Source organism: Channa argus, chromosome 3 (assembly GCF_033026475.1).
Source record: "Channa argus isolate prfri chromosome 3, Channa argus male v1.0, whole genome shotgun sequence".
NCBI lineage: Eukaryota > Metazoa > Chordata > Actinopteri > Anabantiformes > Channidae > Channa > Channa argus.
The window spans coordinates 17,109,606-17,366,932 of NC_090199.1; the positions used below are offsets into that span (position 1 = coordinate 17,109,606).

Below are 257,327 nucleotides of genomic sequence, written 5' to 3' on the forward strand. Positions count from 1 at the left end.
TGAACCAACCTGCAATACATTTAAAAACAATGACAACGTCTGACAGAAATAAGTGAAGATTGAGACCAGAGTTGTGTGTGCCAGCTCAGCACGGCGCCTTTGATCCATGATTCTCAAATGTTCACCGAGCACAGGGCCTTGCTAAGTGGAGCACTGTCAGCAACCACACAATGCTCAGATTCACTTCAAAAATAACATGAGTATGAAGCAAGGGAGATACACATGTGTGGAGAGGCAAAATCTTTCATAAAACAAAGCGAGACATGAAAGTTGAATATGTCCGAGCATGTGGCTGCCAGATTCATTCAAGATTTGTAGTCACACAAAAACAACCTTTTCAGTTTTTTAAATCAAGGACAACATGAAAAAGTCTGGTTTCATCTCACTGTTACTGACGGGTAACTTGTGTATGTGCAGCTTTGTACACGTGTGTGTGTGTGTCTGTGCGAAATCTGACAGCTCCATTCACAATGAAACGTGCTTTGAATCTGTTACTGCATCAGAGAAGAAACATCCTGTCTATCAGCAGTGAGCTTCAGTGAAACATTCAGTTCTTTATTTCATTATTTGCCACATTAATGATCCATGTGATGGAACAAAAAGAGGCAAGTGATTAAGTCTTCAAAAAAATGAAGGAAATTATGATGGCAGGTTACATTGGGAGGGAGCATGGACCATGTAATATTTTGATGAAAAGCAGTGAAACTATGAGGTTGTGTTAACATTTTTTTGCCACAGTAATTATGAAACGTGTATGCGTTTGTTTCGATCATATCTAATGATTATGGTAAAAAAATGTATTGCAATAATTTAAAATAATAAAATAAAAAACATAAGTATGTCGGGGGTCACTGTGGTGCTCCAAAATGCATTTAATGCAGATGAGACATCTCCCCAATGATTATTGCACATAGACTGGAAATAAAAATATAAAGATCATATCATCTTTGTATAAAGTATATAGTACTAAATGACAGTTATTGAATGATTATTCAATTTCATATCAAGCTTCTAAATATACACAATCCACATAATTACACGAAAAAACACTGAGCTTGTAAAGGAATTCAGGCAACTTATTTTCCAGAATTTAGTGCTCTATAAAATAACTTTCACAGCCGAACTCTAAAAGAACGACCACAGCGCCAAGTGGGATAAAGTCTACCAGCACACAATAAACAGAGCGTAACCCAAAATAACTTTAAAAGTTCCATGTAACACACCTTGCTGCCGTACTGTTGGAGTGAAAGTGGAAAGAGGCCTCAGTTACTATGTGTGTTTGCCTTTCCAGTATCTCACTATGAGTGGGGGCTGAGCCAGTTGGAAGAAATATGAAGGATCAGATGACTATGGAAAGGGCAAAAACATGGAGTTAACCCAAACTCTACTTTATATGATATTGTACATCCAGGAACATGTTAATATAGATTGTATTCAGTTATTTAGGAGGGTTGTTGTAATGTCATGCTGTGTAACAAGCCACATCTTTATCCTGTTAAACTTTATTAATTTGGATTCAGCTTTTATCCAGAGTTTATAGGCCTCAAGAATGCTGAGCCCATGAGGTAGGGCTTGTTAAGCAGGGCTCACCCACTATTAGCTACGTAAACAGCTGTAAACCACATACACACACACACAACACACACACACACACACACACACACACACACACACACACACACACACACACACACACACACACACACACACACACACACACACACACACAATTTGTGTTTATCACAATGTAGATGCTGCCAAAAAAGGAAACAGTGGATCTATAGGTACTGAGAAAAACATGCTCAAATACAACTGAACTTTAAAGGACTGTGTAAGAACATTATGCTTTATGTGATTTCTTTGATTCAGCATGCAATGACAGAAATGCTCAGTAGCTGTTGTGGGGCTTTTGATCATGTATCATTATCTCTATCAGCACATGAAGTTTGTCCAAGGTTGTTTAATAATTTAGCTTTAAAGTTGAGTCTTGACCTTGAAAATAGGAGTAGTTGACAAAATATAAAATCAAAAGCTCCAGAACTCTAAGTTCAAGATTCACATGTTCACGTTTCAAAGGTTTTATTGTATTAGGAAAGGAAGAATAAAGAATTTAAATTATTAAGATTATAAAAAATGATTTGAAAGCATAAAAATGCTTAACACTGATGTTTTGTTGGCTTTTGGTATTTGTAGGCATAAAAACATGCTTTAACTTTTTACTGTGATTGTTATTCCAACTTTGATTTTTATTGTAATAATAAAAGCATCATATTTATTGTATGTAATGTTTATACTCTCAGTTAGAAAGCAATCTTTTATTTCTCTGTAAGTTCAAGCTGTTTTATTTCCTCTAATCAACACCTTCCTAAAACACACACTGGCAGAACTGGACATGTTTTGACAGGCGGTCATCTCTGGTTTACACTGTATAATAGCAGCCTGCTGATGTCCCTCTGGGAACGGAAGAAGAGATGGAAAGAGACTGAACGTTAATGTGTGTGTGTGGGTGTGAATGTTTGTCTTTCGTATAAAACCAACTGAAGACAACCAGAGCAAATGCACAAACAGAGTTCAGGGAAGCTGAATGTTATTTCAGTCACAATACCACCAGTTGTCACTGAGTCCTGTGACCAAAAGCCTTTTTGTTCCCTTCGCTTTATTTCATAAACATGCACCATTTGCGCAGCAGCACATCTGGTGGACAGATGTCTATCTCTCCTCCATCTCTTTTTTTCTTTCTTCATCTTGTTCCTTTAGGCAGGCCTGGCATCAATCCCTCTCTCCTCCAACTTGTCCAGACCACCCACACACTAAGAGGTGCAGCAGCGGCCCACCAGCAGAGAATGTGCGTGTGTGTGTGTGTGTGTGTGTCTTGCACAACATCATGTGAACAAAAGTGTAACTGTACTTACATTTAAACAGAAGCGATAATAAAATACAGACAAGTCAAAATGACAATCTAGTATAAATCTTTTTGTGTTAATTATGTTTATATGTTCCTTACAGCACATAACCATGTGAATTAAATTTCCTACTTTATTATTGAAACAATGGTCAGAGCAATTGTTGATGTAAACTGTTTTATAATTTTTCACATTCTGCAAGCCACAGAAAGCCTGTCTTGCCCTTTCTTAAAGAAAGTGGAAGCAGTTGTTTTCCCCCTTAAGCCACAAAATGAGTACATTTAATTTTATCATTGATTTTACTATACTCATATTGTTTTTTAAAAAAATCGGCTTTAAAGGGTTCCAGTAGAACTCTGTAAGTTTATTTATTTGTGCATGCACACCATGAAGTTTTTATACACTAATACAAGGTGGTGATTGTACCATGTTCCCTTGCAAAACGACTGAAAAAAGATGGTAAGCCTGAAAATGCATATACAGGTTAAACAGATGCAAGAACAACTTTGGTGTTTTTAAGGCTTCTCATCATAATAACAATGATGTCATTGTAAATATTTGCCACATAATGACTAATGAGTACAGAAAAGGCCCAAAACTACTAATTTTCTGCAGCTTGAGGGTAGTAGAAGTTTACTAATTAGCCTTTGTCTCCACCATGTGGCAATGTGGCCACTGCACTGAAAGTGAATGAATATCATCTGATTATTATCAAAGAAGTAAAAGACATGAAAAATATATGAAATATGTTTAATTAACATATAAAATAGATAGGATGTTATTGTTTATTTGCTTTTTTAAATTGCTGTTTTATAGATACTACAGTACTGCTCACACTTTCTACTAGAAATTATTATATAATTTTTCTGCGTATGTACATACACTAAGGAATGATTACAAATAATTTTATATCTTGACTACAGACTCTACTGTACAGAAAGATTTCCTGAAGGAAAGAAAATAAATAAAGATAAAGGGCTTTTAATAAAAGATGAGATTCTGGAGGCTCTAGAATCCCATCACCAAACAGGGTAAGGAAAGTGAAACAGCAGCATTGACTCCTCCCTAATTGCGATTTCGTTTCTCCTGATACTATTTGCTATTTATGTAATTGTTTTTGAGCAACTCAAATGCCCCAGAGGCTCCTCAGGGGCCAAATAAGCAGACTGTGGGTCTGCTGGGCAGCTTAATAAGAGAACAAAATGTGAATATTTTAACAACCAGCTAATTCAAGTGACAATAAAGCTTTGTAGTAAGTCAACTGAGGAAAAAGTCTTCCAGTGCCACCAAAGTGTGGTCCAAAACAACTTTACTTTGAAATTTAGGAATTAAAGTCAGACTGTGTAGTAGACAACAAAAGGAAACACATCAATACAATAGATGGTATATGGTATAATGGTATAATTAATTGTCAGTAATCACATATGACAATTAATTTATAAAATACAAATGACCTTGTATAATATATCACCAACATGTCATAATTGTGTTTTGGCTCCTGCCCTCTTTATATGTAAATGCGCATTTTGTAACCTTTTTACAAAATAATTTTACTTAGAATGTGTCTGATGATCATCAAATATCATGCTGGTTTTATTTTAGACCAAAACCAGACAGAAATTGTACTGTCCAATAGAGTCAGATGCAGAACATATGACATACATAAGTAAAAAGAGTGTGTTTGTAATAATGAGAGTAGTAGAGTATTTATATATAATATTTCTGAATGAGTCAGTAAAACAAACTTATTCAGTTTGGTTCTTTAGGACCATTGATAGCATTGGGAGAAGAAGGATAGCATGTGATTGCCACGTTACAAATAGTCACCAGCTTCCACAGGCAGTAAAACAGCCGTATGTTGAGTAAAGACTATTTCACATAAGAAAGCAAACTGCATGTATCCTTTATGGGAGCAAAACAAAACAAAACCAAACAGAAATCCGGAGTGAATCAGCTCCGAACAGGAACTCATATTTTGAATTACCAGTGAAAAGTCAGGGAGAATGTGGAAAAATGATGCTGTGTTTCCTATTATTGAAATATGGGGGTTGACAACAGGGCCAGGTCTGCCCACCACACTGTGAACACGCCAGTGCCATTTGGATGGCGGCACTGCTGATGATGAGAAATATGAGAGAAGATCACACAATGCACTGTTTTTCCATGCAGCGTCATCATGGCCCAAGGTCACTTCTTACTCTCCCTCTCTTCCCACCCCACATATGAACAATTACAGACACTTTTTGGCTCTCACACAATGAAACAAACAGTCACTTACATGTACACATACACAGCCTATTGTCAGTGCTCATATCATATGGAAATATTTGTAGCTGGGTTTCCAAATGTGGAAGTTGATTTAGGTTGGCTGTCTGAAAAGCCGTGGTGCACTCATAAAGGTCTGCACGTAATCCTGCACAAGTGGTGATGCTTCAGGGTCAAAGGTCGGCTTGAGGCCTCAAGGTCAGATGAGTCAATCCAGTCTAGGCAGTCTGCCTCTCAGCTCATCTCCTGCTCATCTTCATGACTTTCTCCACTGACTAAACCCAAATTAAGAATCAGCTCAAAATACTGTATTCTGAAAACTCACAACTCAGCGCTAATTTTCATAACACATAGACCGTTTCCTACAGAACAACTACAGCACTACAGTACTTATACTTCCACACTTAATATTTGGTTAAATAATTTGCAAATGTGTGTTTGGTCCCTGGTAGTGTACCTCTACATGCCTGTTTTCATTTTCTAAAAACTACCTGTAAATTGAAAAGTATATGCTTACATTCCCTTTTATGTAGAGTTTTAACAATTTCTGGTATTTATAATTGTAACTTATAATTTAATGATGCGTTACACTATGATACTGTATTTTGCTGTATGTACTTACATTACTATTCATGTATTTGTGTTATTTATTTCATTTTGCTTTTAATCTGACATTTAACCTCTCACTGGATAAAAATTATTCACTGGAACAGAGTTTTCTGAACTTTAGATGTTCTGATTAAATTAAATTAAATGCACACATTTGCATTTCTGGTTGCGTCCTACTTTTTCCAAAAGTTTCGAAGGATTTCTTCAGCAACAATATTTTATCTCTTCATCTTCTGATGACAGCTACTCAAAAAAAAAATCCTAACATTTATTCTAGATAAATGATTTGTGTAATCAGTCAAAGAGCCCAGAATTTGCCTCATTATACCTCACTATACATAGTAAACATCAAACAGTGCAAAGAATCACACACATGCTACACATAAACAGAATGTAATGTGTTCATCAATGAATTTTGGGACCTTTGAAAACACAAAATAATACAGTTTGAAAAAAAAACACTGTTTTTTTCAAGTTTTACAGCAGTGTGGTGATAATCTGGCTACGGCTCTAATGCTGATGTGAAATGTACAGCATGTGTGCAATCAAGGAAACAATTTATTGAGCCCTAATTATGCTCTGATTAGCCCACCAACCACTCATTCCCTCCCAGCTCAATGACAGTATCCTGAGATAAAATAAAATAAAGGAACCATGTTCAATTCTTCTCCTTTCTTTTTTTCTGTGCTTTCCTTCTAAATCCTTCTCTACTTTTTCTTCCATTTCCTTCAATCCTTCCTTAACCAAACGTACCCTCACACCTGTGGCAGTAGTAGATATATCCCGTTTTGAAAAAGGTCTCCTCAGAAATCCCCCCCCCCCCCCCCCCCCCCCCCCCCCCACAGACCTCCCACTTCTGCTCTGACAAACCAGGAAGTGTGTACAGGAAACAGGTGTCCCTCATGTCCGGCCACTTGCCCAATGCCAGGTGCATCCTGGGAAGGGACTAATGTGTGACCATCAACGTGCGGCTGACACTGTATAAGGTGTTGATACAGTAATCAAGATGCCAATGACCTTTATACACTAATAAATAAAAATAAATCTCCTTGCTGTTTTCAGTGTTTTTCGTGACATTTGAATGTGATTACTGTTATTATTATTATGATTATGATTGTTATTATCACAAGTCTAAAAAAATCTGTCTCGGTTTGAAATATTTGGAACATGATGTTACAGGGCACCAGTAAAGGTAAAATAATTGATTATGTTCGATATGCCTGAGAAGAAGCGGATGCACTTGTTTCACGAATGATCGCTTCTTGTTAAAAGGGGAACTCCAGTGATTTTACACCCCGTCTTGTGGCAGGTGTTGGGGAATACTGCAGTGAAACTTACTGAGAGTTTGTAGAGCAGCGTTTTGAGGCTTCAAATATAGCTGCGTGAACCATGCTACATGTCTTCAGTCTCGTGTTGGTTCTGTAAACTGAAAGTGACCGCTGAGTTGTTGAGTGTACCGAAAGAGCTACAGCTTTTTACAAGAAAAAAACAAAAGAAGATCTTGTACTTTTGTACTGACATTGATCCTTTTTTTCTAAGACATTTATAAGTCTGACGATCTTGGAGAGATTACCTTTTTTTGGGTTCTAACTTACAGTATGCATATTTCTGTCGTCAACAGTTCTTTTCATTTCTACAATGTCAGAAATTCATCTTAGGTTAGACTTTTGTCAAACCTTTCTTCTGTATCTTTGTCATCCGTTAAACACTGGTCTTATATAATAAGTCCAATAATTTCAATTTTGTTTCTCATGTTTATGGTTTTACAGAATCTTGTTCATCCACTATTTTTTCCTAAGAATCTGATCTATGAAACATTAGCATTAAGATTTCAACATGTGGTTCAGTAAAGAAATTAATCAAGGTGATGTCATGTTAATGTAGGGGGTTGTGTAAACTCATCCTCATAAACTGACTCTCATTCAATCACTCAATCATTGCTTGTTGCTGGATAGGCAGTCCCCAGGACAATCAGGAAAAACAAACATAGTCGACATCTATCGCCACAGACGAAAGGGGAGAGAGCATCCGTCCAGGCCAGCGCTCGTTGCATTGTTTGTCACTTTCTCCATGAAATGCACTTCGAATATTGCCTCAAACAATTAGTTCCAGTGATCCCTATCGCCTTACACACAATAGTGTTTACACGACAGGGAGGAAACATGTCCATGGAGCCCACTTTGGGGAGTGTGTGTGTGTGTGTGTGTGTTTGGCATGTGGGAGTATGTGTACACACATATTCAAACATGTATATGAGTATGTGTGTATGTCTTCACTGTATTCTTATGTGATTTAAGACTCTGAACACCCACTGAAACATCTAGGACTGAAAAACATTGGTGTGACAGCAAATATTTACAGCTTTAAAATTTTTTGAGATTATTACTATTAAGTGTTTGTAATAAGTTGCTTACTGTGGCTTGTTACAATGTACAGTACAGGGGGACTGAGCTGAGCACTGGTTAATTAGAGCTGATTGACTCAAAAAGGGGTTTTTATTGGGGTTACAGTATAGTATTGTTCACAAATTTGGGGGTGTGAGGTTAAAAAACATAACCGAAGACAATAGGAACTAAACTGAAAGTCATGTAGTCAGCTATTCTAATAAAATTACACAAGTAACTATTACTGTTTTTAGATTGCTGATAAAGTAACTAAACTCAGATAGAGTTGGAGGAATTGTCACATTAGTTGGTCCATATTAAATGATGTTTGGAATATATTACACCGTGCATTTAACTTGAAATTGTTTTGTTGTTTGAAGTATTAATTTGGAGTACTCTACACTGAGTATCACATAATAAAATTCCTATTCCAGTTTATTTGTGTTTTCAAAGCAATCAGTTTTTATATAAGGTTAACTAATCAGAATTTACAGGGATTTCTTTTTGTGACTACAGCTGTGCTAGTGTATAGAGAGGCAGTAGGGACAGTGGAGCTGTTTCCGTATTACACCTTCATCTGTATCTCTCAGTAGGGCATTACCATGTGTGTGTTATGCCCCACAATGTTGTGCATGCCCATGGTTTGGTCTAGACACAAAAACGAGAAGGTGGGGTTTAGAAATAGATCGTGTGGTTGTTTAAAATGCGGAAACCACACTGACTAGCAATATCAACCGGGATACGAATTGATGTCTCTAATCCTAAATTCCTCTTTTCAGCAACTCCTCCAGCAAGTCCTAGATTAGGTTTGGTTGAGGTACTAAATAAAGATGTTAGAACTAGTAAAAAAAGGCTGTCCTATAGATCATGTGACGGGTGATGTGACAAAAAAAAGAAAAGTACTGATTTCACATGGCCTGTAGTTGTAGAAAAATAGACATTTAAAATAATGTCAGGTGTTCACCAGAGACCTGATGTGAGGACCATAAGAGTTAGTATGAAAGTTCACGGACTTCCATGGTCCAAAGCAGTGGATCCACTAAATGCCACTGTCTACTAAGGCTCTGTAGTGGCTAAATGGTTTTTATGCATGACGCTCAAATTAAAGGTCAGGGCTTATAATTGGGCCATTATGTCTAAATGTGTTTGTATCACCTACATGGTTCATACAATGTTTTTGTTTTGGAGTTTGATTTTAAGCCTAAAGTGGAAGTGAACAGAACCAAAATGAACTCTCCAAATATAGAATATTCAGAATACCAGTTTAGCTCTTGATGTCAGATAATATTTGGTTTCATGAACTACAGTTTAACACCTGGTATTTTCTATCAGCCACAAGGTTTTCATTTTACACTCCTCTCTCTCTCTCTCTCACACACACACACACACACACACACACACGCACACGCTCATGCACACATGCACACACGCACAAACACACATGCGCGCACACACACACAACCTAAAGGCTTCAGGGTATTTTAACAAATCTCTAGGATGCGGGTTTGCACTACACGCGTGCACACACTTCTATTGTGCACAAAGACTCTTGCATCAATACTGTCTTTATTGAGAGTGGTATTTTGAGGCAGCCATGGGAGGAGGGTGTGACAGCTCGGCTCTGAGATTAAAACAATCCTCTCTTGATTTCTTCCTCACTCAAAGGAAAAGCGGAAGCTGTCTGTTATCCTTTGTTTCTATTATTATTCCCCATTTACAGTTTGTTCACACGGGTCCCTAAATGAGAGTCAACGATTTGTCTTTTGTGTCCTTTCTCTCTTTTGCTGAGAAACCTGTGTCAGATAAGTCAGGCTTTACTGTAAGAGGGGGAATGCCCAGAACGTAAACTTAGTTGCAACTCACGAAAAAATAAAAAAAATAATGTGTTGAATGCTGAAAATAAAACACTATTTTCTGAGGTGTTTCCATTTACAGTTTTTCTCAATTGCTTACACACTATTTATAAATGTACCAAACCGTAACGCCTTCTACCAAAAGAAAAATTTCTTAAAATTATAAACACTATTTCCCTGATTTACACGATTCAGAATTGTCAAATGGTTTGTAAAAAAACCCTTCATCAATCCTCCAATTTGTCTCTGCCTGCATCATGTGTTCATTAAAAAGGCACTGCCATTCATTACTATTAACTCAAGTCATCGCAGTTGCCACAACAAAATTACATACAATTCAACACTGAGATTAAAAATTGTTCACACACCACTCAGAAATTACTATAAATTGATACGACATGGCCATACATTTATCCGAACAGTGAGTAAAGACTAATGTGCGTTGTTTTTTTATTTGGTGGGCTTTTTGTCTAAAGGCAACGTTTGGCTTTGATGTAACATTACTTGGTTTTGAGTGGAGAGTTTGGTTTTGACGTGGAAGTTAAATTTTGTGAAGGTGGTAGTGCAGTTTTGCATTTGTGTTTAGAGTTAGGGGGGAAAGGAGAATCTAGTGAAGAAATGTGCCTTAGCAAGTGAGAAAAACTAATTTACACGTGAAATGTTTTTATACTAACTCTCTGTGTCCCCTGTTAACTTTGAAGTCCATCCATGCTATTGAAAAATCACTCACAACATTAAAGCCAAAACTCTAGAGTCCTTTTATTAATTCTTTTGTGACTTGGAAATCAGTCTGTATTTGATTTTACAGTATTAAATAAAACAATAGCTGTGTTTAGAGTTTTTTCATTTGGGTTACTGTGTTTTCTGCACTAACCTCAAGTAGCAACAGGCACACAATAATCATCTTTACAGAAACTGTACTGATAATACCATATGACAATATTAGACCAAGTTACTTTGAGCAACACCATATAAAGAACAGGAAAATCTAATCCCAAAGGATTTCGTTCTGTCCCTTGTGTAGCTTTTTATACGTTTCAGGCAAATTCACGGAGCATCTGCAGGCGCAACTGTGCCACTGCAACGTTATTCTAGCATACAGAGTGTGATCAACCGGAACCACAGGTGCCAGACGCAAAAGAGTGTGACAGACCAATACATGACACTGTCTGCACTCTGATTGTACAATAGTGTTGATGATAATGATGATGATGATGATGCTGACAGATTTATTGGGCAGTGGCTCAGCTAACTGCCATTTCTTTCCCAGGACCTTGAAGGTCATGTAACTGTAAAACCTTTATGATGTTTGTGTTCCAGTCTAAGTAGGAAACGACTGAGAGCATGTAGAAGAGTTGCTGACCCTGAGGCTGAGAGAGACAAGTCAATAGGAATGGGTGAGCACAGAGAAGGATGGGTGAGAGATAGAAATAGGAAGGATGTTTGCTCTCTTGGAGAGGAAAGTTACCACGATGACGACATGTTTGTTGGCCATGAGTGACACAGGTGTGCTCTGATGTCATAACACAAAAAGATTAATTTGGGTTTCTACAAAGATCCTTTATATTTACAAGTAGAGGTGAGCACAGCAGTTAGAGATAATAGATGGATGGATGGATGTCTAGTTTTTAAAATGCTGGGAATTTGTAATGATGTTTATATGGCAGAGCCTGAGGAAATATTAAAAGGCCATCATCATACATACAGCACACAGTACACATTAAATATTGTATCATCCAGGACACTTTTGTTTGAACAAAGACTGACATGATTAATGAATCAGATTTTGTGCTGATATAATAACCAACTAATGTACAATATAGGCTTATAACTAACACTTCCCTACTTCAAGTTTAATTTCTAATAAAACGTTGCATGTTTTTATCAACGTTACTGGGCACTTGTGCTTATAATCAACAAATGAAAACAAACTGTATCAGCAGACATTTCTAAACACAGACATTACAGTAGGTGATTCCCAAAGTGACTGTGCTACTGTGTGTGTGTGTGTGTGTGTGTGTGTATAAATAAGCATAAATGTGTGTGTATAGCACATCTTTGTCTGTTTATTATATTGTGATATACTGTAAGTGCAGCTGTAGATATTTTCTTGGAAACATTCCATGTACCTTCAAAGTCTAGGGCTGCCCGATGCAGTTTGATGAGTGTGTGCCTACATGCATGTAGTCATGAACCTGCTTTTGTGTGTGTGTGTGTGTGTGTGTCTGCACATGTAATGTGCGTGTGTGTGAGAGAGAGTGTGTGTGTGTGTGTGTGTGTGAGAGAGAGAGAGTTTGTGTGTGTGTGTGTGTGTGTGTGCGTGTGTGTGTGTTGGTATTGGTGGTGGAAGGGGAGGAGGGGTGGAGGTTCCTTATCTAGAGGCCACAGGCAGCTTTTGAGGCTCTTATCAGCAGCCACCATATTGTACTAGCACATCCTCTTGTCCAGCAGGGAGCGGAAAACTCTCCTTGCAACATGGTTCCCTCTCTGTCCCTCGCTCCCTTTCTCCCCCCACAACCCCCCCTTCCCTCGCTCTGTGTCTCTCTCTCACCTCACATTTGCCAGTGCTACAACTCTCCGACTGGCAACCAACTACTCGAGCATTGTGTCTTCTTGGCGAAGACAGTGAGAGACAGACAGGACAGTGAAAAAGAGAAAGAGAAAGAAAGAATGAGAGAGGTGAGGATGACATGAAGAACGGGAGGGGGGAACAGCAGAGACCCACACCATCCATCTCAATGCTTTGAGTGTGTCTTCGTTCAAAGGAGAAACTTCACACCAAAAGACAAATATGTTTAGTTGGATTGTTTCATTGTGACTCATCCGTTTGCGAATATTCATCACTTAAAAAATGTACTTCTAATCATTGATTTTTAACTATTGAGGGTTTGAGCAGTAGCAGACAGTTTAGCTTCAATTTTGACTTTGAGGGACTGACAGAGAGTGACAGCGGCTGCAGTGGAGTGTGACCGACCTGAAGGAGGAGGAGGAAGAGGAGGAGGAGATTAAACACTGAGGAGATACAACATGTGCATTCACAGATCACTTGAATGATTTGGCATTACAGACAGACGGGCCACACTGGATGTCACTAACATTTGTAAGTATTCCAGATTACTTAATGGTTTATTTTATTTTGTTTTAAATTATCTAGTCATTGTAACTGTTAATAAAATCATCTGATAGAAGTTTATGTCATATGTCAAGCATGGTGGAGCTAATTGTACATTTATTAATATATTTTAGGGAAGTGTATAACTCTAGTAGTGGTCAAATTTAATTAAAAGAATAAATTAGCACTAGAAATTACAATTTAGGCAAGTGAATTGTTATTTTTCACAGACCAACCTTTGTATTTGTAGTTTTGATTGAATTTGGCTATAACGTAACCATTAATTTGTGTGTGTCAGTTACACAGACACACAAACACACACACACACACACGAAGAAAAAAGCATATTTGATAAAATATAGTGCAAAGAAATAAGTCAAGTCAAAAACTAATTATATTGAATAGGCCAGAATGACACATTTGGCTCAAGGCCCTAAATGAAATATTAGGTTTAAAACATCCGTAACATATTTCATTTGATCAACTGAATCAAACTATTACTATTAATTCAGCTCGCTGTGCTCGTTGTGCTTGTTGTGCTCGTTATGCTGGTTATGCTGGTTATGCATCCGAGGATATCTGCCTGACTTGAAAGAACATCATATGCTAAACAACAATAAAATATAGACAACATAAAATCATTTATGCAGCTGTTTATGCTTTAAGCAAAAATAAAAATTTTGCACTTTGCATTTAATGCAAAAACTTTTGATGATGAAACAATAATTATATACAATAAATAGATGCTGATGAAAAATTTGGGCCAACCCTACACACTTTGTGAAAAAGAGAACTGTCCAAAAATAAAGTCATGACCACTAGAAAAGACAAAACAGGAACAATTGCAATTGCAAAACCTGTGAAATCATACAGTAAATAGTTTTATGCCTTGCATAAAGTACAAATAAATACATTCTTAGTTACAGTAGTACAGTAAAACTGTGAATTTACTTCCTAGTAACATTTTAAAATCCCAGCCGAACTGCAATGAAACATACATTTGCAATTTTTAATGAACTGCATTCACATGCAATATTTTCAACACCTTAAATTACATTTTATTAGAAGAAGAAGGCATTCTGACTATTATCATATGTTATTGCTCTTACCATATCACAATATATCCTCAGTGCATTTTTCCTTTGTTCAACAGACTCTTTGATATCCATCCAATCTTCACTGGACTGGGATGTTTTGAATGCTTAAAAGGATTTTGACTCACATCCTTAAAATACACACAGACAGACAGATAGATGGACAGACTTATTAAGAGCAGTCGCTGGAGAGTCATTCAAATCCTAGACTCTGCTGCTCAGGATGTGCCATCAGAAAAATACACATATCCAGTTTTATTTAGACAACAAAAGCTCCACGCTGCAGCCACTAAAGACACCACTGAAGTATCCCTCCATTCATGACTGCAACCCAAAGTAATGAGGGAATGAACAACGCCTTTACTCACATTCCAGTTACAGTAAAATTATACAACAGTGTGCAAAAATAGGAATGATGGGTAATAAGTCTGGATCATCGCTCCATTGTAGTCTGGATTGACTGAAAACGTGCGTACAGACATCGACAACAACAGGAGAAGCTGATGGATTACGGGGGGGTTGGAGGAAACTTAATATTTGTAGTTAGGTAGAGCTGAAAATATTGCGAAAGCTTCAGGAAAGTTGAAGAAAGGAAGGAAAGGAAGTGGAAATTACAGGTTATAAGTCACCTCTATGGAAACGACACACATACGTGGATAGGAGAGGTTTAAGGGCTCTGTTAGTGCAGTGGCTCTCATACACCTATAAAGACACTGCAGGTGACACTGACACACACGCTGGGCAGCTGAGGGAAACCGGACTCCTCCTGAGGGCTCATCACCATGATGGAAAAACTGAACCCCACCAGCCCACCTGCTTCACCACCAGAGCTACCTCACCCCTCCTCCACCTCTTCCTCTGCCTCCTCCCCATCATGTGCCTCTGTTGAGCCGCACAGTCCTCCCCAGAACCAGACTTTAGCATCCTCAGATACTACCGTCAGTCCACATGTTGCCAAGAGGACAAGGCACAAGCAATTCACGGATGTCCTCACCACGACAGTCACTATGACGAATGTGTTAAACAATCACCACGCAGAAGCAGCTGCTGCACCTGAAGCCACTAACATGGACACCGTGGATGTGCAGGAGGAGAAGCAAGGAGGACCAACAATCCCCATCACAACCCCCGCTGCTTCTGCCAGCAGCTCACCAACACTTTCCTCTCCTCCTCCACTCCTCCCAGCACCAGCCAAGACCTCGCTATGCCCTCTACCACCTCCAACTTCCGCATCATCCTTACCCCCATCCTCCTCCTTATCATCGCCTCTTCCTCCCCACATTCCAGTCATTAGCCTTGGTCACAGCAAGCCCCCTCTACCTCTCCCCAGCACCCCTTTGACTGCCCTGCATCCAATTCCCAACCTCCTGCACCGGCCCCACGGGGACCTTTGCCGCAGCCAGCTGACCTGTTTGCCTGCGGCCACTCCTGGAGGCCCAGGAACTTCAGGAGGTCCTGGAGCCCCTACAGCTCCCTCCTCGGGCCCCCTGTTGCCTCAGCAGTACCTGCCAACACACACATTCTTCCCTAGGTGAGATTGTTTTTTTTTTCAAATTTATTTTACCTTTTTAGATATATAGTATCTTTCCTATAAGAAATAGTAAGCATTGGTGAAAATATGAAAAAAAAAATACAGGCAGAGTTGAATATAAAGCAGATTTAAATATAATCCACTGAATCTGTCAACTCACGCTTTAGATACAGTTGTTTAAAGTGCAGGTCATTTGACCAGAGACATCTCCAGTCAAATGGAGATGACTCCAGCTTTAGCTTCATTGAAGCCAAATCCTCACTTGTTTTGTGCACTTTTTCCTGCTCAAACTCGTTAAATATTTAGCTATGGACATTTGCATTGACATGTAAATTATCTAACTTATTGTAGACGATCATTTTTTATTTTAATGCAAGTTTGAAAGTGCACAAGTGAACACAAAGGTCAGAACTGCCTCTGCTAAACTATAGTATACCTTATTCCTGACTTGTCTTCATATAAAACAGTAAAACAAATCACACTTACAGTAATTTAAATTACCTCCATTAAAACGTGTCATTGTTTGATTGAGTGGGCTTGTGGTAAGTCTGACTGGGCCTCGGCCTATTCTGGATTCCCTCAGACCTGCTTCTGACCCCCAGACAGGGACCCATAGCACTAACAGACAGTATTGCTGGTGATTTTCAACATTCATGTAGCAGAGATGGTTTATTAAATAATGTTGTTGTCATAATCAATCAATTTCAATGTCGTTTAATGTATCTTTATGTCTTCTCTATGTAACTTCTTACACTGTGGTATTAAACAACAAATAAATGACACATCTGCATTTACCTCTTTTATTTTAGAAATTTAAACACGTTTGAAACGGAGTCATATAATCTGAGAAAGTTCCATTATAGCTTCCTCAGTCAACACCAATGATAAAGCCACTTTGTTGGTCACAATGCCAAGTTTCTGTTTCATATGAAACCTCAACTGCTGGGATTTCGTGACTTCCCACTGTGATTAATAACAACTGCATTGCACGGTTATGTGCAATTGATGAAAGTTCTCATAGTAAATTTATTTATAAGAACATTTATTCAACATGCATTGTTTTTTGAAGGTTATTTTGTGTGTTTGATACTGAAAACGTGAATATATCTCTTTTTAAACTACATATCCCATTTTAATTGCAGCTAAATTTAGTTGTTGAACTTACAAAACTCTAAAAAACTCTTAAAGCTTTTGGGGGCCTGAGGAATTGGCAGCTCTTAGCTTACTCTCATGAAAAAGGCATTCATTTCCAGACTTTATCAAAGCTCTCCTACTGTTCATTTATTCTCTGCTCCAAAAAGGATTTTCCACAGTTTCTCATAGTGTAACAGAAGAGCATCAGCTATGTAAAAAGAAGGACTTTTTCACAGTGGCTACTTCTATGGTTTCCCCATCTGTCATGGAGGTCTGGGAATACAATTCCCTCTCTGGTTTGTTTGTTACAGGAAGCATTGATCTATTTCATCCCCCTGAAGAAGAATCAGCTAGCAACTAGACTTAATGAGACTGGGCTAAAACTCTGCATGCACACTCAATCAATGCCACCAGCATAATCACATCTCAGCTAACAGCTTCCACCATCTTGTTTTCTTCATCTACCGTCTAAGGTTTCTTTTTGCTTTGTGTTATTAAAAAAACAGAGAGGCTGAAATGATCCAACAAATATTTAGCTTTATTTTTGTATTATTTGTCGAATTTCGCATTTTCACAAATTATATCATGTTTTGATCTTTAGCTCTTACCTGGGTCCTTCAGGAGGAAACTATGTTGCCATCAACAACAGCCGGATCAAGAGGAGACCCTCGTCACACTATGAGATGGAGATCAATGAGTGTGAGTTCCTGTGCATGAAAATAAAGAATCACTTTATCAGATTGTTTGAAATTGTATTGGATGAATTGTTACCCACAGCATGGTGCATTAAGTCTGATTAAGGTAAATTACCTAAAGAATAAGGATGTCTCTACTCTTCTATATCTTGTCTGTAGCTTTCAGTCCTAAACCCATTAGTTCCTGCTGAACATATCACACATTTGTTTCATAATTAGCTAGAAACGATTCTTTATCTTAAATTAGTTGATAAGTCGATTTTAAATGTATTTATTAAGTGGATTGCAAATTTTCATTATTTTATTAGAACTTTCTTGATAAATTCGTTCACACCCTCTGTTCCCTAACTTCTTCTTCTTTTCCTTTCGGCTGGTTCCTTTCGTGGTCGCCACAGCGAATCATGTGCCTCCATCTAACTCTGTCCTCTGCATCCTCTTCTCTCACACCAACTAACTTCATGTCCTCCCTCACTACATTTGTTCCTAACTTATTATACTCAGTTTAAAGTTATATTGCATCCTTAGATATGTAATTTCATCGTAGGGAAATGCAAACTTAACTCTAATCCTCCACCCAAGAAGTGTATTCAAAATGTTTTAAATAAAAAAAAAAAATAATGCAAAGATTTGCTTCCCCTTTTGGTTTTGCACACTGACACAGTTTACATGTATGTCTAACAGCTGGAGGGTGTCCTCAGAAACTTGCTCGCCGTGTCTTCACCAACAGCCGTGAGCGCTGGCGCCAGCAGAACGTAAACGGGGCTTTCTCTGAGCTGAGAAAACTCATTCCCACCCACCCGCCAGACAAGAAACTCAGCAAGAATGAAATCCTCCGTCTGGCTGTGAAGTACATCAACTTTCTGGTCACTCTGCTCAATGACCAGGCCCAGGACAAGAGCAGGGACTCAGCTGAGGATGAGGCTGAGGATGAGGGTGCTGCAGCTGGTCTCAAACTGACTCCTCTTTTACAAACCCACGCTGCTTCGCCATCTTTAGCCCGTCCGGCTATGGCAACTGCCCGAAGAGACAGAGACTCTACAGACTCAGTCATCGCCCTCACCAATTCCCCAGCAACATCCAGTTGCTATGGTGACACAGACAGTGAAGAAAGCTTTGGAGCCAAGACTTCTTTAGTGAGCCACAGCATTTTGGGAAAGGTCAAGGGTCAGATGAGGATGGTGGCGGCTACAAATGATGAGCGGTGACACCAAAAGACAGCAAACAAAGACATGAGTGCCACTGAGAGTTTAAATGTCACAGTGACGGAAAGGGACAGGACTCTCAATCATCACCAGATAACAGTGTTTGAGAAAATCTTCAATCACCTAGCACCTAAAGATCAAAAGTTGTGTGAATAAGTGAAGGATTTGTGGCGATGTGTTGTAGTCTTTACGTTTTTTCCAGTGATGTGCAAACATTGAGAGTGAAGATCTATGTTTAAGTAAAATAATGAAAATGCTTTGGAGCAAGTTGAGAGGCATGAGACATCATATTGTCAGAGAAGTAGGGCTGGTGGTCCCACCCTTACATTGTGACACACTTGTACCAGACAGAAATAAAGTGTGTTTTAGTTTGCTGTTCCTTATTTGACATCCTCTTATTGGGCTCCAAAGACTGCTCTTTGTCAGCACGATTTCTCAACGCATCCACATGTTTTGCCGCTCTCAGTTTAGGGAACATTCATGTATCCACAAAATGTTCACTCTGTAGTATCATAGTATAAGATGTTCACAACAACAATCTGATTATAAATCTAAAAAGAAATGCTGTGCAATCAAATGGGTACAATCATTAATTCCTACCACTTAGTTGTTGTTTGAAACAACAGCATGTACAGAACTCATATGTCCACATATCCTTAAAAAGTCAACACAGGAAATATATCCCACACATCACATGGGCTGAACAGCCAAAGCCAAATTCCATGTTTTTGTTTGTGCTGCTCACCCGGATGACAGATTGATAGAGGTACTTTTAACAGGAGGACCACAAACACCAGTTAAAAATAAATAAATTAAAATACTGGGTAATGCAACACCCTGCAGCCGGATGTAGCTGCTCACAGACATTATTGTGACAATTCCAATCCTGGAAAAAAAACAAAAAAATTGTTTCCTTATTGTTAACCCATGAACTTTTAGAGTTTTCCTATTGCAGCACATTTTAGGGTGGGGGTGGGTTGTTGGATGTGCCTTGTAGATGTTATTGGTGTGTTTGTCCATCGTGTATATGTGTGTGCAAGCGATCAAGTGGATGTGGTAAAGGCCCAGCAAAAGATTTATGTAATAACACCTACTGTAGATTTGTGGTTGTGTGTTAGGACGGTCAGGGTGGATGTGGGATGTGGTTAGAGATGGGGATCCGCATGTTATAGGGGTTACATAAAAAGTTTTAGTTGCAGCTGTGCGTTGCTGCTCGTGTCCTTCTGCCTGCAAGCTTGGCTCTATCAAGTGGCCAGGAAACACCTACAGTTAGTGCTGTCTCATTGATGGCCAACGAGTTTCCTGGAGGAGGGGTGGTGGCGGTGTGTCTATGTGTGAGTGATGAGTGTTTGGACATGTGGGGTGGCAACTGTCGCATGGAAGAAGGGAGTGGGGGAAACAGAAAGAGAAAACAGCCACCAGGATGCTCTGGGAACTTTTATACACCAGGTTTCGGTAACACACAACAGGAAAAGCTGCTTTCACAACACTACTACGACTTCTCCTGCCCGCTCTGCTGTACCAGGCTGGTCTGTTCCCTCCCTTCTACACTCTGAAACCACAGGCAGGTTCACAGACTGAGGCACGGGTCACGCAAATTAAGAGGAGCACTGTGGTGTGACTGCAGTTGCACACACTTTACATTTTTCAGAACAAACACAATTGAGTTGGTGTGCTGGTGGAAGTTATTTAACTTTATCCAATGTTGCAATACACTTCCTGATGTTGTGGTTTGATGCTTTAGACAACAAACCTTTTTCACAGCAGAAATTTTGACTTGTTGCAGTAGGAAAACAGTGGTACAAAGAATGAAGTGCACCTTTGTTAATGCATCTATAATCCAGCAGCATGTATGAAATGTCAAAATTAAAACAATGTGTCATTATCCCTCGGCTCTACAGAAATGTATACTGACTTTCACTTTATTATCTAGCTGTCTGGCCAGCAACAATTTGTTTAGTTTATTGTCACAGTTCTCAAATTAAAGTTTGTGGACACAGCAGGTACCTGTTTTCAACAAGAAGTAACTAATTAATATAATATAAAAATTAATAAAAGCCCAGTACACTAGGTGAACAGACACAATTAGTGAATACTCAGTGCATTTATCAGCTAAAAAGACAAATATACAAAAACAGAACAGCACAGTGAATTTCGACCAACACAAGTCAAAATAAATGCTTCTTTATAACTACTGCAAATAAATAATGCAAATAAGTGACTGTTTGTTGACAAGTCCACCATATCAGCTTAAACATTTATGTCAATGTGGTGTTCACAGCTGGATTCTGTTGCAACCAAGGGAACAAAAATTATTTGCTGCTGTGATGAGCATTCAGTTAAAAAAAAAGAACAACACGGTTCGCTTTATTGATTAAAACTTTACTACTCGACATCATTACTGTCTGCATTTATTCATTCAGCACAAACAGCTTACATACTAAATACGTAACTACAGGTATTCAGTTTAGTTACCTACCAGCACCAGCCATGTGAGTTAAATTGAACCCATGTGTTATAGCATGAACTCACACATCTTAAATCCCACCAGAAATTAACTTCTTTCATCAGCTTTATCTCTAGATTCTGTAAGTGGAGTCTTACAACCTGATTCAACACTCTGTTTCTGCAGCCTGCAGACTTGTCATAACAGAGACTGGACACCTTTCCAGTTGTCCCAGTAAGGTGTGTTGGTGTTACACTGGGCCAGTAGACACAATACAGGATTCAGGCCTCTAAATGGAATTCAGCCATTATTTGTTTTTATTTTGTAACCTGAGTATTTCCTACTGTGAAATGCCAGAATATTTTCAGCGACAAAGGTAGAATCACATCTGTTTGCAGCCTCGTCATCTATGAAGGCAAACTTGACTACCTACTGTGTTTGGCTCACATCTTCAATTTTACCAACATTATTTTGTAAAAATCACACCTGTTTTTATTTTAACTTTTTGAGCTAAGATATTTAAAACTCTTGAATCTTTATAGTAAAATACTGCAGTGATGCACTGTTTTGTCCATGAAAATAAAAGCTTACAATTTAGGCCATGACTGCAGGGGTGTTAACCTTCTCTCCTTCTTCTGATACAGGAGGCCTAGCAGGGTGATGCTGGCCAGTCTGGCACTTAGAGATAATGCCCTGGTCTCCACCCCACTGTTGTGCCCTCTTGCCACCCACCCACATCCACATTCACACACACAAACACAGAAAGGGACTATATTCTCCAGTAACTGTACTGATTACTGACTCATGTGATGAGTGGTAATGCTAAATGTTCTTGGTCTTAATGCAGCTTTAGCTTGCAGACAATGAGAACACTGCAAGATGTAAGGCAGACTGAAGAGTGAAAAAATGTTTTCAAACATGCTCACCGCTTAATAATAAAAAGGACATTCAGACACAATCATTTTATATTGAATGTTTAATGTGAACTAATGAAAATTTAAACATTATAAAGAGACTGATGCTGTAACCGTTACAGTAAATACTGTATGCACAACTTGATGAAGGACTTAAAATGTTTATATTTATCCTTAATTGATTTGCTGCTTACATTTTGAGATAGAAGTTTTGACCAAAGAATAATTGCATTATTATCTTATTTATTTCACAGAAATTTACATCTGGGAAACATTTATTAGACATGCTGCTAAATACTGTTCATTTACTATAAAATGGACATAAGACCATACAAGTTTATTATGTTTAAATTTCATTTCATTCTGTATTAACAGACCAGACCAAATTTTGTCCTTTATTAATTGTTGGAATGATCATACATTTTTATATATATATATATAAAAAATGTATGATCATTCCAACAATTAATAAATATATAGTGGGGTATATATAGTGGGGTATATATATATATATATATATATATATATATATATATATATATATATATATATATATATATATATATATATATATATATATATATATATATATATATATATATATATATATATATATATATATACACACATATATATATATATATATATATATACACACACACATATATATATATATATATATATACACACATATATATATATATATATATATATATATATATATATATATATATATATATATATATATATATATATATATATATATATATATATATATATATATATATATATATATATATATATATATATATATATATATACATATACATACATATACACCCACACACAGTTGGGGGAAAAACTTTGCATCCCCTTATTTTGCAAAAGAAAAGTAATAAAACATAGATTTTGTTTTTCTCAACACGTTTGATACTGAATTAGCTAGTACAAATTTTTAATTAAATTACCAAGGGGGATGAGAAATTGTGCACCAATGTAATTTGTAGTATTTTACAATTTTTTTTAAAAATACACTCCTTGTCCATTTTTGTTACTTGTGAAGATAAAAGAACATTTGTACCAGCTGAATGTACATTGTTATTATGTTAGGTTCAGGGTAACAGTAATTTTGCACCCCCTTACATGACATTACAAAATAAGGGAAAGCAAATTTTTGCATGAAATGTATTGCACTTAAAAGGAGTATTTTCTGTTCAATCTTTTTATTTCAATTAAAAAAGCGACACTAATAGAAAGATGTTTAAAAAATATTTTCCAGTTTGTTTTTTTATATCATACAGTTTGATGTTACTAATTTACAACACATAAATGTTCTTACATTTGTTATACATGCTCTATTCAGTCATTCAGTTTTCAGTAACTTCTCTCCTTGTTTTGCCAAAGAGCTCATGCTATTGCTCACTGTTCTCTCTACATTATTCCCACCGTCATCTGTCTTTCGTAACATGTTTTTATTGCTGTATTTTCGTCTGCCCACTTCAGCAACCACAGATCCAGCACCTGCCCCGACTGCTCCTCCAATCACACCCCCCAAAAACACGCCAAGAACCAAACCCAGTAATGCAGCCCCGATAACTACCTTGGGCACCTGTTTAACAGTGGTCCCAATTTTCTCCCACATGGAGCTCTCAGCCACCATTTTGGCCCCTGCTTTGGCCCCTGAGCCCACTTTCCCCCACACTGGACTCTGTGCCAAAGTCTTTGCCCCAGCTCCAATCCCAGCTCCGACACGCACTGAACTGGCTGCCATCAGCTTGGCTCCTGAACCAACTTTTTCCCACATCGGACTAGCTGCCACAGCTTTTGCTCCAGATCCCGCCCATGCAGAACCATCCACCACTACCTGGGGAACTCTATCTCCTACTAGTTTGGATACATGTCCAGCACTGGCTCCCACCTTCTCCCACAATGAACTATCAACCACCATTTGCTGGACATTTTGTGCTCCACTTCCAACTGCTCCCCACACTTGACTACTTTTCACCTGCTTTGCTCCCTCATTCACCCACACAGAGCTATCTGACAACAGCTTGGGTAACGTTTTAGCACTAGCCTGCACTTTTTCCATAATGGAACTGAGGAATGAAGGGTACAAGCTTGAAAGCGTAACAGGAGGAAGGCTCTCAATATTCATGGCGCTTACACTCATCTCTGCTTCATCCCTTGTTTTCTCAATCTCATCCTCTCTAATGTCCTCCTCTGCCTCAGCCACAGGCTGCATGTAGGAGTAGCTGTGTCCAAAGTTCTCTCGTTTTTCTTGCTCTAGCTTTTTGCCCCTTCTCTCCTTTGCCATCTCCACCTGTTTCTGCCTCACTCGGTCCTCAGCCTCCTGAAAAGCAGGGCAAGAATAACTCTGTCCTCCAGCCTCCTTAACTGCCTGCTCCACCTTTTCCAGCAACTCCACAACATTCTTCCTTTCATTCACACCTCCTTCTGGCTCCATCACATGAAACCTGTCCCCACATTTCTCCACAAGGTTCAACAAATCCTTCCTCTGATTGGCAATGTATGCCTCCACACTGTTTTTTCCTGCTTTCCCGCTCGCCATCAGTTTATCTGCATAAGTAAAAAGGATAAGAGTGTGTTTCTGAACTGCTTCTGGGCCAAAAACCTTCTCAAGGGCCCAGAGAGCCTGTAGCTCAGTCTTTGCAGGGTGGTCTAAAGGGATGCAAAGGAGGAAGGCATGTGGTCCAGGACTGGAGAGAGCAACACAGGAGGAGATCTGAGCTCGTACCTCATCGGGAGTGTGCTCTGAATTGAACCAGTCTGGAGTGTCCACCACTGCCACCTGCAGGTGAGGAAGAACACACACACACACACACACACACACACACACACACACACACACACACACACACACACACACACACACACACACACACACACACACACACACACACACACACACACACACACACACACACACACACACACACACACACACACACACACACACACACACACACACACACACACCTGTCAGACTGTATTGTTTAATGACACACAACAAGAAGTTTCTATTCTTTGGGGTTCAGAAAAATAAAAACAATAAAACCTATTACAACACTAACCCTTCTTCCTTCAACTAGCGCTTTCTTTTTTTCACACTCCTTAGTAACCCCTGTGAGGCTGTTCGAGTGCGAATCAAACTCCTCCCGTCCAAGTATTTTGTTTCCAACTGCACTCTTCCCGGTTCCAGATCGTCCGAGCAGCACCAGACGCAACTCCGAGGAAGGTGGTGAAGATGAAGGGTGTGAGGAGGAAGAGGGGGCATAGGTTGGTGAGGAAGATGAAGGGTAAGAAGAGGAAGAGGGGGCAAAGGCTGGTGAGGAAGAAGAGGGGGTTGAGTGGGAAGAGCGGGCAAAGGCTGGTGAGGAGGATGAGGAGAGTGAGGAGGAAGAGGGGGCAAAGGCTGGTGAGGAGGAAGAGGAGGGTGAGGGGGAAGAGGGGACAAAGGTTGGTGAGGAGGATGAGGCATATAAGGAGGAAGAGGGGGCAAAGGTTGGTGGGGAGGAAGAGGAGAGTGAGGGGGAAAAGGGGGCAAAGGCGTGTGAGGAGGAAGAGGGGAGTGAGGAGGATGAGGCGTATAAGGAGGAAGAGGGGGCAAAGGTTGGTGGGGAAGATGAGGCGTATAAGGAGGAAGAGGGGGCAAAGGTTGGTGGGGAAGATGAGGCGTATAAGGAGGAAGAGGGGGCAAAGGTTGGTGAGGAAGATGAAGGGTATAAGGAGGAAGAGGGGGCAAAGGTTGTTGAGGAGGAGGAGAAAACAGGTGAATGAAGAGAAGAAGTAGGAGATGCCTCGGGGGAATGCTCTTCAAAGCTGCTGATTCTGTGGTGAACTGAAAGTTGTGTGGAATGTAGACAGGTATGTTAAAAATCATAAAGGTGAATTGTTATGTGATGCATGAGACTGAGATCCTGTGACTTACAAGTAGTGATCATTTTCTGAGCTGATTTAGTTTCTGACATTTGTGAGAGTATAGCTCCATCTACAGAGGAGGAATAGTAAATATAAGTTTGACGCAACTCCTGCTCACATTTATCATGTAGAACAACACTGAATACAAAATGTGATCCATTTCCCTTTACACTTACCTTCATTGAGCTGGAAACCGGGCTTCCTCTTCAGCTGCTTATCCTCAGGCAGCTCTGAATAGGACTCAGGCATTGGTGCTGGAGTTGAATGAAGCCCATTAGACCCTTGCCTTCCTCCGTCTATGTTATCCCTCTCTTCTTTTCTTCTCCTCTCCAAGGTGGATCTGTACACCTCTCCTGTACCGACACTCCTCGGTGTTTCTGTGTCTTGGATGCGTGTTGATGTGACCATCTCTCTTTTCTGTACAGTGTGAGCTCCATAACTTTCCTTAAGTTCTTGTTTTCTTTGTTTCACTTCTTTTTCCTGTTCTGCTTCAATGTGGCACAAGCCATTTAGCTGCACCATATTATCCACCTGTTACATAAATAAACACACATATTTTCTGTAGGAAACGTCTCCCATACACACATATACAAATACAATTAACATTTAATAATTCCTGCAGTTAATCTCCACCATGGAATAAATTCTAATGTCAGTCAAACTCATTAAATACCCAAACCAGTCCTGGGTGTTATTTAACCAGGGCGTTTCTTTGAGAAATACATTAAACATGCTAAGCAACCTTCTCAGACAACTAAAACAAAGAATTCTAATACACGGAGTACATAATAAAACTGAATCCTGGTTTTAGAATTGGTAAATGGTGCTTAGCGAAGTGTGTATGTGCAAATGCTACACTGCTACACTGCTATTCGTTTAATTGTCCTCTGCTTCTTACCTTCTCCAGCAGCGCTCTGACCTGGTCCCTGTTTTGTCGCTGACGATTATTGATGACATGGTACCTCCCCCCACAGCACTCAATTACCTTCCTCAGGCCAGGGTGTTCTTTCTGAAGATATTCCTGTGAGGATTAATTTGTCTCGTTTGAATTTAGACTTGCAGTTTCAATCAATGTCAATTTTCCAAACACAAAACAATGTAATATTGTTTGACGGAAGCATGGTGGAAACCTTTTGCCTTTATATTCAAACCAACATCAGGAGCATGTTAAAGGTGAAAACAACAGTTGATAAATACCAGGAGTGTGTGACATGTGTCAGCATGTGAGATTTAACACACAAATTCACAAAACAAATTCAGTTCTTTGATGGTTTATATGTGCTGAAAGCTAAAGCTTCTTTTAATAGTATGTCCCACCATTTGCTTCGTTCAGATATTGTAGTACAACCCCTATTTCAGAAAAAGTTGGGGTGCTGTATAAAATATAAATAAAAACAGAATGCAATATATTGCAAAATGTTTAACACATAACTTAAGTTGATTGATTTCCACTACATAACCATGTCTATTTTTAATACATGAGGACCTGAAGGCACAGACATTCAATCCTGGTTTTCAGCCCCTGTCCCATGCATACAGATATTTCTCCATATTTTCTGATTATTGATATTACAGCATGCACTACAAATAATGAAATCTCCAAAATTGTTTGTGTTATATTTAAGTTGTTAGAGACTATTGGCTGATGAATCTTGTCAGCCAAATGAATAGTGTACTTTACTATACTACCCAAAGTTAGATTGCACAGTACTAAGGTGTACAGACTAAAGTATACAAAATACAAGAATAAGGATGACTTGAAATGTTTATCTCAACTCAGAGATCAGGTGTACATGTCTAATACCTCCACTGTTCTTCCCATCAAGTAGTCTCCACAGGTGAGCAGAACCAGTGTATGATCAAGTGACTCCTTCCCAAACACCTCCTCGAGCTCTGCAGGGACACGGCCCTCCATCTGGGAACATCAGAGGAACAATCAAATAATTGCCACTTCCTGTTTGACTTACTGCACAGACATAATAAAAACACAATAATTGCATTGACAGCTATTTTTTTCCTTCTAGCCTTCATTTACATGTTCAAAAAGCAATAGATTGAACTCAGTTCCTTCAGTCCAAACGGTAAACTTCTATCACAACATAAAAACATCATCATTATAACAACTTCATTAACAAACTGGCAGAGCAACAAACTAAAACTTACCTCTGTGAATTGGTTAACAGGCACCAGCACCAAAATACCATGTGGACCTGGAGCTAGCAGTGTCATCGCTCTCTCCGTCTCCTTTCGGACACTATCCTCTGTCTTGCTGCCGCTCCAGTACCATCTCGGTGCCTCCACCAGGGTCAGACTCCTGTCCTCGAAAGAGCCATGTCGCAGCTGGCAGCTCCTAGAGGCACTGGGAGAAATTGGGGAAAGCTGACCTAGGATAGTGTCCGCTGATGATGTCTTTCCACATCCTATATTCCCCAAAAGAAGAAGCCTCAGCTCTGAGGTGGATGACCTGTAGCTGCATCTTTTGAGGTTTTCACCCATAGCTGAAAATAAAGGCACAAAAATTGGTTGCTTAAGTAAAAGCCTACAAAAACTAACCAGAAGAAGAGTGTGTCATTAAAATGTATTTTTACAAAGACTTAAACATAAATCCAAATGCCAATAAGACTAAAGGCCAGAGAGTTATTCTTTTATTCTTATATTTTGCAGTCTATTTGGACAGGATGAGTGGCATCTAAAACCAGAACAAATTAATGCTGTAATGACATTTATGTGTGCAACCGTGTTTTGCCTCTATCTTATGTGTTTGTGTCAAACAGTTATATATAACACTTCATAGTTATCGTTGAACCTCACCTTTCTTTCCTACAAGTTCACTCGCTTTTGCCTGTTGTGTAAGAATCAACCTAAACTAAGTTGAGTGATACTGGTTGTGCTTCTCTTAGAAGCTTTAATTTCACTGAAACTGTTTTAACATTTCTCACTGCATCCTTTTTTGATTCGTGTGTATGATAAGTCACACCCTGTCAGGCCTGTCAAACTACATTCTAGCTGGACTTCCAGCTAAAAATGTACCTGCAAATAGGAATGGAACAATACAACACTCCAAGTTTTCCATTCCACAAGTGAAGTATTTCATAAAGACTGAACATACTTAGCCCTAAACAGAGACTTCCATTAAAATAACAGTAAAAGTAAAGAGCCCTGTTGATTCAGTGTGTTTAAAGCTGACGCAAAACTGACAAACATTTGCCCAGGCCTACAAAAGGACGGTACACATACAACACAGTGCAGACATTTGGGTAAATTACTGTGATCTAACAATAACCCACAGGAAGCTTTGTACAATAAGTTTATAATTATTTGCTGCTGCAGATCTTTATAAAGAAAAATCTGACTGACACTATTTAGCTTAGGAACTCAATTATTCAAGTAACAGGAAACATACTTACTATAATGTGTGAGATCTTAGAAGCTGTGATCATGTAGACTCCTGAGGGCTCTGTTCACCTGACACTAAATTATGTCTCTACTTCAGACAACTTTAGTGCACGTCAGCTCCCAATCATCTACCGAACTGCCTAGTCAGGTGAAGCTCACATCCCAGGGAGCCGCCTGTCTGGCCACTCCCACAAAGACACACACTGCCACACAGGTTCATATTTCTATTCTTGTTGAGACGTTTAATTACATAATGCATTCCTTAGTCCCTTACACTAACAATCTATCACCACTAAATGTTAAACCCTAACCCAAAATAAAGCCCTAAACTACCGACAGGCCTTCAAACTTTTCAGGAGTGACAAAATGTCAAAAGGTCCTAGCTCTGTTAGTCAAAAAACTTTTTTGGCTCTACAAAAAAAAAAAAAAGAAAGAAAAAAAGGCGTACACACGCACATGTATTTTTTGATGGACAACAGGTTTCTTTGTTTAAGGTTTCTGAAACATTCCAGGATTGGGTGTAGGGCATAGACCCCAGGGCACATGTGAATCATTCTAGCTTACTTTTATCTGCCACACCCATTAAATGTCATAACTTAAAGATGTCTGTCAAGTGAGCTGTGTTTCTGGGTTAAAGGTTGTTAAGGTGAACAACCTACAAATAATTTGCTATGCAGCAGGTGTTAAGCCAAATCAACACTCTGAGTATGTCCCTAATAGTTCGAGATCATATCTGCTGAGTTGACAATTACAGAGAGATAGTAGACCTCATTATAAATATGTCTCATTTCATAAACAGTAACACAATTTAATTAGCAAGTATAAAACCTAATGATTTTACTGTCTCTACTTATTAAGCTTAGGATGAGTACTGAGCTCATGATCTGGAAAAGATTCACTGGTATATATTTTTTGTTAAATGCACAAGGAATTAGATAAGCTATTCCCCTTTTTAGAATGTATTAAACTTTAATTACCATATGGCTGCTCTTGGTTTATTGGAGAAATTTAATAGAAAAATGAATTAGTTAATGGCTCTTGTGTCTAAAATTTATTAAAAAACCTAGAGCCATGTATAGAGTGCTAAAGAGTGCTAAATATAGATATATTTAAAATTTTACCCATCTATTCATCCATTGTGGATTTGTTTTTTGTTGTCTAATGATACTTAATTGTACTGTGGAAATTAAAGCTACAATATGCAACAATTTTATGCTCCACAATGTGGAAAAGTGTCAATGATGGCTGGCAGACTCACAGAACAGCAGCACAGTTATATATCCTTTTAAAACGTTTTTTGTGAGGCTCGTCCTTCTAACCAATCGGAAAAGTCCGAACACAATGCATCATATTCTGATCCTATGGCCTGAACATGCCTCATGTAGATTGCAAGCCATTTGCAACAATCGATGTGTGCAGACATTGGATGCAAAAAAAAAAAAAAAAAAAAAGAAGCTGTCAGACCAGGGCTTCATCCAACCAGTGAGCCGAACAGCAACAAGGAGGTGTGCACTAGGGCAATTAATAAATTGCATAATTTAGTGCTCAAGTACATCATTTAATTAAATACCCAATACAAGAAAATTAACTGACATAGTAAAGTGAATCTTACACTAGTAATTAACATAAAAATAAAAGTGTGTAGTGCAAACAAATATTCTGTTAGAACAAGAAGAGATTTGATGCTAATTTTCCCAGTGTAAATTAACCTAAAGTGTCTTTTAGTATAACAAAAAGAAATCATTTGAAGTCATCCTCAGTCACAGCCCAGGCATCAAATATGCAATGTTTTCCAGAGTGGCGGCCTAAAAAATAAAAATACGATAAAACCAAATGTCTCCTCCTTGATGTATACAGTACTGTGTGCATTGCCAAGTACCAGTACTACTCACCAGCATGTGTTGTGTACAGCTCTTCAGCTCTGGTATCTGTGCAGTGAGGCAGATTAGAGGACCCAGGGAACACAACAGAGAGTCCAACAGCAGAGACAAGCTACTGGACATAGACACCATTTTCTGCAGAGACACATAATGCATAAATACACTATACAACAATACATGTTGTTCTGGGGCTAAACACATACCGCTCTTGATCCTGAACTCAGTTACTCTGGCCAGAGGTACATGATAAAAGCTAGACAAATGCTTGTATCAGCACCACTGTAGATGAATAGCGTTTAGGGTCTGTGTTTTTAATTTTAATCTTTTCTCAGCTTTTTCCTAAATATTTTTTAGAAAATAATTTGGATGACCTCATTTTTTCTCAGTCTTCATTTGCATGAAAGTGCAAAAACACTTTAATTAGGTTTTGCTGAAATGTTTTCAACTACAAATAAACTAATACTAGCAGAGGTATATCTGCATAAACTTTAAGTTGAAATGTTTTTCAAAAAAGTCCCTTCCAACATTTAGCTGGAATAAATGCATCTCACATTTATTGTATTTTTGTTCACTTTAAAAATAGTCTAGGTAACTGTATTGTATTTTTTTTTTTTTACAGTTGTTTGCTCAGCCACTACACCAGAGCATTTCTCAATCAACATAAATAGTAAGCAGAAAAAGATGCAAGAAGACAATGAAGCCTCCTTAAAACTGAAGCTACTCACATCTGTCTCCTGTAGATGGTGTCCAATCAGGGACAAAGATTCCCCCAAGAGGTGTAAGTGAGCTGCTGCACTGACCGGATCTCCGTCTGAGCCACCAAGACTCCTGGATGTTGATCTAAGAGTGTCCCAAGCTAAACCGGTGGGACTGCACATGGAGCTAATAGCACTACAGGTGTCAATCACAGGGCTGGATCTTGAGGGATTACCTACAGAGCTAATTGTAGAAGCAATGGGTGTCGCTGAAGTAGGAGCAGTTATGAAGAGACGAGACCTGTGGGTAACTGGAGTAACAGCCGGGGACACTGAACCGATAATGGAACAGTCTGCCATGTTGTGCTGTTCATCTACATATACCGGGTACTCTAACATGGAGCCAGGACTTGCCTAGGAGAAACAGAAACATAGAAAACTGATGAGAAGTGAAAATTGAAGGTGAACTGTGAGAAACGCTGTAGTGCGATTACCTGATAGATGCTGCCCTCTGCTGTGCAACCTGAATGCAACAAGTTTGCTTCATAATCCTTATGGAGGGAGATTATACACTGCATTAGTCACAATCAATCCTAAGGAACAAAGAGTTTAAATATTTGAGGGTTTATATAAATACATAATTTTGGGTTAAACAAAAAAAAAACACCACATTAAGTTTCTGTCCTCTTTTATAAGCAAAGTTTTGTTGCCATCTGACAATTCAAAATATGTACTTTTAATATATCTGATCTGTTCCCTTACCCCATCTTCTCCTCCATCTCCCCATCTGTCCTGTGACACACAGACTGGACAGAGAGGGAGCAAGTCTGAAGGCTCAGCACCACAGAGGTCAGTTTCAGATTCACTGTTGCCTGAAATTCAAGAGATTATTGTAAGACAACAGATGTGTCCCAGTTAATAGGGTGTTTTTAGCTATTATTCACTGGATAAAAAAAATAAAATTACACGGCCATCTAATTTTGACATACATAATTCCTAGATGTAACTTCAAGAAAATGCAAAACTATACACTATACTGCATTTTTCAATAATGTAACAAAGTTACATATAATGTGACAGAAGATTTCCTTCATCTGGTAAAATAGCATTGTCCCATTAGGTTCAAAATATGTTAAAAAATGTTTTCAAAAAGTGTTAAAAAAATGCATACAAACAAAAAATATAAGAGCATGATGGAAGTCACAACATAAAAACATCAACACAGCTTAAGCACGGTAATAGCACAAGTAGTGTAAATGTATAATCCTTACCAGAGTGTTGTCTTTTGTTTATGATTGCATCATCAGACTCCTGATAAGGTTGAATAATATCCCATCACATTCAACATAACCAAAGAAACTGACAATACAAAAACAAACAACAACCAAACTTGACACACACATACAAAAAAAAAAAAAAAAAAGCAGCCAATAAAAATGAAAAATGTAATAAGTTCTTGGGAGAGCAAGAGTCAGTAAACTGTTTCATTATGGAACCAATACACTTTACAATAAACTTTATTCATAGCTGAAGAAGATAATTAAAACTACTGATGTAGGCCAAGTTTTCACCTTGTAAAGCCTTTTGGGGCTGTGTTCCTCTGGCTCCTGTAAGGATTTGAAAGACCTTTTCTTCTCTTTTTGACTCTGTCTGCCCACTGGGCCTGCTTCACCATCCATTATCACTGCCAGGAATGAGGAACAGGGATTCAGATGAGCAGTTTTCTATCTTGGTTATCAAACTACTACGTAATAATAACAAAAACAATTTCTTTTTTATTTGTGATTATTTAGTGTTTTTTTCGTGTTGCATCTGAAAGCACATTATTTTTTAAGTATTATTCTAGACTGTGTGTGATTTCAACGTGTTTACTTAGTGTTTGCCACTGGTACATGGGCAGGATAATGAAGCATTAACTGTTAAAGTCAGTTGACTTTACAGAGCAAGCAAAAACACTAAACAGAAAGAAAAAACAGTAGGTGCGACGTTGCCAGATTTGACTGCCACATTTTTTAAACTCAGGCAGGGAAATTGTTAGTTTCAATCTGTGCAAGAGGCGAAGATATCATGTGAGATGAAAGAACAGAACAGTTGCTAGTATTTGAAAAAAGTTTGTGTCAGTAATCGATTTTTAACTCAGTCACATTTAAACACAAAGCCATTACCGACCTCATTTAAGATTTGGTCCAAATTGCCAAAGTATCATTAGGAAGAAATACGCTTCAGAACTTGATTAAGAATCGTCGTACTTTAGGTGTTCTGCACAATCGAAAGAATACGGGTGTTGTTTTCTGCACGTGCACAGATGCATAGTAAACAAAGGGGCTAAAAAGTAATTCGGTTTATCCAAATGCATAAAAAAAACATATATAGGTTAAAAAAATCAATTCAAATCTGGCAACACACTGCCGTCCTTGTTTGTGCGCAAAGTAAACAGAGCAGTAGTGAAGCTGGACTGATTCCAAACTATTTGAGTAAACTTGGCACCCTCTATGTATCACGTTTTTAAATGGTCAGAGTTACAATTGTATGTGTAACAAATGCTAACGTGTCGCCATTGCTCAACTTTAAATCTCGTCGACATTTCCATGTTCATGCAGCGGTATGGCTGAGACATTTTGTGTTGTACACGTCAGGTTTTGTCAATTAAACAGCGTGCTAACATGTAGCAGTAGCAGCGTGACATATATACATGTAAAATTCGGGCCGTATCGTTACACTCACGGTTTTAACTTCAGGGCTGATGAAAAGCTGCTGATTCACGTTTAGTACTTTTCCGGTGTCCCGGTTCTGTGTCTGCTGAGTCATGTTAAGTAGAGGCTAACCAGTTATGAATATTTAACATTGTTTCACCATTTATAGCCTATCAGGCAAATTTCACATAATCATTTTTGGGTGGAACCCAAACTAGACATTGCCTTTCACATATTTTGGTTTACCTTTAGTTTGAGCAAAATATTTCCAGTCAAAGGAATTGTGAATGCCACACACATTTTCACTACTAAGCCTCAAAGGGCTTCACAATCTTTGCAATATAAGACACCCATTGTTGATAGACTATGGATATTGTGCATTGTCTCTTTTAGACAGTAGTGTGTGATGGTATGTTTCTTTAGCAGCATGTACCTGTGTTCAACTAAATGTGGTGCAAAAGAACTTAACTGCCTGCACTTAACTCTGAACGTGACCGTGTCTAACGAAATTGTAACTGTCTGAATGACATGTTTATTATTATGTTTCTGTTATAAGTTCAGAATTATTTTATTACATACAACTGTTAAAATTTATTTGTAAATACATTTTTGTGAAATACAAAATGTTTGGTCAAAGTTGAATGGGCTTGTAAAAGCTTTTAATTTGATGGACGGGTCATGTGACTAGAGTTGGTGAGGGGCATCACGGTGGCATTATGGGTCAAGCTAACGTGCATACTGAGGAAAGACACGAGGCCCCAAAAGAACTATTCTGCACTTGGTTCAAGAGGCGCACACGGTAACAGTGCTGTATTCATGTTGATGTGGTTTTGTACGAACACTAGCCTGAGAGATTTTGACTGGAAAACATGTATTCATTTCAAAGTTGTATGTTCTTTTATTTCTTGTAGTTTTCACGGTGTCAAATGAAGAGAGAGAGAGAGAGAGAGAGAGAGAGAGAGCGGAAAAATAAATACTTAAAAGACATCTGTATGATGCGTGGGCAGTATTTTTTTGGACCAGTGTAGCTACAGAAATTGTTTTATTTTTATTTTTTTTACCAGGACTAAACATCCAATATCATTGTAATTTCCTGATGACTCTGATGAGGTTGGCTTTTGGCTGAAATGAAGCAAATCCCTGCAGCCAGGTCCCAAACTCTTGCTGAATGTCTTCCCATGTGACTAGAGGGTGTACTAGAATTATAGAGTGTTAATCTCCAAACTTTTGAGATGACATTATCACATATACAGTAGGTGTAATGTTTAGATATCCACACACTGTTCATGTTCCCAAACAGGGCTGTATTGCAGATAGTTTCTATCATCAGTCATTACTACAAGCCACATGTGGGTTTCAGACTAAGCTTCCAACTATGCTGAAGTATGTGATTTAAGGGCGATGACCACACTTTTATTGCATCCTGCCTCAAGTCTTCCTTCAACTGTCTTAACATTTGGTCGACCTGTACAACATAAAGATCTGAATTTGAGCACCTTTTGATGTGCACTGTGCAGTTAAGCACACAGTAGTTGTTGGTGTAGTTGAATTCAGCATTTATACAAAAACAAAACTAGTTCTTTCACTGACCTCAAGTTGCCAAGTATTTTTTAATTATGGTTGTTATTAAATAAAAAACAAGTATGGGCAAAATAATAGAAAAGCTTGTTTGTAAAGTTTGTAACAGCTTTTACATGTACAGAAGTCTCCATTATGCTAGCCAGACTATGCTTGCATACTTTCTCTGCATTGCCTCTTGTTCTACTGAAACCTTTCTTCTACTGTTGACAGACTTCTCTAATTATTAAGCCAGTCTGTGTTTTTATTACCTGTAAACTGCTGATGTGTTGTCATTATACAATCATGTGGTTGTTCTGTGTGATTACTTACTGTGTCAGCACTTCCTCCCTCACTGGCTTCAGAAACTCACAGTCATGTTTAGACGCAGCTCCTCCTCTCCTCTGATTCAAGTTTGGAATTTCAAAGCTGCTCTGTCATGTTCTGCGCTGTGCCCTCCTCCCTCTGGTTTTCCAGGCCATTATTGAACCTTCCTTACTCATGCTAAATCCTGTAGTCCCTCCCTCAGACCTTTCCCAAGCTGCTGCATCACGGTAACTCTTTGTCCCTCCTACTGTTTTTTGTTTCTTTGCTGAAGTTGCCATGTCATGTTTAGCTGTGGTTTGTGAAATCGAGTTCCTGTTTATTCAGCTGCTAGAGGGAGGAGACAGAGGAGGACTGTATAAAAGAGAGAGACGGCAGCACTGTAGGCATACACAGCACAAAACGTACTGGGACATCCAAAGAGGAAAGACTAACAGACCAAAGCTAAAGGACTGCATCCTTAACTGGTGAGTTAAACAGAATTAATTTTCGAATTAAATTTGAATGTTAAAGCCTGTGTTGATGTTTAATGGTTCTCAAATTTCGGGAAAAAAAAAAATCTAATTTCTGACTTGTTTTGTTTTATTTTCAGAACTATAATGGAGACAGAGAAGAAGACACAGACACAAACAAATCCGATGGCTGACAGGTAAAACTGAGCTGCTGTGATTTGTTGCATCGCTAAATCCTCATTCCTAATTCACAAATTACCTGTGTCATGATTCTAGAGAACAAAATGTTGAAACTACACTTATTTCAATGAGAATAGTGACTTTTTAGATATAAGGTCTTACACTAGATTTGGTTGGCCATACTTGCAGGTCCCTACTAGGTGTCTGCTATAGTAAGTGCAGACTTTTTGTTCATGTTTATCCGCTGCAGGTTGCCCACATTAGATTAAAATCTGTTTGTGAGCTTCACCCCTGGCTTTCTACCCTATCAATCACCAGTTATTGTTAGTGTGGTCAGAAAGTGCCTATTTTTAAACAAATTATATGTTGAGCTTGTGATCCATTTCCCTTTGCAGGGATCTGTCTGAACAAATCAAAAAGGTGACGAAGGAGAACCACATCAGGGCAGAAAACACTCAACTGATGCTGAGCTTCCAGAGGGGCCAAGTCACCCTTCCACAATATAAGGTAAAATATAGTAGCACAGATTGAATATTTACCTAATCTAGTCCTAATCTAGTCCTAATCTAGTGGGTAGTGGGGCCTAATGTCTTTCGCTCTGACGTGGTCTCTCTTCGTTTTCTTCAGCTCCTTCTTTGTTCGTTGCATGAGATTTACCAGGCTTTGGAGGAAGAGCTGGACAGGAACTCCAACCATCCTAGTGTTGCTCCCATTTACTTCCCCACAGAACTGGCCAGGCTGGAGTCCATCGAGAAAGACCTGGAATACTTTTACGGCCAGAACTGGAGAGAGAAGATTGTTGTCCCAGCAGCCACTAAAAGATACTGCCACAGACTCAGACAGGTATGTTTCATTGAGTCATATGCATTTATTAATATTAAAATACACCTCTTTGTCTACTATGTGACACTGAAATAACAGTGCCGGCCCTTTTTTTTATTTTTTCAGATCGGTAAAGAAAACCCAGAATTTCTGGTTGGTCATGCTTACACCCGGTACCTAGGTGATCTGTCTGGAGGTCAGGTCCTGGGTCGAATCGCTCAGAAGTCCATGGGGCTGAAGAGCAATGAGGGTTTGGCTTTCTATTCCTTTCCCGGTGTCTCCAGCCCCAACCTGTTCAAACAGCTCTACCGCAGCCGTATGAATAGTGTGGAGCTGACAGAGGAGCAGAGGACCGGTGTGCTGGAGGAGGCCGTCAGAGCCTTTGAGTTTAACATTCAGGTAAGAAGCAGTGATGACTAACCAGAGTCAGGAAACTATAACAGAACAGTTTAACATTACAAGTTAACATCGGCTCTTGAAAATGTTTAGAAGCCACTTAAAGGGTAAGTTAATGGACATTGTTATTTTTGCTTTTTAGGTCTTTGATGACTTACAAAAGATGCTGAGTGTCACTGAAAACCAGCTGCAGAATTGTTCAACACACTCCAAAACAGTCAAAAGCCCCCAGCTTCCTGGAAACATCAACACTTCCCCACTGATCAGGGTGGTTCTGGGACTCTTTGTGGCTCTGGCTACTGTCAGTATCGGCATCTACATATTGTAGAGGCCATGCACAACAAGAATACTATGTATTAGTGTATTGCTGTTAAGGTTGTAAGATCCATTTTCACTGTAGAAATTCTTGGCTGATTTTGTAAAATTTCAAGTTTATAAATAACAGAAAATTTGTCATATTTTTGTAATTGTACCAAGAACATTTTTGAATTTGAGTTTTGAATTCTGATTTCCTCTGTAACATTTTTATGGAATGCCTGGCAAAATGTGCAATATGTGTTTTTAATACTGTAAATATGTAACATTTTAATAAATTGTTTTGTTTTTAACTTGTGCTTTAATTGGGACTGTTGATATTCAGGCTGGTTGATATTTACTCGAGTCTCAAACACTCGAGTAAATCTACAGTATCTGTGCTTTCTGTTAATTTGGTCTTACATAGGGTCCCGTTCAGACTCTGCATTATTGAACACAGTTGCTGGTAAGCATTCTCTATGTGCACAATTCTTTTTTACCTATTTGTGTCAACCTAGCAGAAGCAAATCTTCTTTATTAAATAAAATAATGTCTCAATTGCCTACACAAATGAAAATTGTGAAAGACAGCACATTATACTCATAAGTTTGTTATCCACTTTTATTGTGTTTCCAACATTCTCCTAAACCTTGTGCACTGGGGTGCACATCATAAATAAAACAAAATGATTGTAAACAGCAGCCAGAACAAAATGGCTGGGTTCACCCTAGACCTGACTGATGGTGGCCAGTAATCAGTACAGTGCTGGTATCTGTCTCCCTACAGGACAACTAAAAGAAAGAAATGTTATGTCAGAAATGATTGTACTTCACTGGAATTGGCTTACCTTAACTTTAAAAGGCACAGCAGCTTACGTAAATCAGACACGTCCCCAGTCTTATCGTCACAGTTCAAACCTTTGAAATCTGTAGTCATGTTTTACATTCAGATTTCATTCCTTTCCACTGTCACAGCTTCTCTTTCACCGTTTTACTTGATTGTGCTATACATTACGCAGTCATTATCAGAGTCCACATCTAATACCAAAAGATAATATTTTAAGCAGGTTGTCAACACAAACCACAATCTTCAAACTACAAAAAAAGAAAGGCAACTATGACGAATGACCGTTATTTTACAGTTTTACCTCTTTCTACATGCAAAGCACTACCCCCTCAAGAAAACAAACACATACACACATATCATAATGCATAATCATCTATGACATCTACAAACTAGTGTGCCAGGTGAGAATGGTATCCCAAGGTGTTTTAACAACATATCATATCTTTGTTAATGTCACCGTCCATAAACGATGAAACTGACACTAAAAGGACTGAAAACACATACAAAAGGAGCAAAACTCAAGGCATAGCGAAGAGGATCCATGATTTCCAAAGGCAAAACAGATCCACATTAATAAAGCAGCTTCAATAAAAGCTACAGTGCAGACACCAAACCCTAATCAAATAAAACTGAATTATTATTTAATCATCTTAAAATGCTGAAACGACACTTGTTTTCATGAGTGGCCGTGGAACCTTACAGCATAGTTTTGTATAGAAAAATGTTTTTTTTTTTGCCAATTCCATTTGAATTTCCATGTTTCTGTGACGTTCAAGGCCATAGGTTAGTTTTAAAACGCAGAAACATCATCTTTTCACTGACAGTTCTATAAAACTATGATGGCCATTTGACCCAGTCAAACTTGCTTCATTGTCTCCACTGAAATCACATATTGCACATTGAAAGGGGGGAATTGCATGACATGCATTTAACTTTCGCAAAAAGCATTAATTCAAATAAAGTGTCAGTTTTTCAAAGAACAAATTACTTTGCTACTTGTACAGTGTTCCATGTTCTGCATCTAGCTCGATTGGCACATTGTCCTACTGTAAAAGGCAAAGAGTTTCCAAAGTCAATATGTGCATATCAGAGTTAAGCAATGTACTTCAGGGCACAGTTTTCAACATCTGTCTGGATCCTAAGACACCCTCCAACAATCTGCATAATGCCACATTACCTTGGCAACCTGTTTGAAAAGCTAGGACAGCTTCGGTTAAAAAGGTGCAGTTAGTTTAGGCAGGAGCAACTCAGTTGGTTTCATAAGTGGACAGCAGGGCTGCATCCACCGGCTCCATGCAGGAAGGGCAGGTGAAGGAGCGCATCAGCCAGGGGTCAATGCAATCCACATGGTAGATATGAAGGCAGGGCAAAAACCGAATAGGATCACCATAATCAAAGTCCATCATACAGATCACACACCTAGAGGAGAGAGAAACTCTCTCTTATTCATCTTTAAATATGAGGAAGACTGAACATAACCTTATCAATCTAATTACTGATCAATGAGCCTTTTTAGCCTATTCAGTCGATATGTCCTGTTAGATGCCTTTATAAAATAGAGTTTAAATACAGTTTACAAATTGCAATAATATAATTTGGTTGCAGTATGTTTAAATAGGACCAATAATAACAGTGGATCCACCTCACTGAAGTCAAATATATAGCAAACTGTACATCCTATCGTTGTAGTGGTATAGAGTCTGGAAAACAAAGTCTTCAATCGTGCACGATGTGTTAAACTGTTTATAACCCCAATTCCAAATAAGTTGGAACCCTGTGTGAAACCTAAATGAAAACAGAATGCATTGATTTGCAAACCTCATCAACCCATATTTTATTCACAATTGCATATCAGATATGAGAACATATCAGATTTTGAAACTGCATTTTCATGTAAAAAGTTAATTCATTTTGAATTTGATGGCAGCAACACATCTCAAAAAAATAGGAACAGAGGCAACAAAAGGCTGGAAAAGTAAAATATGGCTTAATGAGATTTGCAAATAATTGCATTCTGATTTTATTTAGGTTTTACACATGGTCCCAACTTCTTTGGAATTGGGGTTGAATGTCTACGCTTCCTGTTCCTATTTTTAAAGGTTCTCAGTAAAACTGAAACCAAACAAATTGACAAAGAGGTTTTGAGGAGGCAAGTAATAACTATGTTTTGCTCTATAGCTTTTAAGAAATTGAGTGACCCACACTAACACACCCTACATTATCTTTCCAAAATAAGTTTTGCCCTTCAAGACTCACTCTTTAACTTTCTTGTCAGATGGATCGGAGCCTGGGTCAAAGATGCCTTTAGGCAGGTGTTGAATGAGACCAATGCGCTGGGCAATGCGGACCTGCTCTTCCTCAGTCAGCTGGCTGGCCAGACGACTCTCCCCTGGGGTGGGATGGTAAACTGGCACTGATTGGGTGCGCTCCTGGAAAAGAAGGATAACTATGAAATTATAGGTCTCTTAAAAGGTGGTTTAACATCCAGAACTGTGCAATATTTGTAGGCACTTTAGATTTTTGTTGTGATGTCTATCTATCACACGATATCATCAAGGAACCCCCCGATCAGCTTTAATTTGAGAAATGAGATTATATAAAAGACCTGTCCTCAGTGACAAGGAGTTCTGCAGCTGATGATATATGGGTGGACAAAATTCACAGCCGCCTATAAAGAGCTACCTGAGCTAGAATGAGCTACCTTAAAAACTGTACAATAATGACCTTATGTGTTAAAGGCAAAGAACATTTATTTGATTTATGTTATCGCTGTTTATTGCTCTTTGTATAACGTGAAAAGATCCTCACTTTTAGTGCTTTAAACCTTCCACAGTACACTATGTCAGTGTTTTTCTCTGACTAATACTTTATGTCTCAGTCTAATATTAATGTCAAAATTTGTCATTTTGTTAAGGAGGAGAACATAATGAACTAAAACGTTCATGTGCATGTGTCACACTGGGAATGACCTTCTTACAAGTAGTGATGATGAATCACTATTGTATAATTACAGTTCTTTGAATGTAAAGTACAATGTAACTGTCCCTTTAGCAGCTTTTCCAAAACATTACAGTTAGAATTAGCCTTATATCACCCATCCTTAGTTAAACAAGTGGCATTTTACAGATACTGAGTTTCCTATTTAAACACAACAACACATTTACTAATTTGAAATAGGATTCTTGTCACAACATGACAGTTGACAGTTGTAATAATAAGCATCACTGATTAGCAGATGTTTTGTGGAGCTGGATTGTTAAAAATCATTGAGATGTCATGCTCCTAAATCCCCGGAGTGCATTCAACGTGAGCCCCGGGCTTGCTCACCTGGTAGGGCGGAGGAGGCTCTCCGTGCAAGCTGCCCCCCTCGGACTCGTTCAGCAACGACAAGTCATCCGCACCTTGTGAAAACAGGCAGTTCCCCATTGAACTGTGACCACCATGAGAGACCAATACTTCTCTCTGGGGGCGACAGACACTTAGCAAAGCGTCAGCCTGTAATAAGCTAAGTAGTTACGGTTAATGCTGGAGGTTAGCTAAGCCAGAGGCTAGCTAAGAGTTTGTCATTCCCTGAAAATCCTGATAGAAACGGGAGGGAAAGGTCCCTCACCCTGGGGATCAAACACGTAACTGTTGAGCTACACTGCCGCTGATAAAACGGTCGGTGACACAAATTGTATCTGTAAATGAGTTGATCTGTAGGTCTGGTTGTGTATTGGTTTCTTGTTTACAAAAAATAAAAAAAAAAATACAGACCGGAAGTGTCGTCAACGGAAACGTGTACATTGGCAAACCTTCAGAATAACAGAGGGTGGATTTGCAAAAAATACAACGCTAATATTTTTTTTCTTCGATAGTAGCTTTGCTGAAAGCTGTCATTTGTGGCATCACATTGAAAGACAAAGATCTAAATGCTATGGTCATACTTGATAAATTGATTTATTTTGTGGAATCCGATGAGTATCAATTTAAAACTAAAAGATGAAAGAATGAACTTAAGCAATAAGCAATGGGTTTATTCGAGATTGAGATGAACTGAGCAGCTGTTTATGAATTATCTGACGGATTTGACATGAAACTTCGTAAATGCAATGCAATCAGTGTGCAATCATTTTGTCTGCGACAGTCAGAGGTTTTAACCTGATACGGGCAGCTAGAGGAACCCAGTGCAGAGATGTGAAGAGTGGTGTGACATGTCCTTTTTGGTTTATTAAAAATGAGGCAGGCTGCTGCATTTTGGATCATCTGGAGGGGTTACATTGTGCACGTTGGTAGCCCTGTCACCAGGGCATTGCAGTTATCAAGGTGAGATATGACCAGCACCTGCACAATGAGTTGGGTTGCATATTCAGAAAGGGTCTGATCTTTCTCATGTTGTGGAGAGCAAATCTACATGGCCTAAAGCTCTAGATTTAGAGGGGGAAATGAATGAAGACCCTAAGTTGATGCTGATGTTGCGTGTGTTGAAGGTCTAGCAGGGAAGACTAAAACTTCTGTCTTGGAGAGGTTGAGCTGAAGATGTCTTTCTCTCATCCACGCCGAGATGTCAGAGAGGAGTCATCAGGTGGAAATAAATGGGGAAAAGCTGTATGTTGTCAGCATAGCATTGATAGGAAAAAACATTTGAGGGGATGATATAATGTTAGTAGAGAGGCTGTGAGAGATACAAATGTCCCACTGCCAGCATACCCAAAGGTTTGTCCAGAAAAGTAAGATCAAAGCCAGGCCAGAGCTGTTCCAGAAATACCCAATTTAGTGAGTGCGGGTGGGAGGATCTGGTGGTTCACTTTGTCAAAGGCTCCACATAAACCAAAGCGGATAAAGACAGGAGACAGACATGCAGCTTTTGCACCCCTCAAGGAATTTATGACCATCAGGAGTGCCGTTTCTGTAGAGTCACCACTCTTGAAGCCAGGGTGGTTGACATCAAGGAGAATGTTCTGAGGAAGAAAATCTGAGAGTTGATCAAAGACTACTCGTTCAAGAGTCTTGGCCAGAAATGGAAGAAAAGAGATAGTTCTGTAATTCTCAAACAGTGGAGAAATCTGGGACTGCATGAATAAGGTAGAAAAAGTGCATGTTGCAAGACATGAACATTTAGTCATTTAGCAGGTGCTTTTATCCAAAGCGTTTGTATTATTGATTTGTGTAATGGCTAGGACTTGTGTTTAAATGGTAAATGGTCTGCACTTATATAGCGCTTTTCTACCTATTGGCACTCAAAGCACTTTACACTGCTTCTTATTTACCCATTCACACACACACACCAATGGGGAAGCTGCTATGCAGCTGGCCAACACTCACCGGGAGCAACTAAGTTGGGGTTCAGTGTCTTGCTCAAGGACACTTCAACATGTGACCAGAGGAGCCAGGGATTGAACCAACAACTGTGAGATTGGTGGACAACCGCTCTACCTTCCTGCGCCACAGTCGCCCCAGCAAATAAGATTTAGGAATGCTACCTTATTATAAACTATATTATTGTAAATGTAAATATTATAAAATAATACACATAACAATTATTATAATTCAGTATTGTTTATTTATTTTGTGCATTTTGTGCAGAGGCCCCACTTTGAAGTGGTCTTGGAAAATAACATGCGGGCTCACCTACAATCACAGTATATATAAACATCATTCTAAATGGGCTCCACATGGCCTCTGGTCCCAACACATCAATGATCACAGCCACCAAATGTTATCCAAGACAGTAGATGGGTTTTTTCTAGCATGGCAGGAAATGATAAACTTCAGATCTTAAATTTAAATCCCTAATTGCTGTCTGTAGTATACAGAAACCTGTACTTGCCCAGAACCAGTTAACCTTACTGACAACCTATATTGGGCAGCACAGGAATATTATGCTTTTCTTTTCTTTTTTTATTTTAGTAAAGGATTAGTTAGATATTGCAATAATGCTGCATTACTTTATTGCCTGAACATGATTTGAGTTGTCCTGGGTAGGGTCTCTTCCAATGTGTGAGCGAAGCCAATAACATGTTGGCCACTAGGAAAGTATTAATAAAAGTGTCTTTATTTTGAGTTTATCCTAATGTCTAAAAATAAGCAACAACAGGCAAACAGTCACTTGTAAAAGACAAACGGGGACTGATGTGTCAAAATGGACTCGGTTTAAAAAGGCTGCTTTCATTTCATGTGGCTGTAGTAGATCACACGCCATGTTGCCGAGTGGTAGTCACATAAAAAATATAATAGTTAAAGTAACCTGTTACTCTTCATACTGGATATTAACTTATCTAATCGTATTACTTTTTCAAGGAGTAATCAGAAAAGGTAATGCATTACTTTGCCTGACTCACTCCCAATACTGCTCAAGTTCAATTCAAGGCTCTGCTGCTGTTTACAGCCAGTCCACTAAGTAATTTTCGTATATAACCAGAAAAAAAACAAAAAAAACAAACAAAACAAAACAAACAAAAAAAAAAAACCCGCGATTGTCCTTAATCTCGCGAGATTTTATACATAGCAGCGTGAAAAGGCGAAGTCACGCAGTGGTTCATTCAGAATGATCCAGCGGATTTTGCATCTTGTTTGCGTCCGGAACTTATCACATATGAATTGAATAACATACCGACATAGGAAAATATTCTGTCCTTGTTCCGTTATTAAACGTTGTGAGTTTTTCGGTGACCTGTCTCTGTTCCGACCTGCTGCATTTCTGTGTAGCTTTATTTTGTTTGTTAGTTTTTTCGATTTAACAGCAACTTTCCAGGATTGATGGTAAGAGGAAGACGCAACGCGTGCTTAACGATATCTGAGCAGTAGCGAAAAGTCAAAGTAAAGTTTTTAAATTTCTTCCTGTTATAAATAGCTTTGTGGGGCGAACGTTACTGTAGCTTGCTAATTGCCGCTGCCTTGATCATTAGTGGAAGCAACACTCTCGAAAGAGTAAAGACGACAAGCTTAGTCAGCAACCAGGTCCGTTACAGACCACTATTTACTTACACTTTATTGACATGCTAACACATCTCTGCAGGAGGATCCAGGAATGATTTCTGCAAACCCCAACACTCATTTAACGCTTACAGGAGTGAACTCCTCATGTTGTCATCAACCTACAGAGAATTTATATGACAGAGGACAAGGCCTTATGACCTCCAGTAGTACCAGTTCTAGTTTATACATTTTTTGTTGTTAGATATTAACTTTGACTATCCAAGATCCAAGTAGCATGTTTCCAAAAAGACTAGACAGTCTGACCAGAATACAAGTTAGGACTGTTTGTCTAATCTCAATTTTCATAAATTTAGGACACGGATTCTCCACCACCTCCACCACCATCACCACCACCACCACCACTTCCACCCCCTTCATCCCATGGAAACGAGGCTACTGAAACCCAACCTACGCCATGCCCTAAACATGCTGCACTACCTTTTTTTAATAATCCTCCCATCCAGGAGACTAATCCATCACATGCAGCTCTACAGCATGATCAGGTAAGTGTCCTTGACTATGCGGAGTTATGTGGTGATGTTGGAATCTTAGATATCTTACTATGAAATCTCTTGATCTACAGAATACACAAGCTCCAACAATGCAAAATCCACTCCCATCTCCCCCATCAGACAGACAAGAAGGCTGTCCCTCTGATGATGATGATGATGATGATGATGCAATGAAATGGCACCCTGTCCAAGAAACCGCCCCTGCACCAGAGGCACTTCCTGCCCCCCAGGTAAAATATCTGTGACCATATTTGTTTTTCACTTACCCTGTCTCTTAAAACTTTGAATAAAATAAATAATTGTTGTACTTTCTCTAGATCTCTAGACAAGAAGTTGAACTAACCGCTCAGATGGAAATGTCTGGACAGAAAGATTTGGTGTGAAGCCCTTTAATTTACCGGTGTTTAAAAACGCTGTTCGAAACTTCACTGAAACAGCCATTGTATTGTACAGTCAGGTAAAGCCCAATGCCTTATGTTTTGGCACTTACAAAAAGTCTGTAATTTAGACTCATCGACATTGACCAGGCAGGGATGTGATTTACAGAATAATGAGAATTAAACTTTTTGTGTTTGAGAGCTTGACAACTGGAGAGTAAGAACATCTTTGCTTATAACCTCTTCTGAGGTCCCCAATTTTATGGCATTATGTGCAATACTATATACTGTACTCTTTTTGATATACTGAAATTGAATGTACACTGATCAGCAACATTATGGTAATGAGAGGAGGTGACCTAGTTATATGTTTTGTTTTACATAATGTGGACAGCTGAGCACCTGGATGCACTATGGAAAGAGGCACACTGTACACTAAAAATTACATTGTGGGATTGTTTAAATCATTGTATTTTATGTTTGTGTTTATTTAAGTAGGGGGGCTGGTGGATCAGTGGTAGACCATTGAGTCGGGATGCAGAAGGCTGCAGGTTCGAACCCCCACCAGACATGGCCCCGCACAGCCACCAAGGGCCATCCTGGTGCCGGTTCAGAGTCCTAATAAAATGGGAGGGTTGTGGCAGGAAGGGCATTTGGCATAAAAAACTCCTATCAAATCAATGTGGGGAACACGTTGCGCTGTGGCGACACCTGAAGGGACAAGTTGAAAGCCGTTGATCTATTGTGTTTTAAGTGCACCTTTACTTCAAATGTTTTGTCTCTTTCCAAATTTCCTCTGTAAATTAAAATCAGACCAGCACTGAACACTCAGAGTCTCTTTGTATTACTTCTTAAAGGAAAGCACAACCAGGAAAAAAGAAAACATGTCACATGTGCCAGTGTCAGTATTATCAGACAAATGTTTCTAAGGAATTCAGTCTTAATATGGGTGTTGGGTGCATGCCAACAAATGCCCGTACATCAAATTAGTGGATAAATTAAAAATGAATGCTAAAAAGAAAAGCCAGGTCACTACAGTTATTACACTTCATTCCTTGTTGGCTATAAGTATGAGTTTACTGGGCAACCAAATTAGTGATGGGTCTGCAATCATTTTAATCTTATAACGCCAAATGAGGTAAATCTTTTCCTTTTCCACTTTTGCTCAGTTTTCATATTAGTTAATTATGTTGAAATTCCTTTCTGACCGACTCTTCATTTAATTATTTTTCCACATGAAGTAACTTCATGTAGTAATGTTGGCTCTGCTCCACAGAGCTCTTTTACATTAACAGGAGCACTTTCATCAATGTAACTCTACAAACTTGCTTTAAAATTTGTATGTAAACCCGTATCATCTGTACCTTGTGCAGGAGCACAAAGCAGGAGAACTGGTCTCAAAGACACAAAAAATCACCTTGGCCCCAACAAGCTACAAAAACTTCTCACAAAAACCCATGCCTTTTCCCCTCACATAATTACACAAGCACCCCTGCTTTCACAAGCACTTATTTTTGATAAATGACTTTAGCAAAGATTTTATTTCAGGTTTTTACTTCTATTTTTGTGCATTCTGTGTACATTAGTCCATTTGTCATAGTCATATTATTGTTGTTATATTCAAACTAATTGGTATTTATATATATATATATATATATATATATACTTTCATTCAGTTAGCACTTTATTATCAACTGGTTGTGTGAACAGGACCAATTATTCACATGTCAGAAGGGATGAACCAAATTGTCCACGCGCTTCATCGACTTTGACTGCAATTGTTTTCGTAATACAGTAGATATCGCTATTAACCATTACACCAACACAGTGTTAACACTGCCATGCTCTCCATCAGGCATCGCCTACCCACCACTAAACAAAATATACCCGACCAAAGTTTTGAACTGACATGACTGAAAATCCTTGATTCCTAATCAGAGATGATATATTTATTAAGAATAGATGTACTATTGTACATGTGATGTATCAAAGAACGGTAATTTACCAGTTAAGCCAGAGCACCAGTGTCATCCCAGTTGCACCACAATAGCAGTAACTTATTCTATAATGACTCAAACCTGCTCAAATTCTTGTGGTGTTTGGTTTTATACTAACGTGTGGTTTTATACTAACACTGTATTACTTAGTTATTTGTTTATTACCATATGTTGTAATTATTATACAAAGCTTGTTCCAGACTATATAAAGAAAGACAATGCACAGCAATATGGTACAGTCAAGAACATCCTTTTTATTCAATCAGGTGCTGCTCTTCTCAAACTGTGTTTTTCTTCTTATGGAAAAGAAACTGTAATTAACACATGCATTTCACCTAGAGCTCTGGGGGTGTTCTCATAAAGAAGTGGTGCTGCACTGAGGATGGAGACAGAGGCATAGAAGAGCTGGGAGTCAGGGGGCCTAGGGTGCTGCCTATTACACCAATAACCATACACGCTTAAGGTAAAGAACAAAATAAACAACAGAACAAAAACATGGAGCAGTCCAGCATGAGGTGGTCAGAGGAGAAAAATAAATTGGTTTCCCTGAATCCTCAAAGAGAGGTCAGGTTCATGCTGGTTTTTTTTAAAATCTATCTGGTCGTTGTGTTTTAAATGGCTAATACTGCTGAGTTTTCCACCGTGAACAATAATACTTCACTTTAAGAGATTGATTTGATGGATATTGGATATGTCCTGGAAATGCCACCCCCCTGCTTCAGCCTCATGCAGGACAAGTCCGGTTATAAGGTGCTTGTAGCTTTCATTTACAGTCAGGCATTTACAGGCATTCTCAAAGAGAGCCCAAATGACAGCATACCCTGATAGCAAATATTAAAGAAATCCAAATTAAAAGAAAGCAAAACAAAGAGGGGAAATAACAAAAAGCCAAAAAATAAATAGCTAAAACAAACTCTCATTATAGTCCAAGCAGCTCCTTTCCAACATCCCACAGTTCAGCCTTTGCTCTCGACCCCATTTATCTTCTTTGTAAACCTCTTCAACCCAAACACATGAAACCCCTGTCGTCTCTTCCTAACCCACCCAAGGACACCCCCAAAAAGCCCGTCAGCGTAATTTGTTCACTTACATTAGCTGTTGAATGGAGAAGCCGAAGAAGATGGGTATGGTAATACAACGTGAAGTATACAGACAAGAATAACGTGAGCTAACTGCATTCTGCTCAGACAAAAGTTTTTCGGCAATATTTTTTTTCACCCTCCCGACAGCGGAGAAGGCAGGAGAAAGAGAGAGAGAGAGAAAGAGACAGAGAGTGACAGACACACAGTTACAGACTACTCCATTGTCTAAGAGAAAAAAGACAGTGGAGACAGAAGGGAAGAAAAAAAGCAAGAGCTGAACAAGAACAAGTTTTTTTGCCTTTTCAAAAAAAGTTTTCTCATTATTTATCAATAAAAAGTAAAGAACTAATTCACACCAGTTTCCTTTTGTACTATATATATATATATGTATATATATACGGCTTTGAAAAGGAAGAGAGGATATAAGGGAGGTACAATGGAGGGGATTCATTTCGAAGCCGGAGGAAAAGAGTTGTTCCTGAGTGCTGAAAAGACAACAACCTTTTGCCTCCTTGTAGCACTCAGGGCCAACCAGCTACCTCGAGTGGATTCGAAAAAAGGGCAATCTGGATTACAAAATGGAGTCTGTGAACAAAAGGCACTTTTAAGGGACAACCTTTAACTGCTGGGAAACTATACACTACAGCACAAGCACTATAAGAGTCATTTACAGAGGAGGGGGTGGAACAGGGGAGAGGCTCACTTTGCTGCCTGTTTCAGAAATGGTTTCAAATTTACAATAGTTGATGCCCTTTTTTGTTGTTTATTATCTGTGCAGGACACAGAAGGTCTAACTAACACACTTTCCACTTTGACTCAGGTGTCTCAACACAATCTCCTGAGCTCTGTCCAGCTCTGGATTCAGAAACGTATTAATGTGATCATGGGAATAAAAAGATTTCTGGATGCAAAGTAGCTCCCACAGCACAGGGGAGGAACTTGTCATGCATTTATGATAAAACATGTTAAATTAGGAGTAATTTAATTTTGCTGGTGAGTTTCAGGCAGTGCATGGGTAAGTTATTTGAACAGTTTCGTAGGCTTGACAGTATAGGTTTGTTTGTTTTCTAAAGGTTGAACCAAAATGCCTTTTGTGTCACAACCTTAAGGAATAGGAACCTCTCCCCCCACTCAATACAAATAGAAGAAGAATACAAATAGAGAGAGGAATAATGCTGTTTCCTAAATGGTCTGTTATTTTTGTTCATTACAATCCATTTATAATAGTTCTGAATGTACTTTATAGTGTTAAAGCACCAGTTTTCATCTGATAGAATTTTTTTCTGAAGTTGTGTACATTTTTTCCTTCAGCCCTCCCACATTTTTATAAACAATGATTACACATAAAACATTAAAAAAAGAGACAAAAGGAAATAAAAACAAATACCCCCAACTTACAAAGACTAGGATTTTTCGTGGCCCTCTAGTTTAGAGTCCTGGAGCTTATGGACTTGAAACAAATACATTTTTTTTCTCTTTTCTCTTAGCTTTCTTAAAAATCTCTAACAGACAAACACAATGATCTACCCAATGCATTGCACGTGGCTCAATCGACACATATTTTTCAATAATAATACTTTCCATCAAAAAACAAACACTTTTTTCTTCGAACCTACTGTCGATTTTAACATGTTTATTTAGGTTTTATAATGCTGCACTGCAGATGGTGATGGCGTGTGTCGTTTGATTTGCACTGGTAACAGTAAGGTGATTTTACTGAAACGAGTAATGGGGTAAGGTGAGAGTTCAGAAAATAACTAGACTGCCAACAAGCTCATGTAGTAAAAGTTAAAAAGGAGCATATCTCATAAATATATATGTATAAGATCTCTCTCTCTGTCTTTACAAAAAAAGGTTGCAGTCCTCTATAAAGATCTGTCCTAGGCCAATGGTTTCCACATGCACCAACGCTACAAATCCCTGTAGCTTTAGCTTATATGTGGGAAGAGAACCTGAAGTCAAGTTTATTACTAATTGCATGAAGGGAATACAGAGGCACTTTCATATATTGTTATAGACTTGATATATGGTTTTAGTACGTAGAGCTAATGTTACTAGAGAAGCTGAGAACAGGGTCTCAGCCCTGTTTACTATCCCTGCAAAATAGAACCAACAGCTAGGCAGTCCAGTTATTTTGTGAGGTCGGCTTTTGTTGGATTGTGTCATCATGAAAATAATACCAATAGCAATTTTAATGTGAACAATTACATAGAAAATATCTCAAATTAAAAAAAAAAATCTTAAGTGAATGAAAAACCATTAACAAAGGCAGTTTGGAGAACCAAATATAAAGGCTTCCCTTTATAATTTTATGTCAGGTTGTTGGTAGTGTTGGTGTGCATTTTATGTGTCTTATATATGTGTCTCTGTGTGTATTCCTCTAAGTTTTCCTGTGGCTGGACTACGGGATACAGCGTGAAGCAATGCAAAGGACGCAAGTGATGAGCTCTTGTTACTGTGCTGTCCATGTGTGAGAGATTTGATAAACTGATGTTACTGTTTCACTGAAATCTGTTCTGCAGAAATCTGAGTTTGATACTGTGCTGCATATTACAGCAAACTAAAGAAAAAGATGATGACATGCAAGAGAATGTTAAAACAATCCAAATGAGACAAAACCAAATCTGGCAAAAACTGCAAAATCTACAAACTAAATGAAAGCTTATAAAATAAAAATGATGCTGAGTGTGCTACCGAAAATTTAATTCCTAGTCTGAAAAAACAGTGAGATGATTCTGTGAGTGGTTGTGTGACAGACTAGTCTAGAGAGGATGGTCTGTATATACTGTATGCAAGTGTTTTTGAGTTCATATGTGTATTTGTGCTGAATGTTCCAGGGCTCAGATGTTAGCACAGGCACATCCCTGCAGTGGCAGTTAGTCTCTACTCACTTCTGTAATCACTCATCTGAACGTTGAGGTGCAATACTGTTCATCCCTTATTAAAAAAATTAATAGTGCATAGGTGAGGGGATGAAAGAGCGAAAGTAGAGTTAGTGTTATGACTTTATGTCGTGTGTTTGCTCGCTTGCACTTGCTTCATGGCTTTCACTTCTCCCACAGCAAGACACCCTGATACTTTGACAGGTAAACAAAGACTAGCCACTTAGTGCATATATGTCACACCATCGGATGGTGCCACCATGATTGGCCAATCAGAAATGAAAGAGGTTTAGGGCTGAGAGAATGGAGTGGCAGAGTGTGCCAACACACAGGTGTGTGGCTGTGGTTTTGGTCTGGACCCCAGCAAGCACTGATGAGATGGAAGAGATGTATGTCAGTTGGAACCATGCACCTGGAGGAGAAGTGTATGTAGAAATACATAGATATGGAGGTGTGCAGTTTGCATGGCAATGTTTTTTTTAATGTGCACATCTGACTTCACCATTTACCACTATTTGTTCTTTTTGGATCTCGCAGCCAATGTATGGATTTTCATTGTGGAGACAGCAAAATTAAAAAAAAAAATAAAAAAAAAAAAAAGAGAAGAAAAAAGAAGAAACAATTAATGTATAATTGGTCATTGTGTTTCCTTTCTGACATTTGTGGTGTGTGTGAGACAGTTCCTCATCTATTCCTCCTCTGTGAGTCTGTCCACTCAAAGGGGGACGAATGGGGGACAAACGATCCTGTATAAATTGTGTTAGATTGGGAGTCCTCTTGGAACGGTGTGGGGGTTTCTGGTTTCTGTAGTAGTACTTTGAATAGTGTTGGCGAGAGAGAAAGACCATTTTAGTGTCAGCAGTCTGTTCTTTATGAGCGTTGATCTGTACTTTTTTCAAATTTCCAATTTTCATGACACAATTTTAGCTGTTGATTCAGAGAGGCCTTGTCAGAGGAACCAGGACTGTGGAGAAGAGAAGAAAAGAATATTAGTCTCAGTCTTGAAGCATTTAGTGCAACAAAATTAAAAGGAAGAGTGAGAGCTAATTACCTACAAATACATACAATTTATTACTATCAAAGAAGGACATACAAAAAGTTATAAACACAGAATCATTTTAAATCTCCCCATCAAGGTTATATGATATTTCTCCAGACTTGCAAAGCGATCAATAGGACATAAACCAGAGAAAAACTGCTATAGAACGAGCTTTTTATTTAATCCCTTATCATTGCCTTTCACTGGAGTCACTGGATAATTTCACAACAACCATCTAAAAATAAAATTAAGTCAAACAATCAAACAAACAAACAAACAAAAAAAGCTGTAGGGTTTGTAAGTAGACACTGATTTGTTTCAGGTAAACACAGGCAAAGCCAGATAGGAACTTCCATTGTAAACAATCATTCACCCACTAGGTGGCAACCTTGTACTCCTACTTTTACTTATTTAAAGTACTTGCTTAGCTCAGCTTTTTCATACAGCATTGAAAAGTTACTGCCTAAACTTCACCACTTGCTGTTTTTAAGAGGGCTGACTCATTAAAACACTTATGCTACAAACAGCATTAGGACAGCAGTTTTTTTATTCTACTGAACTGCTTCCTAGTGCCAAAACAGTATAACTGCTGTGTCCCGCACTACCAGTTTACATGTAAGGCGATCGTCCTAATATGTCTCTGCTCTGTGGGCCCAAGTGGCCTCAGGATACACTGTAAAGCTATTAAGGGCAGCTACACCGGAGATCTAGTTTCTGTTTGATAAGAGGGCAGAGAGGAGGCTTTGGCACATGCTGAGCTGTTCTGGCTGCCTCTGACATTCCACAGGCCTCAGCGCAGGGAGAGCAGCACATTAACCCACCTTTAACAGCAAACTCTCTGTTGTTTCCCACTCTAGCAAACTAGATTTTAGCCTCCACTCAACCTCCATCACTCCTCCTCCACCTCTTCCTAACCCCTTCTACCCATGATCCTTTGGTGTTTGTAGATCACCCCTCCTCCTGGCTCTAACTTCCCTTAACCCCCTTCTCTTTTCCTCTCCCCGTTTCTCTCCGGCTCTCCCAGTGTAATCCTTGGCAGTGGAAAGTGACCCCCCCCCCCCCAACTCAAGCCCCCTTCAAGTCCAAGTTCAACTGCCTATGACATCATGTCTGGTTGCTGCAGGCAACCAGACAGTCAGGACGTGACTGTGGAGTGCAGTGAGCTTTAACTAACTCCCTCTATCGTTTTTTTCCCTCCCTTTCTCTCAATGCCTCTTACGTTTTCATACATGGTCCCTTGTCTCCCTTGCCTCTCCTGCATAGCTGAGGTCTCACCACCAGAGAGCTCCTCAGACCAGCTTTTCAGCACTTCTTGCTCTGAAGCCATTGGAAAGACTCCCTCTGTCTTGGCTAGTTGGCTAGTTGGCTAGCAGGCAGCAAGGCGGGCTGGCAGGGCCATCGTCTGAACCTCTCCATATGCCAGAGAACAGCAGGATAGACAGAGACCTCTGTTACTCACTCTGGCTAAGGCTGGTACTGACCTACTAGGCGAGGCTAACTGGGAGTAGTTGATACAAATGCCTGGTTTATTATTGTGCAGGCTGCAAACCTGGTACAGTGGAAAATTATTTTTTTTATTAATGTTCTAAAAGCAATAGCAGGAGATAATAAGCATTCTGAACAGATGTAAGCTGTTGTCAAAGCCCTGTAGTTTTTTAGTAGAGAAAATGAGGGGCAAGAGTTTTGGCACAGAGTTGAAGTGTATGTGCGTGTGTGCATACGCTCTCATGCACATTTGGATGGTGTTTGGATGTCCCCCGAGTGCCAGGGCTACATCTGTGGGAGAGTGGTGCAGGTGGGGAGCTCAAAAATACTAGAGCGAGCAGCAGGAGGAGTGAGTGAGAGAAAAAAAAAAAGGGGGGGGGTCTGAGTGGAGCTGTGCTGAGGAGGAATGCAGATTGTTTCCATGTGTGGGGAGGACAGGAGAGCTGAGTTGGCTGCAGGCAGGTGCGGTTAGCCCCTAATGAGAAAAGTTGTGTTGGTAATGGAGGAGGCCCAAGACACTGCAGCCCAGTGGCAGAGCACAGCCAAAACTAAAACCACAATGGAGTGCACAACTGGCCTCACACACTGCACTAATACACACTGCAAAGCCTAACAGAGATAAATCAACACTGATGGAGCTGAAATGGACTGGTACTGACTAACATTCACTACTGTGGCAGAGACACTGTAAACCAATACTGAAACTAAAACCTTGATACACAGGCAACACTAAGGTGGGGAAATTTCAAACTAATTATCAACAATACCTATAAGCTACATATTTCCTCACTTGGGTTTAATAACAAGACCTCTTTGCAAAAGAACAACAACAGCCGAACGTCCATTTTCTAGCATGTTCCAGGGCTTTTAACTCTTTCATGTGGTCTGTATCCGTCTGAAGCCCAATGGAGGTGGCATGAGACAAATGAGCTTATAACATCATATCTTCATCAACTTCTTCTTCATCTGTTGATGAAGGTAGTGAGACAAAATTGCTCTAGAAAAACCTTCTAAGATTATGCGAAGTTTGGATTACTTTGTTAAAATATTCAATTCTTCACTGAAAAATCTGGGGTCCAGGTAACTTATGCATTGCTAAACCTCATCTTAAATAACCATACAATATATCACCACTGTTGCCATGGGCTGAATCACTGATTGTAGCATACTGCCAACTGTCTGAGTATTGCCTCTATATCATGGCCTTCGCTCTGAATAAGATGCTTGTCCATTTAAACTCAAGAATCCCTGCATTAACAGTGTACTAGTAAGTCACATTTACATATAGGTACAGCGCTGTGCAGTCACATTTGCAGCAAGCAATTAAGGAAAAGGGAGAAAGACATAAAATAGAGGAGGCGACAGAAGACAAGGTGGATAGGTGGATGTTAATTAAATGAGGGAGATTGGTGGGGTACCTGTGTCTGCTGGGGGATATTCAGAAAGTTGTCCCGTGTTCCGATGCCGACAAACCGGTTGGGAGCTGTGGAGCCTGGCGTGGAGTATGCTATAAACAGAGAAAGACAAGTGTGTACATGCTTTTATACACACAGATACACACTGAGCTTATAGTAGAGTTTGATGCTCTCATCACTGTAATATTAATTCACTGTAGCACTACGCGTCAGCACTGGGAAAAGACAGTAAGGGTCAGGGATACTGATGCCCTATTATACACATGTGATTTGTTCATATTGCTGGTATGTTGTTACTTTGCTCCTTAACTAATCTGTGACTAACAAGGGGATGCACCATCTGTAATGATTAGTGCTAAGATGAAGAAGTTGTTTCCTCCAAATATGGCTGCAGTGTTAGTCACAGACGCTCCTCAGCAGCCCCTGGCCTCAGTAATAAGCCATTATATAAAACTACTGAAGATTCACTGTGGGTCTAATAAAAGGGTGACCAATGGAGAAACTGTTTTAATCACCAGTGGTTTTCACTGCTCCATCTAAATTTATTACATTAAGAGGAGCATCTTGCCTGCAAAGAGACACCATTCAGTGATGTCACAGGATCAAATTTAGGGCAGTTGTGCTCACTGGACTCCAACATGGCAGGTGAGTTGAACTTTTGCTGGGGATGACTTGAGTGAGGTTAAGAAGATGGGGATGTGTGGAGGTGACAGTGACAGGGCTGAAACTGATGCATGAGTGAGAGTGTACCCTGTGCGTGTGTTTATCTTGTGACTGTAGTTACGATATCTTGAAGAGACAAAATTAGAAGGGGGGGAAAATACAGTGATAACAGTCACTGGAATGAGAAAAGACGGAAAATTCGATATTTATTTATATATGATGTTCATATAAATAAATAATAAAGTCACACGTTAATCTGAGAGAGCTGGAAGGGGGAGGGGAGGAAAGCTTGATAGGACAGGAAGAGGAGGAAAAAGTCAAAACAAAAATAGGAGAAGGCGCCCCGGCTGCTCCGTCCAGTGCCCTTCTTGGTGTGCCTCTCCCATGGCCCGACTCTCACACTGCACCTGTCTGGGTGGAACCAACCAAAGCTTCACCACTCCCTGATGACACTCCTCTCTCCCGCTCCCGCATTATAGCACTAATTAGACAGGTTTGATTAGATTTTATCATTCATGTTTAGAGAGAAAGGGGTTGTTCCCGTTATACACTCATTATATATTATAAAGTCCCATGTTTTTTGTTGCTCTAAATCTTTAATTCTTGTGAGATCTGTGTGAAAGTTGGGAGGGAATTTGGTGGGCAAAGTGGGGCATGTTGTTTTTTTGGAGTCCACGCCAACTGCCCTAATTTTGTTCCCTTAAAAAGAAAAAATAGAGAAATAAAGGAAAAAAGAAACAAAGAAATGAGGATATGAGAATATATCAAATAAGGAAAAGAAGAAAGCAAAAAAAGAAATGAGAGAAGGGGGTAGATTGTATTGCCGCCTTTACAGACAGACATGCAAAGTCTGCATTGATCAAAGGCTTGTAGCTAAAGAGGCGACGTGCATAGGGCCCTAGTCTACTCTGACCCCCCCCCCCCCCCCCCAAACAAAAACAAAACAAAAATAAAAACAAAAAACTATGAAACACATCAAAAAGAAGGAAGAGAGACTACACTGCCTCTTGTGGAGCTAGCAGGAAACCAACACCAGAGAGTGAAAAGAGATCATAAAGAGGCTTTGAGAAATGGACTTCTGCAAAGACATGAAGAAAGAAAGAGACTGAACTTCACAGCAGGTGAGAGCAACAGAACAGTTTGAAAGAGGATCTCTGGTTTGGCAAAGGCGTGGCTTCTGCCAGGAAAAAAATGGATCTTGCTAGTATACCACAGTATTGTAGCATACAGTTTTCAAAGTAATGGATAAAATAGGAGTGAAGCTCCTGGGGCTGCTGAGTGTTTGATGAGACTAAAACTTTACTGAAGGCAGACAATCTGCTAAAATACAAAAAACTGCAGCAGTCATGGTAAATATTTCAGACCTGTGCTTTTTCAGTACTGGAGATGCAAAATTACAGCAAGCGTAGCTGCGGGAACTTCTATGATGACTACATCTGTTCTAGCATAAACTTGATATTGTATGCCTTAAACAAATTAGCTGCCAGCTGAGAGCTAACCAACCTGCGGGGGGTTGAAAGTTAATCGGACTGGCCTATGAGAGAAGTCTTCGAGGAGGCTGGGGCAGTAATGGGGTTTGTGGAGAGGAGTGGGAGTGGGGGGTGACTTACACGGAGATGCGGGTGAGCTGAGTCCACCGTCAGTGGGCGTGCTGATGGTTTTAGAGTCGGGCATGGGGAGGGGCACAGGGCGTGCCACCGGGGGTGGCGGGGGCAGCAGGAAGGACCCTGGCATTTTGCTCTGGCCACCTCCATTAGGCTGCAGATGGACCATACAGACAGGGTGAGCAGGACACACCCCGAGAATATACAGTCCAAAGGGAGCCAGACACACAGAAACACACAGACACACTCAACAAAGTCACACAGATATATCCCATGAAGGGCAAGACATTCATATACAGACAGACCCCAGACAAGACCCAAGACAGAAGACTTAAGGACCATCTGTCAGACACACACACACACACACACACACACACACACACACACACACACACACACACACACACACACACACACACACACACACACAAGATGCACACCAAACGCACACAATTAAAGAAACAAAACAAACAAAAACAACAGACAGTCTGGCCACAATTAGTGAATTAAATAGGAAGTGGAAAAATCATGTGTAACACACAAGGAAAAAAGAAAAATGGGGCTGTCAAAGTGACGGTTGTTATGGTGCATTTTATAGTAGAAGGGAAAATCGACAACATGAAAAAGTATGTGTGCAAGTGTGCATTGTCTATGTGGAAATTTTAGCAAGTGAACTGTTGAAAACACAGGATATTAAGACATAAAAAAGGTCTGAAAAGTGCTTTTAAAGTTGCTGAGAAGGCCAAGGTTTACAGTAAAAGGTTTACAGTAATACCAGCACACACTCTCTAGTGAATGTGTGTTTGAACGGTTCTACATTATCCCCATAAGGCCAGTGTACAGTACTTACAGTATATAGTAAGTGAATAAGTGTGGGCATGTTAATGGGGTTATTGGCAGGGCACCACCATTCAGGGATGTTTCACTGAATTAGGCCCACAACACCTTAAAAGGGCACAACTGTGTCCCACAAACACCTCCCTTTGATAGTCATTAGCTTCTGTATAATTTTCTCGTCGTTCTTAACGACGCAACTAGCTGTGTTACTTTCATTTAAATTTTGTAAAGATAACTATTGATTACTTAAAAATATATCACTGGAAACAACTACTGAAATGTATCACGAGAGTCTGTTCTGAGCACTGCTAATCTTGATATGTGCACAAATCTTTTATTGGCCCAGTTCAAGTTTGCAGCCCCGCTTCCTCATAACAATTCCACTGCCAGTTGCCTAGTCTATAGCTGCCCGTTGGTCTGCCTGCCTCAAAGAACTTCTTGATATTTTCATGCTAAACACAACTGTTAGACTCTTCTTAACTATATAACAAACACTGATGTTTCACTTGACAATGCTGCACCTGTACATCTAACAAAGATATGAAAACAACAAGCTGTAGTTATCTAAATAATCAATGATGCAGATTTTCTTTTATTCACTATGTAAATTCCACGAAAATATACAAATTTCAAATCAGTGTCCACAAGGCCACCCCACTATGACCTTTCAACTATCACCTTTCTTTGCTGATTCCAGAGATCACTTACCTGTGCGCTGGGCTGTCCTGTGCCATCGGTGCATACAAACTGCACAAACTCCTTAAGCGGGTCCTGGTGGTGATGATAGCGAATGGTGGGGTGGGTGAAGTATGGGCTGGACTGCTGGATGATAGAGGAGGAGGGGAAGTGCAAGGCTGAAGCTGAGGCACGGGGACTCCCTGTAGAGAAAAGTGTATAGGGGATAGAAAACAGAAATGGCAAATGGGAGGAAGAAGAGTAAGGAGCATATACAGGAGACCAAAAATGGGAACAAATACAATGAGATTGAGTCTATTTGTACTCATAGCACAGATGCTAAGCATACTTAACAATCTACACACTATGATATTCAAAATATTAACATGCACACCTGTTTTAAGATTATATAACACATGCATATGTTTTAACAAAGCAGCAGCACAGCTGGCATCAAAGCCAGGATGCTGCATAGGGATATTATTGTCATAACAGAGAAAATAGCTGTGACATTCTCTTGTGGTTGACTGACTGAAGCTGTTTCTGCTTACAAATGACTGGCATTATCCCCGGCTATTGGGCAACATCTGGTCTCATTCATTTTCTAAATCAGTTTGCTAGATTTCTCTGTACCTCTGGTAAACCTGACAACACTACACACACACATACACACACACACACACACAGACACACACACACACTGCATATACACTATTCATTTCTCACTCACACACACTCTGGTTTTTTCCACTTTTGTTTTATTGCTTGTTGGTGATGTCTCATCAATCAGCAGCAATACTTGCTGTGTGGTTCTGCCCAGTAGTTCGAAGCTTGAGAGAGATTCTCCCCTCTGCTCCCAGCCGACCACAAAACGCCTCCCGGAGACATTAGTCAGCCAGCCAGCCAACCACAAACACACACACAATTATACACATACTAGGCTTGACTGTCTGTCTTGCCTGCTAAGATTCTATGGCTTTGGCAATTTGGCAGACCAAACTAAAGAGCCAAGCTGCTAGGTGAGGGGAGCCTGGTGAACAAGCATCTGTGATTGTGTCTGTCACCTACCATCTCTTGTGTATACTGTACTGACAAAGTGTCTCTGTGCCTGTTAGTTCAAATTTTTTCCCACAATATTGGTGTCCTTGTCTTTTTGTGTCTGATTTTGTCCTGTGTTTGTGTGTTTGAGAATTATGTTTTAATTTGTGTGTCTCTTGGTTTTATGGATTTTTGTTTGATGGCTATATGAATCTGTTCCTCTGTCTGTTGGCCTTTTTTATGTGTCTTTTTACATACAGTATATTGGGGTGTGATAATTGCTGCCATAATGGTAGACTCTTTAGATTAGTATAATCAGACAACAGTCAATCTGGCAGCTCTCCATGTCCATCCTGAGCCAAAAACAGGTCATAAAACATCCAGTCCTTATCCGTGAACACCAACACTCACTAGACCTATACAACAAGAACTAACAGCTCCAGTCCATCCAAGGTAAGCCATGATTTTAACTGTGTCTTTCCTCTGTCTGTTTACCCCCATTCTTTTTCATCTCTTCTTTCCTCCCTCCCATCATCCTTTAGACTCTTTTTAGAACCAAGGCCTCGGAGGGACACTCCATTTGGATGGCAGCCATTTTAGCACACAGAGTCTTCCACAAGTGTAAATTTACACATGCTTGCATGTGTGTGTGTGTAATTGTGTGCATGAGCACAAATGCACCAATACACAATTTCTAAACACTGTCTCATTACTGCCTCTCTATTACATTAAACCTCTTTGCCAACAGTCCTTACACATATTTTGGAGACTGTGAGAAGTTACTGTAGTTGGGGAACAAAGAAACCCGAGCTAGATTCTCACACCTTTTCAACTCAAACACAAAATAGAGAAGCAAATTTTAGAAATCAATCTAAACACAAAATTCAATCTGGTGTGGTTTCTCAAGGGGTTATACGACTGCTCTGTGAAGATAAACAACATGGCTTAAAAGTGTGAGATCTGGTTTCCTAAATATACTGTGGGAATTTCTGCAAATAGAACTCAATACATTTCAACATGGAGGGCAATAAGTCTAAATGACCTTTGCATTGTAGGTCTGGTTTGGCTGTAGATCAAACCATCATTGTGAAAGACAAATGGAATGGGAACAAGAAATAAAGGGAGGAGGACACATTTATTTCTTTGAAAAGTGAGACGAGCCAAGAGGGACCTGTTGGCAAATTTGAGATCCTGGAGACTTTGGGAATTCTCAGACTAGGGTTGCAGAAACAATGTTGCTCTAAAAACAAAAAGCTCATACAAGGATAACCTGCCCTTAGTGGGGCTTTTTAAAGACGATTTATAAAATTCTTTCATTAATGTTATCTACACTATAAATCTGTGAAGCTGCACAAGTTAAAACAGTTGATCAATCCAGGTTATTTTCTTATCCTTTTCACAGCTGTATTTGCCCTATGAAACCTAAAACAAGAAAAAAATGCCAGAAAATAGAAATACAATTAGTCATTTACAATTACAATTGGTCATTTAGCAGACGTTTTGATCCAAAGCGACGTACAAGCAAGTAGCAGCACTAGTGGCAACTGTGGGATTCAGTGTCTTGCCCAGGGACACGTGTGTGGCCAGAAAGAAAAGGAGTCGAACCACTGTGGTTCATGGACGACTGCTGTATTGACCAACTGAACTACCCGCCCCCTTCATTCTTTGCTTTCATGTTCTCGCAAAATTTTCAATTTAAGTGTGGTATAACAGCTGTAAGTCTACCTCTGTGTGTAATTGCACATATAAGTGTTTGGTTTTATTAGTTAGAGTTTAAGATGACACAGACAATTGAATTTATTATACAATGATAAACCATTGAGTTTACATGCAGGACGGACATAAATGCCACAAATGCATGAAACACTAAGATGTGAGGCCAATCAGTCAAAAAAGCATGGATGCAGTCGTGGTACCATGCAATCACAATATTAAAACATACAAATGCAAAGATGGTGGTAAAAATGGAGTGATGGAGAGAGGCTAAAAGAGAGAGAGAGAGAAATTTATGCCAAGGCATGATGATAGCAGTAAATTAAAGATGAAACTTTGCGGGTATATTGCTTCTCAGCGGTTGCAACTGCAAGATTGAAAAGTTTTGTTGTGCTTTCTCAGCTTGTTTAGCAGTTTTATTTTAAGGCACACGATTTCAGAATTTATTTTGTTTTGCAGGAAAGTTTTGCGATGTAAATATGTCAATTTAGCATCAAGTTTGACACTCCCTTTCCTTCTCTCTCTTTTTCAGATTATAAAAAGGGGGACTGGGGTTGTTGGGTTCATGGCAGGGCTCTCACCTGGTCTCACTCCTGCCAGCACAGGCAGCGGGTGGTGTGTGAACGCCATGCGGGGGGACCTCGTCTGGGAAGTCAGGGCGTTGAAATCAAACTTCCCCGGCTTCTTAAGTGAACCAGGCGAGGACAGTCCTGGCGAAAAAAAATGGGATCAACAAAAAAAGTGGAGGGAAGAGGGAGGAAAAGAGAGAGGTGGTTTTAATAAACAAAATGTTTCTTATTTAATTGGCTACACTAAAAAAAAGATAAAAAGAAAAAAGAAAAAAATCAATCTGATTCTTATTGAAGGGGACTTGAGCAATCATAATTTTTCTGATTAAGTTGTTGAATTGGTGTATGGCAATGCATTGCTCCCTGTTTTTCTGGCTCTTAGCCATTCACTCCTGACAGTTTCACTGAGTCAATCACAGGACTGACTCTCAAAATGATGTAATCAGAGAAAGATGTTAAGAAGACCCAAGAAATATTGTCTCTTAATGATGGGGTTTCTATAGGATTCCCAACTCCCAGGTTTAGTCACATATGAAATGAGCAATATTTTATATCAATATATCATAGTCTTTGTCTTCAAAGGAAGAAGGGGGGAAAATAGCTAAATCCAATGTGGTCTTTTTTTCCAGAGCCAAGCACATCTGTAGCTATAATAAATCCTCTTCTGTGCCACTGTATGTTTTTCTTTCTCATCTATTTCTCTCCGTTTCTCTCTTTTTTAGGTGCCAACTCCAGGCTTTCTCTGTGTATGAGGATGGCCACGATGCAGCCACAGCCAGCTAGTTGTGGTCTGGCGAAGCTCACAGGCTGACTGCACGAGAAGAAGGCTTCATTCAGAAATAGCACACACTGTACAGTATGGACACGGCAGCTGCTGAGTGCGAAAGACAAGCAGACGGACAGCAAGAGGAGACAGAGGGAGAGAAAGAGAGAGGCGAGAAGAATGTGGGAGACATGAAAATATGCGAGAGAGCAAGGGAGCGAAAGAGCAAAGCAGAACCTGTGAAAAATGCAGCAGTGTCTTGTTTTTCAATGCGTTTCTCTGGCGACATGTATGAAATTGGAATGTCATAAGATGTTAAATATGGTTATTATCTCTAGCTCACACTCACACACAGTGTCTGAACACAGTCAAAAGCACATGCACACACGTTCAATCAGAGAAAACACAGACTCTTACTACACCATTACATATAAGCAACAGACAATTATCTTCTTTGGTAAAGTTTTTAAAATCTTCCTAACAAGTGAGTGATGTGATAGTGTTCTCTTTTAGAATTTTTTTTTAGATCGTTGTTCAGCAGTCTATTTCTGTGGCCCGTCTGCATGAAACAAAGCATTAAATTTGATTCCTCCTCAGTTCTCCAGCTGGAGACGTGTGAAAGTCTATGGGAGTGTGGAGGCGTGTAAAACCTTCCCTCCCTGTGTGAAAGAGTTAAGTCTCAAGCAGGTGGGAGTGAATATGTGTGAACCATTTATGTCTTTAGCAAACATATATTTCCCCACCCCCCAACTATAGCTGGAGTCTGGGGGCTTATTGTACTGTCAGATGAATTCCAAGCATGAACACAACCTCGATCCCACTTCTGACACAAATAGTTAACAGTGATTGCTATGAAACTGTCACACAAGTAGGAGCAAAGTGGAATGAGAGAAGTCTGCAGAGACATCAACAAGGAAAAGCACCTGGAGGGAAGAGCTGAGAAAGATTTTGAGGGAAGCGTAAAAATCACATCCTTACAGATTAAACAGTTATGGATTCAGAGAGGTAGTTATGTGCTTTTATTTTGAAGTATAACATAAAACTCAAGTCTAGAAATCGGTGCCAGGAAACAGAAAATTTCAGATGAAGACTGACATCTGCATATAGGAAGTAATAACACTGTCACTATCACCAAGAGAACGTGAAAGACAATATTTTCAGAACTTCACAGACTGAGTAATGGTCTGATCTGGTTTGTGTGTGTGCAACAACTGCAGGGTTTCCTTTCCTGGCAATCCTTAATATTTCACTGGCAACCAATCAAGCACTCCTATGATGACCCTTCTGTCCCTTTGCACTAACAGGCCTGCCACCAGATGCGCCTCTGAACACACACACACACACACACACACACACACACACACACACACACACACACACACACACACACACACACACACACACAAACACACACACACGCAGACACACAGCTGAAAAAGACAGGACATAGCGGTTTAAACAAGTGAAGAAAAGTCTCTCCAGTGATTTAAACCACATATGTATGTCCAGCCATGTCTCTCCAAGGGGCTTTAACATTTAACTCCAAGCACAAAGCAAGGCCCCTCATCTCTACAACTCTCTGGTGTCTCAGGAAAATTTCACAATCATTTGGAACTAATATGAAGTCATGGTTGTTTTGTTTGTCTCCAATAACCTCCCCCACCAAAATCCTAGCCCCCGTGGAGCAGATGTCTACAGCATCCTCACGCATCCCAAGGCTACACACACACAGAAACACCATCTGGGACCATGGTTCAGCTGTGCATGTGTGTGATCTGTGTGCAGAAATCTATCCCGTGTGTATGTGAATGCAACCATCTTTTTGAGATTTATATGTATGAATGCCTCTTTATACATTGGGTGTGTTGCTGAACGTGTGTGTTCTATGGATTATGGAGGAAGTTGAAGAGCAGTTGGGGCAGTTGACAGACGGTTAGTGTGCACTTGCTTGTTTACATACCCCCACCTGGACAGGAATTCCCAGATGAGCTTTGCCTGTGGCAGGTGGGATCTTTTGGAAAATCAGATTTGGAGATTCAAATGATACCAGAATTACACATTTTTGCTTTTTCCATCCTTGATCTCCCATACATATCAATCTGTCATTTTTGCCTTGGTTTGTCTTGAGTGCATTGTAAGTTGAAATGTTTAACATTTTAAACCAACACACATTTGAAAATTATCATTTTAATATTTACATAATGTTTTGGCATCTTAATCTTTCACTTTACACTTTGTAAATTAATTGGATAAAGGGCCCGGATTTACACTCTATGCTACTCCTTAATTTGCCAAATTTGTTGTACAATGCTGTGTGCTGCACTTTGGAGAATAAGGGGGTTGTATACACACACACAGAGAGGAAGAGAGAGAGTGAGAGCAAGCGTAAGTGAGAGAAAGAGACAGGAAAAAGATGGGAGGTGAGGTGTGATGAACCTTGCAGCAGCCTCTGCTGTGGCTCTGATGAGCAGCCTCTTAATTACATTTACAGCTAAGTGGAACAGGAGCAAGAGAGCAGCCGCTTAGGCTCGGGTGAGAGTAGACTGGGGCAAAACCTAACCAAGACTCTTGGCTCCTTTAGTTCACACTCTGACAACCCTTCTCTCTCATTAGCTATCATCATTTAAGTTCCTCTCTTCTCTCTCCTTTTCCCTCTCTCACCTCCCAGCCTTCCCATCCACTTGTCTGCTTTCTGCTTCCCTCTCCTTCTTCTCTCCTCTGACATGTTTTCTCCTTCCCCAGGGTCCTTCCTGCTGTACACGTTTTCAATTAGACAGAAGGGAGACAGGGATGGGATGGAGGGTTGAAGGGAGAGGGTTTACACCTCTGATCCACAGGCGGTGAGCATTTTAATGAGAGATTGAAGCAAGGAAAGGATGGAGCAGCTGAGGGATTGAGGCAAGGCGGGCACCTGAACACCTGCAGGGGTGGGGAGCATGATAAGCATGTGTGTTTCAATGTGTGAACGTCTGCATAGGAGGGGGGTTGTAAGTGTGTGATTCACTGTGTGTGTCGGTGTGTGTCCATGTGCGTGTTTGTGTGAAGCGGGTGGGGGAGGTTGGCCTGTATATATAAATGAGTCACTGTGCATATGAGCCACATGGGGCAGAGTAGCACCTGCCGGTGGAGTCAGTGTTGGCCTACTGACATCTGTAGGTCAAGTGCTTCTGAAATGATTGAAGATCTATCTTTAGAGAGACAGGAACCATTGGTGAGCTAGTTGTAACATACTAGGTTTATGTTTATGTTTCACACATAAAAAAAAAAGTCTAAACTGGATAATCATTGACAAGCCTGGTATTGTACATCACAGAAAATGCCAATAAAAAAACTTTGATTAACAGGAATTACATGAATATGACAAAAACAAAACACTACTGAGGTAAACACACAAGGTTAGTGTAATTTTTGTGTATTCTATCCTTGTCCTTACCAAAAACACTATAGACAAACATACATACACACACACACACACACACCATACATGTATACACACAAACACACTCACACACAAACGCTAACACACAGACACACACATGAATGACTGAGCTACATAAAGGCTGATAAATAGAATATATATGAGTGTAATCAATGTTGTTCTAACCATGGTAAGGAAACTGCACGCCATCGTTTTCATGTTTTATCTTCCTCTCCTGCACACTCGCCAAATGGTGCTGCACTGAAAGTGGAGAAGGGTATTGTTAACAATGAGATAGGGAAAGAGTGAGAAACAGACATAGAGAGAGAAACAGAGATAATGAGAGGGAGGGAGAAAGATTTAAGAGTGAGCATTTGTGTAAGAGTGAGGCAGTGAATGACTTGTAATTGACACAACATCAGGTTAACTGTATATGTGGTGAGAATGAGGAAAGGTGAAGCCTTGGAATTTTGAAATGGGATTCAAATAAAGTTACTAAGAGAGTGATATTTTAAAGGGACTGGGTTGTTGGAGAGATGAGGTAGAACAAAAAGGGTCATGTCTTAAGCTGACTCAGAGGCTTTGGTTCCTGCCAAAACAATGGAAATACCAACAAAAAGCCATAAAACAGGTTTTTGTGAAATGTTATTTTATCCTTTATGCATCGTGGCATTTCTATTCTCAACGTCTGGGGCTATTTGGTGGATAGTGTTTAGTACCACTTATCCATTCTAAATCCAATATACTAAGGTTAAAGTGATGGTGTTGAAAAATTTCTGAGCAAACATTAGCACAATGCTTGATGCTTTAAATCCCATTTACTGAACATTAAAGAACAAAAGAGACTGTTCAGCATAAAATAGCCTCACTACAAGGTGACTGTAATATTTTTACCGGATGTGATATTTTTTTTCTTAGGTAGACCTAAATCTGGCCCGTCATTATTTATCTATCTAAGTCTCCTTTATTTTGGCAGGTATCCTCACAATTTTGTCATACATTGAGACAAATCAGAAAATTACAGAATCTAATATGCTTAAATATATGGCACGGTATAACTCTTTAATCACTTTAGTGCCTTTTTGCTATTGACACTGTGACCCATAGATCCTGGTCAATCATGGTCATCACTTCCAATATTAAATCAATTAAGCACAGCCAATTTCCATCTTTCTTAAATATTATTAGCTTGTGGGTATGAGGAGCAGTCTCATGCGTTGCTGTTTGTAGATTGGTGAAATGCAGTCACTGGGCTTTTAGGAAGGTGGCTGGATGGGTAAATGGGAAGTTTTGAGGGTTGTTTAGATTTGTGTACATCTGAGTGAACATATAGGAAGAAATACATAAGCAGGCATTAGTTTGGACTTTGTGTTGGTGGTAGAGTGGTGGTCAGGCAGGAGAAAGAAACAGTTTCATGATGCTTGCTTAGTGAGTGAAAGGTGTGGAGTGGGATAGGTGGGTACCTGCATCCATGTCGTTGGGCCACGCACTAGACTGGGAGGAGCTGGCAGCAGGCGAGCGTCCAGGGTAGAAAACATCATCTGTGGGGCTCTCCAGCTCACTGTCATCTAATGACTTCCTCTTCGTGGAGCTGAGGGCGTAGGGAGGATGTTTGGAGGGAAGAGCACAGGTGAGAGGCAGAGAAAGAGATGGTGGAATAGAATGCATCATTTTTTTCTTTAATGAACAATGGCTAAAAGAACTGATAACTTTAAAGATGTTGAATAGAAAAAGCTATGGGCTTTGCATCTTCGTGAAAACTATACTACAAACAGATATTCAGAACAGACATAAAGCACACACTTACAAAATTTAAAATTACACATGAAAAAGTAGGAAACAGAAAGAAAAGTTAGAAAGAAGAGACAGACACATGGTAAGACTCTCTCTCTCTCTTTGTGTGTGTCTCTGTGTATTTTTCTGTGCACATGTCACATTAGTTTGTGTCTTTGTAGGTGTTTATAACTACCTCCGTGGAAGATTTGCGTACAACTCCACCTCAGACCTAAAGTAATAGCAGATGACAAAAGGTAAGGAGAGAGAAAGAGACGAGTTTAGAAAGACAAAAAAGAGGAATAAGCAGAAAGAGCCATCACACAACCATAAAGATAAGAACATCTAACAGGTAGACACACACATACATAAAAAGGTTAGGAGGCCTGTGGGATTAAATGTCTTTCATAGCAAGAAACCTCAATGAACCAGTGTACTTGACTTGCCAGTAAAACCTTCCTTGCGATAAGAAGCATTATACTTCTGGCAGAAATTACTGTGACTTCACACTTCCCTCCAGTCTGTTGTTGGCAGCAAATCACATACTATGGTGCTAAAGCCACATGGAGACTTCGCCAAAAAAGAAACTTTACTAAAGGCAAACAGCCAGACTTATAATGGTCATTGGTGTTTCCTGACCGTTCTATACACTCCCACTTTCTGTGTGGAACTGTAGTTAATATTTTCTACCTGGTGGAAGGAGGGGAGGTGAGGGAACGTCGCCCCAGAGCCACCTGGTTGATGTTGTAGTAGCTGGGACTGCTGTCCAGGTCAGCCAGTGAGAAGTTAGGACCTGATGCTGTGGCTACAGGAGCTGACGTGGAAAAAATAGAAGAATAGAAGGAAATGATCAAGAATGACTTGTATATTCCAAAAATATAGGTTTTTAGTGAAGGAAAATATTCATCCAGTTACATTGTGCCTCTATTAGTGCTAGACTGCTAAGTTGAGCATTTTTGGTCCCACTAAGGAAACAAACTGTTTAAGTCACAAATCATACTGCGATTATTGCTATTCTTATTTTTTGCTACTTACTCTGTGACACTCTGACCAGCTCTGCCACGTTCCATACCCCTGAAGTGACAAAGCAGTCCTGGAAACTCAGGTGCCCTATATAGAAGATGAAGTGATCATGACTAAAACAAAGACTCGAATGCTTTAGAGAAAAACAGCACTACTTCAGAAATTCATAGATTTGTGATTGAAAATAAAAATTTTTAAAAATAACAGAAGAAGCCCCAAAAATCCCATCCCTTTGAGGCGACGACCATCTGCAACTATGTTTGTGGATCAACATCTGTCTGAGTGTGTTTGCTAATTGGTTCCATAATTGGAATATGTTAAGACTGATGAGCATGATAGAATCAATTCTAGTATGCTGATTTGACAGTGTTTGGATATGGATGTGTGTGTCTGTGAGCATTTGTGCATTTTGAATATGTGTACATACCATTGGGTGGTGGTTTGATGTCTGTGTCCCCCTGTTGGCTGGAGCTATCTGATTGTCCGGATTCTGAACAGACATGCAGGGTAAAGTAGAGAAAGAAAATGGTAATCTTAAAAATCTAATGAAAAACATACTGGTATGTTTACAATGTCATGATGAATCATAGTTATGTATGTGCGTGCTGCCAAGACTGTGATATTTGAGGTGTGAGAGGGAACAAGAGGATACTTGCAGTATGTGCTGGGGTATGGTATACATCTTGTGAGTGTATTTGTGTTTGTGAATTCACACATTATTGTGTGACAGTCTTATCTTCAAATGCTCTATCCTATCTCCCTCAGTCCCTCATGACTTAAGGTGCAATGGTTTACAGTGTGCTGCTATGTAATTTAGTATCGAACCACGCAATCATATCTCTTGGCCTAATCCTATTTAATACCTTTTGCTGGTGGGGATTTAGTCTGCGTAAACAGAGCACCTTACACACACACACACACACACACACACACACACACACACACACACACACACACACACACACACACACACACACTCACACACTATTTACACTCTTTCTCAATCTGTTTCTTTAATTTTTGTTTGATTTTTTAATGCATAATGTAATCTTTACATGGACACACACAAACACATTGTACATGAAGAGACACACAGAACCTACAAAAGGCTGACCATGTTAGATTGGCTGGATGCAGGATTTTGTGGCAGAGTGTGTTAAAGCTGAGGAAAACCTCTTCCTATTAGCATCAAATGACAGCACAGCAACAAACACACCTGTTTTTACAGGTCTTTGAAAACAACGGGGGTTCACTCATTTGAGCAGACACAAGCATGCCACTGTAAGTCTTGTCAAAAAAGCCACAGTTAGGCCGGCAAGAAGAGCAGGATGTAAGAGGTTTTGTAACCTGACAAAAGTTGGTCTAAAAAGGGTGCATTCTATTACGGGCAGAGACATAGTGTAATTTTTGCATGTTTATAGATACATAACACACGTTGGGGAGCTGAATGTATTTCTTTGATCTTTGCCATCACATGTCTAAGTTTGTGAATTAGATTATGCTTCATTTCCAGGACTGGTGCCGTGGGTGTGTGCGCGTGTGCATGCACGTGCATTTGGGAGGGTCTGATGCTGTTGGCCAGCCATTCGGGCCTAGCTAGGCTGTAGCTAGCCAGCAAGCTAACTGAAGCTAAAGGAGGTGTTTATCTGCAGACTGTAGGTGATAACAGAGCACACAGACTCCTGCCAGCAGCACTTGCCTTGCAGCCACACTAAGCCACAGATTACTGAGCAGAAACAATAACAGACCTGTCTCACTGCCTATGAAGCACTGCTTATCCACACAGTGAAGGGTGAGACAGACAAGAGCAAGAATGGGACAAATAGACTAGAAATGAAAGAGAGCTTCTTTTTCCCCCTCTCTTCAAATACAGAATCTCTCACTCTGCTCTGCCTCTCGCTGGCTGGGTGAAATTCTGGCAGCCATCTTAGAGCTTGGCAGCCATCTTAGCATTGGCGGTAGTGCCACATTCCAGCTAACTGACGGCACTCACTCCAAACATACGAAGCTGTGCCCTCGCCACGCACACACTCACACACATTCAAACACTCGCTCATAATTGGAAAAGGACTGTGGCACACACTTAGAGTAAACATATATGATGGCCAATGAAAGCTGTTGCGAAAACAACCTGACTTCAGTGAAGCTTTTACTGTCATGTAGTATTTCACCACTGGGCTCTAAAGTATTGTAAACACACAATTTCTCGCACCGGTTAGATATGGAACCATCCAAGTATATGTAAGGCATACAGTGTGTCTGAGAGATATCGCATAGTATAATGTAAGTTACAAAGTATGAATTGTTGCCACAGACCTAGACAAAAGCATGTATACTGCCACATCACAAAAGAGTAAAGACACTTCAAAAGTGACTTTGGTAAAGTCTGCTACTTTGCTATTAGAAACTATTCTTTAGGTTTTGATTATTTTACTATCGAATCTACTGTAGTGTATCTATTTAGAAAGTAGTGAAAGACAAAATAATGGCACAATCACATTATCTATGTTCTGAAATGGTGCTGTGTTGGTTGTGTTGGATTGCAACTGTTTTTGGACACACATCAATGTCACTGTGTTGTTTTAAATTCACACACTCAAATGAAAGAAGTGTTACATGATGCTCTCTATGGTTGCTTTCTAACTACCTTTGTTTTGAAAATCCATTCCAAAGTGGGCATATCACATTTTGGAAGAACCCTGCCCCCAGAGCTTCTTAACTTGCTTCTTTTGGTTCTAGTTTGGGAAGTAGATGTAACTGAATGCCATTAAATGCCCCTCTTATTTCCCCCACATTAAAAAATCTCTCTGCTTCTAGCTGAAAATATTCTCCCAATAACATCACTTGTGAGAATCCTTGAGCTCTGATCATGTTATATTGTTGCTCATACTATGGGATTTGTAATCATGGTAAACCTGCTTTTCCAGAGCTCTTCTAGATGACATCATCTGATCACCTAATGATGAAAAAGTCCTCCAGTTGATGTCATCTGAAAAAGCATTAATGTTCATTTACACCCTAAACTAGGGCAACAAAAAGCAAGTTACAATTGGTGAAAGTGCCCTTTAAACCACACAGAAGCAGTCAAGGAGACTATACAACAAGATTACCTAACTAGATAATGTTTTCAACCATTCTGGATCTAGTTTCTGAGCTAAGGCTCCTTAGCAAACTAACACTTAAATTACAACATAGCTCCACATTACTCGTTGGAAATCTGTGCCACTATTGAGTTCAACAATGCATCATACAGTGTGGTAGTGTAGAGAAGTGAGGAGGACAGGGAGAGAGAATACAAGACAGAGGAGATCTGGTTGCTGGTTATCACTGCTCTGCCAGCTGCAGCCTACAACAGCACCACTTCCTCCCCCTTCAGCCTCCTAGCCACACACCCAGCCCCTTATCTTCCTACCACAGCCCCCCAAAGCCCTCCTTTCAGCAACCCCAATCATAGTCCTGCAGCCACCCTGGATGCCCCTCCACCTCCACCACCAGCAAACTCTAACCTCAAACCTTTTGGCCTTCCCTGCAGTGCCTTTAAACTACTGAATTAAAAAATACAAACCTGTATTTAAGATAGATAAAAACCCTGTATAGACAGTGCGACCTGATTATTTACACATAAAATAAAGAAGCATGTTTAGGATTTTCAGGACTGCTAATATTTTTTATCAACTGACCAATGACAATTTCTGCAAATAAACCTTAATAGGTAGCCTATAGTTCATGCATATTATACGCATTTCACCTGTTCTCAAACTCCATAAAGTCCCACTTCACAGTGCATTGAAAAGGTGCTGTGGCCATGAACAACTGGGCTTTTACTTCCAACTTTTCTTTTGGAAATATTACTGAAGTCAGTTTTTGTTTTTAGATTTAAATTGCCTACTGGTGTTGCATTGAACTAAGTGTTCTCACATGTGCAGTCTTGATTTTACCAATGTGAAAAAAGCCTGAAATGTCCTAGAGACAAGGAATGAAATATGAGTTTAAAGGTAAGGAAATAAAGATAAAAACTCTCACCAAATTCTGAGAACATAAATCACAAAAGAATTTCAAATATTTTTTTGCACAACTAACCCTAACCCTTGTTATGTATTGTAGTGCCAGTAAACATATAGCTGATGAAGACAGTATGACTTACTTCCAGCACGATGGAACGTCTCTGATAATATCTGATAAGTGTTGGAGAGCCAAACCTGTACTAATATTGGACATAAATTTGACATGTGCAAGAAAGTAGGACCAAATGTTTCCTAATACATTGCCTTTTTGCTACTTGAATGCTTTTTGTGGTGTGTTTATGTTGGGTGTCTGCTTTCTCAATGTAGTGGTTGTTTGTGGCTACAGGCTACAGGGGAAAGCAATTGTCCCACCAAGCAACCAACACAGGATCCAGCCATCGTTTGTGGATTAGGTTTTGGCTCAGTGACCTGTTGGATTATGCCATTGACCAACGGGTAATAGGGGTCAGGCAGAGGTGCCAGTCTGTCACTTTTTATGGCCAGAGACAGCCAGCAGAGGAGAGCAAACTGGGAAATAAAGCTCTGCAGAGAAAAGCCCAGATTAAAACATCGAAACAACAGACAAAATGTGGAAATGTATGATTTGATGTTAATCAGGGGCTAAAACCAAAGTAAAAGTCAAGGTAAAATCTGAAAGAAGCGACAAGTAGGCCCAAAAGTGGCACACCACTGTTTGACATATTCATAAACACTGTGGGCCATTTGTGAAACTGGTAGGCAAAGCCCTAACATCAACATGCAAACCAACAAGTGAGCTAATGTACTCTGTAACCACAGTAAACCAGTTTGCATCCATATGTGTGTGCATGCATGTGTGTATCTACATGTATGTGCACAGACGGTTGTTTCACACAGATTCCTCTCCTTGTTGAACAAATGTCAACTCCCCCCTCCCCCACCCCTCTCCCTGCCTCTCTTTTCCTCCCCAAAACACAGGATAACGCAGTACAGCCTCCCAATTGGGTTTCGCTTAAGAGGTTTATCGGTATGTTGCTAAACATTCTGACCTTTTTTTAATCCTTAATGCGCTTAAAATGTTCCAAACCCTCCTAATCCCCCCGGCTATCCCACACAGATGTTCACTCAGCTCTTTTATTGGATGTTATTTTATAAATTTTTCCTTTTTTATTTATTTATTTTTTTTCTGTTCTCTTGTATTATTTAAGTCTGTGTCATATGAGGCTATATTTTTGTTTCAAGCCTTATCATTACTACAGTTGTATCTTTGTGTTTGTGTGTGTGTCTGTGTGTGTGTGTGTGTGTGTGTGCGCGCGCGTGCATGTGCCCATGCACATAAACAGTAATGCTTTTCGTCTAAAAGAGTTAACTAGATCCTCATGTGGTATAACAGAAGTGTGAATGTGACCTTTGCAAATGTTGATTCTAATAAAAGCAAAAACTTATAAGATACTTAGAGATAGAAATCACAGTGTTAAAGAGTCATAACAGAATAAAAATGTCAAATAGAAATTGAAAAAATCTACAATGAAAATAGGTATTGTGTATAGAAAACATTGTTTGAATGGTTGTATTGTGCAAATCAGTGTATGCAGAAATGTTTGTATGTATATATTAATGTACAAATGAATGTATGTATGTATTCATGTGTGTCAGTGTGTAATTGTGTTTGTGTCTCTGTATCACTGTGCCAGGCAGTCAGGCTGTGCGGCGAGGTGGCAGAGTAGGGCTCTGTGTGTGTGTTTGTGTGTGTGTGTGTTTTTTGTGTGTGTGGAGCAGGTGTGCCTGGCCGCCCTGCGCAGCTTGCTGCCCATCTGTGCTCCCGTCTGTGTGCCGCCTGCGCCCACGCTTTGCCAACAGTACCGCACCATGGCAAGAAGACCCAGTAGAAAGGGGTGCTGAGAGACGAGGGGAGGAAAGGAAAGGAAGAGTAAGATGGAGTGAAAGAGATGAGAGAAGCGAGGGGGGAAGATGGAGGTAGGAGCGGAGAGGAGGGAGAGGGGGATTACAAGTCTGGGAGCATGAAGGGTAGGGAAGGAAGCAAAAGAAAGTGGGAGAGGCAAAGGGAGGGGGTGATGGACCTAAAGAGTATGCATGAACTCTCAGGGAATGGGTGGAGTGGTTGATAGTGAGAGGGCGGGTGCTGAGTAGAGATTGGGCGGGGGGTTGTGGCTGGCTGGATGCCCATACATACCCCCTCCTTCTTTATCCCCTTTACTCCTTCCTGTTGTTCCTCCCTCTCTTAATTCATCCTCTTATCGTCACCCCACCATCACCTCCTGGCTTCATCAGTGCAGATTACTCAGTAATGTGTGTGCTCAGAGCTAGTATCCCCAAATTAGTTTATCCAAGGATATATAAAGTTATTTTCCAATCTATTTTGGGTTATTCCAAAAGTAAGAGCATGAAAACCTAAAGTATACCATTTATACAATTTTGCGTTTTTCATTATTACATGTGATGGAAATGGAAAACAAAATCAATTCAGATTTTTCTTGAAAGAATTAAAATTGAGTGGATTTATCCAGCTCATCAGGGCTGAACTCATTTACTTGTGGCATTTGAAGTAAGCCAAATGTTTACTCAGAGGGGTGTTATATTACTTCCCATGAGAGTTATGAACTTAAGCACAGGATGTGTAAATCCACCGTGTTTCTGTGTGTGTGAGTGAATTAGATCTGCTCTTACATGTTTTAAATCTCTTAGCTGTAGCTATATGTTGCATTGTCTGTGGATTTTTCTACTTTAGGCTGTCCATCCCCATTACATTAAAACTGTTAAGATAGAAGTTAAGATTGGAAGTCTCAGTGGTCACCATTAATTTAGTTTAATTTGTCTTTACCTTGTTCTTTATTTATTTCCATTTAGTGTATTGAGCTGAAAATGAGTCATGGACCTAGCACACACGTGCAATAGCTTGTTTCCTTAAATCAAAGGGTGTGAAACAATGCATTGTATTGCCAACATTGTGAGTTTGTCAGCTTGTTCAGAAAAATGAATACAAATGAAGTGAAAAATAAAACAATATCAGGATAATTATTTGTGTCCTGGCATATGCTATTCATATGGGAAATTTGGGAAATTGCCAATAGTCAGTCATTGTGAGCCCATTAATTCTTGATGATTCTTGAGGTAAGCATATTCATGTACTTTACCATCTAGTTCTTACCTTTTGCATACTAACATTACCCATGACCCAGGACAATTTATGGTATGGTCTAAACATATAAAAAGAATTCATGCAACACTTGTGAAACCATCCACACACACATCTGTATTTTTATGTTAGCAATCCATGTTTTGAGTTTTAACTTGTTAGGAAATATAATGTTTTAAGATCATGAGAAATCTAGTTAAAGACAGAGAACATAATCAAAGATTTATGGGCTATATATGCTGCAAAGCAAGATCATACCATATAGTTTTATTTAGCTGTAAATAATAGGAAAATAATAATTTGTAAAAGAGGCAACTTTTAAGAATTGCATTTGGTTACTGCAATCGTTGGTCTGCAATGCAGTCACAGAGGACTCCAACAGAATTCTGATTCATAATTAATATAAATAGTCTAGTGTAAATGGGATTCTGTGCTTTGTGCTTTGCTGACAAGACTTGCTTTGGACAGCTGCTCAACATCCTGAAGGACCGCTAGGGCTTTAGGAGTGAGAATCCTTCTTAAACAAACACAAGACGACACGCAGCTTGAAACGCACACACAATTTGACACAAACATACAGTAGAAAAACACACATTGAGAAAGGGAGAGAAAGCACATGGGGGTCTGAAATTGCGCGTCAGTAAGTTAGCTGATTAAATGTAAATCTATCAAACTAATTCTGTAGCAAAACTAGCTTATGAAATCACACTTACACGTAATGATGTGAATATGAATATATTAAAAAGAACATGTAAGGAAAAAGTGTGATTTAGGCTGACAATGTGTTCAGCTTCAGTCAGTGTGTTCAGCTTGAGTCTGCCAGTGTTTATAAAGATGTGTTTACTGTATGAGCATTGTTTGATGTCTAAGCTGCTTCACTTGCAGAGGCTTGAGCATGTGTGTGTGGGGCTGAGGCTGGGGGCCCCCAGCATGGTTCATGACCCAGCCCAACAGAGTGTGAACATCCCCCTGCCGAGCTGATATTGATATAACTGTCCTGTAAGTGGTGTTGACATCAGCATTATTAGCCTGTCAACCTCCATTTCTACTCAGCTTAAAGGAGTCAACCAGGGTGGGGGCCTGAGTGTGTTAAGGACCAGTGTCTCTGCATAACCCTGCTCCAGCCCAAATAAATACAGCTGCACAAAGGCCGGAAAGGGAAAGAGAAGGGGAACACAGGGGAGGGAGGAGGAAGGGGGGGTTACGCTTACTTTTGCTGCTACCTACGTAGCTTTCACAAGACACAAACAACAGGCCAACATGATGAAGGGGTGGCTGCAGTAGCGGTTATCACCACCAGGTGGCATTTTGCTGGCACAAGGAGAGCATGGTGAAATGCAAATAAAGCAACAAGGCCTTGGGCCAGGCGTCTCAGCTAGCTCAGACTTCACTCTAGACTTGAGAGAGAAGCAGGCCAGGAACAGAAAGAAAGAGAGACAAAGAGATGAAATAGTGGAGGGATGTGACATGAATGAAATCAAACTGAAATATGGAGCAGTGAATAATATTGAGATGTGAGTAGGAGTTTATCCCTCCACATTTTGCCCTTACATAGGGAGATCCACTACATAGTATGCACACCGTCATGTTCAAGAAATTGTTTTAAATTAAAAACTCTTATATTCTGAAACATTAGGAGCTGAGCACTGTTTGATAAAGAGGCAGTTAGTGAGGGGCAAACCTGCCAGAATGGTGCAGTAACACAAAGATATATAAGCTAAGGAAACAGACTTACAAGAGAACACAGTTAGAAAAACAAAACATAGCGCTGGGACAGAATGCATATCTGTGGCAGAGGAAAACAAAAACAAACAAAAAACTAAATGTTTCAAAAGAAAACAAAGACAATGAATTAGAATGGGAGAATGAACAGTAGTCAGTATTATAATAAGTCCTGACATAACTGCCAACATACAGTATTGTTTTACTTTGAGTTAGACTCTGTAGGATCTCACACCATGTATTACAGAATTCTTTTAGGATGAAAGCAAATTAATCCAACTTTAAATAATAGAAGACAGAAGAGTGTTTGAGAGACCTGGAGTAAAGTAATCCATACAGTTGAGCACAGCTGTGCAAAGCGAAAGCCGGAAATGTTGCAGAGAAAGTACGGTACTGGGCTGAGTATGGAGCCGGGGCGCAAGGGAAGGCCTGTGTTCAGACTTGGATTTCTCCTCCCTTGACCCTCTTCCTGCTGGTCTATATAGACACTGTGGGTCTTTGTGCTTAGGCGTGCGCACACACGCACACACGCAAACACACACACACGCACACACACACACACACACACACACACACACACACACACACACACACACACACACACACACACACACACACACACACACACACACACACACACCCTTCCTGTCTCGAAAGTAGAGGGGTGCTTTAAGGTAAGCTTCTCCCATGTTTTAACACTGGAATTGGAACTGTCATTGTCCTTTTTCCATTTTCCTCTTTAACTGTATCTATCACGTGCCAACAGCAGTCATTTCAATTTAAAAAAAGTCCACCTACTGCTTTTTTACCACATTCTTTTTACATTAACATGGTACTGTAGTAATTTTTTCAATAACCTATTACGCTCATACCCTTTTCCACACTTATCTCCCAAGTTCTTTACATTTCTTTCCAAGATGTATAAAACAAAGTAAATTACACTAATAGAAGGCCTGGTGCACTTGCACAGCCAAGGACATATTGATAAGAGTAAGAAAACATCCTCAACAAAGATACACACACATGCACATGTACCCACAAAATGATACTGAGGGAGGCTGCCAACTCCTCCAAAGGCACCACTGAGATAACAGTGATAAAAAACATTCTTCTTGCAGCCAAATCTTTTTCTCCCGGGGAACACTTCAATGAAAATTCAGAGCAAATGTGCGACTTTATGAACATAACAATACGTCAATAAGTCAGCTGGGTGAATATGCTGCACTGGAAAGCAAGAGACCCAATTACAGAGAAACTCTTTAAGTTCTTTGCTCCAGAGAAATGCAGTGAATAAAGTAAAGAGAGAATCCATTCATTTGAATGTGTTTGAAAATAATGATTGCTCTGTCGGGAATGTATACAAGTCATAATGAAAATTATTTCTTTTCCTTTTCATTTTAAAATTATTAAGCCATATACAATCTAATTTTAACACTGAAACATGCTATTTATGAGTTTGTTGCTTTTGAGTTTTTTGACTTTGCTAGTCACATTTGCAGTTGTAGACAGTATAGCAGGTATTGGACACTGTTGCTCCCTGCTGTGTTGTACACAGAGTGCAGAACTCACTGAACTAGAAACTGACACGATGCGTCTCACTGGGAAGTACGAACAATTCAAGTAAGTCAATTATGTCAATCCATGCCAAAAGAACAGAGGGAGGGAGTGGGCTAGAAAGTTAGAGTGCTGTGGGAGGTGTGTGAGGGGGATTCAAAAGAAAGGAGGAACAGGGGTGCTAGAAGAAGAGAAGGAGTGGGGATGTTGGCAAGGAGAGCAGGAAAGAGCACATGCTATAAGGGCTGTGTGTATAACATTGTACATATACATAAAAGATAACTCCAGGAGATCAAACTTGATCAGAGGTCATGCAGTTATGGTGACAAAAGCACACACACACACACACACACACACACACACACACACACACACACACACACACACACACACACACACACACACACACACACAGGGCCATTGAAGAGAGGAAGGACTCAGAGCTAGTGATTGTGCTGCCAAGTGGTGGTTACCTTTGACCCTTTGGCACTGTAGCTAGAGATGATGCCAGCCAGACAGCTCAACGCAGGAAGTAGAGCAAACAGTGTGTTTGAAAGTGCTTTTTGTGTGTGTGCACATGTGTGTACACAGGGGTGTGGAGACACATTGGCCATTCACAACCATGACTTCAGATCATATGAGCCAATGAAAGAAAGGTTTGACAAGGTTGACAAGGGTTGATGTTCGCTCAGTTTGTGTCATGTCAATATGAATTTTTGTTGGCATTTATGTGCAACTGTTTAAGTGTTTTTGTATATATGCCGATGTGTCTGAGTGTGCTCGAGTGCTTCAACACAGACAGAAGATTAAGACCATGAAGCAAGAATGTGGGAGGGAGAGGAGAGGAGCTGGCAAAGAAATGGGTAAGCCTGGCTCTGTCACATACTTCAATCACACGAAAACACGATATATGTAAGAGACGACAGAATGTTCAAAAACACATGGCACGTGACTTTGTAATGTTTGCACATCTTAACGTAAGTGCACTCACACGTGCGTGCACACACACACAGACACACACTCTTGAGGCACTCTTTGTTCATTGTGAGTGCAGATGGAGAGAGTGGTGAGGGATGAGGTCATGTGAGAGACCTAGAGCCAGGCGCAATGGTCAGACTGTGCCACAAGCACAGATAATGCGGCTGGATGTACAGAAACTGAATGAACAGTTGGCTGAAGGACTAATACATAAACATTCAACCAAAACATTCCTCCTGACTACACTCAAACACGGGTGACAGTGCAGATACTATTAAAAACAGGGTAAAACATTAAATTATTTAACATAATTATTTAAATTTTAACATAGCGTACATAATCAGTTACTGTTGCTCTGCAGAAAAGACAATAAAAACAGTGTGCAAAGTATGTCAACAAGTTAATCCAACAAATGTCGATGGTAGTAACCCTCGCAGTAAGGATACAGTATCTCTGAACAGCTTGGAGTTCAAACAAACAAGTGATGGCACTAACACAGACAAGGAGATAAACCAATCAGGATGTAGATGTACAGTAAAGCAGACTACCATCTGTCTGGCGGCATAGGCAGTCACTGGGGAGCCACATCGCTGCCTCATAGGGTCAATGTGTAAATGTAAGAGAGGGGAGACAGAAAGATCAAATGCTTTTAAGATTTGTGCTTTAGATGGGACACTGTATAGGTATACTGTACATGCACATCCATTCACACAAACACATTTTCTTCTCATAACTTTTTAAGCTTAACCATAACCATACGTTTTCACCATCCTGACTCTCTGTTCCCAGAAAGAAGCACTCAGTCTCGGGTAAAGGACAGGAGGATACTCCAAGACAACAGAGCCCCACAGTCTTTGAGTGTTTGGATCACAGACAAAGCATGTGTGCACCCATAAAGTCATTAAAACACAACACACACATTTTTATTTGTGTGTGGCAGGTCTCTGTCCTTGCTTTTCCCCTAGCTATTTGTTGCTTCACCTCAGTCAGACCAGAGAGACATTATCTGTAGATTCATCTTGCTGTGTGTGCGTGTATTTGTGTGTGGATCTTTACATAAAGATCATATCCCCACACCACCTCTCAGTGCTTAGCCTCTAAGCCCATCCCTCTTAGCATCTCCTGACTAATTCTAATTCTAATTCACCTTCTTACCACAATCACCCCACATCATCAGTGTACTCGCACACACAGACACACATAAAATATCTGATTGGCCAGCACAACTTGATCATGCTTTTTGACTGTGCTGTATAGTTAATCCATATTAATAGTGATTTGCTTCACTTCAGCTTATGACCCTGACCAATAAAATTCAATTCCCCCTATCCAAAGCTAGGTCAAGCTTTCCGGTAAACACACCTGATATTTATTTTAGAATCTGACACAGGACACAGGGACATAAAAAAACTCTGTTGTTATAATTACAACCTCTATTATTCTGTTCAACAAATGAGCAGCATTCATTAAAGAGGCATATGAGATTGCATCCACAATATAGAGAGCTATAAAGTGTTTGTGTGTATAAGGGTGGACAGAAGTTGTGTGTGAGCAGACCTGATCCTAAGTAATCTAGCCAGTGATGTAATAGCTAGTGCAACAACCATAATATGTTACATAACCTTATAACAGGCGTACATATCCAAGGGTTCACAGGGTTTATTCTTTGTATGAATAACTTTTTTGTTAAATTCAATATTCAGTAAGAGAATATTCACATTAATATATTTTTATTATGTCAAAATCAAGTGCCTGCAATTAAACCAGAGTATTTTCAAAAAGCATCAAGTGTAATCATGCAGCTACAATCTGAAGATAATTTGTTTTAAAGTCTAACTTTACTAAGGTTGGGTAGACGTAAAGTAGCAGTACACACAAATTCATACCCCAAAATGGTTATAGTCAAGTCAGTATTAACATTCCTACTAACAGCATATCTTTTCGACCCCCAACGGTTTTGGGCTCAGAGGGAAAAAGCTTTTGATTAGGTTGTGACTGGCAGCTCATGTAAACACTGCCTCAGCTAGTGAGCGATAGTAGATACCGGCAGAGAGATGAATGGCTGCCAAAAGCTGCAAAGCCAAGTTTGGCCCTATAGCACTGGGTGTGTGTGTGTGTGTGTGTGTGTGTGTGAGACAGTGAGTATGTGTGTGTGTATGTGACAGAAAGACGGTTTGCATGTACAGGCATGAGTGTGTACATACATTCTGTGAGAACATGTGTGTCTGTGTTTAACCCATTTACGTAACAGACAAGGTCCCTGGGTTCAAGCAAATTTAAAGACTGAGCAAGCAAGCAAGAAGAGCAGAGGGGAAAAAGAACTAGAGGAAGGAGCCGTATGGGGAGGGTAAAAGAGGGGGGCAGGCTAGCAACTTTTGCCAAAAGAAAAAAAAAGTAGGGATAAGGTGGGTTGAGAATTGTAAGGAAAGAGCAACGAAGCAGGAAGGAAAATGTAGGAGTGAAGACTTAAGGGTGCATAAAGAAGAGGAGAAAAAGGAAAGTTGGACAGAAAGAGAGAACCCCCCCATTTTTCACTGCTTCCCTTGTTTTCAAGCAAAGCCCCCTTGCTCAAAAGTGGAGGCACAAAGCGTCAACCACCTGACAAAGGGATTTTGAAGAAGGAAGTTTGATGAAACAGGCTGAACAGTCTTTCGAGGCCAGACACTGGGCTGTTTGGATGACACTCTGCAAAGAGATTAGGACACTAAGATGTTGCCCTTGACAGAGAGGAGGGGAGGGAGTCAGACAGAGAACAGAGTGTGAGAAAGTGTTGGGAGAAAGAGATACTATGAAAAAAGACAGGGAACCAGGGACAGAAAAGGAAAAGAGACAAAAAGCATGAACGAGAAAGAGAGAGGGAGAAACAAGATAGAGAGAGGGTGGAAGAAGGAGAAAAGAGAGAAGCATGAAGGCTTGTTTCTGGTGGGACTCCAAGAGCAAGCATCTGTTTGGCTGGGACTCAGAAAAGTCTAGTGTTTCACCCTGCAGCGCCCGGGGGAATGCTATTCCAGGCTGCATGAGCTTCTATGAAAAACAGCTTTATGTGGAAAAGGGGAGATGGAGGGAACTAGAGAAAGAGAGGCAACAGGGAAAGGAAGGAGAGCAGCAGTGAGAGGAAGGAGGAAGAGAGAAGGAAAAAAATAAAGACAGTGGGGAGAAGAAAGAGGTGACATAAGGGGTGAGATATGAAGCTATGAGGGGGAGAAGATAAAAGACCAAGTACAATGCCCTATGAGATATTTGGAAAATGACAAAAATTGAAAATGAGAGAATGACAGAAACTGAGTAGAGAAAATGAGGGTCATGTTTTTGTCTGTCAAGTTCACCTGTTCACAATCTTTAATCAAGCCCACAGCCCATACTTATTCAAAACTTAAAAAGGTGAGGTAGGTGGGGTAAAGAAACAGCCACACACACACATGCAATTTTTGTCCCTCCACAGCATCTGGGATAGGCCAGCTGTGTTGTGGCTCCCAGCCTCGGGCCTCCTCACCTGTCAGTCAGACAGCTGAAATTCCCCCAAGGGACAACAAACAGCTGGCAGACAGGTGCCACTGCCTTCCACCTCCAACACCAACACCTGCATGTCTCTCTGTGTGTCTTTGCATGTAGATGCATATTTGTGCAATGATAACTGAGTTTTCCTCTATCTCCCATAGTATACAGTACGAAAGTAGAGTAAGAAAGAAACATACAGTCAATCGGTATCTGGTTGCATAGTTAAAACTATACCAGAGCTGCTCAAGATGATGTATGATGTTGATACAGTAGAGTATGTGTGTAGGGGAGAAGAAGGGAGTGTTATGGTATTAAAGTGGGGCCCTAGGCTTAATCAAAAGCAGAGGCACTTTCCCTGGAAAAACAATGAGGGAAAGCAAAGTTTACATGAGCTAATTGAGAGAGAGAGGGAAGGAGGAGAGAAGGGAGAGATGGATGGATGAGTGAGGGAAGTTGGAAGGAAGAAAATAAACATACTGGGGAGTTAAAGCAAGCAGATAGATCAAGGGGACCAGACAGAGAGAGAAAGAAAGGAATACACGTCACTGTGATGGAATGAAAAAATAAAAATTTGCTTTTCATTTCTTGATACCTCAGCCCCTGCCTCTTTCTGTCCCTCATCCTAACTCTTTCCTGTCATCCTTACTCCTTCTGTGTTTTGCTTCCATCCATAAAAGCATGTCTCGACTCTACCCTGCTTAACTCAATGTTTCTGTCATACATGTGATACACACACACACACACACACACACATCTACCCTCCATCTACATAACTCCCTCTAGATCCCACTGGAACACATAAGCCTCTACTATCCCTGTACTATCAGCTTTGGGTGGATTTCAGTCATTTTAAGGCATTTGACTTGTTCAACCTGGATTGATGTTGCTCAAAGCAGCTCCCAAAACCACCAAACCCGCACATAAAGCTGTTCAGGGTTGGCTGAGGACATACTACACAGAGGCAGAGAGAAAGAGAGACCATTGTGGGAAGGTGTGAGATGACCAGAGGCCTTGAAAGTCTTGAGTGAAATTATTGTGGAAAAACTGCATTTGATGCCAGGTCCAGCTGTTTATATATTTCTTCGTAGTGTTGAGGTTTTACTGTTAACAGGGTGGGCCGATATAAAACCTTTACCAGAAGTTAATTTGGGAAATAATACTTAATAGCATTCTTTATCCAGCAATTAAAATGAGGATTACGATAATCTGACTCCAAATACTCTGTAATAAACAGCGTCTTAATGCTCAGCTTTCTATAGGTATTATTTTTGCTCAGGTGCAACTAAAGCTAACAAGAATGTACACTTTCCTGGCTGCTGTGGCACTGTCCCTTAACTTCCTCAGAGCCGCTTTCTGACAAAGCCCAAATGAGTTACACTTTGTAGTGTCTGAGAACGCACCTTAACTGCAGACCTGCAACTCATCAATTTACTGTACTATATTGTCACAGCAAACTAAAAATGGATTTGATATAAACTCAGAACAAAGATGCTTATCACCACAGTATATTGTAGTAAATTATGAATGTATTAATCTATGAAAATTTTTTAAGCGTTTACAGCTGTAAATTCGACTTGTTAATTACTAGCTAATAGAATATTTAATAGAAAAATCACTAAACTAAAAAATTTAAATTAACATACGTGAAATACCCTTCCATAAAGCTATGAATGTCTTTTTACCAATATTATTATCACTTCTGCAGTTTTTGAAAGCCAAGTGGTGACTAAAACTGTAAGTATGCTACATGATTGATTCATTGTGTTTATTTTTAGATATTTCAAAGTTCAACATATAGTAGACATGTTTCAAGTCTTGGGGGCAACTGTAATTATATTACAAATCAGGCTATGAGCTCAAGTCTGGGTCCCAGTGTGGATTTGTTTTGGCACTGAGCCAGTGGGCAACTGTTTTTGCCAAACCCTTACAGCAATTATTTTATGGACACATTACTGTGTGGTGCAAGTATTTCACACGCCACCATATATCTACTTATATATCATCACTAAAAAAGCCCATGACACAAGCCTGGAAAATCTGCAGATGAGGAATATGCATCAGAGGGAAGTAAAGACGCACACACTTACTCAGAGAGCCATATGGGCTATAGCATAAATGAGTTGGCTCTTTTAATGAGCACTGTAGAATGAATGTTTACTGCTACATTGCAACCATCTGCACTCATCAGTGCTCACTTTCTCTGTTCTGTGATGAGCCATATGATTTCACTTATCCAGGGCCTTGGTCTAAGAGCCTCTAGACTGGGGATAGTGACAAACTAATAATCCCCCTTTCCTGCAATTATCCACCTCCCCTTCCTTCATCATTCACTGTCTCTTAATTCTTCTCGTTCTCGCTCAATCTTGCTCAGCTTTGTCTACTTCTCTTTTCCTCTCACTTAATTTCTCATTTATTTCTTTTTCACAAGTTAACCCCTATCTCAAACACATTTCTTTCCACTCATTCTTTCCACTATAAGCAAACATTTTTCATTACACCTAATTTGGGATATCAATCCCAACGCTTTCGTTCTTGTATATTTTTCCCCGTATATACCAAATCTGCTCATATCTCAATGAGAAGGGTGCCTAATAGGTCACGCCTGTGGTTTTCTGTGATTGGTTAAGGCTGGTTCCTATATTACAAAAAAGTTAAGTGGACGACTGTATGAAGTCAACAACATGATGATGACTTGTGACAGCTTCGCTAATAGAGGTGGTGATGTAATTCACTTGGGGCTTTATGAAAAAACTACTGGCACCCTCACTGATTGTCTCTCTCATGGTTGACAGAAGCAGAGGGGGAGAGGATGTAAAGTTAATGTGACAAAAAAGGCTTTGACTGTGACTGTTCACTGTGACCTGGATTTTTGAGTACAGTATATTATTAGCACTAAGGCCATATTTGCTCTAATCAATGTGCGTGATCAATAAGCTTGTATCAGACTGTTTTTGCTTTGGCTAGCTGGTGGTCAGTGCTCAGCCAAAAAATAAATAAATAACAATCATTCTGTCCAGCCTGGGGCATAAGGCCCAGTAAGGGCTTATTATTAGCTCTTGGGTTTGGCCGACAGCCACAGATCCTCCTGATTTGGCTCCTTAATAGCCAATAGTGATTATTGGGGTTTATTGACAAGCTAATGGTGAATTAGAGCTAGGAAGGATTGTTTAGGGAGGATTACTAACTTAACTAGTGGGGATATAGAGACCATAAGAACAGAAATGGTGATGCTGATGAAAGGGCTAAGCTGATCAGCAATGGGATAAAAAGAGCAAAGAGGTAAAGGACTTACACTTCAGGATGAAGACAAGCATGCAGGAGGGCAGTGAAAGAGGGGTAACTGACAGAGTAAGAAATAAAGAGACGGGATGTTTTAGTGCATTCACAGATAGGAGCATTTGTTTTTGTTTCTGAAAGCTGAGCTCAGTGGATAGCTCAGGGGATAGCATATCCCCACTAGACACCAGATTTATCAAAACCGTTCGTGATATGTTTGTACAAGTGGTTCATTTTTACATTACGTAACGTACTAATGACATAACCATCAAGAAACCATGAAACTACTATTCACTTCTGGTTTGTTTAAAATTCCTTCATGTCAGGTAGTAAACTGACTCTCTCCTTCAAGCGTAACCCAAGACACAATACCATGAAGGCATTTTATACACTGGTAAAACAATAAAAGCAAATCTGGCAAACTAATTTTGAGATGCTGGAAACTTGCCCATTGCAGCGGGTATAAAAAATTGAGATCGCATTTTGTAAATATTTCTGGATTTGAGTAATTCTTTTTAAAGACAATAGAGTTACTGGCCAGTGGTTGCATGCCTCTGCTAACCAGTTTAGCTACAGTTTACATGCATTTCTGTAATGACTCGTGCTAATCAGTTTGTCCATGATGAATAAAATTCCCTCCAGACATTCCTGAGATTTTATGTTGATGAGAATGTGACTGACATAATAAAACACTGACCTTGACCTTAGAACTCTGGCAAGGCAAAATCTAATCAGTTCATCCATGAGTCCTACTAGACTTTTGAAGAAAAGTCATCAAGGCATTTCAGAGACAAAATGTTCTAGAGGATGGGACAGACGGAAAAGCCAAAAAGAGAATGCCCCTGACCACAGCTGTCGGCTGACATGGATACGTAAAAAGGTACAAACTTTTGTGCATGTGCTTTGAGATAAAACAAAATACATAATTAGAAAATTATTTTTATAGGAGGGATTAGGAAGGAATGCGTCACACATTCTTATACTTTTAAGAAGAACAATCTTTTCATAATGTATCAGAAAACTATATTGCATTACTTGCAGTAAGGATTATTTGTCTCACTGCTACAGTACTTTCTACTGTATGTACAAAGTTGTTTATTGGACACTGCTGAGTATACACAAATGAAAGCCAAAAAGCTCACTTGCTCATGGAAAGGGGGAACTAACTACTTCAAGCAGAACACACAAGCACGACGCATACTGAGCTGACATGATGAACAGATCAAACACAAGGTGGAGTGACTCGTTCAGATTAACTCTCCTCTGGCTTTTCAAACAACACTGACAGATGCATACCCCTCCGCACTCCCGTTTGTCAGAGATCTATTCCTGCACTTAAAGCAGACTCTTTCTCTCACACATACACCCATGCACACACACACACACACACACACACACACACGGCTTACGCTACCTTTGTCACCTCCCACACACTGGTTATCTCCAAGGACACAAAACCTACAAGATCCCCTTCCCAATTTCCACGCATGCAGCCTAAATGGAGCTGTAAGCAGGCATTAAGCCTGACAGGGAGAAAGGGAACAGAAAAAAAATACCAATGCTGTTGAAATGGAGGAGGAGATGGATGGAGGGAGGTAGGAAGAGAGGGAGGGGAAGCAGAGGAGAAACAGGAGGTGGATTTCTATTTAACACGCTGACTTTCATCTGTGCTTTACAACATACTTAGGCGAGATTTTTTTGGGCAAGGTACATGCACTGTGTTTGAGAGCACATGAATGCTCCCCCCCCTACTCAACTAGACAGAAAAGATACAATGAAGCCTCTGTACTTTCTCGACCGGGGGGATACACACAAAAAAGAACTACAATCCCTGCCAGATTTAAGAATGCTTTGGTTGCTTGCCAAGGTATCCGAAATAATACTCCACAGCTCCCAATACTTTATGTAACTTTTTTCAGATCAGCGATTAGAGCTGCTCTCCTTTCACTGTTAATGCTCCAACCAGTCTGATAGGTATGCCTGTAGTTTAGACTGGATGCAAGCCAGGGAATGAACTATGGCTAGCACTGGGCAGCACTCCAGCATTAAAATATATACTGTAGCTGGATACTTCAGACATAGATAAGCATGTGTCACACACTCTTCCCCTTCACCAATGTTTTTGAATTCCGGTGTCTAAGGATGCGTTGTAAGTCATACAAAGATATCGTTTTTCATTATAGTGCTCTTCACAAGTCCCCATCATAAGAATTGAAAACTTACAAATATTAAAATTTCTAATCCATTAGACATTTAAGCAAAGCTCCAACTTTTAAGCAGACATCATGATACGTTCTGTGGTTTCCACTAAAATTTGGCCACAAATGTATTCATACACTTCGAGACTGATGAAAGGCAGGTTTGAGAGACACAAAAAAGACACAGATGAACAAAACCACCATAACCATAAGTGTTTTTTTTTAAAAAACACAAACTTCAACAATCTTAGTACAGAGCTCCCACACATGAGGGATATAGTTTCTCTTATTCTCACTAATTTTCTCCCTCTTCCATCAAGAGCCTGAGGGCCAGGGGTGGATCTCAGTCTCTCTGACTGCATTTGCTTGGGGGGGCTTGATGTCATGTCTGGCGGACTCGTTTTTCCGCTTGTCTCAATCATGACCTTTACATGCATGTGTGTAATTGACAAAGGTCAGGTTGTGTAGGGCATAAATTAGAAAAAAAGTTTTCATTTATGGCAAAACTGAATTGTACATGTACATATATTTGCTTCTCCTTTGATAAACAATTAGATTTTTGGTCAAAGTCTGTTCACAGTTATGTTACAGTAAACTTCCAAATCTAAAGGATTTGTAATGCACATTTAAAAATATAATGGGGCAAAATATCAGCCAGGTGTCTGTTAGCAGATCTCTACCTGGATCAGCATCTAGATAAGTGAAATAAACCATGTGTGGAACCTACATACTGTACAGGTGCATAAAATCTGGTAGTGTAACTTAAACATACACATGCAGTATTGCTCCTTTTTTGAAGCAGCCAAAAAGTCCTAAACCATAGCTACCTGACTTTGACAGAACTTTAAAAAAATGATAAAAATCATAGACACCTATCTGAGAAATCCACCAAATACAAAAAACCTCTGACCACATATCTGATGTAGTCAGTCTGCCAACTAGCAGGGTTAATGAGCTGTCTGGCTATCACTACACGACAGAAGCTTATCTGACCCGCGGCCAGGACAGTAGTCATACTGTTCACAGAATACTCATCTTGGGAATTTCTGACTTTATCAAGACCTCTGCTAACACAAGGCTGGTCTTAAGTTTTGATGAAGTCTGAAAACTGAAAAACAGACATTTTGGCAAACTGACAAACTAAGTCATTTATGTAAAATGTGACAAAATAACACCAAGTGACAATTTCTGTGTATCTTGGCTGTAATCGTCACTTTATCACAGCAATTTAAAGTGCATTGTCAAATCTGGCAAGTTCTCCGAGCTATGTTTTATACTCTGTGCATTTTTGATAGATGGCTCTGGGCACTAAAGGTTAAACATGTCACAGTTTTAGCTGCAACACCCACTACTTCAGTGTCAGTCAGGATAAATTCCTCCTGCAGTTTCTTGGTGGTTGTGACTAATGCCAGCAAAATTTTCCTAGCTTAATGACCTGCATGCTCAGCAAAACTATAGCTAACTTTTTTGGCAGCTCGCTTGCCTTTGGTCTATCAATACGTATGTGGATGAGTATTACTTATAATTTTGTTAATATTCTAAGATTTATACAATGTATCTATGGATGCATTCCAAAAACCAGTTCCGAGTTGGTAAAATACCTGGATTTGTTAAAGTCTGAAGCCAAACAAACTTATAAATTTTTGTTCACTTTCTCAGTTTAATTAATTTAATTTGTCTTTTTCTGAAACTACAGATATATGGAAATAATGGTAACAGTAAATGGAGAAATAACAAGTCTTTTAAGTATCTACCATCCAATATATTAGCATTTATTTAGGAAAATTTATTAAAACATTAAAATATTAAAATATATAAAATATAGGACTACACAAACTTTTCACTATGTTTTTGGCACAACACCCAAATAAGTGATACAGTATGCAGCAAAAACATTACCACCTATCTGCACGGAAGAACCTTAACTGAATAAACAGTATTAAACAACTTGCTTTAGGGTTAAACATAATTTATTGATACAAAATAAAGAATCTTGAGAAGGTATATAAGTAACAAGATCATCAAACAAGTGAACAAGGTGTCTCATCATCCACTGATGTCTCATCACTCTAACATTAACAGTGGGCTGTCTGTATGTCAGCTGCCCTTTGCCTGACCCAGTCTGTCACCCAAAGGAAGGCGTGATTAGCAGGACTGTAGTAGCAGAAGCCCACCTGCTCTGAATCAATAGAAGCACTCACAAAGCTAGCTTACTAAGGGTCAACAGAATTTTAATCACATATACAAAGACACAATGTACACAAAAACACATAGGTGTGTGAAGACAGACTATACACATTGGTAATGCTCTCTCACATGTCCTCCTTCACTCTTTAATCCTCGCAGCTAGATAGAAAAAGGAAGGACGCAAAGGAGTGATAAAGGGCTGGACAGGAGTAAAGGGGCTAGAAGGGAGAGAGGAAGGAAGGAAGGGAGGAGGAGCGTTTCCTGGAGAGACGGGGCAGGCAGGATATGCAGAAAGAGGAGGAGGAGGAGAATGAGGAGGGGAAACACAGGGGTGGCTTGTTCCAGGCACAGGTTATGTCCTTACAGAGGCTCAGTACATGCTAGCGTCAAACAAAGGGGGTCAAAACACTGGCTTGCCGATTTCTGATGTACAGCACACTAGAGATGGGCACACACACTAACCAGCACTAGCACGAACACATGTATGTGGACGTGTGCAGAGACTAGCACAAACCCAGATATATTAATGCACAAAATGCATACAAATGCAAACATGGAATTACATGCATGTCTTTAGTTTTCCTTGCAGGTGGGAGTTTGGGTGCAGGTAATAAAATACAGTTTGCACGTTGCAACTTCTATAGAGACAAAACCCTGGAGCACCCTGCTGTATGTCCTGTATGTAAGAGGATCTCTCTCTTTCTCAGGCTCTTTTTTGTCTGCCAAGTCTGTTTTGTTTACTACTTTTCTTCAGCCTGCTGCCTTTTCTATCTATCTGTCTGCTCCCTCTCCCTGTCCCTCTCTGCCCCTTGGCACAGTCTGGCTTGTCAGGGCTGTAATGGAGCTGCTATTGTTTGATCAGGGAGACAACAGGAACTGTACCCTGTTAACCCAGCTCTGTCGGTATGCGTGTGTTTGTGGGTTCAAGCATATATTTCAGGAAGGTGCACATGTGTATATAATGTATGGCAGCCCAAGGCATGGCTTTGCCCGATAACAGTATACATTTGTCTCAAATGACTGCAGGCTTTCTTTTTGAAGTGCAAGCAGCCATGACATTATGCTTTATGTTGAGCAAGTGCCACTCTTTATTGCTTCGTATGACTACAAACGTCCCCATCAACCTTTACAGATCTGACCTCGAAGCATGACCTCTTTGTTTTAGTTCTTACACAAATGCATGCTCACACACATGGACTTACACAGAACCACACTGTAACATTACATTTTTACACATGCTTTCCTAACCTACTTTATAACCCTTTCTGTAACACAGCACTTTCTATGCTGTTAATACCCCCATACCAAATCTCCAAATGCCCCCATCTCAAGTTGCATGGCCTGTCTCTCATGTCTGGTGTGTGTGTGTGTGTGTGTGTGTGTGTGTGTGTGTGTGTGTGTGTGTGTGTGTGTGTGTGTGTGTGTGTGTGTGTGTGTGTGCAAATGCTTGTGTGATGCTCCATAAACTAGTGACAGGCTTTTGATGCCCCAACCGCTTTTTAATCCCAATATTAAGGGAGATGGACATGGGAGAGATGGGGTGATGGAGGGAGAGAGAGATACATACAAGATACAAGTAACAAGGGTTGTTGATTGGCTCTGGCTCAGTCAAATGCTAGTTCCAACTGAAGTTCAAGTTGATATCCAAGGTCAAGTTAATTTCAAGAGCAAGTGTTGATTCAGAAATGTTGAGATTCCTGCAGAACAAATAATTGCAACACCAAATGGCAAGAGTAGTGATATGCAGAAGCATTATCAACACTCAACACACAACACAATATTTTAAGGCTGTAAAAATGCGATTTATTTACAGTAAGGTTACCATGACAGCAGTCCTAAACAGTCTACAAGAGTTAGGCTACATTCATTTGAATGTATTAACAGCTTAATTCATATGTGTTCACCTTCAAAATCTATTTTCTTGGTGAACTCACACTTCCTTTTACTTTTGATTGTTTGAGGTTTAGTTTGGCAACTTTGATGCAAGCTTTGGGGTCACTAAATTTCAAATCTTTACTTTACTGATGTTTATTTTCTCCCTGTGCATGTCAAGTGTTTGAAAAGACATGAACCACAACACACAGCCATCTCCCAGTAATGTTTACAAAATACATCCATGCTGGCTTCATGTCTATTTTGATAGGTGTTTTATCTTGTACTTTGAAAGTCGTTTTACATCTTGCTGCATTTTATCCTGTTCAATATGGTAGCAAATGGCTTCTTTTAAAGGGAGGAAAATAAGCACTGCTATCTCAAACTTCACTAAGTGTTGCAGCCAGTACAATACAGTTTGTAATGAAAGGAGTTATGGCAGACAGATCTGGCCTGCATTAAAATATTTCAAAACAACGTATTTGAGTAATTATTTCATGTATGAACATCTGTGATGTGTTTTATTAATCTTGACAGTTATCTCAAGCCCATAAAAACACAATGAAAAATGTATCTATTGGTTGGTTGTTATAAATTAGGTGATTATTATGCACTTTCATAAATTTTGATGGTATTTTTTCCTAATAAAAAAAGTCAGTCTGGAGTATGCAGTAAGGGCTTCACCAATAAGTATTGGCATTTATTGAGTTAGTAACTCTAAATGACTAGTTTGTATAAGGATAAAGATTGCAGGCAGCTGGGTGTGGTGAAATCATTATTGTTACACAGACAAGTTCCAAAAGACACTTGGTGAGCTTTGCACTCTGAGAAAACAGATCGGACATGTGTTTACCATTTTGCCATCACAAGGGGGAAGATTTACAACAATCCCATCAACTTCTAATCAGAAGGGTGTTTTGTTCTTCTTTTTAATGTCTATCTTCTGTGAGAAAGTGGTTGCTTCACTTTGCCAGGTGCTGTGTGTATATGTGCATATATGTGTAGGTATATGTGTGTGTGTGTGCGCGCGTGCACATGAGTGATGAGGTATTTGGCAATTGGAGAGCAAGTTTAATAATAACTGATATATCCCTGGATGCTTTCAGACCCTGTTCCAGCTGGGAGAGGTCTGTAGTGCCTCCAGACCCCAAAGTGAAAGAGAAAAGTTGAGAGAGAGAGATGCTTGGAGAAATGATGAAGAGGGACAGGCAGAGAATGAAAAAATGGACACAAGATGAAGAAAAAGGGAGAAGGTGTGAGTTGACATCTGCCTGGCATCCTTTCACCTTAAATGCTCTTTGACCATTCACTCTCTCCCTGCCTCATCCTTCATAAAGTAGGAGGAAAAATTACATCGTTCATCGGACAAAGGCAAACATCCAAACCACACAAATCAGCCCAACACCCCTGTCTCACACTTCTTCACTTCTCTGAGGTGCTGTGTATGTGTGTGTGTTACATTCTGAGGGTGTATTTTTTTCACAGGCCTTTGGTCTCAAAGAGAGACGTTGAGATGAACCCACTGCTTCTGCCAGGTTCCTACGCAATGAGAGATATTGAGTCGTCTCACACTCACTAGATGGCTGGCTTTGGTTATGTGTGTCTATAAAGGAGTGTGTATGTGAGTGAGAGAGGGAGAGTTTATCCACTGTCTAGGGATGCCTGGATACATCTAACTCTCACACACAACTGAGAGGACAGTATAGGACATTACACACTTCCTTACACACGTCCTTGTGTGCTTTGCAGACACACACACACACACACACACGGAGCAAAAGAGAGAGCCACAACAGCATGGGCTCCAACAGTGCCTCTTTGACAGATTTAAGTAAATAGCAGCAAACAAGCGATTATTTTTGGCAGACCATGCTGCAGCCCATTCCAAGAACTAGGGGAGGTCCAATGGGAATGGAGGGAGATGAAATCACATAAACAGATGTGATTAAAGTCAATATCATATGTGTCATTAGTCATTCAGACGATGTGCGCTTTCACTTGTCCACACTTATGCAAAAGCAAGCCGACAAAATAACTTGGCTCCTTTACTTTTAGCTGTTTCTCTTTCATTGGGTGTTCTTAAACTGTATGTTGCAGTAAATCTGAGAAATAGTAAATTCAGAATACTAAACTTAAGGATTTTACAATGTGAGGTTCAACAGACTGCAAGGTCTCAACATTTGCCACACATAAATAAAGCAGGAAGCGATATTAAACCAAATTGTTTACACATGCTTTATACATTTTAAATAACTACTTGGGAATTCATATTGGTCCATATTAGTTCTTCCAAATATGCTACATGAAGTAGAGTGGATGGGCAGCAGGATCAGTGTGGGATCTGCAGCTGACACAGTCAGGTTGACCCAATGTAAGTGGATTTGTAATCCCAGAGTGGATTTAAACTGTGTTTACTGTTACAGCCGTGTGTGCATGCATGTTTATTCCAATGTGTCTGCACAGCTGCATCTGTTTCTCTCACTAGCACTTTTGCCCATATTGCTTTTCGATCATATGCCTCTAATAATATCACTGACTAATGTACAGTGTTTTCCTTATAAGTATAATCAGTGATATATAGAAAAATTTTTTTAAATTCTTGTACTTTGGGATAATAAAATCTACTATGACAGTAGAGTGGTACACAAACATATTTACATGTGTACATGTAGACACTCACTCACGCACACACACACACACACACACACACACACACACACACACACACACACACACACACACACACACAATCACTGTGTGTTCTGGCTGTGCCCTAGTGAGGCTAAGCTGCTTTGGGATTGAGGGGAGCTTGTGATACCATCACCAGTTGATTAATCACCCATTTCTGTCACCAGGAGAGAGTTTCTAAAGCTAATATGGCTCTGCCTTAAACACTTTGATAAATCAGGGTGTGTGGGGTCAAAGAGAGATCAGACCACTGTAGAGCTCAATACAACATGACCCCAAATCATTACTTCAAGCAAGAGTCAACTTATGTAAATCAAATCAATTAGAATTAGGTACGGATGAATTAAAGTTGAATGACGGGTACAGATGGACCTGCAGGTGACAGTCGATCCAAAAGAGTTCATGTTGTATGTGTGATCAAGTGACCAAAATACAAAATTAAGTTTATCTTATTAATAATAAGAAGCAAAACTAAGGTGATTATTTCATAGTTCAATTAGATAAGGTAAAACTCCAAACTCACTCAGCTGCCACCAAAGCCAAAGTTTAAAGATATACATGTTGTAAGAGAAATTATATAGGAATTGCCACTACAGACCACCCTTGAGATTTGCACAGGATGACATCAATAAGCCTAAATCTGGGGAAAATCTTGGATCATTAAATAAAGTCAAGATAGTTCTGCAGGAAAAAGAAAACAGGTAGGCAAGCAAAAATAGGGTAAAATAAAGTCTAATTCTGTATAAAGTGCTTCTAGGCTTGTGAAGGAGGACGTAATCTAATTAGTTCTATTAAAACTATTTAAGGACCAAAAATGTGAAATTGCTGTGTTAAGATGGTAAGAAAAGAAACATTTTGGGGGGAAGATGAATCTAGTGAAGAGTACTTCTGGATTTGCTGAGATAACACAGGTAAATTTGTTATGGGTACGTTTCAGGTCATAGGGTCGAAAATAGCAGATGACTGCAACTGATGTTGCTTACCAGCTAAATTAAGCTAAAGAAATTCAGATTAAAAGTTTTCAGAAGTTTTAGAATATATTTAAAGTTTGGGGCAAAGCAGAAGATGAAACAACTGCAGGAATTTCTATTTTTGATCAGGTAATGCAAATGCAACTGGCGCTTTGTTAGTCTGCTTTTCTCCACCCATTCCAACCTGCTTGGACAGGCCTCTTCACCCCTTTTCCACACTGTCCATTGATATGACCCATTGATCCTAAGTAGCTTTAAAGTCCTGCACCTTCTTCACCTCTGCTCCCTGTAACATCACTGTTCCACCTGGGTCCCTCTGATTCACACACATGTATTCTGTCTTGCTGCGACTAAGCTTCATTCCTCTGTTTTTCAGAGCAGACCTCCACCTCTCTAGATTTTCCTCCACCTGCTCCCTGCTCTCACTACAAATCACAATGTCATCTGCAAACATCATAGTCCATGGAGATTCCTGTCTAACCTCATCTGTCAGCCTGTCCATCACCAGAGCAAACAAGAAGGGGCTCAGAGCTGATCCTTGATGCAGACCCACCTCCACCTTGAACTTCTCTGTCACACTTACAGCACATCTCACCTATCTTACAGTTCTCATACATGTCCTGCACCACTCTAAAATACTTCTCTGCCACTCTAGACTTCTTCATACAATGCCACAGCTCCTCTCTCAGCACCCTGTCATACTCTCTCTCTAAATCTACAAAGACAATGTAACTTCCTATGACCTTGTCTGTACTTCACCATCCATTCAATAAACTGTGCATTACATTCATATAATCTAGTTGACACTTTCTGTATGTGTAAAACTTATCAGAGATTAGATAAACTAGGCCGAGACGAGTAGTAGCTGTTGGCAGCAGTGATGCCACCGCCACCCAAAAAGAGCCCTCAGGAAAAACATTTCGTGACCCCTAACTAACACCTCTATGTGTTTGTTAGTTTGTGTATGTGAGTGAGAAAGTGAGAGTGTACATTTATTGGCCCCCTGCTGCCACCTCTGGGAAGGAGCCATCCAAGTGCTGAGTGACACACGCTGCTTAGTGTCTTAATGGAGGGAGAGGAGGACTAGCCAAACCACAGCCTCTAGACTGGGATCTTACAGCCTGTAATTATGGAGAGATGTTAAAGTCGCTCTCTGTGTGTGTGTGTGTGTGTGTGTGTGTGTGTGTGTAGCAAAGATGTAGAAAGAGAGACAGGATGGTATGCTATATCCCTCTCAATAGTATTTGTGTGTGCACCAGCACCCGCCTCTGTTATATGCAACTGTCTGTATATATGATTTTCTGTACAGGACTGTGTCGCTGTCAATTTCAATACTGCTGCTCCAGCTGTGGCCATGCTCACACACAAACACACACACAAAAAGAAGAACAAGAAATGAAAGTTGTTTGGAACTGAAGCTGCGTTCAATTAGGGTAACCACATATTTACAAACAGTGGGGGAAAAGCTGCCTCTCTGTGACTCATCAGCCAAGCGGCACACTTGCACTTTTGACTCCAGGCCTGCTTCTCCCAACTGCACTGCTATGAGTGAGGGAGAAAAAGAACAGAGGGACAAAGAAGGAGAAGGAGGAAGATGACAGGGTGTGGACAGGATGAAAAAGACACACATAAACCACATAAACATGAACCACACAAACATGAGCCACATAAACAAATACATATGTGTGCACACAAACACTTGCACAAATTAAATGAGTTCTTTTAAACTCCTGGGATGTGTACAAAAGGACACAATTCACACAGAACCTGTCTACCTATACAAAATAGCTGATAGCCTTAAATGCAAAACATACATTTTCTTTGGAAGGAGACTTTGTTGGACAAATTTGTTGCCAACAAAGTTAAATTTTTACAGTAAGCTGGTTGTAGAACTTTGGCAACAGGTCCACCGTTTGCTGCACTAGCAAAATGAGACGTAGCTTGACCAGTTTTATGCACAAAGGTCTCTAACCCACTATGATATTCCAGGTAATCTTACAACTTAATGAACTGATCTTATATTATCAAGAATGGGGTTTTCCACAAGTCTGAGCTTGTTCGGATTTCATTTCTTTAGAATAATTAATGTGTTCCTTTGCACATGAATTGCTTCTTAGGAAATAGCCCTTTAGGTCGTCTTACGCTACCTATGGCGCTGTTGTCAAAACCTGCTAAGGTGCATATGACAAACATGAGAGCACATCAAAGTTTAGCGACCAGCACACCAGGGTTTTGGTGTGCTGGTCCTCTTTGGTCTTCTAGTATGTTTCTCTTGGTTGTCAGCGCCTTGAGAGAGAGCAAATGGAGGCACAAGGCCCTAAGTGTTGTTTGTCTTGACCTGACCTTGTGTGTGTATGTGTATGAGTGCATGTGTGGTAAGCCACATCAAAGTAGCATGAAGTGGCTCACTTGTTACGACCTCTGACCCTGGCATGCTCCAAGACAGAGGGAGGGAGGTGCAGGAGGAGAAAAAGACACAGTCAAACATGTCCACACACCCACACCCACACACACACAGACACACACACACATATACACACAGGGCGGGTTCCACGCTACAGCTTCTAAATTTATGGCAGCTAGAAAAGCAACCATGGATATAGACATACTGTAGCAATTTGTCTTGTTAACTTTTATAAGAACCTATAAGCAGGCGCACAGATGTAACTCATTTGGACACGTACTATAAACGTTCACATGCAAAAAAGGTCACACAAGACATTCCCATATCTGATCTCTGTGCATCATCTTCTGTGTTACAGCCCATCCTCTGTCCTGCTGAACCTGTCTGACTCCAGATGTCTGTGCTGCAACGTCTTCTTGACTCAGTCACTTACAAATGCTCAGAATGATTCTCATTTGACTTTGGTATGAACACGAAAGGCAAACAGAAGAGTTTCTTGGCCGTTGGATGAGCATTCTGTCTGTCTTTTCATCATTTCTACTTAAAGTGAATTCTTTAAAGGTGATCTCTCCTCTCGTTCTTTTCTGCATTTATTTTTTGCCAATGCTGGATATAACGTCTTTGACAAAGCACCAAACGATCATTTAGCATGTGTGTGCATGGTGTATGAGTCACTGGATCATGTGTGAGTGTGTTTTAACATGTTTGCCCAACCTGCAGTAAATGAGTCATTCACCCTTTGTGTAAATATACATGCACATGTCTATGCATGTATTGCTGTGTGAGTGTGTGTGTGTGTGTGTGTGTGTGTGTGTGTGTGTGTGTGTGTGTGTGTGCATTTGTGTGTGTATTTGAATGTGTGTCACAGCTGTAATAACTTACAGCTCCCTGCATTTCAGCTATGCTGTCATGGTCCATTATAATGTTCTCTCTATACACACAAAACATTTCTGAATAACACTCATCTGAGAACAACATCCCAGTAGAGTAATCATGGCTGCAGAGAACTGCAGTTGAAAGATACCTAAACTTGCTCTCCGATTACCTTAGTCGTGCACATCAGCAACTGTTGTCTTCCACAGGTTCTGACAGTATGGATATTTCTACAAGTGCGTGATTTCTATAAAGTGTTCAGTTTATCAACTTTCTGTGAGTAGACTGTATGTATTCTCATGCACATATATGATTGCATGTTTGTGTGTCTATGTGTGTATATAAAGCAGCCCTTGACAGCCACTGGGGGTGGCGGTGGCTCAGCCGGTGTGTTTGCCTTGGCAGCAGTTCAGCATTCCACATTCCTCTGTGATATTCAGTACTGTGACCTCAGGAAACCCGCCCTGCAGAGAAGCTCTCTCTTTCTCTTATGTTCCTCCTTTCTCTCGGCAGACTCTTATTCACTCTCTTGCCACCTCCTCACGTCTCTTTCCTCTTTATCAGTCACTCTACTCTCTTTTCATTTTTGAAGTTGGTAAATCATCTGTCATCCATTCCACCCTCCAACTACCCTCATTTTATTTTTCCTCCTTCCTTCTGTAAACGTTTATTTTTGATGCTCCACTTTTTTCCTGAGTTCACCTGACAAAGCACCTTACTAAATGCTCTAAGTCTGAACACGTACTTTGCTGCTATCAGTGGGTATTTACAGTATTTGACACTTTCCTGGTCACTTAATGCATTACTCAGATGCATATTTTTCCTTTTATTAGGAACACATTCTGCATCCACAGCACAGCCAGAGGACAGAAGCATTTATTACCCTGTCTACCAGACTTTCTCAATGTTGAAAGATTAAACCTAAAATACTGTACATTTTTTGACACTTTGGACTAAGAATATATGAATATGTCATGATCTCTCCTAACAAATGTTTCTTTTTATGTGTAATTGGACTCCTCCTTCAACTCCTCCTCTTTCTCTTTGGGGCCATGCCCACATGCCCAGAGACATATTTCACCTGAGATGACCCGACGCCCAGGGCAAAGCAGTTCCTCCTCTCTTCCTCCCCGCTTGCCTCCCTCCTTTCTCCTCTTAACTTGAGCTGTAAACTACTATACATACTTAAAACACATTGTTGCCACACCTGCCCCTGAGAGGCAGAGGGCTGAGATAAAGACAAGAACAGAGCGCGACTCTGCTGAAAAGAAAGAAAGAGAAAAGAAAAGCTATTAACAGCTCAAACAAACTCACTGCATAATGAAAACAATGACTATTAAATTGTTTTATGGTTGTAAATTTACGTAACTTTATATGACATTTATGGGACTTTATAGGACTGAAAACATACTCTGACAATAAGGAAAATGTGATAGCTATTATAAAGTTAAATTGAAATAAGCCATTTTTTTTATGCAGGGAAGATACTTTAGACAGAGACCTTAAATAATCCTAGATAACAAATGAAGACAGAACCAACCCATTCCCTCCCTTCTGAGGCCTCCTCATGTTATACTGTAGCTATCAACTATAGGCAGTATGTGGTTGACCCACATACAGTTCAGGGAAGCAGAGCAGGGTTGAAATGAGGTAAAGGGTGGAGCAGCCAATCAACCCTCTTATCTCCCTGTCAATGTGACACTTTTCTCCATCTCAAGTGCACCTTTATATGGCTTGAGTGTGCAGCAGCAACCCCTGTAAACTGCTAAATTAATAAAACAGGAGAAAGAAAGACAAAGAGAAAGCAACAGAGAAAGTATGACATGGACTTGTGCAAAAACATGTGAGGTGTTAGTATATGTGTAGAGGCATAATGTACAGCAAAAGCATGGATGCTAAATTAAAGCTTTCCTACTCAACATGAACTCAACATAGAGACTCTTTCTTTAAAAAAAACCCATAAAACACATACAAACACAAAAAACAAGTGCAACGATTAAGCAAGCTCATACTGGTGAAGTTAACTGTGGACGTGTGTGCAGTACACCTTTTGCCATACTTTTACATACTATGTAAAACAGACTTGCAAATAATGAAAGTGTTTTCTGGGAATTTCATGTGATTAATAAAGAAGATTTAGAACACGTGTATATGCATATGGGTTTTTGTGTTTGCAATACTATAAGTGAGCATATGTGTGTGTTTCAGATTGAGAGCTTCACCTCTGGACCTCGACATTAGATAGAGGATTAGTGGGACACATCCGCCACCTGGCATTTTAAGCCCCACAATTACAACAACAACTTTTAATCAACAACCCCACGTGTCACAAACAGTCAGAAATCAGCAGCTCATTTATGTTATTCATCTCTCTACTGACCCTGCAATAACACCAGTCCACATGGAGGCCAGCTGTATGCTAGTTTTTAGGCTTATCATGACCTACTGTATTTGTAAGGATCAGCTTAGATTGCAACTTGTTAGCACTGTGCACTAGACAAGGATTTAGCATTCACAATAATTTCTACTTAGCAAAGGCCTAGGAAATAGGATGTGTAGCTGTTGGACCTAGGCTGGGATGTAGCATCCCACTAGGACCAGAGCAAGGTATTTACCATCCAACATGCATTGCACTATGCTTAGAGTGTTGCTTACAGAGTAGTACCTCTGGAGCTGGAAGGCATTTAGTTTCTTGTTCAAGGCCCACAAGTTGGGGACTTGCCCACCACAAGTGCAACTCTGACTCACTAAACCACACCACTGTTAGTCAAAGCCCTGCTGCCAATGTTGATGACCATAAACTGAGGATAATAGTCAGCTGTAATGAATAAAACAAATTTTTAAACTCAGACTTCAGTATGATGTCAAACACAAGGAAAGACAATAACTCTAAACTAAAACTAAAAAAATGTGTTCAAGTAACTGAAGTAACTTTATTGTAGTAATCTGGCTTATCTGAAATGAGGTGAATGGATCTTCACACAGAAATATCTACTCCTGTTGTCTCAAGGAGGCTGTAATGAGGAAAAGTGGGGATAGTCAGACTCTAAAAATATGTTGCGCCAAAGAAATAAAAGCAACAAGGGCAAGCAAACCCTTGACAGTTCTACTTCATTTTATGAATGGTGTACAGTGGAGAAAAAGGCTCTGCAGGGTAGCAACCAAACTAAACACAAACAGAGGCCAGACAACATAAAAACAAAAGAAATAATGTTCTCATAAACACAGTAATGTACTTATACAAATGCCATCCTGTTTTCAAGAGGTAGTTCAGACCACAAATTCAGTAAGTAGGAAAAAAACGAGTCTGTGAGCCTATACTAGAAATAAATGCAGAGCCCCCCCCGGTTTCCTTTTTTTGTTTTCACTTGATTAGTTTTTCTTTTTTTTGGAGGGGGGGGGGTTAGGGCTCTGCATTTTTTCTTCATTAAGAGTGTTTCCATCCAACATTCCAGATAGAAATCTACTACAAATGAAAACCAGATTTTTTTAATGGACCACACTTTTGTTTTGTGCCACTTTGAGTTACCACTATTCTGTAAGAAGGTGACAGCAGAAAAACTGACAAACAGCAAACAGGAAAGAGGGAAACAGGAAGATTAGACTGAAAAAGAAAATGAATGAGAATAACAGGCAAGGCTAAACACAGAATTTGAGAGGGAGTGGGTAACTGGAGGAAAGCAAGAATAGGAGAGGGAAGGGTAATTGCAGGAAAAGGGGCTCATTAACCCGTCACTATCCTCATTCTAACCCCCAATTTCAGGTCGGGAGGAACACAGAAAGAGACTAAAGAGAAACAAACAAGGATGGAGCAACTTAATAATACTCCATCTTTCATGCCATTTAAAACTTTTTTCCTCTGTTCATCTTTCTATCTCTGGCATCCTTATGCAACCCAGCAGGGCTGACCATGCACACTTCCACCAGCATTGTCATGTATCAAAAACTGTATCTTCTTACACACCTCACATGACGAATCACCCTGACCCTGTTTCCCTTCCACAGGTTGAACTCACCTTGGATTAATGAAGAAGCATTGACGTTATCAACACACACACACACATCCACACACAAAGCCAAAGAAATTGTTGAAAATGGATGAAACTACCATAGAGGTAATACCATGTTCTGAGTGCATAAATTACTTAGTTGGTCTGAACCTAAGCTCTGGCAAACTGGTATACTGCTACTGTACTTTTATTAGGTGATCCACTGTAGCAGTGATTCTCCCCTGACCAATTACAAACACTGACTCGTAGTTTAAGAAAGCAGAATGATGAGATATCCATGCTTTTCCTGCAGAGTTAATGTGTGACCATTCCCATACACTCTCCACTTAGGCTCAGGATCGTACTGTAAAGGGAGCAGTAAAATTGTAGTCAGGTTATACACACCTCTGTGAGCAACAGATATACTTTGGTTAAATGCAAAATGTCCAGCACCACTTTTACCATCTTATGTTGTATTTAGTTTTTATTGGAAAATACCTGCTAAATTGGAGCACTCTCCTATCTACCTATGACTATAGCGCCAACTCTCTACTGGTGTGTCACACTGTAGTTGTAGCAATCTACAACTACAACTGCACCCCAGACTTCTTGCGCCAAAGAGTATCAAAGCCACTCCAGTCTGCCCAAATGTAGATACAATATACAGGTTTATTAAATTACTAGTATTTTTCGAAAACTTTCACTGCTGTAGACCAGGGGACTGCAGCCGCCGCTGTTCCCCATACCAGTAGGAGAAAACAAAAGAAAGAACTGCATACAGACACACTAAATGCAAAAAATAAAAAAAGTATTTAGACTCTCCAGTGTTTGTCTGGAGGCTGACTGGGGTGGTGGATGGGTCATAAGACATCGGATTTTCACATAAGACCATTCGAGTCCAGTGTGAAACATTTGCTAATATCATAATTGCAGCTAGATGGTTCATGTCATTTGACACATGACATGTGAGGTGTTTAGAGCGACAAAACAGTTGTAATACTGGCCACCATTTTTGTTCGATTGTAAACAATGTTTTCCACCATTTTGTTGTCTGACACCAAAAGGGGTGTCCACAGACGGCTGTCCTTCAATGGACAAACAGTTTACTGGGTCATATGAGAGGGTATTGACAAACGACCTATAGAGGCATAATGGTTGGAGAAGCGGTTGCTGTTGAAAGCGTGTACATATGCTTTCAGTCAGCAGGACCATGCTGCTCCAGTCTCCTATGCTCATTGTGCAACAGCAGGAAAGCCCAGCATGAGAGGTGATAAGGATGAGTGCCACCTGGATACCTACTGTATTGGTCTGTGTGTGTACTGTATGTTTTTGCATTTGAATGTGTGGAAGGGTGGACATACCAGGTGCCATTCTATACAATGTGATATTGTGTCCAATGGCTTCCATAGTATCTCAAGCAAGTACAAATAAACTTAAGTGTCCTTTTTATTTAGCATACAATCGGGATCACGCTACATAATCATCAGATTAGACATGAGGTGTCTGTGGTTAAACTCTATGTTTTGTTTTCCATAAATCGGGGTGAAGCAGATGACCGTACATTCAATTTCACACAGGGGGACGTGTACCTACACACAATAACCCACACTGCTTGGAGAAAACAAAGCATTCTGAAGAAAAATGAAACAATAACCCATCATGACTAAATTTGATCTCTAATTGACATTGTTGGTTTGGTGGCTGTCATAAAACCATATTGCCTCCAAAGAACCACAGTGCTGTACACATCATAATGATGCATTTAAATATCATGCACATGTTTTGACAAGATGCAAAGGGACAAATATATGCAGTTAATATCTACATACAAGAGGAATACATTGTTCACAAAAGGTATACACTCATAATATAGATTATAAATGCCTTTCCATGCCGTCTTCTCCCTCTCATTCTTTCTTCTCTCTCTCCTGCTTTCCCTCATGCAGGAGGTAGGCAGCACTGGGCACCCAGCCATGCCACATCAATATGCATGCTGGTGAAATGCTTCCCCTGCTTCCCCCATGCTCCAGTCGCCGAGGCCTGCACTAGTGGCTAATGTCACTGGATATGGCAGGTCATGTTAGACGGTAGTTAGTTAACGGATGTTAGCAAGCTAACTCTCTCACCAAGGGCATGGTAGGCCAGAACCAGGCTGGCCTTACTGTTGCAACATGTTGTGGCGACAGCCCTTTAAAGCAGACAACGCCAACCAGTGTCACCCTGGAGGCACCTTGGATTTTGCCCAGACAAGGTTCCCTGGGAGCCTTGGTTGCCATGGTACCAGCCGAATTTAGGTCCAATAAACGTGAGGGGAATGGGGTGGGCTGAGGAGGGGAACTTCAAGATGGCAAGACAGAGGCTAGAGAAATGCTATGGCAACCTTAAAAATCAAACCTGTGGTCCAAAATGATCTTAACAAAAAAAGCCCTGTTTAAAAAAAATAAAGAAGAACATTAAAATAACATCATTGATAACCAATAAAAGACAGGCAGAAACCGAAAGACCGTTAGCATGCTGGATGCTGCTGAAAACCCACTATGGACTTTTAAAAGAAAGATTTGGCAATGCGAATAGGAACATGAGTGTGCTTCAACTGCTCTGAGGTTGGAGTTGAAAAGTACAAAGCTCAGCCATAAGATCAGTTGAGTTGAAGTAATAGATGCACATCTCATGTCTTTCTCTGCACGCTCACTTCGTTGGAAAACGAAAAATTATAGGAAACAAAATTTGTTAACATTCACACTAAAGAACACAAGAGTTAAAGACTACAAAAGAAATGTGGCTTCTGAAAGAACTCTCCACTGGCTTCTCTATCAGTCAGAACTCACTGAATGCTTGGAGGTGACTTAACCTTCAGCTCTGTAGTCATTAATAATTGTCTCTGAAGTAAGAAAACTACATGACGGAACTGTGCAAAAAGACTTAAGCAGTCAGTTTTCATCTGGCTCTCTTCATAAATGGGCTGACAATCAGAATTATGAACAGCTGAAGCAGCACCTTGCTGTAGCCAGTTCACCGCGGTGTCCCTGAGACCCCGCTCCTTCCAAACTGTAATTCACATAAAACAAGACCTGCTGCTTGGCTCACAAGACTGTAAATCATGCAAAATAGAGCACAGAACTTAGTCTGGAAAAAATAACCATGTAAAATCAGCAGACAGAGACAAATGCACATAAAGTATGCACTCTTACACACAGATGCACATCAGTGCATACACTTGCATAATGTTTGCCAAAAGCACACCACCTCTACACCACTTTGTTCTACACATACAAACACATTCTGTCATGGGCCTGTCCCACAATTTTAAACCCCAAAACACAAACCTTCACCAAATCCACACTTGTAATATAGAACAAGCAAATACACACCATCTCCAGCCCCAACTTACCCCACTCATTAAGACTGTGTCTACATCCCACCTGCTCTGCACCCCCTCCAAATTCACACAAACACAAACACACACTCATACACACTAACACCATTCCACTCCAAACTCATCCTGTTATCTAAACAAGCACCGTCCTCTCGTCAGCGTCAGTGGGTTCCTTTCTGTCTCCTCAGAGAAAAGAGAGTCTCCTGTTCAAAGATGAATGGAGGCTTCTGATGAAGCGCCGAGCCTTGTTTACTGCCACTCCATTTATTTACCGGCCTGTTTTTCAAGTCGTCATTGAGGGACACTCTACCAAACACACCCCCACCCTCCTCATCCCTCTCAACCTTACCCACCTACCCCCTCCATCTCATCCTCTACTTAACTAGACCCCCCCCTCCACTAGGCACATATACACACATATACAATCTACCCCCCCGCCTTCAATCCCATGTTGTTCCCTATCCCGTTTCATCCTGCTTTCTTCTCTCTGTCTAGTGTCCTAGATCTGTGTCCAAACTGATTTGAAGCTTACTCACTTAGGCGCATGCCAATTTTTATTCTCTGCATTCTGTTGTGCTTCTCAGCTAGTTTGCTTATTCTACCCCCCCCCCCCCCCCCCCCCCCCATTTTGTGTGTTCTCTAAATTGCTTTACTTCTTATGGTGTAACAAACCCCAAATGTAGTTTGTTACGTTATGAGAAAGTTGTGAAGGTTGCCTCACAAAGAGGATGACTGACCTGTGGCAAAACAAATATTATATTTTGGACAAAAAAATCACCATGATACGAGAGGTTTCAAGCACAAAACATAGGTGAACAAACCTAATCAGTAACCAAATGACCAGATGAAAATAAGAATAAAGGCATTTCATTTGCACAAAAGAGAAAATAAACTAAAATAAGGCCTAAAAGCCCACGAAAAATGCCTCCACTATAAATATTTTATGTCAGAATATTAAAAACACACAATGCTCAAATATAAAATGTAAAGATACATACAATACAAAACGCAGAATACCAGTCTTAAGATATATAGACTGAATGGCTGGTGGTAAAACATCTTTGCATACAAATAAAAGAAACATCCGAGATTTAAAGAAATACCTCTCACAGTCAAGGCCCACCGCCCCTTGATGGCCTGCTTTCATGAAAAACATGGATAATAGTCCTATTGAGGGCTAAAATGTTTGTGCTTACAAGTTATTATACATTTTTCTGTAGCTGCTAACAGGAGTCCAGGGTGCTAATGAGGCTAGGGGAGGGCATTCATTTGAACCCTAAAGAGGAATAAAAGAAAAGGGGAACATTTGAAAAAAGAAAAGAGAAGAAAGCAAGGATCAGAGGGAGGAGGTTGGCAGGGACTGTGTATGAAAATTTGGCGTCTTCCGTATAGAGATATAGCATCGTGCCAAAAACGGCCGCCGACACAACTCCTCTCACAACTCCTCTCACTTTATGAACATCAGACTCCTTTTCTGTGTTAAACTCGCCCACATAATAAATTCTTTATTCTGCAACCCACATATGCAAAATGAAATCAAGTAGGTTTTTTTTCCTAAATCAGTTTTGACTTTGTTTTATTCAGCTAGGAAACTTAGAAAAGCCATATATGGGAAAAATAAGTGTAGGAAACAAATTATTGAAACAACAAAAAAATGAATAAATAAAAAATAGCAAATTATTGTGACTTTCGTTGTAGCATAACTATAGCTGTGCGGGTGAATGGCGCTGTTGGCCAGATATAGATGCCAGGGCCTCACTGAGTGCAGCCCGGTGAATAAGCAATGTTCCCTGGCTCTGTCTCGTTTCTGGCTAGCCTGCCTGACAGCAAACACTGGCCACTGCACTCTTTCTCTTGCTCCATCTCCTCCTTCTCCTCTATGTCTCTCAGAGGTCGGGAAACCCTTCTGAGTGGGTATATGGTTTTTGGGGACAGACGCATTTCATGGTTGCCGCCGCTACAAAAGACTGAAAAGAGACCCGGCACTGGGAAGACACAGTATTAATACAGACAATACCACCCCTCGCTGCTTCTCACTCTTTTCTCAATAACCTTTTTCTTCTCTTCTTCTTTTTTTCCCCCCTTTTGCCCCCTTTTTGTTGTCTAGATTTTTCCCCAAACAAATAAAAAATTAAACACAAAATGTATAAGAGCACACATTTACCATAAGATTGCAGTTTTTAATCCCTGTGTGCTTTGCTTACACTACACCCATTTTATTTGACAATCATTTGTGTATTTAAGTATGTGTTTAAATCTCAACTGTAGGAATTATACAGTTCAGCAGCACATGAAAACACTTTTTCCTTTTGACAAAATGAAACCTTGCTGAATAATATAATTATCAATTGTATGATCACAGAAAATGTAGCTTAGTACTTTTATACTGAATGTAATTGTGTGTGTGTGTGTGTGTGTGTGTGTGTGTGAATAATTTTTATAATAAGTATTATTATGTTATGCATTCAGGAACTGTATGCCTAGCAGTAATTAATCTAACATGAATTTGAAGAACTATAAATATAACTAAGATGGGATTTCTGTAAGAGCCAAAAAGAAAGCTGAAAAATGTCTGCTTTTTTTAACCTCTGTTTCATTTACAATGGAGATTTTCACAGGTGAGAATGAGCGGGTCCGAGAAAAAAAAAGAGTCAAAGAGCAAAAACTTCTTTGTTTTACCGCGAGGATGGTCTCCAAATTTCACTGGAATAATCTGTTTACAGCATATCACCCAACATTAAAAATGTTCACACAAAGGGAAACAGATGTGGGTGGACCAGAAATGTTCAGAGGTTTTGCTCTCTCCTGAGTCAGGCATGGCCAAAGAAACTGTGGCCTATGGTTGTTATATAAAAATCTAAAAAGCAGAGAGCTATTTGTAGAAAAAAGAACACGCCAGTTTTCACTGGTCAATTTAATGAGAGAGCAAACATATCATTGTCTTTGACTCGGTTTTCCTATATATTTCCCCCTCTCAAGTCTGGTTGTGCTATCATGGTCTCATGAGATACATGCAGACCCTGTGTGTTTAGATCAGTCCATGTATATCTGTGACACCCCAATGTTATCCCTGCGTCTGGGTCTGTATGCAGTGTGTGTGTGCATGCGCGCATGTTTTGGAGTGAATATGAACACAACAGGGTTTTGGCGAGCCCGATACTATTAGCTATCCAAATACACAGACTTTTTTCCAACGCCAAGAATAGTGTGTGAAGGATCCCTCTCACTCTCCCGCGCTAAAATTCTTTACATCACATGGGGCTCTCCCTCTATCTTAACCCTTCAGATTTGATATGGAGCCACCTGACGCCAGACATGCAAAAGAAAATGCAGACCCGACTAAATGAGAGCCCTCAGTGAACATTTACTGATGCCAAAGCCGCTCTGCGTGTGGAGAGCTTTTCTTAGCTGTCGTGGGCCCTGTTCCCACCACACACAAAATACAAAAGCCTCAGACATGACAGAATCCCTCAGTGTCAAGATTTCATTTAATCAAAACTCAATGCTCACTTCACTGCTGAGGGTCATCCGAAGCTGCGCACACACAGACACAAACAAAAAAACACTTACGCACAAGGACAATCAACTCTGCTGATGTCATGGGAGCCAACGAAGAGATCCAGGAAGTAATTCAAAACAGATTATTTTCACAGGAAATAAAACAGCAACAGAGCAGTGGGAACTTGTGAAATCCAATTTTCTAACACACTGCAAGACATTCATCATGTCGGTCATGACTATCAGACTATCAGGATTCTTCTGTTTCTCTGTTTTACTTGCCCTCTTTTCCTGCTTTTCCCCTTTTTTCTCCCCCATAACTTTTCTCTTTCCCCTCCGTTTTGCGCGGGAATCAACACAAGTCAGGTTTTTATTTGTGAATCTTTCCTGTGGTCAGTGAATTGGCGTGGGGCTGGCCACAGCAGTAGGGTTTCTCTAGGCTTTCTCACAGCGCAGTCCAAGGCATGACTGCTGCTACAGTGAGAGGGAGGTAGGATCTGGCACCGCAGACCGTGGAGTGTGGAGCGGTCATGGCAGAAATGGCACGGCGAGCACATTTCACACCTCCCTCGGAGTGACTGCAAATTTCCTGTACTGCACTTTTGATTGGAAACACATTTGAAACATCTTTTCATGATCACACTTACGGAGTACAAAGGAAAGGAAAAAAAACACCAAGAATGAAGTCCAAAGTATGACTAAGAGCACTAAGCTAACTTTGGACCTGACAAATGTTTTTTTTTTTATCTTGTATTTTTCCTAAATTGAATAAATCATAAATGTGCTGAGTTTAGGCTAAAAAAAACCAAAGTGTATAAATCAAATAGTCCAGTGAACACTACGAGAAGCAACTAAATGATTTTCTCCTCGGACTGTCTAAAATTGGACCCACAAATGCAGTAGTCAGACTGACAGAATTGAGAATTATATTTAAACTAGTACTGTGAAATAAGCTTATCCAACACACTCCATTCATGGGTTATCAAAGGGACCCTGCCAGTTTGTAGTGCTCTGGCAGACCTGCGCTTCCGGGCCAAGAGATCACTATCTCCATTATAATAACAGTCCCCCCACCAAAAAAGAACCCCACACACTAATTCTAATGTACTACTAAATGCACAACACCACAACTGTTCTCCTCTATTGCCAGCGAATATTTTAGCTAAATTGTTCAGACACAATGCTCTATCTGGTTTGTTGCTTTTTATCTGAGATGCTTGAAAAATGGGGAAAAGGCTGTGTAGTGTGTCAGTGTGGTTTGTTCTGTTACGGCTGTGGCGTGTTATGCTCCGTAACAGAGACGATCTCAAAGGCTGGCTGGCTGCAGAACAGTCTGAGAAAGCCTGACGGCAAGCCCAGAGATTCCCTGTGGCAGCTTTTGCCACTCTGTCATAAACAAAACACAAGACGTCTCTCTCTTCTTCCCACACCAACGGGGCTCGGGCGCTGCCAAACAGAACAATCACTATCGCAGCCTCTTCTCCTTTCCAATGCGCTCTCTCTCCCTCTCTCTCTCACTCTGTGTCTCCTACAATATAAACAAAAGAGATCAGCAGAGGCTTTACCTCTGTGAGAGCAACAATGAGGGCGATGTTTAAGGAGACAAAACAAAAGTGTGCACGGGATCAAAGAGGAACGAGGAAGACAGAGATGCTAAAGACCGACAAAACACAAACCAAACAAAAACAAACAATGAGCACATATGGTCATTCATTGTGTGACTGAGGCGAAAAATAAAAAAATTAAAAACAACAACGACACATCACTGTAACAGATATATGTGAGAGATAAATGTAGGCCTCCATGCCTGTTTGAAATAGAAATAATGCATTGACTACTTAAAAGTAAATGAGAGTTAAGTGTGGTAAGTGTGGGGAGCAACCTTAAGACACTTGTACACACTGGTCTGCCCTTTGTTTCTTGCTCCGTCCCCTTCTTTCTGTGACTCTACACCCAAAGTGTCTATCCGACCAGGACTTAAACTGTGCAGGGGCTCACTGGAGGCAGATAACAGAACTGAAGCACACTGTTTTAAACAGATAAGATAAGAGTCAGTCACAGAAGTCCACATTATGAATGAGCAGCACACTGGGCAGACCCTAAAAGCAGCCACGTGTTTTACTGCACTGCTGTAAACTAAAGTACTGTAGTGATGAGTGTGCAGCAACCTACTGAAAACGGACTGCTAATAAATTAATATTCTTTGTATAAAAAATAACTGTTTTTACTTGGTAAATGCAGCAGGTATTAGATGAAAACTTGCTTTAATTATATGAATTTAAATACCAAAGCCCTGTAAGAAATTTCTTTCCAAAACTAAAACTGCAACATCAAAGGAATATCTGCATTTAGATATACAATTTCAATTACAAACAATTTTTTTTCAACGAACACATAACCTCAAGTAAGATTAAACACATATCAGTGTGTAATTTTTGTAATATCCGGGAGAGTAATTTACAAGTAAAATAATATTTTTTGATTTCAAATGATTTGAAATCTCAAAACACAACTCCATGCCCCAGAATCCAGGGGAGCTTTGTTTGGTTTATGTAGTAATGTGTCATTTATCTTCAGCTATAAATGAATGAAATAATATAAAATAAGTGAATATAAAAGTCAAATGCATATGATAAAACAATTTGTCAGAAAAGAGTTAACACTACAGCAATAAGACATATTTTCAGCATCAGTACTGTCTGCTACCTACAGTTTGTCACCGCCACAGATAGTCTAACAGACTGAAGCTGGAGCTGCTGCCAGGATTTGGCTTGGGCTGTGTGAGGTGTTTGGCCTGGACTGAGATTTTGTGTGTGTGTTTGTATCGGATAGAGAGAGCTACGGCTGTGATAGCATTTGGCTACATTCATACTAGTGGCTACCAGAAGAGTTCTGCCTAAGCAGAGAGAATGTGTGTATTTGAGCAGTGAATGGGGTGGGCTTTATATATATATATATATATATATATATATATATATATATATATATATATATATATATATATATATATATATATGTGTGTGTGTGTGTGTGTGTGTGTGTGTGTGTGTGTGTGTGTGTGTGTGTGCATTTGTGTGTGAAGCTGGTTGAGTCACTGTTTGAAATTTCCAGAAAATTCCAGCTGAGATAATATTAGGTCATGAGCCTGTGTTTGTATACGTGGCCAGCACACGGTGAAGTAGTGCGTATTTGGAGGAACTGGCTGCAAAATGTCTTTCATGTGTGAGTGTCTATGTGGTTGCTGTGACTGTGTTTTTTGCAATGCGAGGAAAAAATACGACTGCCAGTGTTTTGGCCATGTGTGAAGAGTACGCACACTGGAGGCTACAGTGATGTTTGGCCGGGTGTGAGTGAGTGTATTCACGGTGGTGGCTGAGATACAACAATGTTTGGCTGTATCAAACTGTATCTATGATAGTCCTTGGCTTAGTGTGCGTGTTGTGTGGGTGATTTTACTAAATGTGTGTATCTTTATTTAGCAGTCTTTGTATGTGTGTATGGGTGTGAAAGTGGCTGCAGTAGTACTGTGAGCACTGGTGTTTGTGTGTGAGTTTGGCAGCCAGGTCCAGCGTGGTGCTTGCGTTCAGGCAGACGGTGAAGGTGGCAGCAGCCTGTGGCCTGAGAGCAGGAGACTCACAGCTCTGTGCTCTCTCTCTCTCTCTCTCTCTCACACACACACACACACACACACACACAGTGGCCTTATCGTGGTGCATACACTTTTGACTGAGTACAGTCTTATAAACAGTGACTCTCACTTATCGCACAAAAACTCACAATTTACAAGGGTGATCATCTCATCAAAACACACACAGGCACAAAGGAATGCAAATTCCCTCCTATAAAGAAAACTCAAAATACATGCTTGTTTGAAACCACAAATGCATCGCTCAAAAAAAAAAGAATATGCACTTGCCAGAGCACACTGGGCAAATGCCCTTGAAATGCACTAACATATACTCTCTTTTTTTGACTGTTGAGAGAATGCTGTCATCTAAACAAACATTAAAAACCAAAGGCAAATACGAATAAAATAAATAAAGAAATGAAGCAAAACTATTTGCCATTTGCTAAAGGAGTGCATGGATGGTTAAGAATGGACGTTATAATTTGATGTATTTATTTAACTGAATACAGTGTGAACAGCCTAATGGGTCACACATAATTAAATTAACTTCTAAATTCTTATTTTTAATATTTAATAATCAAATAGCTCAATTGTAAGTGTAATTCTCTCCTACATTTAAAACACATTTTCAGTATTGCTGGAAATTAGCAAACTTATTGTATCCCTTCCCAATTTATTTACTGTTTATACAGTGTTTCAATGTGTATCCTTGTGTGAATATGTGTGTACATCTGTATGCGCATGCACATGAGCACGTAGAACATGTTGATTTTGTTTTTGGCATCATTCCCTATTAGTGTATCCAGTTTTGCCACATACCTGGCGTGTGGACGAAGTAGGCCAGGTAGAGGTCCAGCTCTTTCACAGACACGCCGATGTGGTGCGGCTGGACACACAGGCCAGGGTTGGTGCACTGTGGTGATTTCACCAGCCGTTCCCCATCCGTGCTCTCCAGGGGGCTGCCCTTGAACAAGATGACCATCACCAGGTCCAGCCGCCACACCTTGTCAGCCTGGCGCAGGCAGTCAATGCGACGTATCTTGCCCTTCTGGTCAGGGTTGGAAAGCACGCAGCAGGGGGGCTTTTTCCCCGTTATGGTAAGCACAAAGTCCTCTCGGAACTCAGGCCGGATGTCCTTGCGGAGCTTGGCCAGCAGGCGCGAGGCCCACTTCTGCTTGATTTCTGGCTTCTCCCCCAGTAGCTCATCCTTCACCGCACGCTCTTCCTCCTTGGACATGCGTTTTTCATGCTTCTTGAAGTATTTACGCTTGCGGGCCTGCAAATTGAACCAGGTGTAGGCAAAGGCGCGGACATGGGGCAGGAGGGCCTCAATAAAGGGGTGGAATTCATCCTGGATGAGGGAGGAGGGCGGATGGTGGGTGGAGGAGGAGACGGAGGAGGGGGGAAAGGTGGTAGTGGAGAGAGAGGGGGAGAACGAGGGAGAGAAAGATGGGGAGAGAGGGAGTGGGGGTGAGGAAGGGAAGAGAGAAGAGAGGCAGTTAGCACCGGCGCGCAGCATGGAGGAGCGGCGCCTGCTCTGTGTGAGCGAAGGGAGAGAATGAGCGAGGGGTGCACAGAGAGAGAGAGAGAGAGAGAGACAGACAGACAGAGAGAGAGAGAGAGAGAGAGACAGACAGACAGAGAGAGAGGGAGAGAGAGAGAGTGGGAGAGACAGACAGAAAGAGAGAGACAGACAGAGAAAGAAAGATAGATGCTTTACCATCTCTACCTAAAACCTAACACACATCAAATCAAAGGACACACTTCACAAACACTAAACAAAACATTAAATGAGGTTAAGACAAGACGTGAGAAAGATAACTTAATCTACTGTAAAGGTTTTTTTAAAGACGATTTTAGTGTAAAAGGTATCTGCCTAAATTAAAAAATAAAATAATGTGTTACTCACAAATAAAAGTATTGTCAGACTTGAATTTACCCAGTACAAAACTACACAAAACTGTGTGAATCATAAGAAACAATTCTTTTCAAATTTGATGTATATTTATAACTGTTATTAATATTTATAAAATCATGTAAATTGACCATAAACACTAACATTTATAATGTATAAAACCTAAATGTAATACACACAGCAAATTCTAGTTAATAAAATTAAATCAGTCACAGGTAAACATTAAAATGATACAACATAAATTTTTTTGTCCATAACTGCGCACAGAATAAAAATTACTTAATAACTGTCATTATCACAAAACATATGTGTAAAAAGCAAGAATAACAAGTAGTTACCATTTTGCTCTCTCATCATAAATTCACCCGCCGATGGCAAAGAAACTAAAATGCACCACCAGTTCAGAAACTGGATTGTTGAGTAAAAAAACGGAAGTAATGCAGAGTATATTAGGGAAAAAAGGCTGAGGAAAAAATTAAGCAAGAAGAGAACCTGAGAACTGTCCAAAAAAAGCAGCAGGGGGGGAAAAAGCTGAGAAAGAGGAGACAGGCCAAGGGGGTGCAGTGTAATACCAGCACAGGAACACAGGAGGTACTGTAGCAGGAGCTGCAGAAGTGCTATTCAAGAGCACAACAGAAGGAGAGTTGAGAGAAGTTCAGAAATCTTGTCGTCTAAAAAGATTATAAAAAAAAAAACAGCTGGACATGCACAAACAAATAAAACATATATTGCAGTTAAATAAATAAAACTGAAAAAAACTTAAAACGAGCCTCTTTCTTTGCAAAAAATATATAGAGAAAAAATATCTTGGTGAAAAAACAAAAAAAAAAAACAAAGCTTGGCAAAGCGGCGCGTGCTATTGGTTCAATTCTGAAAGATCTGCATAAGACTCACGGAGAGGGAAAGAGAGAGCTGGACAAGGGGGGTGCGGACAGAGGAGAGGAATAAGGAAAAAAAAACAAAAACAAGAGGACCGAATCAATGTTGGAAGAGTGTGCACGACCGCTGGCAAACCCGACTGTAGCTTCTTTTTTCCCCCTCTTTCTCTCCAACTCTGTCTCTCTCTTTCTCTATTCCTCTCCACTTTCCTTCTCTAACCATTGACTGAGTCTGTGCCAACACGCAGAGGGCCCACCTATTTGGCACAGAGTCTCAGACAGCCCAGCCAATACGCACGCTCCCAGCGCTGAAAGGGAGGGAAGAGAGAGATGGCAGAGGGAGAAGCAAAGAGGTGGGGAGTGGGGGGGGGGGAAATGGATGGTTGGTGGATGGTAGTGCAGAGAGAGAGAGAGAGAGAAAGAGAGAGAGAGAGAAGGGAGGGGGAGACGGGATTGTGCGTGGTGCAGGCAGAAGGCACGTCATTAGCCAAATAGACAAGTTCCAATCTAGTGCAAAGGCAAAGTCCAGAGGATATTAATATTACATGCATCCAATCCAGACAGCACCCGCATTCGAAAGCCCCCCCAACCCCCGTCACTAGCATGGTCACAGTGCTCCCAACAAACCAGCTTGCTCTCCAACTGCATCCCTCTACCCACCCCATCCAGAAACACCCTGCTCTCTCTCTCCCTGCTCGCGTTACACTACCTTGGCATGGGATGGCATGAGAAAACACAGGCCCAAAATCCCACTAGACCCTGAGACCAGCAGCTGCTCCTGGATTTACCACACAAACAAAGAGAGGAGGGGGAAGAAAATGCTTGTCCCCCCCCCCAACAAAAAATACCATCCAAAAACATGCTCTCCTGTTTCAAAATGCACTCTCACATCCAAACTTGCCCATTCTCTCCCCCATTTTTTTACTCCACTTTAATAGCCCCAACTGCACAGACACAGAAACACATTAAAAGTTTCTGTTACCAAATTAGAGAGCAGCCCAATTTTCGAGTGAGAGACAGGATTCGGTGGACAATGACTGCTGAAAATGCTGTGGTGGACAGCTCCATGTAAGTAGCCTATACATGTTAAGCAGTTTAAAAAAGAAAGCGGATATTAAAATGGTCTAAAACAGCTTCCCTGTAATTCACAAAGCTTAGTCTAAAGCTTTAAGATTCAGGTACGCTGGGCTTTGTAATAATGAAAGGCTTTATAGTGTTGTAATGCTGCCAGAAAATTTCCAATATTTTCATCGTGTTGCATTCTAAAGGACACAATGACACACAATTGGAATTAAACAACATCAAAAATTGTGGCAGGACAGGGCTTTATATTTGCCCTGGCAAGCATGTTCATCCTCACTGGCCGAACCACATAACCTCAGATAGACAAGCATCTCGATGACAGCTTCATATAAAATATATATTAAGCACTTTTGCTCATTAGAGGTGTATTTACATGCCATTCTTGCAAATGACATTAAAAAAAAAAAAAAACATTTGCTCATTTATACTGTCCAAATTGCATGAATTAATCCATGGGGCTCACAAGAATTATACAGACATTGTCAAAACTGGAATCTTGGGCAATCACCTCAAAACGCTAATGTCATGTGGCAAAGTTGAAGGCCTGGACATTTGATTGTGGGATGAAGCCCCCTGCTGTCAAACGGGACAGGGTGACTGTGGGATCCCTACAAAGAACAGAGTCCTCGAGTTGGCTCCCAGTACCATCATGCCTTCTACTCTGTCAGTGTCTAACAGAGGAGCCGCAGCCTGCATGACTGGCTGCTCTGCTGACTGCTTGGCAGGCTGGCTGTTAGGTTGGCTGAAAGGCTACATGACTGGCTGGGTGAATGACTGGTTGGCTACCCAGGTTGGTAGCTAGCTGGCTAGCTGACTGCCTGGGTGGTTGACTGGCTCATCACTGCTACTGCTGGGGGTGGGGGGGAGCAGACCCCATCTGGACCAGGCTGAGCCACGCTCGGATTGTTCATGCTAACATACGCCTGCCTCAAAGAGCCACACAGAACATGTGAAAATTGTGCACTATCCGCATTCATGTCCAGATAAAAATGGGCAAAGGGAACATAAGGGAAATGCAGTTGAAAAGGATGTGTGTTTGTTTTTGTTACTGAAGAATAATGACGGTGGTGTGTTTGTCACTTATATGAAATGACTGAAGGGATCTAGACTTTTTGATGAATACGCCACAGACAAAGGGAGGGGGGGTTACGTGTGCCAAGTTTTAGTTATATAACCTTGTATGACAATAATCAAATGATAATAACCATTATTAGCAAATGTAAACATCTTCTTTCTTCATTTAAACTAGCAACTCATTTGCTTTTGTAGTTCAACATTCTTCCAGAACACAACTTTTTATTAATCTTTATATAACATAAAGAGCATTAAAAACTCACAGAAACCTATTATGAAACGACCAAATACCACGTGTATGAAATATGTAATCCTTCAAAAAATCCCCCCTTTTAAAATCACATAGTTAAATGCGCTGCCAAGCCTATTATGATCATAACCTGGAGCAAACACTAAATTATACACAACAGCATAACACAGGCATTGAGGTCTTTGCACAATTTGCAGCTAAGGCAATATCTTTTATGATTTTGGCCAAGAAAGGAGTCTGTGTGGCACCCTACTCCTTAATGTCCTTTTTTGACATTTTCAAACCTTCGGCTCATTAAAGAAGTCTTCTCCTGTTTGCCCAGAGTTCTTCAGGGCAGAACGAAAGGTGGCAGTTTTTTCAGGCCTTTGCCACTGGACTCTGCAGGTATCTGCTCTGCAATAATTTGAGCAAGAGCTCATCTTATCTCTGCATGCCATGCTCTGTCTTTCACAAAATGACGACCTTTGTTCGCCAGGCTGGGCAAGACAATCTCTCCTCCTGTCCTGATTTGGAGAGCAGGAGAGAAATAAAAACCACCTCAGGTTTTATTAATAAGGCCAAGCTTGGCGCAGAAGCAACTGCCATGCAACTGCATTAGACGAAAAACAAAGGAAACCAATAAAAACTACAGTGTTCAAGACTTTGGTGGAATTAAACAGCAAAAGAGAGACTAACACATTGCTTAGCAAACGCACCCATTAAACATTTTTGTGACATGTAAGGCTGATTGAAATTTCCCAAATAAAAATGAAGGGGTAAAACTGGCACGAGGCAGGTCCTATTGTCAGAAAATAACTATTTTGATTGTTCAGTTATTTAAACACCAATAAATAAGTTGAATTTAGCGTTTGGTAAAAAGAGATACCGGAGTTATATAGCAAACCTCTGCGCGCCCTGTCTTTCAGCCTAGAACGCCCTGCACCCTGCGTGTCAGCAAATGTAAAGCCACACAAAATGAATACACTTGCCTGGGAGAGAGGGGAAACCTACCTCCATCCCCGTGTTCACCGGCAGAGTATGGTGTGGCTAACAACGGACGTCTTTCTGCCCGCAACCTTGACTGACAGCGCAGCCAATCTACGTCCACCTTTTTGTAACTTACGCTGTCTACACACCGTTCGTTTAAGTAAACAAAATAACCCATTTTTGACTGTGAAACTGCTCTAAATATCAGATATGTACATGTCTAAAGGTCATCGTCTCCAGGCAGAAAACAATGAGCTTGAGTTTTGCCAACGGTCCTGTCAACCGGAGCGGCCTCCGTTAAACGACAAGGGTGAAAATTCCTCCTAAAAGTGGGACTGGAATTAAAATTGGTACAAAAAAAAAAAAAAAAAAAAAAAAGCATTCACCCACGTTAATAAAGGCAATTTCGTTTATGCACGTTTCCTCCTTAAGAATTGGCCTACCTAATGCACGATCATTTTAAGCCTATTAATTAATTTATGTTTTTATTTATGACATTTATGTTTATTTAAAAAGGACCAGAGAGCTACTTACTGTATACATATACTTAATTTTAAAAAGGTAATTCAGGTCTTTTTCCCACACTGTTCCCAGTGGCTTTTTATAAGCAATTACCTGACATGAATTTGTGATCATAATATTCCCTTATGAAAATAAATGCCACATGTGCTCAGGACACGTAGTTTGTACAATTATTTGATCCCACAACCTGTATGGGGAGGAACCCTTAGTAGTGAGACAACAGGCATCAAATTTGTTTTCACTGGGCTGAAGTCATAAAGAATTCAGGCATCTGGAATCATATTAAAAAATATAATGGTCGGTTCTTTGATTTTACTGTTACATATTTGTTCCAACAAAATACAAACTGGACTTAAAAACAAACAAAAAAACATGTACATATACATATATGTATAAAATTAAGCCCAAACTCATGAGAAAAGCTCCCTCAGTCTTTAAACAGGTCTTCCTTAGCACATAAATAAATCCATCTCATATCCCATATTTTCCGTTGACATAACATTATCATGTTATTGTAAATTTACTATCATTATAAATAATAAGTATAAATATAAATAATAAGAAATCCAAAAAGTATAACTAGTTAGCTTAGTGTCTGGCTTTTTTTTTTTTTTTTTGGCAAATACAAATTACATTTTTATTCAATGCACTCTAAAATCTATAAACAAATATACTAGAGCAAATTAATCATCATTGCAATTTTAAAAATATAGGTATTTTCAAATATAAATAATATAAAAAGCAAATATAAAGCATTCGAAAAGTCTGTAATTGCAATTACCACACATGCATAAATTTGATTTATTTCAAAAGTTCAAAATATCATATTAACAATATCTGCTTGTGTTTAAACTATTACTTATAATTTAAAAATGATAAAATAATAATACTATATTTTAAAATAATATTATTGACTGAAGAAGTGGAAGAACAGAAAACTCTGGCATATGATAGTCTTTTGCTCATCAAAGATTTTTTTTTCAAACACACCTTGAAATATAAATATAAAGACAGACAATAAAATTACTTAAAAATTGCCACAAGCATGTACCTGGAGAATAAATTTGTTTGAGGAAATTTTTTTCTCCTGATTAGGAGCATCCTTCAAGATGAGGGTATGAAGCATCTCTCTCACACACACACACACACACACACACAAACAAACACACACACACACAGAAAGCTGATAAATGTTAAAGCATGTCAGAACACGTCATGACTGGAATTTAACTTTGACATCTGAAATCACATATTTTCAAGTGCTGTGGTGATGTAAGGAAAAGACTGTGAGTGAACCGAATAATTTTCACTTTGTGTCTGTGTTTGTGTGCACTTGTGCGTTCTGACCTCTTGCAGTGGTCTGGAATAATTTTGGTTAAATGTTCTTGAACTTTTAGTGCTTTGTTTATAAAGCAATAATTTTTCAATGCTTGCCACACTGTTCTAAACCTTAGATTAAAACAGGGACCTTGAATGATTTCTGTGCAATGCAGGCAAAATGCCATTTCTGTCCACTCTGTTAGAAAAGAAAAAGGGAATTGGATGAGGAAGAAATTTCTATGGGTTGAGCAAAGTTTCCATGTTTTCTTTCCATTAGAAGTGCAGGAAAAATAAAAGTAAGATGCACAGTTATTAGGAGGTGATGATTTACTAAACTCACAAGCCTCCAGGATATATAATAATTACGGATAAGTTGACATAAATTGCAATTTCCTTGGTAACTCGCATGAAATAGACAAAATAAGTGTCCTTTTTTCTTCCGCTTTCACTCACTTATTCAAGCCCACACACATGCATTCATGCAGACCAACACTATTCCTCTTTAAAAATTTACTCCTTAACTTCTCATCACTGCCAGTCCTTCCATTTCCATCCAGCTCAAAACCTTTTCATCCATTCTATTCCTTGGACGAGGAAGAAACTTTCCCCTCTTTCTCCCATCGGCACAGATTGATGTTAAAAGTGTGTCTGTGCATCGTTTGTAATTACGCCTGTTTACACACTGAAGCATTACTATGTGTGAAAGTCTGGAAGCCATTTGTGGCATGAGGCTGAGAGGGAAAGACAGAAGAGAGTGCTTTAAACAGCTCCAGAGACACAAGGACTGATAGCAAGCTGGGGCTTCTGACATGACCACCAACCTGGGTAATATTATACTCAAATACGCGTTCATGTTTGTGCGACAGATCTTTCAGCCTCAAGAACAAGCATATGAAAGATAGGATCCAGGGAATCCACATGATTTTTTTAAGAATCTAAAAGTTCTTAATTTCTTAAGGCTTTTCCATGAGACTAGATGATAAGTAATCTTAATTATAAACAGAACTGTAACTCCATAGTTATATTCCCAATTTATATTCAGAAAATATTTTGACAACTGAATTCAATTTGGACTACTGAGTATACATGTAGTGATTATCATTTGTTAAAATATATTTTGGCTTTTGTTGGTGGACATAATTCAAAACTTAAACAACAAAATGTATTATGGGAAATGCAATAAGGGCTAAAACATTACACATGCACTAAATCAAACCTGACTGTGAATCTTGATAACATTGCCGTCAATAAGAAAGAAAGCTTCTCTCAGGAATCGTGTTATTGTGGAACAAATAAACTGGGTACAATTATATATTTCAAACTAAATTAAAATATTCTGGTACTGCATTTACAAACAATGATTTAATAAAACCTTTTCAACATGTGGCTGCCGTGGTATAGGATTACATGCAGGCATATGCAAAGTGAATACATACAGTCTATACAGCACACGTGTGTTTATCATTACTGTAGCATCACTATGGCAAATACACACACACCTAAACTGACACAGTACTGTTGGTGTGTCATTTTCCGTCAGGACACTGCAGTAAAACTGAGAGTACGGCATTTCCCCTTAACAAGGGCGGCAATTCCTGATAAGGTCAAGTAGGCAGTTTGATACATGGAGTGTGTGTGCGGTGCTAAAGGAGTGTGTGTGTGTGTATGTGTGTGTGCATGTGAGGAGTGTGAGAGCTTTGTGCTTGTGCTATAACTGGCATGGAGAGCATCTGTCTCACACCTTCTGTCTTGCTCCTAACCGAAGTGTACGTTGCACACACCTATCTTCCAGTCAGCACACGCCGGCGGCACACACCGGCTCCCATGCCCTGCCTACAGCTCCAGCGAGGGCTTTGAACCTCATGGTTAGCAAATACAGCAGGAACCAAGCAGGTAATGAAACCCGATATCCCCTCCTATCCATGCCCTGCTCCACAGCAGCCAAGGCCTGCTTTTGCTCGCACAAGAGATGCACTATTGAGAGACTTTCTCTCTTGCTCTTTTACTCCCCCTCATTCTTTTATTCCTCCCTGGTCCTCGTTCTGCTAGTCGGCAAGGCGGGATGCCAACCTCTCCCCAAAGCTGGGCAGAGTGCCCTCACCCTTAATGCAAATGCTTCACCACTAGCCCAACTCACAGATTCATTCTGTGCCCCCCACTATCACATCTCCTCCTCCACTCCTTAATTTATTTCTTTCACCCCTTACTCTGCAATTCTCTCTCTCTAACACTTTTCCCTTTCCTGTACCCCATGTTGTTGCTGCACTTCAACTGTTCCTCCCCCTGCTTTTTGCTGTTTCACCTTCTCACTTATGCCAATTGCCCGTCCTTACTCTATCTCAATTGTAATCCATTTCTAGCATCTCTCACCACACCCCCTTCCCCCTCTTAACGTGGAACTCCCTCACCCTTCATTTTCTCACTCACACAGCTTGACTCACCCAGACTCAAACTTGTACACTCATTCCATGGTGCCAGACAGGCAAGCGCAGAAACTCACTTTACCTCTTTCTCTCTTCTTCAGTCTCTTTCACTGTCTCTCTCTTACCCATTCCTGTTGCAATCCCTTAAGTAGGGGACGATTCTCCCCTATAAATTATATCTTTCTTTATCTGCTGTAGTTTGTATAACCATTATGTCATCTGTCAGCATTTAGTATTTAATGTATAATTTGCAGGTAGCCAGTTGGCACATTTCTCCATTGCTTCCTTAAATGTTGAACAGAGGATTAGTGGAGGGCACAAATATGCTTCACAAAAAGTACTTGAAGCTTGAAGTACTTGATGTGTTGGGCCAGGTTTATGTGCTTTGAAGTAACCAGCCTTATTTTGAAAGGTCTGTATGGTATCAAACAATAATTTTCAACACAAACACAACACATGAATGAAGAAGTATTAACAAAAATGCAACAGTTGGTTTAATAAAATCATTTTCAAACCTATTGTTACAGTCCATAACCCTTTTGTTTGTTTGCTGAAACCAGCTGAAAAGCTGATACTGCATTTTGTTGGGACACAGTGTAGCATAAGATTAATAGGAGACTAAGATTCATTGGGTGAAATTTTGGGTTTATGTAGAAAATAATATTTCATTGTAATGTTTTGTTTCATTTAAAATTGCAAAATCTCAGTATATGCTCATCCATCTATCAGGGTGCTGAGCTGGAGCAGGAAAAGTGCAAAAATGCAATAATCAAACATTTCAACACTCATGAGAGCCTTGTGAGCGGGAGGAAGCTGTTAAATGAAACACATTGCTAGAAGACATTGTAACTATTTAAGTGTGATTAAATTAAGATCTAGACATGGCACAAGTGTGCTGAAAGTGATTTTTATGGTATTTTCTGTATTAATTATTTAACTCCCCATATATATAAGTGCATTGAGTTGGCATTTTTTACCTCCTACAAATCAAATGTATGTGAAGCAAACAAAACCTAGTCTGGTAATCACAATTTATCATTTTCAATTAGAACACAATGTTTGTGGCATGTTACTTTGCAGATTGGAGACCAACCCATTACATCTTATTTCTGCACCAGAGAGCTTGTCATCAGGAACACTGAAGCTTGCAGATTTAATTCTGTTTATCATGTGAGCTGGAGTATTGCCTGTGCTGGGTTGGCGCTGCGAGGGTTAAACTTTGCCCGCTCCCTGTGGCATGATATGAGCTGGGCCTTTGCCTGTGCACTCTGCCTTGTCTGTGCTGAGTTGGTTGTGTTAGGGGTTAAGAGTGGGTGGCTGCTCCAAGTGTCTTCCTATGTGACTCTGATCCTATTAGGGTTAAAAGGTGTCTGTTCCAAATGGCTTCCTGAGAGCTGGGTCTTAATCTCTGCTATGGTTGACAGCATTTGGGTTAAAGGGAGACAGGCACTTGATACTGCAACAAGTTCTGCCTGACTCTGAGCCGGCAGTGTGAGGGTTAAAGGTCGCTCTGCCCATTTTGAGTGGCATTCCCTGTAGGGCAAGCACCATGCCAGGCTGGAAGAAACAGAGAACACACACAAACACATGCAAGGCCAGAAACAAAGAGCCCACACACACACATGCACAGACACACATCCCAACTAAATGATTTAAAAACTTTTATCCACTTAAACCAGTGCTTTCTTTTTTAAAGGAAGAATCCTCTGACAAAAGAAGGGGAAGAAAGACAGACACAAGATGCAGTCAGGCGCCTCTGGGTGAGTGTGAGTACAGTTATCTCCTCTTTGACCACTCTTGCTGGCTTCCCCAGCCTAAACTACCACCTCGCACAGACCTCAGGAGTACCACAGCACCACAGGCAGACAGCCATAAGTACATGTCCTCAGAGGGGACATAAAATGGAGGAAACCCACCTCAATAAAAAGGCACCTCAAAAACAGGGCAGGGTGGAAAACAAAACAAAACAAAACAAAATATAATATATCGCAGGACCATACGTTAAAGTGGGTTTGTTTCGGATTTTAATCAGTCATGCAGTTTTGGTTTCATTTAAAGTACCATCATAAAATGTAAAAATGCATATGTTAAGAGCAATCATCTGCACTCACATTTCAAGTGCAAAAAATGGTATAGTTTCAGTTTTATTCATAAGAAGTATTCTGCATTGGCCCTTGGCTACATGGAAACCCCTTGCAGTTAAGCTGAAAAATGGAATAAAAGGAAAATACTGTTAACGTGAAACTAAATGTTTCCTTGCTGGCCTTGGATTGAATCAAGCCAGATTTTTTTAACATTTTTCTTCTCTTTTACTCACTTTCCTGCTTAGATTTACTGTTTTCTCATTAAAAAAAATATAATTTTTTTTGACTGCAATATATATTTGCAATGCTATTCTGCAATGAATAGTGCAGTGTTTATCAACTCTGAGTGAAACTGGTTCGGTATGAAATACCAGTCAGTCTCCATTTATAAACATGTGATTGTATGAAAGATAGTATCACAGAAAATTGAGCCAGAAGGAAAGAGCTGGACTGAAAGCAGCAAGAGCTGCCACGTCAGATGCTGCTGAGGCTTCTTGGCTGTCAGGACCGAAGCAGACACACAGGCAATGTAGACACAAACACACACACGCGGGCGCGCACACACACAAACACACACACGCACACACACACAAATGCAGTACTCCCTGCACATAAAAATTAATATATCCGCACAAATGCACACGCAGTAACTCGTATACATACATGCATGGACACACACATAAAGAAGGGTTTGACTTTGCAGTGTTGTTTAGGGAGTTGGAGTCATCAGCCAAGCCTGACATCTCTGTGCAGTTTAGCCATCACCGCTGTCTCTCTGTGATTCAACATAGATGGAGCCGCTCCATCAACAACAAATTAAATGAGCAAATCCTTAACTCTAGTTTTCTTCTCTCACATGCCAGGGAGGGTTGGCCCCAGGTCTGAATCATTACCTGTTTGCACTGCTTCTAAATTTACACTTATCATTCGAATACAATCTTCACACAATACTTTGTTGTTGTTATTTTATTTCAGGGCAGTGTTTGAATGCTTTACAACATTTATTTTATTTAACAAGTTACAACCAAACTATACCTGCACTACAGGCAAAATATTTTTAAATGCCCAAAGAAGACAATGCAAAATTATTTGGATCCCATTTCAAAAAACTGCATATAAGGAAACATTGTGGCCAATATTTAATATCTTAGGCTGCCCAAAAAATCAAATGCAAAAGGATTTGGCGTTATCTTTCTTAGGCTGGCTTTCCAATTCCTGGAGAAATTGCATTACTGAATACAACAATGCTATTTTTTCAGCTAATTTTTTCAGCTTTATTTTACATAGACGAAAATCCAAATGGAAACACAGCTTTTTCTATCTGAAGGGTGGCTCTTGTGCGGAGATCTGAATCTCCAGATAACACTTGGCACCATTTCCCTCCCCTAAGTACAGTAATATGGTTATGATACATTAGCATTCCTTAACCAAAGAAATTCAATACATGCGTATCATCCTTGTAGTCAGTGGAGAAACAAAAAAAAAGCACAGAGAAAAGGTAGAAGAGGGGGTGTGCAAAAGACGGAAGGTCAAGTAAAAATTAGCATTAAGAGGCGATAGGGAGTAGAAGTCATCCAGTGAGTAGCATTCCAACGGACAAAGGTAGCGATGGTGAAACTGTTTTAGATAGCCTGCGCTGTTCTCAGGAGATGTAGACAGGGAGTTGGTAAAGTGGCTTTTAAGCTCACCAAATCCAACATATCCTAGATAAGACTGTGGCTATTCCTGAGGGAATGAAAGAAAGAAGTAGGCAAGGGGGATGGAAAGAATGAGGTAAAATGGAGGAAGAGACAGATTAAGAGACGTAATAAGAGAGAGAGGGGAGCTGAAGAATAACAGGGAAAAACAAAAAACAAAAAGATATACGCAAAAGAGTTTGGGACCTTTAGACGAACAGACAGACAGAAAGAACAAACATAAAAATGAGGTGTAAGAAAAGTAGGAGCATATTTTCAGATGAGAGCGCATGTGAGCTGTGGTGTTAGCTGATCCTGTCTCCAGCAGGATTTTATCACTTAAGTGGAAGGAGGCTTGAATACACACTGGCCAGCATCATCAATCTCTGCTCTGCTCAGATACAGGAGGAACCTGTCCAGGCCTTTTGTGAACCTTAACTTTTGCATTGTGTTTTAGACATTGTATATGCTATAAAGTCATAATGCAGAGATGCAGGTATCCCTTAACTCACCACATATAAAAACACTTAAAAGACTGTTACTCAAATGGTACACAGGTGTATAAATATTCATACCATGGGACATTTGCCGGCACCTATTACTATGTTCCATTTGTGTGTTATGAGACTCACCTGTGTATCTGCCTCTAAAATTTTGTTCAAAATATTTTTGCATGCTCACATATATGTGCTGTTGTCTGATATGCATAAAAAGTAAAGGAGACAGGTGCACACACACGGGCCAGAAAGCAGAAAGTCAACAAACAAGGGTCAGTTTTTAATCATCCCTAGCTTGTTTATTTAGCAGTGGTCAGGTTTTCGCTTGTACATCTTCCAAACTCCACTGCAAAATTCCTCTTTTTAGACTCCAGAGAGAAAATTTTAAACAGTATTAATTCCTCTTGCTGGGAAATGGGACGGCCTTTTCCCGGAGCAATCCATAACATCTGAATATAAAAATAAATACGAAGAGCGGGCCCACACTTAACCCCAAAATGAGGAGGGAAAAAACCTGCCGGGAAGTTTGACAGTCCTGTATGTTTTTCCTGTTTCACGAGTGACTGGGACAACATTTTACTCTCTGTAGCCACAGTCACTGTGCTGCAGCACGCTAATACCTCTTTTCTTTTGATCCGTCTCACATTTTTCTGCTTTTTATTAATGCCTTTATTGAACATTGCATTTCTATCCGTGTCTTCTGTTCCTAATATTTACCCTCGCTCTCACTCTCTCTCTCTCTGCTGGATGTCCCTGTGCCAGTTAACTCACCACAAGCCAAAGGGAGGACCACAAGAATGCTTAAATCAGCATAATTAGGCCTGTGTGTACTTTAAACACACACGTTTCCCCTAAGCCTGGACCCCTGCCACCCGTACCTCGCTGTGAACGCAGCCACGGCCTGTCTCTTTGAGTCAATAAACATAAACATATCAGCAGTCAGCTTCACACACATTCACACAGTATACTCACTGGCACACACACACATAAATACATATGTAATACATGAGATGAAAAGTGATGCTGTATCCCTCTCCCACCCAACTTTCACTCCACCTACTGAAGCTACCTCTCTCCTACGGTTGTCACTCCCCCAGGCTACATAACACTAACACAGTTTGACCCTTTACACTGTGTAGCTGAAGGGGAGGAAACTAAATGGGTTTAATATGGGGGCCTCTGCACTAGAAAAATTGCATGTTTGTTGAAAAATTTCCATAAGTAAGCTGGTAAAAATTAAGGATGAGACTGCACTAAAACAATGGCCGGGATCTCAATTGGGTTTGTGGTTTTGTCCCACACACATCTGTATGTGTTTTAGATTTCAGTGGTGCATTAAAAAACAAATGCCTCCCAGTGAATCCAGGGTGGCTGCTGCACATGAGGATTATCAGTAGTCATTACAGACCATTTAATAATATTCACCACCATCAAAAACAGTCCAGGCATGTGATATTTGAATGGTCAATATCAGTGGCTGAGTGGATCATATTAGTGAAGATGAGAAGTGATTAGACAACGTTTCGCAGCCACTTATAATTGTTATTTTGGGACATCGTGGTAAGAGTCACAACGAAGATGAACTTACCCAAACTCTACAGAAAAGTTCAAAACTCTGTGATTAAGTCCGACTATAAAGGTAGCCAATAAAAACATTACAGTCCCTACCTCGGGAGCTCAAAGAAGCTTCAGGTTGAGATGGACACTGCTAGACAGGCCTGAAGTAGCGCAAACAGCACAGAACACAACAAAATGACAAAACCAAATCTAGTGAATCTAAAAGAGGAGGGATGAACATAGGAGGTCTGGTGGCAGTTCAACTTGTAGCCTTGCATAATAATTTCCATTCTAAAGATACGGATGGAGAACAAGTACAGAAGCTCCAGGAATTATTACTTATGCCACTGGCTTTGAAAGTTTATATGACATTAAAGCAAAACATGAAGTTAATGTGATTTTCATTTTTATCACGTTCTCCTTGGCATAAAACTCCACAGCACGATCATAACGCCCCGCTCAGTCTACTTAGAAAAATATTTAGTCAACAGCATTTGATCAAAGCGGTGTGATACTGTTTATATGAGGGTACACACTATCCACAAAGAAGCCACTCTGTGTGTCTCTCTTTCTGCGTCTTTTTCTCACATGTACACAAACACACACTCACACAGAGGCATGAACACACTCATTTCTCTGTGCGCTCACACAGCTGTGGATCTTGCGCAGGGTTCAACCAAGGTAAAGATATGGTATATTACGCAATGGCTTATAGATTTTTCCACCCCTGGCATGCTGCCAGAGCTCTCAACAGGAGAGAGAGTGAGGGAGTGAGAGAAAGAGAGAGGGAGAGAAGAGGGGGAGATAGAAAGGATCATAGAGCAGCACACTTTGTTCCACAAAGTCTGACTCACTAACTGGATTCACTGGCTGCTTCTCTGGGACGGCGGGCCTCTATGACCAGTAGTTATGCTGAGAAAACAGGGTTGTACAGTTTCAGTGTGTGTTTTTTGATAATACTATGAGTAAAAACTGTTTGTGATTGGAACATTGCAAATGATCGGAAGATTGTTAATGCATTATTAGGCCTATTTTAGGAGCGGTCCCTCGGGTGATGTGGGCTGTAGTTCTACATTGAACTGTCTCAGCCACACGCACACACACAGTGCAGGCAAAAAAAATAAATGACCTGGCTAAAGTCTGACCTTGCATCAATTAGTGCTTAAACACACATAAATACTCTGACACCCCTTGAAGGATAGCTTTAGTAATTTTCTAAATTAATAAATTTGCTCACAATGATCATACAGATGCTAAAGCCAACTCTGAATATTCTTTTTTCACAGTTAGTGAGTAGAGAGGCCTAGAGACTGGAAAGGCTTATTTGTCCAAAAAATATTGAGAACACATCAGGCAGACACACCACTCCACTAAATGACAAACACTGTCCTACATGCTGTGAATTGGCATTTCCTTGTACCTTGGCTAGTCAACTGCACATGCACAACATCTCTAGTGGAGCTATGGAATCACATCAGTTTGGACAATATTTATATCAACCACCAATTTTAGAATAAAGAAATATGTCACTCTGTGGAGTTTGTTGTCTGGTTGAAGTCTATGCAAAGACGACAAAGCTAATCCAGGTTGCAGGCTGATAAGTGATCAACATGAGAATATTAAGATTGTGACTGTGGACAATATGATTAATTTAGGAAATGAATGAAGTTATTCTTTAAGGGCTTTGCAGTAATAAGTTATTGCTTAAGCTGTTTTTGTTTAAAAAGTAAATACGTCCATTTTTTATTGCTTTTTATCACTGGGTGCATGTGCCGTCTTTGACAAACAAAAAAGCCATCAGACTGCCGTGGCGTACTGTGAATAAATGTCTTTGACATGCATGAAAAAAACATATTGTGCATTCATGACAGACATTTCATTGGAGACTACTTGCAAAATGAGACTTGGACGAGTCAGCAAGACCAGCTCATTCTGTTTTGAATCAGACGCTCGCTTGTCAGGATGATCAATCTGACTGTTTTCTTGATTTACTTACCAAGTACGTGACATGCATATGTTAATGAAACTTGTGTGTTTCTCATATCAGTCTTGTCCATATTCTCCTGTCTGGATTAAAAAGGCAGACATACTGTTCAAACAAAAGGCAGAGAAATGCATTCACAGAGCTGATTTGGCCTAGATCTTGCACACTACAGTTTCCCCTACTCTTTTAATTGGGCCCTTGATGCTCGACATAGGGTGTACTTCCTCTAATTAGCTATATCTATAGTGTATGGGAGGGTGTATGAATGCATGCATGTGTAAAATCCTCTTTTGAACAACTCCAAACTAACTAAGAGCTTTAATTTCACGCTAGGCTGCATTGTCCCATTCAGTGGGGTTACCACCACAAAAAAGCCTCTGAGAAAATCAGAGAACGAAAAACACACCAAGGGGCGACGGAGGAGGGGATGGAGAAAGACAGAGAAAAAGGCAGGGACAAACAACAACAACAACAACAACAACAACTGAAGTTCATCCTTCAACAATGCAGATCTCTCACTAACCGTCACTTCTTTCTTAAAGGGAGCTAATTGAGGAGGTGGAGGGGGTGGAGGAAGAGGAGCAAGATAAAGGTGAAGGGGAGTCTTTCTCGAGCAGCTGCACAAACCGTGCATTACTTCTGTTGTCTTTTTATTCCTCAGTTCCTTCTGGGTTCCTGAAATTTCACTGTCTGATCATCTCATCACATGCTGGCAAAGTCTCCCCACTTTAAATGACTGTAAACTGCTAGTTGTTGCACCTTTGATTTTTAAACCTGTGAAAAAATAATAACACTCTTACACAGGGAGGAAATGCAATTATCATTCAATCACGCATTCATATTACACATCTAATTTTTACCCCCTATCCAAAATAAAATTATACTGAGTAGGGAGTGCTGCAACAACAAAAGCGCTGCAAGATAATTGTGTAAATTTAGGTTTGGAGTACTTTCTACTCAGTGACAAAGGCTGGCAAAAGCCAAAGTGAGAGAGATGTTCCCAGTATCAGCACAGTGAAGTGGTTTTGACTCTGCTGTTCCTCCTCCACATGTCTATTTACGAAATACATGAGTGTTCGGTCTGATTTCCGATGAGTGTGTGTGTGTGTGTGTGTGTGTGTGTGTGTGTGTGTGTGTGTGTGTGTGTGTGTTTGTGTGTGTGTGTGTGTGTGTGTGTGTGTGTGTGTGTGCGCGCCGTATGTCCTGCTAAACAAAACTATATCACAGACCAACATAAGAACGCTTTAGGGGCCGCCTTCTTCCACTGGCCACAGATCAGCCTAAACCTAATCCACAGCAGGAGGACGGGGAGGACCGGGGGAGGCTACATGTATTCACATGGACACACACAAACACATACATATCAGGCGCACGCACACATGCCCATTCATCCGGGGGACAGCCACCTATTGCCCTGGTGTGCCAATTGTTAATCATGGTAAATCCATTTTCTATGGGCAGTCAGGAAGACTGCACAGATAAGGGAAGAGCAGACGACCACAGTGTTGGATTTAACCCACCTCCAAGATGGATTCACAACATTCACCAAAACATACACACATGCATGACTGTCCACAAGGTACCAGGGGGCTTTGCTCAGGGGCTCTTAGTTGGTCTTTAAAATGCTGTAATCTGAATATAATTATTTTATAAGCACACACAGTTAACTTTTGACAAACTTGATACACAATGTGTGCTTTCAAACATTTGCACTAGAGATGAACTCGACTTATGCATTTCAAAACCACATAACTCACTCAAATTATTTTTTCTTCTCATGTAATCAAAATTCAACTGACATGGACATGTTGTGCCATCTCCCACTTCTCTGCACTCCTTCCTCCATGCCATCCCTCCATCTCTGCCTACCAGCTCTAACTCTGGGCCAAACAGTGTACGGTGGACCTGGTCTGCCTCCAGAAGAAAGGATGAATAAGTAAAAAGAACACAATGTACCCCTGGGTTCTGCCTGCAACCCACTGCCTGCCTGCCGTCCAGGCACAGTTGGCAGGCCGCTCTTACCATACCTTACCGTCCACTACAGCAAACCTATTCTCCACTGCCTGTTCTGTGCCTAGCAAGCAGCTCAGAGTGAGCAGGATTATTATGTGTGTGTGTGTGTATGCATTGGGTACAAAATGACACCGGCGAGGCATGGTACATTACTAGATCATGCAGGCCCACCTCGGCTTACGCCAGCCGTCACCATCCAGTCCCAGTGAAACCAGAACCGAGGGCTGATGCAGAAGAGCCATCAGGCCCCAACCGGTAAGGGGAAAGAAACACACACATAGTGTATGCTCACACACACACACAGTAGACTTGAATATGTGACTTTTAATGAACTGATACTGGTGACTGTATCAGAGGAAAACAGGAAGACAAAATAAAACATTTTGGCTTTAAATAAGATTTGTTTCATTTCGAAGATATTTAAGACAACATATTGTATGCAAACTGATTGTGTGGGCTTCACATGCATTGCTGCAGACCTTATGCTTCTCCATATGCACTAATTAACAAACACTGATTTAGTGAGATGGTAAGTGCCTTTATCTCTATCACCAAAGATAACGAGTACAAAATCTCCACATTTTTCTGCTACTATGGCTAAACGGCATGGCTACAGTATATATAGCTTTCACTGCAGGCTTTCATGTGCTTTGCCAATCTGCATGGTTAAGGGAATTTCAAGGACTCATTTGATCTCCAAAAGTGAAAAAACTCTTTGGAACTGAAAATGATCAGGCACGAAGCGCTTACACGAGCGAGAATCGACACAGCAAATAAAACTTTTTTTGCGTGTTAACTGTACGGGAAATAGTTAAGCAATCTTCCCGCACTGTGTTAACCATCTCTGAGTTTTCAGCAAAGCTTTTCAAAAGTTGGCAGCGTTTGTAAGACGCGCTGCATACTAACAGCCCACATCTCATTTGGATAAGCGGAGCTTAACTGGAGTCTGAAATAATTGATTTCAAAACGCAGCACATAAAAGTTTTAATTAACGACGCCTCCCCGACCTTCAAACCGCATTAAAACTTCATGCAAATTCATTTCCGTCCCGTGGATGTGAAACAATGCCACGTATCCTCTCGGTGCTGTTTGGCAAGTTCTTTTGCACCACTTTTGGCTGTGCGGGTCCGTCACCCACCAGGCCATTCCAGCAAAGCTTTTATCAGCATTAATAATACATTGTAGACTGTTTACACCAGTTTTGCACGTTTTCTGTGGTTTGTGAATTATTTACATGTCTGACATCGAAAAACACAATCTTAATTGAGTCACACGATTACAGTAGCAGTGACCGGTACAACTAGGCCTATGTGATGCACGTCCGCGTGTGCATGGGTGTGGACACACAGGTGAAACAACACAGTCCTGCTTTAGCAACATCAAACCACAAATGATTAAGACAAATGAAAGGCGGATGTTCACGTCAAGTTTAAATTACAGGTGTGAATCGGAGATGTCACGTTGCTCCCAAACAGGATGCATGGACGTTTCCTAGTTAATTTGTGACTGGCGTTATCTTAATATCCCTTTAATACAAACACGCGTCCTCAAGGAGATATGAGAGAGTGCAAACAAAGCAGCTCTGCGTGATATTCATCAGTAGGACCGAGAGACTCAACAACAGCAGCCTAAGCAGATCAATATGTATCGCGCATATGGGCAACACGCGTCCATGCGGCACTCGTGTGAGAGGATCTGCTGCCAGTTAATTTTAATTAATGGAAAGAAAGAGGAAACTCGATGCGGACCTCTGCCTCATATCGCTAGGCTTGGAAAATTATCTGTACTAAATATGCAGTGGGGCTGTTGGACTTTTTCTGCGGAGGAAATCAAACAGAGTATTGATTAAAAACCGGCTCCCTCACTGTTTCAAACTCACAAGAAAGGCGCAAGAAAGGTCAAGCAAGAGACAAATAAATAGGAAGTAATGAAAGAGACAGAGCTATTTAATGTGATTATAAATGATTCTGCTGCATGCAATTTGCTTCTGGCTTTGTTGCTGCAATTAAGAAAACAATTGATTATTATACTTTTGCTTTTGATCAGGTTTGTGCTTAGAGAAAAGTCAGAGAAAACTCAGAAATCTGGTTAGAAGGCCTGAATAACACAGTGATGGAAGCTCGTCGAGTGCACAGTGTTACGTTTAAAGAAATGAATCTTTACTCTGCTGTATCACATATGGAATGTATCAGTAAAATGATCTTGAGTTGTAAATTCTAGAAATAATATTGGTTATTATCCCATTGAACAGCAATACGACACAGTTGGTCGGAATGTAGGGTGGCAGGCCGTGACCTCTCTCCATGACTGAATGTTTTTTAGCCAAGGCCTAAAACCAGGACTTATTAATGGCAAAGCATTTCACTGGGTGAATGAATGTGTAAAATTCGCAGTGCATAAGACGTCTTACACCGTAGCTACAACTCCTAAGTGAAGTTCTTGGCCTCAGTTAAAACAAGTGCTTCACTGTCTTGTCAAATTACTGATGTTAACAGGTCATATTTAACATTATCTCTAAAAGTGGGATTCATTGTAAAATAGCGAAGCATAAAACAGAGATTCACCCCCGTGTTTAATATGTTAAGCCGAGCGGCGGAGGGAGCACGGACCTGTGGGCGCCTGAAGCTGCTGCTCTCATCTGTTAACTCTGCACTGACTGCACAGGATTACCTGCATCCATAAAGTGCACGGTTCATATAAACCCAGATTATAAATATGTATCTTATTTGGTGTTATGCCAGGGCACAAATAAGCAAGGTCATTTCTAGCTTGACCTTTGGTACTGTGAACTGTGATACGGCCTGATTTAATTTACAGATAAAACTGCTTACACATTAGAACCAACAGATTTTCCTACACCGAGAATAAAACAACATTGTATGTCTCGCATGTGTCAAAAAGGATAAAAGGTTTCCCTTGGCTCGGTCTTTTTGTTGTTTAAGACATGCCATTAAAGGCCATATGCAATACAGACAAAAAAACTAAAATATATCTCGAAATAGAAAATAAACTGGATTTTTTTTTCTGTAAAGTGCTATAGGGTGCGGAAATTATTTGAGGCTGAAAGGTCAAAACCGAATGTCTAATTTGGTATTAACTTGCAAAAATGCAAGCGAACTATTAAAAGTGCTCATGCTAATTATAGATATAAATTCCATTGCTTTAAATATAAGTAAGACGCAAATGGAAACTTCGTATTCTTTAAAATCTTTAAATGCATTCTTGCCCCAAACGGCCCTTGAAATTACTCACATGATGGAAGAGGTTTTTTTTTTAGCTACCAGTGACACTTCTCTATAGCCTAATCGTATTCTCCCTTTAATACAATAACTATAAAAGTAAAATGTTGTAGCTCTACTACTTCTTTAGGTCGACTGTATTTTGTCATTAATGCAACAACCACGCAGCTCGGAATCACACATAAAACACGCCCACCACCCATTTTCGCCTTTAGGATGCCCAAAGACTTAGTTTTATTTAAAAAAAAAAAAGGCTGCTGAAGAATGGATAAACCAAACGAGGGGCAGTTATTAATGTGTACACGGTGACCCTCAAGGCCCCAGCGGCGATCGCGGCTAAAAACCGGCAGACCTCCCCAACAAGTCAGAAACCCTCACATAAAATATAAACTGCCCAACAAGTCAGGAAGACGCGGCAGAACTCGATGTGTAGTCAATGCCATTTGTCGATAAAGCCGATTATTGCCTCGGGGTTATTGTAATTAGTCGCCCGTTGTCAGGACACCGAGCGCTTCTTCCCCTTCCTCCAACAACCGTTTTATATAAAATAGATTTGGGAGAAGCGCCATTTTCTCTCCAAACCATGCGCAATGAGACGCACAAGAAAGTCCGTTGGAGGAGTGCCACTAAAAAAAGGGGGGAGAGAGAGAGAGAGCGAGAGGGGGGAGAGGGCGAGGGACATTAAACACTATCGGGGAAAAGAGAGCAGAGCTGGAAAAAGGTCCTTAAAACGCAACAAATGACAGCAGCGGGACACACAACTCAACACAGTAAACGCATGCAGCAGAAACAAACCGGAGGCGAAGTGCACCGGGAAAAAAAAAGAAGCAACAGAGAGAAGCACAAAGCGACGTTTTTTCATACCTGTGTCAAGCAGTAAGGGGAGTACATGGTTGTGTCTAGAGATGAAAATTAGAGTTGTTGATGATAAAGTTGGATGGAGGTTCGCTGCGGTGCCGCATTGCAAAGCCGCTGTGGCTCAGTCCAGGCTGTAACCCCGCCTCACTCACAGTGAAAGCTCCGCAGTAACTTTAGGGGAAAGTTTTTGCTGCTCTCTCTCGCTCCCGCCCTCCCTCTTTCTGTCTAACTCTCCCTCGTTCTCTCTCTCCCTCGCTTCTCTTTCAGATCGTCACATAACTTTATGTTTGAAATTATGATAATGTTTTTACATTATAGATTGTTTCGCTAAGTCGACAAAGGATTCGCTTGACATGCAGCACTGCCGAAGTAGGAGCTTAAGCTCAGAGGTGCGTTCAGTCACGTCATCCTACTCTAAAGTACTGTACTTATTCTTATGGAATATCTGCAATATTCCCTCGATCCATTTGGACCTAAAGTTCTGCAGGAGGATCTATAGTTTTTCTGCTTGATTTTTCATCGCATTTATGTTTTTTGTGAGCAAAGGATTGCTGTGCTCCTCTTATGCAATATTTTGAATCAACAAAAGACCAAATCTAACAAAAATTCAGTATTTCTCTCTTACAGCTGACAGTTTTTACTCAGTGGTGAACTAAGGCCACATGGTACTTAATTAATCTTGTGGCATTAATTTGATACTCCTGGTTATATTTGTGATGTTGAAATAATGTTTTTAGAGCATCATGTAGCAGATTTCGATACTTTGTTCTGTTAGTCAAACTTAAAACACTTAACCTGCGAGCACACGCAAAGGATTGTAGGGACAAATTTCCTCAAAATTATCTTTTTTCAACTTTCATATCCTTTCCTCTTAAACAAAATGCAGAAGCAGAAGCATTTTGGCCAAAGTGTGACCAAAATGGAAAGACAGGTTTGAAAATGTACAACTCACATTTTGCTTTGGTAAATTGTCAGCCTCTTATCTTGAGAGTGACCCAAGATACAGTAAACTAATTCAAGTGTTTTAAGTGGGAAGTGTCCTTCTACTCTAAAATCAAACGGAGCACTGGACAAAATGTTAGTTGAAGCCGAAAAATCTATTTAAATGTGGAACAAAATTTACGTATAATGAATTTGACAGTTTGTCACATCTGAATTGGAGGCCTGATTTTGCCAGCTCCGCTTTGACTAAGGATCAGTTTTTTAAGGGGGAGCACCTTAATTAAAAGTTAAAAAATATTATATTCAGACAAAACATAAATAATGTTGACAATAAAAAGAACATTCATATATTTTCACTATTTCTGGGGGCCTCTATGAATGTCTGTGAAACTAGGTCCATGGTAATTGCAGCAAGGTTTAAAATTACTATCAGTAACACTCATTTATTCAGCTATGATATCTTTTGTATCCCTATTTCTTTCCTTTTTAACCAAGCCCAAGTCATATTCCAATGTACTGTATATGTATATGGAGAGAAAAGATACCTGAACTTGGGCAAAGTGGTCGAAACCAGTCTTATTGTGCCTCCTATTGTACGGAAGCAATACATTCTGTTTCTAATCAGGCTTGGCTTTATCCTCGCCGGCTCCCTCCTCCTCAGCCTAATCAAACTCATATATGCAGGCAGAGTGCCTGCAATTATACATAAGCCCCTGCCTTGTGCATGTGTATAAGTGAGTGTGTGCGGGAGCATTGTGAGAGGGTTTGGATGTGTGTGTGTGCCTATGTGTGAGTACAATTCTGAATGTGCATATGGTTTAGAGTGTGTTTGATTCTCACAAAATGTGTGTATGTGTGTAGGGGTGCGGTTTCAGGGGTTGAAGTCACCCCAGTGCTCGAATGCCAAGTTTTTCAGGGGGATAAGAAGCTGTGCAGCTTTACGAGACCTCAGCCTATGTAGGATACTTAGATACTCACACCACAGACACCCATGCATATATTATACAATATATACATGCGTATAAACACACGTATAGATGCACAGCCACAAATATCTTGTGGTCAAAAGATGCAGTGGCACGAGCATCTAAAAACAAAGAATTAGACTGAGGAAAAAAGAGGAACACACTAAATAAAAGTGAAAGAAAGTGAAGCATATTGAGGTGTAGTCTGTTCCCTTCCCGAAGTCTCTCCTCTTTCCAAACCACACCCCACCAAGGCACAGACCCAAACCCCAAAACCCTTTGTGTGCTCCCTCTCTTTGCCTCATTTGTTTTTTTTTTTTCTAACCCTTCTTCTATTTCTCAGCATTTCTTTAAAGCAAACTTTTTCTCCTTTAGCTATCTTATAATGGTATGCCATTCTTTCTCTTCTTCTACCGTCTTAATTACAGACGCTGTCCCTTCCGTCTGTCTGACTTCACTGGTTGTCTTTGTCTCTGGCTTAACTCAGGGCCGAGACATCCATCTCAGTATTCAACACAGGCACTTGGCTGTAACAAACAAACTATAGTAACCGCAGGAGTTATAAAACACTGATGCTCAGGTTTTCTTTCCAAACTATTTCCCTCGCTGCCTGTGATTAAACGATCCAGTCTGACCATCACCTATGAAAGCACCTCAAGTGCACAGGGCCCTAATGCGTTTGTGAGACTACGTTTGCTATTATAAAGCACATGAGAAAACCATATGGTGTGTTTAAAGTTAGCATGTTCTGGTCTCCCATTGACACATGGCACTCCCCATATACTTGCTGTTTACCATCGCCTGTGGCTAGGCCATTAAATATTGAAAGTGATGTAGCATACTGATACTGCCATTAGAATGCTAAATGTGTGAGACAGGTGGTTGAGGCTGCCTTTCAAAAGGCCGGAAATATGTGAGCAGAAAATATGTGTAACTGTACTGTTTACTACACTGTACAGTGTCAATATTGTTTGAGTAATCTGTTTATGTGTGCTCTGGGAAGGAGCACACCAGTCAAATGCATACACGCTTATGCTTATGCCAGAAAGAAATGGCTGACCGGCCGTTATGGCTAAAGAGGATATCATACACAGTGTGGATCCCAGAGACTCCATGGATCTGTTTGCAATCTGAGTGTGTGTGCAAGGCAATGTGTTATGCCTGCTGCTTTTCATGTATTTAATGTGTGCAGTGGCTGCTCATACATTTTGCTGTGACTGGTTTGGATTACTGTTTTTTTACCACGTTTGTATTCAACAGGAAGAAAATGTATGGATTTATATTTCTAGTCTGATGTCATCGTTCCTTAATTTAAGTCATAAATTTAACATTCCAAACTATAGCAAACTAACTATTTATTAAATGGTTAAACTCCTGAAAAAAATGTTTTTACAAAGATAAGAAAATGAACACATACAGTGCATGCCACACATAGAAAATGTCCTGCAAAAAAACCTTAGTATAGTAATGATTTGCCTTTTATTTTGCTTTAACAGGCTGCTGGCATTGTTTTTAGCATAAAGTAAATGTGTGCAGAGATTGTGACAAATCCAAAAAACTGCCAAGAGTAAACAGTATGTTATAAAAATATGTGTCACAGAAAAGTTGACATTTTGAGGAAATGCTGTGTTTTTGCAGGGCACTGTGGCCATATGTCAGTGCAGTTGACAGATGAGTTCAGGACATCCATAATGACATGTGGGTGATTTTACGGGAAATGGACATATGGGCATGGTAACGACAGAATGTCAAGACTCAAAATTGTGGATATATTTCCTGGACACATTAACCCCAGCACCTGCAGTTCAAGACCTGCTGGGGTCAACATCCCAAAGTCTTACCGTGTAGAAGTGATACTACAGCATGCACAGCTGAGTCTTGTGCATTACTTCTCTCAACTTTACAAAAAAAAAGGGATAGGTTTTAATGGACACAATTTGTTTGCGTGTCCAGGAAATAAGTGTTGACATATCATCACAATCACAAAAACATCTGTAGAAAGTTTGCATGTGTGTGTTTGTGTTTTGTATATACCCTATATGTATCAGACACGAGGAAACATTCAGGCATCCCTGGGCCTCTAGCAGAATCGTCGTTCACCAGGTAGGTGTCAGTAGCCTAAAAAATAGAGAGATTGTTAGTTAATTACGATATTATAATTTTAGCAGCACAACTATTTTGTTATAAAATTACATTCATGCACGTTCGCTTTGTATGTTATGTATGTTATCCATACATGAGAATATATTAGCACTGAATTTGTGGACCAGCACAATATACACAGCCAAAATATTATTACCACTGGTGGTATTAATTATGTGAACTTGGGGTCAGGACAGACACTGACAATCATTGGCAGTGCTGCAGTTTTCCTGTTTGGCATATGTCACATCAATTGTTCTTTAATGAATTTTAAGCAATAGTAGCCCTAAAAAACAATTTAGTTTAAAAAACCTGCAAAATCTGGAGGGACATGTGTGATCAAACATGCCCTGAATTGACCGTGATCAAATTGGATTTTCTTGGTTCCGCTTTGTGAGATAACCTAACATTTACCTGTAGTATGTGAGACCGAAACCTCTGCTGGTTTCACTTCTCCACAGAAAGCCCAGCGCCTGGTAACAACGCTCGCACTATGCATTCCCAGCCACACAATCTGTAAGTAACAGTGTGTATGCATGCATGTGTGTATAAGTGTGCATTCAGGGAGCTTCATTTGTATTCTAAGTCAAGCAGGCAGGCAGGCAGGCAGGCAGGCAGGGTTCTGGCAGGGCCCAGAGCTGTGAAATGGGCTCTCCTTGCAGTTCTGCCGTTGATTGGATCAACCTATCCCACTCTACTTAGCCGAAGGGAGCCCAAATCTCATAGCCGCTGTGTCGTCTTGTGAAATCCTATTTCATTTCACAACTTTAACGGATAAAAAGCGTGCACACATGCTTGTGCCAGCCCGAGGACCCCATGCCACATTTATTTAGCCGAACGGGAGCAGAGAGAAAACAGCATATCTGGTGTGTGGAAAGTTTCAGTGGTACACATATAGTTTCACCCTCTTGCAAATATAATCACCTGCACATATATACATTTTCCATGCCCATGTGCTCTCTGCCTTGCCCGCAAATGTGCAGCGAAGTGCACGCACACAGCAGTGCACACGTGCATGCCATTTACACAGACACACAGACACAAACCCCATAATAAGAGCCAGACGTTGGCAGACCACACAGCCCTGAGTTGTGGTGAAAACAAAGGCTATTCATATCCTTCGCAATGAGAGGTCTGTATAGCTAACTCTCTCTCCCTCACTCCCCTGCCTCTCCCTTCAGCTTTTTATTACAGATAATCTGCTCTCGCAAACCTTCCATTTTTCTGCAATTGTGTGATTTCTAATCATCTTTATTAGTTCGTAAACATGTTTTTTTTTTAAGTCTTGTTTTATTGCAGAGGCCCTCGGCTCCTTAAGGGGGGAACACAGTGCCCATTGTTTAGTGTCAAAAAGAGGATGAAGCCAGGAATGGAGTAAAAGAGCCCGGCTGATAAGACAGCAAAGCATTATGGGAATAGGGTAGCAGAGTTTCTGAGATGCATGCCCTGATGCACATACAAACATACGCGCAGGACCAAACGCAGTCAAACAGTCAAGGTCTGCCAGGCCAGTGTGTCTGATAACGAGGCGATGCTTCTGATTGGCTGGCGGTCAGAATAATGGCCCGGATCCATGGCACCTGTGTGGGGGCCTGCACTGGTGTCAGCCTGCTGACTACCAGCAAGCAGACCACAATGCATCAGGTGTGCTAGAGTCTCTGTGATTGGCTATAATGGGCCAGAAACAGGGTCAGGTGCACCAGCAAGCCTCTTCTGATTGGTTGAGTCAGACCCAAAACGCTACGGGTAGGAAAGAGCTGTTGCCATTGGCTGCCACTGCCTCATTCTGCTGGTGAATGAGTGTCTGGGTGGATGGCACAGTAACAACTGGTTCAACTGGGAATGTGTGAGGAAACATACTGGCTTTATGAGAATATTTTTGTACTTTAGTATCCCTTCACATAGCCTACAAAGGATATTTTACAATCTTCAACTTGAGCTTAAGAGCTCTATAAAACAATACAAAAAAAGCAACTGCACTCCAACAATAGATAATTTGCTCTCATTTCATATTAACTAACCAACAAAGAGGAATTTAAATGTCCTCTTTATGTTGCCAGCCAAAGAAACAGGTGTTGATGAACCTCAATCCTATTGTGAAACAGTGAATAACACAAAGCTAATGAATAGGCTAAGCTCTGTACCTGCCACTGGGGAGGCCAGAACATACTGGCTCCCTTTGTAGTAAACCCCAAAAAACTCCAGGCCCCTGAACACTTTCTCCTGCAGCAGTGTATGAATTATATATTGTACTATATATATAGAACATATGCCCGGCCCATATGGCCAGCCCTGAGCGAAAAAATCTCAAAGCCCTCCTTAATTAACATTTTAGAGGGAAGATTCGGAGGCGGGAGACTGAGTCAGTGACCTATTTGGAGTCCATCATCGCCCAATGCAAATGTGTTAATTGAGACAGATTTTCCCACTCCACAAATATGTGGAGTAGAGGAAGCAATAGAGGACTTTTTTTTGTCTGAGCCATCTGATCAAAGGTAGGGGTATAGGATTTGTTTTAAACTGCCTCTGCTGCTGCTTCCACTGACAAAAGAAGACACTTCTCTTTCACTTTCTCCCTCTCTATCACACACAGTCTTTCCTTGGCTCACTCACTCTCAGTCTGGGTATATGTGTTGACGACCATATGGCCAAATTCTTTGGAGGTGAGATCTCCGAAACCTGCTCACACACTTGCACACACACCCACGTGTAGTCGCACACACACATACACCTCCACAGAGATTTGTGTATGAAAAGCCCTGATGGTGGAATTTGTTCTCAGATGGCTCCATTTTAAAGCACATGAATGGCAACATATCAATGATCCACCTCTCTGTCTTTCTGTCTCTCTGGATCTCACATTACACACACACACTTCCACACTAATTTACAACCTACACACAATAACCTACACTCCTAACACACCTGGTGCAGTCATCTCCTTGTTTCCAGAAGTCATTTATTCTGGCTGCTGTGCAATCATCAACCACTATCTCCGCTGTCAGGTTATCTTTTAAAGACCATATTTATTATCACCACCATTGTGTCTTAAACTTGTTTTTATCACCCTGATTTCATGGCTCAAAATAACCCTGCCAATTTTAAGGCACAGGATGAAAATGGGGGGATGGGGAAAGAGAAAGAGAGAGTCCAGCCAATCTGTGTGAGATGGCAACCACTTCAAAGACACCGGGCTGCACCGGCGATCTGTTCCACGGTGTGTGAGGGGTGTATGAAAGGCAGAAATGGCCGCCGTGTGAGTCCCTGCCAAAGCTACCTCAGGGAAAATGTTGGAAAAATAAAATTTTTCACACAGCCATCTCAGGGGGGTGAAGGGAGAATGTTTGAGAATAAGAAAGAAGATGAGAAACTGGGGGACTGCATTAAAAAAAACACATAGATGGATGGCTGAGTAGAGTGGGGCTTATTATTTCACTTCTTGTGGGTCTTGAAGGTTTTGTTGGGTCAGAGGTACATCCAAGATGCAGTGCTGAAAGCTACATTTGACTTAATTGCGCAATTGCGTTTTACACAATAGTAAAGTGTGGGATCCTGGGTAGAGCATGAGGCTCATGGCGTGAACAGTTTCTGTTAAGGAAGCCTGACTGCAAGTGTAAAATAATTTCAGATGACTTAAGCAAAAAACATTTGACTCATGCCAGAAAATCAACCATGTGTAGGGTGTGTGTGTGTGTTTGTTTTAAATCAAAGGTAGACAAGGAAATAAGCTGGTAGAGGTAAAACGTTTGACTGCCCAAGTAAACGGTGTGAAACTATGCCCGCCATAACAATAGCTTTTCCAACTCTGGGTTAAAAAAAGTGAAACCAAACCAAACAAAAACAAAACAAAAACATCCCTTCGCCAAAACTGTAACAGTAAAACAAGTTTGAACAGAGTGCACACTGTGACACACCCCAAGATTTGCTAGGTTTGGCACCTTGCCTTTCAATTACTGATCTTGCTCGACAGGCTAGGCTATGGACTGTGGCCTTTAGATAATACAATGCCAATTGTAACACTGAACTTCCCAGGCTGCAATATTTCGCTGCCACACTGCTTGCGCCATATGCAGGCTCTGGTAACCCAATGCCACTGGCACCCTTTTCCCTACATGAATCCTTATTCAAGCTTCTTTAATAACCAAACCACACACAGTTAAGGCCTAGCCACACTGACTAAGTGCATCTAACAATGAAGTTTGGGTTGGTACAATCAGCCCTTTGTGTCATACAAGGACTTATCCATGGGGAGATTTCTTGTGGTTATGCTTCTAATACAGCAGAGTTTACCACAAAGACCAGGAAGTATAGAGTTGCATTACAAAACACACACACATACACACACTCGGTATGACTCAATAAACAGCGTGTTGAGCTCATTTCAAATGTCTCATCCATTTCCAACTCAACTGAAATGATACTCTAAAAATTTGTTTAATAATATGTTAAGGTTCATGCCCACCTCTAGGCTTGGCACCAATAACAGTCTTGGCATTTATTTGACTGACAGGTTCTGTGGTTGGCAGGTTTTCTCTGCAACAACCGCAGTGCAACCAACTGTGAAATTATAGGCCCACAATCAAAACAAAATTAAATTTGTAATATCTCTGCCAATTATAAGCCATTGTTTAATGGTGCGTTTACCTTATGAAATATAGGCCAATAATTGTACAGCTGATATCACAAATCACTTGTAATCTGCCATATGACATTTTGAACTGCTGAAGGCCTGTCTGTGTTGTTGTGCAGGTATTACTGAGTCACATGGGGCCAACAAACATTTTTGGCAGGTGACCTTATAATAAAGTTATGTAACGCTCAATATGTAAATATGTATTTACATCCTCCTGAGTGTAGGACAATGTGTCATTCATTCTTAGAGACAGAAACTAAGTTGTCCTGAAAAGTTGGTGGATTGCACCTCTAGCAAAGCCAAAATTTTCTTTAAGCATCTTTTGTAATATATATAATACTTATATTAAATAAACAGCAGTTTTCATTTATATAAGTTTTAAATATTTAGCTTTATTCCTTATTGTGCAATCTTGTTTTATCTGTGAGCCATTCCCTCACACTCCAATATCTAAACCTCATCTGGATAGTTTTTGAGTGATTTTGTTTTAATTTTAACATATCTGATGGAGTCTTGACCTTAGACTTCAGTCAGAGAGCTGTTTCTGTGTATTATTATTATGATCCCTAGGGAAACAATCTAGAGAGCTACATTATTGGTGCAACAGGAACATTATTATGTTCATACAGTTTGGAATAATTTCATATCATGTGGTTAGTTATTTCTATGCTTTTAACGAACTGCATTTTGTATAATACTATAAAATCTGTCCATTGTCACATATGTCTTAAATAACACTGTATACACCAATATTTATACAGGTCCCACTGGAGCCAATTGCTCAACCCTGCCAGCTGTGTCACATTACAAGACACATTACACACAGACACATTGTGGCACATTTACTTTTGGACTGATAATAAAGTTATAATATAGGTCACAGTTTAAACTGCTATAGTTTAGACCTTTACAAGCCAAATGTTTTGAAAAGCAGGACAAAATAGTCCTCCTGCTCCTGTTATGAATATAATATGATAAAATGATCTATTATCTATTAATTTCAATTCAGCATTATTTATACAGGTCAAAATAAAATAATCGAGAGGCAAAATAGAATCAAGATTATATAGATTTACAAAAAAAAAACAACAACAAAAAAAAAAAAAACACCCTTGACCAGGCACTAAGGCGATGAAGTGGAAAAACTCTCTTTAACGGAAGAAGCCCCGGACAGAACCAAGCTCAGGGTGGGCGGCCATCTGCCTTGACAGGTTGTGGTGAGTGGAGAGCGGTGAGAGAAAAGAAAACAAGAGCAACAAGAAGCAACAAACATAAAGTTTATCTCTGATTATTATCATCACCGACCCTTTGGTTTCAGATTAATAATAAATGACATGGAGGTGCTCTTCATGATGTCCATACTCGCACACAAACACAAATAAAGTGTGTCACCTCACCTCCTCACCATCTTCACTTCCCTATAAAGTGAAGTGGCCCCTAATAAAAACAGCTGACAGAAAATATGCAGACTGGGTACATGGACATGGACTTATTAGATGCTTGAGGAATATTATCATACTAATGATAATAAAAACCACCCGCCAGGTACTATTTCTGCAGTGCTTTCCCGTGTGGCCGGTGTGTGTTTTGTTCTGTTTAATTAGAGCAGCGCAGCCTTCACTTTGTCAGTCGGTGTTTGCAGGGCCACTTAAACGCCTCTGCAAACAATTCAGCCTGCAGATTATTAACCCATCAGAGAGAGTAAATTGATTTAAACAGTAGACGGGTTTTCTTCATATTAAATAAAAAACATAATTATTACATTGGTATGTGTTTTGTTTGGGTTGTGTGTAAGCAAAAACTAAAAATAAAGAAGCTACATAAAAATAAAAGTCAGTTAGTAAAGGAAAAAAATCAGGCCTGCATTAAAATACGTTGTTGAGGGGCCAGTAATGCGTCGAAATCTGTGTTTACGTTTATCAACATTTGGTAATCAAAGGGGGTTTAGATCATATATTTATTATTGTCTAATTTGGCAGGCAGACAAGGAGATCACTTTTAGGCAGATGATCTCTCTCTCTTTCACTCATTCACACACACACACACACACACACACACACACACAAAAACACACACGCACACACACAGATGTGTTTGCCCTCACACTCCACAACCAAATCTACCAAATCTTGAAAAATAAAAACACTGATGATAACTGGTGACAACTTTGTTCTAGGTTTAGTTTGTTTTTTGTCCTATAGAATTTACCCTATAGACCCAACGGGGGGACTATTGAGTTACACAGCACGTACCATTATAGCGTGGGGAGATCTGCCAACCCTCTCAATGCCCCATTTTCCTTTAAAAGTTCAGCTTCCAAAAAAGTGAGAGAGGGAGAGAGGGTTGAGGGAGGAAGACTTGGTCTCTTCGCTGTTGCCGGAAGCAAAAAAGGACCTTTAAACAAGTCGGCCTTAGGCCCAGACAGAAAAAAACTCGCTCTTTCAAAAGTGGGTCCACTCTGCAAGTGATAGGTGGAAAAGAGGACACCAGCTCCGAGCCCTCCGTCTACCGCTATTTGTCCTCAGAGGCGCCCATGTCCAGCAGCAAGAAGTCAGGGAGACGTCTGCGTCAAAGTCCCGAGGTGCGTCTTTCAGCAACCAAACTTGTCCGGCAGATAGAGGGACGCTAAAAAACTCCCATAAATAATATTGAAAACACGATATTAATAATGGGCAGGTGTGATGATGCAAAGTAAGTTTTGTTTCTATTATTTTCCCGCGTGCAGTCGGGCAGCTTCTGTTTCCAAAACGCGTCCAAAAGCGGCTGCCTTCTGCGCCGTGCGGCCGATCTGTTTTACCCTCGTATCTCTCTCTCTCTCTCCTCGCTCTTGTTCCAAACACACACAGGCACACACACGCCGAGTTACACACAAACGGGGGGACACCCCTGGTCCCTCGCCGCCTCCTCCTCAAAGCTGACGAGATGAAAGAGCAGCTTGCGTTGTGCTTCTTCAAATCGCTGCAGCCTCGCCGACAGCAGAATGCCTGCACAGCGACACGTCGTGGTCCGCGCTTCGCCGGGGCTTCAGCGGGGCTTCTTCGGGGCTCTGGATGCCTCGGGTGCGTAAAATGGAAGCTCTCTCCGTGCGCACCGGCAGCGACGACAGAACTAAACTTCCCTCCCCAAAAATATCAGCCACCAAATAGCTCACCTCGACAGCGTGCGCCCTGTTGACGCAAACACATACACACAACAATACACGAATAACTGGGGCGGTTGTTTACTGTGCAGGTGGGGGGCCGGTGTTTCATTCGGCAGCGTCGAACTGGTGAATTATTAGGTGAATTATTAATAAAGCGAGCGGTGTGCAGTCTGTCGCGGAGAGAGCGGAGCGGCCAGGGAGCAGCTGGGGCTTTAGGAGCATTAGGAGGACTAGGGGCTAAATCACGGACGGCAGGGATTAGGTCTGCACAGGCACCTACCTGCCGCCTGCATGTGCTGAATCTTTCAGTGTGGCACTGTAGACACGAGTGGACACAGTCAGCAGTTTTTAATATCAAAATATGCTCCAGTAATCGGACCACAAAAGTTCAATAGCTTAATAAAAAAATTAAATAAAAGTAGCCGAACAAGTAACCTCTGCTGATCACATTTAAAGAAGCAATGACACACTGAGCCCTGGGACATTTAACCTCAGAGGTATGAACAGGGGCAGGACTCACACATTTGAGGTTTTTTCATGCATCATTTTAATAATGTTATTCATAATGACGCTGTATTGTAAAGGCAGTGCCGTGGTGTTACAGTGAGGCTTTTTAAGCCCTTTTCTAACACCGAATTGCTTTCGCAGCATCTCCCAATAGAATCACGCAGTGAAGCATCAGGATTAAGCGTGGATGCTGTATTACAGAGTGCAGACATATTATAAGCCCTAAAACATCTGACTTTGGGGAAATAACTCCAGGACAGAATTACATTTTCTTAAGAATGTGTTCATTGTCTGGGGGGGGCTGTAGAGGCCTGCAGCAGCAGCAGCCAGGACCAACAGACAAATGTAAGACAAGAGTAAAACACATGTGAACATGCTCTTTGATTGTTTAAACTCTAAACGAAAGTTCAAAACTTCAGCGGAGTTTTCAAAGTGAGCTTTTTGAGTAACTTGTAGCCTCCATGTGGTGGGAGGAACGGCGCTTTAAATAGTGATTGATATAAATTTATTTGGACATAGAGAAGATGGTACAAAGTAAAGGTCTGTCCAAAATAAACAGATAGTTGATTTCATCATCCCAAAGAAAACACTGCATTCAGAGACATAACCGATTGAACAACTCTTTCGCAGCTTTTGGCTTTGCACTTACACGGTAATCAAAGTTTAAAAATCCACATATTTTTGTTTCTGCTTTTGTTCAAGCTCAGATTTTCAAATGTCAGGCATCTACAAATAAATATAAGTGACCAAAAAAAACAACATAAATCTCTTTTTGACATTACAGATGAATGTAGCCGCTGATTCTGGACAAATCCGCACTGAGCTCATTTCTGTTTAAACCTTGTTTGTTTTCTCTTGTCCGTGTGTCGTTATTCAATGCATTCCTCCAAAAGGGCTTATCAATAATTAAATATTGACCCCCCCACACACACACACACACATTTGGTCCCATCAATTATTCATCTGTAAATTAATTTGTGGTTTAAGTTATTGTTTCAGCTCAATTTGGACGATTCAGTTTAACAACAAAGTCTGTGGTATTTTGGTGTTTTTTGAAGTTCCTTTCCCTTCAACAGCGAAAAATAAATAAATAATTAAATGTTTTTTTGTTTTGTTTTTCGTTTTAATGTTGTTTTTCTAAAGCCAATAACAAACCAAAACCCATTCCCTCAATTAGACCAGAGCTAAAAACCCAAACAGCATCCTAACTAACATCAACATGATTGTGCAGATTTAGAAGTCATTATATTTGCAATAAAGTCAGAGATTTAGTTCTACATTTCAATTTAATTTCACAATCTTTGTATGCCCATTTCTTTAATCTAGAGCCAAATAAATGTCCGTTTGCCTAAATGTGGGTCTCATGCCTCACGTGTCTCATGTTTTTTGTGGCACACATAGTCAGAAAACCCCTTTCTAAGTTTTGATAATTTAAAAGTTGCTGTTTCTCCCTGATATTACAGGACGCTGAAGTTTGATTCATAGCTCATGGATGAGTCAAGAATTAAATCTATAAATAAAATAAAAACAAAAACTTCAATAATATTAATAATAATGAAATAATAATGTATATACATTAGTTTATAACATGCCTTTCTTGTTTTAAATTTTTGTTTTAATATTAATTCTAATCTTTTTTTTACAGATGCTGTAAAAACTGGGAAGCTCTCACATGCCCCACGGCCTATTTGAAGATTGACCAGTTGAACCAAAAACCGCCTCTAAACCCCAAATAATCCCATGACACGATTTTTTTCTTAACCTTTAATTAACTTAGCTACTAAAAACGCGTCGTGCACTCAGCGTGAATCAACAGCTCGAAAGTTGCAGAAGGCCATAAAGGATTTCTTCAAGCCTCACGTAATAAAACACCTTTCCGAAAAACAAAATCAGTACAATCAAGCCCATAAAATCAAGCATATGAGTTTCAGGAACTAAGAACACACAGTTTTTTTTGTTCTATAGTTGTTCAGTCTTGTCTAGAAACGAACACGAACATTATGACAATCAGACAATCATGTGTTTTCTAATCAAATGCGCACTGCGAACCTTTTTCAACAAACAGGCAAAACATCCCTCAAATTATTTGTAATATCTAAAGACTGCGGGAAACAAACCGTGCATCTACTGAGTGCATTCGCCTGCAAAACAAATCTGTAAAGAAACTGCGCTGAAAAAAAAAACATCTAGGAAGTTAAATCACATCTCTATGGTTATTTTATTCACTGATTAAATTTGTTTTTTCGAGGAATTTCGAAGACTCAGCCTTTAATTAAAACAGACACGTGGCCTACGTATCGATGGATATTATAATGTTTAATATTTGAAAAAGGCGACAGTGGAGTTATCTATTTAAATTAAATTATTTAAACATTGCAATAAAAACTTTTTTATTCTGTGCTTTTTTGATTAAGGAAGTCTGACTGTTTTATTTCTTCTAACAGCTATGAACAGTCAGGCCAAATTTTTTTTAACTTGCTCAGTGAAGTTTGTAAGTCCAGGGGAAATTTGCATTTTTCTGTTATTATGGGTTAAATACTAATTTATATTCTCTCGTCCTGCTGCTGATGCACCATATGTTTAGAGCAGTTGACCTCGTTTTAGCTAGGCAACATCTCCCATGTTTATTTCTTGAAATAGCAATGAAAATGTGGACTGCTAATCTAAATTTATCCTGATTCTCCTATTTTTTTTCATAAAATAAAAAAAAAAACATCACAACCATTAGTTTGTTGTATTTTGTGTCCACGGGTTATATTGTTCATATTATATCATATTGTTCTTGACAATTATCTCAAGAACTCCTGTCTTTTTGACGTCAACTTTGATTTATGTTATCAACACAAAAATAAAAAGGAGTCACTCAGAGGAGTTATTGTGTTTTGTTCCTTTTAAATGTTTCTTGGAAGAAAACAGATAACATTAAATTAAAAAATATAAATTTGCCTAAGTTCTTCCAGAAGTTGAAAAACAAACTGTAGGAAATGCGTTGGTACGCACTGCTCCTAATCATGTAAGGCAACCTATAAGCACCAATTAGGCTGAGCTTTGGGTTAATGAAAGCCCTGCACAGTGAGTCTCACCACAGCCCCCTAAACCAGCCATTACTGCAGACCACAATGGCTCTGATAGCACGCTGCTTTAAGACCCAGCATTATGTGGGCAATAAGTTCCCTTAACTCACTGTGAGGAGAGAAGGACACATTGTGGGATCAGGCAGGAAAAGTTCAGACAACATGTAAGGACTTCTCCTAAGTCCTAAATGCTTGTCTACAAACCCCAAAATGAATCAGGGGAACTTTTTACTCCAAATTACATGTTTAAGATGCTGGTCTGAAATCTGACTGCAAACTATGATTGACACAAATGATCAAAAAAGAGATAATTTTACACGTTGCAGGTGAGAGGATGGATCTGGAAGATAAATATTCACTTATCCAAGTTGGACTTAGTGCAAATATGATTTTACAATTTTAGAGACTTAAAGGAGCAACGTGGAAGTCAGGAATAGAGTTTGCAAAAGGGGTTAAACATCAGCCACAGACAAGAAATCAGTAAACACTGACATGTATAATATTTTCATTAACAATGTGGCTTGTGAGCAATTCATAAATCAATCGCACAATTATAACACACACCTGCCTATATGTTGTGGGAGCACTGTATAAAAATTGTAGATTCTAATTTGTACCTGAAATGAGTAGTTACAATAAACCAGGGTAATATAACGCAGGGTGAACAAGAACCAAACAATAAACAAAACAATATATACCCTCAGAAGTGCTAGATACACTTGGTGAAACCCCTACAGCTGCAGTGCTATTTACAGGAGCAATCAAACAGATGCAAGAAATAAATAAAAGCAAGTATGGCTGAGCCTTATTTAAAAAAAAAGAGTGAGACAGAGACTGCACAGCTAAGAATACAACAGACAGCTCAAATAAAACCTGAAGGCCTCAGTCCTGCTGCCGCTCTTCCTATTACAGTGCTTCACACCGACTCCTGGCACCGCTGACACAGTCCCAGCCTGCTCTTGCTGCCCTTCTGCTGCACTAAAGTTTAGGAAAATTAGACACTCTGTTGGCTTTATATATTTTATAACAAGACTATATATCAAAACTCACTGGAACTATTTTTGTCCTCTCTCCTCTAAAAGAAATGGCCTGAAGAATTCTGCGTCCTCATGCGAGAAGTGCAATAAGCATTGGAAAGGAAAAGGAAAAACAAGGCTCTTTTTGTCTGCGGCGGCCGAGGCTTTATCCCCGCATTGCAGAGTGTTGTCTAGCATTACAAATCTCAACCCTGGCCTGGATGGACACAGGAGGGCTCTGCTGGCCCTGCTCACACTGTCTGCATCCTTTACGCTCTGCCATGCAAATAAATGAGACAGCAGCTGAGGGAGAGAGCCGGGGAGATGGTAAAGGGTTGGTGAAGAGAAAAAAGATAGGAGGAAGTAAGGGAAATAAAGAGAGAGTGAAGATGGCTCCAGAAAGGAAATAAAGAAATGTATGTAAAAATTAAGAAAGAAAAGGGGACGAAAAGAGAAAAGTCTGTGCGAAAAGGGGACAGAAAGGGAGAAGTCTGTGCGGGTTTGTTTGCAACGGAGACAGAAAGAAAAATAGTGGGTACGAACTGGCCGTTAGAGGGGTGAGGAATGCCCGGCCCTGGCACAGGAGCAAGGGATGGAGGGTGGAATATGTTCACATTGCTGCTGCCAGCCGAGCACATTCCCACTACAGAGTCATGGAGACTTTTTAACCTACAGAAGTGGCAGCGGTTTCCTGCAGGAGGTTTTTCCCACTGGCTTATGAAAATACAGGTCTTGTAATTTCACCTCCAAACATACAAGTGGTTCTGATCATGTGCTGCAGCCACAAACAGGCATTAACTACATTGTTTTTTTTTAATGATGTTTGGCATTTTTGTGGCTTTGTTCTATTACTGATGGCAAGAGAATAAGAACAGTGACATGCAACAAAGCCATGGGGTTCACAGATTATCAGCAGTTGCTCATAATTCATTTTTGTGGTCTTATCTATTGAAACTCTTAATATACAGTTGTTAGGTAGGTGCTTTAGGACAGAGTATTTCCCCTTTTAGCAATGAGCAATATTTTATAAAATAGTTAGTAGATACAGTTTAAACAGCAGCAAAAATAAAAAGGTAAGTAAATCTGGTTAAATATACATTGCACTGTCACGTTAATTTCTGAATGCAAAACTTTTACTTGTAAAATTGTAAATACTTCCTCTGCTGCAGTGGCAAGAAATTATATGGTTAAAGCTTTGACCTTTGACTGTGAGGGAGCACAGAAAAGGTTGTGAGCCAGAGTCAAAGTGTGAAATCATAAGAACACAGCGTGGGGGATGTGAGGAGCCGTTTGTCTTTCTGAAGAGAAATGTCTCGTTTCTTAGAAATTTGCTGAGATGAGTGCAGTGTGTGTGTCTTTGTGAGTGCAGTGGTTTATCAATGGCTGCCATTAGGCTTAGCTCTGATAACACACACCACGCATGAACGTAGAGTTACACTGATAAAGCATGAGCGCAACCACCAAATCAGATAGTTTGTGTTTTGTAAAAAAACAGCACAAACAAATACGACAGCAGGGAAATTATTGACAATATTATTTACAGCTGAAAAGATTAGTCAATGAATCAATTAACAGAAAACTAAATCTGCAGTTATTTTCTTCATCACATTTATAATTTTCGAATAAAAAATGATAAATATTTGCTTAACCAAGTATGAGAATATGCTTGTTTTCTTTGACACGACTTCTGTGGTCTGGACTGTTGGTCCAGTAAAATGAGCAATTTGAAGGCATTAGACAGTAGCAGGCACTTCTCACTTCATTTTTTTTAATATAACACTAAATGAATAATTGATTAACCAAGAAAATTACTGTTAGTGTTTATTAATATTATTATTAATATTAATATTACAAATAAAACTACTACTGCACTAAGGGACACATCCTATTTTCAAGGACACAGTGACACACATTCACACACTGTGGACTGTATCTGTGTGAATGTGCGTTTGTGTTCCCTCACATCATTCCCCTTTGTGTCATAAACAGTGAGCAAACGTGACCTGATGTGAGGTCACCTAAACTACAGCTCACACTGGCTGTGGTGTCTCCACCCACTCTGCAAGCTGGGACGGCTTCGGCACCAAGTGGATTTGTTGTGGGTTGGGCAGGTCAGCGCTGCATGCAGTGTAAAAAGTTAGTTTTATGTTTGTCTGCAGAGGAGGAGGGTGGCTGAATGGAGGTTGTGTGTGTGTATGTGCATGTGTGTGTGTGTGTGTGTGTGTGTCCTCCCCCAGGAGAAAAGAGGACTCCTAATCTGTTTTCCTGGCTCTTCTTTAAAGAGAGAGCAAGACACACTAGTGGCTCCCTCTGATCTGTTGCCCCATCCATCCCTCACTTTCTCTCTCTCCTCCATCTCTCCTTTCCTCACTTCCATCATCTGTCTCTCGTTCCCTCTGCTTTTAGCCCTCGTTTTCTCGGCCCCCCGTCCCTATGCTCTCTCATCTGTTGTGTTGGCCCGCTCTGGTCTTTGTATGGCGACAGCCCCCATCTCCAGATACTGCCTAAGAGCTCTGATTCCACTTAATCACTTCGTTTTTTATTAGTTTTCCCTCACAGGGTATTTTGTGTTCTGAATTGCGTTTATCTATTATGCTGTTTCAGATTTATTGCTTTAGGAGGCAGACTGTGTGGCACACTACCCACCAATACGGTACACGATGCTGTGATCTCTCTACGTCTGCCCCTCTTTACGCCTGTCTGCTTTCATCCCTTCAAAATTAAATGAACAAATACACAAGGAGGATGCTGTGCCACATTCATTTATAACTCCTCTCCTACTTTTTCTTACACTTTTTTATTACTTTTCTTTTATTGGGCAACTCATGCTCTTAACTGCAATTATTTAGCATGCAGGAAAGACCACAGGGGAAGAGTGTATGGCATCGATTTCTCAGTTGGTGCTCTACACTTGGATCCATCTGTCCTGGCATCTTACGTGCATCATTGATTTACTTTTCCATTGTCAAAATAAAACTGAAAGTCACAGGTATGGCATTATCTGTGAGCACAGATGTCTGTCTTTGAATACACTTTATTTTAATTGAAATAATTTAATTTTATTTTATATAAAGCTACAGTGGCTTAGTTGTGACTGTGGAGCCTTTTAATCACATATGATAGAAATATGTGTAATAATCAATAATAAAGCACAACTGAGACTTTTTAGGAAACAGACACTAACAATTTTTTTATTGCCACTCCTTTGCACTACATATTAAACCTTTTACTTTCACTTAACTAGGAGAGACATGGCATAGCTATTCAAAATATTTTCCCCCAAAATGGCGGCACAGCATCCCACATCCATTTGGTTCTGTTACTGGATCAAGTCTGGATCCTGCACCTGACTTGTTGGACCAGTGTTTGCATTTGAAAATACTTTCTCTCCATGCCATGCTGTTACTATGCACCCCTCTTCTGTTTACTGGTCACCACGGGTGTCGTTAACCTGCTGCGCCAATGGGAGCGCACCTTCTCACTGACATTCCCTCCTTTTTCGTTCTGCTTTCAGGGGCTTCCTGTAATAGGGGACGAAAAATGCATATGTGCTGGCCATTATCTCGACCAAACCCAGAACCAAATGATTGCTGGAGACTCACAAAGAGAGACAAATAGAGGGAGACAGAAACAGAAACACTGAGTGAGCTAGGGTGCAATAAAAGTGATCATGTGACACACTGATACACTGATAATAAAGACAAAACAAAAAATATGATGGTTATACAAACCACAACCACTCCATTTTAGGATGAAAATAAAAACACTGAATATTCATGACCCTGTCCCTCCCATCCAAATTCATCACCCTCCCTTCCCACCCAAATCCTCCCTCCTCCTCCTCATTTCCTCTCCCCTCCATTGGGTGGCAACACTTGGTAGGGCACATGGTGAGACAGCTGTTGCAGGGCAACATGGGCATCTGTGGTGCTACGTAGAGAAGAGGAGACAGTACAGGGAGTGTGTGGGGTGTTTGAGGGGGGTGCAGATGGCATCAAGAGATGGAGCTAGTACCCTGTCTTTGCCCTGTGTACATATGTGTTTGTGTTGAGTGTGTCCTAAAGTTTGACAGATTATTATTGGACCTATGGGGAAAGATGAAGAGGTATTTTAAGCATAGACAAGAGAGATAAAGAGAGCAAGAAGAGGAAAAAAGAGGTGGCATCTTTTTTTCTTCATCTATGCCAAGCTGTGGATGAAAAGTAGCACCTGTCCTCCAAGCTATGACAGAAACAACATTAGCATAAGAACACTAGAATGAGTCGCTCCAAGACTGAGTTAGTACCTTCCACATCCAAATCTCTCTCTCTCTCTCTCTCTCACACACACACACACACACCCTTCTCCCTGTCTCTGGATTTGAATCTTTCTCTCTCACAGACAGAATACACTTTCCCTCTCTCTGCACCTTCCACTTCAGAGGGAATGGGCATTTTCCCAGGGTTATTATCAAGTGCCAGGTGCCCCCCCTCACCTCCATATATATACACACACACATACACTTACCCCACCCTACCTCCTGATTCCTCTCTCCTTCTCTCTCCCACCACCAACCACACATCCTTGCCATTTCTCTCTCCCCAAAAGCGCCAGTGCAGCCCCACCTCACAGTGCCAAAGTGGGCAGCCTCTGCCTTGGCGTTGCCCGGGCCTTCTGGTGCCCTAGATAGCTGTGTGAGTATATGTGCTGTGTGTGTGTGTGTTTGTGTGTGTGTGCGTATGTGTTTGCGAGCACTGGCCCAGGTCTCTGTGGATGTGGCCAGCCCTTTAAACTGTGTCAAGGCTCCAGATGCTGGGAGAAACTGGGATTAACACAGGCGTTTGTATGCAGACACATAAGCACAAACAGACGCACACACAATAGTCTGTAGGCCCATAAATTGCATCATACTTCCCATGCTTGTTGTTACATGTTTTGACCAAAGTCGGAGGTTAAGTCTTACACATAAAAATAAAAGATGAAAAATAAAAAGAAAATAGTACATGGTTTCTTCAAAATGTGTTAAAACTAGTTCCGTTTCCCTCTCAACCTAATGAATCTTTTTCGAGACATTATAAAAGCTGGATCACACACAGAAATGTATGTAAAAGATACAAAGGTATCGGAGATACTATGGTGAACCAACAGAACCTGGCAGTACTCTGAGATGATGCCAACAGGGAGACAGAGAAAAGGACCTCAGAGTCCTGACATACACACACACCCCAGTGTCCGTACACTAGCCCTTTAGCAGTGTGCCACTGCCCTAAGGGGATGAATGCACACACACGCACACAAATATGCAATGGCAAACACCAATACCAACCAAGTGTCCACCTACTGTTTCTTTAGTGGCGTGCCACTGCCCTCAGGGCATGCAGATTTACACACGCACACGCACACGCACACACACAAGCACACACACACACACACACAAGTATGCACATTCCACTAGTGATTCTGACATCACTGCAAGTAGACGCAGTGAATAAGACTGGAATGATCTGAATGATAACATAACACAGAGACAGTCCCCTGCAAACCAGCAAAGGCTACAGACTGCTAATTACAAGTATGAAAGCATGTGTGTCCAAGTGTGTGAAAAAGACAGAGTGAGTGAATGTGTTCTTCCAGAGTTCAGCCTCTCTCTCTCTCTTTCTCTGTCTTGCTGAGCAGTAGTTATGGTGCCAGTTATGGAGTGTTTGCCATAGCAGGGAGCTGCATTGGCACCATGCCCTAATTTAGGGGAATTAAAAAGCACTAGACAGGCCCCTTTGTGGGACCGTGCGTCCGCTTTAATCTCCCCACGCCTCAGCGGGCACCCACAGCACTAGGAGTGGGCACCGTGCCCACATGACCCCAGGCAATATGGAAATCGCCACCAAAAATCCTAACTAAGCGCCGAGCCATGCCCCTGGTGCACAATGTAGTCAGTGAACACAGACATGCGCAAAGCAACGCTATCACACACATACACATGGTGCAAGAGGGACAACACCCACAATGGTACTTTGAACACTCCTGTTACACAAATGACAAAAATATGAAAAGTAACCAAAGGCTACCACACAACTACACCACTGAAATACACATAAGAAAAAACACATATAGTCATTTCCGAAGGCCACAGGGGCATGAAATGAAATACTCCCACTGTACTCCCTGTTGGCACACATGCCGGCATGTACACACAGACATTCACTTTTCCACTCATCCAAAGTTGGTGTTTGTCCTCTTTGAAGTGTAGGTGAGTGTAATGCTTGTCATGAGGTCATCCATCAGGGCTAATGAAACTGGCAGACCCTGACACTGTCTCACTGGGCAGCACCGCTGGCGCCGCAAGCTAACTCAAGGAGAAATGGACTGATTTAATTACACAGTGAGGGCTCACTCTCCCTCTCAATCTCAAACATACAAAGACACACACACACACACACACACACACACACACAAACACTACCCACATACATATATGTAAACACACCTGTGAGCTTAAGCACAGACAAAAAGTAATACGTGAACTACAGCACACACACGTACATAATCACGAGTTAAAATGCAGTAACACATAAATACACACATTAAAGCTGTCAGAAAGTCCACGTACAGCTCACAACACAAATATTGACCATTAGCAGATTCTTGCCAACAACATGTAATGCCAGCCAGCTGACTGTCGCTGCTATTTAAAAAAGTGGGTAAAACAGTGAGAGCGCAACATGGATGTTGACCTTTTCTAATAAACAGGACTTGACGAACAAACACAATAATAATTATTCATTAGAAAAGTTAGGGTGGACTCCAAATTCACTGAAGGCCCTGTCAGCAGGCTAGTTGCCCCTCCTTACTACAGGTTCACAATGTTCCCTTCCATGAAACAAAGACCCACTTTAGCCCTGGAACAGGATGCACTCTCTCTCTTTTTCTAGTTTCTCTTTCCTCCTTGCTCAGTCTGTCCCTCTTGTCCATTTGTCTCCCTACTGGTTTCACTTAATAAGCTTCAAAGGTTTCTCAGCAACTTGGCTTTAAAAAAGGAAAAAAGTTACCATGGCATTTTTTTGGCACACAGAATCATCCCTCTTGCTGAGGATATGGGGTTGCCATGACATCAGTGGGCACCTTATAAAGCATACAATTTGTGTTTATGTATGTGCATGCACATATGTCTATGTGCGTGTGTGTGATGGACATTTAGACAGTGGTAGGAAGCCTGGGACGGAGGCAATGTCAGCCACAGGGCTCAATTTTGTCCACCGACTAATTCTGAGCACTGGACAATAGAAATGCATGCAGTATTCCACTCTGTTCTGCTCTGTTCTGTTCTATTGGTCATTGGTGATATGTTAGGAAAAACATTCAAAAGTTCAGTGATAAAATTAGCATTTGATCTCACAGTTTTTGTGATTTCAAACTGTATGTGTGTGAAAATAAAATAAAAACATAGCCTATCATGTTTTTGGCTTTGACATATTATTCATTAATAAACTTAACAACAAAATAACTGGCTAAGAATAAAATGGCATACATGCACTTTCTGCAAGTACATTCTGTGTTTGTTTTGGTAAAACTTGCCCCAGAGATTCTTAAATCCAAGTGCTAACTTTAAAATTGGCTCTGGATTATCACCGATGGTGTATGCTTTTATACTGGCATCGCTCTTTGTTTCTGCTAATATTTGTATATATGTGTGTGTGCATGTGTGCAAGCAATTCTTTCCGCTCCTGTACTCTCATCCAAAGTAATTAACAGTCAGTGCTAAATTAACCTGCAATTCCTATTCAGAAATATACACAATAACTAGACAGAAATGCAAAGGTCAGAACCACAACGACCACGCACATGATCACACTCACATTATTACCATGCTGTTAATAATGTGAGTGTAAGTGTGTGTGATTAGCATACACTAATAGGAAATGAATAAGATCTACCCAAACAGAATGCAGAATACAGTACTGACATATGTTTAGGCTGATTTAAGGTAGGTGTTGCAGAAAGTGTAGAAGGCCTTACAGCTGCCCATATATATATATGACTTTTTTAAATACTAAAGGTTGCAAAACAGTTATAAATCTAAAAAAACAATCACCTCATCACATGACATAATTATTGATGCACATTTTTTCAGAAATTTTTAAACTTACCTATTGTACTCATGCCTGCACCCCATTCAGTACTATGGACATGGCATCTAGTGGCCTCTAGTGGTGTGAAGACGAGGTTACCATGAGGTACCTTTTATCAGGGAAGGTAATAGGTGTATATGAATCAAATAGCAAAGCAGCTATTGCTGTTTAAATTGTCATTAATGTTGTCTTCTGTTTTGTGTTTATTGTTTGCTAATGTGAGTTATGTATTCAGCTGTGAACAGCTGTTAAATGTCATTTTTGCACTAAGGGTAAATAGTGTCCATTACACTGAATCAGATTAAATTTTTTTTTATTTTGATACTACAAAGCAGCTTAGAATCAGTACGGTATATGGTATAGATTGCTTTATAATGAGACTGCTGCAAGATTACACATTTTTCAAACACACCATCTGCCCCTTTACTATAAATAGAGAGCTATATGGCCCACACCCTTTAAAATGCTTATTTACTGCGTAATTCACAACCTACATGGATTTGACACGTAGCACTAATAAAAGCATTGCAGTGGTGAAAAATTTGTCAGGCATTACCATAACTTCCATACTGCACTATATTACAAACAAAAACCTTATCTCTCATCTTAAGCTCTACCAATAAAATCTGCTGCCAAAACACATTTTTATAATGATTAAAGTCATCAAACTTATTATCACATTTTGTTTGACAGTGTAGACCTGAATGAACATATAATGAGCAATAAAATATGAAATGGACTCTTCTTCTTTATGGAAGCCATTCACCTTGCCTATTTTCGAAGCTAATAATGATCCCAACCATAAATGCGCACTGAGACAAATATTCTGGCTGTAGTACACTACAGTACTACGTTGCAGTTGTTTTTCATATGACTGTATTTTGGTAATTAAGAGTTTTAAAAAAATCCTTAACAGAATACCATTAATACCTTAAAAAAGTCAGTCGTTTGAAGCACAAACTCTAAATGCTGTATTAGACAGACTAGAATTATGCTCCTTGTAAACACAGAAGCCCAGTGAGGACCTACAAAATCAGTTATTATTAAAGAAGTAAAAACAAAGCATCTTCATTAAAAATTAAGGAAATGTTCATATAATCTTGTGTTACTGCCATCTGGTCTATGTCCATAGAGTTTGCTGTCCCTCTTGTGTGCTCTTTAAAAGCTTTGTGCGACATTTCCCAAGCTACCGGAATATAGATCACCTTGGGCTTTGCCAAATTTGCCTGAAAGCTAAGAAAATACTTTTAAATAAACCGAAGAAAATACATTTATATTTATTAATTATACATAAAACTAAAAGTTGGCTTAATTTCCAGACTTTCTCACAATAAGAAAAATTCATTTTCCTATGTGAGATGTTAGCATTGTTCAGGCGTAAGAGGAAATAGAGGACTTTAAAAGCCTGGGAAATAAGCCTCTGCAAGTTCTGCCATTGCAGGGGTATCTACTAATCTCTGTCCAGGTTTGGTTCACTCCTGCAGTATAGCAACCTGCAGAGCTCAGGTCATATAATTTGCCTCCCCAAAAAAATCCCTCCCACGGGACCCAGAACTTGAGTTTAATAGTAATTCTTCATAGCCCATACAACTGCTGGGAGTCTGCAAAATAAAATAGCTGTTTCTCTGTTGATCTGTTTACGCTCGCCTTAGGAACTTTAGCACCGAAGGAGCCAAAGAGAAAAAAAAAAAACCTTTCTCTGTATCCCTCACAGCCAAAGTGGACTTATTATGTTACTTATGGCAGAATTCCCAGTGTGGAATTAGGACTTTGAGCTCTGATAACGTTCCTGAATCCCAGCACGGCACTGCTTTTACTGGAGGTGGTCACACACTGCTTTCTGTCTTGCCCTGAGCCAAACCAGCCAAGGAATTAGTCATTAATAGGGGGACAACTTCGGGCTGCTACTGTTTCCCATACTGATGAAGAATGAATATGATTGTACAACGATTATTGTGATGTCTTGGTGGCGCAGAAATGCTTTTGATCGTGTGTGAGCCGCAAGTGTATGTTTTTCTTTGCTCCATTTGATGATGCATGTAAATTCCTGCTTTAATTCAGTTGCACCTTCACTCCTCGCACATCCATCATGCCTGAAATAATAACAGCTTTACCTTTCAGTAAACTGTTTTATACCACTCGTGTTCTTCATCATTAGCAGCATAGCCTCTGTGCCCCTGTGTTGCCATAGTAAAACAATAGAGTGCAAATCTTCCAATCTCCTTAATGTTCACTAATCTAATGAGTGCGGCGGGGATATTAAGCAGATTGCTGAGCATTACGTTTTACCATTAGAGACACAGCCACCAGCCATTTCAGCACTTCTGGGCTCTTTTCCTCGAAAGCCCCTCAAAAACCTGATTTTACCATTATTTCTCCAGTCTGATCCTATCGGCCTGCTGCGTCTTGGGTAGATTATGATTTGGCATGGCGAAGAGAAGTAATCAAATCATGCTGCTGCTGCTAAGTGTGGTTACTGCTGAGTGTGGGAGAAAGTGAGTGGGAGTATGTGTGACTCTGTGTTTCCATGTGTGTTTCTGTGTGAGTGTGTGTCTGTGCACGTGTTTGTCAGACAAAGAGAAAATGACATGATAACAAGCCAAGTTAATAAAGGGAAACAATTAGGGCATAAAAGATTGATATGGCCCACAGATTTTAATGCTCATGTCTGTCTTAATGAAATCCTTTTGACTATTTCTGCGACACACACACACACACACACAAATGTCGACTTGTACACACTCATTATAGTGGTCTCATTTCTTCCCTCAGGCTCTCCTGACAGGTGTGACTCCTACATGCACAGACACACACATATAAACAGTCGCACACATTCACGTTCTCTCACATGGACACACACATACACAAACCAGGCCCTACAGGGCATTTTCCCTATCCTGGGACTGCACAATGGACACTTTGTACACCCTCCCACCTCCCCACCCCAGCCCTTACCATCAACCGCCCACTGGCTTCCAGCACATCCCTCTTTAAATGGGAGATTATGCAAATGAGCTCACACCACCAAGGCACCCCACATATAAGTGATGAGCATTCAGTGAAATCTATAGTCTAGAAGAACACAGAGAGATGGATGTGCCCTAAAAACACACCAGTCTTCCAAGGTGTTTGAACCAAACCAGTATCCAGTATTTCACATATACAAGTATCATTGCTTTATGGTTGCTATTCATGCTCTGCCGAAAAATTCTTTAATCTGAAATATACTGGAAAATTTGGAAATTTCTGGCAGGCATTTTTCTCGCAGGCAGATATATAGACACATGGCTGAGAAAATAAAACATTGTTTGATCTTTAGCATCTGTGAATGTACTGATGGAAGAGCACTTACAATATGGTGCTTGGAACAAATTAACTGAAGATGTACTGTCAAATATGTGTGCCATATTAGAAGGACTATTAATTCCAATAGTGGAAGAAGTATTTAGATAATTTACTTAAGTAAAAGTATGTGTTAGGCAGAAAAGCAGCTCCTGTCAATGTTGTATATTAGTTCATATTGATCCGATTGGTACTGTAACAGTGCAGTTGAGGTATAGGCAATTAAACTTTCTCAACTAGTAGTAAAATGAGTAGAGAATATGAGATAAGTTATTAAACTTATCTTATCAAACTAAAAAGTATAGTAACTATAGCTTTCAAATTAATGTAGAGCTAAAAAGTACAATACTTCCCTAAGGACTTATGGTTGAATAACATGGACAATCAAATCTGGATCATTTAAAAACTACTTTAAAAACAATAATTAACCAAATGTTATTTTACAAGTAAAGTGGAAAAAACAATGCTATAAAGTAGGCTTACATGATCAAAATGTTGGTATGTAAAACAAAATGCAGTAAATTGACAAATACAGAATCTACCTCTATTATGAAGTGAAGTAGCAAAATACTGAAACTCCTGAAGCAAAGTACCTCATAATTGTACCTGTAACTTGTGTATAGCACCTGAATAAATGTATTTTACATTCCCCCACTGATTCATTCACATCTGTCTAAAACTTTGATTAAATCATGTAACCAAAAAGAAGTAAAAACAAATAGAAAATCGTGTTTTAACTGAACAGAGAGAACAAGAATATGAGTAGTCTTGGGGTCCTGTAGAGAAGCCAAGTTAATGCAAGACCTCGAGATAAGACCCAGGTGAGGAGACACTGCCCTTGCTCCTAACTTGAGAACATCTCTTTCATTTAAAGTACAGGGGAGAAGCTTGGAAGCATGGGCATTAAACACACAGACTGATGACTGTGTACACAGAGAGGTACTAAAGATGAACGTGTACACACAAATACACACCACAGGCTTGTTACATACAACAGTTAGGTTCAGGGTCAGGCTGGGACACAGGTTACCACAGGGTTAAAGCCTCGTGCACATGAGAAAAACAGCAGAAACAGATTTAAGAGTGAGGTGGATGCCAAGAGTGCCATCTGTTTTAGTTACCCCCCTTTTCAGTTTCCTCTCCCTCCTCTCCTCTCCTCTGCCATCCCACTCGACTTTCTCCATCTTTGTGTCTCTCCACATTCCCACTAAAGCCACATACATATTTTGTCAAAATCTACATATTACTTTTTGTTATTTGTTTTCCACAGTGCTCAAGCACTGATAATAAAGTAAAATTGTATAGATACAAGGATGGGTGTGGAGGTGGGGAGAAGGGGATAAGATAAGACCAAATCTGGCAACGGTCTCAAGTGTAATGACACCTCCATCTCTATGGAAAACCATCCCCCCTTTGTCTTCACTTGCATGGAAGCTCTTTCTTTTTACTGTTTTGTTCCCAGAAAACCCATGGAACATTTGCCAACATTTTTAAGAGCTGCGAAAAGCAGGATTTTTTTCTACTGTTTTTTTTAAGTCTTCCACCTCGCAGGTGTTTCTTTTTAAGGCGTGCTCGACAATGCCAAGCTCGTCTTGGCTCGTCTTGAATGCCGTGGGCCTCGGGGGGAGAGATGGGAAAAAAAAAAAACGAGGTTGGAGAAATCTTATTGATTAGCAGTTGTCGCTTCCCTTTTCTTTATCTCACTATGGCTTTCCTTTGTTGCCTCACTCACTCGAGCTCCTCTCACTTTTAAAGTGTTCATAGAGGGATGAATAAACATAGGACAGGCCAAAATAAAAAAGAAAGAAAAATAAATCTTAACTAGACATGTGTTTTTGTGCAAGCATATGAAGTTCACATGTCAAAGACTCTCAGAAAGCCCAACTAGCTTGAGGCCTGAATGTGGGGATTCTATGAAATGGTGTGTAATTTCCCTCAGACCTTTAGGCTAAACACTGGCTTCATAGATGCTGTCAAAACTGATTTATGATGGACGCCTATATGTAATACAGAAAATGAAAAAGAATAATGAATCCTTTCTCCTTCTGATGTACTCACATTTATCTGATTAGTATTCTGTGGGTAATTGACACAATTGCAGCCAAAGCTCGGTTCATTAATGTTAAGACAGATTGCTGCTCATTAGAGCCACCATGTGGTGCAAACCCAAACAGCAATCATAGTGCTGAACGTGGAGCAGGTGACTGTGTAAACCATGTTTAGTCTTAACAAAACGTCATGTAAACGTAATAACTACAGTAAGTCATTATAAAACTGTTTCAATGCCCTCGAGGGAAAGAAAAAAATCAATTCAGGCTTTTATATTAGACAGGGATGAGAGAGGCAGAATAAAAAGGTGGAATGCCAGTCAGGATCAGTGATACACCGGCTGGATGGAAAGAAACACAGGGCAGGAGGAGGGGAGGGGGAGACCTTAAAGGGAGGGATGAAAAGAGGGAGCTGGGAAAGAAGTACCATCTGCGTTTTAGGGACAGTGAAGATAGCGCTCAGAGGCAGAATGTTATAATACTGCTTATGACGTTGAAGAAGCGACAAGGTGCACAGAAAGGCAAGGGACAGTGGGCAGATAAGAAAGATGCGGACAGATGTAGACAGATGTAGACAGAGAATGAGAGTGAGGAGGACAGGGGACCAGAGATTGGGTCTGGCAGTGGTGTGAGTGCACTGGGCACACTCACATCAGGAGGGGACATGACTCGACATGCTGGCTCAGCCCAGCTGGGTCAACGTTCTGCGCTGCCATGTTGTTTTGGCCCAATGTCCAATTCTCTTGCACACATACACACACACACAGTGCACAACCCAACAAATAAGTTTACCCCCGCTTGCTCGCTCCCTCATTCTCCCTCTCCCCGCCTCATATCTAGACACTCACTCACAGGCAAACACACACAAGCTCAAACCCAAAATGCCATGGTTTTGGCTAGCAATGGTCGGTCAGGCAAGGGCCCTGGACTAATGGAAACGCCAAACTCGTTACTCTAACGCTGGGTGACAAGGGCACCTTGGGCTGCAGATGTTCCTGCTGATGACAGATGGAGCCTGGCACTGCCAGGGGACAGTGGGCCAGGCCTGCGCCAGCTCCATGCCACCTGCACCCCTCCTCTGTACCCCTCCACACAAACTCAAACACACACTCTTGCTTTCTCACTTGGCCTATCTCTCTTGAACACTGGCGCACTGTTCCCCTCTTTCCACCCCCAGCCCCCATGTGTATGTCTGTCTCTCTCTGAAACACTCTTCCTTTTTCTGTCTCTCTCTCACACACACTGGCATGCTACTCTTCCTCCTCTGCCCACTGTGAGGATGACTGTTTGTGGACAGATATCTATGACACTGGCAGAATGTGATGTGCTGAATAAATTGTGTCTGTATTGGTACTGATCCTATTAACGGGCAGAGCAGAAACCAATGTTTCATAACCATAATTCAACATGAGGAAATTAGCAAACTGGTTTGTCATGACTTGTCCTCTGCAGCATCCTCATGAACGAAGTAACAAAAATAATTAGCGATGTTTGCTGCACATTCTGTCAGTTTTATCTGATGTCCGATTGTGTAATTCATAGCCATTTCCACTTCTGAGCAGAAAGTGGATTCCAGTTTAGCTAATGCATGATGGAGACTCTGTAATGATACCATTTATCTTCATGGAAGTAGTGACAGGCTTCTGGAGGTGATTCGCCATCCTGGCTCAAAGAGATAGTCCACCAGGATAATTTGCTTGATGCCGTTAGTCGCCAGATTACCAACGCGTGTTCAGCTATAATTTTGATGATGGTGTTATTCACAAGAATCTTGCTTTAAACTCACTATAAAAGTCTGCCCTGAATTTCATCAGTGATGCTTCCTACTGTGCCACTGTGTGAGTGACACAAAATCCTGTGACCAACCTATGATGACTTTACACCGAGTTTCACATAATGTATATTTGGTGGTTTTTAATGTGCGTCAACCACATTTCTCCCTTTAGCTTCAGGTCAAATGTTGCAGAGAAATGGGAAATGGGCTACAGTCGGTGGACACGTGAGGAAAGCAGGGTAGGTAAACCCAGGGTTCACATCAAAGTCGTTTTCTAAAAGAAAATGTGATGAGATTCTGGAAAAGTGTTTGTTCTGTTGCGCCAGCCACAAATCCAGGCACATCGTCTGTCAGGCTGGGATTCCAAGTGTTGAAAGAACACCAAGACACCAGAGATTCATATGTTTGCCGTTTCATAAATTTTGATAAATCTGACCAGGCCCAGTAGCCAAAGTTGTGTCTCCAGCTTGGCCCAGTGTGGTCTTTCCTACTTTTGGAATTTTCTATATTGAACCACTCTGTGATTAATGTCTATTTTGACATTAAAATCTTCTATAAGTCCTGTGAGTGGAAGACAGCTATGTGCATGATAGAGATCAAAGGCTCATGGGAACTTGTGAATCTGTCAGAATAAAGTCCAATTTGCAGACTTCACTTTTGCGTTGTGGCTACAGCCATATTCTCTGCTATGTATAACAGCATTTTCTGTGCTGCAACCCCCTCCTCAGCACTTTTACCAACATTGCATCGGGCTTGCATCCTTCCACACCTCCTTTAACCAATCCATCCAGGAACCATGTGTGGCATGTCATTTCAACTCCCTCCACAATGAAGGAAGGCCCCTAACAAAACAAAACAATTATCTCTCTCCTCCTTAGAACCTGGCTTTCATCCCCTCTCCCTCTCAAATTCCCTTCTTTCTTCTGACGGACCGAGCCTTCACTTGCCCTGTTCCTTAGGTGTCTCTGTGACAATAAGTTGAGCTGAGGGTTTCTTAAGTGCTTCTGGAGCAGAACGCTTAGCTGATTTTAGTTTTCATGTTTCTTGTAAAGGCCTCAGCAGGCACAGACACACAGGATGGCCATAACATAACGGAGAGGTGAGGTGCTCAGGAGAGAAAGATGACGGCAAGGCAGGAGAACAGAAGTAGCGCAATGGATGATGGCATGCATGTAGTGATGCGAGGTGGGTGCTGATGTGTGCTGGTGAAGAGGAAGGGGAATGGATGGGTTGGCAGTAGGTGGGAGAACAGGTTTTTACTGTGCCAGCTCTTAATTACTTTAATTGGAGTCATTAGCTAAGTGAGCATGAGAGACATCACCTGCATGGCATGCAGGACCGCACCTGCCACAGCGACATTGCTATCATCATTACACTCCAGCAGAGGGTTTACTGACAGCTCCACACTCAAACACACCAAAGCTAAGACTACAATCAGTGCAGCCACACAAACAGCTGAAAACACACATAAATGCACACAAGTATCATCATACTGTATATAGATTTGTAATCTGTAGACATATGCTATCGGATCTAAAGTGAAAAATATTACATATCACGTAATAAGATAAAGAGCCATGATTACTATTGTATATACACAATAAGGTTTTTGGTTTGGTGTGACTTACAACTTTTAGTTAATAATAAATTATAATGACAATGTAACTAATACAATCCATATTTTGTTAGGGAAAGAGTGACAAAGCTGGGATTTTTTTACCCCCATTGCTTTCACAATGCTTAAGCAGTCTGAGATTAGCCACAACATTCTCCTTGTGATTTTAATATAAAAATATGTTTTATAAAAATATTATATTTATTAACCAATAAATACTAATGTATTACTATGGGCTAAGAACCTGTTATCACATAAAGTAGGTAAAATCTGCTCCACCTTTACCAGGAGGGATTTTTGACCCTTATTTTTTGTATTAAATACTTCACATGTTGTCATAATTACTATAATCAGTATTGATTAAAATACATTGTTTTCTTAGTGTAGTCCATTTACTTTTGGATTTGAAGTAAAATGCAGATAATGTAGTTAGTACTTGAGTAAAAATATTTTAAATTGTACTTGTAGTGGAGAAATTTTTTAGAGCAATAACTTGCACTTTTACATGAATTTTTCTCAGTATTAAGTATTTCTGCGACCTCTGCAAAAAGTGTATTGCATTTTGATGGGTATGGTGCTGTGTAACTGCGGACTGTTTAAACAACCATTCTCACCATTGTCCTCCATGACATTAAGAGTATCAGTACTAATGCTGTGGCTAATTGGTGTATATTGGAATTAAAGAGTAAAACCCAAATTTTCAGAAAGCCGACAGAGTATATATCACATGTCCCAAAGCCAAATTTTTGCCCAGCATATCGCACCTTCTGATTTGAGATCGCCTTTTTTAATAAAGAAGCCTACTCCCCAACCGCTCCATTTTAGAAAAAGGGTGGGCTGAAGTGTCCCAAAAACAAAAACTAAAGCAGGATCTTCCTCAAACTTAAACTTTGATGTTGTTGCAGGCTACACCTTTCTCTGTCCTTCTCAGCACCCAACAGACAGCCTGGCAGGCAGGCTGGCAGCCAGACAGAATGGCAGTAGGCTGGCCGGCTTAGCCCAGGGCACCATCTCCAGCAGAGCCAACTCTGACCAGCTGGTCCCGTCTAACACCACAAAGTAGGCATGTACCACTGCATCAGTGGGGAGGTAGATGTTAGCTTTAGTTCAGACACAGTCACACCTACAGCCTGACACCTACAGCAATAAACCTCTAATGGTGGGATTTTGTTGAGATGATTGTCTTGTGCATATGACTTAACTTGTCAATTTTTAAATTGTAAATTACAAACATTTCTGTTGGTCTACCATGCTACTATTCTAATTTATTTCCAGGATTTCCTGATTGATTCCTTTCTTACTCTCCTACTTGTTGATGCTAGATCTAAGAGCATGATCTGCCTAGTCCAATCTACCAAGAGTGTTTAGCTTCAGCAGACCCCTAAGCGGCTGTGGAAAATCTCTTGGACTTCCTCTTTCAGCTAACTATTGAGGTTAGCACTATTTGGCCATATTAGGAGACATGAAATAACACACAGAAAGTCAGGCATAAAAACTTCACAACCTCAAAACTGTCAGACCTGGAAATATTTTTTAGCATAAAGCATATAGAACAACAATAACCACCTCACATCGATAAGTAAACCCCAGTCTAGAAAAACATTTTCAAAGTAAAACCTTTATGTACATGAAAAATGTTGTGCCTCAAATACTCCATCTGTAATTTAATTCCATCATGATACACCTTGACTGTAGTGACATTACTGAAATCTATCACACTATCCTCTCTACTACACACACCTCCCAACCATTTCCACGTCTGACAGTTAAAAGGCCTACACACAGAGAAAGAGCAGGCAGCTCATTGTGTGTTTTAAAGCGCTAACTAGGCCACTTAGCACCCCGTGACGCTGATCTGATCCCTGAGGCGCTGAACTTGGCAGCGGGCCCTCCTCCTTTTGCTCCTTCCTTTCCCCTCGCCATGGGAACCAGGCCATCCTTAATGACGCAGGAGTGCTCTGCCGGATCCCGCAATGCAAAGGGGGCTGACATCTGTCTTGCTAAGTGGTGCACTCTCTTGTGCACCTTGTTTGTTCAATCAACAACCACCCCCACCTCCTCCCCTCCCTCCACTATGCCCATTTTCTTTTTCATCTCTCTTTTTTCCGAAAAAAACAACAACAAAAGACGGGAAGAAGAGTGGTATAGAGTATGGAAAGAAAAAAACAGTAAGATAGTGAGATCATGAACTCTCTCTTTGCCACGTTCATCCCAAACACTCAGCCATGTTGTGGGTAGATTATTACAGATAGCAAGGACACCATTGTATAATGACAGAGATGGATGGCTAAACAAGGTACAGGTTTAGTTATAAATTAGTCAGTGTGGCATTTTCCGAACAAGCTTCTTCATTGTGAGGAATGAGAGTCTGATCACTGTTGGCGTTTCTGTATGAGCCTCCCAACCTCTCCACCTTCTGCATATTTAGAAAAAACAAGTGCTTGATTAAAAGTGGCCCCTAATTCCTCACGGTTAAGACCTGGGCAAATATTTGTCCCATCAATCTTGGAAAATATAGCCATCAACCTAAGATGCTAATCACATGCTAATGGAATCCAGGGGACTCAATGCACCCCCATAGCGCAATGAACGCTTTCACTTTTTTAGAAGGCCTACGTGAATGCAAATGGCCATCTAAGCAGTAATTTTGACAACATGCCAAGGCAATGTAAAGAGCCCGTTCTTCATGCTCCTCTGGGAATGTATGTAAGGATGTGGGGGATGAGTTCACTTTACTAGGCCCAGGTGCCAGGATATAAATGAATAATAGGTTTTATGGGCCCTAACTGACAAAAAGCACATACACACATAATCACACATGCCCATTTGCTCAAGTGCATCTGTGGTGAATGATGTTCAAATTCCCACAACTACTCTGAAAAGAGATTGGGCATGAGAATAGGTGGTTCCTATACATAATTCAGGGGTCCATGCTGAAACAATTATGTTTGCTTACTGCTAAGTACCCGTGCTCAATAGCTCATTTTCCCTCTAGTTTTGTGCTTTCAGATGTAAGTGCTATGTGCTAAAAGTCGGCAGAACACAGCTTTTTAATAAAATATAGGAGCTGACACTTGAACGATTGAATAAGAGAGTGGGTGGAAAAACACAACAAATGCTTTTCGTGTTTTTACTTGAGCTTTGCATGCAAACTAAATTGCACCTTTAAATCTAACAGTGTTGGCAGAAAACTAATTAGCAATGGAAGGCAAAACGAATGTGAACAAATAGGACATTTTAATAACAATATTACAAAGGACAATATTTCAGTTTAGATAACTCTAAACAGTTTTGAACATGTACACAAGTCTAGTGGGGACAGCTTCAAATGTAAGCATATGCATAACAAAAAAAAAATGCATGACCAAAGAATAATAGGTTACTTTGTCAACAATCAGTCGTAGAATAAGCCAGCAGAATATTTTCCTCTGAACATCACATTCAGACTCACGAATAAATACAAATACATATAGAACTACATAATTATTATCATACAGATCTTCAGATCTTGGTAGGGATTTGACTGGAAAAAATTGTAAGTCCTATACTGCATAACATAACTTACAGCTCAATAATAATAAAATAACCCTGATGCATTTTTATTATTGTTGTAAAACAGTCACAGATGTGCTAGAGCTGCAACCTCAGTGCTCCTTTCCTCACGACCGGTCTCACACTTGCACTCCTCTACCACCATTGTTCGCCTTTCTCTGATCTCTCCTACACAACGCAGAGGCAGAGCAACAGTGTGAGCTTTGGATGGGGCGCAGTGTGAGCAGGGGGCCCAGTGGTGAAGGGCCCCTGTCGGAGTACCAAACCCAGCAAACTCCGCTTCGGACGGGACAAACAGGGAGCTGCACTGGCCAAAACACAGCTTGTTGTGCACATTCACTGTTTCGCATCCATCTGCAGTCACACGCTGTGAGGATAACAGAGGACAGGATTAGGATAAACATCACACTGATATTGTCTGAGTTAACTTACTTCTCAGGGTGTATTAAAAGAAAAATAATAATAATAAAAAAAAACAGCATACGTTTATATAAGTCTACATCATAAGAGCTAATACGCCACAGAGTCATAACAAGTTTTACGGGTGAACAGACAGCTCTCTAACTGCCCCTGAAAGAACACACACACTATTTCTTCTTTTTCATGTTAATGCATTCTTCTTCTAATGAATGCACAGAAATGTTTTTCAGAAAGAAAGCAAATCGAGCCATATTGTAGAAAAATGTTTGGATCTTACCTGAATGAAAGGCACCGCAGTGCATGTCTGTTTGGTGTCCTTCAGGTGGACTGGCAGGGACATGGTCATCTTATCACCTTTCCCTATCGCTCTCTGCCACATATGCAGAGCCTGTCTCTTTTTAAATTCAATCTCAGTGGGGCTTTTAGGGTGCGGATGCTGCAGTGGACTCTTGGGGGTCAGGGCTGGACCTGGACGTCCCTGAGAAAGAAAGGAGGGGAAGGGTGATCTGGAGCTGAAGGAGGAGGCTCTTCTTGGGGTCAGTCCCCTTCTAAAGAAACCTGACTGGGCCAGAGTATGATGGTCCCGCTGTACAACCTTGACTATTCCATGGAGAGGACCAACTGGTCCACTGCCAGATGATTCAAATTCAATCCTTGACCGTTCCAAAATGTTGTCAAAAGTATTGCGAGGAAATGTAAAGGTTACAGCTGTCCAACTTGACAAAAAGACAACGCTGATGAGAAAAGCCATGATTTCACACACAAAAGGGAAAAATATAAATCAACAACAAAAAAATGTTGCCAAATGGAAAACTATTTTGAAGTCCGTATGTTCCAAGGTTCCAAATGGTAACCTTTCTGTCAGTGTAATGGACGGAGTCTTTTATATGGGTGGCTCCCGTCTGTGTTTTAACCCAAAGAAGGTGTCACAATTCCCACAACAGACCACATATCACACCAAGCTTAAAACTCCATGGATGTTTGCCAGACTGGAGGATTTTAGTTTCAAGATGAGATTTGTTAAAAGCACAAAGTCATTAAAAAAAATCTAAAAAGAGAGGTAAATCTTTGAGTATATTTAGTAGTTTTAATGAAAACCTCTACAAATAAAGAAGTTTAATTTACTGTTAGGATGAAACTTATAGGACAAAAAGAGCCATGAGTCACCAGAAAGGTGTAAAATCAGCTGCATTTTCTAAAACATTATTATTTTAACTTTTAACTATAAACTGCAGTAAAAATGTATTTTTAAGACCACAGCACATGATCAAATTTTTATAGAAACCTGTTATCCCACAGTACATTCCTTTACTACAAACTAGCACTACAAACTAGCAAGTTTGCCTTAATACTTAAGCTTTTTTTTGTTTTTGTTTTTTTTTTAAGTCAGTAACCCAAAATTGTTGAGAAAACAATGTACCAATCGCACAATCGAACAAACAGCAAACTTGATATAGGATGAGATATTCTTTTAAACTAAAACTTTCTCTGGCCATAGTTTAAGGAGCACTTCTACAGTTAAAAGTCCCTTTTTGTAAACAATAAAACCATTCTTTTCCAGGTGTTCGTGTAACCTCCTGCTATAAACCAATGATGAGTTTATGCTCTAACTGTAAACAAGTTGTATCCTGACCATTAATTCCCACAAGCTGTTTCTCAGCCTCTCCCTTGATGTCCTATCATTACACCATTAGACTTGAGTGTGCTTTGTCACCCGTGACCTGATCACACGTCAGCTACTGGAAACAGAGAGTGTGTGACTTTCTCATAGAGACCTGGATGCAGTTTTGCCCATTACCCTCTCCAAATCTGTGTCCCACACGCTAATTAAAATTATTGTCCAGGGTGATGTAGGTTGACTACGACAGAAGTAAATGATCCATGATGTAAAATCTAAATACGTTCTTACACACACTAACCCCTCTCAGAATCTGTGAATATGTGTTCTGCATTACAGGAGATTTGCACTAGGTGCAGATTACACTTTTCCCAGAAGAGGGCACACTATACCCACTGTTTTCTCGTCTTTCTGCCCCAACTCTCTCTCCCTCTACTTACTGTGAAAAGGGCGGCTCTCAATGAGTAACTATGGATGACTTCTAAAAAACTGTCACCCCATTTCCCTCTCTCACACACTGTACAGGATCTGTTGAAGTTGATTGTTTTTTCTTTTAAATAATTAAACCCAAAGAAATATATTTGGGTAAAATACTGCAGCTGATGACTCGGGTTAACAGTGATAATAAGTTGATGAAGCATATAAAATAAACCATAATAATAATAACAATAACAACAACAACAACAATAATAATAATAATAATAATAATAATAATAATAATAAAGATAGCCATATTCAGTTTTGACAGCCATGTGTATTGTGATAACTTGAATTCAGGCCACATACTTTCTTCACATACTTTCAGGTTTATTGGCTTTGATTTAGAAAACTTTCAGTCTTAGCAACAATGAAGTGATCTGTAACAGTGCTGACTCTCAGAATGAATCCTCTAAAATACATGGCCCACAAAGGTAGAACTTTGGAAAGGATCTGAAAGCCAGGGTCGAACATGTGGCTCTGACCTGAAACCTGAAGCCTAAAGAGGAAACACATCTCTGTATGATGATAAATTATAGGTGCATACCCATTCGCCACAAAGATGAATCATGTCTTATCTTGACCTAATGTAGTCTATGCTTTAAACATATCTTTGCAATGATGCCCACATACTGAGATTACCTTACTCAACCTAGAAGGAAGCAATAGCACAGTCACATGTTCAATTTACTGTAGTCCCAGCCGCTTTATGACTGCAAGAGAAACAGATGACGCCACTGAGAAGAGTGATTTGGCATCAGTCAGCATGCTACGGCAAAACCAGTTGCTGGTTTTTAATCAGTAAGCAACAAGCACATATTCAGCTTCCCTAACTAGAGACAGAATGATTACCCCTTTGAAATGTCATTTACTTATATACATAAAGTTAAATAAAACAGTTCTGAGCATTAGGCCATACTATATGGAGCCCTACTTATTCTTTTTCATTCCCCCAAACAATAGTTACATTACTTTAACCAAGAAAAACTATATTGTAAAAAAAATGCTCTTGACTTTAGTTGTACCTTTATCCCCACACCCCAGCTTTCTTTATATTTTACATCTATGTGTGGTCCTCTGTTTCTTGACCAGAATGCTATTTGCTGCAATTGACAGTAAAAGAAAAGTTCCTCTGGGTTGAATAATCATAAAGATGCGTCACATGCAGGTTCATAACTGGTCAAGGTGGAGAAATGTTCACACGAGCAGGTAAACTTTGAACAATTTTTTTTTCTAAGCTGACCTACCTTTCATAGCAATACACTGTCATCTGTCTTAACATTATCAGCCTCAACATCTGCCTAAACATTACAAATGTCTAAGCGGACAGTAAAGCTACTGTAAAAGATTGAAGGATTGAAAGATGCCATTGTTCATGCCAATGGTGTTGAAGCAATAAGTTGAAAACCTCACTGTACAATACAAAAGACAATTTTTCACTGAAAATACATGCTTTACGTTGACTTTTCGCTAATTAAAATACTTAATGCCACATAACTCATAAAAAGAGACAAATCAGCACCTGTTTCGAGCCAACATGGCTGAGCTAATGTTACCAAACAAACAATATCACATGGCTAATTTGCACTTGAAGTAACTTGCAACATTTTCAGCAACAAATCAATGTAAATAACGTTGCTACCAGACCCAAAGCGCACACTCGCTGAAACTACAGGCTGCGTTAACGTACTCTAACAATTATTCACACATTTCATCAAAACGTATGCTAACATACCTGTAGCGTCGCAGCGTTTAGCTACCTTGCAGTTTGTTTTGTCATTGTAGTTCCTCCTTATCTAATTTTTCATCATTTCACAGACATTAAACAGCAGCTTTTAAAACTCCCCATCGGTATTTTCAGCAGCTGAACATACAGACTAACCACGAACACAACACGAAAAACTCGTCTTCTCTTGCAACTTTTTGATCCCTGGATAAAAAATAATTAAATTCGTTCTGGCAACTTCCTGCCAGCACTACCCAGAAGCCCCAAACTTTTATTTATTTTTCTTTTTTATGCCGTATTTTTTGTTTCTTTATTTCCATATTTCTATTTTTAAGGAATGGAAATAATAATTTTGTATTTTGAACACAGGGTGAACTTTTACTTATGATATTAAGTTCCTTATGACAGATACCATGACTGTGGCTGCGAGTGTTGTATAAATAGCTGTACAGTCGTTTGGCTTTATAGAGCCAGTGTAACGGAGCTAACACAATAGACCTGTGTTTCCCATTATTCTATCAAAAAAATAATAATAAAAATAGTGCAGTCTCATGGAAAAAGTAGTTGTGGTATTTATTAGTTGCACAAACAATCAATCATACAAAAATACATTAATCACATTTTTAAAGTTAGTGCAAGGGACAAAAAACTGACATAACATCTGCCCGACCTTCTCTGCACTTTGGATCATGACATATAGTATTTCCATCTACATGTTTTAGCACATAAAAACATAAATAACTCACAGTATAAATGTGTGCAGATACAACTAAGAAACTATTGAAACTAAGACAGTACCTCAGCTGATACATCACAATCATTTGTTTTAATGCTCTACCTGGCAATAATACATGTACAGCTCATGTTATCCGTTTAAAAGCTAAACAAAATAAAATTTATTGAAAGGAAACTGCTTAAAATTTTTTTTCAATATCAGTCTTGTTATCTTAATTGGGAATGTCATGCCTTGTTGCCAACTTGCTTATACAGAACCATTGAAACCACCATAGCAGCAATCTGTGAAGAAGAGAGATGGACAACATTTCAATTAAACACTGTATGATGGAGTTAGGATGGTGCTAGATCAGAGGCTGTACAACTGAAAGGCCTTAGTGGGTGTAGGTGGACCTAAAAAAAAAGTGCATGTTGCACATATAATGTGAAACAGCATTGGTAATTGCATACTTTTGTGTTTTAAGCTATTCATCTTGTTGATTTATTAGGGGTTATTTTTAATTTGTGATCTGATACATGCACTGGTACTGTAACACATGCAAAATCGTAAAGTGTAAAGTGAAATGTAAAACTTTAGGGTAAAATACGACATAATGACATTATTGATAATACTGCTTACAACAATCAGCCATAGGTAGGAAAAAACATGGGCACTGACTGGTGTGGTTATGAAGCCTTATACACAGCAAGCTGTGATGCACTGTTGTGTAATAGTGTGGCTGTTCAATGTATATTTATCACAACTTAGGCCAGTCACAATAAAATATTTCATTCAAATTCCATGTTTCAAAGTAATTGTGGCCAAGTAAACTCTGGTGGTCTGAGGAACCTGGACTGTTTTCTGTACCTCCAGGGCAGCGATTCCGAGAGCCACGGCTGCGACGATCACAGCATTGTCCTCTATCAGCTGCAGCAGCTTGTCAAAGCAGCCGTCAATCATCTGGAAAAGAAATCAGTGTTGAATGTTTTATCACAGTAGCTTTTTTGTTAAAAGGCATAATATTAAACCAAAAGTGACTTGGTCTCGTACCGAATTACTTGCTTTGCTTGCATCACATATACCCGGGGTTATGGTTGCATTGCAACACATGTATGGATATGCATTCTCTCCATGTTGAATGTAGAAAGGGGAGTTGTCAAAGTCTGTGTAGTTTCTGTATCCACAGCATTTAAACTACAAGAAAACCAGCATGAATCCAAACAAATCCAACATAAAAAAATTTAACAAAAACTGTTATTGTGGTCAGATGTGCTGGCTGCTCAATTATGAAAATGTAAAAAAAAGGAAACTTAGTAGCTTACTTTCATCAGTGATATTAGTTTTTTTTTCTTTGCACATTACCATGTTATGGGGTAGTAAAAAGATAACTTTGGTGATCCTGATCATAACAATGAAATTGAGTGACTGACAACTGCAAACTATTAAGGTACACTGCATTTGCATGTTAGGAAAATCAGAGTTAGAGTAACTGGCTATGGTACAGTTAAAAATGCTGGATAACGTGGCAGCCTGTGACCATAAAGATGCACATATCTAAGGACTACAGAGCATCCAGCACAAACAAATAGAACCTATAGTACCTCCTCCATGGTGGCATTCCAGAGAGAGGTCAAACTTTCAGATTGTCCGTAATCCTTTTGAATGCTTGCTCTCACTTCATTCTCCAGACTCGCAAGAAGCTGATCAGCCTGTGATGGTCAGGATAGACAGGAGGATTTTATCACAAGGTAAAGTCTAATTCTAAATATGACCACTGGCAATTATAGCCACGAAGATAATGTTTTGCTGTAGAGAGCCACTTACCAAACCCTGGAAGACGAGCAGTACCACAGCTCCTGCAACCTCGATGAGGAAGATAATCAGCACAATGCTAAAGAACTGAAGGGGAGGAGAAAAGGATCAATTATACTCTAAAATCCTCAGTGCAAAATAAAATCACAGGCTGGAATAAAACAGAAGTAAAGTTATCAAAAAGCCAGCTAACATCTAAAGCTACATGCTAAAATATTTTAGAGCTTCCCGTCAGAGCCACCATATCCTTGATAAACATAATAAAGTGGAACAACCATTACATAAGATTTACTGTTTGTCACCCTAAGTAGCAGTTTCCAACCAAATTAAATTAAATAGAATTTCTCTCTATATTTGCTTTCATTTGCTTTCAATAGATTTTAATTTTGAGTTTTTGGTGTTGTAGGGTTAATACAGTCTGAAAGGGTAAAGGGGGGAAAGGTTCAAACTTCTGGAAGACTAAATATGTTTCACTTTTAAATTAAAAATAATCATTGATATATACTAGACCAACATTTATCAAAATTCTTATTTTTTTAACGTGATTCAGTAGCTTCAGTCTATCCAATTGCTCACCGTTAGCAGCATGCACCTGCTTTCTCTGACGGCTCCGCAGCAGCCCACGAAGCCAATGACCAGCAGCACAGCACCCACTGCTATGAGCAGGTAGCTGACGTTGGTCAGCTGGGACAACCCAGATGGAGCGTTGTCCACATTCTCCAGTAAACCCAGAAGGGATCGACTGTCCACCTTCACCCACACCCCCACACCCAGGATGGCTGCACCTGCCAGCTGCAGGGTGTGTGAGGAAAGAAGGGAGAGACATGGCATTAAAGCATGGAGAAAAAGATAATTTGACAGTGCAGACACGCCACTTCCTCTGTTTGTAATCTAAATTTGGGTCTGTATGCAGTGATGTGTGGTCTTTAGACTTATTTTTTGTGGAGGATCATCCCTAAAAGAAAAAGAGCTGGACAATTGAAAATTATTAGCTCTCTTTTTTCCAACTCACAAAGATGCCGCTATTGAAGATGAACATCATTATTTTGAGAAAGCCGGAGCAACACATCTTGGCAGGTGTTTTTTTTCACACTGTTAAACAAGAGAGAACAAAAGGTGTTAGTTCTAAACACTAATTAGGGTGTAATTGCTCACACTTTTGGTGGGATTTTGGTGCATAGCTGCATTTTTTCCTCTCAGAGGAAGAAAAGTGCATGGGGCTGTTGTACAACACAAGCAAAAATGAACATGGTTCAAATGGCATTTGTTTTGGTTATACATTAACCACGGTAACTACCAATAAAACAGAAAGGGGCTTAATCTTCTTTAAATGCAGTAGGTTTGTCATGCTGATGAAATCCATGGTTTCGGTCAAAGTGTGAAATGAGTCACTTATTTGCGCCCACATTATTTTAAATTTGACATAATACAAGTTATTTAAAGAATCATTTTGTGCTCACATTTTACTTACACATAAGAATACATGTGCCACAAACCTGAAAAAGTTACTTTCCCCTTTTTCTACTATTCACTTTAAAAGTGAATAAGCAAAGGCTGAAAGTATTTAAAGTTCTTCCCAAAGCTGTAAATACTATTAATGGCATTTACAATGTTAGACTGAATTAGATTTTTTTTAATCATAAAATGGATGAAAAAACATTTACAAATGTTCAGTGTATAACTAGGTCATGATCATGTTGTATGACTCCCATTTAATGACATGTCCTTTAAGTTTATAACTTTCAAGGTATCTTGTCACCTGACTTTCAATCACACCATAAACCACACACACAAACACAGACACACAGACGCACACACTTGTCGCACACAATGCTGCACAATAGTCTGTATCCGAGAAATGGGCTCAGTTTTACAGCTATTGATCTTTTCTCTTCCTTCCTTATTCTCTTCCTTATTCTAATATCCTTATTGCTTGACAACAATGTTCAATAGAAATGTACTTAACAACGCTTACTTTGTTTCCATAAGGCAATAAAATGTTTCTATGACACCAGTATTTGAACACATCAACTATGGGACAGCAAAACATGGCAACTAACAGTTTCTTAATACACCGTGAAAGGTGAGAAAATATTTTAAGGTTTCTCAGAGCTGCTACCAGAAACAAAAACAATGAGAGAGCCAGTTTACTCTGCTGTAGGTTTGGGTTTTTTTTATAGACTGTTAAAGAGAACTGAGCTGGACTATACAGTGTTGTAATATAAGCCATTTTGTTGTAACACCACTTCTATTGAATGACAATACTCATTCAGATTAATAAGGAGTGGACATGAAGGGAGTTGTTAGATTACATTGGAAGGCATAACTTGAAGGCATAACTGATAAAACGAGAAAAATTATTTATAAACAGAAATCATCTTTGCCAGATATTGCCTTGCATTCTTTTTTTATGCAAAGTAGAAAAGTGCTGTCTGCGAAACCATAGGGGATTAACATTCTGTTAATTCCTTACGTATTTTAGAGGCCTAGAATAAACTTTATTATTTAATACATTGTTACAATGTATTAGTTGCTAAGAAAAATAGCAGTGTGAAAAAGCATGAAATTCGTACCTGTTCTGAAGTTAGGTGTCAGGCTGCTGAGACCTGATCAGTCAGGAGTGGCTGCTGAGCAAGGCTTTCACATGCCCCTTTATCTTCTCACAGGTTTTACACTCACACGCACGCACACACACACACACACACACACACACAAATACAAATAGGAAAAAAAGTTCATGCCCTACACGTCTCTGACGTTTCTGTTGACCAAATTCCATTCAAAAATAGATTATTTTTATGACAAGAAACCTAACGACATTTCTTGTGAAAATAAAATCCCAATGTTAATTAATGATTTTAAAAAGGGTGAGCCAGTACACAGAAAAAGAAAAAAAAAAACAATACATGGAACAACACTTTGGGGTTAACATGTATGACATGATCAATTTCAGTTTTAAGTGATTAATCACAATTGTCCACAATGAAACCATTAAACTCTTGCTAAAATCTTAAAAGTGTTTTTTCATTTAAAAAAATAACATAATATTACACAAATGAAAACCAAAAAGTATACTTTATTCAGCCATATGTTTTAATCTCAATTCAAAGAGTGACACAACAGACCTGGCAAATTAAATTATGGACTAGCATTATTTATTAAAAAATAAAGAGAAAATATATATAAAGGAAAATAAATGCAAAAACATTTCTTCAAAACAGCAACAATAAGTCTGGAATAGGCACATACACCAGGAATGACTCAGCACCTTTATGCTTGACTTTGAACTGAACAGTTAGTGGGCCTTCTTCCTCAGCAGGATCACAATTTACAACATATACAGTAGTGAAATGTAGAGCTGAGTCACACTAACGCATTTTCACAAAACACCCACAAGGGGGAAGCATGTCACAAGTTAAGCACAGTGCTAACAGCGTCCACATACTGGCGGATTTGCCTCATGCCTTTCATTCACATCTTCACCTGAAACAGGTGCCACTTTAAGTTCAAACAGGCCATGATGAAATGATGATGAATGAAAGCAGAGGTGTTGGGCAAAAGGCACAGCTGCTCGATTCAGCTCTTTGGGATTTTAGTGTAACAGTCACATTCAGAATAAGAGGAAGCACTGGAGAAGCCCAGTTACAAAAGATATAATGGGAAAAAATGAGAGCCAAACATCCATGATAACCTCGCAGTAACATGGAAAACTAAATTTACAATTACCAATTTTGGCAATTCATTTATTCTGTATATGTGTGTGCATGTACTGTATGTGTGACTATTAAACCTGCACTCCATGAACTCAACTATCTGCTATCAGCATGCGCAGCTGCCCTGGGTGCTGCGGGGCGTGTCCTTCAGACCATCTCCCTTGTGACTGGCTAGAGAACCGGCATCACCGTTGACACTTTCGTTCATCTTCTCAAAGATGACATCCACCAGATTTTCAAAGACCTGCTTCACGTTAATGTTGTCCTTGGCACTGGCCTCAAAGAACTGGAAGCCTGGAGTAGTGTATAATTATATTGTAGAGTTATGAATACTCAGTAGGTAATGTTTGATTTGTGATTTCTTATTGAGCATGTAATAATAGTGTGTGTGTGTGTGTGTGGGAGATGACCTAGCTCTGTAGCCAGTCTTTGAGCATCCTCAGTGGGAACCTGTCTGTCTTCTTCCAAGTCCAGCTTGTTGCCTACCAGCACCACCTGAGCATTGTCCCATGAGTAAGTCTTGATCTGAGTAGCCCTGGGAAACATCCACACAACATTTTCTCAACCACTAGAACACTGCATGTGAGTATAAACTGTATTTGTAGTTAAACTTTCTTACTGCATGAATTTATTATTGTAGAAACAGTTTACCCAGATAGGGTATGAAGACTGTCACCTATTGGATAACACACACATACAGATGTACAAGACATACAGTTCTACCCACCAGTCCTGAACAGCGCAGAACGACTCCTGACTTGTGATATCGTACATGAGCAGGAATCCCATGGCTCCTCTGTAGTAAGCTGTGGTGATGGTCCGGTAGCGTTCTTGCCCAGCTGTGTCCTGTAAACACACAGTTTATGTGAAAAAAATCTGGGACTTCTATGGGAACAATTAATGTCACTGTTTTAAACATTCCCTATGAAAACTGGAAATTCACAGTTTGCAACCTGATTATATGTGACAAAGAAAACATTTTATCATCCTAATTACCATTAGACTGGGGATGCTGTGTGTGTGCTCACTGGTTCATGAACTGTAGAGACAGTGGTTCAATTTACGTGTCTCCTGGCCACATGTAGAAAACACTGAACCGCTAACTAGTAGTGCCTTGAATTTAGCAACTGTCCAAAAAAATGTTCTTTATATATTATTTAAGACCTTACCAAATGACAGTCAATAGGAATGCTGCAAAAATGACTCATCATGCAGAAAACATTTAAACTCTCTTGATTGGTCAGAGCAGTATGACTCGCACAAAAACTTTTACAAGTCTGCACTACCGCTAGGTTGTTCTGATAGTCTCTCCATATGTTTTATAAAAAACAAAAACAAAAAACAGAAAAGCAGTTACCATAGTTTCAAATTTTGCAGTTTTAAAATAAAGAAACGCGAGCATTACTGCAGACGAAAACAACTTGGCTTAACTTGGCTGTCCTGAGAAAGAGAGGTTGATCATTAACTCCCTTGGAACAGAAGTTAATCCCTTCCACCAAGTGTTGATGTTACCACACCCTGTAAATGCACCAGGATATGTTGTTTGTTTTCTGCCTTTGCCTTAAAGGGACAAAAAAAGAAGCTGTGAAGATTTTAATTTCCTTCTTGATGCTCTTGTCTGATTATGGGAACAGGTAAACTATTAAATTGTTGTACGCCCAGAAATAAGAGTTTAACCAAATGAGTCTCATACTGTAGGTTTAAAAGTTCTCTTGTGATAAGCAATGCCAGCATATACAATAATAAACCCAGGTCCTCTGAAGATGGAGAATTAGGGCTTGTCAGTGAACTGCATTATATGTCAAAGAATCCATACTTTTGGAGTTATAGTGTGAGATGTTACAACTGTCTCAAACCACAGTATGCTCATCTTTGGTGCAGAGTGTTTTAACAGCCCCATGAAACCCATTCAGCTAGCTCAGCAGCCAATAACCCTTTACTTGTACTTGGCACTGTCTTCGTGTAAAAATATGCAACTGTTTCATTGTTACCCAGAGCAGAGAAACCATGCTATGCTGCATACATTAGGTTAAAATGTAAAAAAAAAAAAGATGTATTACTTTCATCTAACAGGAGCACTGTGGGTGAGTCTTTGCCTTTCACTAACACGCAGTAATAGATCTGTCCTCTGTGTCACTCTGCACGTATAAGCACATTCAGCTCCAGCAGCTCCATGCATCTTTCATGAACCCCGCCGTCTGGGGACGATGTTAAACATCAACTGTCATTAACTCCAGAGTGTGAGAAATTAGTTTACGCCACATCTATGACAGGCAACGGTGTGTAAGAGGGTGAAACAGGGAATGGGGTGAGGATAAACAGTCTATGTTGTGCAATAAGGCCTGTAAAAGCACTCTTCTCCCTGCATTTTGTTGAAGCTGTATTTTAGAACCTCTCAAGCCCAGGTAAGTGCCTTTAATTATCTCAATTAAATTACTGCTTTGGCATTAAAGAAACTGCAGCATTTTATACTCAGTTTTGATGACATATTGTCTGTCAAGACTGTTTGCTCTGTGCAGCATATTTTTTTATTTATCACAGGAACTGAAAAAGCCTCCTGAGCTGTCTACCAGAAAATTATTAGGTGTTTCAGACTCCATTGATTTGAGTGTCATAGCTTTTTCTAATGTTCCAGTTCTGCTGCACTTCTGCTAACCAGACTCTTTATTCTGTAAAACTAAGTTAACTATTGTAGGCACCTTTTTTGTTCTTCTGACTTGTTTTGATCAAGAGTGATATGTCGCAGTGATTGCAGGTTCATTTCTTTCCCCTTGTCAACATGAACGATAATACAGACTTCAGTGTGTTGGGTTTTTGGGATTTGAGTGATTAAAAACTAATGACCACAAGCTTTGTTTCAGTAAAGTAAAAAGTGAGACATATAATCATACTCTTAGTTGATTTGTTTTTATTTGTTAGAGAATACTTTGTCACAAATCAACCCAGTTAAAGGCCATTTCACACCCTCCCCCAAAAAAACTACTTATAATACATGGGAGACATTCTGCACTAACCGACCCAATAATTCCACACTGTGTTTTCAATTCTGCAAACATTATAAACAAAGAAAATGTCTGCAGTCCTGCACCTATATGGGGTAAGTATATAGTTAAATATTGATGCTTTGATGCAACTATATTTGTTTTGTCATCCACTTTCAAAGGCCTATATCACACCTTAATATGGCTGCAGAAATATGGCTCTGGTCCAGTAAAAAAAACAAATCCCCTAGCAAACTGCTAAAAGGTGACTAAGAGGCAAACAAAACGACTTAGTCTGCATGTTGATTTGGCACAGTTTTTTGTTTTTGTTAATGCCAGTGGCCCTTCCTGACGCAACCCTTCCCAATTTCTACCAGGCTTGGGAAAGGGAATAATAATATCAAATATCAAAATCTAAGTGGTTATAAAATTGTATACACTCATCAGTCTAAACATTTGTGAACCAGACTAGACATGAGTTAAATCTGGTCAAACTGTAACACTATCTACCAGCTCTTAGGTCTCGACTTCTGCACTGAGCAAACATTTCTCCTCTAGTCACACTGTGTTCTGGCCCCTATCTGCCACATTTCAACTCTTTCTTGCTGCTGTACAGGAGAAACGAGACCGTGTGCATGACATGGTAAACAGTTTGAAAGCCAAAAGGGGAAAGAAAAAATAATGTTTCTGTAGCTCTGGTATGTCAAACGTACAATGGCCAAACTAGATACAAAGAACTAAAAGACACAAAGTCTGTTCCTTGTATCCCGATGCCTCCCTAACACCTTCACATTCATCACTATTCTAACCGTGTCCCACACAAATGATTACATTTTACAATAATGAAATGATAGAAACTACTTGTTTGTGGTTCTCTCTACTACTTTACACAACTGTAGGCTACTTTACACTTTTACAGAAAAACTGGTAAGAGTACGTGAGAAAAAGTTCTAACAGAAAAATACCTAATTTTCAATGTAAACAGCACATTAATCACTTTCTGCAGATGCAGTTCTAAGATAAAAATGTACGTATATATGTAAATGTATTTATATAATAATTAAATTCAAGAGGCTTGTTGTGATACAGCAGCATTAATATAGATAGTCTCAGTTAAATCACAGCCATTCAATTCTTCTACATATTTCAAAGATGAATGTTTCAGGGTACTTTTTCATCTCACCCAGATCTGCAGTTTGACCCTCTTGTCGTTCCTGTAGATGGTCTTGACCTTAAAGTCGATGCCCACTGTGCTGACAAAAGCTGAAGTGAAGGAATTATCAGCATAGCGAAACAGGAAGGATGTTTTTCCCACACTGCTGTTACCAATGATCAGCAGCTTGAACATGTAGTCAAAGTTCTGGTCCGATGCATCTCTCTTCTCCAGGCCTGGTCCTGGATCTCTGGCTGATGCCATCTATCAAATTAAGAACACATTTATGAACAGAATGTTGAACTCCTATAATACACAGAACACATAATATACAAAAGCAGAAACCATTAGCTGATTAGCTATCAGTTCATTTTGCTTCTTCTATTTTAAATAATTTTAAAATAAATCTCTTTTTGTTGGTTGGACTGTGGCATTTACAGGTATCACCTTGGCCCCTTTTGTTTTTAATGTTTATTGAATGGCAAAATAATGAACTCATCTAACATTAGTAAAATACAGTAACTGCTAGAAGCTCCCCCTTTAACAAACAAACAAAAAAAAGTTTATCATGGGAATATTTTCTCCTGACAGCAGTGGGATATCTGGTGTAATCACACTGTATGTACAGAAACAATGTATGCTCCACTAGGACAAGAGACAAGGTCATTTATTTACTGTGCACATACAAGATGAATGACTCTTGTACATGCTATTTTCTATTCTGCGACATGCTAGATTGCACATGACATTGTGCATTCAGAACTTAATAAATCAATCAAAACACAGAGTTAAAAGTCCTTGTCACTGATGGTGATACCCCGTTTAATTCTAAACAATGTTTCTCTTTGACAATAAAACTGTCAAGGAAAAGGTTAATGCAGATGTGGTCCTGCTGATGCGATTAGCAACAATTAAACTGTGAATTTGGCTGCTAAACAGCTTTTGGGACATCACACTGATTTAAGGCAATTATCTAACATATTAATATCATATTACCAATTCTATAAATGACAGCTGAGGCTTTCATGTTTAGTTTATAAACTCTCATTTGGCAGTTTATTGGGTACATCTAACTAAAATTAATGAGGTATAATACAACAGTCCTGCAATAAAGGCTATCTGCATAAAGGTTATAATGTTCAATTTTTATTGAATCTGTTTTAGAGAGGCGCAGATTTAACTTTATGGTCCTTTCGGAGGCTGCAGTTTTTGGGTCTGTTAAATATATATTATACTGCATAACACTGAGTTATAAATACATGAATGTTGACAAATAAAGAAAGGAAGAAAATGTACATAGAGTTTGCCTTGGAATGTCCAGGTTTACCTAAAGGGTTATCGCCAGCATACCAGAACTCATGAAGCATGCAACAGGTATGTCAAGGATTGGTCCAGCTTAGAAATCATTATGCTGGTGGAAACATGGAATTACAGAGTGAAAAGGGCCTTGTGTCAATGTTGGACATGACTCATTTGGCTCCATCACAAACCTCCCTCTGGCACTGGACCAATGCCCGGATGGATATCTGGGAGAGGAACTCGCTAAGATTTTTAAACATTGGGGTAAAGAATCTCAGCTATTTGAGAATTCAGGTTAACACTCATCTACACAAGTTCATCCACACTATTACATGCACATGCTGATGTCGGTAAATGAATTTATTATTTTAAAAACCTCTTCCTTCATCCTTCCTAGTTCTCATCTCTGTGCCATGAATCACAATTGTGGCGTGTTCCTTCCACAGTTTCTCCCTCCATCAGTCACCCTCTGTTCCCCCTGTCCATTTGTCACATGGTCTCACGTCACACGACTTATGGGATCCAGGATCAGTGGCTGCTGAGCGGTGGGCTAGGGCCAATGGATTCTCTTACCCTTCCTGTATATTTCATCCATCATCTCTCTTACCATTCATCCACCCAGTGACACCCCCACTTAAACACACATACAAACACACTCACACGCCCATTTATCATCCTTTACTCTCTCTCCCTTTCATCCATCTTTGCATCTGTCTTGTCATCATCCATCCATATCTCACACTCTCTACGTCCTCCATCCCTCTGTATAATGTGGAGGCTGAACTATCCATTCATCCACCCCCCCTCCTCCTCTTTTAGAGAGGCTGGGCTCAGTCTGTCTCTCCCCTAATTATTGAGATCCCTCTGGAGACTGGATCAGCATTACCACATCCAAGACCACAATAAGGCCGGCACGCTGCTGAACACACTCAACGAACATCCACGCATGCGCTGCACCGCAAATAAGAAACCACGTACAAACGTGTGTGCAGGTTAATATCGCAGGCTGCATTTATTTTAGCAGGAGACCAAGTTATAGTACAACAACTGCCGTTTAATGTAGGATACAGCTTAACAGCAGATGTTGACACCTGGACTACAGAATAAGATGTGTGTGCACTTCGCCAAACCAGAAACGCATGGGGAAAAACATGGGGTCGTGAATATAGTTGACACCTAACTCAAGACTCTATGCACAAACTATCCTGATATGCCTCAAACATAAATGGTGAAGGAATTATGGTTATATTCTGAGCTCTACGCTGATAGTAGCCTAATTTGCCTACACCGCCCAACCATACGGTAACAGCTACAACTTGATGCTGTTAAAACAAACCCTCTCCCTCAACTGAAAACTGGGACTTTCACTTGCCTTCAGTTGTGTTTATGAGTTTTTTCCCCCTCCGTCCGTGCTCCCCGAGGTCTTCCGCCTCTACCTGAAAGCCGATGGGTGTACGCTGCAGCCGTGCGCTCCTCTTCAGGTGCCCCGCTCCCTGATCTCCAGACAGTGTGTGTGCGGCGCTTGTCACCGGGACGTTCAGCCACCATATATACAGAGCACTACCGGAAAGGACTTTCAAAATAAAGCTCCCATTGACGGAATCCTGGTTCACGCGTAATTAGTGGTAATATTGAACAAATATTTTTAAAGTTAAGACTCGGAATTTGGAGATTGTTGGAATAACTTTGGAGCGAAGTTGTAATTTATGGGTCAGATCATATGTTTGTTTTATCATTTGTTTCAAATTCCTCTGCTTTTTTAAAGTGCAAATTTGGTAGTATCTGAATTTGTAGATTAGAATGACCACATTTCCGGAAAGATTCTGCCCACAGCTGCCAGTTTTACGCAACTTCACCAGTAAACTTCATCCTGTCCGGCTGTGCTGTGTGTTGGATGGCACAGGCCTCAACCACTAGTTACACACACCTCTCTTAGCTAAAGCATAATTTATGTAACCATGGATTATATGCAGCAGCTCAATGTTAAAGTCAACCACCACATGTACTACACCAAACTTTAAGATTTAAAGTGATGAAACATCTACAGTAGAACAAACCCGTTCTTGCCTCTGTCAACAAGCATATGCTTGACTGTGAGCAATGCAGGGAGTCATGCACAAAGGCACATTAATCATGTCCCACCCAGATTAACTTTACTTGCCTTTGCAATCCTCTGACATTAAAGTATATTTTTTGCTGAAGCCTTTCTTTGAATTTGAGGTAGAGCAAATCATGTTAGAGCAAGTGAGAAACTACAGCTGCAGGGCAATGATGTAACAGACCTGCCAAAAATGCAGTGTAATAGAGGGTTTTTATTGGTGCTCAGCAAAACATAGTTCCTGGGACCCCAGGTTGCTAGGATTTTACAGCAACTGTAATTACGAGTTATGCTGTAGGCAACTGGGGACTTCAGGATTTAAACAAAAAAAACAACAAAAAACCCCCCAAAAAACAGAAAAAAAATAGGGGGGGGGGGGGGGGGGGGTGAAGAAATGAAATTCAATAAAAATGATTAATTTTGAGTGCCAGTGGAAACTTGTCAAAACAGTTACAGTAATAACAGAAGGTCAAACCTTGTTTTCAACAAAATGTTAAAAAAGCATAAACTTTAAATTAAAAATGTAAGAATAATTTTCATTTAACACAAACAGAGGACTCTTTTACACCAGCCCATCTCTGAATCACAGATATTATTCCTGTCTTACTTCTGTGCCAGGCAGTTAACTTCAAAGGCAGTCTTTGCACATAGTAAAATTAAAATATGCAAAATTGAACTACAAACTTTTAAGTGCATACACACTCTGATAAGTGTCTTTCAACATTAGTGGGTCAAACCACCTGAACTGTTTTCTTTTAAATATATTTAAAAAAAATAATCTTAAGACTCCTCATCTTGAATGGTAACATCTTCTCTTTAACATGAACAAGTCTTGAAAATGTAAAGTAAAAGATCTTTTTCACAACAACATCAACTGTGGAAGGATTTCCTGGTCAAAATGAACAGTTTTACATGTAAACCTTCTAACTCAAAGATTCATGAGCTCATGGTTTAAACAATAACGTGAGCAGGTTTTATGTCGTGTGACTGGTGGAATCGAGCTGGATCATTGTGCACCCACAGCCTGTGGAACTCCTTAATGAAGGGCTGCACCAGATCTGGCTCTTCAGTGACAACTATGTTCTCCGTGTTGCTCTGCACTGCTGTCAGCGTCCAGTTGAGGGAGCCGGTGATGAGCAGCCGGCCGTCCATCACTGCAAACTTGTGATGCATATACACAGAGCCCACATCACACCGCACACAAATCCCTAAGGGTCGAAGGGTAGATGGGTAAGAGACGGAAGAATGAGGGGAACGTTTTCAGTATCTTATACGGAAAATATGTTAATCCCTTTCAGTACATACTGTGACATTCTTAGTGTTGCACAAATATCACAGATTATGTGGGCAGGTTATTCACCATTTAAGGTGCATGCTGTGAGTGGACTAAAGTAGCCTACTTGAATGAAAAGGTTTTTACTCCAATGTGTTTTAAGGATGACAACTTTCTTTGGTCCTGGTGCTCTTTAATAAGAGAACACTAGAGTTTCTAAATGGAGAGTGCTAAAACGGGTGGCCTCAGGAACGTAATACTGTATACCGAATAAACCTAAAAGCCTTTAAACCTCTGCACTGCTCCTACATGATCTACTCTACCCCACTACAGTCACTGGATCACTTACAACAATAAACTCTTAACATTTAAGGGCACACGAATGTTTTCATCCTCTCCATAGAATTAAAAGACGCTTTTTTGTTTTTTTTTCTTTCCAAAATCCTTTGGATGAAAAAAATGTGGAAACACAGCTCAGTTTACTTAATAGCTGCAGTAGCCATTTTACATATGCAATTATATAAATTAAAATAAAACAATACTGTAATATGGTATGAATACTAAACACATTCTGTGTTGGAATGGAATCCATATTAGAAGCATTCATTTCGTATCTGATTTCAGCTTGCATCATGCTATAAACCAGTGGTTTTCAGGTCGGACAACAGACTAATCTAAGACAGAGATCAGACATGCAAGTGGTCTCTTGAAAGCTTAAGTGCATGCCCAATAAAAAAAGTTAAAAATCATTACCAGAAATGTCGATTAAAGAGTAGCCATTCTGAGCATTTTTCTTACAAGGAACATGTCCCTCAGAAACCTATAATCACTCTGTGTAAATGGCTCTTTGGCTTTTTAAAATATTTTTATTAGACAGCTCAAAGTGAGGAGAGCCAGAAAGGATAGAGTAGAGCAAATGCAAATGGCAATAAAAATTCAATGGCTTTCCAGTTTTGACTGCAGGACACAGACAGCCAAGAAGATCATTTTCAGAGCTTGTGCACATCAGTGAATGTCTCCCCTTACTCAGGGTAATGTGTCACACTACACCAACCAGTGACTGCAAACCACAGCAAAACACTGTGCCTTAATGCCAGTCACATTAGTTAATGATAAAAGAGTTCTGCACAACGATAACAAAATACGACTGAAGAGAGCAGTCGATCCTCCCTTGTTGCAGAGGCTTGCAGTCAACACACACACAGACACACACACTAACCGACACTTTGCCTAATGAAATTTATTGTCTGGTTGCCAAATTCTTACTTACTTAATTCTTACTTAACAATATGCAGTAGCAGTGATGTATTAAATGTGAGGAGGGCTGAGAGAGAAACTGAGACAGTGCAAGTCAGACGTGTGACCCAAAATGATCGGGTGTTTTCAGAGCGAGATTACTCTGACTCATAGGAGGTCTTGTAGTGACAACCTCCATTCACTCAGACAGTTCCAATCATCTCTCTATTCTCCACTAAGAAGCCCTGTGAGACTTAATGACAGTGATGCTATTAGTCCAAGAACACAGAATGTGCACCCTTTTTGACCAAGATCTGAGTCATACTTCCTGTATTTCAAGAGATGTTCGCCCCTAATAACCTCACAAAGGTTAGTGTGACTTTTTTCAACAATGTCTCTATAGGAGCAAAACCTGACTCCTTTATTTGTGTATTTGTGTATTTTGGCATAAAGATGCTTTGTTCCAGGGGCTGTTTAAGTCATAAAGACATATAATTAAGTCAATATACAAAAAAATAGGTTTCCCTTACCGGCTCTGCGAAGGACCCCTATTTGGGACCCAGTAATGGCAGCGTAGTCCTTGTCAGTGAGGACACGAATGGTTACACCCTTACCATGCAGTGCTAGTACAGCCCTGCAGAGATCCATGTTTGAAAAGGCAAAAACACACAAGTCCAGGGAATTGGAAGCGGACATGATGTGGTGAAGAAGACGAGAGAAAGAGGTCTCGACACCATGAGGTAATGAGCAGATACAGGAGCTAAAAGAGCAGAAAACAAAAAGGACAAAAGTTTATTTCCTACATAGTCTTCCATGGACTTTACTTAATATTTATGCTGCCTTTTTTATATATTACACATCTCACAGAGGGTCTTTAGAAGTTGAGCATTAAAATAACTCAAATGGGCAAAAACAGTTGTGAAGTCTGTTATGAAATACAGTTATCTTGTTCATACTGTCATTTAGTCATAGTGCAGTTTTTAGGTGACATATTGCTTGTGCAGTAGGGACAAAGAATGAAAAATGCACTGACTACATCCACTTAAAGCATCTGGGGTTTAGGAATAGTTTTTTTGTTTTTTGCCTTTGTGAGCATTATTACAACATATTGTACAGAAGAATCACTTCCTTTTACTCAATACAGTGTTTATGTTACACTTACTAAGGTGAAGAGGGAGTGAAGATGTGCTCCACACAGACTATCTCTGAGGGGAAGAAGAGGACCTCATTGAAGATTCTACCTGGTTTGAGGCGACGGAAGAGCCAGATGAGCAGTTCCAGACTGAGAGAGAGGGCCAACATCCCGAGACCAACCACCTTCACTGTCCACATCATTGACGTCTTCAATGAACATTTATCACCAATTTTCACAAAAATGATAAACTGAATTAGCTTTAGCACCTGTCAGTGATGAAAATAAATATTTGTCGTGTATAATCACTGGAAACACTCAATTAGGTATGTCTAGATTTGACCAAATTTAGATTCAATACAAAACTGCCAAAACAATATCTACATGTTTTATGCTTCTAATGTGGTGACATTGTTGAAAATGTTTAGATATGTGTATATGATTTAAAGAGTTGTTGTTGCACCAGACCACATTTTAAGAAGGGTTTCTAATATTATATGATCACACATAATGAAATTGACGCCTGTAGGACTACAACGAACATCAGATTTTGGACTACACTGGGTTGGGCAGTATTAAAATGTCCACTGACTAATACTGTGGTCACTGAGTTTTTAAATCAAATACGGAATATCTAGCCTAAAACTCTTTCAGTGCAATCTTCATTCAGTATCTGACAAGATGCAAAATTTATGTTGTATAACGTTAAGGTTATTAGGCTGTTAATGTGATGTTTACTCTCTTTAGTGGGTACAAGGTACTGGTTTACCAGTTGAGCAGACCTGGTCAAGCAAACTACGCTAACTGACATGACAAGTCAAAAGTTCGATTCGACTTCGATTACACGGCGTTAATGTCAACACTAACAACACCGAGCACTGAGGAGAAGCACCACGAAGGCAACTAACTATTTAACGTTTCCAGAGTGTCAAACGTCAAACACCGGAGCATTTCAGACCAACACCACACCTCACCTCGCTTCTGTCGCCACCACGTGGAACTACCCTGAGTCAGACGATGTGTCGTCACTGCCACTCTACTTGACTGACGTGTCAGAGAGCCAATGACTGGCCTCGAACCGATCCCTTTTCTCCAATCATTTCACGCAAACAATTGCCGGCGCTGGTTCTACCGGAAGTGTTTTCCTTGTTACAACATCGTGTATTTCTACTACCAAAGGTAAACAATATAAAACTTTCACTGCACATTAATGAACAATCACGACACATGTCATAGCTACAGGTAGTCTAGGAACATTCAAAGATGCTTATTGCTTAAGTTCATTTAACTCTTTTATAGTGTGGCGATTTATGTTCAACTGGGAATCAACAACAAACATGCTAGCTAACTTTAGCATGCTAACTTGTTTTCCCTGTGGTGACACATGTTCTCCTTTGTAAAGCTGCATGACTTTGTCTCTTCAACACACAGACTTGCTTCAGTTCGTGTGCAATGGGTCGGCGCAAGTCCAAAAGAAAGCCTCCTCCAAAGAAGAAGATGACAGGAGATCTAGAAACCCAGTTCACCTGTCCGTTTTGCAACCACGAGAAGTCGTGTGATGTTAAAATGTAATTCACTACATAATACCACGTCCAATACAACTGTTTCCTTTCACTTGTTCATATCTGGGCTGACTTTTCTTTTGTTTGTTCTGTCATTAGGGAGAGAAGCAGAAATACTGGGATAATATCATGCACAGTCTGCTTAGAGGAGTTCCAGACACCTATTACCTGTATCCTTATTCACAAGTCAATTTTATAAAATGTCCCTCTTTCTCAGACAGTTATAAAAAATGAGTTGTAGGACAGTGTAATGCATATAATTATTTTAAAGGTGCCTTCTTGAGCTGGGAAAGAACAGTTGGAAAGTGATATCATCCCAAGGTATACTTACTTGTTTTTAAAAAGAAAATAACTCATATTGACTGTTTTGTCCACATTTTGATACAAAATGAAAACAAAACAACTGAGGCTTTCTTAAGCCTTTGGTATCCCTTTACTCACAAAAGATTGTGTGATTCTAAATTGATGTGGTCCTCAAATCTTTATGAGATTTGAGCATTTTATGAAAGATAAAATGCAGAAAAGAAGCTAGCTTGGAAGGAGAGCTGGAGAGCTTGTCTTTCTAATAACAGTAATCACTTGGTTACACTTCTAATAAATGGCAAATACATTCAGAATGTGATTACAACCTGGGATTACTGCTCACCCTCAGTGTATTAACAAATGACGGCTTTCCTGGGTTACTTTTCTTTTCCTTTCTGTATTGATTTCCAATATTCATGTCATCCTGCATTAATCTAAACTCTTTTTTGAGCAGCAGATTTCTTTTTATCCTTAACCCATTTCTTAGATCTGTCAGAGCCAGTTGATGTGTACAGTGATTGGATAGATGCCTGTGAAGCAGCCAATCAGTAACCCTCATGGAACTGTTAAAGATATGGCTGGTGGGTCTGTGCCCACTGGGATCAAGTCAGTCAGAGGGCATTTATGAAACTTTGATTATCTAAAGGTCTCTGCATAATCACTTGAAATTTACAGCTGTGTGAACAGCTGTTTGTTTTGTAGTATAAGGTGTTCACTGCAGACATGCTCTGAATGGTTCCTGTTGGCACCCGGATTTTTTCTCACAAATCAAGCCTTCTGTATTTTTTCCTTTAGTTTTTGTCTTTTAAATAGTAGTTGTTTTGAAAATGTGTTAAATCCTTTTAATTTCATTTTAAATAGGGAGATTTTGTTAGCTGAGCAAATGTAATTTTATTCAGGCATCCTTAGAGCAGTAGGCTTTGGAAGCAAGGTGCTGAGCTTGGCATTTTAATGTGAAATCAGAAGGAAGTCTTCTTGGGTAGCATGACAAAGATGTGTGAAGATTTAGATCTTTCCAACAGCAGGTATATTTTAAACGTTGAAAATGGTAAGTTACAAACCTTATTTCCACTAACACTGTCTGCAGTAGGATATAATTAGAGAGGAAAGTTTTGAAGCAAGCTGCACTACCAGCTTTTCCAAATTCTAGGTGATAGTAAACCTCTTTGTTTGAATGTGCACACTGTTCTGGCCAGAAGAAACACTTGGATGATGTCACACTTAGCAATTTGTTTTTACTCTCTCACCTGAATGCAGTATAGTTGATCTAAGATCAGCATTTGCAGAACTTCATAATGGTTGTTCACCCTCAGTTTGAGTGTTGTTTACAGTCATTACTATCCACAGCTCCCCTCGTCCTCGTTAAGACACCCTCAACATTAGGTCATTCCATTGTGGAGAATGTGTTGGATTTTTGCTCAGCTGCTGAATAATGCCTTTTGAATCAAGAAATTTGAAGAAAAATTAAGTACAAATTATTGTTATTAAATGTGTATGTGGAAAATGCTGTAATCCTATTCTGCAAACATTTTGTAATATTGAGTGTCCGCTGTTCTATGCAAATACTGTCAGTGTTAGATGGCATAAAACCAAGTGTGTTTTTTAAACTTGACAAATCTGAAAAGGCTGACGTTGGAAATAAAGGAGCAATATGACTTGATACCAGTTGCTTTTTTTTTATAGTGAAATAAATGTAATACTATGGTGGATATATCATTTGTTACACAGGAACATCAATGTTAAAAAAAAAAACTGTTGAACCAGTGAACAAAAGGTTTTAAAACTCCCCACACACATTTTGGTCTTTGGTCTTTTGGTGATAAAGATGTGGTTGTCTGATCATGTTTAGTTTATTCTAATATTTTCTTAGTTTACATAACCCATGAAAGGAACAGATTTAATAGAGAAATGTGTATTTCATTCATATTCACAGACCTACAAGTCTAAGCACTGAGAGCATTTCATATCTTCTGGTTATGAATTGTGCAGTAGTATACATTTATTAGTAGATGTTGAATCATGAGTTTTCACATATGACTTTCGTATGTTAGCTTTTATTTGACTTCATCTTACATCAACAATAAAGGCTGTTATCAATGGTATTGTTCCTCCGTCTCAGGTTTGAACTATACAAAGGTTTTTTCAGCTATGTAGAACTTGCACTTTGATTAAAAGAAAACTTAGTACAGTGAGTTACCCTCAGCAACTAAAAAGCACTATTATAATAATTACAATGCTTAAAGGGCAACTTCACCAATTTTCAACTTGCTTTCTATGGCTTTAGTTTAGGGTGTAAATGGTTATTAATTCTTTTAAATGTCCCTCTTACTTACAAACATTAAAATATTTCTCTGATTCTTGCTTAAAAAGAAAAGCTCCAGATGACATCACCCAGAGTTTTTCCACAGTGTAAGTGACGAGAAGACATAATGAGAACTGAAGGTTCCTCCAAGTGAAGTCATCGGGATGCGTTTCTTAGCTGGAAATTGATATTTTAATGTAGGGAAGTCAGGGGGAAGTATAATGATGTACTTTCCAAACTAGAACTAAAAGACCCAAGTTAAATATCAGTGAAGGCGTTCTTTAAGTTCCAAGGTGTCAAAGACACTGGCAGTGCCTGTTTCAAAGTAAAATGTCTCTGGGCACAGCTTCTGATCTACTCTCCTGTGGCATCTGTGACCATGACATATTTTTAGGAGTCCAGTATCCATTCATCCCTGCAGAGCACAGAATGTAGCAGATCACAAATGAAAGGAGACACAGTGTAGCGAAGCTGTGCACCAGGCTGCGCTGAGTGATAATAGATGAGATGTGGAGTGCCTGCCTGGGCTCTCCACCCAGGAAGAGTGTGTCCGTGCATACGTGCACTGCACTGTGCATTGTGTTTGATGATGGACCCCAGCTGGAGAAGTATTGACGACGCCTTATGAAACATGCTGGAGGATGATTACAATGGAGAATGATTATCACTTAGTCTGTCCTCTGTCTCTCCACGTCCCCTCCCACCCCCTCCTCCTCTCTTCTATTTCTTTCTCTTCTCCCATTCAGCACGCGAGGTCAAGTGTCACTCTGTCTCCGTTGTCAAGGCTGCCAATCACCCACACAGTGAGTGCAAGGCAACTGTTGCCAAGGAAACAGCGATTCAGTTGCTAGGCACCTGGAGCTGTGCTCACAATAGTCATTTTGTTGCTTAGAAGCACACACACACACATGCATACACAAATACACACAAAACCACAGAGATGGCTTTGCCCAATTAGGTTTGCACAATGTCACAGTAAAATTCATATAAATTATTGTTGCGTACAGTGTTCATAAATAAGACATTTGCTTACACAAAAGTAAGAAATCATGCAATAGTAAATGATAAAGGCTAGGGTGTAATTTATCATGGGCACATTTGCAAACAGATGCTAATACACAGTATTGCTGAATTTGCAATGAAATGTTGATCTTCTAATTTATAATACTTAGAACCGATATTAATGTACCAAAAAAGTAATTCAGGATGTTTTATTCAAGCACCTTTGCTATCTGATTAATCAGCATGTCGTCAGCAACGTCCAAGAATTCTTCAAACCCACACTTCAACGTGATCAATAAAAGACATAAACATCCATCATTCTGACTAAAAATAGTTACCTTTAAAATCAATCAGTCCCTTATTTCCCCAATGGCAATTGGACCAATAGAACCTAGCTGCAATGTGTTTGATTTCAAACATTAGTGGATCTATCTGTATACTTTTTTCCATCAATTCTCTATTTCCCTCCTGGCATGGAGATCATTTGAACCCTCCTGCAGATTAAATATATATATATATATATATATATATATATGTGTGTGTGTGTGTGTGTGTGTGTGTGTGTGTGTGTCTGTGTGTGAGTCTGAGTCTCCATCATGACAGCCAGTCAGCTGAGCTGAATGCTGAAATGTCAGCCACGGGTGCAAGCCTTGACATGTCCTCATGTGTTACTGTCTCCTGTTGCTGCCACAGGCATCAAACTCACACATTTTTAGCATGAGCCAGGGAGTCAGAAATAGGAGTGCGAGAGTAGTTTGTAGTGCAGTGGGATGATGGTTATGCACGCTCAAAGTATAGCATCCCATGGCGTCGCAGTCATTAACGTCCACACCGATGTCAGGCACCAATTTTGCAAACTTCAAATTTCCGTTGAGTATGAGGTAAATGTTTGGAGCAGAGTGGGAAGGGCTGTGAAAGACACTCATCAACTGATAAGATTATAGGCTCACTTGTGTGCATGACTAAGTGATAAGGGTATGTAATCAAGAAGGTTTGAAATTAACGCCAGAAGACTTTTGCGTTAAGCTCCCTGAACTAATGCCTGGGGTTTTAGCTTAGTACCATGGTGCAAGTCTTCCCCACCAGCACCTCTGCGGGAGAAGCTGAATCTGGCCAGCGACACAAACTCATTTCCTCCACAGGTGTAAAGAGTGACATGGTTGATAAACCTATGATAATAAAGCCTTTTCAGTGGCTGGATTTGATTTGGGCACCTGGCTAGCCCTTGCTGCATTCTATTTAAAAACCTTTCTTCCAAAATAAGCCTTTTTCCATAAAAAGTCACCTCTGGGCGCTTAATTAAAAACCACCCTATGTCTGTGTCACTTCCTCAGCTTAACTATACCGTTATGTGTCTGCCTGGTCTCTGCGATTGTCGTCTACTAAATAGCGGTTTGCTTTTGGTTCACTGTAGATGATAAAGCTTCCACTCGACTACGCGTATTCTCAAGCAATAACATCCACATCTGTATTATCAACCCAAGAATACCCGTGATCGAGACCGGAGCAAAGAGGCCCACCTCCTCCTATCCAATTTCTTTTTCTCTCCTCCCAGCTCGAAGGCTCATTCTCCTCTTCTGTGTGCATCCCTTTAGCTCCTGCACTCTGAATAAGATTGCTGTGTGGAAGGAGGAGGTCTGTGAGCAAGGAAATCTTTAAGGACGGCACCTAGAATAGGAGAGACAAAGGAGATCATATTTATCCTTGAATAACAATGAAGCATTGCTCGGAGGTTACAATACACATTTCACGCATGTGTCAAGTCACATCTTGAGCACATTGTTGGATTAATAACCTGAATGCTAGCTTTACACAATAGCCACACACAGACACACAGGCAGCCTGTTATGCATCTCTACCTAAGCTGCACCAAGTAAACAGATTACAGTGCCAACAGCTAGTCCCTTTGCTCTCCCCAGTATCAAGCAACCATTTAGCCCAGCGCTGAGGGAGCAGGCGCAGGCTCACCAATTATCAAATAGGTGTCAGTGTGTGTTACACTGCACTGAGTGGACAGACAGATTACCAAACAGATGTTCAGCCCTCACCTCCACACCCTCCTCCTTACACCCCTCTTTCTTTCAACTCATTTTTCACTCCTTTTCCTAACTAACTCTTTCTTATTTTTGTCTTCTCTCCTCACCTCTTTCACACTGTTGGAAAACTTGCTGGTATGCTCCCCAAAACATACACACACCACACTCACTCTCACACACACACACACACACACACACACACACACACACACACACACACACACACACACACAAACCCTCCCTCCCTCTTTCTGTCTTTCTTCCTCGGTCTGTCCCATGGAGAATAAGTCGGACTCTTGCCTATCCACACTTGCCAATTAGAGACAGTTGTTGTCAATCAGCAGCTGAGGAGGAGAGAACGAAAGGGAAAGATAGTCATTGGGAAGAGGGGGGGTTCATACTGGTTGGGGATTTGCATCAGCACCTCAGACAGCTCCCCCTGGATAACTCAGGGCCAGCTTACAAACAAGACTTGACTGTATTGCTCGTTCCCTTTTTTCCCCACTTTTGCGCTAAACCCTTCATCTACAGACACTGTGATCCCACTGTCATCTTTCCCACTCTCACCCTTTTACCTCTCTCTTTTTTCTACTTTCTCGTCTTGGATCAGCCTGTTTATCTTTAAGGAAAGTTGCATACTGTGCTAGTGCGGAAAAGTTTTGCCACTGGCAATGCTCTCACCTCACTCATGCCTGTGGTAGTCTATTTCCTAACCAACAGTCATTGTAAGGGAAGTGCCAAAGCTACCTGGGCCATCGCGTCGAGGGGATCTTGACACTCGACGTCCCTCATTACCTATACTCCTCTAGTCCTCTCTCCTCATCTCTCTTGCCTTGCCTCTTGCCTTTTTCCTCCTTCTCAACTGTCCATGTCTGGGCTGCTGATGATGGCAACTCAAGTGGACGTGTCTTCTGTTCTCACCAAGAGCTGTGAAGAGATGTACGTAGGTGTCAGAGATCTGGTGTAAAAATACACCCTGCTGCTGCCCTCTTCACTACACAAGACCGGTCTGTGTCTGCTTGGTGTCACTGGAATGTCTCCATCTAATTTGAAGACAGGCTTCGGTGTGATTTTATGTGGGGACAAAGCTATGATAGCATGACACTCACATATGTAACTTATGGGTGTGCCTGCAGCTGCAGCTTGGACCAACTGGCCTCTTTTGTCACCTCAGATTTTTTTCCATTTGTGTAAACTGACCCTGCATCTTGATATTTATGATCAAACCGCCATTCTCAATAATTGCTGTATAGACTGGATAAGAACTTTATTTCATGGGGAAAGACATCTGGTTTGCATTTATAAGAAAATCCATTTCCTGAATTAACTTGATTGAAAGTGAACTGGCACCAGCTGGAGAGGCTAATGAAAGAAAATCGGTCTGAGTTTCATATTTATGTCTGAGGCAACAGACGTATCAATCCTTTAATGTACCTGGTATTTCAGATAGGATACTGGATCACAAGTGACTGTGCCAGAGGCAAAGACAAGACAGGCTTGAGATAGAGACAGAGACTGAGCGGACACTGGGCTGCTGCTTGCACATCATTGCTTAATTGCTTGGAACTAAAGGCGCTGTTATGAGGATGTTTATGCTTATGCCTGCAACAGCAAATCTTTCCAGTCATTTGGGCTACTCGATGGAGTCTAATAGTCACTACCCAGACAAAAAAAAAATAAATGATCCAGCAACTGGCTGTTGCAAAAAATTCAGCCCAGAGTGCAGAATAAGAAACTAGCCTTTGCCTTTGGGCAAACTTTCAGTGGGAAACTTAACGCGGACACTTCTTTTTCCTACTAGGGCCTCAATGCATAGGCTCCGGTTGGCCTACTAGCCCAGAAAACCAGACAAACCACACACCACTGTAAAATTGCAGATAGCCAGCACCTGTCCCCTACGTGACAGGCTTGGATATTAAGCTTTCTTTGTTTGTAAATACATCCGCTCCCACTGACAAGGAGAACCCAGTTCAGTGGCAAGCGTGGATTGAATCTTTAACCCCTTGCGGGGAGTGTGAAGGAGATTTTAGGCATCTTTGTCTTTTATCTGACGGGCTATAAAGGAGGAAGGCACGCTCAAATGCTGTTGGTTAAACAGTGCAGGTGCAGTCATCATCAGGTAATTTGATAGGCACATTGGAGGGATGTTGATGGGGCCAACCTGTTCAGCTCTCACACCAGAAAGCGTGGCAACGACAAATTGATCGGGCGTTAATCCCAAACCATGCCCTGCTTCCTAACCGACTCCAATAGCTTAAATCTACAAGTCTTGTTTTCTTCAGTTCAGGGATTACCAGCAAATATTCGCTAATATCCGGACAGTGAAGTGACAGGACCCGGAGCAACGCCGCACAGTTAACTGTGTCCAAATCGTTTTTTATGATAAATTACAGCCCCCCCAAAAAGAGGTTTAACTTACCGCTTTGTCCACCTTTCTGTCAGCTCCCCTGAAGAAGCCGCTCCATATGCCATATATTGTATCCACGCTGAAGTGTGAGAATAAGCAATAGTGTGCGGGAAACGCCCCCCCTCCCTCCCTGCTATTCCTTTCTCTCCTGTGCGCTTCTCCTCCTGCTTGTGGGGAATCACATAACCACTCCTTGTTTTTTCCATTCTCTCCGAGGGAGGGATGGAGCGATGGAGCCTATGCAGCAGGATCAGCATCCCATGCAACTCAGCTGCAACCTCTCACCTCTCCTCTCCACTTCTCTCCTCTCCTCTTCTCCTCTCCTCTCTCTTTCTCTCCTGTCCATGCCTCCTTCCAGCCCTGTCACGAAAACTATGCCCTACAGCGCAGCGTTTCCCAAGCTCGGGTCCAGGGACCTCAAGGTGTCCACTGTGGAGCTAAAATATATTTAAGGATGTGCTGTAAGAGTGAGCAAGTGTGAATCCACCATTGCATCTAGTGGGCTTTCCACACTCAAATACAGGAGATTTTTTCAGTTGGACTTCTTGAGACAAAATCTTGAGCTTGTTTATTTGTGGATGTTCTGTTAATTATATAGCTTGTGTTTTCACTAAAGAAACTGAAACGCACCTTTTATTTTCCAATGTGTCATGATAGTATAAAAATTAAAAATGTGATGGTTTTTATTGCATTATTAGTGCCTCTGTGCTGTATTGTGACTCCTGCATTCTCTCTTTAATAATCTCCAAAACAATGCAATACTGTGCAATAGCCATTCAACAAATAACACATTTTTGAGGCGTGCTGTGTCATAAAACATTGCTTTCACTAATATCCACAGTCAGTGGTGCTGATTTTCTGGTTACACCAGGAAGCTAGTTTGATGTTTCTCGACAAAATATTAAATCTGCACAGAATGTAAGATGGTAAAGTACATTAGACATTGTATTAAGAGGCAAAAATAGCTCTATCAATTTGTAGAAGGAGTGGACACAATATTAGGGGTACAACATCCCTACAGTAGATCTCGTGATACGACGAAGTTTAACAATTGGAATTAAAGCCTTCTGGTTTAAAAATGTATTTTTCTATCGTAGTTAACTGTTTTTGCTGTGTAGGATTTATATATTAATGTACACAAAAACTGATGAGAGGTTGCTAAGTCTTAACCCAGTAAACTATTAAAACTCTGAGGTGTATCAGATGCAGAAATGGAGGAACATCATGTTAGACAAAGCCACTGTTCTGCCGGTCATTAGCGCTGAAAGCATAATAGACTGAAATGGCTCAGTTTGAATGGTGCTCCCTGCAGGGTCTCAACAGAGGTTTCTACAAGGCCTGTGGTGAGTGAGTGAGTGTGTGTGCATATCAGCGAGTTCGTGCATGTGTGTGTGTGTGTGTGTGTGTGTGTGTGTGTGTGTATGTGTTCCTACTCCTAATCCTGTCTCGTGGGACTTCTGTATCCGGTTGGTGGTCTTCCTTAGCAGACATGCTGGATGGGATTGGTGGTAAGGTCTTTTATAATCCTCCCCTCATCTGGTGGCCCGTAAAGGAGCTGCCCCTTGAAACCTAAGACGTGTGTGTGTGTTTGTGTGTGTAGGGGGGTGTTATTGTGAGTGCTAGCTGCTCAACAATGAGTCACGTAAGTGTTAAACTGCCTTTTGGCAACACCATTTTCTACAGAGTATCATATTTTTTCCCATTTATTCTCTGCTCTGTTAGTTTGCTGTCTCTGTTTTACTCAGGGATGTCTGAAACAGAATAGCAGTCACACAGCAGACATGTAAATTTGATGTTTGAGAGCACACAAGGCTGATGCTGTAAGCCACTGGAGCCTTCAAGGCCATAAAAAAACCCGATATTTCCTCAAATAAGCAGCCATAGAGCCTCTCTCCCCCTCTTTTCTCCCCCTCCCTCTCTTACACACACACACACATACACATGATTACATACACACACTTACACACAGTGTTAATGGCTTCATAATTGTCAGAGGCAGACCATTGAGCATAATCAGGAGACTGCAGCAAGGCGAAGACCAATATTTGTAATTTACTATGACAGATAGTACATTTTTATTACGCAGGGGCTGCTGGTTTGTTTTGGGATGTGATAAACAATACTCATCCACGTACATTTTATCTCTTTCAGTTCATATACTAAGTTAGACTCACTCTCTTTCACATTCTTTCTTTCTTTTTTCTTTTCTTTCTTTCTTTCACTCTCCTCTCAGACACAGTCAGACAGACACACCCATCCACTGACACACACACGCACACACACACACTCACGCACACTGCCCCAGACAGTATGTGACCCAGAGACCAGAAGCATTACATCAAACAGACACACTGTCAGGACATAGAGTCACACAATCAATGAATAATTTTTAAACCCCTTACATATAAATATAATGACTATGACCAGTTTGATTTGGAGTGAGATCCAACTATGTCGTATTTTCTTAGAGTCTTACATTGTGCTAAACTTAATTTTAAAGCTTAATCCACTTCCATCCCAAAACTGTTGCCTACCCCATTGCAACTTGACAGACAGATTAGGCCAGAGACTCAGGTGTTTTATCTTAGTAGTTAATGTTAAACTATTAGTCTAGAAAATGTGGAGCAGGCTACAATGGTCATCTAACTCACCTATCTCTAATGCCATTTATCATTTTTTTCTTGTCTTTCTTTTTTTCTTCTTGACTCCCAAACCCTTAGTTCTCAGTCACAGCCAACACTCGACATGATTTCTCCTAAGATCATTTGTAAGAATTTATGGCTCTGTCTCTGAAGTGAGAACGCCCTTTTTCAAAGACGGTGTGCAGTTGGACTCCCCAATAGCTGAAAACAGAAGTATGTTTACACCAAAAACATTATGTCCTGTCGCTCCCAAACAGCTAGGTTTGGCAGCTTAAGTAGCTAATATGCTAAGGTTACAATAATGTGAAGATGACCGAGACAAATCCCTGCTCTCTCATAACGATGGCTTTGGGTGTCTAAGGTATCAAGCATGACAAAAGAAACAAATCGGTACAAGTGGGAGAAGCAAATATAATTAAATTCTCATTTGTTCAGTAAGCTTACATTTAGGCAAATTTTGTATAATATCACCGAAATGAGTTCGTCATTCCCCTGTGATTGAGAAAATGCAGCATGTTAGCAGTAGTGACATGACATATTACAATAGAGTTTATTTTCTCAGTGTGTAGCTTTGCAGGAGAATTACTCATGTCCAAAACACTGATTTAACAGTCACAAGCCACTGGGATAATACATGTAAATTATTAAATTGAGTGGTTTTGCACTCTGAGGCAGAACTTTAAAATGTCAGTGATTCATACTCTAATTGGAGTGGAAGGATGTTTACGTTGCTCAGTAGTCAGTTTGTAGGATAGGGAACGGGGAAGCTGGCAATCAGGATGGAGAAATTGTGTGTGTGTGTGTGTGTGTGTGTGTGTCAGTGTTAACAAGAGAGACAAATAGGACACACAAATGGGAACAGAGAGAGAGAGAGAGAGAGAGAGAGAGAGAGAGAGAGAGAGAGAGAGAGAGAGAGAGAGAGAAGCAGGTGCATCACTAATGGCTTTTTAAAAAGGTTACAGCATAGAGCTCTTCTTTTCTAATGGGGCTCCGGCTGAGCTTGAGAAGCAATTTCCGGAAAAGATAATGTTGTCGAGAGAGTGCAGAGAGTTCTGTGTGTGTGAGTGTGTGTGTGTGTGCGTGCGTGTATGCGTGCGTGCGTATGTGTGTTGCCGCTAACAAGACTGACAAACACAAACTCAGAAGAACACAAAGAGGGGGAGGGGAAAGACTGGGGCAATTGAGAGAAAGCAAGAATGAGAAAGGGAGAGAGAAATTGCCTGTGTCTACATTTCAAAGTAATTGTGCCATTACATTACATTTATTAGCTTGCTTACTAATGGCTAATGTGGGCCAGCAGAGGTCTCAAGTGAAAAACATTTCAAAATGGTCTTTTTATTTTAGCATATTTTTACATTTGTAATGTGCCATTTTATTTCACAAACATTAAAACTGGTGAAATCTGAAAGAATTCACAATAGTCTCCGCTAGCCTCAGTTACACCTGGTAAACACTGCCACCCTGTGACCACAGCTGTTTACTACATTTCGTTAACTGAGTTGGTAACACATGCCTAAAATTTCATGAAACAACTCTGCAGCCTCATCATGTTGAAACCCCCTATAGTGACTATTTCTCAGGGCTTTTCCTCAATGATAACTGCACATGTGCTACCTCAATATTAGAGCGAGTCAGCATGCATTCTACATATTAATTATACATATTGCGTTATACTTATTCTTCATCCATGACCTTGGCAGATCAGGCCACTAAGAGACAGTATTTTCTAATAAGTGCATCCAATGTCGATACATACTCATTCTAGTTCCCATGAGATAGTTCATGAAACAACTAAGGAAACAACTAGGTTAGATGTGAGCATTTGGGAGCATTTTGGAGCATAGGTTTCTTCTGAATAAACCCCCATATACTGTAATCAACTATTATGTGAAGTACCTGAACAGCTGCGAACACCTGATACACAAGTCATGTGTCCCAAACACTGTGGTGCCCACTGGGGGATGAATAGGAGTAAACACTGATGTGAAAACATGGTGAAAACAAAACATACAAAAATGCCCTCTATTAAAACTGGACAACGTGCACTTAAACTTATTTTTGGACATGAATAGGATGTAGCAATTGTTAATTTTAGTAGTAACAACTGTCTATATCCTTACTGAAAGGAGATTAAACAAATCAACAAAAATGCAATTTAGAAAACAATGTGTCAGAATTGCAATTTATTTTGATAAATCAATACAAAACAGAAATGTTTTAACATGAAAATAACATTATTTGGACAGTTATGGTGTTGTCTACCTCCTCAGTTGTTTACAAAAAAAATCAGATGGAACAGTTCTACTTTAAGTAATCTAAGAGCTATAATGAGTACCTTCTGCTATAATAGGCATTGTTAGGATGCCTTGGCAGGGGACCTTTGAAGGCCTGCAGTTACACACAAGCACAAGTGTGCAATTATAGCAGCTACTTTTGACAGTTTAACTTAAAAAACAGATTGCCAAATTAACAGTTATGCTGCCATACAATGTGCTCATTATAAACACACACACAAAGCTCCAAAGACAAATACACACACACGCGCGCACACACACACAGATGCCCGCGCACACACACACAAACGCACACGCTTAATAAAACACTAGAAATGTTTTCTTTATATAACTCATTTTGTAGTTTCTGACTAGTATAACTTACCTGCAGTGTCTTCTTGAACTGAGCAGAACCAAAGCAGGTTGTGAGCCAAACACTGAGGCGCTGTGCTGCTAAATTTCAAACACTCCTCCACTCCGCTACATTCCTGCTTTAGAGCAGGCTACTACTCATATTCTTACCAGATGGCTCCAGGAAGTCTTACATTGTTCACACAATTTAAATGTAATGAGAATATTGTATATACTGTGTAAAGAAACGTATATATACTGTACAAATCTATACAAAAGTCAGAGACCGTAAACCCTTTCACTCTTTATACACCGGTCTGTGCCATTGGATTTATAGGGTCAGTTATTGGGCTGATGCAGGTACATGCCAGGTGCAGGTACATAATCAGTTGCAAATTGATGTTTTTATCGCTGTTTCATTTTGGAAACTCCAGCTGCATGTGATGCCAGTGTAAGAAACATCTGGACTGGTGTCCTGTATTTAAAAAAATGCAGTTCGATGGAAACAAACACTGACAAAGAACTCCACAGGGATGATAAAATTAATAGTTTACAGCATAACTGTAGAAGCTACAGTCATTTATAGCACACACGCCTCAACATTAAATAGCTAAAAGATGTTCTGAAATCGAGTCCACAAGCACAGCTCTAGAGTGTACACATCTCTGTTCTATCACTTCACACAATACAGCAAAAGATCAAACCCAAAGTCCCCAAAACAAATAAGATACAACACAGTTTACTGGGCATTGGTTCATCTGTGCTATAATTTACAAAAGTGCTGCCATTTAAAAACACTTTGTTAGGTTTTGAGGACAGAAGAAAAAACTTCTGCACCACAATACTTCCTGCATTTTGATATTATAAAAGTCTTTGTTATTAATCTTGTCCTGTGTGTTTTTCCCATGTTAATGTCCTGAGTGTCCTAGATCCACTTCTGATAGGGATTGTTTTCCATCCACAAACCCTCAGTTTTTGATCAATTGTTGATCACATTGTCACAAACCAAATGTCATTGTTTTTTATTTGTTGAAAAAATGAAAAAGAACACAGTATTGCTTCGACAGCTCTGGCTTTGACGAGTCTTTCATCAGGTGTTTTACACCTGAGAGGAAAGGGAGGCCATCTCGGAGGACAAACAGGACAGAACAGGACAGAAGAAAAGATTTCCATCCCCCATTGGTCCTTAGCGGATGACAGGTTTGCCATGTGCACATGTCAATGCCCTGCCTCCTGTGATTGGTAGATCTTCACACCTGGGTGGATTTGACTCGTCGCAGAGGATGTCGCCCTTCAGGGTGGGCAGGGCAGGGCGGGGGGCATTCGGAGGGCAGGTCTAGACTGCGCTGGTGAGGCAGCACCTTGGGGAGGAGGAGGGAAGGAGCACGTCGGGAGGGGCGGGGGACGGGATTGGCTGATGGTCATGTGATCTCAGAATACGGTAGCCCTGGAGCCTAAGAGAGAGGTGAAGGAGATGTGGATTGAGAGGAAAGGAGAGAGTTTCAAACATTTGAAAATATTTGGTTGTCAGAACCTGAAGGAATGGAGCAGACAAACCTGTCCTGACTGAGACAGTGAGAGACAAGAATACAAAATTAGACATCTAGACAAGGGGAAATGGGCACAAAGCAGCAATATCAGACAGAAAACAGGCTTCAAGGGAACATTCAGATGCAATGAAACAACTAAGGATCACAGTGAGGACACCATTAAACACATAAAGTATGGGCCAAAGCCTCTCAGTTAAAACAAAAACATGTATATTTATTGTCTTCTATTAGTTATTTTAGTTAATTTGTTAACGTTGGGTTCCCCACCCCTTACCTGAAAGCCACTTAACTTTTCGAGTGGACTCTCTACACGGGGTAAGCTGAGGAGAGGGAGGCCGACAGACGGCTCTGGACGCCGTGGAGGTGAAGGAGTTGGCAGGGATGTCTGGGTCGGCTGGAAATTGTTAATTACACATGACACCTGATGGAAAGCAGAGAAGGAAGGAAAAAGGACAAGTGAAGTGAGAGAGTCACAATGATTTTCTAGTCTATGTGAAATGCTCTGAGTGCACATGGAAACTAAGGTGACTTGAAGTATGAAAGGGTGAAAGATAAAAGAGATAAAAGAAAGAGAAAATGAATTATAGGGAACTCTTCGGAAGGAGGCTATGGTCTTAGCAATGAACCACAGGCAGCACTTTGATCTTTAATGTTAACACTGTACCTAGAAATACTTCTTCAAAATTGAATTAGGCCAAAAGGTCTGAAACCAAATGATGGCACTCAAAGTTCAATTCATCCACATTCACAGGTGTATAAGGTTATACAGGTGTATGTGTGTCCCTCTACAAAAAGCTCATCTTAATCAGTTCATCCTCCCACCATTTATCCCACTCCCACACTAGGCCAACGCTGCTCTCAGCATTTTTCTCCTTCAACCTCCTAATCATTTTCTTTATTCCCTGTCCTCCGGTCTCTCCAGCCTTTGCTACTGATCCACCACTATCTCCTCCTCCTCCGTACTTCCCTGACGATATATCCATAATTTCTTTCCTCACCAAAAAGGCAGCGATAGCTCCTCCGGTGACAAACCCGGCTAGAATGTCGTTCCAGTGGTTTCTGTGCTCGGTCACCCTCAGCACCCCCACCAGCACAGCTAGAGACAGGAGTACCAGGCACAGGGTGGGCTTGGTCAGACGGGTCCCTTTGGTCCGGAACACCAGGGTCACATACATCTAGGAGACCAAAATTAATAATAGAAATAACAATCCACAGGTCTTCAGTCAGCTGAGCTCATATAAACTGTGCCACAGCTTCAAGAGCTTAATAGGTTAAATAGCTCAAATTATCCACAAGAGGCCGCTCTCTGCAGTGATTTTAGAGCTGCTTAGTGTTTTGGTAAGACACAAAAGAAACACCATAAAGCTCTGCCCCAGTTGGTTTAATGCTTCTAAAAATGACAGGAACATGCAATTAAAAAGAGAAGAAAGGCTTTTGGAAAGATTTAATATTTCAACTAAGAATTTGTTTTAAAATGAATTCTTGTGTATGTTACCTGGTTTCTTTGGGAAGCCATACATGCACACATTTACCAAAGACAATAAAAACTTTACTATTTAGGTATAATTTCACTAGTAATATTTCCTACCACTGTGTAGATGGCCGAATAAAAGCTGAGTGCTGCGTCTTTGGATGGAAAGGATTTGCGGGCGGAAGCCACCAGGTATGGGTTTCCTGTGCAGGCACGGTGCTCTGAGATGTACTGCAGTGGAGACTGACATCCCAGAGCCGTGTAGTTTGGCTTGCAGGTGGACAGGAAATGAGGCGTCTGGTTTCCTGTCACCACTTGACCAGCATTAGCAAAGATAGTCGTGGTGAAGAGGCCGAAAGAAAAGACACCTGTGTGAAAATGAGAGATAAAGTGAGAGAGAGAGTGTGTGCATATGTAAACTGGGGTCTTACTGAGCGAGAGTGTGAAGAGTCAGAAACAAGCACCTATGTGGGAATTAAATAGTTACAGTGACTGCTATCTGTGTGGGAGTGAGGCCAGACAACATAGCCTTTGCTTTTCTGCTTCATAACTAGAGTCCCTCACTTTAAATGATTCATAACTTGGAGAAAATACAAGCTACAAAGATGATCAAAAAGATCACATAACATCAACAGAACAGGAGACGAAGAGAAGGGCCAAGGCAATGTGTCTGCGGGGCACACCAACAAGGACGAGGCTCTTTCTGCTCAGTCCACTATCTTTTCAACAGGCGAGTACTGTTGGGAGCCTTAATGAGCCTTGGACCCTAATTACAGAGGCTCTTTTAGTCAAATGTGAAGAACCTCTGATCTTTGGGACTGTGACTGACCCAGAAAACGAACGATCCTGCGAAGGAGGGGGTTGAAATAACAGCAGTCAGCGGTCACTATGGTCTTTTCCTGAGCGCCCTCTGTCTTCACAAAGAAGCTGGTCACTTCCCCGATCAGAATCTGAGTCACAGAAAGACAGAGAGAAACACAAGATGAAACCGAGACCTAAAACAGAAAGCTAATACTGTGTGGTTAAGGACTGATGGTGGCAAAATCATTTAGTAGTTAATGTTCCACCCTTGGACTGTGATTACATTTTTCCTTGTCCAGCTTACTTAGCATTCCCCTCATCAATTGGCTGCTTTAGTAAATTCAGACATTATTGCCGCCCATTAACTGTGATCAGTAGGAGAGTTCTAACCTCAAAGTCTCTTAGACCTATTATGTCTTTTTTTCTGACTTTCCAGAGGCTCCATAAACCATTACTATACCTTGATTAATAATGCCATGCAGCCTAACAACCTCAAAAGTGAACATTGGGTTTTACAGGTAATATAAATCAAGCCCATCTTCTGCTATTTTCATGAAATACTTAAAATGCATTATGGTTATGGCTTTGCTATTACAGCATTAACACATTTTGAACACTCATTTAGAGCACACACCACTTACTTCTGGAAGATCTTTCAGAGCAGTACTATGAGTTTAAAAGCCAAGTCAAATAGGGAGAACATTGCTCCGTTTTACAGAGAATAAATTGGCTAAACACCACACATCACTTGAGTTGTAAAGCTCGTGTGTCAGCATAAATGATGTCTTTCCACCTGAGAGCTGGAAAAATGTGCAGCCCTGAAGTCTCATGTGCTTTGGAGAAAGATAATCAGGGTAATTTCCAGATATGATTGTTTTTAGTAGCAGTATTCTTGCTTGATTTTCCTGCACTCCATGGAATAATCTTAAAGACCATTGCACATTAACCTAATGTCTAACTATGAAAGGGTTTCTAAACAAGGCTGTGTGCACATGTCAAATTTGATTCTGTCAACAGTCTGCACAGTAGTAAGGAAGATGGACAATGAATAACATGTCCCTGAGACTGAGGAAGTCTCGTCTAACAATAATTATTATTAGGCAGCTGGAAGGTGAGAATGTGTGCAACAGAATGCAACTGGAAATAGTGCTACAGTACAGCTCAGCAACCCTTAAAAAAAAACTCAAACACTTGCTCAAAAAATTAAAATAAGTCTTAACATGCATGAGGGAGATGATCATGTATCCTTCTGAAAATGTCATGCGAAGACTGCACTTCTCATATCTTCCACCTGCTTCAACATTATCCTCACCAAGCACACATAAATTTGATTAAACTTTATTTATTTATGCATGGATGTTTGTGTGGATGGTTGGCTATGAATCATTATCCCCACAGCTGATGGAGGATTGGTACTTTGCTGCAGGGCTGGGCTGGTGGGCGCCAAAGATTAGACAGCTGGAATAAACAGAATGTAGCAGGTTTTTACCTCTAAGCTGCTTCACAATCACATCACCCATGAAGAAAATGACTTCATTTTCCTACTAAGCGTAACACTGAATCACCATCACGAGTCTGAAGAATCTGTATACTTAATCAGTGGGTATCAGATTTGGATGTATGTTCATGTGACATTACTGTAGCAGGTATAGTAGATATTGTATAGTGGATTGTTAGATTCTGGGATTGTGTGTTAGCAGTGACGCTTAAATAACAGTTGAAAAACTATAAATATTCATAATCTCTTAAATCTCTCAAAACAATGTGATGACATGACTGGACCAGCTGTCAGTCTACAGCCTCCAAATGAACAACAAAGCCTTAGTACATACAGTAAAGGTAAAGGTGGTTCCAGCTGTGGATTTGAACAACTTGATTCAGCACAAATTCACACAGACTCAGTCAGCATTAAATATTTTTTAGCCCAGAGGCAGGTACTCAATCAGTTGAAGGCAACACATATCAGTGAAAGGTAGAAAGGTAGAGATGCCAGCTAGTTCATATACTGTTAATACTAGAGACTAACTGACTCAGTTCATGTAAATTTTAGTCACCTGCTCAAACCAGTTGAGCCTTTGGACTTCACTAATAGAACTAGGTTGCTCTAAGATTTTCAGAGTGACTACAGCAGGGCCAGGGAACTTATCCTCCTCGAGGGCCACAGCCCTACTTGTTTTCCAACCATCCCTGCCCTGCACTCACTGCTCTTTCAGCTTCTGGTTTACTGAACACACCTGGTCCAGGTAATCAGCTGTGGGTAGGTTGAAAAACTTGCAGGGCTGCTGCTGTCGAGGAGTATAGGGTACAGGAATACAAGCAGTTTTCCCTCAAATCTTTTAACTGGATTTACTGTATGTGTGGTATAAAATCATTCCGAGCATGTGATGATTGTGTCAGCAACCTGTAATGATAAAATTGTGTACTCAGAGTGGAAGACCATAAAAAATCAGGATCTTTATGTAGGACTTTTGTTTTGATCCTTTGCCTTCTCTGGCTACAGAACATGGTTTCATAAACACAGCTCTTAGTCTTTTCTCCCTTTCTGTCTTCTATTACCTGCCTCTATCAGCTGGCTCCCCATCTTCTGAAAGGGGCCTGACACACACACTGCCTTTGTTCTGCCGATCCTTCTCTCTACCAGCCCTGTTTACACTCACCTGGAGCACTGTGTTCAATCAGTCATTGTACTATTTAAGCTGCTTTCACCCTTTGCTCCTTTCTGGATTGTTTTGTCTTCACTCTCATTCACAGCTCTTTGATTCTGTCTCTGTTCACTGCTCCTGGAGTAAAACCACATGTATGGTGTTTCTCTGTTCTCTCTGACACTCTTGGATCCTCATCCTAAAGACTTTGACTTTTCTCAGACACTTGTCCTCCTGCTCCTTAAGCGTTTTGTTTTTAGATTGTAATTGACATTCCTCAGTTTGGTATGTTTGAAGATAAGTTTAAAACGTTTTTGTTTGGCTAAATTTACATTTACATTTAGTCATTTAGCAGGTGCTTTTATCCAAAGCAACTTGCAAGTGAGGAGAAAACATCAAAGCAAAGTCCTATCAGAAAAGTGTTTACATTTCATGAGATGCAAGTATTTTTATGATTTAAGTGCATAGGAAGGTGAGGACGAGTTCTGTTTTCAGCAGTTTTTCGAATTTGGGAGTGAGTTTAAAAGCTAATTTAAAAACTAATATATATTAAACTTGGCTTTCAAAAGTTTGCCATGTCTGTTAGTAGTCTACTTGTTTAATTTGTTTCTGATGAGTTAATATAATGTAATTTACTCACGTCTACCCTGTTTAATTGTGTAAACCAGTATGATAATGTTATGCCACCTAACTGTTGCTACGAGCCTGAGCCTGTTAATAAGCAGAAGCGTTTCATCTTCTTAAATGTTTTTTGCCAGGCTTAGCTGTGTTTTTCTGTTAATAAATATTTAACTGTACTAAGTTGTCCCGTGTCTAGGTCCAGACCAGCCTCTGAATCCCTGACACAAACAAAGACTCTGATTTTTTTCAGTGTTCTTACAAAAGGAAACTACACAGATTAACTCTTACATAAGTTTGTCGGTCCATCTTTTGTCATGTGAAATTCTTGCAATAGCGTTCCAAATAAACCTTACTGTACTAATGCATTGTTGGATTTGATTAAGTGAATGTGAGAGTAAAGGAGACAGCAGCCAGTGATTATGGTCTGCTAGCAACCCAAAGAGCAGAAGGGATAAGATACTTGTAATGGGGGCTTTTCATGGTTTTTCCTTTATTAATGATTCTGATTTTATTAACTATTTATCAGTAAACCAATCTAAAAAACAAACACACTTTTCTTTTAGTGCAAACTGAGAGGGTTTTATGACCATTAACTCTCCCGTCCTGTTACATATGTTGCCTCATTTCTATACTTTGCATTGATGAGTAGTTTACTATAATCAGCTGATTTGTTGAAAGCAATGTCAAATCAAACGACAGAGAGGCTGAAAGAACAGAGAGGAAGAGAACCTTGTCATGTGCATGTGTGTGTTTGTAGAAAGAAGCTCCAGGTGTTGAAGATGACTTGTTGAAACATGTATTTGGGTGCACAGCACCATTCACCACTTCACAGTCATAGGGTCACCCCGGAGAGCTCAACAGTCTATCTCACGGCCAACACAGAGAAACATACACAAATAGACAACCATTCACACATATGGGGAATTTTGGAGCGACCAATCAACGTGCATGCATGTCTTCAGACTGAGGAGGAAACTCACACAAGCATGAGGAGAAAATGCAAACTCCACACAGAAATCTACAGTCAGCTAGGGATGCAAACCTGCAACCTTCCAGTTGTGCGGCAGCAGCGCTAACCACTCCACCATCGTGCTGCCCTCAACATTTATTTAGTATATGTGTTTCTATAGAGACTAATAACTGTGCATAAATGTCACAGGTAGCTGTGAAATAAATGTAGTGGAGTAAAAGTAACAAGTAACACAATTATACTTAAGTATAATTAAGTGTAAAGTACTTGAGTAAATGTACTTAGTTGTTCTATAGCTCTGTATCTTATAAAGCAGAAACAGCTCATACAATTTATTTAAGAGACACAATGCACAACACAGTTGTACCAGAGAAAGTTAAAAGCAGATTTTCATTTGTGTTCTCACATTATAGCTTAACACGGGACAATTGATTATCTTTTTTCTGACATGTCCTCTCTCTCTTTCTCAGTGTAGTGGAGAGCACCTTCCCCTCTTCCTCTCTGTTAGGCATGTGGTTTTAAGGCTCCCTTCTTTATAATCCACCCAATTACCTTTTCCAGCTACTCCAAAACGTTCACGTCAACATTTACGGTTTATGTGCTCCCACGGAGCTGCTGTATTCTTCATTTCTCCCACAGATATACCTTCAAAAGTATCTAGTCTCAATATTGATCCCTTTTCATACTTATTGTAAAAGGTAATTTCCTGCTGTTTCACAGAGCAGCCACTTTAAACACACTAAAAAGGCTGGAATAGAAAATAATATGAAGCGCTTTAACACTATGCTCTGAAGTATCTAACCTTCGTTCTCTTCAGCAGCTTGCAAACGAGAAGCCTCTGTATATTAACCAGTATTCATGAACAGAACTCACAGAGGCAACAGTCTCTTTTACTGAATGCTAGTGCATTTCTTGCAGCTCCGTGGTTAATTTGACATCAAACCAACAATCAGAGAGAGCACAGACTAGACTGGAAGCTCATTTTATGCACCCAGGACTAACATTTTGCAAAAACAAAAAAACTCTAAACTCATATTGTTCATGAACTGTTATACATTTCTTTTGAGCCAATGGGATAAATAATATCTTTGGGATCGCAAGTGTCACTGGAAGGTGCCGCTGATTTTGAAGCTGCTTAATATATGAGGATAGAAACATACAGACATCAGTTTACTAAACAGCGAAAAGTCAGTTAACAGTAACTGGTTGACATAAGGACATTTTGTGACTCTGAATTAGTTTGAAGCAGATGTCACGTTAAGAAAATGTACCTTGTTTCTTAATGTACCATTTTTTCTATAGAAGGCATTGTGTTCTGATAATAGAGATAGAAAGTAACCATAGCAGTATGTTTCCCTAACTTTCAAATGCAGTTTTATAGTGGAAATCCACAGAAATAGAATGAATATCACACTTGACAACTAATTATATTTGAACAGATCTTGATTGTGTTCTAGAAGCAACTGCAATGTTTTTAAGTTTATTTGTAGAGATATCAGCTTGATGGTATCATAAAGATACAGACAGATGTTTGTATGTACACTCGAGATCAGAAACAATAGTAGGAGAAGAAGAGGATAAGGAGGAGTTGATAAAAAACATTAAAAAAAGGAGAATAGGAAGAAAGAGATGGTGAGGGACACAAACTGTCTCCTTCCTCTGAGCACAGAGATCACATTACCTCCTCTATAGAAAAATAGGTATGTGTGTGTTTGTGTACTGTCGAAGCTGTTGGTGAGACTTTTTATGTGAGTATATAAGCTGAAAGAATGTATGTGAACGTGACTTTGGGTCTTGGAGGTGTGCAGGGAAGAGCACATGTGATGAGAGATACTTTTGTGCCCTACCCAGCTCCTAATTGGTCTTTGATTTTCTACTTATTGTGATATCGTGAGGGGGGGTTGTACAATGTTCTTTTGCTTTTCTGAGCATGACTCAAAATCACATATATGAGTGTGAGAGAGAAAGAGAGCAGCATAGTGTCATTTGACAAACACTGACAATGAGGATCAAAAGGAGAGAGAACAAGGATGAAAAGGGGATCACAAGCCTATGTCAGAAAAAAAAAAAGAATCCGACTCCTGAATCCTGACTCCTTCCTGTATAATACAGTGATGATCGTGTGAGTGTGAATGGTTGTCTGAAGTCCCTTCTGTGCTGTAACAATACTATCTAATTTTTAAGGTCTGGATTAATGATCTGATAAGTCACTTCAGTGGTGGGGGGAGAGTTTCCTGAACCCAAGTACGTTAGAGAAGCCATAGTCAGCCAAGCTTTATTTTTCAACATCAGTCATACAATTCAGAACAGTTTGTTTAAAAGAGTTTGTTCAGTGATGTTTTTCTGCTTTCACCCTTTTTTCTTACAGGGTATGTTAAAGTGTATTGTACAGTAAACTCTCTCATAGAAAAAAACATCATAAATATTTCTCAAATATTACATCAAAGACTGCAAACTACAGGAGCTGTCAAGTTAAGGAAAAAGCAGTTTAAAATTTAAAATGAAATTAAGCTGACTTGCAAGCTGCAGAAGATAGAGAAAAATGTGATTGCTATTGTAGTTAAATTTTGTTATATAGTGGGTGAAACGTTAAAGTAAAATATCCAACCGATTCCGATCGCTAACCACAGTCTAGAGCACATCTGTACCATTTGAAAATGGCAAGTCTCTTCTGCTCTGTGGGAGCGCTGTGGATTTAGTGTTACACGTGACAATGAGGGGACAGAAAGTGGTGGATAAAACGGCAACTGGGTGCAAGTACTGCAACACCTTTGGCTTATGCAAAACTTCCAATGCGATGAATAATTTAAAAAGAAATCACACCTATGTTTTCATTGACAGCACAAGGAGGCAACAGTGCAGTAGGAAAGATCAACTTCTACTCCTTGCAGAATTCAAACAACCTCTCCATGCAGATTCAGACAGGGCAACATCTATAACTAAAGTATGTGGACTGTTTAGAGAGAAATATATGCAGCCCAATGGAGGATGCAGGATTTCACGATATGATTAAGTGCCTAAGCCACATTATAAAATCCTCTTTTGCTGACACGTAAACGGCACAGTGATGAAAACTGATTAAACTGAGCCGTCTGTGTTTGGTTGATTCTGAACTTTATATCGATGGCTTTACGTTAAACAGTACTTTATTTTTAGTACAGGTTGAAAGTTTAATTAAAATGGAAAAACTGCCATTTTATTACCAAACTGCCAAACTTGTTTTTGATTTAAAGGAATTATTTACCAAAGTAAAAAACATGTTAAGGGCCTAACGATTTTTTTTTTTGTCGATAAATCTATCGATTAATCTGTCATTTTCCCACCCGTCATTGTTCACTGGCTCGCCAGCGCGACAAAGACACGTTCACCTGAATTATTTCACAATTGCACTAGTTTATTGCGAACAAAACTCGGCAAACTATACCTTGTTAGAAAGCAGAAAACCTCAAGATTGAAAGACCCCAACAATTTGTTGACTCATTTATGCAATTGATCACGTCGATGTGTCGCCCCAAACCTAGGCATGTTGTTAGAAAGTTAGGGAAATTTATTGACACTTCAATTGAAATCACACCCTTAATCGCATCCTTAGTGCTCAGTAGAAGCCCCAGCAGTTTTTACTCTTTCAGGATACGTCTCCACAAGGCTCTCACATTTGGGCAGTTATTCTATTTTTCCTGCCAGATCTTTTCATGGTCCATAAGACTTGACGGGACATGTCTGAGCTACACCAGCCTTGTCTTGCATGTATGCATGAGATGATGAACAGTGTCTGGTGTTCACCAGACATAGTGCTTCAAGTACTGCCCAGAGAGTTTAGATTTGTCTCATCAGACCATAGAATATTTTTCCTCCTGCTCTGGGTCCTATAAATGCCATTTGGAAACTCTAAGTTGGTTGTTATATGCCCTTTTTTTTAAAGTTGGTGATTAGTAAAATGTTCATCCTTCTGGCATACTTTGAAGCCCAACAGTCAGAGGGACTGTTGGGTTTCTTCACATTCAAGGATTTTAACTTTTGCCCTTGATGTCTCACTACAAAAATGAAAGGTCTTAACACAGTTTGTTGGACTTGTCTTGGCTTTTGTCCTGATAGGCAGTGTAATTGGGGTACTTTTGCAAACTGTGCCTCCCCTTACATTGTTTGGTAACAAACATGGTCAAAGAGTGTGCACTATAAAAAAGAAATTATTTTGCAATTTCAAAATTAGATGATGAAAATCTTTTCATCACTGTTGTTTTTGACAAATGACTGTCAATGACCACTTAAATTTTTATAGGTGGACACCAATGAAGTTGTAGACCCATTTCAAAAATAATTAAAGGGGTCTGATTATTTCTCAAAGCAGCTGTTTATGTGGAAAGCAGTGTGATATATGCTGCACACTGTCTACTATAAGTAATAATAACAGCAATCAGTACAGGAACAAGTAATGCAGCATTAAATATTCGTATGACGTCAAAACATATAAAAAGCAACTTGAGCTTAAGGGCAAGTGCAGAAATGTACACAAACGCAACAGTGCATTTGTGTTTGTAATTTCCCATTCATCATTAACACCCTTGCGATATTGTGAACAAGCACTATATTTAACTACACATGTACTGAATAAACTGTTACATGGTGAATCACATCTGGTTCTGTGTTAAATGCCTAATCTATGTGTATCTATATTTTCTTTACACATATCCACCTTCTGAAAATGATGTAATGACTGAAAGCAGCTCTTCAGTTGCTATTATGAGGAGAAACACAAAAACCTTCACGAGGTTTAAACTGAGTCTACGTAAAGCTTCTGCAAATATCACATGATATGTGTTGACGCTGAGTCCTACTCTTTACTTGAAACTCACTCACGAACTCACTCACACACACACTCACTCACACACACACACACACACTCTCTCTCTCTCACACACACACACACACACACACACTCTTACACACACACACATACACACACACACACACACACACACACACACACACAGGCACAGGCAGCCTTCTCGCACACCAGTGATGGTAACCATGACAATGTAGCTGCTTCAGCTTCAACATCACCCACACTCTCTCCATCCATCTCCTTCTCTCTGTCTCATCCTGCTTTTATTCTGTGTATTCTGTGTTTTTTGGGCAGCTTTCCCAGGTCCTTGTCGAGGAGAAACTAGGCTAAAAGAAAATCTCCCTTTTTTTCTGTTTATTTCTTTCATTTTATTTTCTCTTACAAATATAAATTGCCCTTTCTTTCCTCCTTCTTGCTCTCTTTTTTCACTCACAGTTGAACTCAGTTCCTGTTTTCACTGGTTTGAAGTATGACCGTTTTTTCTCATCTCTGCACCTTTTACCAGTTTATTTTCTTGTCACTTTGCATTTTCCTCTTTTTTTAATCTCTCTCCCTGTGTCCTTACCCTGCTCACTCCTCGTCTATATACAGTAACCACCTCCTCATATCCTCTTTTCCTCCTGAAAGTTGTGTTCTTTCTGCTTCCCCCTGAAAAGAAACAGAGGGACCATGGATCAGTGTGGGAAGAGACTTTGCAGCTAATCTAACAGAGTTGAGTGTATGGCTGGATTATGGTTCTCATCTATGGGTTAGAGCATGTCTTACAGGCTACCACAGTTGGAGCAGATAGCTGGTCAGGCGTATCGACTTGGGGCTACATGGTCTGCTGTCTTCATCTCTCAATCCTTCATCCACTGTGATTGGCAGGGGATGGGATAAAGCTGTGATTATCCCTTATTATCCCTGCCCTTTTTTCACAGCTCTGTCTCACAAGCAGGACTGCTGACACACTGATCTGTCTGTCTGCTTTTCTCTATGTCCTGGACTTTCTTTCTCACTCTTTTTTCCACACACACACACAAACACACACACATCCACAGAAAGAGAGACATGGGTGGACACAGAGAGCATGACGGTAACTAGCAAACAGATTATACCTCCAATTATGGTATTTTTGTGAGAAAGCAGATGAAATCAGTATGTAGTAATGTAAACCCACTTATGCCAGCGATTATAAGAGTCACAATCATCTCTTTGTTCAACTAGTTAAAGAATAAGAGAAATGTAAAACCTAATACAGTTTCATTACCTTTATTACCTACCACTATCCTCTCTTTTCCCCTCACCTTGCATCTTCTTTTTAAATTTTAAAGCCCCTTTTGCTAAATTTGTAGCCTCTTTAGGAGTCGTGAAGAAGAAATGATGAAGGGAACCTGGTCTCCTCATAATCTATTGTTTAGAACAGAGAATGTAAAAGAGTTTTAGCGTGACACCCAAGTCTTTTCTCCCAGTCGATGCTTCTTCTCAATCTACTTCTTTCTGTCATACGTGACTCCATTATTCATGGAGGATTGTCCCAAGGCTTATCAGTATGCAAACTTCTGGTCAAGTTCCATATGGGCATTGGACTGATATAGCCATGTGTTTGTGTGTGTGTGATGAGACACAAGACATGACAAAAAAAAATGTCTAAACAAAATAACTGCATCCTTTTTTTATTTAAGTTTCCAGTCTATGAAGATACTTTACGCCTACTTTACGGTGTGTGTGTGTGTGTGTGTGTGTGTGTGTGTGTGTATGTGTGTCACACCTTTGTGTGTCTGTGAGCAGATTTCTTGTGGGTTGCTTGTCAAAGTTGACAATGCTGATTACAATAACAATAGAAGATAAATATAGAATAGAAAAAGAAGAAAAACGAAAACAGGGAAAGCCAGGATTTTCTGAACAACATAATTTGCTAAGCATTAACATAACAATGGAGCAGTCAGGGAGTATGATCAGAGTGGTATTATTACAGTTGAGCTTTGTTGGAGCAGGACTTACCTACAGCCTCCCACCATTTTAATCATGTTTATGACAGAGGCAGAGAAAAGTGTTAGATTTGACATTTTCATCATATTTCTGAGATCTAATCAAGAAAATTGAAATTTGTGATTACTGCTGGATTTTAACACAGCAGGAAGTGTGGCCTCATGGTAAGAGATGAGTTGTACCTTTAAACAATAGCCCTCTTTTTAGTGCGTGATGATAACACATTTATAATAGCAGAAATTGAACTTAAAGTCTTAATGTGTTACATTTTACACTGGAATAACAGCTTTGTAATAATTTTGACGGTACACTGACTTGTAATAAGGCGAATGGCTTCTCTGTTATTGGGACAGTGGGCCAGGATTGTCTCATACTGCGCTGTGCCCTACCACAGAGACATTTCACAAGACCTGCATAACACTTTACTAAGATGCTATCTTGGTATTCTAGTAATACATCCATTAGTATTCTTAGCATGGCAGATTTGATCAGACATTGTTGTACTTGTTGGCTTGAGCTTAAAGAGATAATAGTAACAGTAAATGGATGCAAGACACATGCTGAACTGGCGTCTTGTTAAGCAACACATATTAAGATGGCTTGCTATAGTATGTTTTCTGTTGTTGTGTTTGCTTGATGTGTGGTTGTGATGTTGAAGTTTTAGCATTTTGCTCATCCATCCATGCACGTAAGCAGACAAAAGCAAACCTTCTAAAAACACACTAACAGGACATAGAAGTGTTATTACGTGTTCATGTGTTGTCTGCTATAATCTAATCTCTCTCCACTACTATCTCTCAGTCTGTTTAGTTCGTTTGTGACCTTGACCTTTGCTGTCGTCACAAACACATCAGACAGACACAACGCCACGCTGGGTTTATTTCTTCATACTTCTACATATTTTTGGGGAAAAATATCCTCATAGTGACCTGAATTGCTGTTCCACAGGAGGTGGGACATATGCACAGCTGACTGGCTTACCTCAGACTGCTGTACACGTAATGGTGACTCGGAGCACCATTAGGAGAATACTTGTTCATAACCACACATGAATGAATCAAGAAAGGTGTCACTTAGTGTAGAGGTGTGTGTGTGGTACACACACCTACTAGTCCAGATTGGAGACTAATGAATTATGAGTAGAAGAAATTTCTTAGTGGTTTTAGTGTCTCTATGGGTTTTGTTGAAAATCCGGTTTATTTGGAAAATGTTTACAAATTTTAATTCACACTTTTAATGTACAGCAACATTTCTTCAAAAGTTTCACAGAATTTTCAGTTCAGACTGTGATAATAGAAAACTAAACAGAGATTAACATCTTCATGTGGCAAAAGGGTAAATGAGTAAATAAATCCCTGTCAACACCATCTTTGAAGCAGCTTTAATGTGACTTTTATGTAGCTCAGTATGTATTTTGGAAAATATCAACTGTAAATCAAAAAGATCAACAGCTTTTGACTTGTCCCTGCCATTTTATCTGGGCTTGGAACCGGTACCTTGGCGGCTGGGTGGGGCCACACCTAGTCTTATTCTCTTATGCTCTACCACTGAGCTGCCAGGCCCCCTCACAATATTAACTGTAAATACCAAATGTAAAAGTAAATTATCCACAAACTGATTCAATTCACCAACAGGTGAAGGTAGCTCAGTTCTTTTTGTTTATAAATGAAGCTGATTTAACTTTAGGCCTTATGAGCAGGACACAAATATTTGTGCTGCGTGTCTGAGAGCACTAGAGTGCACTTGTGATATTTGATAGTACTTTGGTTAGGGAAATCTTAATTTATGGTTTATGTTTTGTACAAGTAAAGCAACGTTAAAAAATGAAACATAAAACCCAATGCTAATGCTAACATTGTATTTCAACACATTACTTGAACAGTGAAAAACAATATGTAATATAATAATAATATATTACTTTTGACAAACAACTTCCCCAACACAAAATTTTATAAAACTTTGCTCTGCTAAACGAGATGCAACTTGCTGTAGTGTGTGTGTGTGTGTATGTGTGTGTGTATTTCTGTGTCTTCTATTGGATATTCTGCTGCTTTTTTAAGGGGTATCGAACCCCACATGTTCGTGTGTGTGTGTGTGTGTGTGTGTGTGTGTGTGTGTGTGTGTGTGTGTGTGTGTGTGTGTGTGTGTGTGTGTGTGTGTGTGTGTGTGTGTGTGTGTGTGTGTGTGTGCATATGTGTGTGAAAATTGTCTGAGATTGAGTTTCCAGAAACATATTGCCTTGTGGCCATTTTTCCTGAAGCTGCATCACCCATCTTAACATCAAAACCTTATGTTTGCTGTTTATATATAGGTGTAATAGCTCTAAATATAAGCAACTGACTTCCTGTAATCTATGTTAGGACCATTTATATGTCGGGAAAAGATAAACCCATCAAAGCTGAAACAGATCAAAACTCCACACTACACTCAAATGTTTTTGGTTATCTTGCCATTATCGGGGTTTGGAGAAGATAAAACACTGAAATACAACATCAACAGTTTCTTGTCCTTCCAGCTTCAGGCATATACAGGTCACCCTGACCAAGAACTCTCCAAGCCAAAGAGAAACACAAACATGAGCTTCCTGCATTAACTAATCTGCATCTATTCTTTTAATTTGCTTCTGCAGCTCTAACTATTGTCCCTTTACATTGGGGTTGAACCCATACAGACTAATAAAATACACAAGCACAAAATGGCTTTGACCACTTCCACCATCTGTTTCTTAAGATATGATGCTAACCAAAGCGCAATTCAGTTTGCTGTGCATCAAGAGCTCTCACTTAATAAAATCTGGCACAATTGGATGATATGGTCTGCCCCAATCCTCATCTTTCTGTCACATGGAGCTGCATTATGCATTAAAGCTCTTCTCAAGGTTTAACAGACAGCAGCAAACTCACTTGGAACAGCGAGCAGCCACTGAATAGCACTGCACAGTCTCTCTGGTTCCCTCTTTCCTCTCCTCCACTGGCTTTTCCCATTAGCTGCTCTGTCTACTTTTTTGGTTTTGTTTTCTTATTCTCTGTCTTGTACCTCTGTCTGTTCTGTTTCTCGCTCTTCCTCTGTCTCTGTCAGTGATGTGTTTCCTGCATTTTGAACTCTCTCTGTCTCCCCTCTCAAAGAGCGCCCTAACTTTGCCTTCTCATACTGTGTGAGAGGCTTATATTTAGCAGCATTAGAATAGATCTCTCCAGGGCAAAGTATTTAGCATTTTATTTCTGACCCACATAAATAAGGTGGAGAAATAAACCTCTCCACTTAAAATTTCCATTGTTCACGGTCTCATATAAGCTTCCTCAGGTTTGTGTGGCACAGTGTGTATCTTGATGTGCCGTGAAGCCTCGCACTGTGACACATGCATCTTTAACCTATAATTAGCATTCGATCCTCAGCTAAACTGTATCGACTGACGGGTGGGCTGTAGCATGTAATCAGCCCATACATACGGTCTTCATCACACAATACACACACTCCAACCCTGTCTCCTTAAAGTTGTGTTTCTATGCAACTAAAATGCAACAGCATTTACATTTCTGTGGGTTTTATATTGCACTGCACTGAATAAATGTACATTTCACTGCAATGTACTTCTTGTATTTTTTAAATGAAAGAATTGGTATATTTATTAAAGCAGGTTGCAAGTAGATGGCTATGTAGTTGGTTTTAGGCAACAAAAGCACTTAAGATTAAGGTTAGAAAAGACTGTGGTTTTAAAGCTTAATAAATATGCAGTACTTGTAGTAAATGCTACAATTGTCTTGAATCTTAACCCTCAACAGCTGATTTTGTTCCAATGTACTGTGAGTCAATGTTGTAACCCGAAAGGCCTAAATCTAATCAGTTTGTGTCCTGTTCATATCATTAATCAGAGTTGTTACTTACGGTAAGTCAGTGCTGTTTCTTTATTTCAACCCACAATCTTCATGTTAATAGAAAATGTAATGCATTAGCAAATATGTTATTTTCATTTTCAGTTTCATTGTAGTTTTTAGGACACAGAATTGCATAATCACAATGCACAAGAAAATGCACACGAAAAATTGGCTCAAACAGATCAAATAGTTACTTCACATTTTAAGCTATAGCTATAGTTGGATGGATGAATGCTGAAAGGTAACTACTGCATATTAAGAATGAATTATACGCAGTCTTTGCATTGCACTTTTGTCGTCCATGCAAATTGAAATGGATACATCTGTGGAGAGTCATAGAGACCACCTGTATCAACTCTGACTAGTACGTAGATCACAGCAATAGTCATGTATGCACACACATACACTGACTCACACAGAATCCATTTTCAGTGGTGGGGGGCGGAGAAGGTGCACCATCATCCACCCACACACTTACCTAAACGGATGCACTGAAACTTACTGCATTTTTGTCAAGTACCACGCATGAGCCTCTATTTCACTCACCCTCTAACGTCCTGTCTCTTTCTCTTTACACAAACACACACACACACACACATGGTGGACTGAAGCATGTGTTGAAATCTTACAAGTTTGGTGTGACATGAAAGGACTGAGAGATCACTGCTTGTTGGTGTCAAGACAGATTTTTGATCAGACCAAGGAGACATGGTGGATTCTGATTTAAGTTGCACTGCAGCATTTAATGAACCCAAATCAATCCATTTCACAATGACCTGAGTCCTATTAGCTGTTTGAAGAATACAAATCCTCCGTCTCATTTTGTAGTGGATTTTCATACTGTATATTATATTGTTTACATAATTTGTTTTGTTTTTCTTTTTCTCTTTTCTGGCAAATCTTCACACAGTGCATAATATCACCCACGTGAACAAAACTGCTCTACAACACTACTAGATTATACATGAGATGATTTCGCACTGCAGTAATTAATGGTCTTGTTGGTTTTGTAATTTTGAAAATATCCTACATTTAAAGATCTGCACCAGGGTAATGTACTGGTTATGTGGTAAACTCATGCAGCACAGTAGAAGGGAAGTTGCCATGAGTGGCATGTGGGGGCTGGGCATTATTTTCTTTGTAGAAGTACACTCAACAATCAAGATTTAACAGATTTACTTGAAGGTTGTGCAAATTAAAGTGGATATATGTTTCTATGGGTGCTCCGTTGATTTTACTCATAAGCCTGAGTAATTGTTGAATTGTTGAAAATGAAACTGAGGCGTTAGGACACCCTCAGTATATTGAGTTGTGTTATGGCAAATGTAGGATTCAGCACTTTGGTGTTTTCACCAACTTAATGTGAGGATAACTACCCCTTAGGGTTTTTATGGACTTCAAGTTAGGTGACTGTGACACCCACTCTAGAGTCTCACAGAACTTCTTCTGTAACAAAGCCATGGTGGACTTTGACGTCTGCTTGGGATCATAGTCTTGTTGGAATGTCCAATGATGCACAAGCTTCAGCTTCCTCACAGATAGCATGACATTTTCTCTTAGGATGTCCTGATATTTGAATTAATCTCTCTTGCTTTCCAAACACTGCAGGTTTCCAGTGCCAGAGAAGGCAAAGCACCCCAGACCATCATAAGCCACCACCATGCTTCACTGTAGGCAGATTGTTCCTTACAACATGTACTCCATTCTTCTTCCTCAAGACATAATGTTGATCATAGGCCAGAAAAGTTTCAGTTATGTTTCATCGCTCCACAATCAATCTATATGATTTTGAGCATACTGAGTCAGTAGTGGTGTATGTCTGCCATTTAAACTTTCAGCTTTTAGCATGCATCATACACACATACACACACACACACACACACACACACACACACACACACATACACACACACACACACACACACACACACAAACACACACACGCGCACACACATAGAACCAACAGATCTGTCACAGACAATTTGTCCATTTTCTGTTTATGGCTAAAGGTTTGAGATAAATGTAATAGAAAAGTAAGATGTAAGATGAATATCTGTTTTTGTTATTGTCTCTGAACAGAGGCTCGTGGGATGAAGCGATATCTTGGAGCGAGAGAGAACACAGATGCTCTGACTTTCAAAAAAGCCGCTTCACACTCCAGGCAAAAACACACCACTCTTCTCCCACTCTGCACAGCTCACATACCCTGGTGCCCACAACCTCTATCCATTCTACCAAATGCTAAGCTCACACAAAAAAGCACTTAGAAAATGTACCTGTGCATCTGTCATATCTGGCTTGAGTAAAATAACACACAAACACAATAGTTACGTTTAAAGCACAAACTGCACAATATTGCAGTTGCATGGGTAAAAGTAATGTTTTCAGTAATGATAACTAAAAAAAGTTAAAAATGAGTGACAGATGAAAAGAATGGGGAAGTCCTGTCTTACGGCAGAAAATTACCCAGGACTAAGTTTGTGTGAGTTTGTGTTTGCTTAACATTAATAAGTGTCTCAAAGGTAGCTGTGTCTCATTACGACTTAACTGCAGGACTTCAAAGAGATAATCCCAGTAAAGGAGACAGGGGTTTGATGAGGATATGAAGTTATTGTATGTTTCATTATTAATTATATCCATCATACTGATAAAATAAAGTATGCTTGGGATAATAAAAGTCAGTAAAACAACAATATATGTCCCCTAAAACATTTTCTGTAAATATAAGCAGTGCTACTGAAAATGCATTAAATACTACAATAAATAGCGAAATTATAGGAGCTGAATATTCTGAAGTCTGATTCACTGCATCAATCTGCGAAGAATTCATGACGTACAATTGCAATTTTGTATAGATGTTTAATCATTGAAGCTGTACGAAGGTGAATCTTCATGCACATTCATATTATCCTGCCTTATTGCCGTGCAATCTTGAAATAAGGACAGACTCACTGCACACTGTAGCTATCTCTGACTGCTCTATGGAGGACAAATATAGTGCCCGTTGCCATGGTTATGACAGAGAACGCATCCACACAAACAGAGCGGAGAGACCACGAGGATACACACCTACACACCTCACCTTCAATCCACAAACACCACGTGTAGATAAGAAGGAAGTATCTGTGTGTGTGTGCGTGCATCACGTGTTGGGCTGATAATGCATAATGTATCTGTGTGTGTGCGTGTTGGGCACCTGTTGAAGAAAACATTTTTAACAAGTTTAAAACAGACTCACTGTCACAGTAGGGATGGCGGTGATGAGGGAGTAGACGAGGACGGGCGGTGCCTTGCTGTTCTCCTCTGGTCCTGGGTATGGCTTGGAGTAGGCTTTGTCGAAACAGAAGAAGCCCTGGATGTGCACGGGGAACGTGTCCGTGTACTCAAAGTAGTATGCCAACAGAACAGTCCCTGCCATGATGACCAGCTGGAAATAAAACATATTGGTTCCTGCTTTAGGATGGATCCACGGGAGTGTACGGGAGTCGGGAAAGAAGAGACAGCCGCAAAGAAAAGAGTGGAAAAAATGAGAGATCTCTCCCTCACAGCAAAATGATGGATGCTTCTGTAATGTATAAAATGAATCAAGTGTGCGTGGAGAGATAGTGAGGGAAGCAGATGAGAGAGAGAAGGAGGGGGGTAGAGATAGAGATGGAGGGAGACAAATAAGGAGAAAGACAGAAAGAGAGGGGGAATGAGAGAGCAATGACAGAGATACAGAGCGAAGGAGAGATCAGCTGTGTCAGTATGCAGAGTGGGAGGGTAAAGAAACAAATGGAGAAAATAACGCTATATCAAGGAAAAGAAGAAGAAGTGAACACGGATGGGAAAACAGAGAGGGGGTATGAGACACAGATGAGGTGAAAAAGGACAGAGTGGTGGAGAAGATGAGAGGAGGCAAGAGGGTGAGAACAAACCTATACTGTAGGTGTGTGCGACTCTGCCTACTCTAGTTTAAAATAGCATAAAATATGAGCTTTACAACTGTTTAATATTTAAATAATATAGATACATTAGAAATTCATAACAGATTGTTTAAGAGAATAAGACATGTAAAGGGGACATTAAACATAGAAAACATTTTAAAAAGCATGATGAGAAACATGCACAAGTGCTAATTATTCATTTATACTCCAGTAAACAGCACTAACTCCACAGAAATTAAATAAATGTTCAATATCACAGTAAGCTAGAGTTTGCACAATGTTTGTTCAACTACTGGGAAACGCCTAAAACTGAAATGACTTTGAGCAAAAAAAAAGGAATGTGAGTTTAAATATAGCAAGCTGCTGATTAGTTTCATTATAATCTGCAGCGTGAACGTTTGCGAGATGAACTTCTATTGTATGTGAAGGGCAAATTTATCAGCAGCAAAACATGAAGAGCCTCTGTTGGCAGGCTGAGATGGGTTGTTGCTTTAGGGACATTTAGAGAGAGAAAATCTGCAGTTTGGCTTCCAACTATTTGTGTAGTAGTACAGTATTGAAGAGTAATAAAGATGCTTTGAATTGTCCTATTAATTATAGTTATTAATAACCAAACAAATAAGCAGTAATGAGAGACTTGTCTGTCAACCAGAAAATGACTCAAACCTCATATAACTCACCTACACTGCAGACATTTTGACCTATCAAAGATGTGTAGCTAATGACATTGTTAATTGGAGCATACCACTGCAATAATTGCTGGAAAGGAGCCATCACTTCTGTAATTAGTTCCACCTGTGCTTCCCCTGCAATGACAGACCAAGATGTCTGCTGTGAAAAAGGTCTTTGTGTGTGATTCATCTGGAAAATAAAAAGACATGAGAGTGCTCTCATGGAAGCAAGGCTATCAGCGTTATCAGTACTCAGGTTACCAATATGTTGTCAGAAAGGAAAAACGTGTCAAATCTAAGATAAAAGATAAACTGGGGATGTTATTCAGAAAAGACACTAGATAAATATTAAAAATGTCAACATTTGAGAAAAAGTTAAACTTCTTTTTATGATTTGCACATAATGGGAAACACGCAGATCATGTAGTTTTGTTTTTTTAATAAATATTTTCCCAGGCATTGTAACTTCACTATTAACAATTATGAGGGAATCAGATGAAGTTTGACATTTAGGGGACTACAATTATTGACTTTCTAAAGGTAGCCTTGCATTAACTAGTTTATATGGAGCCAGCCAGACGCACATTAGCATGAAGTCTGAAAACAGGAGGAAATGTTTGGCTTTGTCCAAAGGTAAAACATCAGCCTACCAGCACCACTTTAATTTGCTAAATAACATGTTATGTTTTGCTTGTTTAACCCATAAACACAAACCAAAGTATAAAAATTATAAGCTGTGTGTGCTGTAAATACAGTTATTTCCTGGTTTCTCAGTTGGTTGCCCAGCAACCTCACCATGGTGACAGAGCTCCAGGAGGTCACTATATGCAGAAGTAAAACTAAATTCAGTGTAACCTGACAATTTCCATCATTGTATATTGTAAATTGCACTAAATAAAGTTAAAACAAACAAATAAAACATATATGTTACTTATGCTAAAGAGAAATAAAAAAGCCTTAAAAACATCCAAGACTTCCAAGAGATAATTTTAATATTAGTCTTGTGTTATTGTCTGTCTTTCTAGTATCCTTCATCTCTAAACTATGATCTACAGCTGTCCCTCATACCTGTTAACTGTATTATTGTAAATATGGTTTATCTTATACAATAAATTACAGTGTCACTCGTGAATTCAACATTGTCTTATGTGAACTGCAATAAATAAAGGTAAACTAATTTAATTTATTCTTGCCTCAAATAATAAATGTTGAGCTATTCCTTAGATTTTTAGTTTTCAGTTTGCGCTCATTCATTTCTTATAAAACATTTCAAATGATATATTTATGGATTTGATGTAAAATCCTACTTTTGCTCTTATGGCACTACTATAAGAGAAATGTTTCACAGTGGCAAATGACTGAACAAGTGACAAACCAGTGGGAAAACCTTTTTATCCTCTTCAGTAAAATGAGTAGACACTTTACAAACTTAAAATAAATTTACTCTGCAGAGTGGCAATGAACACCTAATTCCAACTTCTTGCATTACATATTTTGCACCACAATAACATCTGTTGTTCTCCGAGCTTCTTTTTCTCATTTCATTTATAGTCATTCAAATCCTGTGTATAATTCCCTGTAAGAATAGAAAAACTAAATAATTGATCTGTACTTTCCCAAATTTAATCTATGTCAGTCTGTTTGTGTGAAATGTTTCTGCAGTGAACCACACAGGAGGAATGGCGCACTGAATGGCAACACAGTGAGACCCTCATATACTAAATCATGAGGGACGCATGATTTAGAATCCCCCCCCACCCCCCCAAAAAAACCAAACTGTAGTTTATATAGTCTATATATAACAAAGTATCAAGCAGCTTCTTCCTACATGTTTTTCCATGTTTGTCTACAAGATCTTTGTGTGTTTGATAAATGGCCGCTGTTTGAGTGAGTGGGTGTCTGTGTGTGGTTCCAAGTGCACAGCGAGAATTATAGTCATGTGGGTGCATTCCCATGTCTGAGGAGGAACTCTGACACAGGCATGCTGTGTTCATAATCTCTTTCCATCATCTTTCCCTCTCTTCTCTCTGAGCTACAGAATGCAGGAGGGAGGCAGGTGTGGAAAGGTGGGAGGATGAGAGTGAGCGAGGGAGAGAATGAGGGAGAGAGGGCTACGAACACCCATCAACCCATCCCTGTCAAATACAGGCCTTAAATATGACATGTCATCTTCCTTTTCACCCACACGAACAAACAAAAAAAACTTTCTGTACACTCTGCAGACACAGTTTTTATATGTAAAGGTCAAAGCAACTCTTAGTTGATGGCTTCTAATTAGCACAGACACATCCTGCACAAGTCACCTTGGGATGTTGATTTGCATGAGAAATTCTTTCCACAGTATAGTTTGCACGTATAATAAGAAACTACTGACAAACATAAGCCGCAGGAGGGTCATGGAGGTTCAAAACAGGCTGGCATTCTGTCACATGCATCATCTCCACACTATTTATTCAGGGTCTACATGTATTTCAGAGTTATTGTAACTCAGTGCACGTTTTGAATTTAACACAGAGACTACTTCTCAGTGCCAGTAAAATTAATTCATAAAGCATTTATTTTTGTCTTCTGTAACACTAAAATATCTGTGAACCTGTGGTGATTGTCCGGTCTATTAGCTCAGTGAGTTTTGGGGCTGTCTTGGGCTTTAGGCTCAGCGTTTAGTTATCATTTGGGAAATCAGGGTTGCAGACTGGGTTTAAAACAAAGCACCTGTGGTAACAAATTGGTTGGAAACAGTACTTTAATCTTGAAGCTCTTATCATTGATTTCTAATGACTAATGTGATTGATTGCTGGTACTGCTGATCCCACTGAAATTCAACACCCCAGTCTAAAGCTGACCTGTACTGTATTTAATTTCTAAAAAAAACTAGTCAACCTAGTCTACATAAGATGGCTTCTGTGTTAAGGGAGACAGAGAGTCTGTGTCATACTATTGTCTTCAGTAAGCACAGATAGATGCTCCCAGCCCACAGTCCATTGTGCAGTACCCACCAGCTTTGGGCTGGCTGACTCAATCGGTCAGCAGTCACTCATTGTAATCAGTCTCTATTGCTTTTACGGTGCCTTACTCATTCTTGTACTTGTAAATGCATGTGTAGTGCTGCACAGCTGCTCTGAAACTAACAGCTGAGATGTACATTTAGTAATGTGGCTTATTTCCTCACTGTCGAGTTATTTTTGGGGTTTATGGATAATGCTTTTATGATTGTGCTCTTGTGACTATGAATGTTTTTTGTTCTCTGGTCTCTCTTGAAAAAGAGATTGGGATCCCAATGGGAATACAGTATCTGATTAAATAAGCATAAATCTAGGTGAGTAACAGCAAATTAACACATTGAAAATATGGACATCTGAAAATATAGATTAAGTCTACAGTTTCCCAGAACAGACTAACAGTTTCCTGGTCTCAGTCTCACCACCTTATTTAAAATGAATGAAGCAGAAATTCATTGACTTTGGACTGAATTTGACTTCTTCTCTAGCCTGCCCCCTTTTGTTACTCTTGCCAGACCCTGGTGAGGATTGAATTAAGCTAGTTTCTTACCAACTGTCCCGCCTGTTTATGTGTTTGTTTTCCACCTGTTGCTGAGTTGTACATTTAGTTACAAGGCATACGTGTAAGATATGCTGTGGATGTCCTCATTTGCTTGCAAAGCAGAATCACAAATATCTGGTGTTGCCATCTCACTGCTTTCATGTCTGGGCTGATTTAACTGACAGGAATGACAAATGAGGGATTACATAGTCATGTAATGAAATCCAATTTTATTTAGCAACTAAAATTTGCCAGCATAAATTTAGCCAAAGGACAAAAGAAGAGTTTATAAAATAAGACTGACCCAGTAAACTAAAGTGACTTATCAGGATGTCTAATTAAGGCTTAATGCTTATATAGTACCTGTGCACTTCAAAGAGAGTGAAAGCAAGAAATCAAAGAGACTAATGTGGCACTTATGTGACAGGAACAGAAGGAAAATGTTTGCCCTTGAAAGCACTTAAGCCTGAAATGGGGGAAATAAAATGTGACAGTAATGCCGTGTTATGGGCAGAGAATGGGGAGGTGAAAATAGATGTCGGCATTGGTAATGTCTCCAGGGGCTAAACTGTGGTGCATGTGTACGCTTGGCCTGTTTGGTGTGGCCAGATGGCAGAAAAGTCAACAGATAAAGTCAAACATGCTTACAAAGGGTGAGAATGTGTGGACGGAGGCTGGTGTTGAGATGACAGCACCCTGCTGCTAGAAAATGATTGTCACACTGCTCAGGATAAACAGGAGACATGCTGCTTTACTTTGCTTTTAAAATGTCTGATGTGAGTTTAGTTAAGTCTCGATGAGTCCCTCTGGTTGTGCAGGCAAAAGCAAATCTCAATTAGAGAGGCTGGTTTATACACTGATAAGTGCAGCATGTCACTGCACACTGTGTTAGAGACACATCACAACAAGGAACTCTAAGTATTTTCTCTAGTTAGTTTCAATAATTTTTCTGATGTCTTTGTCAAACATTTAACAGAAGAAAGGATCTGCTACAAGTGTTGAGCTCATCTTATAACAGTCTGTATTCTCATTTCCCAAGTTTCTCCAAATAACTGGGTCATTTAAATTTTTCATATGTGAATAGACAACTCAATCTTTCACATTGTGCTTATTTATAAAGTAAATCTCTTTTCATTATTTTACAAAACAAAGTGTTGAAACAGTAAAAGGATAATGGCAAACCAATTCAAACTAGCTGGCTCAATGGCACATTTTACAATAATGCTTTTCTTTTTCAGGCTGAGTAAGTGTCCAGTTTAATTATGGAGCCTGTTCAGTGTTTGTTAAAAACCTGATCTCAAGGTGACACGTATAGGACTTTGTCCACTGTACTGTATAATACAATCCAGTGTATTCATAAGGTCGACTCTTTCTACTCTTTAAAGATCAGTTTTATTGGCACTAAAGTAATGGATGGTGGTGAACTGTACTGCATTATGTTCAGAGGTGTTTATCATTCTGCACCCATAAGATATGTAAATGCGAAAAATACATATTAGACAATGTAAACCAAAAAACATTTTGTGCATTATAAAGATAAATGTAATAGCTGTTGGATTGGATTGCATTAGATAGTGCATCTAAGTGGCCACTTATAACATAGCTCTCTCCATACCTTATTTTACCTGGTGGCATATCTGTCTCCAAAGCAGGCAATAACCTCACATTAATTACCTAACTTTGCATATCCTTACAATGGTGAACTCATTACCTCTAATGAAAAACATGCCACTTTTACATTAATATCAGGTTTAATCTGGAGGGGTTTTACAAAAGCTCCCCAAATCATGAGATGAGGCTTTAACACTGCTTCCCCCCTTTATGTGATTTGATGTGCTCATACAATCACTGGGTCACATGGTCAAAGCAGCTAAGATTTCATCTGTCTGATTTTTAGCAGATGATTAGGAAAACCACAGTCACAGAAACACACATACACATAAATGAACAAAATCAGAGACCCCACCATCCTTCACACCTTCATCTACATAAATCACATAAATGCTGGAGAAAAAACAAAACAAAACCAAAAAAAACTGTCCATACAACAGAATCGGAACTAATGGGCTTGACTGCCGCCTGGTGTCACTGGATTGTACTGCATCACACTGAGCGAGACAAGTGCAAGACGGATGATCCGACTGATACATAAGAGCGGACAAGCCTGAGAAATAGAGCCTTGAAGATCGCACTGAGAGAAGCAGCAGAGGTAAAGTGGAAGAAGATAAACAGACAGATAAAAGAGTTAATGAGACATTAGTATATCACAGAATGCTGCAGGGCAAAGCCGAGGGTGCCACTGGGAAATAAAAGTGTGAGAGGCAGCAGAGAGAGGAGAAAACAACAGGGGAGAGGAGGTGAAACTGAGTAAATGAGGATATATGAGACAGCGAAAGAGGGTGAAGTGGAGAGAAAGGTAAAATACAAAGATACAATAAGGGAAAAGAAGAGGATCAAAGCAGGCATTCATCTTTTGGGCATCCACATACCCTCCCCCCTTCTCTTCTTCCAGCTCTTTTGTTGGTCTGATTACTGGGTGTATTTTATCACCGTGCCTTGTTTATCTTAAATTCATGAGTCTTTTTCTTCTGAGATCTGTGGGAATAAAAACAACAAATCTTTCCTACACCATTTTCAAACCCACGCGCTCTGTGTCTTCCCCTTCTTGCTGCATTTCCTTCCATGTCTCTCAATCATCGTGGCTGTCAAAATGCCCTGTTTCTCCTGTCTCACATGCACACTCACCCTCAGATATCTACAGTATCTGCCTCACTCCCTGACTCGCTTCACACATTTTCCTTCCTCTCACTTCTCTCTCTTTATGCCAAACAGTTACATGCAGAGCTTTCTTGTGCCAGTGGACTACATATCCATGAATAGTGCATTTAAAACGTTCACTGCTACACACGAAAGAACAATCACATAATTCTACAAAATCCCTCAAGCTTACATGCCCCCGCATCTTACAAACAGGGAAGAAAAAAAAGCAGATGCAGGCACACAAACATGTTCTCTGAATAAAACCCTACAGTGCAATTAAAGACTTTTTTCTAAAGCTTTTTATTTGCACATATAAACAAGTATTAGCATGTATTATTTTTAAAATAAATGGTTGTCTGATACACATCCTTCTTTTTCAAAAACAAAGAATACTGCATTTTTTATGTTTTGCAGCAGTGGCACAGTCAGTTTCATAAATGGCTGATTTTAATATTAGACTCCTCTTTGACATGCCTAGTTGTAAGAATCAGACTCCACTTCTAATTCCTCTAATTGCACATTGCTCATGAAGAACCAAGAACAAGGGACAAGATTACAACATGCTCTCCAGCATCTCATACTCCAGCAAGAATGTTATAGTTCCTTTTTTGATTAGGTAAATTTGCCACCCTAAAGTGCTGGTTGCTACTGTACATTCAATATTTGAAAAATTACATGAATCTACATACAGCACATTATGACATACAGGGTTTCTTATCCACCCCTCCCTTGCTGAATTGATAACAGGTGGGAAGCAGCCAGCTAACAAGTGTTTGAAACATCCACCCAGAGAAATCCCAGTGCAGCAGACAGGCAGGCGCTATTCATGGAGAGATAATGAGGAGAAAACTAGGGAGAGAATAATGTGACAATGAGCCGTTACTGTGTCTTTGTGGTAGTGTGTGTGCATGTGTGCATGTGTATGCGTGTGTGTGTGTGTGCATGTGTGTGTGCATGTGTGTGTGTGTGCATGTGTGTGTGTGTGCATGTGTGTGCATATGTGTGCATGTGTGTGTGCATGTGTGTGCATTTTTAAGAGGGAGGTGACACATAGCAAAGAATAAAAAATAAGCATGAAAAATAATACCAGAAAAATTAATCAATAAGATTTTCCAGTGGGCGTTAGTGTGTTCAGCATCATGATAAAAATGTAGTTAGATAGTTTTTCTCATAAGGGCTGGTGGTGGTGTAAGTTAAGGACAATCATTACTTGTTTTTGACTTTTAGGACTGCTGTTTGAGAAGTTCGCTTCTGCATTAAAACTCAGTTTACAGAAGAATTGTCCTTTGTAAAGCGGAACTGAAGTTGGCGTGAAAACAAGAAAAATAGTTAGCATATTTGGTGCTTAAAACTGTGAGTACAGTTTGGTTGGGAGGTCTTGGTCTTGGCACAAATAAAGCCATTCAGAACGAAACATCTTTAAAAAAGAGTAAACACATACAGCAAATGTGTTGCCTGGAGGTAGAATATGTACTGAGGCAGTGTCAAAGCTGGCAGGGAATGTGGATGAAGTACACACATGCAGAGAGGAAGATGCTTTGTTGTTGGGACTGTTTCCTTTCTTTCTTTACTTATTTCTTTCTTGGATGCTTTTCATTATTGGAGCTACCTGTGCTGTGCTACTTTCCCACCAAAAACCAAATGAGTGAAAGATGGCAAAGGCCGTCCATGCTCACAAACAGCAATACATCCTGTAAACAAGCGGGAAAACTGTTCCCCTTAAGTTAATGAACCACCTAAAACCTACAATCAGCAACGAGCAGGACAGATGTTTGTTCCGCAATGATTCGGAGCAACCTGTTGTCCTACAAATGACATAAATACCACAAATTGTTAGTAAGGAAAAGAAATTGCCCTGTGGGAAAATGTTCAGTAGGCTTTGTTTGACTCAATATCATGCAAGTCATACGGAGCTGGTTGGAAAGGACATTAGACATACAGTACAAGGGTGATGCACCAACAGGTGTGATTAATGTGCGATTAAGTTTAGCCAATATTACCTAAAAGTTACTTCAAATTAATATATTTGTATATTGCCAAAACTAGTGTCTTCCCAATGACTGCTAGCACAGCCTGGACAGTAAAAAGACAAAGGCAGCCATAGATTATTATTGAATATCTTCCTTGTGAAAACCCACATTACACCTTGACTTTGGACAGTCCGGCTGGAATTTTGCTGTGTTTTCTTAGTAATGGCTGATGCAGCCTCGAGCTGCCAGCTTCAAGCTGAGATGAAGAGTGGACTTCAGAGGTCTATTAAAATTCTCTTTCTCACTCCACATCAAACGTTCAAAGCTTATTCTACAGACAAAACCAACACTGACTCAAGTGACATCACTTGACAGTTTATCCGATTTCACATGGCTACCTCTGGAGTCACAAAAGGCTTTATACAACTCTTGTTTTTTTTTTTAAATATGCAGTAGCACTTCACAAGAGTAAACAGACTTTGATGAGTAAAATCGGTGGTTTCCCTGTAACCAAGTGCCTAACCATAAACCTATAAAGTTTAAAACTGTTTTAGCTGCTGCAAGCATATTTTGTATTGCAACAATGGATACTGTGTGGAAAAGTTTTGCACATTCAGGATGTTAAGTACGACTGGGTACATTTTAGGAATTACAAGACATGTTTAACAATGCCGGCTCAGTATGTTGATGTAGTTTGGATTGGAATGCAAATTAGACAAAAACCTATATGCATAAAAAAAATTTATGAAAAAAAAGGTAAATGGCAAAGAGTAAAGTTTTACTGACTGGGCAAATATTATTGAGCGATCCAATTTGATCCGGTGCTCAACAGTCTGTTTACTTTACAGAGGTTGCTGTGCCACAAGAGGATGCAGCCAACAAGACATGAGGAAGGAGCAGCAAGGAGGAAGCTACGCTGAGCTGGCAGCTGAGGCTGAACAGCAAATCTGGAGAGCCTGGATACACACCGCAGCGGCTGCGTGCCATGAATTAGTAGCTACAGTGCATCCGCTAGCAGTTAACAGTAATCATTATCACGTCTCACTTTTGTTACAGCTAAACCACACTACTATTCAAGTTGTAAGCTCAGTGAGAACTACTCAGAGAGTCCACTTGTAGTTACTGTGAGTACTGTAACCCAGCTCCAGTTTACATTTTCACAGTAGGCCCTTCTAGTCTAGATCACACATACTCACAACCCTCCTCCAAGCCAACAGTGTCTATCGTGAGTCAGAAATCAGTTGTATCAAAATGACTTTTTTAAGAGGGTCCTTTGAAGCAGTGTCTCTCAGGTCTCTAGTGTGGCTTTGTAGCATGATGGCAGAGGAGTGACACAGGGACAAAGGATAGCAAGTAGGTCTTATCTGCTTTCCATTATGTTGCTTCATCCCATGATGCTACGTGCAATTGTGTGAAATCGTTTGTTTTTGAAGGAAGCTGGTAATTTTCATAGTCTAATAGTAGAAGAAGAAAGAGATGACTGCAAGACACAAAGGGAAGAAACATGAAAAGTGTGAAAAAAGAAAAGAGAGATATAGTCATCAAAGCTACAGATGGAGCGGGGATGAACTGACAGTGGGACTGACTGCAAAAGGGGAAAAGGGCCATTGTCATAAAGAGAGAGAAAAACAGCAGCCGACCGTAAGAGACAGGGAGCTAGATTATGAGGAAAGGAAGGGGGAAAGAAAGAGAGAGGAAATCTGCAGCAAGATCACAAGAGAGGAAGAGGAATAAGACTGGGCATTTGAATTGAAAAGAACTGAGTAATGAGATGCTAATATAACAACAAAAAAGTGAGGGCCCTCCGGGAGGAGCTAGGCTACAGCAAGATGCTTCTGTATGAATAAGACAGAGGGGGGAATTTTAAAAATGCCCTTTATGAAACTACTGCGGTGTACAGACAATCTTTCAGGTGCACACATAGTGACTGAACAATATAAGCCACATCTACACACCTCTGTGTCTAAGCAAATCTGTACAAAAGTCACACACCCCTGCCGAGAAGGTGACAAAATGGGAAGATGCACAATCCCCTGGTCCTAAAGTGTTCGTGTCACCTTTCGGTCTGTGATGTGAGCATTAGGACACAGTCTAGAGAAGTAAATGGAGGAAAGATAAAACAGAAACATAAGCAGAAATAAAGAAAAAGAAGAAATGAGGTGTTTGAAGGTCTTTACAGCTGCAGACCTTTAAGGTGAAGATTTACAAGTAAAGGCAAATAATGAAAAGATCCATGGTGCAAACAGAAGTAAGTGACAGAGATGAGTGATGTAGAAGTTATGAATGAAAAGCATGAATTGGACATACTCATGAGACTGTCAAAGAGAATACTGGAGGAGACGAGGAGAGCCACGAAAAGATATAAGCTTTGAGAGAGTATAGACGCACTGTGAAATAATTAGAAAGCTAAAAATCTTTATAATGAATCCTCAAAGGGGAGCAGAATGAACACATACCATATCACAATGAAAGAAGTTAAAGACTGAGCATAAACCTGTAGGGATTGTGAAATCTTTATGGTATAGAGACATGTGGCAGTAACAGAGATGGTTTGAAGACTATTGTTATGTGGAAATGTGTGGCATTCGTGTGTTGGTTGTGGCACAAAGAGCAGATGAAAAAGCTGAAGATCTCAGGAGAGAATGTTTTGAATGAGTCGAAAGAAAGAAAAGAAGTGAGATGGAGGAAATGCCTGCAGGAGTCTCAGAGGTTGGATGCTACTGTATATGCACCCAAAAAAACAAAACAAAAAAACGGTTTACGCGAAAGCATTTTGTTTTAATACAAACCCTGAATAAGACAAAGTTTTAATAAGATCTGTGTTTACTTAAGCGGGACAGAAAACCGTGCACATCTATACACTGCTCTTGTTTGGCTTTAGGCTGTTTGCCTGCTATTCCAAAACTTGAACTACTGACTCATCCAGCTAACTTTCTCTGCCACAACTTGATTCAACAATGTTCACCAAACCTGAATTTTTATGTTTTAATCTACTAAAAACACAGTATCACATTTTAGGCTGAACTCTAAGACTTAATTTTAATGCTTAAAAAAACCCAGCCAATTCAGCTTATTCAGCTATCGGTGCAGTTCAGAGGAGCTGCAGGCTGCAAGCATGTTAGCGGTGGCACAGGCTAATTGGGCTTCCGTTCCTAATTAGGCCAATTAATTAGGAAATGCAGCTGAAGCCATGAGCACTTCAACAGATCATTTAGGGATTACAGGGAGAGGAGAAGAGTCATGGGAAGAGTAGTAGAGGAGAAAGCAAAGGAATTGAGGAGCTTATGAACAAAAAGGTCACATGATAGAGAGAATATTTCAGGGAAACGTCCCTTCACCCTTCTGCTGAATGTTATCGCTTTGTGACTCATGAGCTGAGGGTAATTACCCAAATGTGACAATTTAATCAAATCGATCATTTCTTTTGGGAGTCACTGAATTGAAAACAGAGCCTGCTAATTCAAGCAATTTCCCAGCTGACACTTATTGTTGTTAATCTGCCATGAGAAACGGGAAATGATAGAAGAACCAGCGGAGAGATGGAAGTAAAGAGGAAAAGAATATGTGAGACAGAATGCTGGGAAATGTGCTTTCGTGGTCTCCTAGGTTTTCTGTGTGTGATGCAAGCGTTCCGAAGGTTTCTAGAATCTCCAACACCTGCGGACTACACAGTGTGCTTTTGATTTCACCCCCATTTATGTATTACAATTTACATACTGTAGAACGTGTCCAAAACTCACCTCCACCAAGAGGAAGCAGGGCACGATGTAGGTGCTGGTTTTCTGCTGGGATCTGTCTCCAGGAAGGTTCCTCACCTCCCTCCTTTGTGCTGTCAGTCGGCCGTCAATCATCTGCGAGGGAAAAGGTCATTGTTAGGCTTTAGTCTACCAAATGTATTTGTTACAAATTGTTTGGGTGTGTTTTCTTGTGGAGCTACTGCACAATAAGGAGAGTAACTACTTGAAGTTGTCACCATCTAAGAAGGTGACACTTCAAAAGCAATAGTGAAGTAAGGTTATGGACTATTTTATTACTTTATAATTGTTTTAATCCCAATTAATAAAAAATACTGCTTGCAGAGTGATAGTGAGTCTTTTTGTGTATATAGTCACAGTGAGTAGTGAGTCTTTAAGTGTCTTTAAGTGTAATAACTAAAAAAATAAATGAAAATGAGGCAATGTAGATATTATTACTCTCATCCTAAGTCAACCGGTAAGTCTCAGTGTGGATAATAATTGGTTTGACTTTTTTAGGAAAAAGACCTCAGTGGCAGCCTGATTTAGTCAGTTCATTAGTTTTAACTTTGTGACTAAAATGAGTCACTAAACAGTCTTCTGGGTTTGAGGCGATACAAGAGTGTAAATAGTAGTCTATTTATATTCAGTGCCTGGCTTACAGAGTAAATCTTAGTGAGGGGTTTAGTCACAGCAAAGAAGGAAATAAATGAACTATTCCTTTCCCTACCTGAAAGTTGAGTATCTACGGTTTACGTTTGGATTATTTTGAATGTCTCAGAACCTCTGTAACCTCTGCTCAAACAGAAATATGATTTTTGACATGTGGCTTGCTTGGTGTTTGATTGTTTTTATGTATTTTATTGGTGTTATTCCAAACTCACAGGTGATGAAGTACAACACAGCTGTCTGTATGAGTAGTAGTGAACTGTACGCAGTGACAACATTCAAAAGTGCATTTAATTTGATACCAAGAGTGGAATTCCTTTCCTGTCTCAGATAAACAATTAACTTTACAAATAAGCGGTTGTGCCATTAAATACATCTTCTCCAGTGAGACTGTCCTTCAGTCTAATTCGACTATGTAGGTCATTTGTACAAGCAGAGAAAAAAAATTGAATGACTGAACAAACCACTGTCACCTAGTATCGAGATACTGAAATAACTCCCTGGGGGAGGATGTTGGGGTGGATGCTTGGATCAACAAAGCCGAGGACTGTCCTACAGAAGGACTCTCAGTGTGAAAGGTCTCTCCCGAAATGTGACCAACCATGATTTCAAAAAGGCCTATCCATGTTTGTTAGGAGCCTAACTTACCCTAATGTCTTTGTGCTGAACCTTAAGCAAACCCATATGGTTCCACTGTGGGAGATGGAATTAGCAATATTGGTGCCTGTCACCAAAAAAGGGTGGATTTTCAACCGATGCCTACCTCCTTAAAGTACACACTTTAAACAAATGCCAGGTAGGGACAAATGAGGGCAGGGACAATCGAGCGATGTGGGTGTTAAAGTTGGAAGCAAAATGACTTTATAACCTAATGCTGAAATGACTTTATAACTTAATCTTCCATCTGATAATAATCTTCAAGTGTTCAACACTGCTGATAACCCTCAGGTTTTAAGTTGTCAGTGTTTTCATGTAATTATTTCAAAGCACAATGAGAGAATCTTTTTATCATGTATCATTGAATAAAACTCCTATTTTAATGCTCATTATACACATAGACACACAAACTCACTCACCTATATGCAGAGATACCTCAAAAGATACACTGCCTGATATAGTACTACCACAATGCACGTACATGCACATACACACACCAGGACCGGTAGGCAATCAAAGGAATTGGGGTGGGAAATGAGTTTCAAAGGAGGAGAAGTAGAATGGAAACAGAGGAGAGTTGATCAAAAACAAAACCCTGACAGAAAGAGCTAAGAGAGAGACAAAGTCATGATGCAGACGTTTGGAGTCTCTTTAGAAGTAAAGAGGTTGGGTTGCAAACCAGCAGATTCAGCAATGGGAAATAACAGCAATGGGGGGATAACAGGTAGAAGATAAAAAAAACAAAAAAAAAACAGCTCCAGTCCCCAAAGTGAGAATATAAGGAAATAGAAGAAGGGGTGTTGAGAAGAGCAGGACAGCCACTTTATAAGATGCTTAGGGGTTTCTGCACACAGCTCTTTTATGTCAGGGGGGGGCTCAAAAGGCATCCAGATACAGATCCTCTTTCAATCAAAAAGCAAATGCATATTTTCTAAGAACTGCAGAGGTTGGTATGATGATTTTTATCGGCCATAAAGCAAAAATCCTCAGCAATATTCAATATAAATGCATTCAATCAAATACCAATTGGTTTTCCTCTCAGATATCAAGCTTACTTCTTCATCTCCTTGACAACAATTATCTTGCTGACTTGGAATCTCTGCTGCCTTGTCAGCCCTTCCTACAATCGATGGTCGTTACGGGTGAGAGGAAAGAAAGCCACTTTAAAAGGCTGGAGTAGATCCATGCTTTTTAAATACATGTCAACAGTATCATAAAATGCTGAACCTGAAAGCAGAAACAATGACAAGAACCAAAAGCTTATAATAACACTATGTAATCAGAAACACAACTTAAAAAGCTGAAAAACATTACTATTAAATATCATTTGAATATATTTTAAAGAGCACTACATCATATCAATTAATAACTAAATCATTAAAGATGTAATACTCCCAGAAATAGGAATTCTGTTAGATCATCATTCATCTGTAAATGTGACAGAAAATTCTAGCTCATACATTATATGGAAGATCCTCTGAACAACAAGCTAAGGTTCAAACATCTTTTGTCAGCCAAATTGTGTCACACTGCTACAGAGTATTAGTCCCTTAATTTAAACATGTGGGATATGAAGACAGACCTGTCAGAATCACCACAGGTGCTGAGAGTGTCAACACTTTTGAGCTTCAATTATCTGGCAATGAATTCCTTCTTGACAGTCGCTGTTTCACGTCAGAGATTTATCATCATGGATCTCTATTTATAGCTTCACATGCAAACTGTTCATGGGCACAAATGGTCAAAATGTCCATCAAAGTTCTTCAGAAACCATATGTGTGTTTGGATGTCACATGTATATGCACAGTGCAGTCTTAAGCTGAGCGATGTGTTCACACATGGAGCAGACTGCATGCATACAGTTCTAGTGAGTTAATTATTTGTGCCGTGGTTCATTTGCCTGTTTCCATCCCTGTTTCTCCGCTAGCACCTTGCGACTTCATGGGAAACACTATCCCATTATTCTAATATAAATATAAACTCCTACAAATAAGCGAGCATCAGCACCAGCTTTATATGCTGTGAATCTGTATTCAGCCATAGTGAGTAAGGAGAGAACAGGTTGTTCAAGTTGTGGCAGAAGCTCAAAGAATTGTATACATAAATAAGTACACAGGAGTTTGTGTGCTGAATTTGCAGTATTTGGGTCTTTTTATGCACTCATCTTCCAAAGCAGTAAGAAGCAATCAGACATAAGGCTGGTGTGACTGATTGCCTCTTGTGTTGCTGTCCATGTCTTTTGCTATGATGTGCATCGTTAAGCCTTGTACTGACAAACAAAACACTCACTATACAACGTACAAGCACACACCCACCCACAGACACACACACTGATGCTTTTACATACTTTCAAACACCTGTATGCATAAGATTATGCACACACACGCACACTAACACAATACACACAGACAAGTGACCATTTCTTATGTGTCAACTTGACAACGAGTGGTGCCACACACAACTGATGCTTGTGTGTGTGTGTGTGTGTGTGTGTGTGTGTGTGTGTGTGTGTGTGCGTGCGCGTGTGTGTGTAACAGAGAGATGGAGAAAGAGATAAAGGGTGAGAGTAAGAGAGACAGAGGGAGACAGAGAGAACATCCGGCACAGAATTCCTGCTGTGATGCACCTCGGGTTCAACAATGTGGGTCATGCAGAGGCACAATCGCACACACATGCTCTCTCTCCCTCTCACAGAGGCACACATATTAATGGGAAAGACCATTTTTAAAACAAAGAAAGAAAGAAAATCAAAGCACTAACAGACTGACAAACCTCTCACCTTATATTTCTGTATGCTGCAAGCACTGCTGCTGCACAGTTATTGCTCCCTTCTCCGAGTCCCAGTCTGTAGGAGTATTTGCTCCTGCAGTGGACTCCAGTTCTGTGGTTTTCGTTGTGGTCTCAGCTCTGCTTGTTTCTCTTTCCCCTTTCTTGTCTCTTTTGAAGCAAACCACCCCTCACTTCCGCCGCTCCGTCACTGAGAAGCCCTCGGCACTGAGTGTGAATGGAGAGAGATAGAGAGGTTGCCCACTGCCAGGCACCCAGCCTCCAGCTAGCCTAGTGTATATCTATCTGCACTTTGCCGTTACGTTACGCTAAATATGATGATCTTCAACAGCACTTCAAGGCTAATTAGTCAAATGAAGAGATCCACAGGCTTGGTGGGGGAGGCTGCTCATCACAGTTGCTGCTGGATACCAAGGAAGAGAAAGAGGAGAAGTGAGAGAGAGAGAGAGAGAGAGAGAGAGAAGAGAGAGAGAGAGAAAGAGAGAGAGTGTGTGTGTGTGTATGTGTGTGTGTGTGCATGTGAAAGAGAGAGTGTGTAAGACACAAGGAGAGGCAATGAGGAGGAGGAAAAATCAGAGTGGGAAGAGGGAATAAGAGAATGAAACAGCGGGAGTGGAGACTGAGAGCAGGAAAGAGCCAGCGTGGGTATGAGAGAAAGAGAGAGAGAGAAGGGACTGTATGTGTGTCTTAGGCTGAGGCAACATAGTGGCTAATATGGTAGACACTGTGCACTTTAGTACCACAGGAAACCACTTTGACACAGGCATATACCGTAGACCATACAGAGAGTATGAGTGGATAGGTGTGTGTTTCTGCGGTACTGTGTGCAGGTGCATGTGTGTGTGAAATCTGGGAAAAATCGAAGTCAAAGCAGGAGAGAAAAAGCTCTGAGCATTAAATAGGTATAGTGTCAGTGTTCTGTCTATCTGTGAGATGATGATGAAGTGAGCTTAGGTGAGCAGGAACCATGACTTCAGAGGGTTGTTAACGATGAGTTAATGATGCATCGTCAAGTGGAAAAGTAGGGAGCACTTCGTCCTATGTGGGTCAGAGGACCTTAGGTACAAGCTCACCAGCAGCTTTTGAACATTGTCTGTGTGTGTGTGTGTGTGTGTGTGTGTGTGTGTGTGTAATGGCATGGGTTTGCTTTTAACAAGTTCTCTGTTTCACTCAGGGGTAAAATAAAGGCAGATTGTTTCTCTGTGCATGTGTATACATGTATTGATGTGTACTTTTAGATATACAGACCTCACAAACTGAGAAAATTCAAACTTCCAACTTTTACTTAATATGGAATGCTACTCAGGTGCTTCTGATACATAAAGAGGGGAACCCTGATGAAACCATCAACCAAGCTGTCCTGTCTCTCACAAATCAATTTACAACTACTGTATGTGCCTTCCTGAAGGGTGACAATCTTCTCCAGCCGTAGCAGTAGGATTTAGACCTAATCATAAAATGATTCTGCTGCAACTTCTGTTCTGAATAACATTATCAACTCAAGTGATTAAAAGAAACACTGTGGAGCACTCTGTAGATCTGTCCAAGGCATTTTTGCTGGTTTTGATGTTTCTCCTTACAAAATCTACAAATCATATCTCTGAGTTCAAACTTTTTTCTGACTGTTCCCAAATCAAGTTTCCATATGAATGACAAAGGTGTTCCTCCAGGATCAGTTTTAGACCCACTGCGTGTTACTTTGTCTGTGAACAATGTTTATTGTCTAAACCAGCACCATTTTACAACAGACAAGCAAAATATTAAGCACTGGCAGGTGAACTGAATAACATAATGTCAATCATGCTCCTGTGAAGGGGTGGGATCTACTGAGCAGCAAGTAAATTGTGTATTCTTGAAATTGATGTATTAGAAGCAGGACAAATGGGCAAGCATAAGGACTGGAGCAACTTCCACAAAGTCCAGATTATGATGAATAGACAACTGGGTCACTGCATCTTCAAACTGTTGGGTCTTGTTGGGTGTAGCCTGTCCAATACCAACCAAGAGCTACTGTGGCACAAGTTACTAAAACTTAAATGCTGGCTATGACTGTCAGGAAACACACTACATTAGAGCTGTTGCATATAGTGCTGCGCAGCTGCACACCTGTAAGGTGCCAGTGCCTCTGTCCACAGCCAAAACATGTGAGCATCAGAACTGGACAATGGGGAAATAGAAGAAGGTTATCTGGGGGAGAGATGGTGCAACGATACACTGTGGGGTGAAGGAATTAAAGGACTTTCAGTATATGTGGTTGATGTCTTGGTGCCAGATACCAGAGGACATCTTTAGAGGTCTTACATGAAACAATGATGTCAACATCTTGGTGAAAATTCCCATTGAATTTGTATGCAAAAACAGAGCTTGTTTCCCAAAAACCAAAAACAAATCATTCACAGCTGGAGAGAGGGGCTACATACCACTTACCGTTAAGTGTCTTTTTTTCTGGATGGTTAATATCACGTGGTGTCAGAGATGTCATAGTTTCCATGGTAACGCCTTATTTATGGAGTGAAATAAAGAGGAATGCGCATACGCCGAAATTAACAGACACATACACCTGCCAGAGCATACTTACAACGTACATGGATGAATCAAGTACCACTTAAAAATGGCCTTGCTCACAAAGAGCTGAATTCACACACCTGAATGAAAGCCCTTGCACAAGCGCTTGGAAATAAACACAGCCAATGTGGCAACCCTTAATCAATGGTGTCTGATGCAACAAAAATAAATAGATGTTAAGGACAAACCAAAAAAGAAAAGCTCAAACAACAAAATGCTCTAATTAAATGATCATCATTTCGTTTTAATCACTTGCATTCTGATCAAAAGTTTGGATAAGGAGGCAA

At 40.0% G+C, this 257,327-nt stretch overlaps 13 protein-coding genes and 2 long non-coding RNA genes across 37 annotated transcripts; 5 read left to right on the forward strand and 10 right to left on the reverse strand.

Annotated features, from left to right (window-relative positions):
• Nucleotides 1–12,577: 12,577 nt before the first annotated feature.
• On the forward strand, nucleotides 12,578–19,165 carry lyl1 (LYL1 basic helix-loop-helix family member). Its single transcript, XM_067498930.1, has 4 exons — nucleotides 12,578–13,114; nucleotides 14,280–15,751; nucleotides 17,487–17,584; nucleotides 18,262–19,165. The coding sequence occupies exons 2-4, from the start codon at nucleotides 15,003–15,005 to the stop codon at nucleotides 18,783–18,785; spliced, it is 1,371 nt and encodes a 456-aa protein (XP_067355031.1). The 5' UTR covers nucleotides 12,578–13,114; nucleotides 14,280–15,002; the 3' UTR covers nucleotides 18,786–19,165.
• A 4,183-nt stretch (nucleotides 19,166–23,348) lies between these two features.
• LOC137123658 (GTPase IMAP family member 8) lies at nucleotides 23,349–29,633 on the reverse strand. Its single transcript, XM_067497731.1, has 8 exons — nucleotides 29,489–29,633; nucleotides 28,245–28,579; nucleotides 27,886–27,996; nucleotides 26,980–27,102; nucleotides 26,258–26,612; nucleotides 26,092–26,151; nucleotides 25,235–26,001; nucleotides 23,349–24,951 (listed from the first exon to the last, which is right to left on the reverse strand). The coding sequence occupies exons 2-8, from the start codon at nucleotides 28,575–28,577 to the stop codon at nucleotides 23,506–23,508; spliced, it is 3,195 nt and encodes a 1,064-aa protein (XP_067353832.1). The 5' UTR covers nucleotides 28,578–28,579; nucleotides 29,489–29,633; the 3' UTR covers nucleotides 23,349–23,505.
• A 338-nt stretch (nucleotides 29,634–29,971) lies between these two features.
• Nucleotides 29,972–36,855, reverse strand: LOC137123659 (uncharacterized). Of its 2 annotated transcripts, none has more exons than XM_067497732.1 (8): nucleotides 36,636–36,855; nucleotides 33,624–33,736; nucleotides 33,324–33,363; nucleotides 32,815–32,924; nucleotides 32,547–32,603; nucleotides 32,083–32,466; nucleotides 31,370–31,492; nucleotides 29,972–31,282 (listed from the first exon to the last, which is right to left on the reverse strand). In XM_067497732.1, coding segments are annotated over exons 1-8 (873 nt in total). In that variant the 5' UTR covers nucleotides 36,637–36,855; the 3' UTR covers nucleotides 29,972–31,237. The 2 variants fall into 2 exon arrangements, with proteins under 2 accessions (XP_067353833.1, XP_067353834.1); XM_067497733.1 differs by having other exon boundaries at nucleotides 34,777–36,855.
• Nucleotides 36,856–36,952: 97 nt separating this feature from the next.
• On the forward strand, nucleotides 36,953–39,084 carry LOC137123660 (heme oxygenase-like). Its single transcript, XM_067497734.1, has 6 exons — nucleotides 36,953–37,093; nucleotides 37,219–37,275; nucleotides 37,654–37,765; nucleotides 37,886–38,101; nucleotides 38,207–38,479; nucleotides 38,619–39,084. The coding sequence occupies exons 2-6, from the start codon at nucleotides 37,226–37,228 to the stop codon at nucleotides 38,802–38,804; spliced, it is 837 nt and encodes a 278-aa protein (XP_067353835.1). The 5' UTR covers nucleotides 36,953–37,093; nucleotides 37,219–37,225; the 3' UTR covers nucleotides 38,805–39,084.
• Nucleotides 39,085–39,377: 293 nt separating this feature from the next.
• On the reverse strand, nucleotides 39,378–43,362 carry rnf11a (ring finger protein 11a). The gene is made up of 3 exons (XM_067497736.1): nucleotides 42,944–43,362; nucleotides 41,873–42,045; nucleotides 39,378–41,035 (listed from the first exon to the last, which is right to left on the reverse strand). The coding sequence occupies exons 1-3, from the start codon at nucleotides 43,040–43,042 to the stop codon at nucleotides 40,864–40,866; spliced, it is 444 nt and encodes a 147-aa protein (XP_067353837.1). The 5' UTR covers nucleotides 43,043–43,362; the 3' UTR covers nucleotides 39,378–40,863.
• A 2,740-nt stretch (nucleotides 43,363–46,102) lies between these two features.
• LOC137123524 (uncharacterized) lies at nucleotides 46,103–48,303 on the forward strand. The gene is made up of 4 exons (XM_067497368.1): nucleotides 46,103–46,357; nucleotides 46,888–47,076; nucleotides 47,157–47,315; nucleotides 47,403–48,303. Exons 1-4 carry the CDS (start codon nucleotides 46,355–46,357, stop codon nucleotides 47,466–47,468), a joined length of 417 nt encoding a protein of 138 aa, XP_067353469.1. The 5' UTR covers nucleotides 46,103–46,354; the 3' UTR covers nucleotides 47,469–48,303.
• A 1,385-nt stretch (nucleotides 48,304–49,688) lies between these two features.
• Nucleotides 49,689–153,444, reverse strand: LOC137123522 (nuclear factor 1 X-type-like). 19 transcript variants are annotated; one of them, XM_067497347.1, is made up of 14 exons: nucleotides 152,564–153,426; nucleotides 145,571–145,654; nucleotides 118,110–118,827; nucleotides 71,866–71,928; nucleotides 71,451–71,525; nucleotides 71,106–71,229; nucleotides 70,612–70,647; nucleotides 70,106–70,233; nucleotides 68,829–68,903; nucleotides 64,474–64,602; nucleotides 61,175–61,344; nucleotides 59,636–59,783; nucleotides 57,366–57,454; nucleotides 49,689–54,387 (listed from the first exon to the last, which is right to left on the reverse strand). In XM_067497347.1, exons 1-14 carry the CDS (start codon nucleotides 152,564–152,566, stop codon nucleotides 54,373–54,375), a joined length of 1,857 nt encoding a protein of 618 aa, XP_067353448.1. In that variant the 5' UTR covers nucleotides 152,567–153,426; the 3' UTR covers nucleotides 49,689–54,372. The 19 variants fall into 19 exon arrangements, with proteins under 19 accessions (XP_067353448.1, XP_067353450.1, XP_067353459.1 ...); XM_067497349.1 differs by having other exon boundaries at nucleotides 118,110–118,641; nucleotides 152,564–153,422; XM_067497358.1 differs by lacking the exon at nucleotides 64,474–64,602 and having other exon boundaries at nucleotides 118,110–118,641; nucleotides 152,564–153,430.
• On the forward strand, nucleotides 152,753–156,828 carry LOC137123525 (uncharacterized). The gene is made up of 2 exons (XR_010913860.1): nucleotides 152,753–152,892; nucleotides 155,606–156,828. It is a non-coding gene; the product is annotated as an uncharacterized lncRNA (long non-coding RNA).
• Nucleotides 156,829–178,159: 21,331 nt separating this feature from the next.
• dand5 (DAN domain family, member 5) lies at nucleotides 178,160–179,999 on the reverse strand. The gene is made up of 2 exons (XM_067498359.1): nucleotides 179,184–179,999; nucleotides 178,160–178,853 (listed from the first exon to the last, which is right to left on the reverse strand). Exons 1-2 carry the CDS (start codon nucleotides 179,655–179,657, stop codon nucleotides 178,554–178,556), a joined length of 774 nt encoding a protein of 257 aa, XP_067354460.1. The 5' UTR covers nucleotides 179,658–179,999; the 3' UTR covers nucleotides 178,160–178,553.
• Nucleotides 180,000–183,281: 3,282 nt separating this feature from the next.
• Nucleotides 183,282–187,961, reverse strand: LOC137124247 (tetraspanin-1-like). Its single transcript, XM_067499035.1, has 8 exons — nucleotides 187,828–187,961; nucleotides 186,267–186,346; nucleotides 185,831–186,046; nucleotides 185,267–185,341; nucleotides 185,044–185,151; nucleotides 184,493–184,636; nucleotides 184,310–184,402; nucleotides 183,282–183,744 (listed from the first exon to the last, which is right to left on the reverse strand). The coding sequence occupies exons 2-8, from the start codon at nucleotides 186,321–186,323 to the stop codon at nucleotides 183,688–183,690; spliced, it is 750 nt and encodes a 249-aa protein (XP_067355136.1). The 5' UTR covers nucleotides 186,324–186,346; nucleotides 187,828–187,961; the 3' UTR covers nucleotides 183,282–183,687.
• Nucleotides 187,962–188,310: 349 nt separating this feature from the next.
• Nucleotides 188,311–195,935, reverse strand: rab3da (RAB3D, member RAS oncogene family, a). Its single transcript, XM_067499036.1, has 5 exons — nucleotides 195,773–195,935; nucleotides 193,132–193,365; nucleotides 189,695–189,813; nucleotides 189,378–189,502; nucleotides 188,311–189,261 (listed from the first exon to the last, which is right to left on the reverse strand). Exons 2-5 carry the CDS (start codon nucleotides 193,363–193,365, stop codon nucleotides 189,074–189,076), a joined length of 666 nt encoding a protein of 221 aa, XP_067355137.1. The 5' UTR covers nucleotides 195,773–195,935; the 3' UTR covers nucleotides 188,311–189,073.
• A 763-nt stretch (nucleotides 195,936–196,698) lies between these two features.
• Nucleotides 196,699–201,138, reverse strand: pld6 (phospholipase D family, member 6). The gene is made up of 4 exons (XM_067498525.1): nucleotides 201,114–201,138; nucleotides 200,170–200,348; nucleotides 199,538–199,767; nucleotides 196,699–197,706 (listed from the first exon to the last, which is right to left on the reverse strand). The coding sequence occupies exons 2-4, from the start codon at nucleotides 200,340–200,342 to the stop codon at nucleotides 197,450–197,452; spliced, it is 660 nt and encodes a 219-aa protein (XP_067354626.1). The 5' UTR covers nucleotides 200,343–200,348; nucleotides 201,114–201,138; the 3' UTR covers nucleotides 196,699–197,449.
• Nucleotides 201,139–201,199: 61 nt separating this feature from the next.
• LOC137123991 (transcription elongation factor 1 homolog) lies at nucleotides 201,200–203,664 on the forward strand. The gene is made up of 4 exons (XM_067498526.1): nucleotides 201,200–201,318; nucleotides 201,571–201,707; nucleotides 201,801–201,871; nucleotides 202,492–203,664. Exons 2-4 carry the CDS (start codon nucleotides 201,592–201,594, stop codon nucleotides 202,554–202,556), a joined length of 252 nt encoding a protein of 83 aa, XP_067354627.1. The 5' UTR covers nucleotides 201,200–201,318; nucleotides 201,571–201,591; the 3' UTR covers nucleotides 202,557–203,664.
• Nucleotides 203,665–204,038: 374 nt separating this feature from the next.
• On the reverse strand, nucleotides 204,039–210,137 carry LOC137123992 (uncharacterized). Its single transcript, XR_010913896.1, has 3 exons — nucleotides 209,764–210,137; nucleotides 208,092–208,271; nucleotides 204,039–206,976 (listed from the first exon to the last, which is right to left on the reverse strand). It is a non-coding gene; the product is annotated as an uncharacterized lncRNA (long non-coding RNA).
• Nucleotides 210,138–213,801: 3,664 nt separating this feature from the next.
• On the reverse strand, nucleotides 213,802–255,046 carry plppr2b (phospholipid phosphatase related 2b). 4 transcript variants are annotated; one of them, XM_067498527.1, is made up of 8 exons: nucleotides 254,468–255,046; nucleotides 250,369–250,479; nucleotides 237,000–237,188; nucleotides 218,868–218,988; nucleotides 218,156–218,406; nucleotides 217,566–217,742; nucleotides 216,858–216,988; nucleotides 213,803–216,471 (listed from the first exon to the last, which is right to left on the reverse strand). In XM_067498527.1, exons 2-8 carry the CDS (start codon nucleotides 250,477–250,479, stop codon nucleotides 216,354–216,356), a joined length of 1,098 nt encoding a protein of 365 aa, XP_067354628.1. In that variant the 5' UTR covers nucleotides 254,468–255,046; the 3' UTR covers nucleotides 213,803–216,353. The 4 variants fall into 4 exon arrangements, with proteins under 4 accessions (XP_067354632.1, XP_067354631.1, XP_067354628.1 ...); XM_067498529.1 differs by having other exon boundaries at nucleotides 213,809–216,471; nucleotides 216,842–216,988; nucleotides 254,468–255,035; XM_067498531.1 differs by lacking the exon at nucleotides 254,468–255,046 and having other exon boundaries at nucleotides 213,802–216,471; nucleotides 237,000–237,214; nucleotides 250,369–250,478.
• Nucleotides 255,047–257,327: the final 2,281 nt, after the last annotated feature.

Bases quoted from the DNA above. Each gene is read 5' to 3' on its own strand.
- lyl1 (XM_067498930.1), top strand. From the start codon at position 15,003: ATGATGGAAAAACTGAACCCCACCAGCCCACCTGCTTCACCACCAGAG. The intron at 15,752-17,486 runs GTGAGATTGTTT...TTTGATCTTTAG, and splicing joins ACACACACATTCTTCCCTAG to CTCTTACCTGGGTCCTTCAG. The intron at 17,585-18,261 runs GTGAGTTCCTGT...TATGTCTAACAG, and splicing joins TGAGATGGAGATCAATGAGT to CTGGAGGGTGTCCTCAGAAA.
- LOC137123658 (XM_067497731.1), bottom strand. From the start codon at position 28,577: ATGGGTGAAAACCTCAAAAGATGCAGCTACAGGTCATCCACCTCAGAG. The intron at 27,997-28,244 runs GTAAGTTTTAGT...TGATGTTCCCAG, and splicing joins CTGTTAACCAATTCACAGAG to ATGGAGGGCCGTGTCCCTGC. The intron at 26,152-26,257 runs GTAAGTGTAAAG...CCTCCTCTGTAG, and splicing joins CGGTTTCCAGCTCAATGAAG to ATGGAGCTATACTCTCACAA.
- LOC137123659 (XM_067497732.1), bottom strand. The intron at 33,364-33,623 runs GTGAAAACTTGG...CAACCTTATCAG, and splicing joins GCCCCAAAAGGCTTTACAAG to GAGTCTGATGATGCAATCAT. The intron at 31,493-32,082 runs GTGAGTAGCTTC...GTGTCTCTGCAG, and splicing joins ACCATCTACAGGAGACAGAT to AAAATGGTGTCTATGTCCAG.
- LOC137123660 (XM_067497734.1), top strand. From the start codon at position 37,226: ATGGAGACAGAGAAGAAGACACAGACACAAACAAATCCGATGGCTGAC. The intron at 37,276-37,653 runs GTAAAACTGAGC...TTCCCTTTGCAG, and splicing joins ACAAATCCGATGGCTGACAG to GGATCTGTCTGAACAAATCA. The intron at 37,766-37,885 runs GTAAAATATAGT...CGTTTTCTTCAG, and splicing joins TCACCCTTCCACAATATAAG to CTCCTTCTTTGTTCGTTGCA.
- rnf11a (XM_067497736.1), bottom strand. From the start codon at position 43,042: ATGGGGAACTGCCTGTTTTCACAAGGTGCGGATGACTTGTCGTTGCTG. The intron at 42,046-42,943 runs GTGAGCAAGCCC...CTTCTTTTCCAG, and splicing joins AGCCTCCTCCGCCCTACCAG to GAGCGCACCCAATCAGTGCC. The intron at 41,036-41,872 runs GTGAGTCTTGAA...TCTCTCCTCTAG, and splicing joins TCTGACAAGAAAGTTAAAGA to GTGTGTGATCTGTATGATGG.
- LOC137123524 (XM_067497368.1), top strand. The intron at 47,077-47,156 runs GTAAGTGTCCTT...CTTGATCTACAG, and splicing joins CAGCTCTACAGCATGATCAG to AATACACAAGCTCCAACAAT. The intron at 47,316-47,402 runs GTAAAATATCTG...TACTTTCTCTAG, and splicing joins AGGCACTTCCTGCCCCCCAG to ATCTCTAGACAAGAAGTTGA.
- LOC137123522 (XM_067497347.1), bottom strand. The intron at 70,648-71,105 runs GTAGAAAATATT...CTATTACTTTAG, and splicing joins ACCTCCCCTCCTTCCACCAG to GTCTGAGGTGGAGTTGTACG. The intron at 64,603-68,828 runs GTTAGAACAACA...TTTTTTCGCCAG, and splicing joins CGTGCAGTTTCCTTACCATG to GACTGTCCTCGCCTGGTTCA.
- dand5 (XM_067498359.1), bottom strand. From the start codon at position 179,657: ATGGCTTTTCTCATCAGCGTTGTCTTTTTGTCAAGTTGGACAGCTGTA. The intron at 178,854-179,183 runs GTAAGATCCAAA...TTATCCTCACAG, and splicing joins CTGCGGTGCCTTTCATTCAG to CGTGTGACTGCAGATGGATG.
- LOC137124247 (XM_067499035.1), bottom strand. From the start codon at position 186,323: ATGTGTTGCTCCGGCTTTCTCAAAATAATGATGTTCATCTTCAATAGC. The intron at 185,342-185,830 runs GTGAGCAATTGG...CCTCCCCTTCAG, and splicing joins GCAGGTGCATGCTGCTAACG to TTCTTTAGCATTGTGCTGAT. The intron at 183,745-184,309 runs GTACAGAAAACA...TCTTCTTCACAG, and splicing joins TCGGAATCGCTGCCCTGGAG to ATTGCTGCTATGGTGGTTTC.
- rab3da (XM_067499036.1), bottom strand. From the start codon at position 193,365: ATGGCATCAGCCAGAGATCCAGGACCAGGCCTGGAGAAGAGAGATGCA. The intron at 189,814-193,131 runs GTGAGATGAAAA...GTGTGTTTACAG, and splicing joins GGGTCAAACTGCAGATCTGG to GACACAGCTGGGCAAGAACG. The intron at 189,262-189,377 runs GTCATCTCCCAC...ACACTACTCCAG, and splicing joins AAGACTGGCTACAGAGCTAG to GCTTCCAGTTCTTTGAGGCC.
- pld6 (XM_067498525.1), bottom strand. From the start codon at position 200,342: ATGATGTGGACAGTGAAGGTGGTTGGTCTCGGGATGTTGGCCCTCTCT. The intron at 199,768-200,169 runs GTAAGTGTAACA...CTGCTCTTTTAG, and splicing joins TTCACTCCCTCTTCACCTTA to CTCCTGTATCTGCTCATTAC. The intron at 197,707-199,537 runs GTAAGGGAAACC...TTCGACCCTTAG, and splicing joins AGGGGTCCTTCGCAGAGCCG to GGATTTGTGTGCGGTGTGAT.
- LOC137123991 (XM_067498526.1), top strand. From the start codon at position 201,592: ATGGGTCGGCGCAAGTCCAAAAGAAAGCCTCCTCCAAAGAAGAAGATG. The intron at 201,708-201,800 runs GTAATTCACTAC...TTCTGTCATTAG, and splicing joins AAGTCGTGTGATGTTAAAAT to GGAGAGAAGCAGAAATACTG. The intron at 201,872-202,491 runs GTATCCTTATTC...CCCATTTCTTAG, and splicing joins GTTCCAGACACCTATTACCT to ATCTGTCAGAGCCAGTTGAT.
- plppr2b (XM_067498527.1), bottom strand. From the start codon at position 250,479: ATGATTGACGGCCGACTGACAGCACAAAGGAGGGAGGTGAGGAACCTT. The intron at 217,743-218,155 runs GTAGGAAATATT...TTGGTCTCCTAG, and splicing joins ATTCGGCCATCTACACAGTG to ATGTATGTGACCCTGGTGTT. The intron at 216,472-216,857 runs GTTAAGTGGCTT...CCTCTCTCTTAG, and splicing joins GTAGAGAGTCCACTCGAAAA to GCTCCAGGGCTACCGTATTC.